Below are 288,358 nucleotides of genomic sequence, written 5' to 3' on the forward strand. Positions count from 1 at the left end.
TGATCTCGTGGTTTTAGGAGTTCAAGCCCCACATCAGGCTCAGAGCTGTCAGCACAGAGCCGACTTCAGAGCCTCTCTCTCTCTCTCTCTCTCTCTCCCCCTCCCCCGTTTGCACTCTCTCAAAAATAAAGACAGTCATTTATAACATAAAACGCCTCAACAAGTAAATAATCATAATCACATTAAAAGATAACATAAAATAGCTTAAGGCTGTGATAGAATTGCCACGGATGTGACAGCCAGAATACAGAATAATACCGGTACATACTGTTGGTAACTTAAATGCACAGGCACACGCAGAAACTTGTACAGGAATGTCCGTGGCAGCATTATTCACCATAATCAAAAAGGGGAAGCAACCCAAATGCTCATCAAATAATGAATGAATGGATAAGCTAAATGTGGTATATCCATACAAGGGAATAGTATTCAGCAATAAAAAGAAATGAAACACTGATTTCTGGCACAACATGAACGAATCCTGAAAACATTATGTTAAGAGAAAGTCAGTCACAAGGACCATATGTTACGTGATTCCATTTATTTATTTATTTTTAATATTTATTTGTGTGAGAGAGAGAGAAACAGAGAGACAGAGCATGAGCAGGGGAGGGCAGAGAAAGAGGGAGACACAGAATCTGAAGCAGGCTCCAGGCTCTGAGCTGTCAGCACAGAGCCCGATGGAGGGCTCTAACCCTCGAACCTAGAGGTCATGACCTGAGCCGTAGTCGGATGCTTAGCTGATGGAGCCACCCAGGCGCCCTACATGATGCCATTTATAGAAAATGTCCAGAACAGGCAAATCTGCAGAGACAGAAAGTAAATTAGTAGTTACGAGAAGGCTTGGAGGCAAATGGGGAGTGACTGCTAATACGTACAGGTTCTTGAGGGGGAGTGATGAAAATGTTCTTAAGTTGACTGTGGTAACCAACCCTGTGATTGTACTAGAGGCCATTGAATTGCATACTTTAAATGGGTGAATTGTATGGTTGGGAAACTATGTCTCAATGAAGCTGCTTTTATTTTTTTATTTAAAAAATGTTTTGTTTCGAGTTTTTATTTAAATTCTGGTTAGTTAACATATAGGGCAATATTGGTTTCAGACGTAGAATTTATAAAGCAGGTTTTTTGTTTATTTATTTATTTTAAGAGAGAGAGAGAGAGAGAGAGCACGTGTGCCCATGAGCAGGGGAGGGGCAGAAAGAGGGAGAGAGAATCCCAAGCAGGCTTTGTGCTGCCAGCACAGAGCCCAATGTAGGGCTCGAACTCACAAACTGTGAGATCGTGACCTGAGCCGAAATCAAGAGTCAGATGCTTAGCCAACTGAGCCACCCAGGTGCCCCTAAAGCTGTTTTTAAAAAGCAATTTACCAAATATATCATCTGAAAGAGTTCCCAATGGCCAAAGCTAGAACAATTTGGACCAACAAAATGCAATAAAGCAGTATGGATAATAACCAAAAGAGTAAAATAAAGATCTCTAAATCTATAGTGATACAAATAAAGGAATGAAAAAATAAATGGGTGAGAAAAGACAAGTCTCCTGAGCCGAAGAATTCCAAATAAATTACTTAGGGGTGGAGCACAGCACCCCACTTCTTATGTGTGGGGCTTCACACAGAAACTTCCTTCCAAAGAGTGCAATAGCCACTCGAAGGTGTCTCTTTCCTCCAAAGGGAAAAGGGGCCTGGTTTGTCTTCACTCTCCAAAGGAAAGGAAAAGAGACACTTTAGGAGTGAGAAACTTGACACTGACTCAGGTGTCTGAGGCCAGCCTCATCAGCAATGTCACGTTGATAGAATGGACCGCTGATATAATGTGATAAGAATGGCACCCTACCTCTGCGGTCTTCCTCCCCTAAACCCATAACCCCAGTCCGATCATGAGAAAACGTGAGACAAAGCCCAGCTGAAGGACATTCTACAAAATACTTGCCCAGTACTTGAAACTGTCAAGGTCATCAAAAGGAAAAGGAATCTGTCCCAGCCAAGAAGAGCCTAAGAAGACATGATGATGAAATGTAATGTGTTATCCTGGATGGGATCCTGGAACAGAAAGAGAACATTAGGTGAGACTCTGAATAAAGTATTAGTTAATAATATTGGTCCATTAATTTTAACAAATGTATTATGCTAATATAAGATGTTAACAGAGAGAAAAATGATGCACTGTATATGGGAGTCCTACACTATCTTCCCATTTTTATTTCTCTAAAGTTAAAACTGTTCTAAAATAGGGGCGCCTGGGTGGCTCAGTCGGTTAAGCGTCTGATTCTTGATTTCAGCGTAGGTCTTATCTCCCAGTTCGTGAGTTCTGTGCTGACAGCATGGAGCCTGCTTGAGTTCTCTCTCTCCTTCTCTTTCTGTCCCTCCCCTGCCCTCTCCCTCTCTCTCTCTCTCTCTCAAAATAAATACAACTTTTTTTTAAATTTTTTTTTAACGTTTATTTATTTTTGAGACAGAGAGAGACAGAGCATGAACGGGGGAGGGTCAGAGAGAGAGGGAGACACAGAATCTGAAGCAGGTTCCAGGCTCTGAGCCATCAGCCCAGAGCCCGATGCGGGGCTCAAACTCACGGACCATGAGGTCGTGACCTGAGCTGAAGTCGGATGCTTAACCGACTGAGCCACCCAGGTGCCCCAACTTTTTAAAAATTGTTAAAAAAATAAAATATTCTAAAATAAAAATATATTTAAGCGTGTATTTCAACACACAATAAAAGTATGGATTTATATTATATTTCATGCATCTAGAGAAATATAGAATAACATGAAAGGCACTCATCTACCCCAAACCCATCCTATTTCTCAACATATGAAGCCACCTCATGTTCATCTATGCCTTTCTTCCTTCTCATAACCTTATCTTGAACTTCATGTTTATTACTCCTATGTTTTTATTTCTAATATACAAGTATACATCCGTAACCAATCTATAGTATTAAGAATACATATTTCCATGAATACCTATACATACAAATGAATTGAAAAAAATGGAAATGTATAGACCAAACTGATATCAGTGCTTACTTCTGGGAAGATAGAGGATAGACAGGAGTAAGTGGGACTCTCATTAGATGTGCTACTGAATTATCACAAAGAGGTTACATTTTGTCATTTTTATTTTTTAAAATTTTTCTTATTTTTAAAAATTTTTTTAACGTTTATTCATTTTTTGGGGGGGGGGCAGAGAGAGAGGGAGATACAGTATCCGAAACAGGCTCCAGGTTCCAAGCTGTCTGCACAGAGCCCGAAGTGGGACTCAAACCCACAAACCGTGAGATCATGACCTGAGCCAAAGTTGGATGCTTAACCGACTAGCCACCCAGGCGCCCCCTAAATTATTTTTTTTAATTATTTTTTTAAGTAATTTCTACACCCAACGTGGGGCTCAAACTCACAACCCCGAGATCGAGTCGCATGCTCTACTGACTGAGCTGGCCAGGTATCCCTACCCTTATAATGTTTAAATTGGCAAACAACAGCCACGAAAAAGAAACGTGGTTTAGATCACATCATCCTTCCGCTCAGAAAAGCGTTCACTACTTTCCTTCACCTCACACAGCGTCCTTCAGCCAGAAGCTCTCACTAATGTTTACTGATGTTGAAATATTGTGAGCACTTACCTTCAGTAGTCTTTGCTGCCTTGAATCCAATGGCTCTCAACCCTGATTTCACATTTAGAGTCACGTGGGGAGAGTTAAAAAAAAAATACTGACCACCTGATCCATTTCCTGATGAAGTGATTGAAATCTCTGCAGCCGGGCCAAGGAACCTGCATCCCACCAAGTCTCACAAGTGATTCCTGAGCTCATTAATGGCTTTATCACAGACCAAACATTTAAGCAGAACTTTAACACCTGATTGAGACATCTAGATGGTTCTTGGCTTCGTTAGCAAAACAAGTATCTTGCGTTGTGAGAAAACTACTGATTACTAAATAGAAGAAATGTTTGAAAAATTAAGTGATGTTTATTAAAAAAAATTTTTTTAATACTTACTTATTTTTGAGAGACAGAGACAGAGTGGGAGCACCGAGGGGCAGAGAGAGAAGGAGACACAGAATCCGAAGCAGGCTCCAGGCTCTGAGCTGTCAACACAGGGCCTGACGCGGGGCTTGAACCTACAAACCGTGAAATCATGGTCTGAGCTGAAGTCGGACGCTCAACCGACTGAGCTACCCAGGCACCCCTAAGTGATATTTATTTTTAAAATAAAATCTTGTGGGTAGAAATAAAATGTCCAGGCAAACTATCTGTCAAATTCCTTGCATTGTCAAGGGCACTTAGAAGGTTCTCAGGAAATATCTTCTGGTTAATGGTGAAATAACTGAACAAATAAAAAAAAATTACCAGTGAGCCCAAATAAGCTGAAGAAAGTCTAACTGGCGGGAACATTCATTTGTGCAGGGTTTACCCAGTTCTGGGCCAGGCCCAGTCATTAAGATTCTACCAAGATAAGGACTTTTGGTTTGCAATAGCTGAGGTGAGGAGAGAAATGGTGGCAACATGTGTTTTGCCTTTATACATGCCTCTATCCTTTTCTTAACCTTTTCTCCTTAAAAAAAAAAAAAAGTTATTTATTTATTTTGAGAGAGAAGAGAGAAAGAGAGCACAAGCAGGGGAGGACCAAAGAGAGAGGGAGAGAGAGAGAGAGAGAGAGAGAGAGAGAGAGAGAGAGAATCCCAAGCAGGCCCCTCACTGTCAGCACAGTCCAATGTGGGGCTCAAACTCATGCACAGTGAAATCATGACCTGAGCCAAAATCAAGAGTTGGACGCTTAACCGAATGAGCCACCCAGGCACCCCTCTTAAGCTTTTCTGATGCAGAAAATGAATTATCTCCGTGTTCTGACTTAAAACAATTGACTTAGCACTAAGTCTCCAAAGACCCAGAAAACGAAGACAATGTCCTAACCAAAGGACAGAGTGAGTGAGTGAGCTGGAAGGGGAGGGGGTGGGGCAAGAATCCGGAGGGTACTCTCACTTCCATTCGCGCTCCTGAATAGCTGTGCAAATCTTCAGAGTCCTAACTTCTGAGTTGGAAGCCCAAACCTTCCTTGTGCTCCCAAGGACCGAGGAAAAGTGGGTAAATTATGTCCCCTCAAACTTCAAAGCAGCAAAATTTTAAGGAAATTCAAACAGACTACTTTTGTTATGAATGCACAGTGCCAGTATAGTCCTGCCATCTGTTTGAAATCATGAGTGCCACAGCTGTTACATATTCTTCAGTAAATATTTGAACCAGCTGCCAAGATGAACTTTTGTTAATAGCATATTTTCAAAGCATATGATTCCAAGTTTGATGTGCAACAGAAGTATAAAGATTTTTCAAAAGGCTAGAAAGCCTTTCCAGGAGAACGGAGTGTAAAGGTCAAATAGATGCTTATTCTGCCTCTTCCCTAAAACCAGAAAGGTTTGCCTTTCATAATCACGCCAGTGGACTTTTTTAGTCAATGTGTGTCATTAATCACGATCATAACCCCGATTTGACTTAAACAGGAAAATGTGGTGTAGTCATGTGATTAGAATGTTCTTTATAGTATCTGCCTTTGATTGAGTAAAATACCAACTTTAGGGGTGCCTGGGTGGCTCAGTTGGTTAAGCGACCAACTCTTGATTTCAGCTCAGGTCATGATCTCATGGTTGTGAGATCGAGCCCAGCATCAGGCTCCACACTGGGCATGGAGCCTACTTGGGATTCTCTTTCTCCCTCTCCTTCTGCCCCTTCCCTGCTCGTGCTCCCTCTGTCTCTCTCTCTCTCAAAAAAACCCCAAAAAACAACAAAAAAAACCAAACATACACACACATAAAAAAAAAAAAAACACCCAACTTTAACTTTTTTTTGAAAGAAGTGATATCTGTCTTGTACCCCATTCTCCCTATCAATACCTTCGGGGAAGTATTATTGAAAATAAAGAAACAAACAAACAAGGTAGTGAGACAGAGAGAGAGAGACAGAGGGAGGGAGGGAAATGGAGAAATAATCACTACGTAGTGTTGATTCTGGAAGCAGGATATATGCCTCTAAAGTCTTAACAAATAGGGGTTCCTGGGTGGCCCCCTAGGTTAAGCATCAGACTCTTGATTTGGGCTCAGGTCATGCATGGGGCTCCCCACTGAGCCTGGATCCTGCTTAGGATTCTCTCTCTCTTTCAAAAAAAAAAATAAATGTAAAAGTCTTAACAAATATCTGTACTTAGTAGAGAAGGGTGGGGGTGGGGTGATTGCCAGCCATTTCAGCCATTCCCAGTGAGCCGCCCTTTTAAAGAACAATCAGCCTTGGCTCCAGTGATATAATTGGTTCAAATGTCAAAATCACTTGGGATTTTGTAAACCCCTGTTAACTCTTTATTGAAATACACCAAGGAAGCTCTAGGAGGTTTTCATTGCATGAAACGTGACAAATAATAAAAGCGCACTTTGAATAGAGTTTTTAATATGATAGCAATGTTTATTAACGGTAAGATACACTATCCATCCATAAAAGCACATTGTAAGCTCATGAAACAGCTACATTGACCTAAATGTAGATATATGCATATATCTTTGCAATGAAATGATTTCATATAGTTTAAGCTTTCAGATTGATGGACCTTATTCAGAATAATATAGCATATATTTACAGAGTGAAAAAAAAGTAGGCTTTTCTTCTTTGTATTTGCACTTCCTTATCACCTCCTTAAGTGAGGAAAAAACAGGTCTCTAGTTCTAGATAAATTAAGAGAGCCTGAGGAGAAAAATTTCAGTAATTACATAGTAAGAGTTGAAGATAATATGTTTACTTTAATAATCTTTAATTTAATATGGCACAGGTTTTTCTTTTTCTTTCTTTTTCTTTTCTTCCGAGATTTGTATTTAAATCCAAGTTAGTTAACATATAGTGTAGTATTGGTTTCAGGTGTAGAATTTAGTGATTCATCCAGTTACATGTAACACCCAGTGCTCATCCCAGCAAGTGCCCTCCTTAACGCCCATCACCCATTTAGCCCATCCCCCCTGTCACTATGGCACAGGTTTTTCAAAGTAACATGGTTTCAGAGTGTCCTAGAAATTGAGAGTTTTGTGAAGATACCTAAATACCCAGATGAGAACGTGATTTGCAGTCATTTGGGAAATTTGGCTTTCCAGAGTCTGAAGAATTTAAAATAACCCCCCTCCTTTCCTCAGTTCATGGGGAGCACTACATATTTTTATTTTATTTTATTTTATTTATTTTATTTTAAGTGTTTATTTATTTGAGGAAGAGAGAGAGTGCGCGAGCACGCGCACAAGCGGGGGAGAGGCAGAGAGAGGGGACACAGAATCCAGAGCAGGCTCCAGGCTCTGAGCTGTCAGCATAGAGCCCGATGCTGGGGCTTGAACCCATGAACTGTCAGATCATGAGCTAAGCTGAAGTCAGACACTTAACTGAGCCACACAGGCATCGCTTTTTAATTTTAATTTTATTTTAATTCCAGGGTAGTTAACATACAGTGTCATATTAGCTTCAGGTATACAATACAGTGATTCATCAATTCCATACATCACTCAGTGTTTATCAACCTAAGTGTCCTCCTTATCACCATCTCTTATTTCACCCATCCCTCCAGCTCCCCTCCCCTCTGGTAACCATCAGTTTGTTCTCAAGAGTCTGGGTATTTTTTGTTTGTTTGGTTGGTTGGTTGGTTGGCTCATTTGTCTCTTTCTCTCCCTTTTGTTCATTTGCTTTGTTTCTTTTTCAAAAAAAACTTTTTAAATGTTTTTATTTTTGAGAGAGAGAGAGAGAGAGAGACCCAACGCAAGCAGGAGAGGGGCACCAAAAGAGGGAGACACAGAATCCGAAGCGGGGTCCAGGCTCTGAGCTGTCAGCACAGAGCCCAGTGTGGGCTTGAACTCATGCACCACGATATCATGACCTGAGCTGAAGTCTGACGCTTAACTGACTGAGCCACCCAGGCACCCCTTTTTGTTTTGTTTCTTAAATTCCACATATGAGTGAAATCATATGGTGTTTGTCTTTCTCTGACTAGCTTATTTCACTTAGCATTAAACTCTCTAGCACCATCCATGTTGTTGAAAGTAGAAAAATTTCATTCTCCTTTATGGCTAAATAATATTCTATTGTATATACAACATACATCTTTTTTTTTTTTAACGTTTATTTATTTTTGAGACAGAGAGAGACAGAGCATGAACGGGGGAGGGTCAGAGAGAGGGAGACACAGAATCTGAAACAGGCTCCAGGCTCTGAGCTGTCAGCACAGATCCCAATGTGGGGCTCGAACTCACGGACCGCAAGATCATGACCTGAGCCGAAGTCGGCTGCTTAACCGACTGAGCCACCCAGGCGCCCCCCAACATACATCTTTTTTATCTGTTCATGTATCGATGGACATTTGGGCTGCTTCCACAATGTGGTTATTGTAAATAATGCTGCAATAAACACAGGGGTGCCCGTGTCCCTTCGAATTAGTGTTTTCATATTCTCTGGGTAAACACCCAGTAATGAAATTGCTGGATCTTATGGTAATTCCATTTTTAATTTTTTGAGGAACCTCCATACTGTTTGCCACAGTGGCTTACTTACTAAAAAAAAAAAGAAGAAGAAGAAGAAATAATTAATTTCAATTACTTTTATGTTGAAATTTGGAGGAAACGGATAGATACCTCTCAAGTTAACGAGAGGGCTCTAGATTGTGCCAACCCAAAGATGACCTTTGGGATTAAACTCAACACCCAGCTCACAACAAGTGATTAATAAATCCTTGTTGAATTTAACAAGCCTTTTGTGCAATGGAGATCAACAAATAGGATTTCGCTTACCTTCTGTCATGGCAACCTTTGTAAACATACTGCCTGTTATAAAAGTGAGGTTTTTGTCATTGTTTTTGTTGCCGTTTTTGTTGGGGAAAGTTTGGAGGATCCCTAGGTGAAAAAAGACTATGTGACCGCAAGGTGTGATTGCTGTTTTCCCATAGCCTAAAATAATTATACCACAACCCTGCCTCTGCCATTCAGCACAATGATCTTTTCGGAAAAAGTGGATTCTTTTAAGTTTCCATGCAGCTCGTCCTTAAAATTTCCAGTGTGTGCTCAGAAAACACAAACTGTTGAGTACTCAGAGATGACAGCAACAGTGAGTGGACGCTGAACTTACGGAGATGTCTTTTGGAGAGAGGCTAGCGGCTCACCCAAGGCCAACCTCGGACCATCTGAAGCAGAGTAACTGCCCCACTAAGAGATCCCTTCACCCCTGCAAACTGAACTGAGAACATTCCCTTCTGAGGCCAGAGGAGGTGCTTAAGAAGCGTGAGAGTGAAACAGAGGCTGAAAACTAGACTACCAAACTGTGCCGGCAAAATCTGTTTCAACATAATGTGGGGGACTTGCTCGTGTATTGTTCTAGGGGCAGCCAGCCATCCTGTAGTAGCTATGGTTGACTGATGTGGTGCCATCATCAGTGATCGGGTGTGTCTCATCAATCGATGCTCATCAAACAATGCAGCTTTCCAGCACTTGCAACTGAACCCAACGAGAGTTCATCCGCCCGATGTGCCGCAAGACCAGGAAGACGGACACTGGGCTTTTGCAGTAAAGAAAGATAGTCTCTTTACTGGTGTGGTGCCACCCAGGAGACCGAGGGGCTAATGCTCGAAGGTGCCGAACTCCCTGCTGGCTTTGCCAGTGAGTTTTTCAGGGTAAAAGGCAGCCGTGTTGATTGCAGGCCCATGAGGTCATGTGAGCAGATGTTACTTAATAACTTCTGATGCCACTTTGTCTGCTCTCCTGGAGGTTTGTTCCACCTCGAAATGCTTGGAATCTGAAAAATATCTTTATTTTACATCTGCTGATTATATCTTTAGGGTAGTGCTGATTAACTGCTTGTATTACAGACTCCTTTGAGTGGTAAGCTGACATTCCTATCCCTTGAGCCTGTCCTGCAGTGCCTGTGGGTGATATGGCCTGGAGTCTGTGTGTTCCCATACGAACGGACAAGATGGACACCGTCTTCACCATCGGGTGTAACCTACCAGAGAATCAGGACGGTTTATTTGAAGTGTGGACATGATTTTTTAATGCTTGTAGTAATATACCCTTTAGTACAGTGATTCTCAAATTTTAAGTGGTTAAGGATCATCTGGGGAGATTTTAAAAAATGCATTCTGGGACCTCAACTCCAGAGATTTGAATTCAGAAGGTCTTGGGAGAGGTCCCCAAACAGGCCTTTAAGCAAACCCTCCAGGTTATTCTGAGACATGCTGGCCTACGCCACACTAAGATACTCCATATTATAAGCATCTTCTTCAATAAAAGCCATCTGACATTTGAGATGCTACTATTACTTAAGCAATTACACCGGGCTAAGTTACTGAGACCAAAGAATTTGATTTATAAAAAGAAAACCGGCCTACATCATTTCTGGGGAAAAAAAAAATTGAACAGGAATAAATATAATTCAATATAAATTCTTTTTAAAAGCCATCTTTAAGGACAGGAATGGACTTAGAAGACAAGGTTTTTATAATATAAATTGTAATCACGACAAAATGATAGGTCATTTAAAAAATTAGATATTGGGGCACTTGGGTGGCTCAATTGGTTGGACATTGGGCTTTTGATTTTGGCTCAGGTCATGGTCTCAGGGTTTGTGAGATCAAGCCCCCCGTGGGGCTCATGATGACAGCACGGAGCCTGCTTGGGATTCTCTCTCTCCCTTTCTCTCTGTCCCTCCCCCACTTGTGTTCCTGCTCTCTCTCTTTCTCTCAAAATAAAGGGGCGCCTGGGTGGCTCAGTCGGTTAAGCGTCTGACTTCGGCTCAGGTCATGATCTCGCGGTTCGTGAGTTCAAGCCCCGCATCAGGCTCTGTGCTGACAGCTCAGAGCCTGGAGCCTGTTTCAGATTCTGTGTCTCCCTCTCTTTCTGACCCTCCCCCGTTCATGCTCTGTCTCTCTCTGTCTCAAAAATAAATATTTAAAAAAAATTAAAAAAAATAATAAAATAAATAAATAATCTTAAAAAATCAATTAGCTATCAAAAAGAGGTTTACTCACTGAAACTAAAGATTGCATTACCACTAAAAAATTTAAATATAATGAGAAATGCTGAAAGCCAAACACCATAATTTTTATATACCTCTCTCCCCAAATTTATAATTGAAAGGTTAGTTAAAAAAAGAAATCACATCAAGATGAACTGGTTTTTGTGAAAAATATAAATATTCAAAAGTAACATCAGAGCTAAGAATGCAAGTTATTGAATAAAATAGAAAGCATCTATTTCAATACATGAGACAGAAAATTGATACAGAAATCAATAATCGTTCCATTTTCAAATATAATTTCGGCATGGATCTTTGCAATGTCAAGTCAGTATTTTGTAAAGTCAAGGATTTTTTCCTGGACAAGGCAAAATACATATTATTTTAACCACATAAAAGTTTAGTGAATAAGTTTTTTGGTTGTTGTTTGTTTTAGAAGCGCTCTAGCCTGACCATCAGTGCTGGTGTGGAATGTGGAAAATGAGAGAAGGCCGAAGGGAAGCATGTGAATATTAACTGAATAACCGAGAAGGAAGGCACCTGAGTTAGGACCTCAGATCAGCCAATGTGAAATTGTGAAGAAATCTCGATAGTTACACAGGCATTGCCTCCATACACAATCCCCTTTGGAGAATGGAAGCAAACATCAGGATCGTTTGCACCCAAAGAAACCTAGATTTTCTCCAGAAGGCCGGTTCAGGATTCTCGATTATTGGCACGTGATCATGGGTGTGTTCCTTACCTTCTTGGAGCCTCAGTCTTTTCTCCTGTTCAGTGAAGACAGGAACCCCCACCTCCTTCATTGTCTGGATGTTGCAGACCGTGCAAGGATATTGCAGGAGCGCAGAGCACGTGACAGGCTTAATTTGTCAGTGTGGTCATTGTTAGGAACTCTTTTCGGAGTAAACATGTTTTATTTCCATGTGTTAGCTTTGTAAAGGGCAGGCCCAGTGCCTGATACTCAGAATCACAAAAGCTCAGGCTTGGAGGGTGTTAAAGATCATCTCCATTCCAAGCCCTCCCTCTTCATTCTGTGCTGAGAGTTCAAGAGAGTTCAAAGCAGGCTAATAATCTGGCACCTTCCTAATGAGTATTTTCTAAGCAGATGTTTAACATTTATTTAGGAATTTTTAAGTCAGAATGACAGTGGAGTGTCTAATTTCCACCTCTCATACTTGGTAACCTTGCTTTGGGCAAGGCCTTTATCATAGTTTTGCAATTTACCACTTGACTGATCAAAGTTAACTTCCCCTGAGTTGAAAGGCGAGACTCATTGCTTCCACTCAAGCTGTTTTGCAGCACTGAATCAGTGAATCAGAGCTGACATTCAAACATGAGTGGTAATTAATGAGTACTTAGCATTATATAATGAGTTTCTAAGTCTCTACACCTTAGAGTTTGCATGCCAGCGTATTTTGAGTTTGCTTGGCAGTGTGGTATTCTCTTGTTAAAACCAATCCTAATTCTCTATACCCTTTTAAAAAGGTTAATTTCTTCTATCCAAGTGAGGTTATACCTGGCAATTTCTCGATGGCCACCAAAACAGACATGGGCCTTAGGGTTGTATGAGACCAAGTTTTGTAATGAACAGAGATCCCTACAGCTTGATTGTGCTGAGACAGACCTCCTGCCTAATTCCCCACCATCGCTGTGACTGCCGCGGACAGCAGAGGTCGGGTGTAGACAGTAGACATAGGCTGAAGAACAGGAAGAATTGTGTCATCAACTAAATGTTCACGGGAAGGGCGCCTGGGTGGCTCAGTCGGTTAAACGTCTTGACTTCAGCTCAGGTCATGATCTCAGGGTCCGTGGGTTCGAGCCCCACATTGGGCTGTGCTCTGAGAGAGGATGGGATCCTCTTTGGATCCTCTGTCCCTCTCTCTCTGCCACCCCCCTCACTAGCTCAAAAATAAATAAATATAGTAAGTAAATAAACAGTAAATAAATAAATAAATGGTCAGGGCAGAGCCAACAAAAACTCAATTGTGTGGACAACTAAACCATTTTCTCTGAAGTTACTCTAAGTTGTGTGGGTAGGATCTACAGATAATAATTGCCTCCCTCTCCTTTGCTTGTCTAAATATTGCATAAATAACTACTTGATATATTCAATGTTGATGTTGGCACATGAACAGATAGACAAGAGTGACTGCTCATTTCAAAATTTATAAATCCAGTATAAATAGTAATCAAACCCCAAAGGAGAATGCTTAAAAATGTTCCTGTTTAAAATTCACAATTGCATTTAACTTGCCTGATTTCAACCCACACACTTATGGAGCTTAATACAAAAACACTTTCGGTCTATATTTAAAATAATGTGACATTTGACAAACTATTCAAATATCAAATTTAAAAATACACTCTGCTAAAATTACAGTTTTGACATCAGCTCTAAACACATTACTTGCAGGATTAACTTGGGGTCTCTTTCCCCATACACCATGTATATACAAACACACACACAACATAAAGGCTAAAGAACAGTCTAGAAAAAAACCGTCTGAGAACATGCCCTGAGAAGATATTTCCTATGTCAGGGTAAAGAAACTTGAGTAGCTAATGGAAAACAATTATTGCAAAATTTAAGTTTTCTTTAAAATTAAAATTTAAATATTTCTTAAAAATACACAAGAAGATCTCTTAAGGATGCACAAAATCCACCTGTCTCACTCATGGAATGTGCTAAACCAGACATAATTCCTTAGCCACGTCATGGAAGCCAAATGGCATAAATTCTTCAGATGCTGAACCTGGTTTAAATAGCAACAGTAAATCTCCTTGAGCTGTGTGAAGGGAGGAAGAGAAGAGAAGAGAAGAGATCGAATATTAAAAAAAGGTCCAATTCTTTCTTGTTGCTTTATGACCTAAGGGAAAATTTAAAGCTCTCCTTAAGCTAGAACTGCAAAAATTAATTTTTTTAATGTTTATGTTTGAGAGAGAGACAGAGACAGAGAGACAGAGCATGGGCAGGTGAAGGGCAGAGAGAGAGAGGGAGACACAGAATCTGAAGCAGGCTCCACGCTCTGAGCTGTCAGCACAGAGCCTGACACGAGGCTCCAGCTCACCAGCCATGAGATCGTGACCTGAGCTGAAGTTGGACGCTTAACTGACTGAGCCACCCAGGCGCCCCTGGAACTGCAAAAATTAAAAGGGAATTTGTTTTAAAACACCCAGCAATTTACACAACTGGGGCTGAGACTATTTGCCTTTATGTCACAGTGCTCCTACTGTCACCGCATCAACTTTGGGCTACACAAATTTGACTACATGCCCTTGGTGGTTGTGTCTAAACATGTGATAAGTCAAGAAATGTTCAGGGAAAAGAAGGTGGAAAAGTGAAACGACTAAAAAAGTTGTTAGTCTCAAGATGAGACTATTTTACAAAATTCAAAATAATGCCTGTCCGGTAAAAAAAGAAAAGAAAAAAGAAAAAGAACATCCAATTATTAACATACATAATTTAGCTTTTGTGCAACATCCACGGGATTTTTTTTTTCAATCTTCACATCTAACTTGCTTTTGAAAAACAGCTTTACCGAAATATAATTCGAATACCATTTAATTAATCCATTTAAAGCGCATAACTGGGGCGCCTGGGTGGCGCAGTCGGTTAAGCGTCCGACTTCAGCCAGGTCACGATCTCGCGGTCCGTGAGTTCGAGCCTCACGTCGGGCTCTGGGCTGATGGCTCAGAGCCTGGAGCCTGTTTCGGATTCTGTGTCTCCCTCTCTCTCTGCCCCTCCCCCGTTCATGCTCTGTCTCTCTCTGTCCCAAAAATAAACGTTGAAAAAAAAAATTTTTTTTTTTAAATAAAGCGCATAACCCCATGATTTCTAGTTGTGTTGTACCACCACCACCTCCATCAATTTTAGAACATTTTCATCACCCAGAAAAGGAGCCTGATATCTATTAACAGCGACTCTTCATTTCTCCCAAATCCGCGGCCCTAGGAAGCCGTTAATCTACCTTCTTCTCTATAGCTTTGCCTATTTTGAACATTTTTCCAAATGGAATCATACAATGTGTGGTCTTTTGTGACTGGCTTCTTCCCCTCAGATTATTTTCAAGGTTTTTCCATGTCATGAGCCTCCTCACTTCATCCCCCCCCCCCTTTTTTAAGGTTTGTTTTGAGAGAGAAAGAGTGCAAGCTGGCAAGGGGCAGAGAGAGAGAGAGGGAGACACAGAATCTGAAGCAGGATCCAGGCTCTGAGCTGTCAGCACAAAGCCTGAGGTGGGGCTTGAACTCATGAACTGGGAGATCATGACCTGAGCTGAAGTCGGTCGCTTAACCGACTGAGCCACCCAGGCGTCCCGCACTTCATCCCTTTTTACAGCCAAATAATATTTACAACCATAACCAAAGCACTTTTAACTGCGTCCAGTGAAGTTTTGACATTTGTGTTGTCCTTTTCATGGATCTCAAAGCAGTTTTTGAGTTCCTTTGTAATTTCTTCTTTGACCCGTTGATTGTTTAGGAGTGTGTTAATTTTCATGTATTTGTGAGTTCCCCAGATTTCTTTTATTATTGATATCTAATTTAATTCTGCTGTCCTCAGACAGCATAACTTGAATGATTTCAGTCTTTTTAAACTTCGTGGGGCCGGTTGCATGACCTCGCATGTGGTTGATCATGGAGACTGCTCCATGGGCCCTTAAGGAGAGGGTGCATTCTGCTGCTGTCTTTAACGGTGTCCTGCTGTGTTCCACTGGAGTATTTTATAGATGTCTTGTTAGGTCTGTGGTGTTTACAGTGCTGGTCAAGTCTTTTACTTCCTTATTGATCTTCTGACGAATTCTTCCATCCGCTATGGGAAGGTGGATTTTGAAATCTCCAACTACTGTTGAATTTTCTATTTCTCCCTTCAGTTATACCCATTTTTGCTTCATGTAATTTGGGACTAGGTTATTATTTTGTTTTTAATTGTAAATTTTTTTCCTCATTGGATAATATATCTGTGCCTCAATTCTTTTGAGGTAATTTTCAGGAAGCTTTATGAGACTCGGAACTGACAACTATTTTTAAGGATCCATCCCTCCTATTAAACAATAGGCAAAATTAGGTTAATTTGCCTTACTTTATAATACAAATATAACAGCAACTTTGTTCATTACTTTACAAGATGGGTGTGCTGCTAATATTAATTCCAATGCATTTGTAATATTTTAAGTATTTGCGCAGTTTCCAAAAACCATTAGATGTTTTAGAAATGAAGTGTGTTTGTCTATGAATAACTTTTATGTTAATTATAATTCATCCTTACTGACTTACTAGAGTAGGCATTCATATATTACACCAAGTTAGCTCCCCTGGAATAAAGCCACACTTTGGCATTTCCTAACTACTAAAATTGAGATTTTCATCCAAAATCTGCTACCAATGTATTCTTTTAGTTTTCATTTTTTCATTTTTATTTTAGAGAGAGAGAGAGTGAGCTGGGGAGAGGGGCAGAGGGAGAGAGAGAGAGAGAGAGAGAGAGAGAGAGAGAGAGAGAGAGAGAATCTTAAGCAGGCTCCACATTCAGGGTGAAACTCGATCCAACAACCCTGGGATCATGACCTCATGAGCCGAAATCAAGAGTCAGACATTCAACCCACTGAGCCCCTCAGGCGCCCCATCCAACTTATTCTTTTAACCTAGAGAAGCTTCTTTTGCTTTCTCTGCCTTGACTTTCTTGATGTAAAGTAGAGATAACATCGCCTGTTTGCCTAGTTCATGAGGATATCATGAGGATAAACTAGCCAATGAGACACTTAGAACATTAAATGTTCTTAACAAGTGCACTTTTATAACCTACAGAACTTAGAGAAAATGATTGCTCACATATGACAAAAAAAAACAAAAACAAAAACAAACAAAAAAAACCCAGCATTTGCAAAAGACCAAAAAAGAAAGATAATGTGCCAGGTCACACGCATAATTCTTGGAGGCAGAGGCAGAGGCAGTGTGAGTGGCTGCTCCCTTCGGGGACTGCCCAGGACTGATTTTTACTGAGCATGAGCACCTGAGCCAGGCACAGGTCTCAGCTCTTTTTCATCATCACTTAATCCTTACAATCATCTAAGGGAATAACTAGTTTTATCCCCATTTTACAGATGAACTAACTGAGGCTTTCAGAGGTTAGGGAACTCACCCACGGTCACACTCTAGCTTAAAGACAGGCTTCAACCAAAGCAGGCTCATTGCAGATTTTTTTTTTTTTTTTTCTGATTCACTCAACTGCATTGCCTTCTCAAAGACTGTAAGATAGCTTCTCTTTTGACCTGACAAGTTCATTGCAATTCCCAATATTAGAATCAAAAGCTCTGGATCAGGAAGATCTCAAAGACTTTCTATGCATATTAAAAGGAGATACCATTTTTCATCTATACGATTGGAAATTATGAAAGGATTGATAATACCTAGTGCAGATGAGTGTGTACGAAAGTAAGCACTACCAAAAATCATGTACAATGTGTATACTCCTACTGTTTGGAAGGGCAAATTGTCAGTAACTCTCAAAAAATAAAATTTAAAGGAGACTGCCCAGTGCCAGGTAGATGGTCACCATGAAGTTCAACTCCTTTGTGACCTTGGACCACAGCAAAAATCTCAAATGCCCCCTCAGTGCCCCCTTGCACATGCACAGGAAGATCCTGTCTTCCCCAACGTCCAAGAAGCTGCAGCAAAAGTACAACGTGCCAGGCCCATGTAACAAGGATGATGAGGGCCAGGTGGTTCAAGGACACTGCAAAGGTCACCAAAGTGGCAAGTTAGTCCAAGTGTACAGGAAGATATATGTCATCTACATGGAGTGGGTACAGCATGAGAAGGCTAATGGTACAACTCTCCATGTGGCATTCACACAAGCAAGATCTATTTTGTCACCCCTAAGAGGTGGTTCTCACTAGGCTAAAACTGGACAAAGATCAGAAAAAAAAATTCTTGAATGCAAAGCCAAATCCTGACAAGTTGGAAAAGAGAAAGGCAAATATAAGAACTTAACGAGAAAATGCAAGAATGAATATAGCCTGTTGTGCAACCATGGTTTAATTGTAGACTTTTAGCCTGACGTGTATTCCTTTGAAACTTTCCAAGATGTCTCTCAAACATTTCGTTTCATTCTTGTTTTGTTATTGATACGTAGCTCTGTAAATCTGCTTTTGTTGTTTTGATTAATAATTTTGTGAAAACAAAATAATAAATAACTATACACACACACACACACATACAGGCGAGAGTGAGAGATTGAGAGAGAGACACCTGGATGGATCAACATTTGGCATTATTGTGGATAGGGTATGGTATTGAAATAGGGGAATTAAGTTAGTCTATTTATGATGATAGCCAACATTTACCTGGTGCTTGGGTAGTCTTTAAAACATTTTACATATACTAACCGGTTTAATTCTCCTAACAAATTTTGTTTGCATTTGACAGCTGAGGAAAGTGAATCACAGAGATGTTAACTTGTCTAAGCTCATACAGCAGGTGGCTCCAGAGTACCACCTATACCTCATTGCCTCTTATTCTAGAAGTTCAGATTCCTCTCTTCACTCCACTCCCAGAATGCTCTGCAGTCAAGCTTATATTTCCAGAAAGGAGATGGGAAACACCTCTCTGGAGGATATCACGAATCCTGGAGAAAAGATCCAAAGATATTGACAGTGGGTGTCTCCAAAGAAATGGCTGAGCCAGATCACCTTACAGTGAAGTCCAATCATCAAGTTCCACCCCTTACTTAAACCTTCAATCAACTTTTTGTCACACAAGGATCACAAGACATCTAGGGAAAGCCTCTAAAATGAAAGACAGAGACCAAAGCACATAGAAAAAAAGCAATTTGGAAGAGAGACTATTCAGACATGTAAAAACATAAAAGACAAAATATTTTTTTGAAAAATAAAACATAGGTTATGAAAAAATCAGACAACAAAAATAGTTGTTGGGAAATCCAGCATAAGGTAGAAATAGTAGCAATAATAACTTCATAGAAGAGCTGGAAGATAAAGGTGAAATGGAGCAAAAAGATTAAGATGAAAACTAGAAGAAAAAGGAATATGGAAATTAGACAACCAATACAGGAAGTCCAACATCCAAACTAGGGTAGCTCCCGAGCAAGAGATCAGAGAGGGGATGGAATTATCAAAGAAATAATATTAGAAAATTTCTCAGAGATGAAGGATACAAATTTTCAGTTTGAAAGAATCCATTATGTAACCAGCTTAGCCAATAAAAATACATTCACACTAAGGCTTATCATTATACATGTTCAGAATACTGGTGAAGCAGAGAAGTTTCTTCAATAGTTTAAATATATTTTTTTTTAAGTTTATTTATTTTGAGAGAGAGAGAGAGAGAGCAAGTGGAAAAGGGGCAGAGAGAGGGAAAGACAGAATCCCAAGCAGGCTCTGCACTGCAGAGCCCGATGTGGGACTTGAACTCATGAAAGGTGAGATCATGACCTGATCCAAAGTCGGACCCTCAACTGACTGAGCCACCCAGGTGCCTCAATAGTTTAAATATTTTTAGCCCATTCTCTTATCACTTGTGTGGTCTATGAGGAGAAGTCCACTGTAAGTGGTAAGTGGTTAAGTCCTAGCATTGTTCCCTCCATATGTAAGACGCCCCTTCTCCAACTCCTTGCTTCTTTCAGAGTTTTCTCTTTGTCTTTGATTTTCTGCGGTTTGAATAGGATATGCCTAGGTGTAGATTTTTTGGTATTTTTCTTGTCTAGATCCTCAAGCTTCTTGGATCTGTGGTTTGGTATTTGTCATTAATTTTGGAAAATTCTCAGCCATTATTTCTTCAAACATTTCTTCAGCTCCATTCTCTCTCCTCTTCTGGTGTTCTAAGTATGTGTAGGTTATATTGTTTGAAATTATGCCACAGCTCTTGGGTATTCTGTTCTCTCTTTGGATTTCGTTTAGAAGATGTTATTGACATATCTTCAAGCTCACTGATTCTTTCCTTAGCCGTGTTTGGTCTACTGATGAGCCTATCAAAAGCATTCTTCACTTCTTGTTGCAGCATTTTAGTTTCTAGTGTTTCCTTTTGATTCCTCATTAGATTTTTCATCTCTCTGTTTACATTGCCAGTCAGTTCTTGTTCTACCTTTTCCATTAAAATCCTTCACATATTTATGTTAAATTCCCTGATTGGAAATTCCAAAATCTATGTCATATTGGAGTCTGATGCTTGCTTGATCTCTCCAGACTGTTTTTTCTTGTCTCTTTGCATGTCATATAATCTTTTGCTGAAAGCTACAAAGGATGTATTAGGTAATAGAAACCGAGGTACAATGGCTTTTAGTGTGAGATTTATGTGAATCTGGCTAGGAGTTGGGCTGTGTTTAACATTGCTGTAGCTGTAGGTGCAGAGGCTTCAAACTCCTTGTGTCTTTTTTTTTTTTTAAGTTTATTTATTTATTTTGAGAGGGAGAGGGAGTGCATGAGTGGGGGAGGGGCAGAGAGAGAGAGAGAGAGAGGCAGAGAGAGAGAACCCCAAGCAGTCTCTGCACTCTCAGCGTGGAGCCAGATGTGGGGCTCGAACCCATAAACCGAGTGATCATGACCTGAGCTGAAATCAAGAATTGGACACTTAACTGAGCCACCCAGATGCCCCTGTGTCCTTGTTTGTAACTCCTCTGTTGTCTTTGAGTTTCCCTAATAAGTTCTTAGGTAGAATCTGCACCTTACAGCTCTCTTTGAGCTGTAATCCACTGTTATTATACTGAAGCCATGTTGATGTGGTGGTAGGAGGTAAGGAGGGGAAACATTCATAATCTTAAGAGGAAATCTCCATCTTGCAGGGGGCCTGTGTCCCTGGGCTGTGGGCTCATGTTTCCCAGAATTCCCCTTTTCCCACCTCCTCCTTGTGCTCCCTCTTCCTTCCCCAGCCTTAGTTGAGATAGGGATACAAAAGGAAGCTGAAGTTAGGGAATTTTTCTCTCCCCCCCCCCCCAACCCTGCCCAGGTGAGATAAATCTCTGATAAAATCCTGACCCCTGGAGGGGCACCTGGGTGGCCTGGAGCCTCTTTCGGATTCTGTGTCTCCAGCTCTCTCTGTCCCTCCCCCACTCACACTCCGTCTCTCTCTCTCTCTCTCAAAACTAAATAAACATTAAAAAATTAAAAAATAGGTTGACCATTGGAAACCAGCCCTTTTTCATGGAGAATACTCTAGACCAATTTCAAAATGGTTACTTTTACTGTCCCTCTGCCAGAGACACAAGAGAATTTTTCTCAGCTCTTCACCATGAGAGCCTGATGGAGTTCCTGGAGGCACATGAAAGTGTGGAGACCCCCGCCTAAGACTGCAGGCCCCCAGGAATTTCTCTCTCTTCTGCTAGATTACACTCATCCTCCACCAGTTTGTCAAAATTGTCATGTAAGTGTACCCACCAGTTAATGGGAGGTAGGAAAATTGATTTCAGCTGTGATTTTCTGTCTCTTCAGATTTCAGGCTGGCAGTTTGCCCTATGACCTCAGTTCTCTGATGAGCCCAAGAAAAGTTATTGATTTTCAGTTTTTAGTTTTTTTCTTATAAGGATGGGAGTGATGAATTCCAAGCTCTTTACAGGTTGGGGCTGAAGCCAGAAGTTGATAAGTTTCCAAAAGCTTCCAGAAAAAGAGGGGGGAAGAAGTCACATGTGAAGATCAGGAGTCAGAATGACATCAGGCTTTCTCACAGTAACACTGGAAGCTTGACAATAATAGGGCTACACCTTCAGAATTCTAGGGGAAAAAAAAATCTAACCTAATATTTTATACTTTGTCAAACTATCAATTGAGTATGAGCATAGAGTAAAAATATTTTTAGAAATGTTTAAACATACAACTACCCAAAAAATTTCCACTTGTCACCCTACGCTTATCTGGGAAGCTGCTTTGCTCAGAATAGTGAGATAAAACAAGAAAGAACAACAGCCAATGTTGAAAAAAGAGTTCCTGATAAAAATATACCCAGGCATTGGTTGGAATGCTGAACATACCCCTCCCCATAATCCTCCAGTCAGGATCATTCCGGTAACTCTGCACATTAGCTACAACTTTGGTGGTCTGACATATCCAAGTGCCCTTTCCCAGCCCTTGGCTTTGCCTGTACACACTGAGGAAGTACCATGTGTCATTAATAAAGTATAAAGAGAAAGAGGGACAAAAAACAAGAAAGAAAAGAAAACATGGGTACTGCTATTTTTTTCAGTCTTCTGGAGCTTTCTTAACTTTAATTTAGATTATATGCATGTCAAACTTGTTAAAATTATAAAAGTTACTTAAGTTTAATTTTTTAAGTTATGTATTTTTTTTTTTTTTTTGAGAGAGAGGGATAGAGAGCGAGTGAGGGAGGTGCAGAGAGAGAGGGAGAGGGAGACAGAGAATCCCAAGCAAGATCCACACTGTCAGTGGATGCGGATGTCAAGACTGATGCGGAGCTTGAACTCATAAACCTTGAGATCATGACCTGAGCTGAAACCAAGAGTCAGACACCTAACCAACTGAGCCACCCAGGCACCCCAAGAATGCTTAGGAAGATGAATTCTCACTGCAAACTCATTGAGAATTGGTGACAACATTAAGTGAAATAACCTCAATTCATTCTAGTTTGGAATGTTTGGTGTTTACGTGATAGAGTGAGCACAAAAAAGAGGCAAAGACTTTTAATTATCTTTTATTATTATCTTTTATTTTTGTATTGCAAGTGATGAATACTCATAAACTAACCTTTGTAAGCGTACCATAAAAGGCACTACATAAATGGTTACACTATGGCATCGCCAATATAACACTTTTGCAAAATGAAACAAATAAGTGAGGTCATTGCGGGACTAAGTGCTTGTGGATTGGTTAAAAAATAATCCAGTCTCAATATCATAAGTAGATGCAAAAAAGTGCCGTGTGTCAGACGTGGCGCGCTCTGGAAACCACTAAATGACCCTGATAATGACAAAGGCATTGACAATAAAGATTCAAGTGAACAGCTCAAATAATACTGTTTCATGAAATGAGGGAGGAGTGAAAACGGTGCATTACTAAATCAATATTATCTCATGTAACATAATGATTTTGAACTCGTATGGGAACCAAATTGATTATTCTAAGTAAAATAAAAGGAAAATGAATTAACTTCCAAACTGTTTCCCAAACACATCTCCCATTTTTGTTGTGGAGGTGGTAATGAATGACAGCAAGATAAACCTAATGGTCGTTCCTCAAGAGCTGAGGCCATCATTTCATATTTGTATCTTATGCCCATCTTACAAAGGAAGTCCCTTGCCTCCCTCTCTGCCATATCACCCTGTTTCTTGTCTTCACAGCCTGATTACTAAATGCTATTTTCCTGTTTATTTGTCGGTTCATGTGCTGAAAGTCCACCTCCCTCGTGAGAATGTAAGCCCGATGAAAGGAGGGGCCTTGCTGTCTCACTCCCACTGAACGCATCCCGGAACTTACCCAATGCCTCCCAGATCATAGGCATTATTAAATTAATTATGTCAAAACTAATTCAAATTAATTAAATTTGTCAAAACTAAATAGATGGAGTGAATAACGAGCACCTGGTAGACCCCAGTAGAATCTGGGCATTAGTTCAATTTTCCTCACAAATTTGGGGTCGTCTTCTGATCATTGGGAGCAAAAGAGCCTTCTCTCCAAACAGTTCTCACAAGTTATGGAGTTAATGGTGATCAGTGGTGTTGAAATCTTCCTAATCACTAAATGGAATCATAGCAGGGTTGTAGCTATTAGCAGCCTTTGCCCTGTGGGGAATTTCTCAAGAGCTTATATAACCCTCTTAGTTACAGAGAAACGTGGTCCACTAAGCAGCTATTGCATGAGGTCCGACACAACAGAGGAACTGAAGCAAACATGAGAATAAAATGGTGCTCTATATTCAAAAGCATAATAACTGGTTTACTCCTTTACCTCAGTCGCACATTTTGCTCTGTTACCACTTTGAAGTCAGATTAATTCTAGTTTCACTTGACTTGAAACCCTTTGATGGCTCGGCCCTGACTACAGAAAACACTAGAATCTTTAGCATGCAATACAACTCTTTCCATAATCTGGCTGATTTCCTCTCTCCTGGTATCTGGTTTCTCTGGCACTACCCAGGCTCTAGCTGAAGCAAACAGCTTCTAGTTCCCTGAAAAACCCAACTGTTTCTTCTCTCAATGCTTCTCTCACCCTACTCTCTCTGCTTGGGAAGCCCTGCTCTCCCCCCTCCCCGCCCTGGCCCACTCAAGTGGTCTGTACTCACTGGTTGGGACTCTATGAAAACTTCTTGAGCCGCCTCCTCTAGGAGAAGTGACCAGTTCCTCCTTCAGATGCAGCCCTCTCCCCTCACGTACAGACCTCATATTGGGCCTGGCCCACACCTACTCCTGAAATTGCATTTCCTGTCGCTCTTCCCATTGTTTACACACACTGGAATCCTTGCAGCTCCTCAAAACCTCCATTCTCATTTGCCAGGAGTAAAAAATGTTCTCCCAGGGATTCACACGGTGTGTTCCCGACTTCATCTGACCCCACTCAAACATCACCTTGGAGGAGAGGTTGTCTTTGACCACTCTACCAACGATGTTTTTCCCCTTCCGCTTTCTAAGTGGAACTACCCCCTCTCTCGCCCTTTACCTCACCTCATTTTCTCTTTGTAGTACTGATCTACCATTATTTATTTAGTGATTATCTATCTGTCTGTCTTCCTTCTGGAATGTAAGCTCTGGGAGGGTAGGTTTTTGTTTTGTTCTCTGTTGTAAATATTGTGAATGACACCCGTGACACTTTTTGACACAAATTGGTCTGAGACTTATCTCCCTTGCAGAACAGCAGGAGTTATAGCCAATTCCTGTTGGTTTCCTCAGCTCCTTCCTGGCGCAAAGTAGCTTCTTATTCCCTGTATGACTGGATGAGGTCAAGCACAAATTACCTGAAATAACAGTTCCCACGAAGGGGACTCTGGATCTGTGTATGCTACCTAAGCTGAAGAATACACCTATATTTCCACAATTCCTTTATCTAAAACTCCTGGCACCAGATGTTTTTCAAAATTCAGAATTGTTCGCTACTTAACATCCCTAGTAGGGTCTGGGGTGGTACCCTGTAATCGAACATATCAGTAGCTTTGCAACAAAACATGAGGAGTCCTACAGAGTGTGATGAATAATCCTGAAGTCAGCTTTGTCTGTCAAGTGAGTTATCAAGATACATTTTAAGAGTTTGGAGTTTTGGAATTGCGGACACAGGGCTATGGACATGTACTAGCATAGGAAGATCTGTATCTCTGTGCTACAATGGGCTCCCCACATTCTAGAAGATTAGATACCACTGATATCACATGTTCGTTTAAGACATCTGTTCTTCTCTTCCCAGTACAGCTAACATGTCCTATGTGCCAGCCTTTGTGCTAAGCTCTTTAGATATGGAGGTAAAAACTGTATGCCCCATTTTATGAACAAGGAAACCAGGGTTTAGAGAGAGGGTTTAGTGGCTTACCCACACAGCTAACCAATGGCCAAGCTAGATCCACACTGAAGCTGAATTACAATCAAAAGCCGTGCTCTGGAACACCTGACCGTCCTGAATTCATACAGTTCAAGATAAAAATTCCTCAGTCTTGTCAAGTTTCTTTTCAATGTTGAGCCAAAGGAAAGTGTCTATGATTCAAGTGAATATAAAAATCCTTGAGCTACGAGTTTCTCATTATAAAAAAAAGGCTGGCTGGCTATATGTAGCCTACATTTATCGATATTTGTATAATGGAATAATTGATTTCCTCAGCTAAACTAATGTTTTACACATTTGCAGTGAAAGATCAAGTGATTCCAGATAATTAAAAAATTATATAATTATACTAACTTGCCCTGATTTCTTCTGCAGAACCATAATCCAAGGTCTGCTATTCCCTGACAGAGGAGTGTAGGATTGATTGAGGAGAATAATAAAAAAAAAAGGCACTAATGTAGCTAATATGTACATTTTTACATTTATCTTTTTCAAGAACATCTTAGTTGCTTGAATTTTTTAAAGCCAGGTGGAAGTTGATAAGATGTATTTGTGATGACCAAATGTTGAAATTTGGGGGGAGGGGGAACTACCAAAGATAGTAATGATATTCTGGCAATGAATCAGTTGTATAAGAACAATAAAGCTATTTAAAAAAAATCCCTGCTTAGAGCTACAAGCTTCAACTGAAGACACCCTTATGTGAAAGCCTCAAATTATGAGATGAAGAGTAGCTAAAATACAACACACACTCATTTTATGGCACAAAAGCAGATAATATGAACATGACGATTAAGAAATGAAAATAACATATACACTAAACACATCACAACAGAAACAGGCTTTATTTCAACCAGACAAGTGAATACTTCAGTTAACATCGAGTTCTCCAAGACGTGAAGATATGGCAATTAAAGATGGTGCTCAGGAGGCAGAGAAGGAAAGATTCACCACGGAGTAATCATAGTGCCTGCAAAGATCCCTTTCAACAATATGCTCAGTTCAAAAGATTAATCAGTTCTAAGTCATTAGACCTCATGCGTTTCAATATTTGTACAAGACTCTCATTTGAAAGTTACCCATCGGTGCCAATGACATCTTTCAAAAAAGAAAAAAATATGTATAGATAGATCAGTACCATGATTTTTTTAATATTAGAAACTGAGATTGAAATGCAGTTTTCAGTTTGAAATACTTCAAATCAAAAAATTATTATTTAAGATGGCTTGTTACAAAGCTCCTATGTACATACGTGTACAAAACAAATAGGTGTTATTACCTGAAACGTCAACCCATGACTTCTCCCCCATCTCCCAATGTGAATGGTTAATCTACTGGGAGACCTCACCCAGGAAGTTCCAATGTCCTGCATAAGGATTTGCTGCCACTCATATGGTGGGTATGAATGAGGACAGTTCATCAGAGAACACAATTTAATATAACCTAACGTAAAGTAAATCCAACAAAACACTGTATATTCATTGTATATCATTTTCAACTTTTGCCTGACTCATAAAATTCATGAACACTTTCGATCTCGTGCTTCACTCTTAGTGAGCTGATCAGCCCCTTCATTGGTACAAACAATTACATTAAAGAAAGGTATTGGAGAGGAGAGGGAGTCATCTGATGACAGAAACAGGGGGAAGGACTCTCTTTCTCCATAAGACGTTCAAACAGAAAAAAACAAGACAAAAAAAAGGTAAAGAAACAAACAAACAAAATAGTGTTCACAGTAAAGCATGCCAGATTTGTAGTTTCATTTGAAACCAACAGCAAATCATGAAACGTCATGATGAATATAAGTAAAGGTAAGATCTCCTAGAGTAATTACTAAATGAAGTTAAAATTACCACACTGATCAGTAAACCCCAGAAGAAAAATAAACAGCACTTACACTTCGGGTCCTTCTTAAACCTCATACAACTTTTCAAGGTTAATGCATAAAATTCATAGGTTTGGCCTCTCTGCACAAATGTGTGTGTGTGTGTGTGTGTGTGTGTGTGTGTGTGTGTTTTAAAAATACAGTATACAGAAAAAACTCTTGTATTCCCCATTTTGAATCATAAGCTCAAAACCCAAGAGTAAAAGATCAGCTAGAAGGATTTTAAATTATTTACAAATCCAGCAGGTTCATCTGCCATAATGGCTTGGCTTCCGTCCCATAGCGACATCTACCTTCTCCAGCGACAGGTCTCAGGTCTCTGTTCTCACAGAAGGCTCTTCTATCCACTGTCATCACTACTGGTCATCAGTCATCTTGAACAGTTCCAGCAGTGCCCCAACAGCTCCGAAATAACCCTACAAAAGCAATGGGGAAACTTGTGCACGGTTATCTCTAAACAGCCGGATACCTCCTGTTTTTCATAATTCTGGGAATGCTGCCCCCTAATGTTGTAGATAAGAAAAACTTCAAACCTGAACCCTGCCATGCACAGTAGAACAATAATAATAATAATATTAGAAGATATACCTGTTTTTCTTTTTTTTTTTTTAAATGTTTATTTATTTTTGAGAGAGAGAGACAGAGTGCGAGTGGGGGAGGGGCAGAGAGAGAGGGAGACACAGAATCCAAGCAGGCTCCAGGCTCTGAGCTGTCCTGTCAGCACAGGGCCGATGCAGGGCTCGAACTCACAAACGGCGAGATCATGACCTGAGTCGAAGTCAGACACTTAACTGAACCACCCAGACGTCCCCAAAATTGTTCTTCTAAAAAAAGTTTTAAAAAATGTTTATGTATTTTTGAGAGAGACAGAGAGAGAGAGTATGAGTGGGGGAGGGACAGAGAGAGAGGGAAACAAAGAATCCCAAGCAGGTTCCACACTGTCAGCGCAAATTGCAACATGGGGCTCGAACCAACCAATAGTGAGATCATGACCTGAGCTAAAATTGGATGTTCAACTGACTAAGCCACCCAGGCACTCCTACGCTAAAAATTGTTCTAAGCACTTTACACGAATTTACTCATTCAATCTTCACAATAACTTTATGAGATAAATATTATTATCATCCCATTTTATGAAGACTCACACAAAGATGGAGACGTACAGTTATTGTCTAAGTTCTCCTAGTCAGTTAAGATGCTGTGCTCTTAACTGCTCAGCTGACTACTTCTCAATCCTACTAGTGGAACGAATGAGAAGGAGTGAATGAGGACCCCTGAGGCAGGGCAGGAAAATCACCTCACCAGCACCTCCCAAAAGTTCTCTCTCCACAGTGTCTTCCAGGAAGGCCTGCCTAAGCCAGAGTGAATTTAAGAATGCAGAGAATTTTCTGACAGATATTTACAAGGGACTATAAAAACGCCCCACTTTCATTGGCCATAAAGACTAAGTTACGATATGTGCGTAACAAAGCAAAGCCGTAGCCCACAGAGGCCTAGGATTGTACAAACTAATACGGGCGACTACATTTTCACCTACAGAAATGACTTTCCCCAAAATGATGGATCTCACTCTCTATTTTACCACCAACTAACACCCATGTGCCTTGTAGATGGCTTTTAATTCCTGGTGGCTTGCAGGGTTTGTTTTCTGCCTTAGTTGAAGAGAATCTGGACTTAGGGTTGCCAGATAAAATACAGATAAATGCCAGATAAAATAACTGTGTCCTGTGTTTTTAATCACTAAATATGGCAACTCTAGCTGAACTAGAACAGTGGTTTTCTTTTTTCATTTTAATTGCCTTTTTACTTTTTTTTTTTTTTTAAATTTTTTTCAACGTTTATTTATTTTTGGGACAGAGAGAGACAGAGCATGAACGGGGGAGGGGCAGAGAGAGAGGGAGACACAGAATCGGAAACAGGCTCCAGGCTTTGAGCCATCAGCCCAGAGCCTGACGCCGGGCTCGAACTCACGGACCGTGAGATCGTGACCTGGCTGAAGTCGGACGCTTAACCGACTGCGCCACCCAGGCGCCCCTTAATTGCCTTTTTATTTTTTTTATTTTATTTATTTATTTATTTTTTTTTCAACGTTTATCTTTGGGACAGAGAGAGACAGAGCATGAACGGGGGAGGGGCAGAGAGAGAGGGAGACACAGAATCGGAAACAGGCTCCAGGCTCTGAGCCATCAGCCCAGAGCCCGACGCGGGGCTCGAACTCACAGACCGCGAGATCGTGACCTGGCTGAAGTCGGACGCTCAACCGACTGCGCCACCCAGGCGCCCCTTAATTGCCTTTTTAAAGCTGAGGTGCTTTCTTCTTTTTCAAACAAAACCTTAGGTGGAAACGATAAACAAGCAGATAAAAAGGGAGCTGCTCTGGTTGGAGGGGGAGGGGGGTAAAAGTTCTCGGACTCTATTCCCCCAAAGTTCTATCACTCCATGCTATAGGTCGGCCGAAAAAACAAAAACCAAAAAAACTGGCTTTCTTTAGTATTAAGTTCTGTCACTAAGCCTTAAGTCCTTCCTAGTTAAATTCTTATTGTTTTAGCTGCTTTAAGAAAACAAAATACGGGCTTAGAAAACTGTAAGTAACTTACAAATGCATCAGCGCCTTTTCAAATAAATAATTCAGTTTGGAGATGAGAAAAATGCCACAGTACTTATTCATTACAAGTTTGCAATATTGGTTCTCTCAAAGTTTTTTCTGCTACAATATACCCCAGGGATTAGGTACCTCCTGTGATAAATAAACTGTCGCTCTCTATAATACTGATTTTATTTTATTTTTAAGTTTATTTATTTCGAGACAGAGCGAGCACAAACAGGGGAGGGGCAGAGAGAAGGAGAGACAGAATCCCAAGCAGGCTCCATACCATCTGCCATCAGTGCAGAGCCTGATGCGGGTCTCAAACTCGTGAACTGTGAGATCACGACCTGAGCAGAGATCAAGATCAAGAGTTGGACACTTAACCGACTGCGCCACCCAGGCGCCCCTTAAAGTACTGATTTTAAAGGTGGTGGTGGAGGAAGTGGGCAAAAGAGAGGGAGGTCCCTCGCTTACTGTTAGAAACCTCTGATGTATAGAATTATAGAAACTCCATATAAGGGACTCTCTGAATTAACTGATCTCCGCTTCCTATGCAAACAGGTTGCTAACGCCTAGGGACACCAGCCTCTCTGGGCCACCAGGCTGCCCTGAGGAGCCCTGGCACTTCTGTTCCTGCCAGCAGAGTTGTCTGCTTGCCAAGAGTCAGCTGTGTTTATCCTCAGATTTGTTTAGGACACTTTTATTGTTAATGTTGTAATCTAATTTAATTATGTATCATCTAAACCAATAAAAAGAGTACAAAATAAATGGACACTTCTATGAAAATCCAGTTAAATTCTCAAAAAAAATATTTTTAATGTTTAGTTTTGAGAGAGAGACAGAGAGAGAGAGAGAGAGACAGAGTGTGAGCAGGGGAGGGGCAGAGAGAGAGGGAGACACAGAAGGTGAGGCAGGCTCCGGGCTCCCAGCTGTCAGCACAGAGTCCAACGTGGGGCTTGAACCCATGAACCGTGAGATCGTGACCTGAGCTGAAGTTGGATGCTTAACCAACTGAGCCACCCAGGAACCCCCAGTTAAATTCTTGAAAAAGACTGAAAAAAGGAGTCACAAACCTCTCTACGTAGGTGGATACGAAATATGAAAGGTTGAGGAGAAAATCTAGGATTATGCAAACAAATTGCTTCATAAGTATCTTTAATTTCTTAATCCATTTTAAAGACACAGATCAGACATCAAAGAAGCTATATAATACTTGTGGATTATGAAAAAAAGGATAATAGCAGGGCGCCTGGGTGGCTCAGTCGGTTAAGCCTCCGACTTCAGCCCAGATCATGATCTCATGGCTCATGGATTCGAGCCTCCAATTGGGCTCTGCGCTGCCAGTGCAGAGCCTGCTTGGGATTCTCTCTCTCTCTTTCTTTCTCAAAATAAATAAATAAACTTAAAAAAAAAAACAGAAAGCAAAACAGCAGAGTTCCAATCAGCAGAAATCCATGCTCCAGTTCCAATCCATGCTCAAAATAAACCTTGGTCCTACACTGAAAAATTTGTGAGTGAATGAACATTTATACATTTTTATATTAAAATGGTTAAAGTAGAGAGATATTTTTTAATGATTACCCATTTTACCTGATTTTTAAAATTATTACTAACCAACTACAAGTCCTGATTGTTGGAGAAGAAAGCTTCCATTTTATATATAGTTCTTCTTTATCCTTTGTCTAAGTGCAAAGTTTAAATGGCAAGTCTATTTGACCAATTTTAAAACGCAGGGACTCACTCGAAAGTTAGACAACACCCAATACACTCCACGCAGGATGACTAAGTCCATGTAGACTTGACCTACCTCGTGTTCCAAAAACAGAGCTTTTAGCTGTCCTTTGGACCAAAAATCCATTGCATATGCTAGCAGTTTCATGGAGATCATATTGATTCTGAGAAAATTCCCAACAAACACAACTCTGTCAATATTCTGGAAAAAAAATTAAAGGAAAACAATGAAATGATAGTATAAAAGTAGCATGTAGCAAAGACCCAGTGTTCCACACTCCATGTGCTCCCAGGACCTTCAACAGTGAATTTTTTTAAGTGAAATTATTTCAGCATTTCCGAGAGGAAGTTGAACAAACGTCATAGCGCGTTCCACAAGAATGAGAGGGTGAGATTCTGGTTGGGCGAGGCAGAGACCTCTATTGGGCTTGTTTGCAGGTATTATGTTAGATTGACTTAGGTCTGATATGAAATTCAGCTACCAACACACATATATAAAATTGTAATTGGAGTCTAATTCAGCTAAATTTGCTTATGCATTCCTCCAATCCCTCAAATTCCAGCTATAAATTATTATTATAACCAATTCATAAATAAAACGGCAATGGTATTATTATTCATCCAACAGGTTTGCCCCATTTGCTCTGTACCAAACACCAGGAATACAAAAAGAAACAACTCCCAGTCTCTACCCTTAGGATGTATGGTGGACTATCCTGTTTGGTCAGCATGTGGGTTAAAATATGGAAAAGAAAAATATGCTTGTAGCTTTGGTGACATGGATGTGGATTTGCATTCTGCACACACACTTAACACTGAGCTCAGCCTGACTACCATGCAGAAGCTGGTCACTACCACTCATTCACAGAGCCAGTTGCTATGGTCATTTATGTCAAATGGAAGAGAGTCTTGGAAGCTGACATTATTTTCTGTTCAGTCTATCAGGAATAATCAGGATCTAGGAACATGGCCTCTTAACCGTCTCCGGTTTTGACAGTGTAAGTTGATGAGCCCATTAATTATGGTGAAAATTTTCCATGGGTGGACGGGTGGGAGGTGGTTTTAATAAGCTTCCACAAATAACAATGGTAGCTACAAACTGCTCAGACTGAGATGCGACAAGAAACACTCAAAGTAAGAAACTCAGATTAAAGAAGAATTTAATGAAATTTAGGAGTTCTGCCTTTTCACCTAAAACAAGGAAGTCCAACCAAAGCCCCAGTCCTGCATTACTCTGGTAATGAGCCAGAAGGAACAGAATGACAATAAAAGCTGATGGACAGTCCTCATTTCAAATAAATTCCAAGTGAGTCAAAGATATGACTATGAAAAAAAAAAAAAAAAAAGAAAGAAAGAAAGACTAGAGAAAATCTCAGGAAATTAGTTAAAAAAAATAATGCTGACGGGGCACCTGGGTGGCTCAGTTGGTTAAGCATCTGACGCTTGATTTCTACTCAGGTCATGATCTCACGGTTGGTGAGACTGAGCCTCGAGTTGGGCCTGCGCTGACAGCACAGAGCCTGCTTGGGACTCTCCCTCTCCTTCTGCCCCTCCCCCACTCAGGTGCATGCTGGCTCTCTTGCTCTCTCTCCCTCCCTCAAAATAAGTAAGTAAACATTTATAAAAAATAAAAATAACATTGCAGTAGGAAAGATATAACACTCACATGTATTCTCATGTAAAAAAGCAAGAGGCAATATTCCCGGATGTGCATATTGAAGTATATGAGGTAGGCTGATATAACGTCTGGTATTTGCTTTTAAATATTTTAGCAAAACAGAGAGGAGGAACAAAAGGAGGAGAGAGGGGCAGAGGGAGGAGGAAGAAGAAAACAGATAAGGTGTGTGTGGCAAAGTCTTGATAACTGTTGAGTCTGGTTAATAGATATAAGGAGGTTCTTTATACCATTCTATTCCTTTACGTAGGCTTACCAATTTTCATAATAAAAAGTTGATAAACAATCAAAGCAAGACATACAATAATATGTAAAGCGTGAATTGTATGAGGTGAGATTATATCTCAATAAAAGTGTTGTTAAAAAAAAAGAATGTTGTAGAGTTTGCTGCCTTTGGAAGGAAATGTTTCTCCTTTATTGCATGCAAGATAGAATAAAACCCCAAAAGTGGAGAACAATGGCTACCTCTAGTAAGGCTAACATTTCCAGATGGAAATGGAAATTTCCAGGTAGAAATACTTACTCACTTCCTCATATACCCTTTCGGTGTCTTTAGAACTCTGTGTCATGTGCTTTTTTTTTTTTTTTTTAATGTTTCTTTTTGAGAGAGAGAGAGAGAGCAGGCGTGCGCACGGGTGCATGAGCAAGGGAGGGGCAGAAAGAGAGGGGACAGAAGATCCAAAGCGGCCTCCGTGCTGACAGCAGAAAGCCTGATGGGGGGCTTGAACTCACGAACTATGGGATCATGACCTGAGCCCAAGTCCGACGCTGGGTCCGAGGCACCCAGGCGCCCCATGTGTTTGTATTTTCTATCCAATAATATGAATAAAAAGTTTGATGTTGATGGAGAAGCATTTTACAGGATTCCAATAATCACAGCAAAAATATTTTAGAATCTGTAAACGTGGTGCCCCTCTATGAAGTAGCTGAGTTCAAGGGCTCTCCACTCTGTGACTCCAGCACGCTAAGCAATGACTGAAGAGCTCATACTATGGCTCTGACAGGAAACCCTGCTGCCACTTTGTGGTGTGCCCACAGGGAGCCTGCACTGGCAGGTCACCAGCTAATAAAGCCCTTGCCCAAGGTCACTGGGTGGGTGATTCCTCTCATCCGCCATACTTAAAAAAAAAAAAACCACCATTTTTGCTACACTCCAACAATAAATGGTAGGAAATTGAGATCAAGAGTGAAAAATAAAACCAGTCGACCTCCCCCTAAAGTGATTATGATTTCTGTAAAAAGACCTGCTGGCTCACTCAAAGTGCATGGAAAGCAGGGGAAAGGGCATCTATAACCCTGTGGGGCAGGGACATTGCCATCCAGCTGACCTTTGTGAGTATGTGAGGACAACCCACTACACACATACTGGTCAGGCTTTGTTTGGCTACCTAGAAAAAACTCCCTTTAAAGGTTAAGGTCAAAAAATAAATCCTCTGTTAAAATGAGTCCCATGACTGCAGTGGACTTTGAAAGGCACATGGCTGGAATACATTCTTTCTTTCCACTTCAGCCTTGCATTTAAACTCCTGGCCTTTCATTTAAACTCCATCTCAGACAGGGACTTAAAAAAGTTGTGACCCTGAGCCACAGACCAGTGGCATATTCTATTCAAAGTTGTAACCCCAGAGCTCAAAGGCCGGGCTGGCACCACCCGTCATAAAGATCACCTCTTACCGTGTTTAAAACCCCACTGTTCGGGGCGCCTGGGTGGCGCAGTCGGTTAAGCGTCCGACTTCAGCCAGGTCACGATCTCGCGGTTCGTGAGTTCGAGCCCCGCGTCAGGCTCTGGGCTGATGGCTCGGAGCCTGGAGCCTGTTTCCGATTCTGTGTCTCCCTCTCTCTCTGCCCCTCCCCCGTTCATGCTCTGTCTCTCTCTGTCCCAAAAATAAATAAAAAATGTTGAAAAAAAAATTAAAAAAAACAAAAAAACCCACTGTTCAACTAGGAGGGGACAGGGGCTGGTTTCTGCAGTACCTGTAATGTTCTATTCCTTGATCTGAGTGGTGGTTATACAGGTGTGTGAAAATTCAAGCTGTACACTTAGGATTTGACTGTCTTCTGTATGTATTTCTATTAAAATTATATTTTTAAGAACTCTATCACGGATGCGACTGTGATTCTTTAATATAACTTCTATTACCCGTGGCATGTTACATGTTCCTAACCCCTTTCTTGTCTTCCTAACACAACTCAGTGGGAGCCATGCTACTTTACAGGTCTCGTCTTTCAGAAAAGAGTTATATTTTCCTGCAGGAATTCTGCAGTGTTTCAAATCATGTTACCAAAACTTTGTCTGTCACCAGCTCCACCCCTTTTTGTGCCCGGGGCTCTGGGTGGCCTCGGCTGTAGCAAGCTCTCCATGCTTTGATAGCCCTGTACAATGCTGCTTGAACTCCATGCCACAAGGCAACACTGTAAAGAAGCTGAAAGCAGAGAGAATATCAACTATTGCAAGTGGAACACTTTACCTGCAGTTATTTGCAAGGATGCACAGTCTTTCCCTCACATTTCAGTAGGTACGTGGTAATAATGATGGTCAGAGAGGCTATGGTATGTGTGGTAAATTTTACCTGGTTTCCATGATTAGATGGCTTACCATTTATTATCCAGTGCCTCTTAAAAATAAGACACATACTCCTTTCCATTTCCCAAAACACACCCCTCACGTTCTACAAGATGTGATTAGGACAAAGGGCAGGATCCCAAGGATCTACAATTTTGTAAGGGTCAACAGTTTTGCACTGCTAAAGATGATGTGTATGAATGACACAAGTCTTTCTCTGGGTTAAGGCCTTACCTCATTCAACGCACACATCCGAGCAATGGAGCCAATGTTGTTGGTGATGGTGACCAGTGTGGCTCGGGCGAGGTCTTCCTTGCTGATGGAATCTCGCTTTTCCTTACTCATCATGTTGCCAAAGCTATGTTGGAAATATTAGCGAGAGTGTTCAAAATCATCCTCAGGCAGGTCCCACGCTTTCACCAAAGTACTGTGGAAAGCCTTATGAATAACTGTTCAAGTTCAAATGACCTGATTTGGCTACCATGGTTTACAAGCAGACAGGATTACGATATGAATGGTTGGCTGCCCTTTTTTTTTTTTTTTTTTAAATAGGGGCAAAGTAGCATGACTATTAATGGGAAAAAAAATTTTTTTTAATGCTCTCTAGATATATTGACAAGAATGGAACAGGGGAAACTGTTGCAGTTTTCCAGAACCTTCTTTCAAAGCTGCCCTATTTTAAGCACAAGTATCAAAGGCTAAACATCTCAGTGCTTTCTAAAGGGTGGGAGATCAAGTCTGAGCTCCAATAACCATAGATACTTGCACCAGGCTGGTGGGTTGACATTTTTAAAAATAACTAAGTGAATGGCCAGGGTGGAGAGGTTGCCTTGTTTAAACACTATGGCTCCTAGCTACTTCGTCTCTACCTTGATGCTACAGCGGATCCTTGAAGGCCAAATCGTTCATAGTCTCCTCCGTAAATGTCCTTCACCAGCTTATCAACATTGGTGCTGTCGCCTTTAGCTGCCATTTCCAGAGCTTCTTCAAAGGTCTCACAACCAGTCAGCAAGCAACATAGGCCTAGGAATGTTCCACCTCCAAGACTGAAGGAACAATAAGGTTTATTTTTAAATTTTACTTTAAGATATGCCCATCCGAGTCCCCAACTACAACAAGGTCACTAATACGGGTTAATAAAAACAGAAGAAAAACAAAGGGCACTTGAATTTTGTGGAGGGTGCAAAATAGCTTGAGGGTAGATTGGATTAAAAAAAAAAAAAAAGGGCAGAGGCTAAAAAGAAACACCAAGGAAAACTTGCCCCTGAATTGAAGAATAAAACCAGAGAAAGACTTTCACTGATTTCCGTTGTGAGACCTTCAGCTAGCCACTAACCTAAGAATCTCACTGAGTCTTCTCACCTATAAAATGGGGCGAATCAGGATCTCTCTTATGTAAGTGGTCTGAAAGCAGCAAATAACCAGAGAAATGACTGCTATGAAAAAAAAGTGTAGCTTCATACAAATACTTGGAAAAAGAAACCTTGTGTACACGAAGTTCACAAGTGCAGAGCCAGACTGACCTAGGGTTGTGAGGAAAAGCCTGCCCAGAAGCTGTTATCTTTTACCTTGACCTCTAGGAGACATAATCTCATTGAACCTTCTTAGAAATTTCAAAACGGAAACCACTGATGGCTCACATACTGGATTTTTTTCTGGTAGACTCTGGAAAAGGTTATTAATATTTTACTTACTACCCAGTAGTCAAAAATTGTAACAAAGGTCATAAAACAGTTTCAACGCTCAGCTATGTTTTAAAAGCTTTCAGTCGTTTTGGGGAAAAGTCTTCTAAAATAGTCTCTTTAGACAAAATTAGAAACTAATTATGGTAGTTGAGAATGAATTTAGTTGCGTCTTAATGTCAAAGTTACGTGACAGAAAGAGAAGCAGGCTTGGAGTGGAGCTATCACCAGTGACCTCCGGGCAGGGAAAGAGGCACTGACCCTGGCCTGGGTTTCACTCTACCACGTAGACGAGCAAATGCAGAAGAGTCAATTGCTTATGTCAGTTTTGTCCTCAAGCTCCATGAGCTGCTAGCCCTGGGAAGCCCATGTGTGTTTGGGTACTGGCTTTTTAATTCTAAGAGAAAATTCAAGTGGAGGTGAAGGTTATTTTAAATTTAAATTTGAAGCAAGAAACTCTAGGGGAAACTCTATTTTCTGTCAATAACTGTTGACAAGAAGGTGCCAGATTATAGACAGGCACACAGTTCTTTAAGTTGTATCTAAAACAAAACTGTATGTGATATTTCTTAAATAGTAATTCTTACAAAAATACATACTTGATTGAAACTATAGCTCCTTGTGGAAAATTATGTAGCTAGGCACCACCAGAGGCAGCTACCCACACTGAAGGTACAGTAGCAGGAGGAAATAAAAGATCTCATGGACATCCCTGCCTTGGCAAGTCCGTCACAGTAGACATTTGGATTTTCTCTAAGAAAACTTATTTACATTTAACACGGTGTGGCACACACCTTGTCGGTTTCAGTCTGCCCTCCAAAGCTAGTATATTTTAGTGGGGACAATTTTTGGTTTGCGTGCCATCTGGATTTGTCTCTGTATGTTTTTAAGTCATTTCTCATGCTTCTAGCTGCTTTCATCCATGCTAATAACCTTTCTTTGAACATCAGGTATTCCTGTCAATCAAGGCAGTCAACAACCTACTCTCAATCTAGGCAACCGGAGACATTGGCGGACTTAGAAAGAAGGCAATTCGTCAACTGATGTGTTGGTATGAGTGGACACGGACGAGTGCTTTGTGTGGCTGGAAGATGACCCGTGGCTCCAGACAAAGCATCGGGGCTGCGTGGGGAAAGCGAGCATGCATGTGCGTCGCTGGCACGCTGCAGATGGGAGGAAAGGACGCACAGTCGCAGAAGAGCACTTTATTAATATCCTCAACCTGCTAACCAGGATTTAATCAAAGTGATTCTCTCGCTCATGATCAGGTACATCAGTTTGTTTCCATAGACACGGTAAGACCCTCAGCAAACTGGACACAAAAACATACTGCCAGGGAGCAGCTGTCGAATAGCATCATCATCATTTTTTTTTTTTTTTCCAAAAACCAACAACCTTGTAGTGAGGGATTTTAGGGAAAAGGAGAAGAAACCTTCAATTACTGAGGGCTTGTGCCCTTAAAATAGATTCCAGAACAATGAGATGAGCTGCGCTATTACTTTCACCTAAGTTCCAAAATTCTTTACATTCCCCTTTTAATAATCTGCACATTCCAACAATGTCAGCTGTAAAGTCCTCTTTTTTCTTTAGCTTCTACAATAAAATTGGAGTAGTGTCAATAGAACAAAAAGGGGGTCACTACCTCATCTAGGATGTGATAAAATTACACATAACATGAAACGAACCATTTAAAATCGTATGCTTAAGGGGCGCCTGGGTGGCTCAGTCAGTTTAGCGTCCGACTTTGGCTCAGGTCATGATCTCGCAGTTTGTGAGTTTGAGCCCCATGTCCGGCTCTGTGTTGATCGCTCAGAGCCTGGAGCCTGCTTCGGATTCTGTGTTTCCCTCTCTCTCTGCCCCTCCCCTCTCTCTGTCTCTCTGTCTCTCTCTCAAAAATAAATAAACATTAAAAAAATAATAAAGTACTATATGCTAACTAATTTGGATGTAAATTTAAAAAAATAAAAAATAGGGGCGCCTGGGTGGCGCAGTCGGTTAAGCGTCCGACTTCAGCCAGGTCACGATCTCGCGGTCCGTGAGTTCGAGCCCCGCGTCGGGCTCTGGGCTGATGGCTCAGAGCCTGGAGGCTGTTTCCGATTCTGTGTCTCCCTCTCTCTCTGCCCCTCCCCCATTCATGCTCTGTCTCTCTCTGTCCCAAAAATAAACAAACATTGAAAAAAAAAAATTAAAAAAAAAATAAAATAAAAAATAAAATTAAAAAAAAATAATAAAGTCATATGCTTAAAAGAAACTGATCTCCTGTAATGATGTGGCTTCCTAAAAATAAAAATGTTTGAGAAAATAGAGTATTACATAATCACAAAAAACCTGGAGTTATAGCCACCAGTTCACGATAGCAGTAGTAAACTTAAAGCTGAAGCCATTTGCTTAGATCAGTGATTCCCAAAGTGTGTTTTACAAACTGACGTTCGTTGCCGACCATAATAGTTTATTTATATCGGTGCTTTTGTAACTTGGAAGCCTTTGGCAGAACAACTCTGGTTGGCCAAGGAGGAGCTGCAGCCCACAGAACTGATGTTTCCTTTCCTTCCCCTACCTGTGGCAGCCCTCGAAAGGGCTCTCTATGAACCTTCAGTCGGCTATAGCATGTTTCCAAAACTACTGGTCGAAAAGCATTTGCAGAGTAACTTGGATATCCAGACAGGGTCTGTTGATGGTTGTAACACACCGGTCATTCATGGGCATTTACCAATAATGGGAATTCATGAGCATGATTACACATGTAATAGAAGCCAAACACCACAATTAGCTCATTAGCAGCTGTTCAAGAAGATGACCTAGATTCCTGGAACTTCCAAGTTTGAGAAAATAGAATTGTGATTGTGATGCATGAATTTGCTAAGTGTTAATCAACGAAATTATAAATATCTCTAACTGAGGAAAAGTGTTTATTTAGCTTGTTACCTTGGGACTAGCTCCTACCAATCAAGGACTCCTTCTGGGAAGAAGTCTGTAGTTTCTTCAAAACTGTACTTGTATTAGGAGATCACTCTCTAAGGTAAAACCAGCTTGGCCGAAATATTCATTTGTCTTTGACACTCCTGACAGTCCTAATACAGTCGTGGGACAGCTGTGATTCTTCTGTGAGCAAGGAAGCTTAGTTCTGTATGCTCACTGAGAAAATGTGTGCCGAGTAGAGATTAACATTCGATATTCTGAACACAAGCAGGATTCAGTCGGAGTGTGTGTGTGTGTGTGTGTGTGTATGTGTGTGTGTGTGCACGCACATGCCAGGGTTCCTCAACAGCAGTACTATTGACTTTTGGGGTTCAGTACCTTTTTGTTGTTGGGGGCTTCCCTGTGCTTTGTAGGATATTTAGCGGTGTCCCTGGCCTCTAGCCACTAGATGCCAGTCACACCCCACATCCAATTATGACAACCAAAAAAAAAAAAAAAGTCTCCAGACATTGCCCAAGTCTCCTGGAGGACTAAATCTTCTCTTCCCCAGTGGTGAATCACACTGACTAATGCGGACCCATCACAGGGCAGAGAAATACGCCCGAAAAACAGTGCTCTTCTCCTAATAGGGAAGTAATAGTGGAGGATGTCAGCACTAGAAATGCCCATAGAAACAACCTAAGAAACAACCCCCTTTGTGGCACAAACAAGGGCACTGAGGCCCAGAGAAGTTCCACGATATCTTCATCTATTAACAACGACGGGTTTGATACCATGTCCAAAACCATGCATTCCACCTGGCACTGGTTCCTTAAGTTATTCCTCCAAAAACGGGTTCTGTGCTCCAATTGGTGGGAGAAACACTTCACACCGAATCCTTCACTTAGAAGTAAGAGAAACTTCCTAGATTTTGTTTACACTAGCATTTCTCAGAGATTTCTGACACTGGATTCTTTTGCCCCTGTTGAATCACTACGAACAGGAAGCTGGGCACAACTGCACTTGGGTGTGTGCGTGCGCTAAAAGCAAGGCACCCCGCCCAAGTGCAGCTGCGGCACTGTCTTCCCGTCAGTTGCACTTGCAGAGTCCCTGTGCCCTGTGCCAACCGTTCTGGCTTTCAGCTGGAACATTTAACTCAGGGTAAAAAAAAAAAACATTTTTTGTAAACCCAGTTTGCTTTACTGGTTGCAGTGGTGATTTATTTCAAGCCACGCATCCTGTGCCAGGCACCAAGGAAATTCCAAGAGAAGGTTTCTTCCGAAGCCATCTCTGACCATCCCAAGCATCCTTTCTTCTGAATTCTACTCTCTTATTGTCCCTGCCATTCATTTGGCACTTAACATGGACTGCCTTCTGTTTGGTGTGTGCTAATCCTTCCCTCAACCTGACCAGTTTCCAGCAGGGTAAGGACTGTGTTTTATTCACCTTTATATAAAGCATCCTTCTACTATTTTAACGTATCATGCAATAAATCCTTTCTGGTTGGCTGAGGAGCGTAAGATCCTTCTTTTAAAAATGGACTCAGTACAAAGAATCTTTTTACAAACTGGTCTTCAAGAGAGACGCCTGGATTTAAGTACAGAAAGGTTCTTCTAGTAGAAACCATGTTTACCTGGTCCCTGTAACTCTTTTATAGTTGTCCTTGGAGTACACTGCTAGGATGCTGACACCCGAGCCCATGTTCACCAGCAACATAGGGTATGGGTTATCAAGGCAGTACGGCTTTTTTTGACACAATTCAGGATTTGTGGGATTTTCAAAATAGTAACATTCTGGCTTGCCATTGAAGCCAATGGAGTCGACGTAAAGCAGGCCCTGAATCAGACAGTCCAGTTCATCCAGTTTATGGAGCTGCAGGTCAGCAATCTGAAAGAGAACAAAACCTCATGAGAGAGGCTATGACCACTTCCGGGGAAGCCCCGTAGGCTTTTAGCTGGACTTAAAAATGTGTTATTAACAGTAAAAGCATGACAATATTTTTGAAACACTGAGTTGTGAAATCTGGTTGTAATTAGTCATTCTGCCAGAGAAGCACCTTGGCCGGACATCGTGTCTGCCCAGAGTGGGAAATGAGGGACAGGAAATTGCCTGCTTGCTGGGAAAGCATCCAATAGCATGTGTCATGGGTTGAACTGGTGGGCCCTGAAAGGTATGTTCATGTCCTAATTTTTAGAGCCTGTGACTGTTACCTGATTTTGAAAAAGGGTCTTTGCAGATGTCATTCAGTTAAGGATCCTGAGATGAAGAGAACATCCTGTATTATCTGAGTGGACTCTAAGTCCACTGCCGAGTTTCCTTATGAGACACACAGTAAAGAGCTGATGGCCAGAGGAGAAGGCCAGGTAAAGACAGAGGCAGAGATTGGAGTACTGCACTACAGGCCAACAAACGCCAACAGCCACCAGAAGCTGGAAGAGGCAAGGAACAGAATCTGCCCGAGAGCCTCTAAGGGAAGTGTGGTCCTGCCATCACCTTGATTTGGGTCATGTGGCCTCCAGAACTATGACTGAATCCATTTCTGTTGTCTTAAGCCACTACGTTTGGGATAATTTGTTACAGCAGCCACAGGAAGCGAACAGAGCGCATCGCTAAGACCGGGGCTCCCCTGCAGGGCAGAGAGTGAGAAGTTTCTGAGAGCAGAGAGAATCCCACACTTCTTTGACACGATGAGGTCCTTAGGGAGGCACAGCGAGCCTAGGAGCTGGAGACAAACACCTTTGAGCCTTCGAAATCCAGCTCTCCTTTTCCCAGGCCTGGGCTTTGGAGTTTAGATAGACTTGGCTTTGAATTCTAGCTCTAACACTTAACTGAGGGATGTGGGGCAAGCTATTTAACTTGTCAAGCCTCAGGCTGCTTCTCTGTAAAATGGGGATGATATCCACTGTACAATGTTGTTGTAGAGATTTCATGATAATAATATATGTACAAAAGGCTCAAAAGATGTTGGCTATTTTATTAATGGTGGAGGTGGTCCTAAAGTGCCTTTTCATGCTCCTCTGAGACAAAAACTCCCTTTCTCCCAGGTACAGGGGGAAAAAAGAAGATGGGAATGAGTTGGCTGTGGGGCAGGCTTAGGGGAGAATGGCTCCTTTGCATCCTCAAAAGTTTAATTCATGGCCCCCAAGAGTTGTATTATTGCTGGTCCATATGTCTCGGTTGAGGATAATTTTGCATGGACAAAAAAAGAAAGAGAAAGAAAGAAAGAAAGAAAGAAAGAAAGAAAGAAAGAAAGAAAGAAAGAAAGAAAAAATCTAATAATCATCAACATGAGTTGAGGATCATTTCCTATGGACTAAAAAAAAAAGAAAAAAGAAAATCTAAAAATCATCAATATGACACTGAACTAGTGAAAGAAGATAATTTGTCAGGTCTAACTTAAATTAAAAAATATATATATCTTTGGGGGGCTGCCTGGATGGCTCAGTCGGTTGAGCGTCCAACTTCGGCTCAGGTCACAGATTCACGGACTTCACTGTCTTTCTCTCAAAAAGATCAAGAAATAAAGATTAAAAAAATCTTTAAGAAAATAATACCTAGTGTTTATTGTGTATTACAGGCTAAGAACTTGTAGTAGATCATTTAATTCTCAGGGAACCCAAAAGTAGGTATTTTATCCTTTATGATTAAGGCTCCCAGAGCTTAAATAACTTTCCCTCAGTGATACAGCTAGCAAACAGCTCCCAGTGACTCCCTGTTCTTCTCTTGTCTCCACAACGCAAAGTACTTCTGGGATCTGGAAACAACCTATACAAGTGCTGTACTTAGATATTTTGCCAGAAAGCCATCATTTTCATTATAAAAGTTAGCAGCTGGAAGAAAACTTTTGACTTCATATCACCCATCTGAATTTTCCCATTCAAGAAAACCCACTAAATCTATACCTATAGAGCAGAATTAGTTTGAACAGGTTACCAGCAAGGTGGTACAAGTTTTCTTATACGAAGAATTATTCTTTTTTTTTTTTTAATCTAAAGATCTAATTGGCTTTGTTCGATGATTCATGAATTGGGCAGCATATCATCCAACAAGTAGAAAGGAGGTCCCCAGAAACAATCATCCTAAATGACACTTGCTGATAAAGTAAACCTATCTCATACATGATTCCAAACATTTCCTTTTTTTACCAAGTGAAAATTTGGGGTGTGATACAAGTAATCATATACGTTTTAAGGGGGTAATACTTTAGGTAGAAAACTACCTGGAGACCTGAAAAGATTGTATGACACATATGAAACCCCATGCTCTTCCGCTTAGAGCATTAACCACATCCGGGCTTTGTTTATGGTTCATCAGGTGCCCCTGAGCACAGCGCTCAAAGGCCTGTCCCATCGTAATTGTTTAATAAACATTTTTTCAATGGGACAGGGAAAGTTAGCGCTTCTTGGGTCAAACCAAACTGAAAAGTATCAATTTCATCAGCCAGTCTTGGGAAAATAGGTTAACCTGCTTAAAAATTAATCAGAGGTCCATCAACCATATTGACAGCCATGCCCAGAGCCAACATCACAAACGTAGAGACACAGTGTGGCACAGCTTTTATGCTGTGGAAAAAGAAAAACCTCAAGGCAAATAAACTAAGCACATACAAACTTTGATCTGAAAGAAAACATCGTTATCTCATTCTTCCCATCAAAATCATTTTCGGGGCACCTGGGTGGCTCAGTCGGTTAAGTGTCCAACTCTTGATTTCGGCTCAGGTCATGATTTCATGGTTTGTGGGTTTGAGCCCTGTGTCAGGCTCCTCGCTGACAGTGCTGAGCCTGCTTGGGGTTCTTTCTCTCCCTCTCCCTCTGCCCCCCACCTCCCACCACTCCTTCTCTCTCTCTCTCTCAAAATAAATAAATAAACATTAAAAAAATTTTCAAATAAAGTCCTAGCAGCGAATAAACATCTCTGCTATACATTTTACTGAGGGGTGGATATTTCCAAAGCCCAGGTCATGCATCCCCAAACTGGGAAACAGAAATTAGTCACTTTCGGAGACCTGTAGAGACCTCCCTCAAAAGTCTTCACCATCCAAGAAAAAGTCCAGGCTCCCAAGTGTTAAGCAATGGGCCAAATCCTTACTTGGATATTCAAACAGACCAACTGAAATTCAGAACAAGATGGGAATTACTCCCCAGACTTTCTACTTTGTAAATACAACTATATTAACTTTGTGGAAAGCCTAAAACAGCACGTTCAGATCCTAGCTATGGAAAACCACTCATTCTCCAAAAAACACATTTAGTTTCTTTTATATCGGGGGTAACAAATGCAAATACCTACAGGAGACAGTAAGAAAACATGAAGAGTGAAGCCCTTGAGTGGATGTAAAGTAACAGGATGATGGGGATTGTTGCACACAGGACAATATACACATATTTACAATTCGCCTGCAGCCCATTGTTGCCCTATGGTAAAGGGGGCTCAGTGTAATAAATTATCTGACAGCGAATTAACTTTTTAAAAATATTGCAGGCCAACCAAACATTTCTGTGGGCTGATTCTGACTTCTATCCTACTAGCTTTATATATATTCTAATGCTCATCTCTATAATGGGTCTTAAATGATGATAGATCTGAAACATCAGATCCAGCAAACACGCAGATGAAGCTATAACCTTCATGCAGATGAAGCTATTACCAATTTCTGTGGCATAATCGCCCCCACGATGGCTAATTTCAAGCTCCCAACATGATGTCACTAACACAGAGTTGAGAAGACATGCACACAATGAGCTCTCCTAAGCCGGTAGGAACTGGCCCCAGCACCCCACTGCTTGTAAGTCTCCTCACCACTTTCAGAAAGTATGGCTTCTGCCAATTCCTAAATAATTAAGCTTAAACTACTCCCCAAATATAAAAGCAACAAACCTAAGCTTGTCCTAAGACTCAAACTCTGTGTAAATAATGGAAGCTAGTAAAAAATTGTATGATCTCATCTGTAGGACTTGAGGCAGGGAAGCTATTATTATTATTATTATTATTATTATTATTATTACTCATTCTGCAGATGAAACGCATCACCAGGGGTCAGCTGTTAAGTGACCTATCCCGGATCCCAAGGCTAGCAAGTAGGGAAAGAGGTAGAGTAGAAAAAACTTTCAAACTTACAACTATGATGAACTCACATTGTTTGCCCAGTACTAAAGTCACCCGAGCAAGCGTACGGGTGTGGTGGGATTCTCAAACTATAGGACCCATCAGAATCACCAGGAGGGTTTGTTGAAACACAGACCATTGGGCTCCACTCCCAGGGATTCTGACTGTATTTCTAACAATATCCCAGGTGATGTTGATGCTGCTGGGCCTTGGACCACACAGTATTAGGAGCTGAAGAGCTGGGATGAGTCCATGACCCCAGAACAGTGAGTACAGGTGTTCAATAAGGTCACATACTCTCCCTAATAGCACCTGCCCTATCTAACTCATAGAGCTATTATCTTCAAGAATCAAATGAGGGGCGCCTGGGTGGCTCAGTTGGTTGAGCATCTGCCTCTTGATTTCAGCTCAGGTCATGATCCTAGGGTGGTGGGCGTGAGCCCTGCGTGGGGCTCTGCACTAAGCATGGAGCCTGCTTGAGATTCTCTCTCTCTCTCTCTCTCTCTCTCTCTCTCTCTCTCTCTCTCTCTCTCTCAAAAAAAAAAAAAAAAGAATCAAATGAGACACCTGTGTTAAAATGTTTTGGCTACTATAAAGAACTATACACATGGGTTCTAATTATGTGAGAAATAAAATAATTTGGGACTTCTTCTCTTGAGTTGAAATGCACTGTTCCACTATTGGAAACACCATTTCCACAATGAAGACCCTAATTTGTAGAGGGAGTTCTATGATACCTCTATGCTAATATTAGAAAAAATGTGGGTCCTAAATACAAGGCATGCTCAGGATACAATTAGGTGAAAGGTTCTCCTTATGTGCTTCAGCCCAGTCTGTCAAAAATAACTAAATAAGGAGTTAAATAGATAAATCTGGTAAAAAACAAAAAACAAAAAACCCCAAAAACATCCCAAGAGGTTCCATATCCACTCCTATGGGGTTATGGACCTGCCCCAAACCAGCTATATTACTCCCCTTGAGAGTTGAGAAATAAGTCACCAAATTGTATTTTAGACATGAATAAAATACACATCTGGATGATACCCTACACTTCCCAAGGGTGCTTTTGAGGACACTGGTTCCATAAAACATATTGGAAGATGCAGAAACCACCACCGGCAGAAACTAAGAATAATTTGCATATAAAAGAGTTGATTCTGAATTACAAATTTCACTCTGGGCTCTTTTTTCTTCTCAAAGAAGACCTAGGAGACCCGAGACAGATGAATTTCAAACATGTTCTGTGAGTAAGAAATATAACAAAACCTCCAAGATGGCTTCTTCCTCCCTGCACCCAATAATAAAGAGGCCATAGCGTCAAGCCAGTCACAAGTGGAAAATGACATTGTCAACCAAACCTTATGCTACTGCAATATCACGAATCAGTCCCTGGATTAATAGGAACCAAGCTAATAAATGTGTTTGAATGATCCACTTAGATTTAGATTTTCACATTTCCACAATTGTCCTCCCTCTTCCTGATAATTTTTCCACTAATTTTTTTTTTTTTTTTATTGTTTACTTATTTTTGAGAGAGAGAGAGACAGAGCATGAGTGGAGAAGGGGCAGAGAGAGAGGAAGACACAGAATCTGAAGCAGGCTCCAGGTCCTGAGCTGTCAGCACAGAGCCCAACACAGGGCTCGAACTTGTGAACCATGGGCTCTGAGTTGAAGTTGGACACTTAACCAACTGAGCCACCCTGGTGCCCCTCTAGTGAGCTCTTCAAAAGAAAACTCACAGAATAGAGACAGGGGATAGCCAAGTCTTCTCCTTGAAGATCACTTTCTTCAATGGTGGGATTCCTCACTGGCTTATCAATTTTTAGACCATTTGTAGTTAGATTAAGTTTTTCTTCTGCGTTCCATTTTGGTGTATCATTAACTCAGAAGGCTAACTTCTGAGTGTCAGAAGTTTATTTGTGACAGTGACCCTAAAATGTTAAAAGGAGAAGAAAGGAAAAAAGGAAAGAAGAGAGAAAAGAAAGAAGGGGGAAAAAAAGGAAGAAAGAATTGCAGCTTTGTTCAGTTGAAAGTATTCTACACGGGGGTCTAACTTAATGCTTGTCTCATGGTGTATAGCTCTTTCTTGTACATTCTAAATTGGATGAAGGCTAGTTGATATTATTTAAGGATTTAAGTATATTTACTATAAATGAAAAATATATAGTCATTAGATATAACAATTGCTGACTATTCAGGGTCTGCTGAACATCTTTCAGTTAGCTCTAACTACTCAGGCTTTAAAAACACACTTCTGCAAAGCTGTATTATACCCCAATCAGTAATTTTATACAATAACAATGACAGGACTTTATAGTGTGTATGTATGTGTATGTATATATATATATATACACATACACATATATATACACACATATATCTCGATATATATATCTTGATATATATATCTTGAGATATATATATCCATATATATATATATATATATATATATATATATATATATATACTGCCTTATGTTGTCAGATTCCTTAGTATATATATTGATCATTTACAACCAACCACGTAAGCACCTTCAATTTTCTACTCTGGAAAAGGGAAGAGACAAAAGCTTGCATTTAGCACACCTAAGGGTCTTAGTACTTACTGTTCCCTCTGCCTAAAATACCCTTCCCCAGATACTGGTCTGATGTGTTTCATTACTTCTTTTGGTTCCCGCACCAATGTTACCTCATCACACTAAAATCTCCCAACACTCCCTATCTCCTTTACTCTGCTTTTTTCCTCCCTCCATAATATACATACATATCCGTGTGTGTGTGTGTGTGTGCGCGCGCGCGTGTGTGTGTGTAGTGGTGGTACATTCTATATTCACTTGCTTATTTAATTACTGACCATCTCCCCACACTATAAGGTAGCTCCTCAAGGGCAGGGGCTTTGTTTTGTTCCCAACAGTACTTGACGCCCAGAAGGAGCACAATACATACTTGTGTACTGTGGACAGAGGATGGTAAGACCTATTCATCCTCACAAAGTTTGGAAGGATAGGGGCACATAACTCAGCACCCTGGCAAACAGGCTATGGGAAGCGATGAATTCTGTCTTCGCTTTGGCTGAGACCGAGCATGGAAACAGAAGGCAACCCATTTACTTTTTTATGGATGTATGCCCCCAGCTGGCCAGGCTGTTTGGCAAATACTCCAGACTTGCTCCCTGCTCCAATCTATTCATTAGGCTCCAACAGCCTGCCTGAAGGAGCAGCGCCTTCTTTACTCTGGTGGTAATAAGGTATGACCTTGCTTAGTTCAGAACCTTGAGAAACACACTTGCCCACAGCTAACATATATTGAGTAACTTTCTCTCAGAATGTACACTACCCAGAAGGAGGAACGGAGGCATTGAGGGATGTTGCATAAATGCTCTAGGTCACCTTGCTTCCCTTTAAGCTCCCTAGTGGAGGTGTTCAGATAGGCTGACACAAGGAAGCTCCTAGCACTAGGGCTGGCTCAGCATTTTCTCCTGAATCAGAATTGAGCTGACACCCTAGTGCTTACAAGGGGACACTACCACAGTCTCTTCGTTTTAAAAAACGTTTTTAAGTTTGGTTATTTATTTTGAGAGAGAGACAGAGAGAGTGAGCAGGAGAGGGACAGAGAGAGGGAGAGAGAGAATCCCAAGAAGACTCTGCTCTGTCAGCATGGAGCCTGACATGGGGCTCGAACTCATCAATGTGAGATCACAACCTGAGCCAAACCCAAGAGTGGGACGCTTAACTGACTGAGCCACCCAGGTGCCCACTACTGAAGCCTCTTAATCTCTCTTTAGCTTTAGTTTCCTTATCCATGTAGGCCACGAATGCTATACTTTCTGGTCTCCGAAGGTGACTTCAGGCTCTGATGTCCTAGAACTCCTCCCTCTTCTCTTCATTTTCCTGCCACTTTTTTACAGATGATGAAGCTAAAAAGGGATATGTCTTGCTCGAAGTCACCCAGCTAGTTAAATGCAGAGACAACACTAAAATTCAGGTTCAATGCTTTTCCAATGATGAATTCAAATTTAATTTTCATGCCCCTGGATCTCAGCCTTTTCAGTTTCTAAACTCTTTGATCATTGGGTCCCTTTGGTGGGAAAGAGATGCCATGAATCATTTAGGTAAGTGGCAGCACCAAATTCTACTGCTAGATCGGGAAAGGGGACACAGAAGAAAAAGCCAAAAGCTGATATCATCAGTCTCACTTAGGATACTGTGCTAGGACTCCAATGCCAGCATTCCTGGAAACCGTGTTGTACAATTAGTGGGATAAATGATGTTACTTTCGATGATGCAAATAAAATTTGCATTTATAGCTTTATTAAATGCCATGAATAATATATTGATTCATTAATTTTCACTAATGACAGACGTTGTGGCAAGACCGGATTTATACTAGTTCCAATGACAGAATGCCAGAACTTTATACCCCAGGCTTTGGAAACGTGTATTTTGTAACTCATCTCAGTACATTTTCAACTTTCTGGCAAGGCTAGCCCCCAAGTCTTCCAACCCTTTCGTCTCTAATGTCCAGTCACTTCTGCCGAGCCTAGCTTCCCTGATTTTCTCTTTACTTTCTACATCCATTATTTCACTTTATCCTCCTTTTGTTCCGTGTGTGTTGAGGCTGGGCGGTATAGAGATTATCCTGACTGCAGAGATGGGGAAATTGGAACACACAGCTGTTGAAAGATTGCTAAAGAGGGGCACCTGGGTGGCTCGGTCGGTTAAGCGTCTTACTTCAGCTCAGGTCATGATCTCATGGTCCGTGAGTTCGAGCCCCGTGTCGGGCTCTGTGCTGACAGCTCAGAGCCTGGAGCCTGTTTCGGATTCTGTGTCTCCCTCTCTCTCTGTCCCTCCCCTGTTCATGCTCTGTCTCTCTCTGTCTCAAAAATAAATAAACGTTAAAAAAAAATTAAAAAAAAAAAAAAAGAAAGATTGCTAAAGAAAGAGAAACATGAGATATCTTACTCATCCGTGTCCTCCATTTAGCCAGTTTTCTCAAATGTAAATGAGCAATGCAGAGCTGGTATGGACTGCCCATTGGGAGACAGCATTATTCTTAGTACGTGAAATCACGCTCCCCAAATCTTACTCGCTAATAAAGGAAGTCACCTATAAATAGTATCAGGTGTTTCATTTCTGTCTCGAACAAAACTTCTGAGTGACAATCACAAAACAAAAAAGACACTCAGAGCAAATAATAGGCAGACGGCAGTAAAAAATGTTCGCAGGATGTATAGAAAGCCTCTCTGGCAGGCCTCAGTCTCTGTAGCTAGAAAACCGGCATGGTGTTTATGCTTTTCGCGACACCGTGAAAAGCATCTGTGGAAAAGTCAAAGATACTTCGGACAGGGATCGATACCATCTCATCTTTGGCATATTGTGCAACAGTAGCTGTAGCAAAGATGATGACAATAGCTAATATTTACGAGCATTTACTAAATGCCAGGGACATACTACTGTCTCATCGAATCCTTAACAACCCTAGGAGGTAGGAACTACTCATATACAGGAGGGAACGGAGGCACAGACAAGGTGAGGTAAACCTGTCCAGAGCCCAAGACTAGTACTCTAGCTCTTCCACATGAGAAGCCAGGTGGTTTTGTTGTTTAACAAGTACAAACCTGACATACCATTCTGAAGTCCTTTTCGAACTTGAAAGCCCCACCTCCCGTGGCACAGAGCGTGGTGTGGAGGCTGGAGAAGTTCTTCTCGCTGCCCATCTGAATGAACCTGTGCATAGCACAGCTGGGGAAGCGGATGAAGTGCAGGTTCCCTTTGCGCCCACACATGGTCAGATTTTTCAGTTCTAGATGGACGTCTCGGATCCCGGTTTTCCCATAAGCCGTATTAGAAGTCAAATACTTTCTGATGCTCTTCAGGTTCTCTACCTCCTCTTGCTCCTCTTCGGCTGTAATATCCTTTGGCTCAAAGTAGACCAATTTAACCAGCGTTCCACCGATGTCCATCCCAAACCACGGGAAGGCTAGAGGACAGAACGATAGTACTGGTGAATCCCATGCATTGGGAGAGACGTTCAATTTCTGAATATTCAATAACGAAATGCAATGGTGTCACATCTGAATGTGCATTTAATATCCACGCCACCTGAATTCAACCAGACGTGCCTAAAAGAAGAGACAGGCAAGGGGGAATCCACCATTCAAGTGGTGCCCATGTGTCTGCCCACAGACCACTCAGACTGTGCCTCAGAACTGAGGTTGAGAAGAGAACTAAGACGTTGCAGTCCCCTAGGCTCGTCTCAATTCCCAGGGCTTCTCAGAGCTCGAGTGTCTCCCCAAGCTGAGCGCAATTCCAATATTTAAAGATTTCTTTTCTTTTTGCAGGCACCATGGCTCTCAAATGCTCTCTTATCAGAATCTCAGTCAAAGAAACAGTGATCTGTTCCAATGCCAGGGGAAAAACTGGCTATGCCAGGTGTACCCGAGGCGTGATGGTCTCTAACCCACTTGGCACACCCCTAGGGCACTTTGCAGTAACAACTGAAAGAGTTTTCAATTTTTGCCTCCATGAGCCGACTCCACTGCTTTAATCTACAGAATAGGCAGGAAGGAGAAAGTGAGAGAAAGTGGGTGATGAGAGATGATGATCCTATGGTGACAGAACTCTAAAAAGCTATAGCTCCTCTTATAGCTCATTTCTTCATTAAGCAGAGTCACTCTCTTCATCTCAAATGGCCTGCTAAGGAGTCCTCAACCCAGCAGTGTGTCAGACTCGCCTTTAGCATCCCAATTCTGGTCTCCTCTCTCACAGGTTCTGACTTTAATTCAAGGCTGCAACCTGGGCATGAGTATTTTTTGAAAGTTCCCCAGTGGTTCCAATCTGCAGGCTTGGGAATCACTAAACTGGAAGGACCATGGCCTCTGACAGGCAAGCCCACAAATGAGCACAGCTCCTGACCAGGTCTGCAACCTAAGGCAAGCCTTTAGGAGATGGTGTGTGTGTGTGTGTGTGTGTGTGTGTGTGTGTGTGTGTGTGTACGTGTGTACGTATATATCTATAAAGCCTCCTGGAGATGTTTATCTATAACAAAACAAATCTCCATCATACTTATTTTTGTTATTAAAAGAACAGGCCGAGCTCCCTGAACTGGCTAACTTCATTCAGAGGCAGCCTAGAAAGTTAACGCTGTGTTGTCAGATGCTCTGCAGTGAACACAGAGCAAACCCAAATGAGATTCCAAAATCTGGGGTCTCCCTTTTCATTTCCATCAGTAGACTCCATGGACTAAATCTGAAACTGTAATATTAAAACTGAGTTTAAAGATATAGGGAGCAGGGGTGCCTGGAATGGCTTAGCCGGTTGAGCGTCTGATGCTTGGGTTTGGCTCAGGTCATGAACTCACGCTTTTTGAGTTTGAGCCCCACATCAGGCCCTGTGCTGACAGTGCGGAGCCTGCTTGGGATTCTCTCTCCTTCTCTCTCTGCCCCTCCCCCACTTGCACTGTCTTCATCTCTTAAAATAAATTAAATTAAATTAAATTAAAATTTAAAAAAAGATACAGGGAGATACAATGACTTCTTTCAATAAGTTTATTTTATTCCGCCCTAGAGAACATCCATATGAGCCCTGGCCAGGTTGTGCATGCCACGCCCAGAGGTCACATTGCCAGGAGCATAAGTGAGACCTACAGAAGTCCTTTTTTCTGGGCTGCCCTACTACTTTGCCCTCGACATCAGTAGGCTGGGGAGAGTGGAAGGAGAGGAACACAGCAGGAAGCCATCCCTGCACGTGCAATTTTCTCTCCAGTGCTTCTGCTGTCATCTTAGCTGTAATCCAAGCCAGCTGTTCCACACTTGGAAACACTAACCCTTAACAGTATGAAAAATGAAATCCCAAACTCGCCCAAACACTAAGAGCAGCAGATTCCACTGACAAGACCGAGGTGACAAGACCAAGTCCTGTGATAACTACGGAAGTTTGCAGAGCAAACGCTTGTCCCGGCAGATCACAGAAAACCGGAAACAGTTCATCACCACTGGTCAGTTCAACTCACAGGTGACGTTTCTTGGTCTGGTCTCTAAAACTCGCTGTCAGTATAGGTAATAGGGAAAGCCTCAAATCAGGATTCACAACTGCTTCCCATACCCAGGAGCCGGTAACCAGCTCACTGTCACTCCCTCCACCTCTCTAAGATCTCATTTCCAGCATCTGTGGAGGGAGTGGATTGCAGTATAATGGTCTCCAGTTCTCTTCCTACTACAAACTTCCTACGGATTCTTTCAGAAGTATAATAAAATCGCAACCACCCCCAACCACGTAGGCTGACCAGAGCCCTAATTTCAACCTCCACTGAAATACTTGTGCCATGTCAACAGGTGTCAGGACTATGCAATCAGTGTTGCAGGTATAATCCTTTCTTCTCATAGTAGGAAAGACACCTACCACTGGACAGGATGGGGGAAGGGTATTCTGGAACTTTGCTAGGCTACTCATTTGGAAACACTGTGGCAACATCTAGTAAGATGAAAAGTACTAGTACATTTTTAATCCAGCTAATCCCTCTCCTGGACCGTATTCAAAAAGCACCAGCATTTGGGGATAGGTATAAGAATATTCTTGCAGCACCCTTTGCAGTGGCCAAATTAAAACAACAACAAAAACAGAACAGAAAACAAATTGCATGCCCAGTAACAGGAAAACACAGTGTATTCTTTCCAAATCATGGAATACTGGGCAGCCACTGAAAAGAATGAATGAGATCTATACCAGCTGCCTGGAGAGACAGCCCTAAGCTTCTGTTCATGAGAAAAGTAAGAGAGAGCCAGAAGTGTAAATAATTTGGTTTGAAAAAAAAGGGGGAGGGAAGGAAGGCAGGAAAGAAGGCAGGTGGAAAGGAGACCCGTAGGTTTATGATTATATGATTATATATCTGCTGAAAGATGTAGAAGGCTATCAATCCCTCCAGGTTGTTAATACCTTTAGGAGGTGGCAGAGGTAAGCAGGTTGTATGGGTGGAAGCTAGAGACTGGGGGAGGGGATGGAGAAAATTCTACACTTTTCGGTGTATGCAGAAGTAAAAAAGAATATAAGAATAATTCAGTGACAGTGAAAAATAGGAGGCCTCCCAGCACAGGATGGACAGAACACGCTGTGTGAAACCCAGAAAATAACCTCGTTCTGTAGTAGAAATCCAGGATTCACGAAGACACAGCTGCCCCCAGCCCTCTGCGATGAAGGGTCCCTCCGTGGTCTTTTGTGGATGCTGGTATGTACAAGCATCCACAAAGAGGTCTTACTTTTAAAAAACGTGACAGGGGACCTAAACATTTCATATGTTATTTAGAATCCTGCTACCTTCCTCCTGCCTCACCTCCTGCTCATTTCAAAGCTTTTGCTGGCCACTCAACAGAATGGTGGAAAAAAGTGTAGAGCTCTGAAAATTCTGTTAAATGTTGTATCAGCAGTTTTGCTTGAGGTAAGGGAATAGAGATCAGAATACTGTATTAGTTTACATGGCAAGAGAAATTGCTTTCATTTACCTATGTTCTTGTCTTTTCTGTTTATGTGTGTTGTTTACTCATTTTTGAGAGAGAGAGAGAGAGAGAGATGTGCTTAGAAAGTAATTGACTGGTTTACAAACCAAAAGAAAAGGGAATCAAGTCTATTAAGTCAGACTCACAGGGTTGGAAAAAGCAGCCGCTTCTCTTTCCCAAGAGATAATGAAATGAGAAAAAGTCTTTGCAGGGAAGAGGTCAATTAGCACTTAGCTTTGGGGTGAAAGAGAAGGGCTATCACGCTCAATCTTAACACTCTGAAAGGGTTACAGAGTGTCGGCAGCAGTTGACGTCATGGCTCCTTAGTTCATTCTTTCAATTAGAATACCTCAGGGAAAAAGAGACCAGAGGTGTGGCTTCCCAACCAAAGGCTGACAGGCTCAAAGTATCACCAATTAAGTTAATAAAGAAAGGTTGGGAGCAAAACCACAAAGGCATACAGTGAACAGAAGCATGCCAAGGGTTGAGGGCTTGGCATATGGAAATAAACTAGAGCTAAATAGATAGGAAACTGATTTCCTTTTGAAAAGAGTCGCACTGCCAGAGAAACCAAAAGCTGAACACTTGAGTCCCCCAACCGTCTAAAGTCTGCTGGGAGAGCTGCTCAGCTCCTACGGAGGGCATATTCTTCCGTCTTACTTTAGTTGTGATCAAGGAGGTTATTGGGAAAAACCAAGACCTGAAGCAGTGGATTGGGGAGCCCCTTCCTGAGACAACAATCAGGACCCCAGAGGAACACCCTCTACATACTGGTCACCAGATGGATTTCAGAATTGCTTCAGCAGTTTAGAATGATTGAGGACCAATGAATGGATGTCTCCTGTTCACCTCCTTTCTGAATAAGAGTGTATATTGAGGTTTCCAATCTTTTTTTCACCGTTACATATTCACATACAATGTGGGGGAGGGGGCACAGCACAGCAGGTAACTGGCCTCTTTGAGTTCAGAAGTCTCTAGCTCAAGAGGACCCACCTCTGGAGTTGATGTCAAAACAACTTTGTATCACCCCCTCATTTAGATCCTACTGCACATCATCCAGATGCCACGACTGGGTGAGGCTACAGGGTTGTCTGCTCTGGGGTGCGAATGGCTGTATTTCACCTGCGGTTTCGGAGAGCAAGCCAGCTATTTGGTAATCAGAAAAGTAAATTGCGATAGTCACTAGTGCTGCTGGCCAAATATTTCCAGTTCTCTCCCTTTTAGTCTCATGGGGTGAGACTGCAGCCCCCGGACATTTTATAACTGAGCTGGGCAATGTGCCTCATGTAGTCAGCGAGTTGTGCATGGACATGGGGTACATCACTTCCAGGCAAGAGCACTTACGGCCGGGGTGAGACCCTTCAGAGCTCTTTCTCTGTTACCATGTCCAGCAAGATCCAAGATAATGATGAGTCAGGGGGAGCGGGAGCCAGAATGGGGCCCGAACCACCTCCTTGATGGGCTTATAGTGTGAATGAGAAATAAACCTTTGTTGTTTTAAGGCACTGGGATTTAAGGGCTGTTATGCAGAATGATTTGCATATCCTCACTGATATACTCTACCTCAAAATCCGCCCCCGCCCCCCCCCCCCCCCCCCAACCCTCCTTCTCCTGCAGAACCAGATCCCGGGACTGCCAGTATCGCCGATTAACATGTGGTAGCTGGGTGTTAATAAAAAGGTATGTAGGTCCTGTTGTATTTATCTCTGTCTAAAAATTTCTAAAAACACAAACCAAGATTGGCACTCTGGTAGTAATTTAAAACTGTGAAATGAATCTGTATTCCAAATACTGTAGTGAAAATATTTACAAGTTTTATTGGTCATCAATGGCTTTGAAACAAAGCCTGTTTCTTAGAGACGTTTTTGGAGCACTAGAATAGTCTCTGAGAGACAACTATGCTTCCTGTAGTAAATGTCAAGGGTTACACAATGACCTTATACAGTGACCAAATAGCATCAAGGAGCAAAGACTCCCCCCACCCCGTCTCCGCAAACAAAAAACAAAAAACAAAAACCCCAACAACCACAATGCAGAAAAGGTCAGAGAAACTATTTTAAAGGGCTAAGGGAGCCTGATACTAGAAAATCTACCTCCTCTTGAACAACAGCCAGACCTTTAAGGTGTTCTTGGTGAGGCAAAGTTCACTAATACCGATATTTCTTCCTGTATGTAAGAGTAACTCCTTTGGGCACAGGTTTGACTTAGCAACCAGTTGCTGTCCTGCACAGTTTAACACACTTCTTGAGGTTCCACCAAGCTGGAATTGGATGAAATAATTGTGAATAGAAGGACTGAATTTCTTTTCCCACTGTTTGTGAATAGACTTGTTGAACAAATTAATGGGTAGAAAAGATATTTGAGTATTGTGTAATCAGAAAAAAGAAAAGACTTTTAAGGCACTGATATTGACGTTACATGAATACTAATTATGTTGAAGTTGCTTAAGGACCTCTACATGTTAACAAACAAAAACTGTTAATCTAGATCCGAGTGTGTAATAGAATTGTATTTCTTAAAGTATTTGTTCTCTGAGGGCTAGCTTTCCCTTCACCATGTCTAAATGTAGTTGGTACTATAATGTAATCTTTGCTGATATATTCATAGAAACATTTAACTTGAAGAGGTGAAAGGGACCTTAGGTCGAGTCCAACATCCTGTTTACAGATAAGAAAATTATGGCTCAGAAAGATCAAGGAATTGTCCAAGGTCAATCACAGTAGCTTCAGAACCCGTTTTCAGTTTCATGAGCTAGCAAGCTCCCCATTTTGCAAGGCTTGTCCAAGTTAAGTGGCTTGTCACTTGAAATGACAGCACCTCCACAGATAGGATGATCGTGGGCAAGTTTCTTCCTTGAGCCATTGACTAAGCTGTAAGGCAGAGATGGGCTCACTGATTACTGAAGTTCTGTCCACTTCTCACATCCCACCATCCTAAACACACACACAAAGCCCTCCAAAACCACACTTTTAACTGCATATAACGGAAGAGTTGAAAACCTAAGAACTATTTAAGGACCCTGCAGAAAGTGATACATGTAAAATTTAATAAAAGGGTTTCCATAACACTGTAAAGGAACCTGTAATTATTGCACATAGAGCAATCTGCTAAACATTAAATATTCTGTGCAAAGAAACTTGAGTCACGGTTTCTTGCAAATTAATGCACACCAGATTCCTTTAGTTTGAATTTTAGTCACATGGCAATCCCCAGGGTTGGCAAGGGTACAAGGACACAAGAACTTATAGAGTATCAACGGGAATGTAAACTGGTGCAATCTTTCCACGGGGATTTTTGGAAATACCTATTAAAAAGCTCCAGATTCTTGCATTCTTTAATACATCATTTCTGCTTTACCCTAAAGAAATAGTTATGCACGCATTCAAAAATTTATCTTAAAAAAAAATCACTGAACTTTTACCACTAATAACTAGAAAATTAATTACTGTCCAAAATTACAGAGTCGGTAGGTAAATTAAATAAATGATTGTCCATTCACACAAAGGGAAAAAAGGCCACCATTTTGTAGGACGGCATTTAATGATGTGAGGAGAATGTTCATTATATGTCGTTCGGTGAAAGGGCAGGTGATTAACTAGGACACGTGTATGATTACTATTTTGGATAAAAATTCAACAGCTCTTTGTGCACAGAAAACAAGACTAGAAACTTCAGGCTGAAATATTAACAGCTGTTATCTCTGGGTCATGGAGGAGGGTGGGTTTTTTTCTTCTTCTGTTTTTTCTGAAGATGCTTTTCAATTATTTACAATGATACATTTAATCTTAATAATCAGAGTTACTTTAGAATTCTCAAAAACTGCACTATAAAAATGCAAAAGAAAAAAAAATTGTTTTATTTGCTTCAATGCACCGATGGCAGATGTGGTCCCGCCCATGGGAAAGAGTGTGCCTACATTCCCCATCTCAACAGCCCCTCCCCTGCTCAGGCAGTACCCTGCCCATATCATGCCTGATACTGAAATCCATTCGACACAGGCGATCAATGACAAGGAAAGCCTGAGCAAAGTTGTTTAACCAGTTAGATACTGGACATCCCTCAGGTGGGAATTTAGGGTAGGAAGAGTCCTGATTTACGCACCAGCCAGGTGCCCCAGAGTGCACTAAATTTTAAAGTTAACTGTTTAAATTACATTTATTTAAAAATGACAGGCTATATTCAACCACATTCGTTCTCAAATCTGCCTCATTATAAAAACTGCCTAAGGCACTTGTTAAAAATATGAACTCCCAGGCCATGGCCTGGAGATTGGGATGAAGCAGGACTGGAGAAAATATTTTCAACGAGGGGGACCTGTAATCCTCACTGGTCAAGTTCAAAACCACTGTTCTCATTGAATCAAAATGAGTGCTGTAAGTAGCTGGACCACAGATTAAAAGTGAGAGATCAGAGTTTGAATGGGCTACTCTTGCTTGTAACTGTGAGGGAGCTCTAAGGAGGAACCCCGGGGTGGTGCCTGGTAATGACCTGGAAGAGGTTCCCATTCTGGAAACAGAAGGACCTGAACGCATCTAACTGCTTGTTAATGGAATTATTTACGGGCAATTTATAACATGAGTGCCGCAGTATTTAATTTTAAATACAGCTTTTGGATTTCCAGGTATCATCCATCCACAATGAAAGCCCCTGGCCGTGGGTTTAGAAACGTTCCACATATGATTAAGTTTTGGCAATGTGCTCCTCTCTCCCAGCGACTCCCATTTTTAAGGTAACCATGCATTTCTCCATAAGGAAGTCAGCTCAGGCAACAGTACCGGTGTATTTAGGTCAGGCAGGCAGATGTTCTTTGATTTGCAACCCATGTGGTTGACCTTGACACAGACAACCACGTGAAATCAGAACAACAAACAGAAACACCAACATGAAAACTATGTTACTTTTTTTTTAGGTTAAGATTTGAGAGGCGGGGGGGAAAAAAAAAGCTCTTGCAGGGGGCCATTCTGGTGTCACCCATAAATGTATTCTTAGCTTGCCTTAGCTTGGACCTAGGCCAGCAGGAAGCAGGGGCAAGATGAAGCTAGAGGTGAAGGGACCCAAAATGTCAAACCCGTGAGGTTAAAAAGCCTTTTCCTTGGGTCTCTTCCTTAAGGCCCTGAGCAGCTCAGGGAGGTGCAGTTTCGTTCCCAAGGTCTGAGAGCTTTTCCCTGCCACTCTTACGAGAGAAAATCAGAGTAGACAAAGGGATGTCACTCTAGCGACCACCGAGCTCATTTTGTTCCTGTCACCCCCACAGTCAAGCCCTGGATTTCTGTCCCAGGTCATAAGGAGGGGAAATAATAGACAGATGAAAACTGTTTCCCATTCTGCAGTCATCTTGTGAGGCTGAGGAAGTGGGGGGGGGGGGGGGAGAAATACAATTACAGACAGTTAAGGTCATTGTCCCTATTTCTCACCAAGAACCTGTCTGTCCTGCCCAATCTAGAGGGAACAGAAGGTGAGTATCAACCTTCCACGTAGTCCTCGGCTTTGATTATGCCACCTTCATCATCAGAAGTACAGTTCCTGGAAGAAGATTCCGTAGTTTGGACTCTGCAGACACATGCCAAAGGACAAGCATACAGTGGCTCTTGAGGGCCACTCAAGATTGGCTCCAGTGTGATCATTTCAGCACCCAGAATAGACCCGAGCGTCCACCCAGGAATGGCTCCTCCAGCTACCTAATGTCCTGCACTGAAGCTCGAGATGGCAATCTCATTACCTGCTTAAACAAATCCCAGTTTAAACCACCAAGAGGGTTAGCTTTCTGTCTTGACAAGCCACCAGAGCGTGCTAACTTACTGCAGGGATCTACCGACAATTTAATACCAGGGAGTGGTTAATTAAGGCTTTGGGGAGAACAGCATTGCCAAGTGGCACCGCCGGGCGGAACAACAGGTTTACCAGAAATGGGCTTTGTTCATGTATTTTAGCTCGATGGCAAGAGCCTGGCAGATCTTTAAAGTCGAGCTGGGGGATGTTGGGGGGGACTGAGAAAAGACGTGCCAACTGCTCACATGGCGCTGCAAGCTGGAAGAAAGAGGGGGTCACAAGTCCCTCTTCAAATAATCTGAGAACAACCAGATGCTTATGGACCCAGTGATTCATGAACACATGTTTATGCCCGTGAAAGTCACCGTGGCACAGAGCCGGGATACGGCAATGTACCTGCCCTCTTGGCACTTGCTTTCCAGTCTGCAAGGACCGATTGTTAATCAAGAACAACCAGTAACGAGTGAAAACTGCTAGGAGTGAAATCCACATTATTCGAGGACCAGACCTCACTTAATTAAAACAATCCTTTAGGGGGCGCCTGGCTGGCTAAATCGGTAGAGCATGTGACTGATCTTGGGGTTGTAACTTGGAGTCCCAGCTTGGGTATAGAGAGATTACTTTTAAAAAATTAAATCTTTAAAATAAAACAGTCTTTTAGTATTTATGAATGGCAGCTCTAAACAGGGTTCCCTCTTAGGTACAATAACCATCACAAAGTAAAGCCTGATACTTCCTGGCCATTCGAGAACCTTGTAATTAAACTGGAGATGACACTCAAACCTACAAAAAGTTTAAAATCACTGGATGTTAGGGGTGCCTCGGTGGCTCAGTCGGTTAAGTGTCTGACTTCGGCTCAGGTCGTGATCTCCCAGTTCGTGGGTTCGAGCCCCGCTTCAGGCTCTGTGCTGACAGCTCAGGGCCTGGAGCTTGCTTCAGATTCTGTGTCTCAGTCTCTCTCTGCCCCTCCCCGTCTCACACTCTGTCTCTCTCTCTCTCTCTCTCTCTCAAAAATAAACATTAAAAAAATTTTTTTTAATTAAAAAAACAATAAAATCACTTGATGTTAGCGTTGGAGGGACATAAGAGATCTTTTAGGGAAATGCATATCAAAACCACAATGAGATACCACTTCGAACCCACTAGAGTGACTATAATTTAAAAAACAGAAAATAACAAGTGTTGGTGAGGACGTGAAGAAACTGTGGCCCTCATACACCACTGGTGGGGATATAAAATAGTGCAGGGGCGCCTGGGCGGCTCAGCTGGTTAAGCGTCTGATTTCCACTCAGGTCACGATCTCCCAGTTCATGGATTCGAGCCCTGCATCGGGCTCTGTGCTGACAGCTCAGAGCTGGAGCCTGCTTCGAATTCCGTGTCTCCCACTCTCTCTGTCCCTCCCCCACTCACGCTTTCTCTCTCTCAAAAATAAATACGCATTAAAAGATTAAAAAATAAAAAGAGCTTAATATTAAAAAAATAAAATAAAATAGTGCAGTCACTTTGGAAAACAGTCTGGCAGTTCTGCAGGAGGTTAAACGTGAGTTTGTATGTGATCTAGCAAGTCCACTCTCGGGTACATACCCAAGAGAAGTGAAAACCTGTCCCCATAAAAAGTTGTACACAAATGTTCATAGCAGTGGAAACACCCCAAATGTCCATCAACTGATGAATGGATTAATAACCCATGCTGTCTCCAGGCTATGAAGTATTATCTGGCAATAAAAAGGAATTAAATGCTCATATACGTTAAGACATAAATGAACCTTGAAAACACTATGCTCCATGAAAGGAGCCAATCACAAAAAAGCAGAGATAGTATGATTCCAATATATGAACTGTCCACAACAGGTAAATCTGTAGAGACAGAAATATCAGTGGTTGCCCGGTTTCAGGAGTTGTGGGGGCAAAAAGGAGTGACTGCTAAATAAGGTTTTGTAAGGGGGTGACGGAGTATTCTAAAATTGATTGTGGTAACGGTTGCACTCTGCGAATACACTCAAACCCACCTAAGTGTACACGTTAAGTGGGTGAATTGCATGTGCATTCTATCTTAATAAAGCAGATTTCATGCATAAATAAAGCTCTGACCTAAACCCTTCATTTCATAGATAACTTTTGAAATAGAAATGCGAAATTATAATTGCTTTTGAAAAAAAAGTCTTTCTACAGATTTTCCCATATTTTTAAAGAAAATAAGCACAAGAAAATTTTAGATCTTTCTGATGACTGATGGGCATATGAGGGTCAATTTTTGTGCCCACTATATAGTGATGCCCTCAGAACCACATGAACCTCTCTCTGCTTCCAAGGCTACTAGGGTTTAAGTATTCTTTTGTCTCTATTATGGCTTTCTGTGTCTTGCTTTTAGGCTAATCCTGTTAACTTCCTGCTGCTATCAATGTTACTGCAGTACATCTACCCCAAACCTGCTATATATGAATGCAGAGAAACCAGAAAATTCATGTCTGTTAACACTGTTCCTTTAGTAAGAGTAAACAGACTCAGAGAGAGCACAGGAAGTACACTAAATGTAGAATGCAAAAGCGTCTCCAATTTTATTTATTTCCCAACACTGATTTTGGTTGCTCAGACGTGTTTGCTTCCTTCCAGGTTCTCAGCTGCCTTCTGGCTTATTGCTGGCAAGTTTTCAGAGGTGACAGTCACTGTAATTAGTATTAAATGTTTTCTTTTACTGTAGCAATTTTTATCCAAGGCACAGCTAGATGTAATATCTAACTGGAAAAAGAGGTGAAAACTTTAAAAATATAAACATGAGCATTCAAAGTATTCTGTTTATCTGGTGCCAATTAGTTTGGGGACAGAGTGCCCTTCTCTATCATTCAGGTAAGATTTTCAAACAACTTAGCCCTGGAATTTTTTATTGCATCTTAACTATGGAACTCACAGAAGGAAGAGATAAAAGCAACACCTTACTTAACATTGGCTCATTTTAGAAAAAATATTACACATTTAATGCAAAGTCCATCTATGAGACCAACACTGTTTTGATGTGTAAAGGCTGGACAGTTGTCACTTAGGGATGACAGCCGCAGTCTCATAAACTTCAGCACCCAATTTATTTTTGTACTTTGTCTGGATTGCACAATATGGAGACAAGTTTGACTCACAGGGAGTAGGTGCAAATCCTAACTGTTTTCTGAACAGCTTTCCTTGCAATCCGGGGATTTCTGGAATCAAAACTGATTCAGTAGCTTGGACAGATTTACTGAAAATGTTTCACCAAAAAGCTGAATGCTAAAAATAACTAACGGCTCCTCAGTTTGCTTGTAATAAATATAAAAATCAAACAAAAGCCTCTAAACCTTATAATAAGTGCTAAAACTCTAAACTTGATGGGGTTATTCATTTACTTGTTATTATATAACTGACCTATGCCAGAGTGAGAGCATTTGCAAAGCAAATATGCCTAACTAAGCCTTGCCTAGAATGTAACTGAGTGTGGTACACGTGTACTGAAGTGGTATATTAGCTTGTGCAATTTTATGTGGATATACGTGCCCAGGCCAAACTTTTTAGAAGACTTCAGAGCTATAAACTTGCCAATCAATGCTCTGCTTATAAGAATTCAGAAAAAATGGGGCACCTGGGTGGCTCAGTTGGTTGAGCATCCGGTCATGATCTAGCCCTCTGTGAGTTCCGGCCCCGCATCGGGCTCTGTGCTGACAGCTCGGAGCCTGGAGCCGGCTTCGGATTCTGTGTCTCCCTCTCTCTCTGCCCCTCCCCCACTCATGCTCTGTCTCCCTCTCTCTCTCAAAAGTCAATAAACGTTAAAAAATTGAAAAAAAAAAAAAAAGAATCCAGAAGAAGCTTCTTCTAACGTCTACAAAAAATGGGTTAATCCAGCAGCAGCACTGTACCAACTAACATTAAGGGCTTACCATGTGCCAGGGTGTGTGCTAGAAGCTTTACATGCAATGTTTAATTTAATTCTCAGAACCCAACGAGGTAGGCATTCTTATTTATGCCCACTTTACAGATGACAGAACTGAGGCCAAGAAGTTAAGGCACTCACCCAAACATTAGTTACGGGGTTTTCAACATGCGTTTCAGTTACGGCTTTTCAATAGAGAAAAATATTTTTAAAGAATTTTGAATTAAATACGTGGGCCCTTCTAAAAAAGTTTCATCTGTATGCAGCTGGTGCCTAACAAGTATCCGTTGCCTAAAAAACAAAAGAGCGACCATTCGCACGCTGTGACTTCTACAGCCCAGTATAAAACCAGATATTAGTCATAACCCTAAATTATTAGAAAATATCATGATACTCAGTATTCTGTCCAAGAAGGCAAGGAAGTATAAAATGCATCTGGAGCTCATTTTGCATAAAACTGAAAGACTCATAAAACTGCCAAGAGTAAGGCAATCCTGGCAGTTATACAGATAAGAACTCACTGATGTTGAAGTGGTTTGATCCTCAAAAACGCTTGACAGACAAGAGTGATATTAGAGAGATTCAGGATCTTTTTCTTTGTTCTTGTGGTTCATTTGAAATGAAGGAACGGCAAGTCTCACAAATTTCAGCAATACCCCTCCTGGTAACCTCCTGTAAACTCCACATTCAACCTTGAATCCAGTACCCCCAGACTTCCAGTCTGAGCCCAGTCCTCCTTCCCAGGTGTCTTCAGAATGAGTGCTAGCTTGCCTGTTCCCACCCTAGTGACTGCAGAGGCGGAATTCTTTTAATCCTGTTCCCAGTCTCTCCCTCTCAAGACAGAAACTACATGGGAGATACAAATCACTTCTAGTCCAGTGATTCTGGGATGATTCCAAAGTGCCTTTTTTGGCACATGGTTATTTCATTACGAGAATGAAGTTTCAAATCTCAGACCATGAAGATATGGTTAAAAATTAATCATAAACAGGCAGTAGCAGGTACTGGCAAAACAAACAAAAACAAACAAACAAACAAAAACATACCAAAAAAACCCCCAAACTAAATCCTCCCAGGAAACACAATATCAGATTTTCATCTATCTATCAACAAACAGGATGCAACGATTTTAACCGTAAACTGAATTTATTCCTCTAACTGTGCATCATAAAATACTATATAGCTTCAACTGAAAATAATACATTGTTAACTTTTTCCAGCAATTAACAGATTATGGTTATGCTTTCAAAAAGTTTTTATCTTTTAGAAACACATATAAAAACACTTACCATTAAACTGAGATATCTGAGACTTGCTGCAAATCATCCAGTTTGAAAGGGGAGGTTTGGATGTAACAGAAAAAATAAGACTGGACATGAGTGCAAAGATAGGCTGAGTGATGAGTGATGGGCAGTTATTTGATGTACACTCTGGCTTTATATAACATTTGAAGTTTTCCCAAGTAAAAAGATTTCTTTATAATCCCAACACTCTCTAAATACTCATGCAAGACAGTGAGAGGACAGTGGGGCATCACGAGTCGCCTTTGGAGTAAAACTCTAATGGGAATGAACTGGGGAAGTCCCTTTTTTTGCCCCACAGATCCTGCCTCTGGAAACAAACAAACAACCTCCCTTCCCTTTTGGCTGGGACAAATTTCAGCCTGCCCGCCCTAACCAAAAACATGAAATGGAGATCCTCCGGCAACTCCGCCCTGCCATGTCACCAACAGTAAATTAATTATAAATCACCCTAGAAAGGTGCAAGGTTCACTGGGGCTAGATTTACACCTATCTAAAGGAAAAATATTGGTGTTGCCCAGTCCACATGTAACGAACATGTAGCTCAAAACAACTCAAGTCATTCAAAATAAAAACAGGAGTGAATCATAAAATGAGTGTAAAGAAGCCTAAGGTTATGGTTCTCCTGTAGTTAGTACTCTGGTGCATGCATGTATATATACATAAAGTCATGTATATTATTTTCTTCTTTCTTTCTTTCTTCTCTCCTGCTACGTTGTTGGTACACTAACACCTGCTTGTTCTACCTACTGGGTGATCTGGCACTGAACCCAACGGTATTTGGAGTAGGAATTTAGGAGGGAGAACGAGAGGCAGACAACAATGTGATTCTAAATTCTACCCTTAAAACATAGCGGGCCCTCAAATATGTGTGGAATACTTTCTTTCCTGAGAATGAAGTTCTTTTGTCTGACTCCTCACCTTCCAGCATTATCCTACTTAGCAAAGGACATGTCAGTCTTTTTCTCCCATTCTCTGAATCAAAGGCTTTAATTATTCAGCTCGTATTACTGATGCTGTCTGGGACTTTCCTCTGAGTGACCCATGACCTGTATTCTAGTCAGTGACGTCCTGGTAAATGTTTAGCAACTGGCTGCCTAAGAAGAAAACCTTGATTTTTAGCGTTTGCCAATTTCCATAGGGCAAATACACTCACTGTAGTCAATTTCAAGCTGCCAACACCAGGACATAGGATGCAGAATTAGGGAGAAATGTGTACAACCAGCTCCCCTGAGCACGTAGGAGCTGGCCCCATCAAATTAAGGGAACTTGTGGTTTTCCTAGGATGATCCCAGTTTATGCCTGTGGTCCTGGCATAATTATTCACGATACCCCTTACCACTCTTTAAAAGTGTTGACGATATATCATGCAGTCACTCCAAAGAATAAATCACATTTGGGCCACTTCCTCATAGTAAAAATCTTCCATAAAAGGTAGGATGTGGTATCTCCTTGACCAAACTGATATTACCTTCCTTCTCCCAAATACGTAGCATGTTTTTAGATGTTTTTCATCAAACACTGGTAGTTGGGAAAGTATGGATGGCAAACAGACAGCCTCAACTTGTTCAAGTCCTCTGACTTATACGCACAGAGTTTAGGGACTTGGAAATGCCATAGATTTGACTAAAATCAAGCCAGGCAACTGGCTTCAGGCTACACTCCAGCTTGGAATCACATGAAGCCGAGTATCCCATGCAGAGTCTAGCACAGTGCGTGGCCCACAGCAATAAAAACTGGTTAGCTCCAGGGCGCCTGGGTGGCTCAGTCAGTTAAGCATCTGACTCTTGATTTCGGCCCAGGTCACCATCTCACGGTTTGTGAGATTGAGCCCTGAGTCGAGTTCTACTCTGAGAGCATGGAGACTGCTTGGGATCCTCTCTCACTCCCAATCTCTCTCTCTCTCTCTCTCTCTGCCCCTCCCTTGCCCTCCCTGTCTCTCAAAATGAAAAAATAAACATTTTTAAAAGATTTAAAAAAAAAATGATTAGCCCCTGTGGGACATACAGGCTTATTAAATCTTGGCGTTCAAGGTCACCCAGGTCAGTACTTACCTGATCCCTTTTATGACAACCCCAAGAGGCCATTCTCCCATCTAAGCTTTAATACTTTGGCAACTCAACACAACCAGTACTGGCTCACAAGGATGATGAAGTCTGGCAGGTGAGTGTGTGGGTCTTTGTTTTTCAGAGGGCAGGACGCCATGGAAAAGTCAAGTTTAATAGCTGTCTTTAAATGTCTAAGGAGCTGTCATGCAGAAGAGAGATTGGATACACTGTAGGGTCAAGGCAGAAGTTATAGGAGTAAGTGTAAGTAAGGAAGGGCATCTAACACCACCACCCATGACAGCTAACATTTATTGGGTGCTTATGTTTTGTTGGAAGCCTCATTACACTGTGGACCCATATCAAGCTTGAAGTCACACAAATCCACCCCTGCCTCGTTCCCTCCTGGACTGCCTACCTCAGGCTGTAAAGGAATTGTTTGTCCAGAAGGCCCAGAGGATTCCTAGCAACTGGCACTGCCCAGGCTGGCCACAGCTCACAGAGATTCACGTAAGTTCAGTCTGTCCAGAGGCGCTAGCTAAAGACCCAGTGGCCCAGATTCAGCATTGAGTCAGGGCCAGGCATTCCAGAAGGTTCACGTGCTGGTCTCGAAGGCAACAAGTGCCCAGAAATATCCATCTCCTCATCTGCCAGAACAAGGTTTGCTAGGCTATGGGTAAAAAGAAGGCCTGAGAAGTAGCATCCGTTCTGAATTCTGCAGCCTTGTTTGATTCCTGCAGCTTTCATAAAGGAAAGGTGCTCACTTTCCTAATCCTTTTCTCTTGTGTGCATTATCTGCTTCACTCAGGGGCTGACATAGCAAACTGTAAAGATCAAAGAAAGAAACTTCCTTTTTTAGAAATAACTTTGTCCTAGGGTGCCTGGGTGGCTCAGTCGGTTAAGTGGCTCAGGTCACGATCTCACGGTTCGTGAATTCAAGCCCCTCATCGGGCTCTGTGCCGATAGCTCAGATCCTGGAGCCTGCTTCGGATTCTGTGTCTCCCTCTCTCTCTCTGCCCCTCCCTTACTCGCACTCTGTATCTCTCTCTCTCTCTCTCTCTCTCAAAACTAAATAAACATTAAAAAAAAAAAAAAAAACACACCAACTTTGTCCTGACACTAGATTAACAGTAAAACAAATGACAGTCTTCTTAGTCACCAAGTTGCCAAAATCACCCTCAGACAGGTCATGCTGTACATCTCAGGAGTTGCAGTGGGGCAACTTATGAAAGTGACAATGAGGTCAAGAATTGCGACACAGGCCATGTGTCCTGCCTCTAGAAACGTCAGAATTAGGGCACTTCCATTCAGGATGTGATGTTGGGTCAGGTTGGAAGATACCTTGAATGAAGCCCAGTCTCAGTTGGGGCAAGATGAGTTCATGGAAATCCTGAGATTTCACAAAGTTTTGAAAGCCTCTGTGACTAAGTAACAGCAGTAATATTAATATTAAATGTCCTGCTTGTGTTAGCAAGTAAAATATCTTTTACTGTGCACGTAGCAGGGTCCAGTCACTCTGTTTTACAACTTATCTCCATTTTCTGCCTTTGGTCCTCACAACCAATAAGATGGACGCCATTATCTCTATTGGAGAAGTTAAGGATCTCGCCTGAAGGGGACACTGTTAGTAATGGCACAGTGAGGCTCTGAATTCAGGTCTGGTGGCTTCAAAGCTCTTTCCACTACAGAACACTACCCAAGTCTAGCCCAGCAGAGTCAAAATCTGAACTCAGACAGTTTTGCCCCAAGCCTTTGTGCTATCCTTCAGTTTCTTCACCTGCCGAGGAAAGATCATATGATTTGTCTTACCATAGTCTCAGTATCTTATAAACAACAGAAATTTATTTCTCACAATTCTGGAATCCAAGATCAAGGTACTGGTGGATTCAGCGCCTGGCAAGACCCTGCCTCCTAGATGGCTTTCTTTTTGCTGTCCCCTCACATGGCAGAAGTGGGGATGGGGGTTCTAGCTCTCTGGGGTCTTTTATAAGGACACTAATCCCAATCATAAGGGCTCTACCCTCAAGACCTAATCACCTCCCAAGGGCCCCACCTCCTAATAACACCACCTTGGGGGTTAGAATGTCAATATATGAGTTTTGGGGGGACACAAGCGTTCAATCTATAGCAGTACCCAACTCACAGGGTACTGCGAGCGTTTGCTGAGATAATCCATATAAAGTGTTTAGCTTAGTGTCTGCACATAGTAAGTGCCCTTTAATGTTGGCTGCTGTTACTTCCACAGGCACATGGATGAGCTTTTTGCCAAAGGTGTACAGATTGCATACACTTATCTCTTCTTAAAGTTTTACAGAACACACTTCCTTTTCCCAACATAAATAATAAGTTTATCAGGGCACAAAAGAGAGCCAGCTAGCTGGCAATGGACTTAGACTTGGGTCTGAATTTTGGCCCGGTCATTCACGGACTATAGGCTTTGGGGCGGGATACCTCACTTCTCTGAGCCTCTCTCTCTCCATCTGTAAAATGGACAGTGGGGTTGGTAATGTGCATGCTTTCATCAAAACACGTACAGAACAATATGTACACAGCTGTTGCTCAATAACAGCTACTCTACTGGAAGTGACTACTGTTAAGTACTCACTATGGTCATAAGTTTTTCCATCCTCTTTCCAAACTGTAGAGAAACCTGCTGGAGGTCCAGATCATTATTTTGATGTAACTGCCTCTAAAAATAACATTACCTCACCCCTTCGAATCATCTGTTATTTTCAAATGTATTCCCAAGGAGAATATGAACACACACACACACCCACCCATACACACACATGTGATTAGCCAAGTCTAAGCATCTAAGAGATGTCATGAATTAAGTAATGAGATACCACGCTCGATAGCTCCATCACCTACAGAAAAGGTCTTCTTAGAAATTCTGTGCGCCACATTGGGTACACTGAACAGTTTCTGTATCTGATTCAGAATCCTGCCATCCCAAGGTGAATACTGGCTTACTTATTAAAGCTAAAGCACATGTAATTAAATATCATAGAAGTCAAACCTTGATTTATTTTTACTTTCAAGGCAATTGGTTTGTATTAAAGCCACTCACACACACCTACACACAAGTCAAGCTATCACAAAAGCAAAACCCCAAAACCTGTCAATTAAAACCAGTACTCCTTTGTCTCTCTACTAATTCTATTTCCAAAACCATGACGGGTTTTGTTTTATTCACTTGTTAAATGCCCCACATGCTAAACATTAGCAGCACCCTTTCCATCTTTGGTTACTGTGCCAAGCAAAATATCCTTGGTATTAAGGTTGAAATTCACTTACTGGTCTTTTGAGGAAAAGTGTTCACATGCCTAACACATTCTGATACCTAACTTAACCACTTAGATGCAGGCCACTTGGGCCTTAAAGTCTTAATCTTCGGTTTAAATGTGCATTGCACAACTCATAACTTCATGGACAAACTTGGGAATCTGACCACGTCCCACATGGTAGGAATACTACAGTGTGCCCTTGCTTTCCATTTCGGTCTTGGGTTCTTGAATTTGCAATGCTTCCCATCCATGTAGAAGTACTGAGTACAGTTTTTTTACCAAAAAAAAAAAAAAAAAAAAAAAAAAAGCATATATATCTACCCTCTGTGCAGATACAACCAGAAAATTCTATGATCTTTTTTATCCTGGTTTTTCTCATAGGAAGTGGAAAGCCCAAATGCCAAAGCTAAATACCCCAATGTTTGGAAAATTGAGGCCTCATACTTTCACCATGCTGGCTAGCTGAAATGGGTGACAGATTTAGGTTTCTTTGGTTTGTACCTATGAGTATGTTATGGGTGCAATGGATTTTCACCCATTTTCTGCTCGTAGCATCCTATCTAAATGATTTGAGAAGCCAGAATGCCCACCCCACAGGAGGCTGCCCTCCCTGATCCAGTCTTTATTCCTGCCTGTTGCCAAGCAACAGAGGAGGGAAGGGAGAGGGCAGCACTGATCCTCCAGTCTTCTGAGGATGCCCAAATACTTGCCTTTCTGCAGCATAGTGTTTGGTGACTCCAACAATCTCCTTTGCATTTCTCTCCTCACTCCACCAGGGTGGCTCATCTAACAGTGTCCTTGTGGTCTAAAATATCCAGCATTTCAAGGAAACATCTAAATACTACTTTGTGCTGTTTTGGTTCCTCTTCCAAAAAGTATGTGTCGACCCATCTCATCAACAATAACTTAAGAAAGAGTCACGGACAAGGGCATGCGGGTGGCTCAGTTGGTTCAGTGTTTGGTTCTTGATTTTGGCTCAGGTGATGATCTCACTGTTGGTGAGTTTGAGCCCGTTTGAGTCCCTAATCGGGCTCTGCACTGACAGGGCGGAGCCTGATTGGGATTCTCTCTCTCTCCCTTTCTCTCTCTGCCCCTCCCCAGATCCTTCTCTCTCTCTCAAAATAAATAAACTTAAGAAAAATCTTTATTAAAAAAAAGAAAAAAGAGTTACACATGAAGTTGTTGCTACAGCAATGTTTATGATGTAGAGACCCCTCGCTGCAGCCTAAAGCTTCCAGAGAAAGGTTAAATAAATTCTTGGGGATATAATACAACCATTTAAAAAATGATGTTTTGAAAAAACAAAAAACAAAAAACAAAACAAAATAAAACCAAAAAAAAAGATGTTTTGGGGCACCTGGGTGGCTCAGTCTGTTGAGCAACCAACTTCGGCTCAGGTTGTGATCTCACAACCTCACGGTTGTGAGTTCGAGTCCCGTGTCGGGCTCTGTGCTGTCAGCTCAGAGCCTGGAGCCTGCTTTGGATTCTGTGTCTCCTTCTCTCTCTGCCCCTCGCCCACTTGTGCTCTGTCTCTTTTTGTCTCTCAAAAATAAATAAACGTAAAAAAATTTTTTTTAAATGATGTTTTGGGGTGCCTGGGTGGCTCAGTCAGTTGAGTGTCTGACTCTTGATTTCGGCTCAGGTCATGATCCCAGGGCCGTGGGATCGAGGCCTGCATGGGGCTTCATACTGAGCATAGAGCCTGCTTGAGATTCCCTCTCTCTCTAAAATTAAAAAAAAAAAAAGTTTTAATGCCATAAGAAAATGCTTATGCTAAAACTTTTAAAAACAAAAGCTAGCAAAATCTCATCTTAGTATGATCTCAAATTACCTGTAAAATATGGCACATTGTAAACAGTTGTTTTCTCTAAGTGATGGGACTGTAAGTACTTTTTCCTGCTTTTTCTCTACAGTTTTCTATTTGTATTGGGGAAGGGTAAAAAAATAATTGAAGGACTGAGTGTTATAGCTAATCAAATAAAACATTTTGGTCTTTCTTATTCTAAGCCTGTTTTTTGTTTTGTTTTGTTTGTTTTTAAGGAAGTCAATCTCTGGCAGCTCAATTGTCCTGTCCTTTGGATTAACAGTGGACAGTATTCTGTATGGGGGTGATGAAAGCTGGCATTTACTGAATAAATGCTATATGCCAAGCAGGGATCTAGGTTCTTACTATATACATTATCTAATTTAATTCTCATATCAACCCAATGAGTAGTATGATTATCTCCATCCTGGAACTGACACATAGGTGAATTATTGGCCCTAGGCCATCCAGCAGCTATCCAAACACAAGCCCTCTGGGGTTTGAATGGCTACACCATTTACAACACATTAGACCCTCACAGCATTTTATTAGGACTATCATTAGTTTCAAAATATTTGGGAAGTGAGCTGACTCAGTAAGGTGCTACTTATGCATGCTTCAAAGAATCAAATCATCAAGGAGCAGATCAAAGGAATCTCCCAGTTGATACTCTGTGGAAATTCCAGTGAAGAGATTTTGCCAAAGTCTATCTTATGGATGGAAATGACTATCTCAATGAGGTGGTGATAATGTCACTTGTACCTTTTCTCCTGTGACATCAGTCAAATGTTCATGGACCTGAGGTGCAAGGCATAAGAGAAAAAACTATATCATCTGCAATCAGACTTCTAACCTAATTGAGGAAATAAGACAACACACAGGGAACAATTGGCACAAAGAAGAAGAAGAAGAAGAAGAAGGAGGAGGAGGAGGAGGAGGAGGAGGAGGAGGAGAATGGAGGAGGAGGAGAAGGAAGAGGAGGAGAATGGAGGAAGAGGAGGAGGAAGAGGAGGAGAATGGAGGAAGAGGAGGAGGAGGAGGAGGAGGAGGAGGAGGAGGAGGAGAAGGAGAAGAAGAAGAGGAGGAGGAAGAAGAAGAAGAAGAAGAAGAAGAAGAAGAAGAAGAAGAAGAAGAAGAGGAGGAGGAGGAGGAGGAGGAGGAGGAAGAAACCCAATTAAATGCTAAGTCGTGTGGCAAAGTGGATAACTAGCATAGAAGTCATAGCTCTGAAGTATCAGAATTTGGAAGACACAAGGAACAACACTTTAAGACCACCTAGCCAACTCCAGTGTCTCAACATGAGAGCTAGTAACTTGGTTGAGGCTACACAGCTAAATAGCAGAGGTAGGTGAAGTAACCAAGGAAGACCGATGAAGCAGTCTTACAAAAGCTTTCCAAGGACAAGTGGTGAGGTGATGGTACTTTCGATAAAAAGTGGACAACACTCCCCTCTCCTGGTTTAGCAAAATTAACCTACCACTGGTCTGATGTTTAGCTTACAAGCTTGTAAAGAGTTCCTGCGTTGAGATTTAAAATTTTAAAACAATCAGAAACTACTGAATTGTTTGTTTCATTGCATTCATCATTTTCAAACGTTAAGTATTTCTATGTGTATTGCACTCTATCCACGATATTACCAAATAGAAACACACCCACTCACATAAGCATTCCAAGTGCCTATCTGAGAGCACTGAGATCTGGCTGTCTTCAACACACCTCTGGTTTAGACGGAAGCAGGTTGTTTGACGTTGTAAACTGATAAATAGGAATTATTTGTTCAGCTTCAATGCTTCCACCAACAACAATACCCCTGCATTTTATTTAAAACACCCAAATACTTTTTGTAATAGTTGCTCACATACAATCTATCAATCGTTAGAAAATGGGGATATACTTAACTCTTAGTATATCTAACTAAGATATAGATTAGATTAGATTAGATTAGATTAGATTAGATTAGAGAATCTAAATATGAATTGACGGAGCACTATCTTTTTTTTATAAAAAAATACCTAAACATTAATAGACAAGGCTTAAAGATGTTGCCCGAGTTTTCACTGAGAACTTTTGGTAGTGAACACAGCAGATGCCACTCAGAACATGTAAAATTTATTTCAGAAATGCTTGTTCAAATTTGAGAAATGAAAACATGGTAGGATAATGAAAAGTAAATTTTGATGAATCCCTTTTAAAAGTTTAAAAGTTCAGTATCATGGTCACTGGACTTAAAATAGCTAAGGTTTTAATTTTTGTAAAAAATACAAACCACTTTAATTTCTGACACCAAATACATAGGCATAAAGTTATATTTTCTTGTATTCTAAAATAATAATTGTTGGGGCGCCTGGGTGGTTCAGTCAGTTAAGCATCTGACTTCAGCTCAGGTCCGTGGGTTCGAGCCCCTTGTGGAGCTCTGTGTTCACAGTTCAAACCTGGAGCCTGCTTGGGATTCTCTGTGTGTGTGTGTGTCTCTCTCTCTGTTCCTCCCCCGCCCGTGCTCTGTCTCTCTCTGTCTCTCAAAAATAAATAAGCGTTTAAAAAATAATTAAAAACTTAAAAAAAAATCCTGGGGCGCCTGGGTGGCTCAGTTGGTTAAGCGGCCGACTTCGGCTCAGGTCATGATCTCGCGGTCTGTGGGTTCGAGCCCCGTGTCAGGCTCTGTGCTGACAGCTCAGAGCCTGGAGCCTGTTTCGGATTCTGTGTCTCCCTCTCTCTGACCCTCCCCCATTCATGCTCTGTCTCTCTCTGTCTCAAAAATAAATAAACGTTAAAAAAAAAATTAAAAAAAAAATCCTTGTGGGTTTGCAAGCTCAAGTTAAGCCTCAAAATTATTTTTTCTCTGCCTCCAATCTATTATTAAGAGAGAGTACTTTTAATTCCTCAAAAATTATTTCTAAAGGTGTTATATACCCTCACAGACCATTTAGGCTAGCTATACTACACAAAAACTCAAAACAGTTCTCTTTCGATATACTTTAGCTATTTACATTGCAAACTGTTCTGCGATTTGTAAACATAGATCAGAGAAATAACTAAAATGTGGTTTCAAAAGAAGTAAAACAGGTTAATAAATCATAAGTAATCAATATCAAGTCCATAAAGAAGGTAATTTTCTAACAAGTCTGAAAAACAAAAATAAGTACAAATTCAAGTGCTAAATAGATGCCTTCCTTACAACAATCACCAAATCTGTGTGGCTTCAAAGTTAACTTTCAGCCTAAACATTTCACATCTACAAAATACAAGCATCAGAGTCATCCCGTCCCACATCAGTACTTTCCAAAGTCTCAGAGATTTTAACTGAGCGCAGAAAACCTACGAGTCTAAAGAGAGAAACAAAAAAGTTTGCCAAATATCAAGCTTTTACAGATAAATCCAAAACCTATACTAGCAATTTCTCCGTATCAGACAGAATAACCCATACGCAAATGGTGTTTGAATGCAATCGCTAATTAGTATGCATTCTACTTACTTTGCTTTTTGCCATTTATAAGCTTCATTAAAGACACCCAGAAAGAGGTAACCAGTAGAAGGAGGTTCAGCTCAGATAGGAAAAAACAGTTGTAAACTCGATCTACGAATTTACATCCCACAACGTCATGCAGGGAAGGTACTCTTTATAAAGTAACATCATATATACACGCTTTAGATTGTGAAATAACGCCTTTCAGCTTTTTACGCCGCAAGCTACCATTAGAAACCCTCAACTCTACCTCCCCAGTTCCCAGAAAAAAAAAAAATCCACCTCTAATTCTCATTGGTCCACATAGTTCCGGCCCACATGGTATCAGTGGGTGTGCCCCCGCCAACGGGTCCTCTCATTGGCTGCGAGGAAAGAGCATTTAATAGGATGTGATTTGGGGGGTTGTCAAACTCCACGCCTCCAGGCCTTGCGTTTGCCAATAGACCCGAGGTACTGGCGGCTACTCTGCGATTCAAAGGACAAGGTGGCTGCCCGAGCGCCAACCCAGAAAGACGAACTCTGACAAGGAAAAGGGGCGAGGAGAAGGGAGAGGGCCCTCCCGCTCTACGCCTACTCCCGGAACCCGTGAAATGTTGGCACACGTGCATTTTCCCACCGACCAATTAGGAAGGCGGGCAGTACGCTGGCCTTGCCTAGAGCCAAGACCGAAGGAGCAGCGCAGGATCCGCATTGAATCGGCCCATTCTACAGACGGAAGCAAGCAAGCGTGAGGCTCAGGCAGCGATCTTTAGTGCTTGGCGCCCCTGGGGAAAGAATCAGTTCCCGGAGTCCCCTCCGTACACTCCCCCGACAGCGGGCGCTGGGGCGCACCAGTCGCGCTGCGGTGCCTGCCCGCGGCTCCCGGGGTGGTAGGCGCGCGGGATGCGCCTGCCTCGCGCCAGCGTTCCGCTCGCGATGGGACTTACGCGGCCTGTTCTTCCTCCCGGAGTCCATCCTCCTCCGCAGCCGGCATTTCTTGGCGGGGGAGTCGTGCTGAGGGGGCGGTGGCTGCGGCTGAAGCTCGGGCAAGAGCTGGAGGCGCGGGGGTGCCGCGTCGCCACCGCCCGCGGGGCCCCGGCTGCAGAGGAGCAGCGGCTGGACTGGCGGCGGATGGAAGCCGTTGTGCAGCAGCCCGTTTACGGCGGCAGCTCCGGTGTCGGCGGGGGGCCCCGGAGCGTGCGTGGCCGAGTGCTCGGGCCGCCCGCCCCGGTCGCCCATGCCGGAGGCTGGTGCGGCGGCGCGCGGGCCCCGGCTCAGGCAGCCTCGCTGGAGGTCATTCTCGGGCGTCTTTATTTCCCCGGATCCTCCCTGCGGTTTCCGATTCAGCAGCCGCAGAGCCGGCGCCGGGGGATGGCGAGCCCGGCGCTCCTCCCCTTCTCCCACCGGCTCCCCCCTCTCCTCCGCGCTCTGCCCCCTGCGCGCCCGCCCCGCCGCGCCAGCCTGGAGCATGCCAGCTCCGGGCGCGGAATCGGGGATCCCCGCGGACCCCCAGCCGGGGCCCCCACGGCTCGCCTCCCCCTGTTCCCCCGGCCGCGCGACTTCAAACGCGGCTTCCTTGCCTTCCAGACCTGTCCCCACTACTGAGCATGCCCAGTGCTGCCCGCCACCGCCACAGACGAGTTTCAACTAGGGGACTGAAGTTCTCTGGGTTTGCAAAAAGATGGGCGGGTTGAGCTTTGTATCTCGGAGAGGCCGAGAGGGGACTGAGCGAGGCTGGCGCAAGAGGAGCAGGTAGCTTCGGGAGGAATACGGAGGCACACAAATATTTGTTGAGGTTTCAAGTTTGCTAATCCTGTCCCCAGAGAGCTAGACACCTTTGCAAGGTCATTCACGCTGTCCCCTCCAACACCCCTCCTCTCGTTGCTTTGTGAGTGTGTGTGTGTTTGGTTAAGTGACCAACTACTCACAGGCCTGAGTGGAGGGAGGAGAGGGAATATTTATAGAAAGGTAGGCCGATTTGGGGAGGGAGGGGAGTGAAATTTCTTTACTGGCACACAGACAGACACCATGTGGTTTCCCGGAGTTGTCTTCTGCAGGGAGGAAACCTAGGAATACAGTGTAAGGACAGTGAAGGACACAGCTGCACGCAGGATTAACAGGTGCTGGAAGAGACCAAGAAAGCAGAAGCAGTCCCAAGCTATAAAAAGCACTTTCCTCACCCAGAAAGGACTTCAAGAGACAAAGTGATCCTATTTATAGAATAAGGAGTTGCCTGTGTTTTAAGAAGGGAAGGCAGTATGGCCCGGTGGTCAACACCATAACCTTTGGAGTCTGAGCTGGGTTCAGATTCCAACTCGGCCACTGAGCAAACCCAGAGAGAGTCATTGCTCAAGTGAGCACACCTGGCAATAGGAAACAGGACTGGACATGCTCCGTAGGCAGGGCAAATTTGGGTGCTGAGGACTTTACTAAAGTTATGTAATCCCTTGAGGCTTCAGCTTTTGAATCTAACAAGGAGCTGTTGTGAGAAATCTATCTAAAGTAACTGGTACAATCCTGGCACACAGGAAATGCTTCAAACAGGTGGTAATCTTTACTACATTATTAGCAGTTCACCCATGTCGAGTGAGAGGAACAAACCATGTTCACAGCCATATTTACTGTGTGATTTATTATACGTGATGTTCTCCATCATTTGTATTTACCTAACCTACAGAGGACTCAGAGGCCAGCAAGTGCTGCCTGGGCCACTGGGTTGCCAAGCCCCTGGGCCTCAGTGCGTTCAGCAGCAGCCAGGGCCTGTGCCTTGAATTGGCAATTTCTTCCAGGAGCGCCCTACCCAGAACCACAGCTTGGGAACCATAGGGGCCCTTGAGAACTCTGGTCTGCCCACTCATTTTTCCAGATAAGGAAACAGCCACAGAGAGATGGCTGAGGTTGTTAAGAGCAAAATCAGGGCGAAATCCTAAATCTTCTATCCCTGACTTTATCATACTATTTGAGACACAGAGGAAAAAAACAAAACAAAACTTGGGGCTGTGGCCCCTACCTCTCCTGCCTCATCTCCAGCTCCCTGTGCTCCTGCTATAGGGCAGCCTGCCAGTTCCTCAAACAATTTATTTTCCCTTTGCATCTGTTATTTCCATTGGCTGAAATTCTCTTCCCCCAGACCTCTTTGTCCACTAGATTTGGACTCAATCCTCAGATCTCTGCTTCAACCTCTTATATTTAGAGAAACTTTCCCTGACCCTTGGGACTAGATCAGGTTTTCCTACTCCCTACACCGTATCTTCCTTACTCTATCAGTTTGTAACTCTACGATGCATCTGTTCCCTTATTTGTCAGTGGGGATATTAATAGGACATCAACTAAGTCGTTACAATTATGAAATTAACTAATATATGTGAAGCACCCAGCACATCATAACTGCTCTGAAAAATCTAGATATTGTAGCCAGGGCACAGGGGTGTAGGAGCCCCTGGCTGTGAGGGTCCCAAACAGACCAGGTTCAGCTACTTGCCACTGACAAAATCCAAAAGGCAAAGAGACAAGTAGTGGGGAAACAAGAAAGGAATTGATTTCGGTGAGGCCAATACCAGGAAGCAGACTAACATGTCAAAGACTGTCTCAAAAGTGCTGACAATACTTCCAGGTTTATATAAGGAAAACAGGGGGCAAAGTTCAGTGGGTACATGCAGCTGGGCAGTCAAGGTGAGGTTGATCATTGTCTTGGGGTCAGTCAAGCAGGGTCTTGCTGGCTCAGGGTGGTTCTTATTGTTTGAGTGGGTAGTTTTGGTTCTCATTAGGGGATGCTTTGCCCACAGGGTATTTTGCCTGAGGTTAAGAGATAAACTGGAAAGAAGAAATTAATCAATAAATAAGTTTGAGGTCAAAATAGTAATATTGAAAGAGGTAGTTGAAGTCCTCTTTCAATATTAGTATTTGTCTCACCCCCTCCCCCGGCACCCCGCCCCCCAAACACACACTGTGATCTCCATTAAGGCAGATGACTGTTCATCGTTGTATCCCTAGGAAACTTTTGGTAATTACCTGTGACTGAATAAATGACTTACATGATATTTCACCCAGGGTGTCTCTCACTTTCTGCTGTAAATCTGCTGAAAAATCTCTACTGCTACTCCTAAATATTCAAAGATTTTCAAATTCCCACATAACTTAAGCTGAGTAATTTAGGAAGCAGTTTATATCAGAGGTGCAAATAGGAGCTTTAGCAATGCAGTATCTCCAAGGACATGCTCTCTCCAGCTTGATTCCCAGGCATGTTGAGGAACGCCTGAGCCAGGTGGCTCAGACCCAGGCAGGGCAGAAGTACTGGGGACAGAACGTCCTCCACCTGCTTCCTTTCTCCCGCCCTTGTCAGGCTGGTGCCCTGGATCAGTCACACCAAGCATGTGGGGTAGAGAGGAAGTCAGGTGGCATCTCACAGGATTATTCAGGGGAGATATATCTGGGAAGTTTAACTCTGAGGTAGGAGCTCTCACGTGCTCCAGCAGGGGCATGGAACAATGTTTAGAAAAGAGTGAGGGAGGAAGGAACCCTCAAGCCACTTCTCTCCCTTTGTTCATTCATTCATTTATTTACTAGTCATTCATTAAGTGTGTACTATACTGTAGGCACTAAAACAGATGGTGGGAATACAGAGACAGCATAGATACCCTCACTACCCTCTAAAAGCTTACAACTCAATAGCAAGAGAGAAGTCAGTGCTTCTCCATCAGTGCTATAAAAATAGCCTGGGGAGTGTTTACTTTTTAACTCTTCATTGAATGTAACATACATACAGAAATGTATACATAATCTAAGGGCAGAGCTCAGTGAATTCCACACAAATAAACACTGTGTGTAATTAGCACCTGATCAAGAAACAGAACATGACCAGTAATCTAGCAGATTTTTTTAAGAGCAAATTCTTCACCCAGGTCCATGGACTGATTTAGTAGTTTTGGAGCACAGGAATCTGCAATGGTGATGATGGTGATGATAAATATTTTTTAAAGAAGTAAAACAGTAGAAAAAAACTTTTCAAAAAACGAGATTATGGGTGCCTGGTGGCCCAGTCAGTGGAGCATCTGATTTCGGCTCTGGTTATGATCTCATGGTTCATGAGTTCAAGCCCTCACCGGATGACCTCAAGCCCTGCTTTGGGTGAGCCCTGCTTCTCTCTCTCTCCCTCTCTCTCTGCCCCTCATGGTATTCTCTCTCTCTCCTTCTCCCTCTCTCTCTGTCCCTCACTCACTTGCACCCTCTCTCAATAAACAAACAAACAAACAAACAAATAAATATTTTAAAAAGTCCAACAACAAAGAGATTATGATGTAGATGGTCCTTGCTTGGACAAACATCGAACAATGACATCTGCCATGGAAGTAACTCCAGAGGACTCCAGACAGCGAGCTACAGGAAGGAGAAAGAAGGGAAGTGGCACTAAAACGGAGTTTAAAATTTGGGGTGCCTGGGTGGCTCAGTCAGTTGGGCGTCTGGCTTCTGCTCAGGTCATGATCTCACAGCTTGTGAGTTCAAGCCCTGCATCGGGGCCCTGTGCTGACAGCCCAGAGCCTGGAGCCTGGTTCGGATTCTGTGTCTCCCTCTCCCTCTGTCCCTCCCCTGCTCGCACTCTGTCTCTCTCTCTCAAAAAATAAATAAACATTAAAAAACAAAAAACCTGGCTTCAGGGAGGAAATAACCCTTAAACTGAATTTTGAATAATAATGGGATTTCTTTAGGGAAGGTTGAAGGAAATCCATTCAGAAGGAGGGAATGGAGACTCTGTGGGAGGTTTGAAGCCTTCTGGCCTGTTTGGGAATCTGCCAGGAGTTCAACAAGGCTGAAGGACAGCTTTGCAAGGGAGGAGGTGAGCATTTGCAGCTGAAAATATTAGATGGGTCCAAATCTTAGATGGCTTTCTGCCAGTAGGAAAGAGTTCCTAAGGGTCACGGGAAAACACTAAAAAGTTTTAGGTTATAGAAACACTACCAGACTTGCATTCTGGAAGAATCTCCCGTAGCAGCCTAGCAAATAATTGGGGGAGGAGGTCCGTATGAAGGGAGACCAGATAGAAGGCTACTGGAAAAGTTCAGATAAGCGGTGATAAGGGTCTGAGGAAAGGACATAGCAGTGGGAATGATAGCATTGTGTAGATTCAAGAAACTTTTAAGGGTAGAATCCATAGGACTTGGTGGGCATTTGGAGGGTGAGGGAGAGGTAAGGCTAGGGTGATTTCTGTTTCCAGTTTGGCCAACTGGTGATGTAGTGGTTTCAACATGCAAGATGAAATCGGCAGAAAAGGACCAAGACCTTCTGCCTATATTCTCTTTGGGTCTTACACTTTAAAAAGGACGACCTTTGGGACGCCTGGGTGGCTCAGTCAGTTAAGCTTCCAACTCTTGATTTCAGCTCAGGTCATGATCTTACAGTTCATGAGATCGAGCCCCACATGGGGCTCTGCGTTGACATCGAGGACCTGCTTGGGATTCTCTCCCTCTCACTCTCTCTCTGCCCCTTCCCTGCTATCTCCCTCTTTCTCAAAACAAATAAAAAGACAAATAAACATTTTTTTTTTTTTTAAACCCGATGATCTTCGGGGCACCTGGGTGGCTCAGTCGGTTAAGCATCCGACTTCGGCTCAGGTCATGATCTTGCACTCTGTGAGTTTGAGCCCCGCGTTGGGCTCTGTGCTGACAGCTCAGAGCCTGGAGCCTGCTTCAGATTCTGTGTGTCTTTCTCTCTATGCCCCTCCCCTGCTCACACTCAGTCTCTCTCTCTCTCTCTCTCTCTCAAAAATAAACATTAAAAAAAATTAAAAAAAAATTAAAAAATGATGATCTTTTAAAAATGTAGATCTGATCCTGACATTTTTGTACCTAAATTCCTATGTGGGTGCTCCACAATTCATAATATTCTAAACTCTTTAGCAGGGTACATTCAGGTCCTTCATACACTGCCTGCTTCAGCCTTAATCTCCTGCCACTCACGTTTACTCCCTGTGTTTCTGTGAGTTGTGAGTTCAAGCCTCATGTTGGGTATAGAGATTACTTAAAAAAAAATAAAATCTTTAAAAAGAATTCCTAGAACTTTAGCTGCCAGGATAATATTGCCCCAATATGAACTTCCTTATTTCATTGTTGCTTTTGTTATAGGCGTTGGTGCCTTGCTTAGATATTTGCCACAAGGCCACCTCATACAAGAGGTATAGGAGACTATTTTTGAGTGTAGTGTTATTTTCGATTACAGTGATTTTCCATACTGCTTTCTGCAGGGTCCTAAGAGCAGAGCTGCCTGGGGGAGTCAGAGGCCACCACGAACAAGCAAAAGCTGCTCTGGTGAATGAACGGTGTTAGAGTTAGGTTCTGATGACTCCTTCTTCAAAGCCTCAATCTTTTCCTCTCTTCAGAAAACTCAGCAACTACTACGTAGCAGGCCCCAAGCTAAGTACCAGGGATATACTCTTGAACAAAACCAAAGTCCCTACCCTTGTGTAGACTACAGAAGAGACATGCATTAAGCACATAATCACCAAAAAAGCAAGTGGGGAAAAGGTAAGACTTCCAGTGCCATGAGGACACACACCAGGGTGACCTGGCCTAGTTTTAAGCTTTAGCAGAGGAAATGGTATTTGAGCTGAATTCTAAATATTGAGGAGAAGCTAACCAAGGTTGGGGTGAATTTAGAGAAGGCATTCCTAGCCCGTTCTTTCTACATCATAAATTTAGTAGGCATTTCATAAATACTTGCTGAATGAAAGAATGAATTGGCCCTGTCCCTCTCAATAGGACAAATCAAATGTAGGGAAAATTAATCACTGGAATGAATCATTGGAAAGGTTTAGGCCACTTCTTTCCTCTTTAATGTTCTTTTATATTGGTTGCTCTTCTCTCTGATGATGGAGTATTTTCTACCCAATATTCTTGTTGCCTATTTAAGTTTCTCTTTGGTTTTGTTTTGTTTTTGGTCAACAGAGATGGAAAAATATAGCATCAGCACCACCAATAATAACTGTTTATACATGAATGGAATATACCCCGCATGAGCAAACTTCCTGTCAGTCACTAATATTTTTTGAGCACCTACTTATTATGATTTGGTGAAGGGGGATAGGGTTGGGCTGCTAGAAATGTAATAGGCTATAATCAGAGTAACCCCAAGTATTGGGCATAATTTCAGGAATGGAGCTGGGTTTAGCAAAATTATAATACTCTTATTATCTAACACTTATTGAGTCCTCATAGGCCATATGCTACATACACAGGCCATGTACTAAGCACATTATAAGTGTCATCTTGTTAATCAGCACAGTAGGCATGTGTGTTGAGTGCTATTATTCTCCTCATATTCCAGATGAGGGAAGGAAACTGAGAGAAGCTCATGAACTTGCCCAAATTCAGACAGCAGAAACATGGAACTGGCATTTGAACTCATGTTTAGGTGGCTCTAGAAACTGCACACTTCGTAACTCAACCATAGTGCCTCCCAAAAGTCAGTGTGTTACTCTCATTACCCAGAGTTTACACTGTGGTTGCAAATGTCCGCTCTAATACTCCGCTACCTGCACAACAATGCCTTTCATCACAATTGTTGGGTCTCCTTATTTCTCATTGTTTCTTTGCAGTCTCAATTAAGTCTTGTTCACACAAGAACATTTGCCCCTGTTAAAAAATGTCCTAGCTACAACAATCTCTATTTTGTAATTTATTCAACAAATATGTTTAAATGATGCTACCATGTGCAAGCCACTGTTCCAAGGCAGTGAGGTTACGGTGATGAACAATGCAAAAAAAAATGTCCCTCCTTTCACGGGGTATACATTCTTCTGGGCAGGGAGAAAGGTGGGGACAGGGGAAGACAGAAAATAAACAAGTAAATAAATACAGGCTGTGTTAAGTAACATAAAAATTGAACAAAATGATGTGAAAGAGAATAACTGGAAGAGGGGGGCCAGTTTAGATTGGGGAAGTTGAGGAAGCCACAACTGATGCTGGTACCTGAAGGTAGAGAGATTAAGATGCGAACTGTCATGTAAGGAGATTTGGAAGAACATTCCAGCATATGGAAGAGGAAAAAATGTGTGTGTGTGTGTGTGTGTGTGTGTGTGTGTGTGTGGACGTTTCTCCATAACCAAGTTCCAGTATTTGGAGGATACTGGTGACTAGGATGTATGCACCTTCCTTAGAGAAGGATAGCAGTGTCAGGGAGAGTTTTATATTAGGGTCCCAGTGTTCAGGACACTCAGATTTGTTATATAGGCTCCCTTGTTTTCCAGAGGAAGTCCCTGCTGAATAGTGAAGGTTCTTCAGCCGCAAATAATAAAAGTCACTTTAACTCCCTTCAGCATAAAGTGAATTCACACAGAGAGCTAAGAGGATAAAAATCCCTTGAAAGGCTGAAAGAGCAGGATCCAGGCTGGGCTCCCAGTAATGACGCTCAGGATTCCACCACAGAATACGCTTACTCAGGGAACAGTGATTCGGGAGCTGCCGCTTCTGATACAACAGTAAACCAAGAAATCAGGGAGTCATTGCTACTATTGCCAGTTCCAGGACTGGCTGGCTCAGGCTAAATCTACACCGCAAAATGCATGTCCGTATTCTGTCTCTCCAAAGCCATGGCATCCAAGATAATACGCTCAGATCTCTGCTGCCCCAGAACTGCCTAGCTGATAAAACAGCAGAAATGCAGCTTCCTTTTCAAGCTGGCCTTCTGGATGTTGCCCAAGTGCATCTGCTTGGCCAGAGCTAGACTATGTATGGGATCCAAGCTCTAAGGGACTCTGGGAAATGAAGTCTTCAATTTTCTCACTTCTAGCATGTAATAGGGCACATATTACAAGGGGTTGAAATGGAGTTGAGTGAGACCATCTATTTACCTGTCACAAACCTCAATAGAGAATTTTGATAATTAGGTAGCACAGTGTTCGAAGAAAGCCAGTGTGACTCTTGACCTCAGGGCCATGAGTTCAAGCCCCACGCTGGGCATAGAACCTACTTAAAAAACAAAAAAAGAAAACCACAGATCCCAAATAAAGTCACTTATGCTATAGGCTTGACACCTAACCTAACTACAGTTTCAACCTCTCTCAGAAATGTAGTCTTAACCAGTCAGTCAGGAATTTTCTGGTAAGCACCAATAAAGTAATTTGTCACAGGGACCTTCTCCATTCCCCACAGAAAGCTGAGGTAATTCACCTGATAAGACCCACCATCCCTCTCGCTAAGGGAAGGTGACCTTTTCTTTTTGTGAACAGCTTCTTGCCCCACCCTTTTTCCTGTAAAAACCCTCCATTTTGTATACTCCGCAGAGCTCCGTTTCTACTTGCTAGATGGCATACTGCCCAAATCATGAATTGCTTAATAAAGCCAACTGGATCTTCAAATTTACCTGGTTGAATTTTGTTTTCTAACAACGGTTTGCCCAGAATTTTTCTGCATCCCGGGAACGCCCTCAGGCCCAGGCAAATTAGGACAGTTGGTCACTCTGTGAGGTAGCCAGGCTTGAAGCTCCCTGTAAATTCCTTTAGAGGGTCTGAAATGGAAAGCAGGAGTAAGCAAGTAATAACAGAATGATGTTACAGTGTTGAGTTCTAGCTCTAAAGTCACTCAGACATGAGTTTGAATCCCAACTCCTCCTCTTAGTAGCTGTATGACCTTGGCTAATTTACCTCTCAGCCAATTTCTTCTTCTATCCAGCACTTTCCAGTAGAATTCTGTGATGAGGTAAAATGCACTAGATCTACATGGTGGTAGTCACTATTCAGATGTGGTTTTTGAGGAGTCAGTATATGGCTAGTGTGACTAAGAAACTGGATTTTAAATTTAAGTTAATTTGCATTTTTATGTAATTATTTTTGAAACCACTTTATTGAGGTATGATTGACATATAAAAAAGCTACACATATTTAATGTCTACGTCTTGATGAGTTTGGACATAAGTGTAGACCCATGAAACCATTACTACAATCTATGCTATAAACTTATCCATCACCTGCAAAAGCTTCCTTCTGCCCTCCTTATTATTATGATGATGATTATTATCATTTATCATGTGGTAAGAACACTGGACATAAGAACCACTTTCTTGGCAAATTTATAAGTATGGATACGGTATTTATGCTGCACCATCTATGCCATACATCTCTAAGACTTATCTTGCTTAACTGTAACTTCGTACCCTTTGACTAACACTTTCGTATTTCCCTCTCCTCCTGGCCCTGGCAATTGCCATTCTATTCTCTGTTTATGTGAGCTTCAATTTTAGATTCCTCATAGAAGTGGCATCATGTAGTATTTGTCCTGTGTCTGGTTTATTTCACTTTGCATAATGTCTTCTAGGTTCATTTGCTGTTGCAAATGGCAGGGTTTCCTCTTATATAAAGCTGAATAATATCCCATTGTATCTGTGTGCAACATTTTTTAATCCATTTGTCTGTTGATGGACATTTAGTTTGTTTCAATGTCTTGGCAGCTGTGAAGAGCACTGTGGTGAACACAGGGGTGCAGAGAGCTCTTTAAGATCCTGATTTTGATTCCTCTGGATACGTACCCAGAAGTGGGATTGCTGGATTATATGGTAGTTCTGTTTTTAATTTTTTGAAGAACCTCCACATTGTTTTCCATAGTAGTTATACTACATTAATTGAAATAGCAACATGTGGCTACTGGCTACGGTATTGGACAGCACTGTATATAATGTATACAATGGAGATAATAGACGTGCCTACCTTTATTTATTCAACAAATACCTACTGAGTATCTTCTGTGTACATCTGCAGGTATTGTGCTAGGGAAAATGTCATGAAGCTCACAGCCCAGTGATGCAGTTCAGACTCTTAACAAATGGACAAATAAAATAACCATAGTTTCTGGTTGGTAGTGTAAAGGAAGTAAACAGGATAGAGTTCCACAGAATAATAGGGGGGTGCATTCTTTAGATAGGGCACCAGGGGAAGCCTCTTGGAAGAGATGATGAATGACTCAAACTTTGTCTGCCATCATCATCAAGCTCAGGGTGGCCATGTGACATAACTCTGGCCAGTGAGACAGACGTGGAAACTGGCCAAGTGATGTTTCAAGAAAGCTTTAGTTTTTCTCATAGAAAAGGAAATGGTGAACCAATGTAAGGACACTCCCAAAGGTCAGAGATGGGACCATTTGAGCATCAATATGGAGAATTGCAATGTATGTCAAAATATGTCAAATATGTTTAAATCTATAAGTTCATAAAGACAACTTTTTTATTTTTTATTATTTTTTTTGAGAGACTCCTTAAAAAGTTTTTTTAAATGTTTATTTATTTTTGAGATATATGTAGAGAGAGAGCAAGCAGGGGAGGGGCAGGGAGAGAGGGAGACACCGAATCTGAAGCAGGCTCCAGGCTCTGAGCTGTCAGCACAGAGCCTGATGCGGGGCTGGAACCCATGAACCACGAGATCATGGCTTGAACCAAAGTCAGACACTCAACTGACTGAGCCACCCAAGCGCCTCCATAAAGACAATTTTTTAAAAAAGGATCCCTGAGTGGTCATCATTGGAGGGTGCTAGTGAGTCAACTCATTATTTTGAAAACTAGCAAACTAAAGAAAAGAATCAAGTATTTTACCTTTCCTTTATTGTCTGTATCCATTGGGTAACCTAATAATAGGGGGAGCAAGTTTCTCTTTATAAAAGTATTACAACTAATAAATGAAGAAAGAATGATTGAATTAATGTACCAACATTTTATAACCTAATGAATTCATGGATCTAGACATTAATCATCAAAACCTGCTAATATTACAAAAAGAGAGACAATCGGATATTAGGTGACTCCAGACAGCAGAACACATCACCTCCTACAAAGCAGTCTTGCCAAACAAACAAGCAAGCAAACACACAAACAAATGAACAAAAGCTACAGTAACAAAAAACCAAGCCTGAGTCTAATGAAACCTGTAGATCCAACTGTGAGTTTATAAGACACAGAAGACAGAGGATACCATCAGGATGAAATCAGGAAAATCTAGATTGTGGGAAACTCTGGGGACAAATGACTGGATTTCTCAAAAATAAATTGAGAGGAAAAAAAAAGATAAAAGGGGATCCTATAGGTTAAAAGACATCAAGAACACATCATGGCAAGTATTGGTCTTATTTGGATACTTTTAACTATAAAAAATACGACTCTTCTGGGACAGTTGGAAATTTGAAATCCAGATATTTGATGACATCCAGGAATTGTTCATTTTTTGTGTGGTAATGGTATCGTGGTTATATTTAAAAAAGGAAGAGCTTTGTCTTTTAGAGATATATAGCGAAACGTTTTGGGAAAAAACAATACAACGTCTGTGACTTGCTTCAAAATGGTAAGTGGAAAGGGAGAAGTGTGTGGGGAGGCGAAACAAGATTGGCTACGAGTTTATAATTATTGTGGCTGCATGATGGATCCATGAGGGGGCTGTTATATTATTCTATTTTTTATGTTTGAAATTCTGTGTCATGAGAAGTTAGAGAAGAAGTAGGCTTTGCCCCCTAGCTCCCCTTCTTCTGCCTGGGATATGGAGTGAAGGCCTTAAAGTGTAGGAGCCATCTTCTGACCATGAGGCAGCAAGGATGAGGCCAGACACGGGAGGTCAGCATATGAAGGATGGTAGAGATGAAATCTAGGGAGAGGCCAAGTTCCTCTGATCTCATGGAGCTGCTGTGCCAGCCCTAGACTACTGACTTCTGGAGATTTTGTTATAAGAGAAAAACTTCCACGTGTATTAGCCTTTCTTAGATGAGGTTCTTTTTCTTTGCTGGCAAGAAAGACCATTCATAACCGATAAAGATCCAAAATATGAGAAGGTGCGATCCAGGTGACGAGTAAGACAGAGGGCACCACAGTCAAAAGGCCATGGGACAGGAATGTTTGGAACTTCCAGAAGGCCAGTGTGGCTGGAGCATCACAAGGGAGAAGAGTGGGTTCAGATGAGGTTGAAGGTGTAGGCAGGGTTTGGGGGCCAGAGGCCTGGCGGTCCATAGCCAACCGTCTGGATTGTTCTAAGCATAATGGGAAACTACTGACGGTTTTGAAGTGGACACGTGACAATAACTGATTCATTTATGTTGAGAAAGAGAACTCTGGATGTTACGTAGGGAATGGGGAGGAGCAGGGGCAAGAGGAAAAGCAGGGAGAGATCCAACAGGAGGGAGCTGTTCAGATGAGAGTGATGGGAGTATGGCTTCAGAGATGGACAGAAGGGGACAGTTCTGAGACCTATTTTGGAAGTAGAATTAACAGAAATTATTAGACTAATGTAGGGAGTTAGGAAAAGGAACAGGTCTAGGATACTTCTGGTTTCTTGATTTAAGCAAGAGAGTGGAATTGGAAGAGGTAAGCTTCAAAGTAGTTACATGAACTAGGCAGGCAGCTACGTGAGTCTGGAGGTGGATGAGAGAGGCCTGAACTATAGATACACATTTGAAAGCATCAGCATAATATTGTATTTCAAGTTCGTGGTGGATGAGGTCATCTAGGGAAACATGTAGGAATAGAAGAAAAGAGGAGCCAGGATCAAATCTTGAGAAGTATCAACATTGACACGTGGTGTTGAGAAAGGAAAGAAGACCGAGGATGGAGACCCCCACAAAAGAAGGGGAAAGCCAGGAGATTATGGTTTCACTGGAAGTAGGAGAGGAGAATATTTCAGAAAGTCCAAGCTAGCCTGATGCTGCTGAGAAGTGGAAAGGAGAACAACGAAGTAGACATTGCTGTTGACAATAAAAAACCATTGGCGACCCTGACAAAAACAATCTCAGAGGAGTGGTGAAGCTGGAATCCAAATCCGAGTGAGCTAGTGAGTGCAGAGGTGATGGAGTAGAGATGGGGTCTGTAGAAACTTCGAGAGTCTGCCAGAAAGGGAGCAGAGAAACAGGGCAGTGCCTGGAGGGAGTGCAGGGCTCAAAGGAAGGTTTCCAAAGATGGGAGATAGTGGAGCCTGTTTGAGTGCTGACAGAATGATCAGTGGAGAGGGGAAAGATGAAGGGATCTAGAACACAAATGGATGGACAGGCCTGCAATGGGAGGAGGGGCCCTTCCTCCACTGTTGAAAGAGGAAAGGAGAAGTAAATGCAGATGCAGGGAGCGGTTTAGGTTTGATGACCGAAAGAGGAGGTAGCTTCCTTCTCTTTAATCCGTGAAACCTGCGGTGAGGTCATCAGCATAGAGTGATGAGAAGGGTCTGAGGGAAGCTTGAGAGAGGAAGGATGTGAATGTAAAATAGTGCAGCATCCAATTTACATCTGAAATTGCCAGGCAGTATTTCTGAAACTGCCAGGCAGTGTTGAGCAACCACCTGAGGATGGTGATAAGGAATTTGAAGTCATTTTTGATGCTCAGTAAACAGTAGCTGTCATTATTATGGAATGCCAGGGAGGTAAGGCTCATTTAACCCTGAAAGCACACTTACTGAGTTAGGTGTTACTGTCCTCATTTCAAAGAGGAGAAAATCCAGGGCCTCCGCATTGATTAAGCTGCTCAGAATTATACGACCAGAATTATATCACCAGTTTAGGTGATGGAGCTGGGGTTTGACCCCAGGTTGGGTTACGGTGAAAGCCAGAGTTTTCCCTCCTCTATCAGGCAGAGGTAGCCCTGTAGCATAGGCAGCCGAGTGGCTGGAGCGCCCTCCAGCAGTCCGAGGAGCGCCAGCTTTCACGGATCACCCCGGGTCCTCTGGGGGTAAAGCAGAGGAAGGAAACTGCCAGGATAAGCCTTCAGCAGCCACTGCGGCTGCTGCTCTGCGAGGTCACACGTGTGACTCTGGATCAAATCCTTGCCAATGGTGAGCAGCTGCTTTTACATGGGAGCCAAGTCAGCGGCTAGGTAGAGGAGGAAGAGCACTGATTTTCAGCCAGCGTTTCTCATTCAAATGATCTTTTTCAAATTTCCGGGTGGATAAAAAAAAAAAAGGTTTTGTTTGTTTCGCAGCAGTAAACAGCATGTGTTATGCTCTTAATTTTGTGGATCTGGAGTTTGGACAGCACTCAGGGGAAACAGCTCGTCTATTCATGATGATGCCTAAGTGGCTGGGATGGCTCAAATGACCATAGATGGCCGGGCTGGTTTCACTGCAGCCATACATCTGAGGCCTGACTTCGGGTTACAGTTTGTTTCTTCCGTTATTCCTCCACACGTCTCCTGGAGCTAAAATGTCCAAGGTAGCTCCTTCATTTCCATGTCTGGCACCTAGGTTGGGACGGCTGGAGCAGCTTGGGCTGATCGTCACTCTCCACAGGATACCTCTTCTGGGCTAGCTTGGGCTTCCTCACAAGAGTCACAGAGCAGTCAGACTTACATGGTGGCTGGCTTCAAAAATGTATATTCGTACGGCTCAGTGTTAACCTACTTCATGGCATAAAGGAGTGTCATTGAGAGGACTGGTGCTGTAATTTGGCCACTAAGTCATTAATACTTGGACATTTTGAGAAGCAACATCGAAGTGTTTTCCATTCTTTCATCCTAAAATTAGATCAAGGGCTATATTGTGCAGTTAGGCCAGCTGCCAGCCGAGGCAGATTCATACCAGTTTGCCCCTTCTTGCACTTCTCCTGCAGCCATCTTCAGCCTTCAGAGTACTTGACCCCATCTGCCTGATCCTGTATCAGCTGGGATGGCCCGAGGCCTTGACACTTTCGCGTCTTCAGCACAAGCTATGTCATGGTAAGTAAAGTTGTTATTGGACATGTGAAGATTCAAAAAACGTCATCTTGTAATGTATCTTTAAATTCTACTCATAGGGATTTATCTTAAGCCAAATTCAAAATAAGGAAAATAAGCTATACATACAATTGTGTATTACAGTGCCATCTATATCAGAGAGAGTGATGGAGAGAGGGAGGGAAGGATAGACAGATTACAAGTAACCTATGCATATGGCAATAAAGAATGGCTTATTTCTTCAAAAGGTAGTTCAGTGTAGTGATCAGGAGCATGGAATCACACTGCCTAAGTTCAAATCTTGACCCTGTCGCTTACTAGCTTTGTAATGATTTGGGGCAACTTATTTAACTTCTTCAGTCTTCTCATCTTTAAAATGGTAATAATAATGATAATACCCACCTTGTAAGGTTGTTTAGAGGATTAAATAGATAATATGTGGAAAGTGATTTGAATAGTGCCTGGAAATAGTGAATTAGCACAGTAGGTATAATTTTTATTTTTTATTTTTATTATTTTTGTAACGTTTATTTTTGAGACAGAGAGAGAGAGAGAGAGAAAGAGAGAGAGAAGGAGCAGGGGAGGGGCAGAGAGAGAAGAAAGGGAGACACAGAATCCAAAGCAGGCTCCAGGCTCCCAGCTGTCAGCACACAGCCCGACACGGGGCTTGAACTCACAAACCGGGAGATCATGACCTGAGCCGAAGTCAGATGCTTAACCGACTGAGCCACCCAGGCGCCCCAGTAGTTATAAATCTTAAATTGCTGAAATGACATTTCCTGGGACGTACTATGTGCCAGATGCTGAAGTGCTGGAAACTGAAGACAGCATAATTCCTACTCTGGGGAGAGAGGTAGGCATAGAGCATGCATGGGAAGTACAATACAAAATGGAGATATGTACGAAGGTATCTAGGAGTATGGAGGTGGGAGTACCTCCCTCCTGGGGAGGATAGGAGATGCTCCTCCATGGAGGCAATGTTTATGCCAAACCTTAGAGGAGAAGTAGGAGTTTGCCGAGTGGACAGGAGGGGGCAGTGTGGGTGAGTTATTCTGGGCAGAGTTAACCCCACATGCTATGCTGTGTGCATTTCAGTGAACACAGGGGATATGGAGTGGGGTAGGGGACAGGGGGGTAATGAGGCTGAAAATGCAGGCAAGAGCCCAGCCTGAAGCGGTCTGTGAGCCATTGGAGTGGTTTGGCCTCTCATGCATAGTTGGTTGGGAATCACTGAAGACACCAGTTTCAGGCCTGTCTGCTGTGTGGAGGATGGATTGCTAGACCACAAAAAGCAAGGGCACCAGTTAGAAAACATTTGCAGTAATTTAGGCAAGAGAGTACGTTGTTCTGAACTAGGGTAGTGACAAGAGCAACATAGGTATAGCTCAGCTTTCTGGCGTGGGTGTCTGAGTGGATGGAGGAATGTGGTCGGTTAGGTGGAATGTCATGTATTTCTCAAAATGATCACAGTGAAAACTGTGTAGCAATATGGAAAAATGTTAACTGATGAAAGCAACCTACTAATCGAGTCTGTACCATTTATGACTGTAAATCAAGCAAACATACTCAAAGATGAGGTGAAGAAGGGATATAAAATAATCAAATAGTTTGCTTTCTTAGGCTATTAGGATTGTGGATGCGATCTTCCTTTGTTATTAATTTATAGAAATGCTCTTGTAACTTTGAAGAAAAAATAGTATACAAAAACTATAATGAAATATTGTGCTTGGAATTTTGCCTTTGTTTTAGATTTCCTTTAATTCCTGAATTAGTTTTTTGGTAAGAGCTTAGTGGAGACATAATTCATATACCATACAATATATCCATTCGAAGGGTACAATTCAATGGTTTTTTAGTATATTCACAGAATTGTGCAGTCATCACCAAAATCAATTTTAGAACATTTTTACCACCCCAAAAGGAAACCTCATACCTATTTGCAGTCACTCCCCATTTCCCCTTAACCCCCAGCCCTAGAGAAACACTGACCTACTTTCCATCTCTATAGATTTGTCTATGCTGGACATTTCATATAAATGAAATCATATAATATGTGGTCTTTTGTGACTGGTTTCTTTTCGTCCATACGTTTCTTTTCATGGCTGAATAATATTCCACTGCAAGGATATACCATATTTTACTTACCCATTTGATAGTTGATAGACATTTGGGTTGTTTCCACTTTGGGGCTATTATGAATAATGCTACTATGAATATTTATGTACAAGTTTTTGTGTGGATGTATGTTTTCATTTCTCTTGAGTATGTACTGACTCAAAACATAAAAGTGTAAATGGGCACCAGGGATAATTTGGGGGTCAATGGATATATTCTGTATCATGATTGTGGCAGTGGTTACATATCTATATATATTGGCCAAAACTCATTGAATTGTACACTTACTTACCTTAATGAAATTAATTGTATTTAATTTATATCTCAGTAAAGCTGACCCACAAAATAAAGGATAGAATGGTGGGAAGATAGATTTGGAGCATATTAATATGTATAATGTTTTACATTATATGATGCTTTTCTGTATACCAGTATTTCACATTGTCTCATTAAAACCAATCAACCAACCAAACAAAAACTATGATCATTCCAATAGGCCAATGAGATAAGGAAGAAGGTATGTGTCCATCTGAGAGACCAGAAAAATAGAACCGCAGAAGTCAGTTAAGTGGTTTGCCCAATATCACACAGCTGCGAATTAGCAGTGGCAGACTGTGTTCCACCTTTCATTTCTGCAGTTTTCAAACACTTAATCAAATTTGCTTACAAAAATTGAAGGAGAAGGAAGCTACATCTGAACAGATTTCATATTTGGACATAAGAATAAAGTTCCCCCACATGCTGGCTCTTCCATGACCTAGAATAAAAATAAAAAAGTGGTGACTTTAATCACAACAAGTAGAACAGCATCTCTGAGAAGCAAGAACATTTAAAAATGTCCCACCTTTGACTGCAATGCTCTTTTAAGTTGCTCTAACCCTTGAGCTTTGATTTTACTGAGAATAGAGTGTTCTACATCTCTTCCTTAAGAGTTTCTGCATGTCCTACACTTTCATGTGCTCAGATCCTTTGCCTGTGGCCTGCCTACCCGGCTCAGTAAGGCAGGTGGACTGGCTCCTGTAAGGCTGTCTTTCTCAGGCCCCTGAGTCACTCGGATTCCAGCTGGCATTAGCCATTGGGCGGCACTAGTGACGGAATGGTAGAATCTTACTCTCCTTCCCTTGGGTGGCATCTCCAAAACTGCTGCCCTTCTTCCAAAGTCTCCACCTTTGGGGGATGTGCTTGCCTTGACAGCCTCTTCTGCTGGGTGATCATAACTCCTGGGCTCCAATTAAACCACCTTTTCCCTGTTTTTCAGTCTAAGGGTGGTGGTGGCTTTGTGCTGTTGCCAATGTCTGTGTTGCTTCACTGTCCTCAGATTAGCTTCTCTGCCTCTTCCTCTTTCTCTCACCGTAGAGTCTCTCTTCTAAACACCCATGGTGGTTTCTCTTTGCTTGGTTGAACCTTGGATGAGAGACTGTCTCTGATCTTGACTCAGGATTGGACCTAGGCTTTACCCACTTTAAGGCTTTACCTACTTCATTTGGTATCCTTTTCTAGCCCACCCCTTGGGCACATTCAGTTATGACATCCATTATTCCATTATGGGCAGGTATATTTGTATTCTGAAGGCAACCTTTAGAAAATTAAAATTTATTTACCAAACTGGCTGGTCAGAAATCATCCAATGGAAATAATGTATTTAATGGATCTTGCATCTCTGAATAAACATTTAGCTGCCCATTGTTGTGTAACATTTAGCATGTTAAATTAGTACGGTGGAGATTTTCTTAGCATAATTAACACTAGTTTCTGTGTAATAAATAATTCCAAATCTCAGTGGCCTAATACAATAAATATTTATTCGTTGTTCACAAAGAGTTCAATGTGGTCAGCTGGGGGTTTCTGCTCTGTGCAGTCTTTCAGAACCTAGTATTGCCCTAGATGTTGACATCAGTCTCACTGAGGGGAGACAAAAGAGAGCACAGAGGATTGTGGGCTATGGACTAGGCCTAGGAGTATCAGATAGCCTTTTCCCCAACTCATTGGTCAGAACTCAAGCCAAGTGGCCCCCCTCTAATGGCAGGAGAAGCTGAGAAATGTAATTTAACTTAGTACCTAGGAGGAAAAAAAAATGAGCTTGGAAAGCACATGGTCAGTCTGCTACAATTCGCTCTCTGGCCAATGAATTTCCCTTTTACTCTTCCTCCCATATATAGAGTAGATCCCTCTCCACCCTACCCCTGAGAATGTTATCCAAAGTCACTGAATCCAGCTAAAAGCCCTGGGAGATGCTCAGGCATCTCCATCTGGTACACATGTGGTTCTTTTTGGTTGTGTAAAAGCTAAAAAAAAAAAAAAAAAAAAAAAAAGAGAGAGCTATCTGTCCTCTCTCTTTTCTCATTCCCAAATATACAGTAGCAAGCAGAGACAAATAACCTCAGTGTCCTATTTGGAAAGGGAAGAAATGAAAGACATAAAGTCAACACTGGTCCAAAGCTATAGAGCAGGCATTCCTTTCTCTGACCAGGAACTGTTCTGAAATGTCTTTGATTGTACTCTGTTTCTATGATAGGAATTATTTCATCCATACTAGATGTTTGCCCTGCCATACAGATGGGGCCTTCAAATAAAATTTGTCTCTGGCAATATTTTTATTTTGGGAAAGATCACTTTTTTTAAAACATTTTTTTGAAATGCTTGTTTATTTTTGAGAGAGAAAGAGCATGAACAGGGTGGGGCAGAGAGAGAGGGAGACACAAAATCTGAAGCAGGCTCCAGGCTCTGAGATGTCAGCATGGAGCCCGACCTGGGGCGTGAACTCACGAACCAGGAGATCATGATCAGAGCTAAAGTCGAATGCTTAAGCAACTGAGCCACCCAGGCGCCCTCCCCCCTTTTATAAGGTTACCATTTGAGCCATTTTATTTTAAATTGTTTTTTTTTAACGTCTATTCATTTTTGAGAGGGAGAGAGACACATGGCGAAGGAGGGGAAGAGAGAGAGACACACACAGAATCTGAAGCAGGCTCCAGGCTCTGAGCTGTCAGCATACAGCCCGATGCAGGACTCGAACCCACAAACCCACGAACCCACGATCTGAGCCGAAGTCGGATGCTTAACCAACTGGGCCACCCAGGCACCCAGGGAAGATTTTTCTACATAGTTAAAAGAGGGGCAAAAGTTTCTCTTGAATGGTGCCTGCGTGGCTCAGTCAGTTAAGCATCTGTTGATTTTGGCTCAGGTCATGATCTCATGGTTAGTGAGTTTGGGCCCTGTGTCAGGGTCTGTGCTGACAGTATGGAGCCTGCTTGGAATTCTCTCTCCCTCTCTCTCTGCCCCTCGCCTGCTTGTGCACCTGTGCCCATGCACGCGTGCTCTCTCTCTCTCTCTCAAAATAATTAATTAAAAAAAAAGTTTCTCTTGAGCCCACAAGGTCTTAATTACCTTCAGCTCAAAACAGTCCACATGCTAAAGTGGCACATTTTGGGGAAGACTTGTCCTGAACCGCTTCATTACAATAACAATTATAACAATAACTAAAATTCACTGAGCATTTATCATGTGCCAGACACTATGCAAAGTGCTTTATAATTATTTTATTCATTATAAAAACTCTATATGATAGACTCCATAATTTCTACTTTACCAATAAGGGAATTAATGATCAGAGAAGTTAATTTGCTTAGAGTCACATAGCTAATACCTAGTGGAGCTAATATTTGAGTTTAGGTCTGTCTGAATGCAAAACTCCTGCTCTTGGTCAGTAGATTATACACTCAGATTGCAAGATGTTTCTCACCTACTTCTGGGGAGTCTTTCCAAATTTAATTCTAAAGCTGAAATCTTGGGGTGCCTGTGGCTCAATTGGTTAAGGGTCCAACTTCTGTTCAGGCCACGATCTCAGTTTGAGAGCTTGAGCCCCATGTCAGGCTCTGTAATGACAGTGTGGAGCCTGCTTTGGATTCTTGGCCCCTCTCCCACCGTCAAAAATAAATAAATAAACATTAAAAAGTAAAGTTGGAATTTTGACCTCACTATTTGGCCAATACCACACTGATAATTTCTGTAGGTAAGAATCACCAATGGGTGGTAAAATTGGTGGGACAAAGTTTGATAAGAAACAGGATATAAGTATATTTTTAAAGTATCTCAACACAAGATATTTATTAATTATAAAGAGAGTAAGAGTAACTTTATAGTGGAGAAACAAGGCACAGAGCACCTAAATCGCATAATTAACGTTAACACATTAACATCATGCGACTCCTGAAATGATGCACCGAGAAGGGCACAGCATCACTTCTGTGGTATTCTTGCCAAGAATGTACAACCTGAATTTTGAATCATTAGGAAGGACATCAGGTAAACCCAAATTGAAGCACATTCTACAAAATAACTGCCAGTACTCTCCAAAAGTGTCAATGTAATAAAAGACAAACACTGAGGAACTACCTTAGGTTGAAGGAGACTGAGAAAATATGAGAACTAAATGCAATGTGTGATTCTGGATTGGATCCAGGACCATAAAAAACCATTAGTGTGACAATTAGTAAAATCTGAATAAGCTCTGTATATTAGTGGTATGATATCAAAGTTAATTTCCTGATTTTCATAATCGTACTCTCTTTATATAAGTTGTGAAGTTGGGTGAAGGATATATGAGGACTGATTTTTATTTTTGGTGATGTGTTGTTGGTTGGGTTTGTTTTTTTGGGGGGCACCTTTTTTGTGAGTCTGAAATTATTTTAAAATACAAAGTTAAAAGAAAAGTCTTGTCTCCCCACTTTACTTGTTAAAAGTTGTTTACCTATCAAAATCATGTCTGAGCTGAAAGTGAATGGATTATAAGTACGTCTCCACCAGCTTTCTCGTCTGTTCCGCATTCTGTGTTCTGTCTCTAATAGGCTGTCACGTTCCTTTGTCCAGATGGTGTCATGCTCAATGGTGCCAGATCTAAGAGAGAGCTATTTACACCCTAGATAGCATACATTTGTATATTCATTATGACAATTTTCTGGCAAATGAAAGAAAAATGTTTTGTGCTAACAAAATCAATGTATTACGACAGTTTACCGTCATATGGAAGTAAAGTGTCTTGGGAAGGGCATTTTTCCCCCTAATTCACATAAAAGAACATTATAAGCCAGTGGTAGCCCTGCAGGCACTCCATTCCTTCCAAAGCTACCACCAAGGGTACAACCTCTCTTCCTCTACATTAGCTCTCATCACAGGCTATCTCCTGGCAGGAGTGATAACCCTTTTCCTCATCCAACCCTCAGCAACAGAATGGAAACCTTCGGTCAGATTTTGAAATGTCCTGAGGCATGATGTCCCCAGGTTGGCTGTGGGACCAGCCAATATGTAAAGAGGAATTGCAACAGGAGCAGTTGTTAGACCTCAGAGTTGTGAGATGGATAGGTGATTCTCAAAGTTTTCCCCAAGGGTTGGTGAACAGCAGGGAGAGTTGTATCAGGTAGGATGCTATGGGCTGCCAGTTACAGAAAAATCGAGTTCAAACTAGCTTAAACAATGATGTTTATTAATAGGCAAATCCAGAGTTCAGAAGGGTTCCAGGCCCAATGCCATGAGGGCTCCAATCCATTTATTTGGTATTCTCTTGATTTAGTCTTTCTTTGTGCAACAATTTTGTCTCCAGACTAGGACTCTCATGGCTAATAAGTGACTTACAGGAAACAATGACCTACATTACTTTGTTCATATTCCACAGGAGAAAAAGAAAACCTTTCACCCAGTTGTCCTACAGAAACCTTTCCCTTCAATCTGATGCAACTTAGGTCACCTGCTCACTCCTCTAGCAACAACACTCCTCAAGGGAAAACTGTACTGTGTATGACTGAAGTCTGAGTTCCTAAACTATTCAATGGCAAGGTAGTGGGATTACCAAGAGTGGTTTAGAGTGAGATACACTTCCAAAGCTGAGGATAAGGTCAAATTCTGTTGAATCTTCTGATGGAAGAGTAAACACCTGACCAAAACCAGGGCTTTGTCAGGAAAAGAAATGGTGACAATGGAAGCTGGGAAGTGAATTCCTGCCCATTGTGAATCTAGGGTGTTGGTCTAACATGACCCTCCACAAACAGGATGCTTTCTTGCCATTTCTACTTTTTTTTTTTTTTTTTTTAATGTTTAGATGTTTATTTATTTTTGAGAGACAGAGAAAGATAGAGCACAAGGGGGGGGGAGGGGCAGAGAGAGAGGGAGACACAGAATCTGAAGCAGGCTCCAGGCTCTGAGCTGTCAGCACAGGGCCCCATTCGGGGGCTTGAACCCACCAGCCGTGAGATCACGACCTGAGCCCAAGTCGGAAGCTTAGCCGACTGAGCCACCCAGGCTCCCCGCCATTTCTTCTTTTTTAAAATATGAGTTCTACCATTGTGGAAAATAGTATGGAGGTTTTTCAAAAAGTTAAAAATAGAATCATCAGATGATCCCACAATCCCACTGCTGGGTATATATCCAAAGGAACTGAAAGTAGGATCTCAAAGAGATATTGGCATACCTGTGTTCTGAGCAGCACTATTCACATTAACCAAGAGGTAGAAGTAATCCAAATGTCCACCAATAGATGAGTGAATAAAAAAAATTGTGTGTGTGTGTGTGTGTGTGTGTGTATAGTGTGTGTGTATATATATATGTACACATATGTATATTATATACATATATATGAATATTATTCAGCCTTAAAAAGGAAGGAGAACCCATTACAAGCTATAACATGGATGGACCTTAAGAACATTATGCTAAATGAAATAAACCGGTCACAAAAAGACAAACATCGTAGAATTCTATTTATATGAGGTATCTAAATAGTCAAATTTATAGGAAAACAAAGTAGAATGGTGGTTACCAGGGGGTGGGGCAGGGGGAAGGAAGCGTTGTTCAATGGGTATAAAGTTTCAGGTTTGTAAGATAAAACTGTTCTGGAGATTTGTTTCATAACAACGTAAATATACTTACCACTACTGAACTGTACGCTTAAAAAGAGTTGAGATGGCAAATTTTATGTCACGCACTTTTTCCATCACAATACAATCTTTAATTTTGGAAAAAAGCAGGTTATAGTAGCTCCTCAAAAAAATCCATTTTTAAACATAAAATATGTTTCCAATAAAGAAAGAAAAGATAAAAAAGGAATAAAACTCATTTCAAATATTGCAAAGAAAAAGAAAAAGAAGGAAAATAATGCCAACATGCTCAGTGATAAAGGACTGTTTTCTTTTTGTATTATACAAAATACAAGCACATGATACGCATACTTAAAATGGAGCGTGGAAGCAGATACATGTCCTAGAAATTCTTCGCTAAAAGCAAAGCAAGGTTTGCTTACATATTCTTATATATTCTTATATATTCATACAGACACTGGCTTTTTTTTTTTTTTTGAGAGAGAGCACTAGTGGGGGAGGGGCAGAGAGAGACAGGGAGGGAGAGAATCTCAAGCAGACTCTATGTGCAGCTCAGAGCCAACATGGGGCTTGATCTCACAACCGTGAGATCATGAGCTGAGTCGAAATCAAGAGTCAGATGCTTAACTAACTGAGCCACCCAGGCACCCCAAGACACTGTTTTCTTATGTATACATCTGGAAGATGTAAACTTAAGTACCACAAAAGACCACCACAAGTGCTACCAATGCGGGTTGCATCTACAATTCATAAAAATGTCAACGAAATCATTTTCTCTTGAACTACATTTCATTTTTGAAATCCTTTTCCTGTTTTATCTCAAAAATTCATATGTATTTCTGGTTCTACTTCCTATGTCTGGGCTGGGTTTATTTTAGAGTGAATCTTCTCTTTCAATTTTGTGGAAAATTCCTATAAGAAGATATTTATCTTATGACATCCTCAAACCCCTGGCACTTAGCCACATATGCCACTGTTTCAGTTTGAGGCAAGATATGGAATCTAGACGAATGGATTTTCTGGAAGATAGTCTCTCTAGGGAACTAATTAAGTGACTTTTTAAAAAATTAATTAATTTTTAAAATGTTTTTATTTCTTTTTGAGAGAGCCCATGTGAGCGGGGTAGGGGCAAGGAGAAGGGGGAGGTGCACAGAATCCCAACCGGGCTTTGTGCTGATAGCAGAGAGCCTGATGAAGGGCTTGAACTCACAAACCAGGAGATCATGACCTGGGCCGAAGTTGGACACTCAACCGATTGAGCCACACAGGTACCTCTGAATTTCTACTTTTTTTAAATAGGGAAATGCTTATTTTATAACAATAAGCAAAAAAGAAAAAAGAGAATTCCATAGTTGACCATTACTACAAAAGAAATGGGCAACGGTAATGATGGTGGAAATGTGAAACACAGGTATACAATATCCCAAAAGAAAGAGATGAAAATATGAACAGTGGTGTTCTTTGGGTGGTATATCTGCAGGAGAGTTTTTCTTTGTACTTTCAATTTTCTTGATTTTTTTTCCCACCATTTATGTGATATGTTTAAAATGTTTCGTAAGGGAAAGTGAACTGGGGTAAACACAAAGATTGTGGGTCCCAGGGTCTCCCTTAATGTAAACCTGAACATTACAACCCCTATTTTGGCTGTTCAGAGGACTCACTCCACCTCCCCCGTTCCTGCTTTTTTATTTTGAGTGTGTTTTTGACAGTCGAGGTCAGTATAAAAATACTACTGCACACAGAAAAATAAAGACCCAAAATTAAGTGGCTGTGTTCTCAGTGACTTAACTCCTTAGCCTTTAGAAAACTGATTTGAGTAATAACAAAAGTTGCAAGTAAATTAATTAATTTATTAGTATTACTTTAAAAAATTTTTAATGTTTATTATTAAGAGAGAGAGTGCAAGCAGGGGAGAGGTAGAGAGGGAGGGAGACAGAGAATCCGCACGGTCGGCACAAAGCCTGACATGGGGCTCGAACCCACAAGTGGTGAGATCACGACCTGAGCCGAAGTCAGATGCTCAACTGACTGTGCCAACCGGGTGCCCCGCAAGTAAATTAATTTAGAACAAAATAAAATTCTTGGTTGGAACAGGATTAAAACAAGTGTTGCATCTAGAAATATGAAATTATTGTTCAAAGGAATATAATTCAAAAATCCCCTGAAAGCACATCCATGTGTAAAAAGTCATTTTGTTTTACTTCTCCCTTACATAATGTATGTATTACAAATTCGAGAAGGTGCTTGGGTTTGTTCCATTTAAATGCTCTTTGACAGTGTTGTCACTGTGTTTCTGGCAAGCACCGCTTTACATAAGCATAAACCATATGGAAATGCCGAGATTAGAATAACTTGGATTTTATCCTTGGGACACGCTGTGTTTATCAGTATAACATGACGGATCGTCCCTCTGTGGGTGAGAGAGGTCCGGGTTTGGACTGCAAGCTCATCTCTGTGAAGACTCAAGTCCCAGGATCTCATCCACTGGTGATCTCCATCAGAGAAGCCAGGGGGCCAGTCTCATTTGGGATCTGCAGCTGCTGCTCTCCCCTGCCCAGGGGCACCTGCCCCGCAGCAACTGGGGCGCCCAGGGGTTCTCTTCAGGTGGTCTGCATAACTGCAAGAATGCTGTGGATCCTAGCTCTGCCTCTTACTACTGTGGGCTTTGGATCATTCAGTGACCTCGTTTTTGTGGCAGGAAAATTTACTGAGAATCAATTTCTCATATTCTCCATATCCTCACCACTCCCTTGCCAAGAAGGGTCTTGGTATTTTCTTGCCTCAGAGTTTTTTTGCACAAGGAAAGCATCCATTTCCAGGGAGCAGCTTTTATTTTAGAAAAGTTTAAACTCTGCTAGATTCTGCTAGGTGTCCCTAGGAGGAGAGGAGAAAGGGGGACTCTTTGAGGGTAACAGGAAGGAAGAGACAAACACCTCCCTGTCACTAAAAAAAAGGGATGCTCAGGGAGGCAGCCAGTGCTCAGAGAGGATGGCTGTGCGGCTGGAGATTCTGAACCCTAGGGACTGGGACTCCAACCTCTCAAAGATCTTTGACATCCTACATCGCACAGAGCTGCGGTGTGTCCCAATCCAGCGGAAAATTTTCTGGTACAGAAAGTGGGCATCTAGCAGATAGATTCTTGTGCAAATTGCAGAGGGATGACAGGACAGGCCTTCTCCATGCTTCAGCACGCTGGGCAAGATCCAGAATCTTGCGAGGAAAGCCCCCTGAATGGTTTGGATGTCATTTCCTACCATTGTAGTGGAATCATGCTAGTTTTAATTAAATTAAAAAAATAAAATAAATGGGTATTTCTTACACATTTGGTATTGTGCATATTCCTGTTATATGTGTCTGAGCCTCTATTTCTTCATCATGTCCTGGAGATCAAAACACTTGTCTCACAGGTTGAGGGGATTAAGCGAGGTTAACAGGTGAGGCCCAGAGAATGCTTAAGTGTATTTATTAGGTCCTCAGTTGCCGCTGATTCTCTGAAATATATCTATATATTTTTACTTGTTTCCAAGATGAGATTGCTTGTACAAATGGCAGAAGTTGGTATCAGAACTTATGGAAGGCCTTGGGCTAGGGAAGGTCAAGAGGCAATGTTTTTAATAGTTACGATAGCTACCGTTTACTAAGAACCTATTACGGGTCAGACACTCCTGGACTATAAATCATGTCAGTGGTTTTTAAATTGTTCTGCGGAGTTGTGAGATTCGGTGGAGGGGGTCAGGAGCTGCAGTGGAGAGCAAAAGGGAGACCAATAAGTTCATATTCAGGGTCACCTTCTCTTCTTCAACTACATCAGTTTTGCTTTTACCTGTTTAATATATTGATCCTCTAGATAGGATTTTGTTTGAAGTGTAGTATGTCTGTTAAACACATTTGAAAACTACAATGGGGTTGGATCCAGATGGTGGTAAAAACAAACACATGTTCATCTAGACTTCCTCTCCGGGCTTAACCCTAAAACGAATCTAAAGTGCATATATAAATATATATACAGATATTTGAAGATCATGCTGACTTACAAGATGACTTAATTACTCTCAATGGACTAAAAATTCTGCAGGAACTGGTGAAAGACAGAAAGTAGAACTGGGATGACATGGAGGGAGGGAACCATTGTCCAGTATTAGTGAAGACGGCACCTGTAAACTGTGAGAGAGGCATCAGCTTGGGGAAAGTGGATATGGGGAACAGGAGGCAGTCCCCATCCAACATTTAGTATGATTTGGGTTAACATTACGGCAGTAGATACAGTCAGGTTCCTTCTTCCAGCTGTGCTATGCAGCAAATAGCAAAGACAATTCCAATGAAAAGGACTACTTGGGCCTTACCAGCAGGGAAGTACCCAAGGGGCACTGTACCCCCAAAGAAAATGGGAGTTCCAATGCCTACAGAAGTTGCTAATGATCTACTCAGTCAGGTAGTATGTCCTACCTCTCCCCTAGAACCATAAGAAGCAAAAAAAGGCGCTCAGACATATGGGCAGGCTAATAGGTAATTGAAAATGCAAACATGACACAACGAAGAATCATCAAACATTTGAAGAAAATCAAAGAGGAGTTCCAGAAGGACAGACTAAAGGGAATGGAGGAGAGAAAATAGTAAAGAAAAAAAAAAAAAAAGAATAAAATATCTCATTGTCAATGAAAGACAGGAAACTCCCAATGAAAGGGTCCATGAATGCCACTTAGAATGAACAGAAAAACAAAAAAACCTCAGATCACACCTAGACATTTGATGGTAACATTTTAGAAAACTAAGGATAGAAAACTAATTTAAAAAATTATCCTTATATAGGGGTGCCGGGGTGGCTCAGTTGGTTAAGCATCCGATTTCGGCTTAGGTCATGATCTCAGGGCTCGTGGGTTCGAGCCCTGTGTCAGGCTCTGTGCTGACAGCTCAGAGCCTGGAGCCTGCTTTGGATTCTGTATCTCTCTCTCTCTCTGGCCCTCCCCCACTCATGCTCTGTCTCTCTCTCAAAAATAAATAAACGTTTAAAAAAATTATCTCTAGATAAGGAAATTAACAGTCAATGTAAGGCGTATTATTTGGGAGAGGAAGAAGAATGTTATCTTTCATTAGAATTTTGTAAAAGTTACAGAAAAATCCTGAAATAACATAGGAATAGGGTCCATAAATTCAATTACATGCATCTAGTTCCTAGGGTCTGGTTCCCAGTACAAAGTAAGGTGTCTTCTGGTGACATATATCAGTGGGGCAGACCTTTAATCATGTGCCTGGCTGAGATTTCCAGCGCAGAACAGTGACTCCAGGCATTTCTCAGTTCACACCTGTTTCAGGGACTGATCACAGGAGAGTGGATAATACGGACAACAGAGAGCCCACCGTTCCCATCCCTACGAGATGGAGCTGCTACTGTTTGCCTCCTCACTGAGACTCTCTGTCCCTTGCATTGCATGCCTTTCCCGATTTCGCTCACCCCAGTCCCAAAGCAGCGCTCCGTGGAGAATGGGAACCAATGGTCAGTCAGGGTATATATGGGTTCACACGATGGTGAGGATCAACTATTCCTTATAATTGCAGCCAGTAGAGAGTTGGGTCATGAGCCAATGGGAAAAGAGGCCCAGTTCTGATGGGGAAGCAGTGAAGACAACAGGGAAAGGAAGGCTGGTGTGGCAGAGAGGCTGCAGGATAATGTTACCCAGGGCCTGGAAGTAGCAAGTTCTAGGTATAAAGAGGATAAGCTGAGTGCAGTATAGGAAATCAGATTTGGTTAGATCAAATAGGACAGATATGGGAAAATGCTCCCAATACAGTGTTAATTAGAAATAACACGGTCAAAAGTCCCCTGTGAATTTAGTTTGATCCTTGAGTATGTGAGTATTTTCTTTGTATCTGTCATATGCCTGCTACTGTGGGATGCTGAGCAGAGTAGAGAACAGGAATGAATGCACATGGTTTCCACCCTCATAGGGTTTACAGTTTAGGACAATAGATAGCAGAGAGTAAACAAATGTTAAGAGTGATTATCACAGGTTGTAAGAAAGGTGAGTTTATTTTCTTCTTTATAAGTAATATTTTCCATATATCCTGCATAGTTGTCATATGCCTTTTATAATGAAAGAAAAGCAATAAATCTTATAGACACTACAAAGAAACCAAAAGGAGACCAACCTATAGGGGGTCAACTGACATTCATCAGGCTAATAATAGTTTTATTTATAAAACAAAATGCCAATTTTATTCACTCAGCTATCTTCAAGGTTTTATGATAGCAGCTGAGGATATATATACACAGTGGATTAGGAATAAATCCTTACTCACAAGGAAGATTAAAATATCGTTTATGGGGTGCTAATGGCAGAGGGAACTGAGGAAATGGTTAGCAGACAGATAACCAATTATGTCTCTTTGTTGAATAATGTAAAGGCTAATTAGAGGTGTATGTATTTTATAAAACCAGTGTAACTTGTTGTAGCATAACATTTTCTATCCTCCAATTTGGGAATGCTTCAATCTTTTGGATGAAGATTTAAGAGATACTCTAGTACCTATCAGCAGCATATTGCCAAAGGATCTCTTAAGCTGATAAAATCTGAAGAATGCTTATTATTACTGTGCAAGGTCAATTTATTAACTTCAAAAAGACCTTGTCCTACATTTTCCTTTTAAGAGTAGGGGAATGGAATAGTAATGATAGCAATTATATTTAATGAGCATTTATTCTGTGCCAGGCATTTTACATTAATTATCTTATTGGGTCTTCACAACAAACTTGAAGGTAAATAGTACAGGTCCACAATCTCTTATCCATAACCCTGGGGACCAGATGTATTTTGGAAATGAAACTTTTTGCAACTTATAAAGAAATTGGGAATATGGTACATATACTACTAATTTTGTAACATTCCAAATGGTTACAAAACTCATTATTCTGCAGAGAGATGTATGAAAATCCACACTAAATGGACTAAAGACCATAAATAATGTTACAATTTATTTAGATAAATAAATCCATTGGCAAATGAAATTTGTTGGTAAATAAATTTATTGGTAAATGGAATGGCGGGATAAATATAGGCCATAAGTACGTAAGCTTCTTATTTCTTTTGTTGCTTATGATAAATATTTTTTAGGGGTGCCTGGGTGGCTCAGTTGGTTAAGCGTCCAACTTCAGCTCAGGTCATGATCTCACGGTTCGTGGGTTCGAACCCCGCATCGGGCTCCGTGCTGACAGCTCAGAACCTGGAGCCTGCTTCTTCCTCTCTCTCTGCCCCTCCCCTGCTCATTCTCTCTCTCTCTCGCTCGCTCTCTCTCTCTCAAAAATAAATAAACACTAAAATTTTAAAAATATTTTTAAATAATATTTTAAATTTATATTTATGAAAACTAACCAATAACACATACAATAAATATTTATCACTTCTAGTTGTTTGAGAATCTTGGAGAAGAGGTTACACTGGTGGTATCCTTACCTATGAAACCAGGTTGGAGCTGGACATTTGATGAGGAGCCAGGAATGGGATTCTCAAGTGATGAAGAGGCATTAACCACATAGGGCCTTTCTAAAGACTTTCCCCACTCTCACTGGTCTCCTTAACATAGGTTTCCGTCTAAGCAGTTTCTCTCTAATTGAATAAACGGCCATGATCTCTTGCTCACTGATAAATGCACATTGTTCAAGGCTAGCAATTAATTGATCACACATTTTCAGACTTTTTTTGCCCACACTCACGTCATCATCATTATTACTACGGTCTTCACACTGACCTGTACTTAACACCATCTCAGCAATTTCCCATCACTGAAAGAACACACAACAGATACATCATTTTCAATGTACAGCATTTCTTCCATGTCGGCTTCTTCCAACTTATTTACACTTCTGGCTGATAAACTTTTGGCATAAGTAATGAGTTTTGATAACATCTTCTCATCATAATCTCTGAATCCTTGAAAATCTTCACTGGCCAGGTCATTTTCAAACACCATTGGAGCCCAAAGCCTGTGCCAAGCATTAGTTAATGTTGACTTATCAACATCATTCCAAGCATTAGCAACGCGTCGATGGCATCTTTAAGACTAAATTTTTTTTTTTAAAGTATTGAATTTTCAGGCATTTGTTAACTGAAGCAAATGTGCTGGAGAAAAAAAAAGTGATAGCTCTTCCTAGGGCATAGGGTTCCTTGGTCACAAGGCTGTATTTTGGATGTCATGTGGGGGGGGGAGGATAGTAAATGCCAAAAACATTACTTTTCACAAGAATTTCAGGAAGGGGAAGTGCAGAATGGTTGTCTAAGAACAATAAAATTTTGCAATTGTCTTGCAGTCCAGCTTGCTTGCTGGGAGCTTGTACTTACTGAACCAATCAGAAAAGATTTCTCTTGTCACCCATGCTTTCCTGTTTGCATAATAATGCACAGGTAGACTGCACACAGCCTGTAAACATTTTGGATACAGGCTTTTTCCAGTCCCTGCCAATTTTGTCTTGTGTGTGCCTACAGCATTAGCACACCCAACAGTCAACTTTTGCTTGGCATCTTTGAAATCTGCTGGTGCCCTTTTGTGAGCCATTGTTCAGGTTTTTCTAGAAACATAGTGCCAGTACAGAGCTGTTTCATCAGCATTGTGCATTTGTTCAGGGCTAAGGTTTTCATCAGATGTCACCTTAGCAAACCCACCAATGCAATTTTCAAGGGTTTCATAATCAGTAGGAGCTTTTTCACATATTTTAGGATGCTTGATACCGCGACACTTTTTAAATTTCTGCAGCCAGCCTTCTGAATATTCATCCTCACTTTCAAGGTTTAGTTCTCCATGGCACATTCTAGCTTGTTTCACAACCAACAAGCCAGCCAGTGGCGTGGCTTTACTTCTTTGTTGTTGGATGCATTCAATCAACACACATGCAAGATCTTCATTTTTGGCCCTGGGCCGTGTGTTTCTATTTTTCACTAGTTCCTGGTGTTGACTGTCATGACACAATTTCAACAACTCGTCTTTCTGTTTCTATAAGTCAGAGGTGGTGGTTTCCGCAGCACAGTCTTCAGTAACATGTCTCACAGACACACCATCATCGATCTTCCATTTTCTGAGCTACTGATAAAGCCCGATGGCTTCCTTTTCTTCTTCTCACTGTTAACCCGTATCTTTAATGCTTTGGGGAACATTCACAGTAAAATGAATCCCTAAGTCACAGAGTGTCAGCAAACAGCAGAGGGTGTGTGTGTGATAAATATGAGTGCTGAGATATAACTGAGGCTTCAAGTCTGTCCACGGCCACCTCTGCTGCCAAACAGTCCCGGTGCCAAGCTGACAAAAATACTTGCGGGTTCCAGAGAGTTTTTGCCTTTTTTTTTTTTTTTTTTTTAACCCTACTTAGGAATTGCAGAGTGCAGATTATGAACTTGTATTAAAAATATCGTTTTAATGATGAAAAGACTGAGGCTCGATTAGTAACTTGCCCAAGGCAATGCAACCACGCTTTGTCTTTTCTGCCTCTATTCAGTCTTCTAAAATCTGGTCACTTTGTTGGACAAAGGACTTTTGTTCTGGTATTATTGTCTGCCAGGATGATTTGGGTTGAAATATTTTTAGCAAAGGAACTTGATACTCTTGGCTGTTTGACTGGCACAGTCAATAACTGAGCCCCATGCTGAATAATTTGAGGATGTCTTGGCAAGAAATGGTTACAAATGCTAAATTTATAGTCATTGAATATAGATGTTTCTTTTTGTACCAAATTATCTGTTTGGTACTTATGTGCCTAGTTACTTATTGCCCCACAATGAGCAATCAGGAAAGATGAAAGAAAACCACTCATTTCCGATTACATCCCAAACACTCCCACAAATTTCCCTTAAATATCCACTCATTTGAAAGGTTTTTGGTTTGTTTTTTAACTGTTCTACAAATTATATATCCCAACTGTGACTCAGAATTATTGTTAATCAAGTTCAGAATTAAAACATATTTTAGGCACTCTACTAATATATTTCTTTCAACTCAGAATTCATGAGAATTTTGAAGGACTTCTGTGGGTTGGGCCCTATGTCACGTGTTATTTTAGAAGTTCTTTTTGGATAGCCAGCTTTTCTTACTCATTCCCATCATTCCCATATTTGTTTATATCCTCATCAAACATTTAATACGAACTACATACAGGTTTCCCTGCTATCTGAAAGTAGCGTTCCTATGAAATCTTTTGAAAGCCAAATGGCATAAAGCATAGAAACAATTACCATTAATTTATATGGAAAATTTTTTGAGTGTGCCCAGACCCCAGAAATAACCTCTCTTAGGCTTTTCTGATACCTTGGGATATAGCTGTCAAATGTACAGAATAAATCTAGATGAAGCACAGATGCTCCCAAACAGTTCAAAGCTACGGCTGATGAGATGCTGAGTGTAGTTCCTGAAGAAGGCGCTTGGTGGCGCCACTCTAGTTGCCGGGGCTCGTACCGCTTCTGTAAGGGCTTAACTGCGAAACAGCTGAATACTATTTTCGCTTTTTCTCATGACAGCAAAAATCCTCTTTGGATTTCTTTTCTTTTCTTTTTAAGTTTATTTATTTATTTTGAGAGAGAGTGAGAGAGAGCACGAGGACGTGGGGGAGAGGGAAGGGGCACAGAGTCAGACTGAGGTCTCGAACTCCTGAACCCCGAGATCATGACCTGAGCCAAAATCAAGGGTTGGTCACTTACCTGACTGAGCTACTCAGCCACTTCTGGATTTCTTTTGGTTAGTGAAAACAGTGCTAATATAGATCTTTTGTAAAAGTGAAGTGCAAAACATGAACTTTTGAAAAAGGTGGGGGGGTGCCTGTATTATAGAAGGCTTAAGACTTTTGATTTGGTCCCAAGTCCTTCTCTCTTTTCCCACTAGGTACAAGCATGGTTCTTAGGGCGGAGGGGTTTATGGAATGAGTTAAAGCACAGGTCCTGTCATCCCAGAAGAGTTTATACAACCTACTAGATAAATACGAGAGTGTATAAAATCCAATGAGGATTCTCTCCCTTAGGAGTGGAAGAGATCATATTCGTTAGGTGGGGTTACGTCACTCTCCTATTATTTTCCAACACTGGTCTCTCCTGTTAGATTGTAATAATAACTACTATTTAATGGGTGTTTTTGTCTGCCAGGCTGGCACAGAGAGAAGCTGGCATTTAAGAAGCATCAGATTCAGAAAGGTGTGTTGACCTTGCCTGTCACAAACTTCAAACTGACAGAGCTTGGAATCCACCCATCTATTTGACTATAACGCCCTACCTATTTTTCTTACTTCAACATACTCTTTCCTTTTTCTTGACCAAACAGTCTGCATTCTCACTTCTCCCTTCACTGTAGTTTAATCTCCTACTTTATGGTGCATTGTTCCTAGGAGTAAACATCTCCTGGTTGCCCAACAAAAGAACAATTCAAATGACTGGTTTTGGGGAAGCCTCCTTGAACAATTCATCAAAACACATAGAAACCTACCTGATGCTTGTCTTCTTCTACGGATTTCTATTAAGAGTTAAGCGTTGCTTTGGAACCAGAGTATTTTGGCCAGTAGTGTTGGGATATTCTGAATTAAATTAGAATGGACAGGGAAATGACTGTGCCTCTGGCTCTTTTTGGACTCGATCAAAGAATGCTCTTGGGAGAGTTCTATGACAGCAAATCAAAGAGCTTAAAAAAAAGCCCACCTTAGCACTTGTCATTAGCTGGAAAGAAAAGCATCACCAAATAGCCTGAACAGTAGTGGTAGCAATGCTGATTATTTCTTAGTGTAACAAATGTTTTTTAGAAATACCAATTTTTAAAAGAGACATTGGGTAGCACTCACAGATAAAATTTTTACAAGGTTTCTCTCAGATTAGTTATATATCAGCCAATAAAGTAGTGAAACCTATTTTATCAAACCGGATCATGAGACACTTATTCTGATTATACTCAATTCCTATTTTATTTCATCCTCTGAATTATTTTTTACCATCTCCCCATAACAACACCTGAATTTGCCAGCTGCTGGACCAATTAGTTATTAGCTATGTGACAGACATTGGCTATCTGCTCATCAACTGGGTTTCCTCTTCCTGAGTGTGTAGGAATCTCAGTGTGTAGGAAAACCGCATTTCTCATTCTCCCCTGCAGTTAGACTGGGTTCCTTCCAAAGGAATATGAGCAGCAGGAATGTACACGACTTGCAGGCCTAGTTCTAAATCCTTCTGGCACCCTTATTCAAGCGGTCTCTTTGCCTTCAGATAGGTCCGCAGAGGTCAACACTGCAGATTACCAACTGAGAGGAACCAAGCCAGTATTTTCAAGGCAGTTGCCCAGCACAGTCACCCTACTCACAACGGGGCTATGTATGAAATGAATGAGTAATAAACCAGTTGGAGCTGTTGTTTTACAGCAGCTAGCTTTAATTACCCTAATTAGCATATACCTTTATCTTCTATTAAACACAAAAAAGTTTGGTTGTGATGTCTAATGCAATTAATGACTATCTCTGAGTTTTAAGCATGCTTTGTATTATATTAAAAAATTTAATATCAGAGTTCAGATTATACATCTGTACGTTTCCTAAAGAATATCACACCTATTCCCCTACTCTTGCTTCATCAGTAACTTCTAGTTTTAGCCGGATACTACCTTGCCAAAACTGCAGATGAATAAAAAATGTACTACTTTGTTTCAATTAACTAATGTAAAATTAATTATATTAGACCTGTATCATTTTAATACTGATTGCTTTTGGAAATATACAACACAGATTCTATAACTTACTTCTCAGTGTTTTTGATACTATTCCTTAAAACAGACGTTAAGACAGTTATTTAAATTGAAAAATAAAATCAGACTTTTTCTGACAAAATAAATCTTACAATGTTCGTACAAACTGATAAGTCTGACAGTGAGGACTGGCTTTGTCAATTATGTTATATGACATTTTTCCATACATTCAGTAAATGAAACCTTAAAGATTTTGACATAAATATATTTCAAACATATGATGAAAGAAATTTTATAAAAAATTTTGCATTTGCACAGACATTGAAATATTTCCATTTTTACTGAGTATATTGGTTTAAATGAGTGGTGCCGAGTAAAAGAGTAAAAGATGCAATTAATAGTCACTTGTTCATTTTTGATAAAGCCTTTTTGGTGTAGTTTAAGAGTTTGAGACTCTAGGGGCTCACTCGGTTAAGTGTCTGACTTCAACTCAGGTCATGATCTCCCGGTTTGTGAGTTTGAGCTCCGCATCAGGCTCTGTACTGACAGCTCAGAGCCTGGAGCCTGCTTTGGATTCTGTGTCTCCCTCTCTGTCTGCCCCTTCCCCACTCACGCTCTGTCTCTCTAAAAAATAAACATTAAAAAAAAAAAGTTTGAGACTCTAACGTCTGTATAATAAAACTCTTTTTTTAAGGTTTACATAATTAAAAAATTTTTGATGTTTATTTAGTTTTGAGAAAGAGAGAGAAAGCTAATTTACAGCTTTCAACAAAATTAAAATAGGACCTAATTGAACTGTTAGGTGATAAGTCTTTAAAAATAATCTCAGATAATGAGTCACTCTTGTATTTGGCATGTAATTTGAAAGAAGTTTAAACAATTTGGTGATGTTGTCATAAAGTCTTTCTACTCCTACATTATTTTTGTGTACAAGGCAATTATATGCTTACATATATAAAAATGAAAAACAGCAATAGAAGTGGTACTCTTTTCCATTTTAGATATAATATTCTTCCATGGGCACATGAACTAATGGAAAAATAAATCCCCATTAATCCTTATAAGAGGTATATTTCTGAAAAATCCTACTTAGTTGTTTAGTAACTACCAAAAATATTTAATGTATTTATATTGTTTTAACTACTTGAATAATAATGATGATGATGATGATAATAATCATGTTAACTACAGAAGTGTGTTTTTAACTTAGAGGGAATAAAAAAAATAAAATCTGTATAAGAATTTTTGTTTGAGAGACACGATAAGGTATTAATAAAAGCCTTTTGAACACAAACCCTTCATTAGGGTAAATTTATATTAGGGTAAAATTCTGGGAGAAATGGAATAACAGGAGTTCTGGAAATAAAAAGGAAACAATGCTAATTTTCTGATTGCGAAAGATGAGCTTATTCATGTATTTAAAAAAAAATGTGTGCTAGTCTTGAAGTTGCTAATATGAGATCATACTATACTAATTATTTATAACTTGGTATTTTTTCTTGCGTATCTATTTTTAAAAATTGGCTATTTGTGCTGTGTATTCATATTCTGGCTCTGCCATTTACTAATGATGAATGCTTGGGTGTGTCACTTAATTTTTCAGAACATTGTTTCTTCCCCCCATATAAAATGAAAAATTTGAACCAGATCATTGGGCCTCTTATGTCCCTAATATTCTATACCTCTGTGACCAAAGGCTCAGAAATATTCCTTTAGATAACTGAAAACAAAAATTATGTAAGTATGCATTTTTCTTCTTCCTTCTCATTTTCCTTCTTCCCTCCCTCTCCTTCTTCCCAATATCACTAAGGCCTTGTTGATATATATCAAAGATTGTATTTTTTAAGGAATTTATTGAAATTGGTCTCATTATTTATCAATTAATTATGGTAATGTAATGGCTTCCCTTAACCAAAAATAGTCATACTATTCATACCATCATTATTTTCCCTAGTAATTGAAATCTGAAAAGCACAATATTTTCTATAATAAAAAGATCATATTGGCATGATCCTACTTTCTCCTTCCGAGGAAACTAGAATCTTGAAATAGCTCATCAAAATAAAACTTTTTGGCACAGATAAATGCACCAGAAAGCCTATAATTATTGTTGAATATGTATGTGAGGTCCACTAGCATTGCCCTGTGCTATTTTCAAAACAATGCAAGATATGATTTATAAATAGTGCCATTTTGGTTTTAAGTAATTCCATTTTGGCAATAGAATGCTGTGGTTTTTCTTATTTGCTATGTTATAAGCAGAAACAAAAGGTCTTGAAATGTTAGTGCTGAGCTTTTCTTTCTTGCCACACACTTCCATGTAGTTAGATCTATCTGCATCAACTCGTAGACAACTGAGATTGTTAGATTAGGGATACAAAGAGAAGGAAACAGTTAATATCCAATTGACTGACTTCCAAAAAAGGACAGAGTTAAAAAGCGAGAGCTTATGTGAAGAGATGGTTGCTGGCCGTTGCAGACCACCCCCAACATTTGAGTGAGTATGCCACTCTGTGTAGAGGAGCCTTAAGTCCTGTTGTGATCACCGGCAGGCCTTTGCACTTGGCTTCTTGGATCACCCAAGTGAAGGATGCCCACCTGTGCCCTAAGATTTTGCTAGGCTCCCACTTGAACTGCTGCTCTCTGTGGATTTCACCCTTGCCAATAGGACACACTTTTCAAAACACTGTGAGTTGCTTTACCACCAGAGGATACTGAAGATGAAATAGAAGCAGAAGCCCCAGCTTTGGCACTTGGAAGGGTCTAGACAGTGGGAAACCCATTCCTGGTTAAATGTGTATATATTTTTATTAGCAAATAGTAGGGTCTTAAGACTAATGAGACGGCATATAAGAATGTACACAGCATTAATTCATGTATACATTCAAATAATAAGCTTTTATTGAATACCTAATGAAAACTTCTAATAGCTCATATTTTGAACCAGGCCCTGTGCCTGAGTACTAGGGATACTGAAAAAAAAAAAAAGAAAAAGAAAAAGCTACACCACCATTGTCTTCAGGGACATTATAGGACATTAGAGGTGCATAGAACACCTGCGAGAATTCATTCACTGAACAAGTATTTATTGAGCAGCTACTATTTACCAGGCACTGTTGGAGGTACTAGGGATATAGTGGTGAATAAGATGGATGAGATCCCTGTCTCGTAAGCTTACACTGTGGTGGGGAAGACATAGCATCAACAGATAAGGTAATTTCAGTTATTGTAAGTGCTACAAAGAAAGTAAAATAGGCCACTGTGGTAGAAAGTAACTGGTTGGGGGTGGGGTGAAGGGAGCAGCTTCAGGTAGGGTGGGCAAGATAGCCTCACTGGGGAAGGTATGTTTGAGATGAGCACTGAATAATGAGAAGGAGTTAGTCATGCCAAGACCTTTGGAAAGAACAGATAGAGGGAAAAGTGCAGAAGCTCTCAGACAAGTACTAGTCCAGTGTGTTCTGGAAAGACGGCCAACTGCACCGTCTCTGCAGGCTCAGAAGTGGGGAGCCTCGTTCACTAAGGAGGTGATGGGGCCATATAGCTTGACACACAATAAGTGCTTAAGAAAGGAATGCATCTTTCCTCTGACATATTACCTTAGAAAATGTTTATTATAAATTTAAAGAATTTATAATGCCCTCCCTCACTCCACGACTCCAGTCCTGCTTCCCAGAGGCAACCACTCTTACAATTTGTTTTTACTTCTTTTGGTAATTACCATACACATCTTTGATGTATATCAAAGATATGTATGCTCCCAATGTTATTTCTTCTTGTAATAATTATAGATATTAACTATTCACTTCCTACAATGACAAACATTTAGCTCAAGAGTCTTATGGTTATTCTTTCTTTCTCTACTGGTTACGTCTGTACCTGTACATAGTAAACTTCTATGTCCCGATCCTTCATCTCTGGACTCCCACACCGTAAGAAAGACTGAGATGTTATAGACCTGGCCCTTCCTGTTGCTTCTCTTCCTCCACGTCTCTACAACCTCCTATGGCTCACAGAATATAATTCTGCGTCTCTTTAACATATCACACAGGGCCCTTTAGGATCGAGGCCCAGACGAGTTTTTTCACCTCCTATTGTTATTCATGTTAGTGATGCTCACAGTCCTACTGAACTACGTGTTCACAGTTTTTAGAAACTTTTGTGTGCTCGTGTCTTTGTTCTCGTTGCCTCATGTTTTCATTGCCTGAAATGGCTTCCCTCTGCGGTTCACTGCAAATCCCATTCATTCATTTTAGCCTACATGGCACTTGAAGAAATCTTCCCCTGTTGGGGCACCTGGGTGGTTCAGTTGGTTAAGCATCCTACCCTTGATTTGGGCTCAGGTCATGATCTCACGATTCATGGGTTCAAGCCCCGTGCTGTGCTCTGTGCTGATAGCACTGAGTCTGCTTGGAATCCTCTCTCTCCTCCTCCCCTGCTTGTATGCACTGTCTCTGTCTGAACTAAATAAACTTAAAAAAAAAAAAAAATCTGTTAAAAAAAAAAAAGAAATCTTCCCTGGTAGATGACATTTATTAAATAAAAAAATATTTGAGTGGCTGTTTCATGCAAGGCACGGTCATAGATGTCAGGGCTATAGTGGACCAAGACATATACCCATGAGCTCATATTCTAGTGACTTAAGAAGAAGCAGGCTTAATAAAAATAACTACCATTATGAGACCTATTTTACTAAATAACTCACAGACACTATTTTAATCCTCACAACTTTGAGACTTGAAGAAGTGAAATAGTCTTCCTGAGGTCACTTCTTGTAAATAACAGAGCTTCTATTGATACTCAAATCTGTCTGACTTCAGAGCTGTTACTCCAAAGCTGTATTCACTCTGCTCTTAATACTTTTTGTACACTTCTATCATATCGTTTGTCATATTGTTTTGAAATTGTGCACGAGGTTCCCCACATAAACCACAGGGCATAAAAAGTTATTTGTGTGACTATTTTATCAGATGGTACAAAAGTAGTACCACACTAGATGCACAGGAGAGAAATTAATGCATTCACACATTGGGTGACTTAAGAAATTAAAGATTAAATCTTTCTTGAAATCTCAGACTGATAAGGCCTTGCTTTAGACTGAAGGCTCCTTGAGGGTAGCAACATTTGCTGCATAGCATGTGCTTGACAAATTTTGGTTAAACCTGTCATTCAAACCTCTGTAATCAATACATACTCAGTTTCTGGATTGAAAAACTATGTTAGTCCTATTATTGGAGGTGGCTTTGCACAGAAGCTAGGCACTCAGTCTTCTTTTAATAGAATTACAGGGGTGTTGATCTAAGCTTTGAGAGGCAGTAGAATACAGTGGTTAACTGCCAGACTACCCAGATTCCAATTCCAACCCCACTGTTTACTGTTGATGTATATTTAAAAAGTGACTATTTCACACACGCCAGGCGCTTTTATGAGTACTTTACAAATAGTACCTGAATTAAACTTAACACCTTTAAGTTAACTTCTATGACAACTTTACTATTCTTTAATAGCTCCATGCCCCAGTTTTCTCTCCTGTTAAATGGGGATAGTAACAACAACAAAATACCTCACCCAGTTATTGTTAAGATGGAGTATAAAAGTGCTCAGAATACTATCTGGCACATGGAAAGTTAGCTATGATTGGTAGCTCTTACCAGCAGAGGCTGTGACGAAGGGAAGGAAATCAGCTTGATGTAACTTAACAATTCCCTCTTATGCTAATGATCACTTCAAGGGGACAGATGGAATTATTTGGACTTGGGACTAAATCTGAAGCATTTCCCAGTTAAGTTGGCTCTGTTTTTACGGGAAAACGCAGTGGCTGGTGCCGAGATGGCAAATACAGGAAAAAATACCTCTGAAATCTTCCAGTTTTCTGTATCAGCTCTGCCACGTCCCAAGTCCATGTTATCATCTCTTGCTGGGATAGCTGCAATAGTCTCCCAACTGGTTCAGTGACTCTTCTTTAGCTGTCTCTGTTTGCCGCTCCAGGAGATTAACCTTTTCAAAACACAGAGGCAAATCGGATTGGATTGTGCTCATGCCGAGAACGGTCTACTTGCTTCTCATCGCTTTTAGAATAAGGACCCAAATCAGTACTTTGTTGACTGAGTCTTGTAGGATCCAGCCTTGGCCTGTTCCCACCAAACTTGCTTCTGGCTATCCCTCCCCAGGGTCTTCAACTCAGCCACATCAGCCTTCATTCACTGTTCAACAAATATTTATTTGATCACCATGGATTTACATTGTCATTGAGGATATATCTGAGACCAGTAGAAACAGTTCTTTGTACTCATAGAGCTTATATTTGAAGAAGCGGGGGAACAACAAAACCCAGACAAATATGCAAATAAAAAAAAGTGCCCACTGAGATAAGGTGGACAGGAAGTCTTCTCTAAGAACACACCATTACAGAGAAATCTAGAGGAAGAGCCCTGAGCCACACAATGATGGGGAGGACAGAAATTGGATACAGGGATCAAGCTATGCAAAGGTTCATATATACTAGAGAGAACCTGGTGTGTTTAAGGTGCCCAGAGCAGATTCCCTTACTGCACAAAGAGAAGAAGAGAGTGAGGTTGGCTGGACGGTGATACTTGCAAGGCCTGGTAAAGAATTAGAAATTTTTTCCTTTTTCTTTTAGAAAGTCTCAGAGTTATTTTTAAAAATAGAAATCATGGCACAATGTACATGATGATACCTTTCACCTCGATCCACCAATTACTAACTTTTTACCACATTTGCTTTTTTTTGTCCTATTTTCCCCATTCTCTCTATTCTTTCATTCCCTCTCATGTTCCATTTTGGTTTTGTTTCATTTTTTGCCAAATCTTTTGAAGGTAAGTTGCTGAATACCAAAGCAAGTATCTTCTTCAGTCTTCTACAAAGTCATGCATTATCACATGCAAAAAAATCTCATACTGATTCAGTATCATCTAATATATAGTCCATATTTAAATTTCTCCATTATCCACAAAATGTTTCTTTGTAGTTACTTCTTCCTCTCTTTTTTTTTAAATTTTATTTTTTAAAATTTACATCCAAATTAGTTAGCATATAGTGAAACAATGATTTCAGGAGTAGATTCCTTAATGCCCCTTACCCACTTAGCCCATCCCTGCTCCCACAACCCCTCCAGTAACCCTCAGTTTGTTCGCCATATTTATGAATCTCTTCTGTTTTGTCCCCCTCCCTATTTTCATATTATTTTTGTTTCCCTTATGTTCATCTGTTTTGTCTCTTAAAGTCCTCATATGAGTGAAGTCATATGATTTTTGTCTTCCTCTAATTTCACCTAGCATAATACCCTCCAGTTCCATCCACATAGCTGCAAATGGCAAGATTTCATTCTTTTTGATTGCCGAGTAATACTCCATTGCGTATATATACCACATCTTCTTTATCCATTCATCCATCGATGGACATTTGGGCTCTTTCCATACTTTGGCTATTGTTGATAGCACTGCTATAAACATGGGAGTGCATGTGTCCCTTCGAAACAGCACACCTATATATCCCTTGAATAAATGCCTAGTAGTGTAATTGCTGGGTCGTAGGGTAGTTCTATTTTTAGTTTTTTGAGGAACCTCCATACTGTTTTCCAGAGTGGATGCACCGGCTTGCATTCCCATGTAGTTACTTCTTTAAAAAAAAATCTGTGACCTGTCAGAAGGGCTAACATTAACAACTCAGGCAACAACAGATGTTGGCGAAGATTCAGAGAAAGAGGATCTCTTTTGCACTGCTGGTGGGAATGCAAACTGGTGCAGTCACTCTGGAAAACAGTATGGAGGTTCCACAAAAAATAAAAATAGAACTACCCTATGACCCAGCAATTGCACTACTAGGTATTTATCCAAGGGATACAGGTGTGCTGTTTCGAAGGGACACATGCACCCCCATGTTTATATCAGTGCTATCAACAATAGCTAAAGTATGGAAAGAGCCCAAACGTCTATCAATGGATGAATGGATAAAGAAGATGTGGTGTATATATATATATATATATATATATATATATATACACACACACACAGACACACACACACACACACACACACACACACAATGGAGTATTACTCAGCAATCAAAAAGAATGAAATCTTGCCATTTGCAACTACAAGGATGGAACTGGAGGGTATTATGTTAAGCGAAACTGGTCAGAGAAAGACAAAAATCATATGACTTCACTCACATGAGGACTTTAAGAGACAAAACAGATGAACATAAGGGAAGGGAAGCAAAAATCATACGAAAACAGGGAGGGGGACAAAACAGAAGAGACTCTTAAATATGGAAAACAAACAGAGGGTTACTGGAGGGGTTGTGGGAGGGGGGGACGGGCTAAATGGGTAAGGGGCATTAAAGAATCTACTCCTGAAATCATTGTTTCACTATATGCTAACTAACTTGGATACAAATTAAAAAAATAAATTAAATAAAGATAACAAAAAAATCTGTGAACCAATCAAGATTTATGAATTTCATTTGTAAGTTTTGTCTCCTGACTAAAGCACTCCTTTACCTTTTTTCTTTTTCCCTGACACTGACATTTTTTTCCCTGACGCTTTTTGAAGAACCTAGGCCTGCTGTCTTGTAAAGTGTTCTATATTCTTTTCATTTTGTTTTGTTTCCTCATAATTAGACTTAAACATTTCTGGCACAGGTATCATTAGGTGATAGATCACTCCATCATTGGTGATGCTAAAGTTTCCTCATTTGGTTAAGGTATGTCCAATAAATAAACCTCTACATTGTAAAATTCCCCTTTCCGTTCTAATTATGAATTACTCTCTAGGACATTCTTTGAGATAGTGTTAATGTCCTGTTCCCCAACAACCTTTCAGCCAATGATTTTAGCATCTTTTATCCATTGTTTTAGCATGTATTCATAAGGCTTACTCCTATCAATTTTTACATTGGGAGTTGCAAAATGGAGATTTCCCATTTACTGCTTCATTTGTATTCATTAATTGACATTCTTGTGTAAAGAACTTTTCATTTTTATTCCATCTCTCCTTCTGTCTCTCATGGAAAGAATGTTAAAAAAATGAAATCTGTTTCAATCTCTCACCATCATTATTCTTTTTGATGCTCAAATTGTTCCAAGTATGGTCAAGAGAGGCTCCTTTAAGCTAGGTCCAGTATCCTTTGAAATGACTCTGTGAATCTCTAAGGACTTCTTTGCTTTCTGACAAGAGTGTTCCAGGTTTGCTTTGTAATTCCTTGCTCCGGATGAGAATCAGCCTTCTCTCCAAGGAGCACTGATTCGTTTTAGGGATGAGAATGGTATTTAGAAACCACTTGGGCGGCTTGGTGCTAGTGTGCTCATTGTTACTGGGGTGTCAGAGTTTCTATGCCTCTAAGCCCTGTCAATGGACCAATTGAGATTTAAAAAAAAAAAAAAAAAAAAAAAAGAAATCACAACTTTATTCTACTAATGCCGATTCAAATCCAACACTCTGGGATTCTTCCTTAGCTTCTATCATTCCATATTTGTTATCTCCCTTCTCCCACAGTGAGAAACTTGGTTCCAAACAACATGAGTATATTCACTCGTTTGCTTTTTCCAATAATGCATGCATAGTAGTTTCAAAACTACTATACTAATACCCTTTTCAACATCAAACTTACTAAGTAAAGTTACTGATTTCTTTGTACTTTTTGCTCTTATGCTGTGTATTCCAGAACTCCTAACCCCAGTTCATGGAGTACTGTACTCAAGTAATTGAATGAACTCTGTATGGTTGTGCTGGCATTTTGATACACAGGTATGTTCAGGTCTTTTTTGTATTAAGTTTTAGGGCTTGCTTTTATTTCCACTGTTTTAGACTTAATGTTTTGAAAGGGCAAAACTATATTTAAAAAAACAAAAGGTTATTCAGAGAAATCAAACTGCCATCACTAATCCTTGCATAACATTCCCACCCCCCATAGGTGACCATTTTCAGCTAATTTTCTTATTTAGGTTTTGAGTTTATCTCTTAAAAAACAAGAAAAAAATGTGTGTGTGTGGTATATATCTATGTAGAGTCTCATTTTTCCTTTCTTACACAGTTAGTGTATTTTGTATATTCTTTTGCATCTGTTTACTAAAAAATATAAATATGATTTTCTTAAACATTTTTAAAAAAATGTTTATTTATTTTTGAGAGGGAGAAAGAGAGACTGTGAGCAGGGGAGGGTCAGAGAGAGACACACACACACAGAATCTGAAGCAGGCTCCGGGATCTGAGCGGTCAGCACAGAGCCCCACGCCAGGCTTGAGCTCAGGAGCAGTGAGATCATGACCTGAGCTGAAGTCGAAGTTTCAACCGACTGAGCCACCCAGGCGCCCCTCATTCAGCTGCGTTTAAATCCCAGCTCCCCCATTAATAACCATATGCTTTTTGGCAAATTACTTACCTATATGAAGTCAGCTTCCTCAGAATCTATAAAATGGGGATGATAATGTTATTTACCTCAAAAGGTTGTTCTCGGGATCGGTAAGACGATCCATTTTATATGCTTAGCACCAGCACAAGGTAAACGCTCAATTAACCTTAGCAGTTATATTTTTCTTTAAAATCAAGTACACCAGGGAGAGACAGCCTCAGTAATAAATGCTTGACATGAATATTACAGCACCACACTCGGAAGAAGAGGATCACTTTAAAAGAGGCAGAGGAGGCTGTACTGGCTCTGAACATTTTGGGCAAAGACCTTGCCTATGCATGGAATTTAGACTGTCAAAGCACAGCGCCTCGCAGCGGTAGGTGCTTTATACTCTCAGAATGAGAAAGAAAAAAAGAAAGGAAGGAAGAAAGAAAGAGGAAGAAAGAAAAAGAAAGAGAGAAAGAAAGAAAATGCTTACACGAGTCTATTCTGGGAAAAACTCATTTCGTCCACGAGGGCGGCTGGGGATGACATATGGGGTCACGCAGAGAGGGAAGTGGCCCTTCGGGTGCGGGCAGCGCTAGTTCTAAGCGACTCTCGGGACAAGTAGGTCTGCTCCCGCCTGCAGGGACCGACCGGGCAGAGGCTAGCCCCCATTCCTCGGCCCGTCCCTGGGGGAGTCGCGGGGCTAAGTGTGGTGGCAGCGGCCTCACCTCCAGGCCTTCGCTACGTCTCGTCTCCACGACGGTATCCGAGATTGGCGTCCGTGCCAACGGAGGTGGTAGCCGCCGCAACCACCAGGCAGCGTCCCATCCCTCGCGGCACGGCGGGCTCTGCGGGAAGCTCCGACCCTCCGCACGCAGACCACCTACCGGCCCCGTAGCCCATCACTTGCGGGCGATCAGAGATCCGCCCCAGATTTGAAAGCTCCTTCCGGGACCTAGTGGGAAGCCCACGGCTCGAGCCTCTGCGATCCTAGGCGCCGTTCCGGAAGCCCCGCCCACTCCCAGCGTGCAGTGCGGTGGCTTGGCCGCCATTGTTTGAATTTGAAAAAGGAAACATCGCGGTGCTGCTCGCAGATCTGGCAGGTCTGGCAACTTGTGCAGGTGAAGAGGTGGGCCCAGGTGAGGGTGCGAGGTGGCTGACTGCGCGAATACCAGACTTGAGGCTGGGAAACGGTGCTGGCAGTGTGAGTACCTTCCCAGGGGATCCCGACGCCCCTGAGGTTACTCTCGGGAAACTGGGTTGCAGAGCGATGGGTGCTCCTAGGGCACCGTGGGCACGGCCTGCACATCGCAGGGTTGAGCCATACTACTTGGGTTGGGTCTTAAATGTCCTCTCCACCGCATATTAGCTGAGTGAGGCAAGGCAACGTATTTTCTCTCTCTGGGTCTCAGTTTCCTCATGTGTTAAAAGAGGTAGTAATAATAACATTTATCCTCTTCCGGCTCTTGTGAAGATAAAATAATATGTAAAGTTGTTAGAAACGGTGCCAGTATATAGTAGGCACCAAGTGTTTGCAATTAGTATTTTTTGTTATTGCTGCTGCTGTTGTTGGGGCGCTGGCCTCCATTGCCAGGTCTAGTTTTCTGGATCCCGGAGGTGAGCAGTTTGCTTGGCAGATGATATGACCTCTTTTTTGGGGGGTGGTGTGGGGAAGCCCTGTCTGGCTGTAGGTGCTTTTATTTCCACGCTGCTTCCACTACCAGGGGTTTGCCCTTTGGGGCTTTTTAGTACCAAGCGGAAGAGGGTGTGTGTGGCAAATGTGAGACTACTGTCATCCCCCAGTTTAGAATGTTTCCCCCAACTCGTTCTACTTCCTGCTTCAGTGATTCCTTCTGACACAACTCTAATGTTCCTTGCTGAAGGATTAGTTGACAATCCTGAATTCATGCCTTAAGCGATCTTTGCTTAAGGTGATCAGATTCAGATTCACTTTTTTTTTTAATTAAAAAGATGTTTTAATGTTTGTTTATTTGAGAGAGAGAGAGAGAGAGAGCTAGCAGGGGAGAGTCAGAGAGAGGGAGAGAGAGATTCCCAAGCAGGCTCCCTATTGTCAGCGTGGAGCCCTACAGGTGGGGCTGGATCCCACTAACCCTGAGATATGACCCAAGCTGAAACCAAGAGTCCGATGCTCAGACTGAGACAGCCAGGCACCCAAGGTTTACTTTTGCTTTTAAAACGAAGTAGCATGTTTACCCAGAAGCCGCGGTAACAGTCTATGTATTTTATTAGATCTCCACGACCCAGGACTTCAAGTTGCAAGATCCTATAAAGGATTCCTCTATTAGGAGGAGGGTTCTTTTGAAACTGTATTTTGTGGATGGCATTCAGAAACCTCATTCAGTAGTGTATTTGTTATTTTTCACAAGTGTTCAGCCATGGAATCTCACTGGAGAGAAGATAAAAAGATTCACATTCTCAGTCGTGGGAACAGCCTTTGAAACAGGTCTTGAACCCTGCTGTTGCTAAACATAATATCACTAAAAAAGTAGTACCAATTTTTTTTGATATAGAGGATTTTATTATTCTAATTTAAGTCATTAGGGAATTTTTATCCTCATACATCTCTGAATATGTTGTAGGGGATACAGAGTAGTTCTTCTTGCCCTCAAGAGATTTCTAGTCTAGTTAGGAAGAAGTTAACTTCTCACACTTAAATACAAGTTAACCAGAAGTTCAGGTTGTGACAGTATATGTCAACAATTTTATAAATGTTAAGAGGTAGTTCATTGAAACTGAACTATGAACAAGTACAAACTACTATAACCTTGCTTTTTAAAAGAGGTATAAATATTCTTTTTGATTCAGTAATTTAATAGAAGGCTTATCATTTTTTTTTAATAATTGAAGGCAAAGAATGAAATTTATCTTCCAATTTCCTGGGTATTTCTGTAAAATCTGACTTATGCAATGTCAAGCCAGTGCTTTAATGTTTTTGCAAACTTCTCTATATTCTAGATCAGTGGTTATTTCCACTCTATCGGATACCCTTTTTCTTAATTTTCACCCATACATTGGGTGTTTGAAATATTCTATCAAACTGCATTTTAAGTAATTATTTCATTTTTATTTATCGCAGTATTTATCACTGACAATACAATAAAGACAAAAGCAACCAAGATACTAAAGTGTATGGTTGGTTGATCCTGCAGTTTCCTGGGCTTTGTTGAAGGTAAATAATTTCCTTTGTCTTTTTGAGATTTAGGAAAAACAGAAAAACAAAAACAACTCTGTTGTATTGCGTTTGTGGGTTTCAGGGCTGATCTAGGAAAAAGATATGACCACAGTATGTCAGTATCACACAGGAACTTTATTGGGATAGCACTTTGACAGGATTACATGGGAGAGAGGTCCACCCCAGCATGAAATCTTTCAGAAGCTAGAGTGAAGGACCACATGTCAGTATCACACAGGAACTTTATTGGGATAGCACTTTGACAGGATTACATGGGAGAGAGGTCCACCCCAGCATGAAATCTTTCAGAAGCTAGAGTGAAGGACCACCACATCGAAGGGGGAAAAGGTAAAGGAACCTAGGGGGTTGGGAGGGGACGGAGAGGAGAATTAGACTTGGGGGTTTATGGTCTTAAGTGGTGTTGTTACTCAGAAGCACAGTGGGGAGTACCTGAGTCAGCCAGCTCCTAGGGGCATCAGTGGCTTGGGTTTTTATAGTCCTGAATTTGTCTCTGCGAGCAGAAGTTGGGTGCAGTTTCGTGGGATGTGCAAACTAGTTATGCTCTGGTTGACTTGAAAAAAAGAAAAAAGATTATTTGGGCTATATTAAAAGCAAATTGATGTGTAAAAATTTTAATTTGGCACCTAATAGGTTTTTGAACTAACATTCCTGGCGTTCTGTGAAGAAGTAAACAACACAGGGCCAATAAACAGGGGCCATCTTTGGCTTATTTATATAATATGTATGGATGCCCATTACTCTTTTCCTGAGCCAGGAACCCTAGTTTGGGAATCACTGTTCTTTTATTTCATAATACTGTCAAAGAACATCAAGGAGCTCTCTTTCTTCCTGCTATTATGCACCTAGTAGATTGTCAATAATTATTTGAATGTTAAATTTTTTTTAGTTAAAGTTACCTGTAAGTTTACGTTTAAGTTTAGTGCCTTGATGTTTAGTTGTAATACTTTGATACATTATTCCATATTCACCTTAATTTTTAGCACCTACAATGTGTCAGGTACTGTTTTGAATGTGGTCACATACATTATTTCACTTTTCACTTGCATTATTTGGAAGAATTCAGTTGAAAGAATTCAATTGTCCAGATAACTGAATTTAACTCGTAAATGCTAAAGCATTACGAAGGCTTATAACTAACATTTTCAGAAGACATTAAATAACTAAAGTAACACAAGATTATTATTTACTCTACAATTATTTGATTTCGGAGAGGATTTCAGGCAGAGATTGAATGTTTTATATTGTCTTACTTAATGGACTACCTTTACTCATGAAATCTCTGGCTGAATCAACCTATAAGTTGGATCATATGAATAGTAGTGGCAGGCTCTGTTCAATATTACTTGATTCGGAATCTTTATAATTTTGATCATTTGTCTTTTCCGTGGGTCATCATCGTGTTATAGATGTAATGTTCCCTTCTCTAGAAATCTAGTTATGGGGGTTATTAGTGGGCTAGACTCAGACATTTTAAACTATGAGTGGCTTATATGCTAATTTATTAAAATTATCTAAAATTACTGTTATTCTTGCAGAATGGAATCTAATTTAAATCAAGATGGAGTGCCTAGACCATCCTATGTTTTTAGTGCTGACCCAATTGCAAGACCGTCGGAAATAAATTTTGATGGCGTTAAGCTTAATCTTTCTCATGAATTTTCCTTAGTTGCTTCAAATACTGAGGTAAGTATGAGGAAAGCATTATGCTGACTGAGTGCAAATGTGTGTGGTGTGCACACACTTGCAGACAGGTATGACCAGAGCTTTCCAGACTTTGTGGGTTTAAGGCAACCTTCTATCTCGGTAATTTTTTCATGGTGCCCTAAATACATACCAGTTCTTCCAAGTAGTAGGTCCGAGCAGCTTAATATATAACTATACCTTAACCTAGAGCCATTTGAAAAATATTAACGTAAATGAAAAAAAAAATTGTCTTTCTTTAATTTCCACAGTTATTTGCTGTAAGGATATGTATATCTTTTGTGCACATCATAGCTTCTCAGGCTTTGGAATCAGATTAGATATTGCCAACCTTATTTCCTGTTCTTCAGTGTTTTGGGGTAGTACTTGTTTTTTATCATAGCAACCACTGAAGAATCCAGCTTCACCAAGATATGACATCAAAAGAAATGGTATGATCTAAGGTGGCAACTGTGAACTATTTTGAACTAATAGTTCACGGTGTTCAACATGTTAAGTACTGCCATGATTTCCTCAAAAATACAAGGCATTCCACTATGCCCCTAGGAATTGCATGCCTTACTTAAAATAAACTAACTCAGTAGTGTTTAAAAAGTAAAAATCCGGGGCGCCTGGGTGGCGCAGTCGGTTAAGCGTCCGACTTCAGCCAGGTCACGATCTCGCGGTCCGTGAGTTCGAGCCCCGTGTCAGGCTCTGGGCTGATGGCTCAGAGCCTGGAGCCTGTTTCTGATTCTGTGTCTCCCTCTCTCTCTGCCCCTCCCCCGTTCATGCTCTGTCTCTCTCTGTCCCAAAAATAAATAAACGTTGAAAAAAAAAAAAATTAAAAAAAAAAAAAAAAAAAAGTAAAAATCCTTCCTTCTACCACCATACCTACTACCACTGTTTGTTTTGTGTCTTTGTAAACTTTATTTATTTTTTAGTTTTATTTATTTGAGAGTGAGCGAGCGAGTAAGTGAGCACGACTGGAGGAGGGGCAGAGAGAGAGGGAGAGAGATAATCATAAGCAGGCTGCACGCCGTCAGCACAGGGCTGCTGGGCTTGATTTCATGAATCATGAGATCATGACCTGAACTGAAATCAAGTGTCCGATGCTTAACCTACTGAGCCACCCAGGCGCCCCACCCTGCCTTGAGTACTGTAGCTTTATAGAATGTCTTGAAGTCGGATGGTGGCAGTCCACCAACTTTGTTCTTGTCTTTAATTTATATTGGCTTCTCTGGGTAGTCTAAATTTAGTTTTAGCCATTCTAATAGATATATATTGGTATCAAGTTGGTATTTGCATTTAATAACTAAATGTGTTGAATATGATTTCATGTGCTTATTTGTCATTAGTGTATTTTTGGTAAAGTGTCAGTTTAAATCTTTCCCCATTTAAAAAAATTGGATTGTTTGTTTTTATATTATTATTTAATTTTAAGTGTTCTTTATATTTTTCAGATATATGCTTTATAAATATTTTTTCCTAGTCTGTGGGTTGCCTATCCTCTGTTGACAGTATTTTTTGAACAACAGAAGTTTTTTGTTTTTATTTTAATGTTTGTTTGTTTTTTAAATTTATTTTTGAGACAGAGAGAGACAGAGCATGAGCAGGGGAGGGGCAGACAGAAAGGGAGACACAGAATCCGAAGCAGGCTCCAGGCTCTGAGTTGTCAGCACAGAGCCTGACGCCGGGCTTGAACTCACGGACTGTGAGATCATGACCTGAGCTGAAGTCGGACACTCAACTGACTGAGCCACCCAGGCGTCCCTGTTTTTTGTTTTTTAAAAAAAGAGTTAGCTAACTCTTGGCTTTGGGAGTAGATTCCCGTGAGTCGTCACATACGTGCAACACCCAGTGCTCATCCCACCCAGCAAGTGCCCTCCTCAATGCCCATCACCCATTTTCCCCAGCCCCATCAACCCTCAGTTTGCTCCCTGTATTTAAAGAGTCTCCTATGGTTTGCCTCCCTCTCTGTTTGTAGTTATATATTTTTTTCTTTCCCTTCCCCCCTAATGTTCTGTTAAGTTTCTTAACTTCCACATATGAGTGAAATTGTCTTTCTCTGACTGACCTATTTCACTTACGTACCCTCCAGTTCCATCCATGTTGTTGCAGATGGCAAGATTTCATTCTTTTGCATTGCCAAGTAGTATTCTATTGTCTCTCTCTCTCTCTCTCTCTCTCCACACACACACACACACACACACACACACACACACACCCCACATCTTCATCTTCTGTCTTCATTCATCAGTTGATGGATATTTGGGCTCTTTCCATAATTTGGCTGTTGTTGATAGCACTGCTATAAACATTGGGGTACATGTGCCCCTATGAATCAGTACTCCTGTGTCCTTTGGATAAATTCCTAGTAGTGCTATTGTTGGGTTATAGGGTAATTATATTTTTAATTTTTTGAGGAACCATCACATTGTTTTCCAGAGTGGCTGCACCAGTTTATAGTCCCACCAACAATGCAACAGGGGAAAACAGAAATTTTTAATTTCATCAATGTTTTCTATTGTGGATTGTCCTTTTGGTGTGATACCTAAGAAATCTTTGCCTAACTCAAGTCCACAAAGATTTTCTTCTATGTGTTCTTTTAGAAGTTTTACAGTTTTAGTTTTACATTTAGGATATGATCCATTTTGAATTTTTATAAACAATGTGAAGCATGTATCCAAATCCTTATTTTTTTTTATGTATAGATATCTAATTGTTCTAGCATGATTTGCTGAAAAAGCTATGCTCTTTGTACTGCATTTCCTTTGCATCTTTATTATAAATCAAATGTCCTTCTCTAGGGGAGTTTATTTCTGAATATTGTTTCATTGATTTGTCTGTCTTTCTGCCAGTACCCCACTGTTATGATCACTGTAGCTTTGAAATAAGTGTTGAAATCAGGTAGTGTTAGCGCACCCAATTTCTTTTTCATAGTTTTGACTATTCTAGATACTTTGCATTTCTGTGAGAATTTTTAGATGAGTTTGTCAATTGCCACAACAAAAGCCTCTTGGGATTTTGATTGCAGTTGCATTGAATATGTAGATCAGTTTTAGAAGAATTGACATTTTAACAATATTGAGTTTACCAAATGATGAACAAGGTGTATCTCAATTGCTTTTGGTCTCCTTTAATTTCTCTGAGCAATGTTTTGTAGTTTTCAGAGTGTAGGTCTCTCACATCTTTTGTCAAATTTATCCTGTATTTCATGATTTTTTATTTCTTCCAAATGATATTGCTTTTAAAATCAATTTCTGGTTTTTCTTCCCAGTGTATAAAAGAATAATTGATTTTGCATGTTGATCCTGTATCATGTTAACATTACTAAACTCGTTTCATAGTTCTAGAGATGTTTTTGTAGATTCTGTTTGATTTTTGTATGTAGATGCTAATGTCTGAATGCAGACAGTTTTATTTCTTCCTAATCTGGATGCCTTTTCTTTCTTCTTCCCTTGCTTACTTTTTCTTTCCCTCCCTCCCTCCCTCCCTCCTTCCCTCCATCCTTTCTTTCTTTCTTTCTTTCTTTCTTTCTTTCTTTCTTTCTTTCTTTCTTTCTTTCTTTCTTTCCTACTTTCCTTCCTTCCTTCCTTCCCTTCCTTCCTCCCTCCCTCCCTTCCTTCCTTCTTCCTTTCTCTTTTTCTCTCCCCTCCCCTCCTTCCCCCTGATTACCATTGGCTAGAACCTCTAGTACAGAGTTGAATAGAAGTGGTGAGAGCTGAAATCCTTGTCTTGTTACTTGCTACTTATCTTAGATTCAGTGTTTGATCATTAAGTATGATGTTAGCTGCAGGTTTTTGTAAATGTTCTTTATCAGAAGGAAGTTCCTGTCTATTCCACTTGCTGAGAATTTTTATGAATGGATGTTGAATACATATGTCAATATCCTGTCATCAAATGCTTTTTTTACATCTATTAGAGATAAATGTTTCTTTATTCTTTTAATGTGGTTAATTACCCAAATTGATTTTTGAATGCTAAATTGACCTTGCAGTCCTGAGATAAAACATTTTTGGTCAGGATGTATTATTCTATTTTATATATTGGCTAATACTTTGTTAGGGAATTTTTGCATCTAAATTAGAGAGGTTGTTCTGTAATTTCTTCTGAGGATATCTTTGTCAGATCATGGTGTCAAGGTTATGTCATACTCAAAATTAGTTGAAAAGTGTTCTCTCTCTTTATTTTCTTAAAGGGCTTATCTATGATTTGTATGATTACATCCTTAAGTGTTTGAGAGAATTTAGTAATGAATTACCAGGGCCTGGAGTTTTTTGTGGGATTATTTTGTTTGTTTGAATATAAGTTAAGTTTTTTTTTTTAGTTGAATTTCTTTAATAAATATCAGTCTGTTCAGATTTTCTAGTTTTTTGGGTTTGTTTTTAGTAAATTGTATCTAATTGTTTCCTTTTTACTTAAAAAAACACACTTCTTTAGAATTATTTTAAAAAAGGAATTAATTTCTCCCCCAAAGGAAGCAGTAAAGAGAATGCTGTATAGCAAACAATTTTTATTTTTTTTAATTTTTTTTTTTTCAACGTTTTATTTATTTTTGGGACAGAGAGAGACAGAGCATGAACGGGGGAGGGGCAGAGAGAGAGGGAGACACAGAATCGGAAACAGGCTCCAGGCTCGGAGCCATCAGCCCAGAGCCTGACGCGGGGCTCGAACTCACGGACCGCGAGATCGTGACCTGGCTGAAGTCGGACGCTTAACCGACTGCGCCACCCAGGCGCCCCTAGCAAACAATTTTTAAATAGAATTGAACATTTGGGTTAATGGGCTATTCTGGTTGCTTGTAATTTACTTTGGAATTCTATGTTTTAGTGACGTAGAGCCCTATTTTTTGTTTTTAGTTGCAAAGGTTAGGATTTTAGGGAAAAGAGGTGTATTATAAGCTTAAAATATAAATATAGAAGGTAGAGGAAATTGAGTCTTTTGTGGTATTATTTTTTTTATTTTTATTTTTTTAATTTTTTTTTTCAACGTTTATTTATTTTTGGGATAGAGAGAGACAGAGCATGAACGGGGGAGGGGCAGAGAGAGAGGGAGACACAGAATCAGAAACAGGCTCCAGGCTCTGAGCCATCAGCCCAGAGCCTGACGCGGGGCTCGAACTCACGGACCGCGAGATCGTGACCTGGCTGAAGTCGGACGCTTAACTGACTGCGCCACCCAGGCGCCCCTGTGGTATTATTTTTTTTAAAGCAGATTTGCTTTTCTTTAGACATATAAATGGTTACAAACAGAAGAATCACTGATTGCTTAGAGGTTCTGTATGACCTTAAATGGTTATGTAATAGCCACTTTAAAAAAAGGTGATTTCTGAAAAGCCATATTTTGTATTTTTTAAATACAGTTATTTTGTTCTTCTTTTTAAGGCAAATAGTTTGGAATCCAAAGATTATCTCCAGGTTTGTCTTCGAATAAGACCGTTTACACAGTCAGAAAAAGAGCATGAGTCTGAGGTTTGTATTGACTTTAATTGGGTCTTACTTTCATGGGCAAAATGCCATTGTTTTTATTTATTTATTGTGGGCTTATTTTTATTGATTGATTGACTGATTGATGTCTTCTAGGGCTGTGTGTATGTTCTAGACTCACAGACTATTCTGCTAAAAGATCCTCAAAGCATTCTTGGTCGGTTAAGTGAGAAAAGCTCTGGGCAGATGGCACAGAAATTCAGTTTTTCCAAGGTAAGTCCTATGAGAAACTAAAGATTTTAAGTAAAAGAGATTTGGCTTAGGCTAAATTGCTACGTTATTGTATATAATGAACTATATATGTCTTGTACTTATGGAACTTAGGTGTTAGGCACTGGTATTTTTTCTTAGAGTGGAACTCAAACTTTAGGTTTGTAAACATCTAATTGGAAATGAATAAATTGCTAAATTTATTGCTAAATTTATTATTAAATTGATAAATTTTTTAATCTTTTTAAGGAGATGTTCTTTCCAAAATTTAGATGAAAACTTGATTGACTAGGTCAGATTTCTATCTTGAAAACTTTCTGACAGTAGTTAAACTATCATGTATATTTGTGGGAGTTGGGGATATGGCACCTCCCTTAAGTATGAATCTTGTAAAAGAAATCTTTTAAAATTATAAAACACGAGGGGCAACTGGCTGGCTCAGTTGGGGGAGCACGCACCTCTTGATCTCAGGTTCATGAGTTTGAGCCCCATGCTGGGTATAGAGATTACTTAAATAAATAAAGTTAAAAAAAAAGTTTTTAAAAACATGAGTTATAGGGTAGAACTCATTGTAAAAATTTACTTGAATATTCTAAAAAGACTTGTTTTAAAAAATGCTTGTTTAGGTTTTTGGCCCAGAAACTACACAGAAGGAGTTTTTCCAGGGTTGCATTATGCAGCCAGTAAAAGACCTCTTGAAAGGACAGAGTCGGCTGATTTTTACGTACGGGCTAACCAATTCAGGAAAAACATATACATTTCAAGGTAAATTGTATTGTTTTTACATTTCAAGGAAAAAAACAGTAATATTCACTCATTTTCATAATATTTGTGTAGTTATGTTTCCATTACCTAGTACATTTGCTCCATTTTTAATACTGATAGCATCGTGAATGTGTATCGCCGATGGCTTTTGATTCAGATTGATTTAATTCATTTGGGAAATTACTTTACCCATATGATAGAGAATTAGGTGATAAAAATTTGGAAAAAGGATTTATGTGACGTAGTGAACTAAGCATGGATAACCAGGGAAGCATCTTAAATTTCATTTTACTTTTCCATTATGTGATTATGGGTGATTGCAAATCTTACGGCCTGATCTGAATGTAAAATTTCAATAATAGCTGATAAAATGTCCATTCTACAATGAAGACCAAAGTGATGGAAAACTAATGCTGCAACTTCTTTCACTTTTGTCTTAGATGTTTATTTTTGCCTGTTGGTGATATAAAAGGAGTCTTGGTAATCCAGGAACATTTCCACTTTGCTAATACTCTGAAAGGATATAAAACAAAAATTCTTTTCACAGGCACAGAAGAAAATATTGGTATTCTGCCGCGAACTTTGAACGTATTATTTGATAGTCTTCAGGAAAGACTGTATGCAAAGATGAACCTTAAACCACATAGATCTAGAGAATTCTTACGGTTATCACCAGACCAAGAGAAAGAAGAGGTTGCTAGCAAAGTTACATTGCTCCGGCAAATTAAAGAGGTATGGAGGGAGTCTAGTATGTGAGATATATAAATGTCATGACCTTTTATAAGCTCTTTAGTTTGTTTTAGCCTATATTGGAATATTTTGTGGTGGTGGTGATGGTGATGGTGATGGTTGTGTTTTCTTTTTTTAGGAAAGTATTATAACCTTGTTTGAAGTTTTTCTTGTCCTTGCTTTATATTGTACAAATAGCAGAAATGTTTAAACAATTCAAATGTAAATAGTTCTGAAATTTCTTTCGGTTGTTGTTGAAACACTACTGTCCTTGATGTAATGATTAAAAAATTTGTTTTTAGGATGCTTGGGTGACTCAGTCAGTTGAGTGTCCAACTCTTGGTTTCGGCTCAGGTCTGATCCCAGGGTCATGAGATAGAGGTCCACATTGGGCTCTGTGCCAATAGCACAGAGCCTCCTTGGATCTCTCTCTCTCTCTCTCTCTCTCTCTCTCTCTCTCTCCCTCTCTCTCCCTCTCTCTCTCTCTCTCCCCCCTCCCCCTCCCCCCCCTCTCTCCCTCTCTCTCTGCCCCTCTCTTTCTCTTTCAAAATAAATACATAAATAAACTAAAAAAAAAAAAATCTTTTTTTCTCCCTCTGCCGCTCTCCCCTGCTCACATGCTCTCTCTCAAATTAAATAAATTTTTTTAGTTATAAAAATAATTTGTGCACACAAGATCTAAACAAGGGAATGTGAGAAATATAAAGGGAAAATTTCTCGTGGCTTTATTTCTGAAGAGAAAATCACATTAACATATTGGAAAGTATAGTTTTTGATTCTTTTCTAAAACAAAATCTGTATTTAGAGCTTTCTATAACGTCTGTATATACACAAACACAGTCATATATACAGTTGCATATATCTTCATACCTTTTGATTTTTGCTCAGTGGAGTTTAAAGTTCAGAGTCCATGGTTATGATCTCTGAAAGTAAGCTAGTATATAGTATAAATAAGAATTACAGAGATTAGTAGATGATTGCACAGGTAATTCTTAGAGGATATTAAGGTCAATAATGAAAAAATTTCCCTAATGAGTTATTCAGTTAAAACATTATTTTGCGGGGCGCCTGGGTGGCGCAGTCGGTTAAGCGTCCGACTTCAGCCAGGTCACGATCTCGCAGTCCGTGAGTTCGAGCCCCGCGTCGGGCTCTGGGCGGATGGCTCAGAGCCTGGAGCCTGTTTCCGATTCTGTGTCTCCCTCTCTCTCTGCCCCTCCCCCGTTCATGCTCTGTCTCTCTCTGTCCCAAAAATAAATAAAAACGTTGAAAAAAAATTAAAAAACAAACAAACAAAAAAACATTATTTTGCTATGAAATTGTTAAAATATTTAAAAAATGAAATCATGCTTTCATACATTGATTGTAAACTGCGTTTTTAAAAAGCACATTTTCTTCTATAAAGACAAATATTTTCATATCTTTTCATCCACTATTCAGATTTAGGGATATATCCTAAGGAAATAATTAGAATGCAGAAGAAAAAAATAACAAATTGAGATATTTATTTTAGTATTACTTTTACTGGCAAAAATTTGTAAATAAATGTTCAATAACAGGGCAGTAATTAAGCCATTTCACATCTATTCCGTTATATAGCCATCAAATACTTACAAATAATTTTTAATCATAGCAAGTAAAAGTAAAAGCTTTCAAGGTAAGGTAACGAGTGTGGGGAAAAGAATAGAAAGGCATGTGTTAAAATATTAATAGTAATTGCCTCTGAGTGATAGGGATCATATATGATGATATTCTTTTTAATAGTCTTCTATAGTATCCCAGATTTCTTATTATGAGAATGTATTATTTAACTAGGACAAAGAATTAATAGAGGTCATTGAATTGAGTAGATGAAAGGTTATGGTTTGGTTGGTGACTTATTTGGATAGATAGATAATTAATACAATGGTTATTTAACCTTAACTAAAAATGGTTTTTAACTTAAAAAAAAATTGTTCCTTTTTAGGTTGCGATGCAAAATGACAGTTATGATACTCTTCACGGTAAGGTTTCCTTTCTCACTTTTCGAATGTTGATTACGTGACATACTTTTGAATAGCTTTTAATTTTTGAATCAGTCCTAGCGATTTAATTTTTTTAATGAGATAGCAATTCTTGGAAAATGGTACATAACTATATGAAATATCAGTCACTGTAAAGTTTTCTTTGGATTTAATGTCACAGAGAATCCCTCTCACTTACAACTTTTATGTAGAATTCAAGAGAGCTACTATTTTTTTCTTTGTCCTTTACCTTTAACTTCAATTTGGCTCATTGGCATTTTTTCAAAAAGAAAAGAAAGATAAAAAGAAGCCAAACTTTGGCTAATATAAATTATATTATTTCTATAAGCCATATTTATATAAAATACAAATTTTGTTTATATCTGCTTTGGTCCAAAAAGTGTTTAACATTGCTGAATAAAAGATTAAGGATACTTGGGTTCCTGGGTGGCTTAGTTGATTAAGTGTTGGACTCTGGATTTTGGCTCAGTTCATAATTTCACAGTTTGTGAGTTTATGAGTTTGAGCCCCATGTCTGCGCTGACAGCATGGAGCTTGCTTGGGATTCCCTCTCACTCTCCCTCCCTCCTTCCCTCTGCCCTGTGCCTGCTTGGGATTCTCTCTCTCTCTCTCTCTCTCTCTCTCTCTCTCTCTCCCTCTCTCTCCCTCTCCCCCTCTCCCCCTCTCCCTCTCCCTCTCCCTCTCCCTCTCCCTCTCCCTCTCCCTCCCTCCCTCTCTCTCTCCCTCCCTCCCTCCCTCCCTCCCTCCCTCCCTCTTTCCCTCTCTCTCTCTCCTTCTCTCTCTCTCCTTCCCTCTGCCCTGTGCCTGCTTGGGATTCTCTCTCTCTCTCTCTCTCTCTCTCTCTCTCTCTCCCTCTCCCCCCCTCCCTCTCTCCCTCCCTCTCTCCCTCCCTCCCTCTCTCCCTCTCTCACTCTCCCTCTCCCCTTCCTTCTGCCCTGTGCCTGCTTGGGATTCTCTCTCTCTCTCTCTCTCTCTCTCTCTCTCTCTCTCACTCCCTCCCTCCCTCTCTCCCTCTCCCTTTCCCTCCCTTTCCCTGCTCGCTCGCTCGCTCTCAAAAAAAGTAAAGATTAAGGATACTTAGTTTTTCAAGTCCACAAGTCTTGATCTGTCTTATCTCATTTTTAGTCTATTTCTTAACTTGCTGATTATTCTTTTTTATTTTTTGTAGGAAGTTTAATAAACTCTTTGAATATCCCAGAGTGTGAAGAATCCATGAAAGATTGTGAACAAGCCAGCTTGAATATGGATAATAGTATAAAATTTTCTGTGTGGGTTTCTTTCTTTGAGATTTACAATGAATGTATTTATGACTTGTTTGTTCCTGTATCATCTAAATTCCAAAAGAGAAAGATGCTACGCCTTTCGCAAGATGTAAAGGGCTATTCTTTTATAAAAGGTATAGTAATGAATGTTTTTTATTTTATTGCTCCAAAGTTTCTTTCTAGACTTTGTTACAGCAAACTGGAGATTGAAAATTTTTATATTAATTGTTAACATCAACATAATAAGAGAAGTTTGTGCTTTGCAGGTATGTTTTGGTATGTTAAGTAAACCTGAATGTAAGGGGTCAGTGTTAATATTGTTTTCCTTGAGTATCATTGCAGGGGTTTGCGGGGGGGGCGGTGGGAAAAGCTGTGTGTGTTTATATTCACATTATTATGCTGGTTTGTAGCAGTGTGCAAACTGTGGAGCTTTCCACAGTATGTTTTTCCAACTTTTTACAGTCACTACTCAAAGTAGGAAGTACTTACATATATTAACATTATGATCTAGTAGTTGCATGTGTATATACGTACACGTATATTTACAACTCAGAAGTTTCGTGAATTATATACTTATCCTTAGTACAAGGAACGCACTTCGGTGTTTTCTGTATTCTACTTCATTTTAATAAAATGCTGGTTATGACTAAATTTGACTTGATGATTCACTAATGAATTGCAACCTGCAGTGTTTCACATCTAGGTAATTTTGTAGGGTTAATCCGTAGTGTGCTTTGTCTTTTGTCTTTTTTTTTTTTTTTCTGGATGTTTAATTCTAAGGAATCTCTTCTATTTTTAATTTTCCCTTTGACCTACTTTTGAAAAACTTTTGTCTGTGTTTGTGTAACTTAAATATTAGAAAGTAATTGTAACGCCTCCTCTTATATTTCACTTTTCTAGTGGAATATGGAATAGCTGAGTGGATTCCACATAAGGGGTGTTATTAAAAGATTTCATCATAGGGGCACCTGGGTGGCTCAGTTAAGCATCCGACTCTTGATTTCACCTCAGGTCATGGTCTCACACTTCATGAGATCAAGCCCCGTGTCGGGCCTGTGCTAATGACGTGGAGCCTGCTTGGGATTCTCTCTCTTCCTCTCTCTGCCCCTCCTCCACTCATACTCTCTGTCTCTCTCAAAATAAATAAATTTTTAAAAAACTTAAAAAAAAAACTTCATTGTATGTCTTTGGGAAAAGAGGTTACAAACCTCTAAAGAGATTACATTGTACAACAAATGCTATGTTTTTGTAAATTGATGTGTCCTCTTTATTTTTTAAAGATCTACAATGGATTCAAGTATCTGATTCCAAAGAAGCATATAGACTTTTAAAACTAGGAATAAAGCACCAGAGTGTTGCCTTCACAAAGCTGAACAATGCTTCTAGTAGAAGGTAAAGAAGAAACACTGTGGTGTGAGCTTGAAGTACCCAGGGTATTCTGTGCTATTGTAAATACAACTAATTTAAGATTGAACTGGGCAGTAGTCTCTCTGATATGTTAGATGAATTCATAGGCATAAAAAGTATTCTGTTAACTGAGGAGCACTAAAGCACAGAAGATTATCTGAACTATTTCTTGTTCTAACATAAAATTTACTAATTTACATAAAGTCGCTTAGGTATTTTTACTCTTTATGTGAATATCTAAGCTCTCTTTTAAGAGTTGCCTACAATATACATCTCAAGGTTAAGGAATGATGTTTTTGAGGGAAGGAATTGGGACTTGAGAGACAAAAGGAAATAAGTTTAAACAGTGAGATATTTAAAACAGGTTGTCTCTTAAGGGGGAAAGAGCCCTGTCTTCCATACTTAGTATGGCATGAAGATAGTATATGATCCAGGTAAGCCTGTATTTGGGCCAAATGTATGCTTTGCTTTAGGTAGAAGATTAGCAGTCTGTATACCATTTTAACTAATAATATGATCTTTGCAAAGTAAATTGAAATTTTATTGTACATGATTCCACTAACAGAAGTGGAATGTTAAGAGAAGGAGAGGGTTCAGGGAATATGGGGCTAAATGAAAGATAAGATATATGATTTTAGGCAGTTAGGTATTTAGGTGACAATGGAACATGGGATTGGAATACCTGGCAACTGGTTGGAAAATGCAGTGCTGGAGGTATGGCTAGTATTAGGGTGTAAATAGATGTCGATTTGGATGCTGGTTTCACCAGATGGAATGCAGAAATTAAAAATGAAAGATAACATTTGATTTTTGTATATTTCTTTTAGTCACAGCATATTCACTATTAGAATATTACAGATTGAAGATTCTGAAATGCCTCGTGTAATGCGAGTCAGTGAGTAAGTTGAGCATTCTTTAACTCTTAATTATTTTGAATTGTTTCATTTTGAAGAACTTTTCATAGTTTTTTGTTTTTTTTTTTTGTTTTTTTTGGTTAATTCAGATTGTGTTTATGTGATCTTGCTGGTTCAGAAAGAAGCCTGAAGACACAGAATGAAGGGGAAAGGTTAAGAGAGACTGGGAACATCAATACTTCTTTATTGACTCTGGGAAAGTGTATCAATGTTTTGAAAAACAGTGAAAAGTCAAAGTAAGTGTTGCTGAAAGTGCTATTAGCATATTAAGTGTTATAATATTTAAACTTTCAACTCCAGTTTTAGAAAGTTCTTTTTTGTTTTTAACTTGCTTCCTATGTGATGACTATATATGGATTACAATTGAAATACTTAGAGTTCTTGGATTTAAAAAATGGAAGTAAAAAATATTGTTAGTTGATGCCAGTGACTCATCAAGTAAACAGTATTTTCCATAGCAAATATATGTCAACAGGCATTTTGGATAATCTTCTTATGATCCTGGTTTAGCATCTAAAACCACTTTATTCTTACTAATGCCTTGTGTTCTAGATGTGATAAGATTTCTGCGTTAATTACACTTTAGGCTTAGTAAATTGTAATTAGCCTTCATTTTTAGTTAATGTGTTTCATGGCATATCTTGTATAATTGCTTTACCCTAGAAAATACAACCCAGTTCAATGTGATTTTCTTAACATTTTGCATACTGAGTTATTGTTAGTTTTCGTATTAGTAGTAGTATTTAAAGAAAAGAACATAAATAAACAGAAAATGACTTTTATGGGCAGAACTAATCACTAACCTAGAGTTTAAGTCTGTGATAGCTAGATTAATTATTTCTTTGTAAATTTTATCAACATTCTGACTTTATGAGATTTGTTTTAACTTATGGTTTTTTGAAAATTTTTTCCATAGGTTTCAACAGCATGTGCCTTTCCGGGAAAGTAAACTGACTCACTATTTTCAAAGTTTTTTTAATGGTAAAGGGAAAATATGCATGATTGTCAACATCAGCCAGTGTTATTTTGCCTATGATGAAACCCTCAATGTGTTGAAATTCTCAGCCATTGCACAAAAAGTAAATATATTCAAATTTCTGCAGGATTTATTACGTTTCTTACCAGAATATGAACCATTTTTTCTTGGTGTAACTAACCCATTTTGTACTTATAACCGAAAACCTGGGAAATAATTGAAAATTAGAAATGTGAATATTTGATCAAGTAAGAGGGCATTAAAAAGATTGAAAGTTTCCCTTGCTAGTATTAGGATAACCTTAGTAATAAGAGTTCATAATACACACTCATTACAAATTATGAGTATTATCGTGAATTGTCCGTCTGCTCTGCCATCCATCTGGTTCACTTCATGGCTAATCAGGAAGCCCTTCTGCTAAGAGTCCTTCTTGTATGTTTGTTTGCATAGATAGGTCTTTTTTAAACACTAGAATTTTTATTTGACTCAAATTTATGGATTTCTTTTTTAGTTGACAGTTTTTCCTTTTCTGTTTTAAAAGTCACATTGGGTATTTTTACAGGTTTGTGTTCCAGACGCTTTAAATTCTTCTCAAGAGAAACCATTTGGACCTGTCAAATCTTCTCAAGATGTATCCCTAGACAATAATAATTCAGTTAATAAAATACTAAATGTAAAAAGATCCACGATTTCATGGGAAAGTAGTCTAGAAGACCTGGTGGAAGATGAAGATTTAATTGAGGATCCAGAAAAAGGTGAAGAAAACCAAAGTGTGGAAAGTGAACGTACTGATGAAGATCTAGATAAGACTTTGGAGGAAGATAAGGCTTTCAGTAGCCATGAGGAGAAGAGGGTATGTATTAAGAACTCGTATTTCTAAGCTTGGCTTATTATTATTATGAAAGTTAGGGTTAACAATACCTACAACTCCCTCTCTTCCAGTTTTTTTCAGCAACATGCTAAGTTTGTTATGTATCTCAGCTTTATATGTATATGTATACGTGTATATATTTAATATTTTAATTTTTTAAACATTTATTTATTTTTGAGAGTCAGAGCGGGGGCAGGGGAGGGACAGAGGGAGAGGGAGACTCAGAATCTGAAGCAGGCTCCAGGCTCTGAGCTGTCAGCACAGAGCCCGATGCGGGGCTTGAACTCCTGAACCATGAAATCATGACCTGAGCCGAAGCTGGATGCTTAACCAACTGAGCCACCCAGGCGCCCCTCAACTTTATGTCTTGAAAAAATTTAACCTACAGTAGGACTAGTACAATGAAAACCCATTTATACTTCACCTGAATTTGCTAGTTGTTAACATTTTACCATGTTTAATTCTCTGTGTGTATGTGAATGCACATTTTTTTTTGCCAGTACCATTTGAAAACAAGATGTAGACATAATGGCACCTTACAACTAACTACTTCAGCATGTGTTTCCTAACAATGTAGACATATTCCTTATGATCACAACACCATTTTCATACCTAGGCAATTTAACATTGATATAATAATATAATCTATTATATTGTCCATATTGAGATTTATTCGGTGGTCCCAGTATGTCCTTTATAGTCATTTTTTAAAAATTATTTTATTTTGAGAGAGCGAGAGTGCACATAGGCACCCATGCTTGTGTGCATGAGCAATGGAGGGGCAGAGAGAAAGGGAGAGAGAGAATCCCAAGCAGGCTCTGGGCTGTCAGTGCAGAGCATGATGTGGGGCTCTACCTCATGAACCATGAGATCATGACCTGAGCTAAAATTAAGTGTTGACACTTAACTGACTGAACCACCCAGGTGCCCAGCCATTATGTTTTTGAGCTTCAACTAAAGTTAACCATTGTTTTTGATTGGTATGTTTCTTTTAGTTATTTGTAATCTAACAGTGATATTCTTGAGAAGTTGAGGCTAGTTGTCTTGTACAGCACCTTCAATCTCAGTTTCTTTGATTGTTTCCTCATGATTCAGGTTTTACACTATACACAGCCTATTATTTAGGTCAAGTTGTAAATTTTCCATTGCATCCTATCAGGAGACACATGATGTCTGAATCCCCCATTCTTGGTGATGCTGAGTTTTGCTCATTTGGTTAAGGTATTGTGTTTCAGATCTCTTTATATTTTCAAAGTATCATCTGCGGGATGATAGTTTGAGACCATGTGAGTATCTTCTTCCTTAGTATCCTTTCACTCAGTGATTTTAGCATAATCTACCAAACTTACTTTGCACTCAGGTAAAAGCACTCAAAGTGTCTGCCTAGTACCAGTTATTCTATTTCTTCAAAAACAGGATGGTTGGTTGTCTTACATGTATGGTAAATGCATAAAATTGAACAGTGGTATTTTTTAATAATGTTTTTTAAATGTTTATTTCTGAGAGAGAGAGAGAGAGAGACGAGTGGGGGAGATGCAGAGAGAAGCAGGCTCCAGGCTTTGAGCTGTCACCATAGTGTCCCACGCGGGGCTCAGACTCACAAGGTGTGAGATTATGACCTGAGCTGAAGTCAGACACTTAACCGAGGATGCTCCTTTATTTTTTAATGTTTATTTATTTTTGAGAGAGACAGAGACAGACAGGGAATAGGGGTGGGGCAGAGAGAGGGAGACACAGAATCTGAAACAGGCTTCAGGCTCTGAGCTGTCAGTACAGAGCCCAATGCGGGGCTCGAACTCCGGAATGGTGAGATCATGACCTAGGCCGAAGCCGGACACTGAACCCACTGAGCCACCCAGGTGCCCCACGTCTGACTCTTGATTTTGGCTCAGGTCATGATCTACTGGTTCATGAGATCTCTCTCTCTCAAAATAAATAAATGAACATTAAAAAAAAAATTAACAGTGGGAAAATGTAGTCATTTGAAATTATAAAAGTATTATTTAATCATGATGGAATCTGGAAAAAGAAAAGGAAACTAAATATAAAGATCTCTCTATATACCACTCATGTTAATGGATTTTTACTATACATTACCCTTTTGTTTTGTAATTGTTTATTATTTTGAGAGAGAGAGAGAGAGAGAGAGAGAGGGAAAGTGTGAGCAGGAGAGGGGCAGAGAGAGGGGGACAGGGAATCTAAAGTGGGCTCTGTGCTGACAGCAGAGAACCCGATGTCAGGCTTGAACTCATGAACAGTGAGATTGTGACCTGAGCCAAAATTGGACACTTAACTGACTGAGCCACCCAGACGCCCCTATCCATTATTCTTTTGTATCCTGACTTTTTTCACATAAAAAAAAAATGGTACAAAGTATGCATTAATATGTCATTGTTCATTACAGTAGGTTGCTGTATGATTGTACCATAATTGAACCAATCTTTTTTGTTTGACTGTTGAGTTGGGTTTCACTTTTCCTTTAATTAAGTACAATCACTATCATAAAACAACAACACTGATAACCATTTTCACAGCCAGAACACTGGGTCCTGGTATAGAAGTATTTCTTCGGTGTAGGTTCTTAGAACCAGGATTTCAAAGTTAGGATATTTATGGAAATATTTTCAATATCAAATTGAGACATTGAAAGATCTGTAGTTTTGAGAGAGTTTATTGGGTAATTTGTTGTTGAGAAAGTTTAAGTAGAAATCTTAAAAGACTATCAGGCTGTTATGCTATAATATTTTATTACAGATCTATACTGGCCATGTCAAGTGTTAATTGCCTTATTTATTCATTGTCCATATTACATATTATGCTTTTTCCAGGGTTTTGGAGTTGTTGCTCACCAAATAAGTTTATGAAACATCTCTTTTTTCCATTTTGGAATGTGTTTGGGATTCTCAGTAACTACTCTGTGTGACACTTAGGCTTTAGATCTTGACTAAGTTAAAATCCAGCCTTTACCACTTTCCACAAACCTGGTCCTTACTTTCCCCACCTACAAAGTGTGGATGCTGCTACCACGCTCACAGAAGGTTATGTGGATTGAAAGGCATCGAATATGAAGTCCCCAGAGTAGTTCCTGGTGGATAATGGATCTTCAGATTTTTTGTCCTTTTTTTTCTTAGTGTAGCCATACAGTGAGACATCTGAGTTACTGTAAGTGTATTTTTAAAATGTAGAGAGGCTTTTCAGATTACTGAGTCTCTGCACATATGTAATTTTCAGTGAGAATATTATCATTATTAAAAGGATGCATAATTATAGTCAACTAAAGAGTTATTTTTGAATACTTGGACAGTAATATTTCCCTTGGGATATATTTGTTCTTAGGATTTTAATGTTTATGTTTTAGAAACTGTTGGATTTAATAGAAGACTTGAAAAAAAAACTGATAACTGAAAGAAAGGAAAAGTTAACATTGGAATTTAAAATTCGTGATGAAGTTACACAGGAGTTTACTCAGTATTTAGCTCAGCGGGAAGCTGATTTTAAGTAAGTTACTTATTTCATGTCCTAGTAAAAATTGAGAATTTTATTTGTACAGAATTTTTTATTTACTTTTTTTATATTAAGTGGCTTCTGAATTCTGACCTCTTCTTTCAGCCTTGAGAGTAGCTGTTGCTAATCTTGACAGTGGTTCTGAATTGTACATGAATGATTTAAATTCTGCTTTTAATTTATAATAAATTTAATCTTAGAAATTTAGTTCTTATTTTATTTACTTTTTTATCATGATAAGTGTACTTATTTTTTTTAACTTTTTTTTATTGTTTATTTTTGAGAGAGAGAGAGAGCGAGGGGGGGCAGAGAGAGAGAGGGAGACACAGAATCTAAAGCAGGCTCCAGGCTCTGAGCTGTCAGCACAGAACCCGATGCAGGGCTTGAACTCACAGACTGCGAGATCATGACCTGAGCTGAAGTCGGATGCTTAACCGACTGAGCCACCCAGGTGCCCTGATAAATGTACTTATTAATCCCCATCATCTATTTGACCCATGCCCCCTTCCACCTCCCCTCTGGTAGCCATCAGTTCTGTATAGTTAAGAATTTGTTTCTTGGTTTGTCTCTCTTTTTTCTTTTTCCTTTGCTCGTTTGTTTTGTTTCTTAAATTCCACATATGAGTAAGATCATATGGTATTTGTGTTTCTCTGACTTATTTAGCTTAGCGTTATACCCTTTAGCTCCATTTGTGTTGTTGTATATGGCAAGATTTCATTCTTTTTTATGGCTGAATAATATTCCATTGTTTATGTGTGTGTGTGTGTGTGTGTGTGTGTGTGTGTGTGTGTGTGTACACACCACATCTTTATCCATTTATCTATCAATGGACACTTGGGCTACTTCCATAGTTTGGCTATTATAAATAATGCTGCAGTAAACATAGGGGTGCATGTATCCTTAATCTTACAAATTCAAAACAAAAACACAAAGTTGTGCTTTTATGTTTCCTAATGGGATTAATTTGTGTTATGAAGGGAAACTCTCCTTCAGGAACGAGAGATACTTGAGGAAAATGCTGAATGTCGTTTGGCTATCTTCAAGGATTTGGTTGGTAAATGTGACACTCAAGAAGAACCAGAGAATGAAGATTGTGTCATGAAAGTTGAAAACAAAGTATGTTAACTGAAATATGAAGTCCAGTGAGGTGTTTGATCTGTGTGTAGTGTACCACATCAGTGATGAGAAACACTAATATACTTTAGAATTAAAATACTTACTATGTAGCTTTATTATAATTAAGCATGCTTTGTTAGTAATGGAAGCACAATTAGTTAAATATAGCTATTAGACTAGAGAGAAATTATGTGTCATGTTTATATCTCCTTTTGTGTTGCTTTTTAGATGTATTGATTGTAGGTAGATTCCTTTTAGCCTCATTTGTGTCCATTTTAAATAATTTTGCTCTGATTAAAGCAAAATCATTTATATGTAAACAGGATTGCTCTTGTTGGCTGATTGACCATTCCCTGCCCTTGAGGAAACATACCCTTCTTCTGCTTCCACTGAAATTGATGTCTTTTGGGGGTTGTTTGATTTTTTTTTTTTTTTTTTTTTTAATAACTCAGTTTAGGGGCCTGGGATGGTGATGTCCTGGCTCTTGCTGTCAAATCATGTTTATGTATCCTAGACATGGTTTGGCTCTTGGTCTGAGTTGTGATGATGGAGGTTTGTTTCCTTAGCTGTCCCACCAGAGCCCTTATGAGACATTATATAACAAAGTATACCTGAACTGACAGTCATAATTGTTCTAGAAGGATTTCTCACAACTTATGACATTTTTTTTTATGGGAAACTGTGTCTCATGTTCCATAAAATAGTTATGAGTAATGGAACACAGCTTTTTAATAATTAGAGATACTTTGCTACAATTTATTGAAAAAAATTCTAAATTGTGAATTTTTTTGCTATGTGTTCTTAAAACTGTCGAAATTAGATAGTGCCACATTGCAAGAGTGAAAGCCACTGTTAACATTAGGCATGTGGTTTTTGCTGTTTTTAGGAAGCACATAATTATGTAGGAATTGAAGATATTATTGATTCCCTTCAAGATGATGTCACTGATATTAAGAAACAGGCTGAAATTGCTCACTTATATATTGCATCTCTTGCTGACCCCCAGGAAGCTATTGCTTGTTTAGAAATAAAGTTTAATCAAGTTAAAGCTGAATTAGCTAAAACCAAAGAAGAATTAATCAAAATCCAGGAAGAGTTAAAAAAGAAAGAAAATGGTAAGTAGATGTATTTTATCCATATTTAGATGTTACAAATGCATAAAAAACATAGTCGGTGAGTAAAACAGATGCTTATTTACGTATTTACTGTACTGACTAGAAAATTCTTTGATCTAGGCATCATTTAATATTTTAACATTTTAATGGCTTTGTACTAATTTACTATTAAAAATTTTTTTTGCCTTCATTTACTTTTAGGCTAATGTTAATAGAAAGTAGAAAGTGGACCCCTCAAAACCAACAAGAACAACAAACACCAAATGAAGCATTAGTTTTATCAGCAAATTAAGAAATCTTAGGAAATTGTAAAGCTGTGAATTTTGTTCTGTATTTTTTATGTTCTGTCATAGTGTGGTAGATTCTGCTCTGGGCTTGTAAGTTTGGGATAGAGTAACTCCTATGGAGTGATTTTAAATTTGTTACATTGGTGCTCCATTCCAGCTCAGACACACACACACACACACACACACACACACACGCTCAATGTCTTGTCATATCTGGTTTTTAAAAGTGTTGGAGGACATGTTCTGCCCTTTTCTGTGTGAAACAAGATGGGTAGAAAATATCATATAAGTGGTGCCTTTACATTATGAATGTATTTCATACATTACATTATGAAAATAGAAAAGCTTCTATTTTCCTTTCATCTCTGAAATTACACCAGAAATTTTTCACTATTTAACATAGGTCATTCGTTTTTACCTTGGATTGGATTTTGAAAGTGGCTTTTACAGAAACCTTGCCCTCTGGTGGTAGAATTAGTAACTGAGTCCTGGGCGCTTCTAGTGGCTGTGAAAATCATTTTTCCTGACTGTAACACTAGTGTTAGGTCAACTATAGAACCTTATGTGTCAATGATTATACAGTAATATATTTTTTAGATGCTTATATATTTGTTTTCAATATTCTTATTTTTTCAGAATCAGAAATTAACATAAATTCATTGGTTCAAGAGCTTGAGAAATCTAATAAGGTAATACTTTAAGTTTTATTTTGTCTTGATAAGGAACTTAATAATTAAGCAATTGAAGGAGCATGAATTATGACAAGGTACATTTATTTTAAAGATAATTAAAAAATAAATGAATGTGATTAAAAAAATTGAAAATTATAAGTGCTTTCACTCTCAGGCCTTTTCTTAGTGATAGTAACTAGAAAGTTTCTTCAGTCTTTCCAGAAGATATTTATTTATATATAGAAAACACATACACACATCTTTTGAAAAGTTTACACAAATGGGATTAATTAGTTTTGTGTCTTGTTTTCTTCCGTCAAAAGGTGTCTTGGAGATCATGCTGATGTAATTGTACATCAGCACATAAAGATCTGTGTTATTCTTTCGGTGGGTGCATAATGTTAGTTGGATGCATTTAAATGGTGTTTATTTCACCTAAAATTACTGTTGTAAAATATGAGATATGGCCTGATCAGTGTGCAGCATTGAATTCTGAAGATCTTCGGCACCTTGTATCTTTAGATCAGATAATCATTCCAAGTGGTTGTAGATGGATTTGACATTGATAGGTCTAAATATGAAATTACAAGCATACATGCACATGTAGTGAACTTAGAGCTCTAAACTTGCTATTTTTCCTGACCTTCTCTGGCATGGGTCTTATATCAATTTATATTTATCCTTCTAAAGAGCTAAATATTTTAAGATATGATTAGACATAAATAAGATCTTTGGTATCTAATATCCAGTATTTGAAGAAATAACCAAAATAATGTACTTAGCAGAAGACACTACAGCTAGTGTTTGGATGATTCCTAATCTTTTCCTTTATTTTTTCTAGTTATAAAAATAGTAGATCCTAGTTGTGAAAATTCAGTTATATGTAAAATAGAAAATAAATCCCCCATAATCTTTGTCCTAAATAAAAATGGGAAAACCAAGTTGGTTGGTATCTTTTTTAGACTTTTACTTTATATGTATTTATTTGTATAGAACATTACTGTGTACTCTTTTAAGTGCTTTACATCTCAGAACAACTTTATGATGTAGATACTGTTATTTTTTATTTGTACAGAGACATAAAATAGCTTGCCCAGGATCATACAACTAGAAGGTGGAGAAGCTAGGGTTCAGACTCAGATGGTCTGATTCCAGATTCCTCTTACTCAATTCATTAAATTGCTTTTCTTTTTTTTTTTTAATGGAAATATATATAATTTTTAAACAAAAATAAGGTCATACTATGCATGGTGTGTTGCTACTGGTATTTTTACTTCGTTTTAAATTTGAAGGAATTCTAAAATTATATCCTATTTGCATTTTATCTATCCTAGAATATATTTACTAAACATTGCTGTTTTTCTTCTCTTTAAAGACAATACTTATGCAGAATCAAAAAATTCAAGAGTTGGGAGATATGATTGCTCAAAAAGAGGATACAATAAATAAATTTCAAAACCTAAAATTTCATACGGATAACACGTTTATAAGCAGTGTAAGAATTTGTTTGTCTGCCTTACAAATTACATTAAAAAGTCTATGTTTTGGTTCAAAATAAAATAATTTAAAATAGCTCATATAGCTAAAAATAATTTACTAAGAATGTCGAATTGTTTATTTGGGTGTTGAAATTCAGTTTACTCTTGTGCAAATCTGAATTTTTGAGTAACTTGCAGGAGAACATTTGACCTCTTTGAACATAATATCCCACAGACTATGCTGGCAGTACTTTACATGTATGAGAGAGAAGAACACATAGCCCCTTGTAAGGGGAGCTCTGGGGCAAAAGGAACTTCATGTGCTTAGATATCTTCAGATCATAAAGACTTCCATCACTGTATCAATATTTCTGTATCTCTATATAGAACTTTAAATGAAATTCAATGGTGGAAGCTGCCTGGGTGGCTCAGTCGGTTAAGCAACTCACTCTTGATTTCCATTCAGGTCACAATCTCATGGTTCATGAGTTGGAGCCCCATGCCTACCTCTATGCTGACAGTGTGGAGCCTCCTTGGGATTCTGTCCTTCCCCTGAACCCACGCATGCATTCATACTCTTTCTCCAAAATGAATAAATGAACATTTTAAAAAAATGAAAATCATTGAAATTAGGGTTTTTTTGTTAGAGGCTTTTTTTTTTATTATATGCATTTTTGCTAATGTTCGTATGCTTAATAATAGCAAGGATATTTTCTTTAAAAAATTACATCATGTATTGTGTGCCATACAAAGCCTTTAAGGGTTTGATACATAAAAACTTAGGTAATTTCATATTTAGTTAGTTTAGGATAATCAGCATGCCTTTTAATCCTTTGTTTAAAAAAATGATTTTTGGTTTTATGTTTTTTATTGTAAACTCCTTTAGATTATTTTTTGAATTAAAAAAGTCAGAACATATAGACATAACATAATAGGCTGAGTAAACTAATAGCCAAACCTCTCTGCTTTGTTTGGAGGTGCTTTTGTAGGTCTTTTTCTCTGACCAGATGAGTCAGGGTTGGTGTCTTGTAAAAAGTGACTGTTGACTGTCCTTTGTATGTTTACAGTCAAGGTCCATTACCCACCAATATTCTCTGAATCATCTCAACATTAGGTGGGCTTTTGATACTGCATAGGTATATAAGAAGAGTAGCTTACCTTCTGTCTAATCTCTGGTAGCAGGCCTGTCTTTTGTTATTTATTAGATGCATTATTCAGGCTATCTGACTTTTTTTGTACCTGAACTGGGAAAGACACCCTTGTAATAAGGAGGACAGAAAGGATAAGAAGCATAAAACGGCTTATTTTAGTCAAGAAACACTTGTGAATGTCTACTGGATGCCAGGTACCTTGTTAGATTTTTGAGACTTATACAGGTTAATAAAAACTAGTCCCCTTAATGACTCCTCAGTAAGAGAGAAACCATATAAACATAATTACAATGAAATGTGCAGTGTAGTCACTATATGCAAGAAGCTGAGACTAGGTAGAGGTTTAGGGAATACTTTCTGGAGGTTAAAATGATTTAGTTGAGCCATAAAGGGTGACCAAAAATCATCCAGTTGAAAGTAGGGGGAGGGGACAGTTTGTAGCTGTGATAGACAAGAAAATAGGCTGGCCTTTCAGGTTTAGGAATCAATGTACAAAGTCATGGAAGTGAGAAGTCTTTCAGTCACTGTAGGAAAGCACAAGCATTTATTCAAGAAGAAAGTTTAAAAGCAAGGAGAGGTGAGAAATGAATCTGGGAGTGGTGGGTTGGGGTAAGATGATGGAAGTCCTTAAATACTGCACTAAAGAGTTTGGATTTTATTTTATGGGCAGTGAGGAGTCGTTAATTTTAAGGAGAGGAGTAGCAAAGTTGATTTTTTATTTTGAGTGATGTATTTGGAAACTTGTAGGATGGGATTGGGATGGAGTTAGACTGGAGGCAGAGAGACCAGAGAAGCATCTGGGAAGAGTCAGGTGATGGTTGATGAGAATTTTGATTAAGGGTCATTGGAAAGTGGTGATAGAGATTAAGAAGAGAAAATTGACTTGTGAAATAAGGGGAGGTAAGACCTTTTGGGACTTGGGGCTTGACTTTTTACAGTAACTGAATTGCTGGGCCTCCAGACTCTCTCAGCACCTTTGTTTGGTTAGTCACCACATGCTTTTGCTCTAATCACTTCATTTGCATTTTAAGTCTTATTTGGTTTGGTGAAGGAAAATACAAAAAAGAAAAAAAAGCCAGAGACAGATCACACTGGTGACTACCACTTCGAAGAGAATTATTAGAAATTTAAGGTAGAATTATATTTATTTCTGTAGTATGTTTGTTTGTATACCACAGTGTGTCAGTAATGTTTAAGTAATAGTGAGAGAGCACTATAATAAAATAAGCCATATTCCCAATTTAATAGCCCTTGCCTGTAAATAAACTTTTTAGATGGGTTCTAGATTGTGTTATCAACCAAGTTAAAACAGTGTGCAGTATTGTTCACATAAATATGTAAACAAATGCAAAGTAATTTGGGACTTAGCCTGGATGTGCTGTTAAACTGTTAATCTAGGGTCACTGTTCCAAAGCTTGTCTTGAAAGCAGACTCTTCTGAAAGATAAAAAAGTTTGTCTTGAATGTCGGTTCTTGATCATCCTTCCATCCAAAAGCATACTCTAGGGGCAGAAAAGACTCTTTTCAGTAAATGAGTTGTGGAGGATAGATTTTTTTTTTTTTTTTTTGGTGAAGTTGTATCCTTTGAAGGAGGAAAAAAATGATCATACCATTTTGATAGGTCTAAGAGTGAGGAAGGAGCCAACTTGATCCTGTTATGGAGTGTTTGAATGAAAACTCTCAGGCTCTGTCAGCCGTGTGATCTGTCTATTCCAGGATTTTGTTATTTCTCAGTGACACCAGGGGACTAATTGTGAAAACGCGTGGAGGTTTTTCGTCATGACATCCTCCTCTGTTTAGGGATAGCTAAAAAAAACTTCTTAAAAAAAAACCTCATTACTTTGTAATTTAAAAAAGGCATCTCATTTATATCTTCTGAATAAAATGTTTTATTTTATGGTATAAAATGGCATTTTGTTTTTTTCATACACTTTTCTTTCCCCCCAACATGGATTGCTACCAGCATGTAGGGATTTAAGTAATCTTTGCATTAAAAAAAAAAAAAAAGTCCCTGCCTTTACCATACTTTTGATTACTTTATAGACCTAACTACTGAGTTTCATCCTTCCTCTTTCTGGAGAACAATATATTCTATCTTTGTTTTCTGCTAACCTTTTAGGGAGGCATAGTATTTGTGTTAAAAAATAAAAATCTAAGTGATTTTTATTGTTTAGATAAACCGGGGGCTCAGTTTTAAAGCTGTATGTGGACTGTATATCTTTATACATAGGCTTAGAAGCTAAGGCCTAAACTATTTTTCTGGGAGTTGTTAAAGATAAGAAGGTGCTGCTTATCTCTGAGAGGCTTTGATTACAAAACAAAACTTGCAGAGTTTCTAGAGGGGGACCTCAAGATTTTAAGTTTAGCCATCTGTAAGAAACAGTTTTGTGGTAGTATTTTTGTATTTTTCTTTTCGAAGCACATTTGGAATGTGACTTAAAGGTAAGTGTTTTAGGGTTCTCCAGTTATCCCCATGCAGGTCTAAACCCACTAATGATGAATTTGATTTTCGGTATCAGGGTGAAACTACATGCTTAACTGACTTTAAGATAAGTATTTTTGTTTTCCTTAGAGAGTGTACAAGTTAGTTAATATTACTCATTTGCCAGAGCCGTCAGTTATTTTAGGGTGAGATTTAAGAAATAAATTAGAAAATGTTTCTACTGATTTGAAAATAAAATTTTTATGATACACCACTGAAACATTTATATAGCTTTTACATGTATTGTAGCTTTCTGTATGTGAACTAATCTTAATTATTTTATTTTAGGACCAGGCTGGTACCTCTTCTTTAATAACAAGCAATACATTGGCTTATAGTGAAACAGTTCAGGTGCTTGAGGATGACAAAACCAAAACCGATTTGGGAAGAAAAAGACAAAATGAAAATGAACTTCAACCAGAAGAACCGCCAGCAAAGAAAGGTACTACTTTATTTGTCAGCAGGAGGGCTTTCAGAAAGTTAATTCCTAAACCAGTAATGGACAGAGTTGCAAATAGGAAATTTACTTATCTAAGGAAAAAACCTGAGGAAATGTAAATGTCACTGATTTTTATGCTAACATTATAAACTGCCTGGAGGATGGGTGTGCGTATTTACAGCTGTCTTTTATTTTAATAAAATAATTTTAGATACTGTGTTTTTATCACTCTTTTGCATGCCTATGATTCTTTTTACTTCTGTGCTTAATGGTAGTCTTCTTTAATAAATAAATACAGTATCTTTTCATGCCCAAATCTCTCCACACTGTTTTCTCCCTTTGTATTCTTTATTCCTTCTATAAAAGGACCTTTGACAGTAAGACTTCGAGCTGAACAGTACCAAAGACAAATGTGCTTGAGTTATTGCATTTACTGTAGAATTACTAAAAAGCGGGTGCGTGCTTACTGTATAATGTATGTCTCTGTTTATATGGAAGAATATATCAACTTTTATGTTCTCTCTAAGAAAATCATTGTTCTTTTTGGAAAACTTTTGTAGTATGATACAGGGCGTAAGGGCTTTCTACGAAAGGTTTATAAACTTTAGCAACCTGCCTAGCTGTTTCACCTTGAGAAAAGAGGTAAGTTAAGTCTTAACTTTGGTCATTAGCAAAATAAAATAAGTACTACCTGCCTCCTGAGGTTTTCAAAGATGAAGGCAGTGGGTAGTATACCAACATGATAAACCTTATAGAACCTCAGTGAAATGAATGTTTACAAAAGTAAATGCCTTAGAGGATAATAAAGCATTAGATATATGGTTTATAGGATGTGTGGTGCTCATGTGAGCTAATAGATCAAGACATAATAAACATATGCCTTCTGTTATGCATTGAAGGAGGGATGCCTTTGCTGTGATTTTCCATAGCACACTGTTCCTCTCCCTCTTTCGCTTTGGTCTGTGCCATAGAGTAGCTGAGAACGTAGGATCAGTAGGTCACTAGGAAGTGGAAGTGGCCAGGAGCAAGTAATACACACAGTGGGACTAATCCTAAAGGTAACCTTTTCATGAAGAGTATTTAAGAACTGTAGTTGTTAGGCATAAATAATTTTGATATGGGTAGATTTAAGTAAGTTTATGTAATACAACAAAATATTTTTTTCTCCTTAAATTCACAACCACTTGGCCATTTCTCAATTTTTTATGTTATTAGAGACTACAAGGAATATATATGTAAGATACCCTATGAAAATCATAGTTATAACCACCATCTTTCCCCTTTAACTTCTACTAAAATCTCTGAAATAAAATATGTGAGTCCTGTAACCACTAGGATAGGATCAGGGGGTTGATAGTGTTTCATAGATGCATGTTTTCTCTTCTTAAAAAGGAATGCAAAGCAATTTTCCTATGAAAGTGAACTTGCTTGTCTGAGGTCACTGTATCTGTACTTTGGGAAAGCTGGTAACCATGTAAACAGTCTAAGAAATAAGCCTTCAGGTAGCAATAAAGGAGGCAAACTAGAGACATGATACAGTCTGCTTACTTGCAATTGTTCAATCAAAACTGTACCTGTTATAACAAAATACAGTAAGCAGTATACATATAAGTTGAGTATAGTGTAAATACTGAATTAAAGTGTTAACTGCATTCTTATTGTTTATGTGTAGTTTTTATAAGTTAACAATAGATACTGAAGAGTTTTTCCCATCTCTGTTGCTTGACTAATACTTTAATTTCTCCCTGACAAGGCAGTTCTGAATATGTTGTATAAATCTTTTGATAGAAAACATTTAAAATTTTCTCGAAGAACAGTATGAGTATCTGAAAAAAAAATCAGGTACAAAACAAATTCATTTTATTTACCTTATGTTATGTAATTATCCCAGTCTTGAAATATAGTAAAATTAAAAGAACAACATTATTTGATCACAAAAGTTTTATTGAGCTTTCTGTATTCACTTGAGGGTTTAGGGACTATATCCATATGGTATGCGTGACTCAAATTTCTCAACTTAGGATATAGGATCTATTTGTGAGTTCTGAATTTCTGATTATTCTCATTTTAAACTTGCTTAGATCCCATCTCTCCTCATGAAGGGTTCAGACAATTTTATAACTTGTCATTTTAAAGGGCAAGAGGATTCTTTTTTTAAAAAAACATTTCTAAGTTATGAAAAAAAAAGTCCAGGACTCTTATCATCCTCATTTAGTTTTTTTAATTAGTCATTTCCACTGATGAAGTCATAGGTATAAATATAGCATGACAAGTAGAGAATTACATGAAATGGGAAGTAAAACAGAAATCTGAACCAGTGGAGACTGGATCATTCCACTTTGGGACGACTTGCCCCAACTTTGTAAAAGGTTAGGAGACACTCAGATGGAAGAATAATTTATTGGTTGAAGATTATTTAAAAAAAAAAAAATCCGTAAGAGGAAGTGGGCTCGTTTGTTGTAAAAATAGGGTAAATCTTTAAGATTCCAGAGTAGCTGGAATCCTTAGAATAAATTAAGAATCTTGAGGCAGTAAATTGGGAAAATGTAACTACAAACATAAGAAAAGCTTCAAAAATAAACTAAGCAGCTTTTAAGATAGTGAGGCTATACAGCAAGGGTAATGCCATGTTTTCCCCACCCTCTCTATGAGGCAGAGGACACAATGTGAGTTACAGATAATAAAACCTTATTCAGTGTACTTTTAAAATTAGTCTGTATTAAAGAAAGATCTTGGGATTCCGAAATGAGATTGCACAGTTACCCAAGAGCATTTAGACAATTAGGTGAAGGAAATGAATACGGATTGTATTTGAAAAATAGAAATCTACTGATAAGGCTTGTTTTTGTATCCATACTGTCGAAACTGAGATAGGTGATGTTATTATTTCTGCTTTACATTTGAGGAAGTGGTCTTAGGGTTGGGGAGTTTATTGACAGTTATACAGCTAGTGAAGAAGGGTAAGGCAATATCAGAGTTCTCAGAATTTCAACGATTCCCCCCTAATTTTAGCTATTAAAATAAGGTACTCAGTTTTCAAGTCATTAATTCAGTAGATCTGTAATACAATTGTACTTTAAAATTGTTCTTTAAGGTTTGGGATGTCCACCTTAAGTGTCTCATTATGTGATTTCCTTCCCTCTGTCCCATGTTATAATGATAACAAAGACTTGTATTAGAAAATTTAGATAATATTGAAAGTTATAAAAAGAAGAGAAATAACTGGTAATCCTGCTCAGGTAGCTACCATCTATTTTGGCATGCTTCCTTTGCTAACTCTTTCTGCATTAATTTAAGGAACTATAATTTTTACATCAATGGGCTTATGTGGGTGTATGTTTTGCAACCTGTTTTTTCTTTTTCACTCAATGCCCTGTTTCTGTTTCTCATTAAAAGTTTGCTTTCATATTTTTTGTATGTTTTAATATTGGCCTATAGGGTAATTTTTTGGTTTTATTAATGTTTGCCAGATTACTAACAGTTTTCTTATTTTTAAAGGACCTATCCACGTAACTCCAACTGAAGATGAAAAGAAAAGTGAAGAAGTGCAGAAGACCATTTCAGAAGATGAGGAAGGCATTAGAATTTTACAAGAAAATAATGAAGAACTGAAAACATGTCTACTCATGGCTGAGAATGAACTTAAAAATGAAAAGGAAGAAAAAGCAGAATTAAACAAAAAGATCATTAGTTTGCAGCAGGAACTTTCTTTTTCTGAAAAGAAGAGTTTGACTTTAAATATTGAGGTCCAACAAATTCAGTCAAATTATGATAATGCAATTTCTGAATTACATGTGCTGAGAGGTATAAATCAAGAACAGGAGGAAAAGATTGAGAAACTGTCAAAGGAAATAGAAACCGCTAGAAAAAATATCACAACTAATGTTTCACAAATAAAAGCAATGCAAGCAAAAATAGATGAACTACGAATGCTTGATTCAGTTTCTCAGATCGCAAACATAGATTTACTCAATCTCCGGGATCTGTCAAGTGGCTTTCAAGAGGATAATTTACAGAATACACAGTTACACCTTTTAGATAATGATGGTTTGGTAAGTAAGCAGGTTAACGAATATCATATTCAAGAACTTGGTAGGGAAAGTTCTTTCCACTCTAGTATTGAGGCCATTTGGGAAGAGTGTAAGGAGATTGTAAAAGCCTCTTCCAAAAAAAGTCATCAGATCCAGGAATTGGAACAACAGATAGAAAAATTACAGGCAGAATTAAGAGGCTGTATGGATGAAAACAATAGGCTAAAAACAGAGGAGAGGGAGAATAAAAATCAAGGTGACCTACTGAAAGAAAAAGAAAATCTTATACAACAGCTGAAACAAGAATTGCAAGAAAAAAACATTTCTCTTGATGTTCAAGTACAGCATGTAGTTGAAGGGAAGAGAGCACTTTCAGAACTTACACAAGATGTTACTTGCTATAAGATGAAAATAAAGGAACTTAAAGCAATCTTAGAAACTCAAAAAGATGAATGTAGTCGTTCAGCCAAGTTAGAACAAGAAATATTGGAAAAGGAATCTATGATCTCAAAGCTAGAGAGAAGGCTGAAGGAATTTCAAGCAAATCTTCAGGATTCTATTAAAAACACCAAAGATTTAAGTGAAAAGGAAATCAAGTTGAAAGAAGAAATCGCACAGTTAACAAATAATTTGCAGGATGCAAAGCATTCACTTCAGTTAAAGGAAGAAGAAAATGAAACCAACTGGCAAAAAGCAGAAAAGTAAGATAAATGTTATTAAAATATTTAAAAATGTGCAAAGCATTTATTTTATTGGTTTTCCTATGTAGCTTTTAAATAATAGATGGGCATAACTTAATCTAATACAATATAGCATGTATGATGAGTAAAGAACTTGAACTTTGTTCAAATAGACCTTTGGAACCCAAAGTTATGTGCAAAAATCTGTTTATAAAATCACATGAAAGCCTTTCTGAAGGACTCATTGGACATTCCAGGTTTGTGAAAATAGAGAATTTTGTAGATCGTTAGCAGTTACACATATGATCTTATGTGTCTAGTGGTGGTCACTATAGAACATGATTTGTGTTCTTTAGGTTGAAAGAGGAGCTCTCTGCAAGCTCTGCTCTTACCCAGAATCTGAAAGCAGATCTTCAGAGGAAGGAAGAAGACTATGCTGAGCTGAAAGAGAAACTGGCTGATGCGAAAAAACAGATTGAGCAAGTACAGAAAGAGGTAGGTTATTTGAAAAGTTGTATGGCCAACTTAAATAACAAAGATTGTTTCCCTTCCATAGCACATTTTTTAGACACAGATTTTAGAATGAAACAGAACATTTACCAACTCCACAATTTTTCATAAAATGCTGAGAAAACTTATTTCACAGAAGAAAATTTAGCCAGCTTCAACAAACAGGAATGTTCAACGTTAAGAAAACTATGTGGGGGAGGTTGATGGGGGAATAGGTGAAATAGGTGAGGGGGATTAAGAGTCCACTAATCATCATAAGCACGGGGTAATGTGTAGAATTGCTGAATCGCTACTTTGTACACCTGAAACTAATATAACTGTATGTTAATTATCCTGGAATTAAAATAAAAAACTTAATAAATCTCAAAAAAAGAAAAAAATGTGCCTCATATAGGATTAGAATCTTTTTTTCTTTTAAGCACTGCCAAGTTCAAGTTCCCCCAGAAGTAAAAATGAAACTTGTTTGCAGATAATATTCATAAGTGTATGCAGTATAGTTGTAACAAGTTTTTATTAGTTTAATATTAAAATAAGAAATGAAATCACTGATTACAAGTACAAAATACACAAAAGTATATACAGTGAGAAAAAAAACTCCCTCCTTCCTAGCCATCAAGTTTCTCTCCAAGGCATCAAACGATACCAGTTACTTTCTCTTTACTTCTTCCTCTCTCTAGCCTTCTTTCTTCTCTTTCTGTAAAAAAAAAAAAAAAATGAAAATATCCTATAGACACTGTTGTGAATCTTAGTTTTTTCACTTAATAGTGCATCTTGGCTGTCTTCTCATATCAGGATAATGTCAAGAATCTCCAGGGGCGCCTGGGTGGCTCAGTCAGTTGAGTGTCCGACTTCCACTCAGGTCATGATTTCATGGTTCAAGGGTTTGAGCCCCACGTTGGACTCTGTGCTGACAGCTCAGAGCCTAGAGCCTGCTTCGGATTCTGTGTCTGTCTCTCTTTCTGTCCCGCCACCCTCACACTCTGTTTCTCTCTCTCAATAGTAAATAAACATTTAAAAAAAAAAAAAAAAAAAAAAGAATCTCCAAATGAACTATTTTATGACTACAAACTGTATTTGCCATTAGTTAATTGGTCCTGTATTATTAGACAATTCAGATAATTTTGTCTTCTGCTGATTGAGCTTATGCAGCAAAGTCATTTGAACATTTACAAGAAATTCTGTGATACATAAATTCCCAAAAGTAGAATTTATGATTCACTGGTTTGTGCATTTGTAATTTTGATGCATTTGTAATTTTGATACTCTCAATGCCAATTTGTAAGCCAGAGGTAATTATGAGAATAAGAGAATATTTTTTCCACCCTAATCCACAAAGTAGTATTTTATCATACTTTTTGATATTTGCTAATTTGACAGGTAAAGTATGTATCTCACAGTAATTTAATTTGCATTTTTCTAATTATGAGTGAGCATCTTTTTGTTTAAAAGCCATTTACATTTTTTTCTATGAACTGTGTATTCATATCTTTGGCCTTTTAATTTGGTTTATTGATTTTTCTGTTTTTTTCAATTATTTTTGCTTTATAGGAGCTTATTACATATTTAGGAAATTAGCCTTTTTAAAGATATAAATTGAAGACCCCTTCTCCTCATTGCTGTTTTTCTTAATAGGGTTCTTTTTTTGCCTTAGAGCAAATTTTGATTTTCATGTATTTAAATTTATTTATTTTTCTTTCATGACTTCTTGATTTTGTCTTGTACTTAGAGTTTTTCTAAAGCTGAAAGTTGTTTTTTTTTAATAAATGTGGTTTTCTTTGTTTTTTTTTTTTTAATTTTAAGCTTTTTATTTTTAAGTAATCTCTACACCCAATGTAGGGCTTGAACCCATAACCCCAAGATCGAGAGTTGCATGCTCTCCCAACTGAGCCAGCCAGGCACCCCTAAAAGCTGAAACAATTTTTAATTTTTTTTATTATTATTTTTTTAATGTGTATTTATTTTTGAGAGAGACAGAGACAGTGCGAGCAGGGGAGGGGCAGAGAGAGAGAGAGGGAGACAGAGAATCTGAAGCAGGCTCCAGGCTCTGAGCTGTCAGCACAGAGCCCGACATGGGGCTCGAACTCATGAATTGTGAAATTATGACCTGAGCCGAAGTTAGGTGCTCAACTGACTGAGCCACCCAAGTGCCCCAAAGCTGAAACGGTTTTAAAGAATTATTTTTTATTATTACTTTGAGTTAGTTAAAAAGAATACTTAAATGTGTCTGGTCTGAAGAAATTAATATAGCAAATGCTTGTGGGCCCCATCCCTACTTATGCTTCCTACCTCCATAGAAGTTACTACATTGAACGTTTTGTGTTTCATCTTTCTTACCTTCTAAAAATATAATTTAAAACCATATTTATTCTTTATCTCTAAGTATATTGTATTTTTCTGAGGCTTTTTATTTTTCACATCATATTTCTGAGATTCATTTATGTATATTGTAATAATCACTTTTACTGCTGTATAATACACCCTTGTGTGACCTTCTGCTATTTATTTATCCATTCGCCTATTGCCATTTAGGTTTGTTTTTTTTTTCTGTTTTTTGCTGTAGAAACAGCATTCCTCTTTTTTTTTTTTTTTTTTTTTTTAAATTTTTTTTTTCAACGTTTATTTATTTTTGGGACAGAGAGAGACAGAGCATGAACGGGCGAGGGGCAGAGAGAGAGGGAGACACAGAATCGGAAACAGGCTCCAGGCTCTGAGCCATCAGCCCAGAGCCCGACGCGGGGCTCGAACTCCCAGACCGCGAGATCGCGACCTGGCTGAAGTCGGACGCTTAACCGACTGCGCCACCCAGGCGCCCCCAGCATTCCTCTTTTATACATGCCTGTGCATATACTTGTGTGCGAGTTTCTATCCCAAGGGGTGGAATTGTTGCATTGGACGATGTGAAGGGGTATTATTGCCATTTGGAATTGCATTCCTCTGATAATTAATGAAGTCCAGCATCTATTCATGTGTTTATTGGCTATTTGTCTGTTTTGGTTACTAACTACTCTGTGAAATCATTTGTTAATATTTTCTCTTAATTGTGCTTTTTTTTTTTTTTAATTAGTGTGTAGTATTTCTTTATTCTTGATTCTTTGTCAGTTAAATATGTCACAAATATCTTCTGTTTTGTCGTCTTTTGATGATTGAAGTTCTTTATTTAAAATCTTTTTTTTAGTATTTATTTTTGAGAGAGAGAGAGAGAGAGAGACAGGCAGGGCACAAGTGGGGGAAGGGCAGAGAGAAAGGGAGACACAGAATCCAAAATAGGCTGCAGGCTCCAAGCTGTCAGCACAGAGCCCGACGTGGGGCTCAAACCCACAAACCGTGAGATCATAACCTGAGCCGAAGTCACACACTTAACTGTCTGAGCCTGAAGTTCTTTATTTTAATAGTTTTATTTTTTACCATTCTTTTGAAAACCAGACCACTTCATTTTTCAAATGTACTTAAAAGCCAGCATCTGTCAGTGCTCCACTTATTTCTATGATTCTTATTTTCACTCAGTTTTTATCTCTGTATTTCTTAACTTTTTTTTTTTTTTGCTAATTCTTCAATGCATTTAAAAAGATTAAATTTATTTTTTTTCATCCAGTATATATATATTTTTTCAACAGAGGATTGGTTAGTTTATTCTAAACCATTTGAAATTGAAGTTCTGGAATAGTTTATTATTTAATGTAAAAAAATGCCCATAATAAGATAGCATTAATGTAAATTAAAAATGAATAAAAAAGTTAGAATGGATATGAACTTTCTGATTAAATAAGCAACAATTTTCATGACCATTAGGTCTGTCTAGTAAAGAAAAGGAAGGGGGAGAGAAGCTCTTGCTATGGACCCAGTTCCCCTCTGCACTTTTGTGGATAGAGGTTCTTTTCTTTCTCTGCCAGCTCCTTAAGCACTGTGATGCCTGGAAGCTTTGGCCTAAGTTCTGTTTCTTCATTTATAGTGATTTGTAGAGATGTGTAAATTGTATTTCTCATTGTTTCATCAGCACAATTTATAATTTATAAAGTTTTCAGAATCATCAGTATAAATAGCAGGATTCTGATTTAAGTACAAAGTTAAGAGCTAAGCTTTCATGATAATATGGGAAAATGCTTGTGTTATAATATTAAATAATAGAAGGTGAACCCAATTTTATATATAGTCAAACCTTGAACAGATAAATTTGAGCTGTGCAGGTCTACTCTTTTCTTTTCTCTAGCTTTACTTTATTGTAAGAACACAGTATATAATACATATAACATACACATGTGTTCATTGACTTTATGATATTGGTAAGGCACGTGGTCAGGTTTTTGGAGAGTCAAAAGTAATATGTCGGGGCACCTAGGTGGCTCAGTCGTTAAGTGTTCGACTCCTGGTTTTGGCTCAGGTCATGATCTCACAGTTCATGAGTTCGAGCCCTGTGTCAGGCTCTGTGCTGGAAGTGTGAAGCCTGATTGGGATTTCAATCTCCCTCTCTCTCTGACTCTCCCTGGCTTGCTCTCTCTTTGCTCTCTCTCTCTTTCTCTCTCTCTCAAAAATTAAATAAGTAAACATAAAAATATTAAAATGTAATACGTCCATTTTTGACTGCATAGAAGATATGTATCCCTAACCTCTGCATTGTTCAAGGGTCAAGTGTATATGGTAAGATTAAAAGTTTGTGAACAATCTGCATTAAAATATAGACTGCAAGGAAATATATAAAAATATTACATATTTTGATTAACTTAGGCAGTGGCATAGGTAACTCTTTTAAACCTCTATTGTTGCATTTATTACTATCTTATAGTATGTATTCATTATAATAAGGGAAATATAACAATGTTTTTAATCAGTGGAAGGAAAATATAAATCATACCACCATAGGTAAAATGTAAAAAACCTATGGAGTTACACATAAGTATATACAGAAAGTTTCGAAGTTACGTGACAAATATTTTAATGGTAGATTAGATGAGGAATGTTAGACAGTAAAGATGACCTAAACTATAATTAGATAATAGGAAAATTCTTAGATCAGTAAGCTAAAAGCAATGTGGTATAATTTGGAAAAGCATTTGTTCGTTACTCAGAAGATTTGGATCCTTCGCTTTCTAGACACATAACTTCCTGGTTTAAGATACTATTTCTGAGCACCATGATTATCAGTAAGCATTCTCAAGGATGGTATAATTAACTTCTATTCACATGGAACCAGTTACTTAATAGTTCATTTTTTCAATTAAATAATAGCTCCTTTTTCTAATTAAAAACTTAATTGTATATATTATTTGGAAATATTTCTTAACATTTCTCATTTCTCTCTTCTGTTTAAACATGACCACTCTTGCCAGTCCATCTATCTTTTTTTAGATCTTTGTGTATGCATTTGACTTAATATATGTATGTAACTGCTGTGTATGCTTGTATGTGTCTATTTTTATAAATGGAATCATGTATATATAAATATTGCTTTTTAACTCTAGTTTTGAGATTTTTTTTCACACCACTATTTACAAGGGTATCTCTTTTTATGTTTTATTGTATAGATGACCACTGTTACCCTAATGATGGTTATTAAGGGTATTTTTTCTTTTTCAAAATAATATGTAGTGTCAATGTAAGTAATAATAATGACAACAACAATAATAGCTTACTCTGGGTCAGTTATTCTGAGTTTACATATAACATCTCATTTAATTCTCAGACATATTAGGGGTAGGCATTGTTTTTAACTTCCATTTAATGGATAAGGAAACATGTACTGAGAGATCTAACTTGTCCAAGTTCACTTAGCTAACAAATGGTAGAGCCAGGATGGAAACTAAGGTGGTCCTTATGTGCATATTGGTGCAGCACACAGTCTTTATTTCTTGTTGGCTGATAGTTTATGGCTGTAAAATTGGTAAGGATGGTTTTATTACTCTAAGTCCCATATTTTTTAAACAAAATAAAAATAATAAATATTATTAATGTATGATTATAAAGGTAATATGTATCTATATTGTGTAGTAAATTTGGAACATTCAGAAAGCCTAAAAAGAAATGTAAAAATTCCCTGAAACCAAACCACTCAGAGCTACTATTATGGTATTTCCATGCTTTTTATGAAGGGGAGCTTTTTTCAGTTTATAGCCTTCATTTTATGAGATCTCTAGGATTGGTAGAGAATTGTAGAATTATGTTACCAGTAATCAAAAATCAGTTGACCTTCACTTGCGTGGATAACTTTTGATCTTATGATTGTTCCATTTTCATCCTCTGTGGGCCATTGTTAGCTTTTAAAGTATTTCTTGTATTACTGATCCCGTTACTCAGTAAACCTTGGAAACCTGAGCCAGTATTTTCCTCATAGAGTATCTCTATTGATTTTTCTGTGATAATGATTTTGCTGTTGCAAGGTGCTATGTTGATTCTTTTTTAGAGCACTTAGAGAATTTGAAATTCTTAAAATATTATAAGAAGAAAGTGCATATGAAAGGATATGCACTCTCCTTTAGTGTATTAAGACATTTCCTATAATTTGAAGCCATATCATAGTATGTTAGACTCTGTAATTTTTCTAATGGGTTTTAAAGGATACGAATCTTTGAACCAGTGGCCATGAATTTTAAACAACGAAAAGCAGTTAGTATTATAAAAAACATTTAATTTGTTTTATAAACATTACTTTGTAGGTATCTGTAATGCGTGATGAGGAGAAATTGCTGAGAATGAAAATCAATGAACTGGAGAAAAAGAAAAACCAGTGTTCTCAGGAAATAGATATGAAACAGCGAACCATTCAGCAACTCAAGGTAACAGTTTTGTTTTTAAAATAGTTTAAGTAGATTTTGTTGGTGTATTTTAGTATCTACTTAAATGTATCCATTCTTACAACAAATTCTCTTTTGGCTATTTCTGGAATCTAAAATTTTTTTTAATTACTTAAAATTAAGTATGGCCATAGTGATTTGCTTCTAATGAATAGAGTACGGAAAGGAAAAGGTAGTATCTTTACAGTAGAGAAACCTGGCAGGTAGCACCTTAACCAGGTGTTCGAGAATAGCGTCACCAGTAGTAAGTCATGTTGAGACCATGTGCTTCCTGATAGGATGTGTCCAGAAGGGCAGGGCCATCTCATGTGGTATTTTACCCCCAAATCCATAATCTCAGTTTAATTAGGAGAAAACATCAGACAAACCCAAACTGAGGATGTTCTACAAAATACCCGACCAGTAAAAAGTGTCAAGGTTATTAAAGAAAAAGATTACCAAGGAATTCTCACAGAATAGAGGAGACTAAGGGGAAATGATTGCTAAATGCAATCTTCGATCCTGTATGGGATCCTAGAAGAGAAAAAGGATGTCACTGGAGAGACTGGTGAAATCCAAATAAAGTCTGTAGTGTTCATTAGCATTATTGCATCAGTGCTAATTTCTTTTTTCATACAAAGATGATTTTTTCCATATTTTAAATAATAGAGAATGGAGACTCAACTGCTCATTCTTCTGTCCAGTGTTTTGCAGTTTTTAAATAAATGTACTTTGATAATGTAAGAGTTAACATTAGGGGAAGCTACGTGGAGGTTATACAGGAGATCTCTTCTATCTTTGCAACTCTTTTGTGAATCTAAAATCATTTCAAAATAAAAAGTAAAAAGAAAGTGAAGCTCATGTTCTAAAAAAAATATTTTTCAAAAGGACACTTAAAAAGCAAAATCCCTTTATAAGTGATTATATTTTGCTTCACATCAATTAAGTGGATTGGGCAACAATAAAAAGAATGGATTTGTTGTATTCTTTGCATGTTTGCTTTTAAATGAAGCAAACCAATGAATATTCAGATATAAACACATGATTTACATTTTTTTTAATGTTTATTTCTTGAAAGAGAGAGAGAGAGAGATGAACAGAGCATGAGCAGGGGGAGGGGCAGAGAGAGAGAGGGAGACACAGAATCTGACGCAGGCTCTAGGCTCTGAGCTGTCAGCACAGAGCCCGACGCGAGGCTGGAACTCACAAACGGTGTTATGACCTGAGCCGAAGTCAGATGCTCAACTGACTGAGCCACCCAGGTGCCCCAACACATGATTTAATTTGTAACTGAATGTAATCCTAATAAAGCAGCCTGTACTTTCATAATAGGATTCAGAGATTTCCAGGTTCTGTAATGATTCATTGTAAAATTTATAAAGTAAGGAGATAGTGTTGACACTGAATGAGACAGGGAATGAAGGATTACCAGATAGGTTAAAACTAGAATTGGAAGATTTCCAGTGTCCATAATTTAGTCTTTCCTTTGTGGCTCCTGTTATTTTTTTTCAAACTTCCCAGCTACTTTCTATGTAGAGGGTTTGGAGGACCCTATTTTTTCAGCTTTTTAAGTTTATTGATAGGGAACTTTTTTTTATGGTTTTCCTTGTTCCTTCTATTGTTAAATGTATAGTGAGCCTCCATATCCTCATTTCTACTTTTTTGGTGTATAAGAGAAACCTGGTAGCTTAAAATATTGAGTAAATAAAATGACTGGGCAGTAACTTTGAGGTAGATTAAAGGTATCAAGTTGTTTTTGTTTTTGTTTTTCTTATTACTACTCTCACCCTGCCCTTTTCTCCAAGGTGAAAAAACTTGGAAGTTTGAGACTAGTAATCAGCCTTGTAGGAGAGAGATTTCAAACCTAACATTGAACCTTATTTTTAAATCCCAATATTAAATATTGGTGTGCATTTTAGTTACATTTGCATTTAATTCCTGTTGTTTCATTTTGCAGGAGCAGTTAAATAATCAGAATGTGAAAGAAGCTATACAACAGTATGAGAGAGTATGCAAAGGTCAGGAGCAAATCTCTATTTCCGGTACTAAAATAACTGCATAACAATTGATTTAGCATTTTCCTCTGAAAATTATAAAGTAATGTCAACATAAGATGTAACTGTATCAAAGGAGAAAAGCATTGATTTTTTTTTTTTATTTATTTGTTTTGAGAGAGACAGAGAGAGCACAAGCAGGAGAGGGGCAGAGAGAGAAAGGGAGAGAGAATCCCAAGCAGTCTCTGTGCAGTCAGCACAGAGCCTGATGCAGGGCTCGAATTCACGATACCATGAGATCATGACCTGCGCCAAAATCAAGAGTCCCAGACACTTAACCAGCTGAACCACCCAGGCGCCACAGAAAAGCATTGATCCTAATGAGTAACTTGGCAACATAAAGTTTATTGTTAGAAAAATAAAACATTAAAAAATGCTCCGTTAAAGGAATATTGATTTCTAGATAATTGCCACTATCTTCTGAAAAACAAAGTCGGTTACATAGGTCACAATGAATGGAATAGATTTCTAGCAAAATCATGTAAGAATATATGTCAAGTAAAACATCTTTAAAATTAAAATATTTTTAAAAAGTTTTTAAAAACCATTAAGTACTTCAGCTTCACATCTTATGTGCTGAATTGTGCTTTTTTTACTCAGATTTTACTTTTAAATTTGAAATGTAAAATTACCTTTGTAGATGATACATCTTTCTATTTGTGATATTATGTGCATTCCTCTACTGCCCGTCACTCATCCCTCAAACTCTTAGTTGTGTGGTTAGTAGAGCTGGGATTTGAACGTAGGTCTGTTTCATTCTTAAGTTTCAGATTCTCTTCACTAATTCATGCTATTTGTATTTGGCCAACTAAAAAGAAGGGGTAGGTCAACCAGATTATTTGTTTAGATGATTTGGACATTTGTGGGATTAACTAGGATCAAATATTTGAGTGTGTGTATGCATAAATATACTGTGTATATATCTGCACACTGTCCTGTTTTCTCCTGCCTGCCTTTTTAGGCTTTTGTCCCTTAACATTTCTTATTTCTATAATGCTTTTAGGGATTTACTTTACTTTGACTCTTTTGTCATTGTTGATAAATGTGAATAGATCTTAGCTATTCTGAAAAAGCATGCCCTTGGACCAGGATATAGTTTCTATCATATTTTAATTTTTCCTCTCGTTGCACAGTATTGAGAACTGTGGCATAGGCCCATTTTGACAACTTTAATCTGACTTCCATGCTCTTGAAACTTGCTCCCAAGTCACTTATAACCTACGTATTTTCAAATCTATTAGCTTTTTGCAATCCCTCCTTTCCTTTGTCCTTTCTTTTATTTTGACATAATTATTCACTCTCCTCCTTTTCCTCCTTTTCATTTTTTATGTAGCATTTATTGTGTGTGAGTATATTTTTTTCTAAATAAAATGGTAAATATGTAGCTTCCCCCCTTTTGAGACTTGTCTCAGCTGTTGTGATATGTTCTGTACCAGTTGCTGCCTGTCTCTCAGAATGAGCCTCAGCCACTGTGGCGACTTTTCTAACGAAGGCCTCATCCTCTTTGTTCATTTTGTTTTCTCACTTGAGAGTTCATTCACTCCTGTGATTTCATTCCCCAACAAACACAAAGGGCATTTTCACTTTGGCTTCTATATGTCCATTTAAACACTGAGTGCCATCTACTTAGCTATCTTAGTATAAAATTCTTGTTTTAAAAATTGAGCTATAATACCTAATAATTACCTTTTAAAAGTGTAATGCTGAGTGCGTTTTAGTAAATTCACAGGGTTGTACAATCACTATCATTATCTAATTCCAGAACATTTTCATCACCCAAAAAAGAAACCCTATACCCATTAGCTGTCAATCCTCAGTCCCTGTCATCTACTAACATACTTTCTGTCTCTGGCTTTGCCTGTTGCAGACATTTCATGAAATGGATGCATACAATATGTGGCCTTTTGTGTCTCACTTCTTTCCCTTAGCATGTTTTCAAGTTTCATCCATACTGTAGCATGTATCAGTACTATATTCCTTTTTATGGCTGAATAATATTCCACCATAACAAATATACCACATTTTATTTATATATCCGTTGATGGACACGGGTTATTTTTACTTTTTGGCTTTTATGACTATTTGTGTATAAATTTTGGGGTGGACATATGTTTTCAGTTCTCTTGGAGATATATATCCAGGAGTGGAACTACTGGGTCATACGATGATAGCTCTGTAATTAAGTTTTTGAGGAACTATGAAATTTTCCCTCAATGGCTATACCATTTTACATTCTTACCAACAGTGAATGAAAGCTCTCCAAATAGTTACCAGAATTGGTTATTTTTCATTTAAAAATTTATAGTATTAGTTTCCTAGGGCTGTTCTAACAAAGTATCACAAACTTGGTGCTTAAGACAATGGAAGTTTCTTTTCTCACGGCCCTGAAAGCAAGAAATCTGAAGGTATTGATAGGGATATGCTTCTTTTGAAGGTTCTGGGGAAGAATCTTTCCTTGTCTCTTCTGATTTCTAATGCTTGATGGCAGTACTTTGTGTTCATTGGCTTATGGCAGCATAACTTAAATCTGTCTCTGTTTTAACATGGCCATCTTTCTGGTTTTTTTTTTTTTTTTTTTTTTTTTAGTTTTTTTAATGTTTTACTTATTTTTAAGACAGAGTATGAGTGGGGATGGGGCAGAGAGAAAGGGAGACACAGAATCTGAAGCAGGTTCCAGGCTCTGAGCTGTCAGCACAGAGCCCGACGCGGAGCTCGAACTCACAAACTGTGAGATCATGACCTGAGCCCAAGTCGGATGCTCAACTGACTGACCCATCCGGGTGCACCCTTTTTTTTTTTAAATTTCTTAATGTTTAACTTATTATTTTTTTTTTTAATTTTTTTTTTCAACGTTTTTATTTATTTTTGGGACAGAGACAGAGCATGAACGGGGGAGGGGCAGAGAGAGAGGGAGACACAGAATCGGAAACAGGCTCCAGGCTCTGAGCCATCAGCCCAGAGCCCGACGCGGGGCTCGAACTCACGGACCGCGAGATTGTGACCTGGCTGAAGTCGGACGCTTAACCGACTGCGCCACCCAGGCGCCCATGTTTAACTTCTTTTTAAGACAGAGGGAGAACGTGATGAGTGGGGATAGGGAACATGGCCATCTTTCTTATGGGTGTGTCTGTATTGGTGTCTTCTCCCTATGTGTCTCTGTCCAAATTACCCTCTTCTTAAAAGAAGACCAGTCATACTGGATTTAGGGCCCACTCTAATCTAGTTTACCTTATTCTTAACTTGCTTATATCTGCAACTACTCTCTTGCAAATAAGGTCATATTCATCGTAGGTGGCCATAAATTTTGTGGGGGGGACACTAACCTAACATGCAGGTAGGTATAAAGTATTATGTCATTGTGATTTTGATTTGCATTTCCCTAATGACTATTGGTATTGAGCATCTTGTCTTGTGCTATAGGCCACTTGTATATCTTTGGAGAAATTGAAGTCCTTTGCCCATGTTTCATTTGGGTTATTTGTCTTTTTATTAAGGTGTTGTAAGACTTCTTTATATATTCTGGATACATGACTTATCAGATAGATTTGCAAATGTTTTCTCCCATTCTGTGGGTTGTTTTTCATTCCCTTGATTGTGTCCTTTGATGCATAAAAGTTTTGGATGAAGTCCCATTTATCTGTTTTGACTGATTGTATTTTAGGTATCATGTCTAAGAAACTGTTGCTTAATCCAAAGTCATCTGTGTTTTCTTCTAAGAGTTTTAAGCTTTTAGCTCTTATATTTAGATTTTTGATTCATTTTGAGTTAATCTACTTGAGTTATAGTTTTGTATATGGTGTAAGGTAGGGGTGTCTAACTTAATTTTACATATGAAGATTCAGTTGTCCCAGAACCAATTTTTGAAAAGACTCTTCTTTCCCCTACTGCATTGTCTTTGCACCTTTGTTCAAAATCAGTTGATCATCAATGTAAGGGTTTATTTCTGGACTTTCAATGCCATTACCACACTGTATTGTTATTATAGTTTTACAGTAAGTTCTGAAATTAGGAAGTGTTATTTTGGCTATTTTGGGTTCATTGCATTTGCGCATGAATTTTAGAATCAGCTTGTGATTTTCTGCAAACAAGCCAGCTAGAATTTTAATGGAAATTGTGTTATATCTTGAGGATCTGTTTGGAGAAATTGTCAACCAAACGTGGAACATCTTTTCATTTAGCTAGGCCTTCTATAATTCCTTTCAGTGATATTTTTTATTTTTTAGTGTATACATTTTGCACATCTTTTGTTAATTCATTTCTAACTGTTTTATTCTTTGTAATGCTATTGAAAATGGAATTGTTTCCTTAATACCATTTTTTGGATTGTTAATTGCTAGTATATAGAAACACAATAGATTTAATTATATTTATCTTGTATCTTGTAAACTTGCTGAACTACTTTATGAACTCTAATAAGGCTTTCTTTCTTTCTGTCTCTTTCTTCTTATGTACAGTATCATGTCATCTGCAAATAAAGGTAGTTTTACTTCTTTGTTTTCATTCTTTTTGACTTTTATTTCTTGTTCTTGTTTAAGTGCTCTGGCTAAAACCTCCAGAACAGTGTTGAATAAAAGTGATAAGCGTGGACATTTTTGTCTTATTCCTGATTGTAGGGGGAAAGTTTTCATTCTTTAACCACTATGTATAATGTTAGGTGTTGGGTTTTTGTAGATGCTTTTTATCAGGTTGTGGAAGTTTGTTCCCTTCTTTCTGTTCCTAGTTCATAGGGTGTTTTTTATCATTAAAATGTATTGAATTTTGTCAAATGTCTTTTTCTGCATCCCATCGAGACAATTGTATGGTTTTATTCTTAATTAATTAGGTGTATTGCATTGATTGGTTTTCATATGTTGAACTAAACTTGCATGCCTGGGATAAATCCCACTTGGTCATGGTGTATAATGCTTTTTATATGTTGCTGGGCTTAGTTTGCTGTACTCTGTTGAGGTTTTGCAACTATTTTCATATGGGATATTGATCTACAATTTTCTTTTCCTATGCTGAAGTTTTTGAAGTCTTACTAAATTCTGAATGTGAATGTCTGTGCTCAAACTGCTTTAACTTTCTGGATCTCTGTTACTGATGTCTACTATTTCCATTGTTTAGACCAGGGATTAGGAAATGGAAGTCTTCTGACCAAATCAAGTTTACTGCCTAATTTTTTAAGTAGTTTTGGAACATAGCAACACATTCTCTTGTATTGTCTGGCTGCTTTTATATTACAGCGGCAGAGGTAAATAGTTGTTATAGTCCCTTAAAATAATTGTTATCTGACCCTTTGCAGAAAATGTTTGACTGTCTTTGCTTTTAGACTTTAAATAATATTGTCTTCCCACACCCTCAGAAGTAGTACCTAAGTTACTTTACTTCTTTTTACTCCTCATATTTGTCCTAGCTCATTGCCAGGTTTTATGTCAAACTCACTCGTATAGCAACACAGCTAGATTAGATTTTTCTAAAACTCTTCTTTCATTGTCATTTTCCTATTAAAATTTTTCAATCCTTTCATATTGCCTACACAAACTTTTACCCTCTAGCTAGGGATTTTAGTCTACCTTTTTCTAGCCTAATATAACTTTACTGCTCTATCCAGACTAATTTGTTTTGTTCTCTTATTGTGACCTGCTCTATTTGCCTCTATTCCTGTGATAAAGAAGGCAAATAAAAGACCACACATTTCCTTTGGAAATATATGATCTCAAGAAAAATACCCCAGAAGAAATCACTAACTAAAACAATAAGTCTCTACATATTTGGGAAGTTTAGAGAAATTTTTCCATATGATCACACACAGATCTTACTTTACCTTTCCCCCTCCCCCCCCCCCCCCCGCCCTTTTTAACTTTGTAATTTTATTTTATTTGAGAGAGAGAAAGATTGGGGGAAAGGGGCAGAGAGAGAAAGAGAGAGAATCCCAAGCAGGCTCCAATGCTCATCCCATGACCCTGGGATCACAACCTGAGCCAAAACCAAGAGTCGGACATTCAACTGACTGAGCCACCCAGGTGCCCCTTAACCTTTATTTTAAAAGGCTAAATAGTATTACATTTTATTGATATTGATATATCATACTGTATTTAATATGACCTTTTTTTAATGTTCATTTTTGAGAGAGAGAGAGTGGGGGAGGGGCAGAGAGAGAGGGAGACACAGAATCTGAAGCAGGCTCCAAGCTGCTGTCTGAGCTGTCAGCACAGAGTCTGACATCGGGCTCGAACCCACGAATGGTTAGATCATGACCTGAGGCAAAGTTGGACGCAACCAACTGAGCCACCTAGGCGGCACCCCCCCCCTTTTTTTTAATGGGAAAAGAAAATTTTATTCCCTTGAAAGAAAGCCTTAAGTAATGTAATAAAATTTATTAGGATAGAGGAGATAAAACTGATTTTAATATACACTATTGCAAGGAGCGGAGTCCTTCATTTGCCTGAAGATATGGTGTTGATCATAAATGAAACATAATGTCAAAATCTAGTAGAGAATATTATATGCTAATTTAAGGTACAATTTCAATTGCTTATAAAGTAGGAATCATTATTCCTATTTTTCTCAAATTTTAATTAAGAAATAAACATTTGTGAAGGAATCAGAAAGTAAAGATCACCTGAATACCCTTTATTAGATTCACTGTTTTTAAATATTTTGTCACATTTGCATCTGTCTCTGGCTCTTGTCTCTTTCTCTAATATGCATGTATAAAACTGAGCAACTTGAAAGATATTTGCAGGCATCAATGATACTTTACGCTTAAATACTTTATCATGAAATTCATAAGGTAAGGAATCATCTTACCTAAATACAGTATCATACTTAAGAAAATTAACAACACATTTATAATCTAGTGTCCAGTAATATGAACTCTTTTGATGAAAAAAATACTTTTGGTTATTTCAGACATTGTTTTTTTGTTATTATAGACATTACCATGAATAAATTTGTACAAAAGTGTGGATACATGTAAATATATTTGTAAGGAAAAGTCTCAGCAGTGTAATTGTTGGCCCAAATGATGAGTATTTGAAATTTTGATAAATATTGCTAAATTGCTCCCTAAAGTGATTAAACTAGTTTATATTCACAGTAAAATAGTGTATAGAATGCCCGTTTCCCCACATTTTGCCAGTATCAGGTGTTACCAAACTTCGGACTTTTGCCAGTGTGATATGTGAAACTGGTGTCCTGTGGTTTCATGCTTCTGTAGTTGGTCTGTGTACATCTGGTATATATTCTGAAATAAATTTTAACTATCAATAAGTGAGTATTTCTAGTCTGGAGTCTTTGATGGCGTTTATATTTATTTTTCTCCCTGGCCTCATGTACGTGATGGCCCTTTTTTCTACTTCCTACTTGTTCACAAATGTTATGTTGAAGCCTTTATTCCTTGAAGCCTTCCTAGGACACCATAGCTCTAGTGACGCTCTCCCCTCAATGCTTAATGCTTGGTTGCTGGCTTATTTGACAGTCATTTATTTAGCTGTGGTAGCTCACGGCTATCTTTAGATAGCAGTGAAGAGATAGCTGTCTCCTAGCTGTCCTCATGCTGCTTTATTTCATTTTATTAGTTGTGTATTTCTGGATTGCTTCCTGAAATGAAGTGTATATTATTGGAGGTAGTGACTGATAAAATAATTCTTTCTTTTTTTTAACTGCACCTACCTTTCAAATAATAATAGTCATTAGTGAAATTGTCATTGGTGTCCTGGGACTTTCCTAATTGGTAACTAGATACTTAAACCTTTTTCTTTCTAGCCTTCTAGTTTAGAGTAAAATCTAGGGTGGAAGAGAGAAGGGGTTCTTTGAATAAACTTTTAATTAATTAATTGTATAATCTGAATATATTTGCAAATCATACTTTTTAAAAGAAAGAGTTTAGATAATAATACTAAGACTCCTTTTGATCCTAGGAGGAATTCTGTTTTATTAGCACTCTTGGCAGCTTACGTAAATGGACAGAAATACTAAAAATTACTCATATAATGTTTTCTTAGTGTTTTGTCTTTATTTTCTTAATTGCTTTATGTGCACTTTGAGAAGGCCTTTTGAGATTTTTGTCATTTTTAATGTTCAGTGACCTGAGGTTGAACTGTATGCATCTAGAGGTTTATTAACTCTGGCATCCGTAATAATAGTTTTGGTAAGTTTTGTAGTAGTGCCCTGCTACAAATGTGGCCATCACCAGAGGCCACATTTTCCTTTTTCCCCTCTTTCTGGCAGGCAGCATTAAAATAGAATTGTTTATGTCATTATTGTCATTTTTTAAGGGCCAGAAACAATTTTGGTAAGGCTAATAGCACAGTCATTCCTGAAGAGCTGATTTTAAAAATACTAGAAGTAAATATTTGGCTTTGGAAATTTTTGTAGAAAAAAATAATTACTTGAGATCTTAAAAAAAAAAAAAGTCAAATTGGGATTGAGCCCTTTTTGTTTTTAGGAGGTAAATGTTTTACTTTTGGTTTGAGAATATTATACTGAAAATGAATGTTTTGCAAATAATGGTTTTTCTAAGCCCCGAGATTTGTGTTTATTAGTACCAATAGTTTGATATTATAAAAAATTGTTAATTTTATCTGAAAAGAGTTTCTTTTCCATCCATCCATTCTTGCAATCATTCAAGTATCTATCTGTATGTCAGATACCTATTTAGTGCTTCATATCTGCCAGTACTGTTCTAGGCATTGAGGTACAGCAGTGAACAAGACAAAGCTTTTATGTGGAACTCAGATTCTATTATAGTTAATAAAAGTGTATTTTAATTTTAGAAGAACTCAAGAAAAATTGGATAGCTAGATGTACATGTTAGTAGTTTCTAAAATGTTCTCCTCAAATTTTTAGATCTAAATGTTAAAGAGAAAATAATTGAGGACATGCGAATGACATTGGAAGAACAGGAACAAACTCAGGCAGAACAAGATCAAGTGCTTGAGGTGAAGTTAGAGGAAGCCGAAAGACTGGCCACAGGTAAAACATGGTTGCTTAAATATCTCAAGGTCTGTATTTTCTTCTCTGTATTTTCCTAGATTTCTTTCCCTTTTAGAAGGAGTTGAGTATAATAAAAGTATTGGCGTGTTTTCCTAATGTCCTATCACTTGCTGTTTTCCATTGTGGTGAAAATTGTTTTGTCTAAGTAAAATTATATGTAGTAAAGAAGGAATAAGGACACTTTCATAATAACTGGATGATAGCTTGTAATGTTTCCCAGACGTAAGAATAAATTTCTCAATCGAGGTTCACCTCTGTCCAGCTTTTTAGTATCATCTTATATGTTTATGTCAGTAAATACCCTGATTCTATCCTTCAGAATACCATCACGGTTTATTTTATTTTTTATTTTTGAGAAGTTTCCTACATAATTAAGGTTAAGATGTATTTAACACTGTATACTCTGAACACTATTCAGTGGGTTCTTGAGAGGTCCTTGTACTTTCTCTTCTCTAAGAATTTGGATTTGGTAAGAACTCTTAAAAATGAAGTCCTTGGAATTGGCTCTGTTCTCATCTGGGTTTATGTTTTTTCTTCTGGGTTCTGCTGATTCTTGTCTGTGTCTCATGCCACAGGTATCTCTGTATGGTATAACTTTTTCATATGCTTTGAAAAATAAATTTATGTTTTCAAATTAGAATTGGAAAAATGGAAGGAAAAATGCAAAGATCTGGAAGACAGAAGTAATCAAAGGTCAAATAAAGAACTTGAGGATAACACAGATGTACTTAGTGAAAAGCTCAGTAAGCTTCAGGATGAGTTACAGGTACGATTTTATGTGTGTATGTATCTCTCCATTGTATTTCTCATGAGAGAGAATTTGGCAAATAGTTTATAATTAATTTAGATATGGGTGAAATACTCCTGGGAAATGTTAGCATATAGGTATAATTTTTCAGTATACACTGAAATGACATAGCGTGGAAATTCTCAAGATACAAATCACTGTTAGTGCCTAGGAAAATACAGTGGTTGGGTGTTCATTTTTATATTCTATATATCTAATTCTTAAATCACAACTTCTTATGTGTTTGTACCTATTTTTCTACTCCTTAAGCTTCTGAGTCATCAAATTCTGCTGTGGGGAAGAGGACTGTTAGGAAGATTATTTTGTAAATAATCATTTTAATTTTCAGTTATGAAGTTGGAAAAGAATACAGTTGTGTATGTGGACACTGGAATATATTTGAAACTGCATCATATAGAAGATATTCTGTTTTGTGTTTATATTTTTTCCATGTTCAACTCTAAATACTGTAAGGCATATAACATATGGGGGAAATATTTTTCTAATGGGGTTTACCACATACTACTTAAAATTTTCTACATTTGATTAGAAAGGACTGGTTTTAAAATTGAAGAAAGCATAATAATGATTTTTAAAAGTTGGCTGTACCTAAATGGTTTTCTTAAACTCATGCTACGTATATAATCAGATACTGAATAAATAAAAAATATTTTCTTTTGTTAACTGTTAATTTGTATTCTAAAATTTACTCTTGCTGTTGGGAAAACCCCAAAGCAGCTAAAACAAAGTAAATACTGCATTATTTATGAAAAAATATATTAACTATATTGAGAATGTTCATATTAAGTTCATATTGGTTTATTTTATGTTGTCCTCAAATGACGTAATCACATATCTTAGATTGTAAACTTTCTAATTCTGGAAAGGAAATTACTTCAGTCTAGCTATTCCCAGTGTTCCTTAAATTAATAAACGTCCTGTTGTACAAGTTGTTTTTTATTTGGCATCCTGTATACCCAGGAATATTTTATTTTTGATATCATGCAATTAGAAATGTCCATCATGGGGGCCCCTGGGTGGCCCAGTCAGTTAAGCGTCCAACTTTGGCTCAGGTCACGATCTCACGGTTTGTGGGTTCAAGCCCCGTGTCAGGCTCTGTACTAATAGCTCAGAGCCTGGAGCCTGCTTCAGATTATGTGTCTCCTTCTCTCTCTGCCCCTCCCCTGCTTACACTCTCTCTCTCTGTCTCTCTCTCTCTCTCAAAATAAATAAATATTAAAAAATTAAAAAAAAAAAAAGAAATAACCATCACAAACCAAGTCTTTTTTTTTGTTTGTTTTCTGGTGTTTAGAAAGACTTGGGTCTTTGTAACTCTTTCAGAAATAGAAGTTGTTTATTTCTTCTTAAGGTCACTGATGAAGGAGAGTCCTTAAGTGGACTTCATAGCAAAATAAAGTTTATAAAATGAAGTCCATTTAGAAAAGGAAACCAGCAGCATTCATTCTATAATCCAAAATAAACTCTGTTCTTATCATTGTTTAGTGAAAAATGCTTATTTTTAAGTTTTCAAAAAGGTAAAAAAAGTGATGGGTTATATGAATATGTTACAAAAATACATTTACCGACTATTACTTATTCAGCATGTGATAGTTACTTGTACTATTTATATATATAGGAATCTGAACATAAATATAAAGCTGACAGAAAGAAATGGCTAGAAGAAAAAATGATGCTTATCACTCAAGCAAAAGAAGCTGAGAATCTACGAAACAAAGAGATGAAAAAATATGCTGAAGACAGAGAGCGTTGTTTAAAGCAACAAAATGAACTGGTGGGTAACAATTATACTTTATCTTTGATGTATTTTACCAGCTTTCTTTGGTTTGTTAAATTTATCCCTGGGGTTCTTATCAGTCTTTACATGGCTGCCTGATTTTCTTGGCGTTTTTTAAAAAGCAGTCTATTTGTAAGATGACTTTTCTGTCCCAATTTTGAAGTTCACTTATGTTCTTATTTTAACTTTTTTCAGTCCATTTAGCAGGTTGGGAAAATGCCTAATTACATCTCAGTATCTGGATACAGAACTTAAACGTCTCTTCCTTTTGATTGCTACAGTGGTGATCCTTACTATATTATAAGATTTTGCATTTTCAACTGTAGATTCTACTAACATGGTGTGTGTATTTTACCTCATAAGCTGATTTTATCAGGACTTTTAAAAAGCCAACCAAATAGTTTCTAGAAGACTACAGGTAGAAATGACCTTCAGTTTTACATTGACCAGCTGTAGCTCTTACAGCATTCTATCTTAGCTTATTCTTCCCCTCCTGTTTTAATTGACTGCTTAGTATGTTTGGCACCTTATGTTGCCAACAGAAAAAAAAGAAGTTAAAAGGCATCATTGGTCCTAGGAAAACTCTTGAGCGACACATTGACACTGTCTTTAAATGAAAACCTCGTTTTCTCTTTACTATCATAGTAACTGGGCGGTATCACATTGTCATTGCTGGTATTTTTTTGTTTATGACAGAATTTTATAGATAATAGCTAAGCTTTCCTATAAAAATAGGATGTTAATTTTCCATAAGGTAAGGGTGATTTTCCCACTAAATTTTTAAAATAATTTTACCTTTTTATTTTGAAATCATTTTATTTATAGGAAAGTTGCAAAACTTATACAGAGTGTTCCTGTATACTTAACCACTAACTTCTGATGTTAGCACCTTACATAACAACAGTACAAGGATCAGAACCAACAAATTAACATTATTGCAGTGCTGTTAGCTAAATTGTGGACCTTATTAGAATTTCATCAGTTTTCCCTTTAATGTCTTTTTCTGGGTCCAGAATCTCATCTGGAATACAATATGACATTAGTTATCATTTCCTTAGAGTCTTGACTCTTTTGGTCATATGCTAAATCGTGTGAGACTAACACTTGTTACTGCGGCTCTGAGATGGTAATGTATTTCATGTGCCAATTCCATGTGATTGAAGGTATCCTCAGGAAGTGGTGGGTTGAGCAGGATTCTGCTGCTACATTTGTCTTAAAAGGAAAGGTTGCTTCTAGTTCTCTGCTCCTGTCCCACAGCCCATCATTCCTTCCTGGGCAATAGTAAGAGGCAAGAAGTGAAATCAAACTACTGGCTTTGAGTCACTCCAATTTAAAAACAGGAATCAGGGCTATTTTCTTTCTCAGTCAGTGGTCCCAGTCATTGGCAGCAATGCTAGCAAGGAAACCTACTTTGCAATCCTTGAGAAAGCTAGCTTCCTTCTTTCTCCCATACATTTCTTTACCATCATATCTAGGATGTATGTTTCTCCCATTTTAAGGTATATAAATTGTTAATTTTTAAAATTGTCACATATAATACAGTAAGTAAACAAACAATAGTTCGGGAAATATTTGTAAAATCAGTATCTACTTAAGTACCATCCAGTTCAAGAAATAGATTACTCCAGAGGTACCTCAGAAGGGTCGTCTTCTATTTCTTTTTTTTTTTTTTTTAATTTTTTTTTATTGTGAGAGAGAGAGAGAGTGCGCACGCGCGCACGCAAGTGGGGGAGGGGCAGAGAGTGAGGGAGACAGAATCCTAAGCAGGCTCTGTATTGTTAGCACAGAGCCAGATGCGGGGCTTGAACTCATGAACTGTGGGGTCATGACCTGAGCGGAAATCAGGAATGGGATGCTTAACTGACTGAGCCACACAGGTGCCCCAACTATTGGGTCTTTTAATGTTGTACTTTAGTTTTGACCATTTTTGAATTTTATGTAAATGGAAATGTATGGGATGCATTTGTTTGTACTTGGCTTCTGTCACTATTATGTTTGTGAGAATTATTCATGCCACACGGAGCTGGAATTAGTCCATTGTCTTTGCTGAATATTGCAGTGTATGCATTTACCACAGCCTAATCATTTTAATGTTGAAGATATGTGTATTATTTTCTGTTTTGAGCTATTATGAGTAAATTCTCTTATAAACATTTTTTTACACATTTCTTTCAGTGCACATGTGCATGCATTTCTATTGCATATTTACCCAAGAACAGAAGTGTTGGATGATAGGGTATACATGTGTGGGACTCTGGTAGAATGTCAGGTTTTCAAAGTAGCTATACCCATTTATATTCTAGTACTGGAGTTGCTGTATATTCCTACCAACATATGGTGGTGTTGGTTATTTCTTATGATTTTAAGGTGCTTTTCCCTGAGTACTAATGAAGTTGAAGGTTACATACAGGTCCCCTTGCCTTTTTCCTATCTGACTGTTTGGCTTTTTCTACTTGATACATAGGAGCTCCTTATACTTTCTGGTTAGAAGCCCTTTGTCATGTGTTTCAAGTGCCTTTCTTCAGTCTCTGGTTTACTTTTTACTCTCTTAATGCCTTTTTATGAATATAAGTTCTTAAATATTCTTCAGTTCATTTTCCCAATCTTTTCCTTTATTAACCTCAAAGACATGAAGATGTTCTCATACCATTTCCTGTTAAGGTGTTACCTTTCATATTTTGATTCTAGTATTGAGTGTTGTGTTGGAGTGAGTGAGGCATCCAGATTTGTTTTTAATGTGGATTACCAATTTTCCTGGTGGTATTCATTGGAAAAAACTGTTTCTTTCTCACTGCTCTGCCACTTTTGTCATAAATCAGTTGGCTAAGTGTTAATTTTTGTACATGGGATGAGATTAGGTTTGGGTTTTTGTTTTTTGTTTTTTTGTTTTTGTTTTGTTTTTTTTCTTTTTCCATTTGGCTATTGTAAGCAATCTTTGTTGAAAAGACTGTTCTTTCTTTGGCATTATTGTAGATTGTCCGTTGACCATGCACTTATAAACCCTCTTTTCTGTTCCACTGATCGCAGTGTATTCCAGTATCACACTGTCTTGATTATCATAGTAGGCTTGAAATGACACTGTGTTTGCTCCTACTTTGTTCTTCATTTTCAAAATAATTTTGACTCTCCTGGATCATTTGCATTTCCACATAACTTTGATAGTGAGCTTTCCTGTTTCCACACACACTCACACGCATGCACACATGCATACACACATGTGTACCTGCCTGGATTTCAATCAATTGCTCTAAATCTATAGATCTGTTTAGGGAGGACTGACATCTTAACATTATTGAGTCTTTTGATCACTGAGCACAGATTATCTCTCCATTTATTGAAGCATTTTTAATTTCTCTCAGCAGTGGTTTGCAGCTTCTCATGTTTAGGTCTTGCATGTATTTTTGTTACTTCACCACAATTTCATGGTTTTTGAAGACATTGAAAATGATATTTTAAATTTTCATTTCTCTGTTATTTGTTGCTATTAGTTTTGTCATTTGTTTTACTGTAATTTTACCTCTCACTTCCAAAATATTGGGGGAAATGCTAGTATTAGTTTAAAAGCCATAATTGTTGAAAGAATTGAAAGAAGTGACCAGTAAGCTGATTTTTGAAATGAGGTGGGATAGTGATAAATACAGCATGTGGACATTAAATATATTTAAAGGCATTATGTATTTTGTTTTACAAGTATCTAGCCAAAACCATGTAATTTGGTACATGTCTTATTCATGGTTGTGTTATTTCTAATAAAAATTTCAAAAAATTTTTAGTTTTATAACGTTTGCTCCATTTTCTGGTTAGGAAATACTTACAGTACAACTGGCAGAGAAAGATGATAACCTTCAGAAGTGGCGAGAAGAACGCGATCAACTGGTCGCAGCTTTAGAAATACAGCTGAAGGGACTGCTCTCCAGTAACATACAGAAAGACAATGAAATTGAACAATTAAAAAAGATCACATTGAAGCCTTCTGAAACGGTGAATAGAATCTTATTCTTTCTGTGCCTCTTTTTATTGAACATAGGAATTTTTCAAGATAATTGATTAACTCTTAGAGGACAAAAAGTAAGTTTCAATAGATCACAGGGCAATCAGAGTTTGAAAAATTATTTGGATAGTTTTCATGTATTTCAGGTTTTCAGAGTTTATCATTATGACTGACTTGCCAGTGACCCACTGAGAAATAGTACTTTCTGAAATATTTTGGTCATATTTTCCAGGTAGAGTAATTAAAAAATAAACAATTTGTGATTTAGTCCCTAATCTACCTTTAAAATGTGGAAATGTGATTCAGTATTAGTCTTGGTAATATTTAAGTACTTGGGCCCACTCTAAGTTTGCTATATAAAGGTATGAATTGTTTTGAAAATAAGCACAATGGTGAGTCATTCAGGAATTACTTTTGTAATGTTACGTTGGGGTTGGGAACCCTGCATGGAGAGAGGATTACATTTCACAGAGAATTGTTACTTCCTGGTGAAATCAAACATCTGAAACTAGTCTTTCCAGAATAAATGATCTACCTCAAAAATCTGCTGCTCTAAAGCCTCCAGACTATAGGAAAATGAATGTGTGTGCCTGTCTGTCACAACAAAAGACTTCATGATTCTAAGAGGAAGACTGCTAAAAAAAGAGGTAGTAATATGTGGTATAAATAGCATAGACTAGAAACTTAGAAAAATTGGGTATCTGTTGCTGTCATTGTGGTTTTGGGATCTTTGGGAAAATCACTTATCATATCCGAACTTATCTAAAACAGAGATAGTAATGTCTTCCTAATAGAGTTGTGAAAATTGGAAGTATTTGTAAAACAATTAGTGCAGTTTTTAACACAGTGGAAGTCAATACATGCTGGTTGCTTTCCGCATTACGGATTCAGTGGATTCTTTTTTATTTGGCAATAATGGGTAGATGGCATAAGAGATAAATTTATATTTGACTTCTGCTTTTGATGGCAGTGGTGAGAAGGCCACCACTGTTAGAATTTTATCGAGTTTAAAAATGTAATCTGATTCTTCTTTATAGATCCCTTAAGTAGGGTTTAGCAGTAGAACATATCCTGTAACTGAGAAAATGGGATGAAGTGTGCAGCAAGAGAAGGTTTAGCTATCAATATGGTCTTTTCTCCCCTGATACCACAGTTCTATTCTCAAGACTCCTCTAGTGTTTCACAATGGCGTTATCAAAGCAGTTGGCATTCCAACACTTCAAGCTTAGTGTAGACCTTGGCCATGTCATTTAACATCTCTAGGTCCCTGTTTCCTCATTTAGAAAGTAGGAATAATGATTCTTGACAAATCTAGCTGAGAGAGTTCCAATGAAAGTAATATGAGAGAATAAACGTAAAACACCTTGGAAATTAAAAGTGATTTTTCAGATTTCTCTTCCAACCAGACTCAGAGGCTGGCAAGTTGCCCAACCTTTCCTGAGTCTCTGATGATGAAAGAGAGGAGGAAGGAGAGTTAGGTGGTCATTGAAGAAGTCTTTAATTACTTCCATGTTATAATCCACCCAAATCTTGATTTTCTATTCTTTAGGTGAAGTGTTTTAATGTATTTTTGGTTACAGTGGCTTGTTGTTTTATATTTCCTTACTTAGGAAGAACAAGACGTGGATATCAAGCTTAGACATACAAGTTCAGTGGATCCTGGCAGAGTTGAAACTGAACCTCAGTCAGCAAGTTTTGAAATTTCTAGGAATGATGTAGAGGTAGGCATTTGGTAACACAGTCTACTTTTTTACCCTCTTTACCAGTGAGCATTAATTAATAAATAACACTTGCAAGTGTAATTTAATCAATTGTTAGTAGGTGCCTTGCTATGCAGTTAGCTGTATGTGCTCTTGGCTGTGGGAAGGAAAACCTAAAGGCTTTTGAGAAGTGAAATTCTTTTGGGAGATTAGATCCCCAAATGATATTAATCTCTCAAAATGAAACTTACTGCAAACAACAGATCTGTTAATATAAACAGACTTGGTGGTCAGAAATAGGAAATCCTACAAAAGATAAAATATGATTATTTGTCCTCATAAGAGGTCCTTTTTTTTCTTTTTCTTTTTCTTTTTTTTTAAGTTTATTTATTTTGAGAGAGAATCCCTGTCAGAATCCCTGACAGCAGGCTCTGTGCTGTCAACGTGGAGCCTGATGTGGGGCTCAGCCTTACAAACTGTGAGATTATGACCTGAGCCGAAATCAGAGTTGGACACCCATCCAGTGAGCCACCCAGGTGTCCCAAGAGGTCCTTATAATAAGCATTCTATTCAAATAGTGGTTTGGGTGGGGTTTTTTTGTACCCATTTAATAACTTTGTTACCAAATCTCAGTAACTCATGGTGAGTTTCCTTAATTTGCAGTGGGTTTAGGGTTCTGTGAATCACTTCGGATAATATAGAGATTCTCAGATTATATATGCAATAGATAAAAATTTTATGACACTTAAAGTTTTGAAGATGAAATTCCTTTTTTTACGTTTATTTTTTAAACACAATTGAGTATTGGGAAACTTGCTAAACACTGAGGTTACAAACACAAGACATTGCTGTCCTCGAGTAAAAAATCTAGTAAAACGCATACATAAATGACTATTTGTTTGACTTTATCTTATGGGCTAAGACTCATGAAGAGACTGCTAAGAAGGAACCCTGCCTGTGGAGGGTATGATGAATTTTGCCTGAGTGGCTGTGGATGTGGATTAGAGAATGTAACATCATACTGAGTCTTGAAGGTGAATAGAATTTTACCAAGCTGAGAATAGGAAGAGAAGGGCATTTTAAAATGGAGAAATGGCATGACGCTTTTTTTCTCTTGGCCTTCCTTTGATAGTTTTTGGTAGTTTCAAATAATTAGCATTGACCTTAGAGACTAAGATCATATCATTTGAAGAAAAGTTTGGAGTTGATTCATAAATAAGATTAATCTTGATTGCAAAGGCAATGATTTTTTAAAAAAATTTTTAAATGTTTATTTATTTTTGAGAGAGATGGAGACAGAGTACTAGTGGCGAAGGGGCAGAGAGAGAGAGGGAGACACAGAATCTGAAGCAGGTTTCAGGCTCTGAGCTGTCAGCACAGAACCTGACGTCGGTCTCAGACTCCCAAACCGTGAGATCATGACCTGAACTGAAGTCCGACTCTTAACTGACTGAGCCACTTAGTCACTCCTGCAAAGGCAATCATTTATGGAACATTTCTTTATAAATTTATATTGCTACCCTAAAACCTCCTGATTCCAATTCCTATTAAGAGTTTCAGCAGTTATTGTATATTCCACGGTTTGGGGGGAATGGTATTGTTAATGCTATTTTGTATATTTTTTTTGCTTTCATGAAATCAATATGCTCTATTGTCTTAAATATAGGTTTTTTAAAAAAATGTTTACTTTTTTTTTAATTTTTTTTTTTTTAACGTTTATTTATTTTTGAGACAGAGCATGAACGGGGGAGGGTCAGAGAGAGAGGGAGACACAGAATCTGAAACAGGCTCCAGGCTCTGAGCCGTCAGCACAGAGCCTGACGCGAGCCTCGAACTAACAGACCGTGAGATCATGACCTGAGCCGAAGTCAGACGCTTAACCGACCAAGCCACCCAGGCACCCCAAAAATGTTTACTTTTTTTTTTTTTTTTTTCAACGTTTTTTATTTATTTTTCGGACAGAGAGAGACAGAGCATGAACGGGGGAGGGGCAGAGAGAGAGGGAGACACAGAATCGGAAACAGGCTCCAGGCCCTGAGCCATCAGCCCAGAGCCTGATGCGGGGCTCGAACTCACGGACCGCGAGATCGTGACCTGGCTGAAGTCGGACGCTTTACCGACTGCGCCACCCAGGCGCCCCAAAAATGTTTACTTTTAAGAGAGAGAGACAGAGTGCAAGCAGGGGAGGGGCAGAGAGAGAGGGGGAGACACAGAATCTGAAATAGACTCCAGGATCGGAACTGTCAGCACAGAGCCCAACGCAGGGCTCGAACCCACAAACCATGAGATCATGACCCGAGCTGAAGTCAGATGCTTAACTGGCTGAGTCACCCAGGCGCCCCAATATTCTCTCTTGTCTTAAAGTCTGATAAAATGATTCATTCAGGTAGTTGATGGTTGATTCTGGGGATAGTTGATTCTGGGAGCTTAGCTGGACCTACATGCGGCCTCCCCCTGTGCTTGGGCTTCTCACAGCACAGTGGCTGGGTTCTGAGATAGGGGAGTGTCCTGAAAGTTCCTTTTCCAAGAGGACAGGGTGGAAGGTACAATCTTCCTCTTACGGTCAAGCCTCAGCATGATGATGTTATTTCCACCACATCCTATTGGTTGTGGAAGTCATTAATGAGGATAGCCCAGATTAAAGGAAGGATTGAGACTCCAACTCAATTTGTTGGAGTCCAACAAATAGGAATTGGAATCAGGAGGTTTTAGGACAGCAATATAAATTTATAAAGGAATGTTCCAAACAATTTGTTACTCTGTTTCCCTAGATTTTAATATACCATGTATAAATCTGGAGAGAGCAGATGGTAACTCCATCTTTTTGTACTTGCTGTGGTAAATTTGACCCAGCGCACTTTTAATGTTTCCATTTCATTGTCTTTGATGGGCATTTGAAAGAGTTAACTTTGCGATTCATAAATTCATATTCTGCAAATAAGATTTGTGTTCTTTTTAATTCTGTTGTAGGATGGCTCTGTAGTCCTTGACTCTTGTGAAGTGTCAACAGAAAATAATCAAACGACTCGATTTCCAAAACCTGAGTTAGAGATTCAGTTTACACCTTTACGGCCAAACAAAATGGCAGTGAAACACCTCGGTTGTGCCTTACCAGTGACGGTTAAGATTTCCAAGGCCCGGAAGAGGAAGAGTAATGAAATGGAGGAGGTAATTACTTAACTAATGAGTGAATTTAACAAGCAAACCTTAAGCTCAGTTATTATATAGTTAAACTATTATACTGTCCTCCTGTTCATAAGCACTGCTGTTAGAGACCAAAATCATAATTTATGGCACATTTTATATTCTTTAAGAATATTATTGTAGTTTGATAGTCCTCAAACAAAAAGCTTGCGGTTATTAAAATATATGGCTTACCTCTTGTTTCATTGAAGCTTTGATAGGTCAAGTGATGGTGGATTTCACTGGAGAGCTACTTCAGTATACCAGTCCTTTTCAAACTTAGTGACTCTCCCTCCAGTAGAAGAGAGTTGACAAAGAAATTAGAGAAACTGAATGGCTACACCGCATGAGTATAATCTTTGTTATTTAACTAAAATCTTTAGGTCTCTATGGTCATAGGTTTTGGAAGAGAGACTTTTTCTGTTAGCCAGTATATTAAAATTTGGGCCTCTATTTAGTGGTAGGATAAAAACTTTTTACTTCTTCTTACTAAAGATTTCTGATTGTAGGGTTACCAAACCTCCTGCCATCTCCTAGCCAAGCAGGTTTGGCCAGTCACATAAACTTCTGCGCCGCAGTTTTCTTCTTTTGGAAATACGGGATTAGAGACAATATGTTTAAAATGCTTATTAGCTTTTGTTCCACATGTGGTGGATACATAATAAATGGTCGTATTTATTTTAACAGTAACTTGTTTTAAATTTAAAACTAATTATAAACTCTCTAGCACAATAACTTGTCCTTCAACTTTTTTTTTTTTTTTTTACCCCTCTAAAGAGTAGTATATTTTCAAGCTGGTGGAAGGGCAGAAATAGTATTAACCATACTCCTGAGGCTCTCTGTCAGGTAATAAATTTGCCAAGTGAATATTATTTAGCATATTTCCTGCTACACCTAGAACACCTTTAGTGACTGTTTTGTAGAGTCTTAACTTTGTATTCAATATTTAATTTATATTTAGTAAATTTTAGAGAACTTTAAAACAGTAAGTAGTTTCATTATGATCTGTGTTAAGTTGACTTTTCCTTGATTCATTGTTTTCGAAGGAAAAGGAAAAATTGGTTGTGTACTCAGGGTGAAAACACAATTATTTTTTTCATTTTACTATCGGAATATACTCCCCATGTGTTTTTTAGAATAGATATGCAGATTATTGTAGATGTAGAATTATGTAGAAACTTAAATTTTGTTCCTGATGTTTACTAGCTCTTCAATGCTTTAGGAAACTGAGTGTTATAATAAGGTCCTCATGAAAATCATTTATACAGTGCTATATTCTAATCCAGTGAAGACTCCAGAGAGCTCTTTATTGCACACTACAAGTAAGAGGGACTTCTTACTCTTCATTTGTTTTACATTGATTACCATCTGTCTTTCCCCTTTCAGGAGGTCTGCTTCTTATCACCCTTATGAGGTCTACTTTGTAACTTGAATTCTGAGGTTCGGTCATGATCTTTGCTTCTCTTCTTGCCTTTTATTGTTTTTCGTTTTACGCATACGATCTTTGGTACAACCAGGATTTTTACCAGTTTGATTCGGTTAATATACCACAAGAGACGTTTTCCTAAGAGAGGTGATGTGGGGAAAAGAAAAGTAATATGTCAAGCCTATTTAATAGGGAAGATAAATTATATTTCTTGATTTTAGCATTTTGCCTCTGCTTATACTGAAGATTTTCACTTGATCTTGTTCTGTTTTGTTTTTGATGCTGCCAAACATAGATGCTCTGAATGATTTGCGAATTGAGGAAAGTGTAGGTGTATTGCTGTATTTTGGAAATGGGGTTCAAATAAAAGATGCTATCTTTTCTACTATTTTTTATTTAGCTTATATAACTTCGTTATTTGTGATGTGTGTGTGTGAAAAATTCATGTGTTCAGTCACGTTGCCATATATGTGTGTATTAAATCTTCATGTTGTACATCTTAAACTCAACATATGTTATACTATAGTCAGTAATACCTCAATAAAGTTGGGGGGGAAAGTCATACCTTCAGTCAGGGATTCTCAGCTTCAGCGTGATTGACATTTAGGCTTATATACCTCCGTTTTGGAAGCCTCTCCTGTGCATTGTAGAAATGTTTAGTAGCATTCTTGGCCTCTACCACTAGTTGCCAGTAAAACCCCCTCCCCCCAGCAACGACAACCAAAAATAACTCCAGACATTATCAGTGTCCTCTGGGGTCAAAATCACCCTTGGTTAAGAACTATCATCTTTCTTCTTTTGAGTCTAGAGAAAGAAAATATTGTTAAGGAATTAACCAGTGCTGAATTTCATTATTTTTAGGACTTGGTGAAATATGAAAATAAGAAGAATGCTACACCCAGAACTAATTTCAACTCTCCTGTTTCTGAGCATAGAAATTCCTCTGGCAAAAAGGATCAAAAGGTTTGTCTTTTCATTCATCCAAAATTGACCATTTTCTTAACTTACAGTTATAAAGTAAAATATAAAAATAAAAATGTCAGATTTAATTAGTAATTACCCAGAAATTCAGTTTTCTCCAGTTATAACTCATTTATCTTCCATTTCCTATTCATCTAATTCAGCTTAGAATATAAACTTTAGCATTTGGCCAGTAGCGGGCCCTTCTCAGTACTTCTGAGTCCGCGTTCTGCCTGTTACACCCATTTGCCATTCTTGGGCTCTTTCATCGTCTCCTCATACACTTAATCCTGAGCTTCCTGCCTGCAAATGTGACCTGGGTCTGGCCTCTTTAATTCCACTGTGGTCACAACTGTTTCCTTCTAACATTTTTCATCAACAGTAACAAAAAATGTTTGTTTCCTTAGGTTTCCACACGCCCATCATCTAAAAAAACATACTCTTTACGGAGTCAGGCATCCACAGTTAGTACAAACGTGGCCACTAAGAAAAAAGAAGGAACACTACAGAAATTTGGAGACTTCTTACAACATTCTCCAACAATTCTTCAATCGAAAGGTTTGCAGAAAACTAATTAAAAGACCTTTTATGTTAGGTATAAGGTGTTTTCTAATATCTGGTTGGCATATAAACTCAACAACAGTGATTATCGTATTTCGAATAGACATTGTCCTGTGTGAAGTACGATGGGAGGGTGCATGAAAGGATGTGTGCTTAGGTGTTGGCTGTAGAGAAGGAGAAAGAACTGTATGTACGTACAGTTGACCCTTGAACAACATGGGCTTGAATTGCATGGGTCCACTTATGTGTGGGTGTTTTTTGCTAACTATGTTACTGTAAGTGTATAATTTTCTTAATATTTTGTTTTCTCTAGCTTATTGTTGGAATACAGTATATACTACATATAAAATCCATGTTAATCAGTAAAGCTTCTGATCAAATGTAAGGCTATTAGTTAAGTTTTTGGAGAGTCAAAAGTTGTACGTGGATTTTTAACATTATGGGGGGGTCGGTACCCCAAAGTTCTGTGCTGTTCAAGGGTCAACTGTACTTCATCCAGAACAGTCTGCTTTAATGTAGTTACAGGGATCCAAGAAAGTTCTGTAGTATTGGAGGCAAGAGAGCTCTTTTGATTCAGAGGCTAAGGGAAAATTTTATTTTTTTTGAGGAGATGGGATTTAACTTGGGATTGAAATGCTGGCAGGATTACACCCTCTAGAGATAATCACTCTGTTATGGTATATATTCTTACTAGTATTTTTTTCTACGCATTGACAAACATTATCCATTCATATATATCAAAAATATCAAAATATATCAAAAATATCAAATATGTATGTATTTCTATAAATATCTCTTGAGTTCAGTTGCTTAATGCTTTCTTCTTTATAACATAGCCATATTATTTGTGTATAAATATATACTAAGATACATACTTTTTCTAAATACACACACACATAAACACAAACATTTATATGTATTCACACATGTGCACACACACATCTACCAGAGGGAACAGTTTTAACACAGGTAGAGTACCAGGAAAGTGTAGAGAATGTGTAGGCAATTCTGGGTAGTAATATGCATCTGGCTTGGAGAGTGTGGAGAGGTTACTGGGGACAAGGGGCAGGCAGAGGAGTGGATTTTCGTCAACTTAACCTCAGTGGTAGTTGTGGGATAAATTGAGACTACCGGTGAGGAGAATGAGGGAAAGGGACTGAGTTAAATTAAAAGCAGGGGATAGTTGAGTTGAGTCAAATAGGCTGTGGAAAAACACTTCCTGTAAAAACTTAATACAGAGGTTCCCAAACTTTCTTGGTTCACAGTGCCTTTAATGTCTAGGTAATTTTTTTCATTGTTCCCCTACACCCAAAAAGAAACAGCTAATATTTTATCCATTAATGCTAAGGCCAAACAACCACTGAAAATTCAGCTTCTGAAAATCCAGTTTGTAAAGTTACGTCATCATCAAAAGGAATGTAACATGTTACCATTTGAAACGATACTACCTTGAGCTATTGAGTGCCACTGTTTTCTTTCTTTTTGAAAAAAATTTTTAACGTTTATTTATTATGGAGAGACAAAGAGAAACAGAGCATGAGCATGGGAGGGAGGGGCAGAGAGAGAGAGGGAGACACAGAATCCGAAGCAGGCTCTAGGCTCTGAGCTGTCAGCACAGAGCCCGACACAGGGCTCAAACTCACAAATGGTGAGATCATGACCTGAGCCGAAGTCAGACGCTTAATCGACTGAGCCACCCAGGTGCCCCTAGTGTCACTGTTTTCTTTGAAAATTTAAAATATTTCGAGGTGCTCCTGTGAGTTTGCTGTAGTCTGGCTGGCTTCAGGCACAGTATGGGAATTTTAGACTTACCAAACCTCATTTGTATATATGTATTTTTTTATAAGACATGTACTTCTTTAAAAGTTATAATTAGCATAAGCATAGAAGATATCTGGAGGGACAAACAGCAACTGTTAAATGTTTAAATGTAGAGTGGTAGGACTTGTTATTTTAGATTCTTAGGTATTTTGTTTAAATTATATTGAATAGCACTCACATAGTAAAGGAAAATAAGTTTTCAAGGAAAGGAGCACACATATGGTAATTGACTTTCTTGCTTGGTTGACTCAGCTCCTAACAGCTTCCCTACCTGTACAGCAGGTGTGGATTTTTTTTTTCATTCATTTAATCTCTACACCCAGCACGGGGCTTGAACTCATGACCCTGACATCAAGAGTCACATGCTATTCCGACTGAGTCAGCCAGATGCCCCTAGTGTGGATTTTTAGAAACTTACTTATAGGAGTATAAGATACCCCAATTTTGGATTATAACTACACTATGTGTCTGTTGTCGATCACTTAGAAATCTAGGGGGAAAAATAGAGATTAATATTTAGAATTCTGTGGCTCTTGATAACCACTGTTATTTCATTCCTTGGTATCATCGGTCTTCCTTCTTTTCCCTTTTGTCTCTCTCCTGTCCCGCTAGTGCATGGCCACCAGAGTGATCTTTCAAACTGCAAATTGAATTATTTAAACTACAATTTTTGTGTTATCTTTTCCACTGCAATATAAGCTTCACAAATGCCACGTGTTTGTGTGGTTCACATCCTCAGCCCTTAGTATAGTGGCTGGCACATCGTAGTGGGGAGTTTGGGGCTCCAGGCCAAAATCCTATGTGTGATTTTTTCCCCCCTTTTAGGCTGACCCATAGGCAGTTACGTAATCTTTACCTGTTAGGCCTCATGGCTTTTTCGTGGGAAAGGCTGCCCTCCCCATGCAGAGTGCAGTCTCTGAAGGGAGTTACAGTCAAGGACTCAGGACCCTGGCCAGCCATCCCCTTATACATACCCGCAGTCCTCGCCGAGGTGCCTTCATTCAGAGCCTCCTTTTTAGGGGCCCTCAGCAGAGAAATTCCTCAGGCACCTCTTCCTAGGACCTTCTCATGACAGGAAAGGGGAGGGAACCTGGAAGATACTTTTCTCCACTCAGACTTCACTTTTCCACTCTTATCCCTTCCTTCTGGTCTCCAGCCCTAAGGTCCATAAAATAGCAAAGGCAAGAGCTTTTTGTTCAGTACTCCCTTGGCAGGGAGAGGACTCCCCACTTGTGTGCCGATCCTTCTGACCTAGACCACACCTGGGGAAAGATGGAAGGTGGGTGCGAGTCGCATTTTCGCAGGTTTTGCCTCTTGCTTATTCTATTGCAGTAAGTGGTTAAAGGCTTAAGTGTTGCTTTCATTTTGGCTTATTGACTTAACTGGCTACTCTAACATCTGGCAGCTCAGCTCTTTCAAGCCCAGCCTAACCCTTGCCAAGTAGACTTTCAATTTAGCATGTTTTTTCAACCTTTTTTCTATTAAAAAAAATATATAGCTAATATCATATGTATATGGATTTTCTATCCAGCAGGTTTCCTAACTGGAAGTATGTTTTCTATTAAAATCAATATGTACCTGTTGAAAAACAAACAAATGTAGGGATGCCTGGGTGGTTCAGTTGGTTAAGTGTCTTTTGATTTGGCTCAGGTCATGATCTCACAGTTCATGAGTTCAAGCCGTGTGTCGGGCTCTGTGCTGTTTAGTGTAGAGACTGCTTGGGATTCTGTCTTTGCTTCTCTCTTTGCCCCTCTCCCCTGCTCTCTCTCTCTCTCTCAAAATAAATAAATAAAATAAACTTTAAAAAAAAGAAAAAAGAAAAATAGGGGCACTTAGGTGGCTCAGTTGTTGAGCATCCAGCTTCAGCTCAGGTCATGATCTTGGAGTTTGTGAGGTCAAGCCCCGTATCAGGTTCACTGCTGTCAGGTCAGAGCCCACTTCAGATCCTCTGTCCCTCCCTCTCTGCCCCCCGCCCCCATTTGTGCTCTCTCAAAAATAAATAAAACATTTTAAAAAAAGAAAGAAAAACAAATGTACACAGTAAGAAATTGAAAATTTTTTCCACTTCCCAGAAACAATCAACCATTAACAATTTGATTTCTTTTACTGTGTGTGTGTGTGTGTGTGTGTGTGTGTGTGTGTTAACTATAAGCAAAGGGCTCACGATTATAAACTACTTTGACTTAATATTGATTGTAGATATCTCTACATGTGAGTACTGCTGCATGGTCCAGTATATATGGATCCTGCTTTTTGCTATAACAGCATAAGCCTCTTTGAGTCATTAAAGACACTTATTGGTTGTACTGTAATTTACCAAACCTTTCACCATGTTGAACATTAGTCAAATGATGTTTTATTTATTTGCCTTTTTGTTTTTGCTGTTCATCGTTATGCCATGTGTTTATGAGGCACTTAATTTTTTCTTTGTGAATTGTTGAGTCATGTCCTTTCACCATTTCTAAGTTGCAGTGCTTTTCTCTTTACTTTGGTATGTTTTTTCTTTATTAAGGATTTCAAACCTTTCCACTTAGAAAGTTATTTATTTTAGGATTTAAACTTTTCTTTTTCATAGCAAAGAAGATAATTGAAACGATGAGCTCTTCAAAGCTCTCACATGTAGAAGTGAGTAAAGAAAACGTGTCTCGACCAAAACGGGCCAAGCGGAAATTATACACAAATGAAATTTCATCTCCTATTGATATATCTGGCCAAGTGGTAAGCTACTCCTTTCGTTTTCTTGAAAGTAAAACTGTTCATGCTCTTTTTAATTCTGAAGTATTCATACAGTTTGAATTTTACAATGGTTTGAATTTTTATTCTTTAGATCACATCTCCTGAAATGCTGTAAGTGTTACACTTTTGCTATGTGATGTGTTAAATTTGTAATAATTAAAACAAGTGCTGCATTAACGTATACAAGTGTCATGTATTTACATTTGTAAACTCATCAGAGGAATTTTAATTCCATCAACAGAATTATCACTGTTGAGCAATTTGTTTGCTCCTAACACCTGTTTTTCTTGTTAACTTTATCACAGGAGTTGTACAAATCTGGCCTAAGTGGGCCTGGTAAAAATGCAGAATTGACATTCAGTCATTTCCTCCCACCTTTTCTCTAAGCCTTCCAGGTTCTTTTAAGAAAAGACTGTAGTTTGTCATCCCGACTCGATGACTCATTCTCTTCACTCAGAACAGTCTGTGCTATTACAGGGAGAGTTCTAATTTCCCATCATGCTTGCATTTGCCCAGTAGATGAAAGTGACAGTAGAAAAGTAATTACAGGAGGAGGCTTCTGCAGGAAGTGGCTCAGAGAAATCAGGGGAGAGAGAGACTTTTTGCAACAGCAGTGATCAGATACAAGACACTTGAAGGCAGGTGGTGAAGAATTGGTGTCAATTAGGACATGCTGTTGGAAATCCTAGTTTCTTGGTCCCTTTTCACCATCTGTCTGATTAGTTCATGATTTCTTCCTTTCCCTGAAGTTCTTTCTTTTCTTAGTTGGAATATAATACTCGTTCTACTTTTCTGAGTTATATGCTGTAGCCCTTTCTTATCCTTTGTTTTACTTTCCATGATTTCAGTAACCCACGGTCATCTGGAGTCTGGAAGCAGATGATCCTCCTTCTGATGTATTATCAGAAGGTCAGTAGTAGCCTATATGTCACAATGCCTACATCATTCACCTCACTCATCACGTAGGCATTTTATCATTTCTAGTCATTTCAAGAAGAAGGGAGAGGACAGTACGGTAACATATTTAGAAAGAGATAACATTCACAAACTTACTATACAGTATATTGTTGTAATTGTTTCATTATTAGTGATTGTCAATATAATAATGTGCCTAACTTTCAAATTATACTATGTCACAGGTATGTATATGTATAGGAAAAAACAGCATACGTAGGGTTTGGTACAGCCACTGGGGATCTTGGAACATATGTGCCACAGATAAGGGGGGATTATTGTACTTGTTTCTATGAAAGATAATTTCTTAAAAATTATTTAAGGTACTTCTCTCCAAATATTTCAGTTATTACTTCAAGATATATATGTCCTGAATTCAATATAAAGGGTAGATGATTTTAATTCTATGTTAGGTAATGTTGAAAGAATCTTTACAAAATCTGTTACTTTAGATGATGCTTTTTTATTGAAGGTTAGTATACCTGCAGGCCAAGAGGACAAAAAAATATTAAAATGTACCTATTATTCCAGTTATTAAGCACATGAATATCTTATTAAATTATAAATAAGCTTTTATTTATAAAAAATTGTGGAATTGTTAATTTCAGATTTTGATGGACCATAAAGTAAAGGAGAGTGATCATCAGATTCTTAAACGACGGCTTCGAACTAAAACAGCCAAATAAATCACTTTTGGAGGATGTTTTAATATAAACTTTATGTTCATAATCATTGTAATTTGTATGCTAACTTTTCAAAGAGAATTGTATATATGATGATGCATTAAATCCCTCTGTGTACACATTGCTATTTTATACATAGTATAATTTTAATTCAATAAAGACAATATGTCAACAGCTCAATTTGTCTACTTCTCTAAGACTTTTTTATAATAGCTTTTTTTCTTTCTCTCTCTCTCTCTCTCTTTTTTTTTTTGGTTTGAGTATAGTTGACCCACAATGTGACGTTAGTTTCAGGTGTACAATTTACTGATTTGACAAGTTTATACATTGTGCTATATAACAGTTTTTCAAACTGTGTGCATTTTCCTTTTATCTCAGGCATAAGGATCAGTGAGGTTCTGGGAAAGATGCTGTTGTTTTTGGTTTTTTTACATACATCGCAGGTCAGATATTTGGTTTACTTCTATTTAACAGTGTTTTATGAATTGTTTTTACTTCATTTGTTAGGAAACACAACTGATTTTACATGTCTGGATTATAGCTAAGATCCAGGAGTAGGGTGTACAGGTCTCCTCACTGCCAGAATTTGTAGGCACATAATTTAGAAAAGATCTCAAGTCTTTTCATTATAATGTCTTGTTAGTAGTGTCTTGTTAGTAATCCTGTTTTTTCTAGGACACAGAAGATCAGAAGCAGAAAGAAAGGAAGCATCTAGAGGCCAAAAAGTACTGATAGCTAGAAAATACAAAATTTTAGACCTGGAAGGACCTTAGAAATGCATTTTCTTAATTTTATAGATAAGAAAACTGAGACATAAAGTTTACTTTTCTCGGGATCATATAGCTAAGGTATATTGAGCTTTTGGTTTTAAAAAAAAATCAATAAGCAAAAAACAAAGCAGAGGCCTCAAGAATTGTTGCCAAATGGGGTTTTAAATCTAAGAGCATACATTTGTATATCTAAAACCTTAAAGGTTTCATTGGATTTTATCACTGTTCATTTTATTATAGTGATGACCTTGACTTGGGGAAAAAAGTTACCTTTAGTCTTAAGAGCAACACCATGTTTAGGAAAAATTTCCATCAAAATAGTTAACACAGCCTTTTAAAGCAATAATATGCTTTATTATGTTACCTGGCTTCATTACGCTAAAAATATATCCTCAGTTGATCCTCATTCACAGATTATGTTTGGAAATTTGCTATTTGCTAAAATTTCCTTGTAACTCTAGGCTCTTTTGTAGTCTTTCTCAGGCATGTGCAGAGTGGCAAAAAATTTTAGTTGCCCAAGATGCATGTTCCCAGCTACGGTTGAACAAGGTGACACTGCCTTCTTGTTTCAGGTCTCATAATGTAGACAAGTGTCCGCGTCCCTGAATATAGTCTGAAATCAAGCCTCAACAAGATTTGCAAGGGAGACAGCGTTTACCAAATTAGAAGGGTTTGAGATACACCTTGTACTTTCCAAAGAATCATACTAACAAAGCATAGATCGGAGCCAATGTAAGGTTGAAAGTAGTAATCAAAATGCCTCCTGGGACAGAAATCAACACCCTTCAGAGAAAGATACGATACAGATTCTCTGTAACAAGTTTTATAACGTGTGACACAAAAGTCAAAACAAAGCTTGACACGGCCCATCAAAAACTTTAAAGCACCTCGTAAGTGCATGTTCACGGATTTAAAGGAAATGTCATCTTAATGACTGTAGACATAAGGAATCTCAGTGGAGAAATGGAAGGAATGAAGAAAAAGAAAATGGAGTTGTTACATCAGAAAAGATAAGTGAAATGAAAAATTACTGGAGAGATATAGCAGCAGAGATGTCCAAAGAATGATCAATTTAAATTGCCCAAGCTGGAAAAAAGAGATTGAAGAAAGAACAGAGCTTCAGGGTCCTATAGAACGGTATCAAATGGATTGACACACATGTAATTGGAGATTCGTAAGGTTAAAAAAAATGAAAATAGGGCAGAAAAAGTATATTTGAAGAAAAATGGCCATTGTATAAGTTTTATGAGGAAACATGGACTTCGAATAACTGTAAACCCCAATTAAGATAAATCCAATTAAGATAAATCCTAAGATTACACTTAGGAAGATCATAGTGAAACTACTGAAAACCAACAGTAAAGAGAAAATTTTGAAAGAGAAATCACAATCTTGAAAATCGTAGGAAAAACACATTTCATATGAGCCACTGGGAGAAATATAAGAATTATATATAAAATTGTAATGAGAACACAACCAACCCAATAAAAATCTGGTAAAAGTCTTGAACAGATCCTTCACTAAAGAATATACAAGCGATGGTCAATATGCATATGAGAAGATACTCAAGTCTTTAGTTATGGGAAGACAAAGCCAAAAGTAGAGGCAAAACCAACAGTGATTTCTTCAAGGCTGTGGTCAGGAGATGAGATCAGAGGACGTGAGAAATCAGTGGGAATTAGAGCGGCCAGTTTGAATCTATCTTCATATGAATGTCTTCTGGAATATGTAAAAAGCAGTAAGATGCATCCTCCATGCTATGTGTATACTAAAAACTCCTATATATATGCCTTTGATATATTTTCCTTGCAAGATTATCAACTGTGTGTTTGACAAGTGCACATTCAGTAAATCGGTAATCGGGGAATAAAAGCAAGCTGAGAAAGCAGATCTTGGAAAAGTAAGTTTTAAAAACTATTTTCAAAAAACTTCATTTGTAAATAATTTCAAGATTACAGAAAACTTGCATGAATATTACATGAAATACTTTTAGAATCTTTACCCAGGTCCTTCTGTTTTCAAGCTTTGAGATATAATTGACAAAATTGTAAGATATTTAAAGTGTACAAAGTGATGATTTGATATAGGTATACATTGTGAAAGGATCCCCCTTGCCAACGTGTTAACACATCCCTCACCTCACATATTCTCCCCCGTTTTGGTGAGCAAGTTGAAGTTCTAGTAGGAAATTTCAATTATACAATACAGTGCTGTTCAGCAAAGTAAGCTTTAATGAGAGAAGATTAAAGGGAAAACAGGGTTTGAGTGGGCACTTAAGATGCTTTAGGGATCCGGTCTTGGATGAGTGTGGACACTCGCAGAAGGAAGACCTACTTTCATAGGTTCTTGAGAGAATTGAGAAAGTATGTAAAATTTGTAAAGACATAAGTTATTAAAATAAGGTTGAGACTGCTTGCCAATTTTGCCCAGGGACAGGTCTGGGTATTTGCTCAGCACATTCTGTCTCCTCATATGGAGAGTCACACAGGAAGGAATTTAAATTTAGATTTCTTTTATTCTTAGCATCAACTTGCCGAGTTCTCTGGAAGGTGGAAAAAGGCCTCTGGAATAGAATTTACCTGCATAGATTATTCTTTTTCCTTAATGGCAATCTTAGAGGAAGGATGATTGTCCAGCATCCACCAATTTAGAGCTTCTTCTAACTCAGCGGTTCTTAGTGCTAATTGCACATTAGAATTACCTATATACCTAACACACACACACACACACACACACACAAATACTGAAGCCTGGGTCCTTTCTCAGACCGGACTGAATTGGTCTGGGGAGGGGCCTGGTATCCTGATTGTTTACAAGCCCCGCTGGTGATGCTGAAGTGCAGCAGGCTTGAGAACCACGGCTGACGTTGCTGAGTTTGTCCGCTAGATGGAGACAAAGCACTTCTCTGTGCAAAAGGCTCCACACAAACAAAACCCATTCTCTGACTTTACATCTGTACTCCAATTTATGTAACGTACCAAGCAGGGCAAACATGTGGGAAGATAGGTAAAATTATCCATGGTACCGTTGCTTGCCAACCAAAGATATTCTTGCCACCACTGGGGAAAATTCCAGGAACCAATTTAAAAAATACCGTGTGGTTAAAAATAAAACCTATTCACCCAATTACCTGAGCTAGCATCTGGAAATATTTTCTAATCCTTTTCCTAGCCCACTTTGATAAAGTAGACCATATAGAAAAGGAGGGTAATATTGTTCATATAGAGGGGGAAATTTCAACATAAGATCACTCTAAGAATTATGCAGATAGAAATCGTCAGCACATGTAAATTAGATTAAAATATGCTCCCAAGATTTTAGGAAATACGCAGATATAATAATGTGACTTAGATTTTATTAAGTCTGAAATACTGACAGTTCCCAATTTTTATTTCTCCCACCTCTTGCCAGGCTCTGTGGTGGAAGCTGTGAAAGCTACAAACTTGATCTCTGTCCTCTTGTAGCTGGAAATGGTCTGTGAGATGTAGGTCAAAGTCACTGGGGAGGACTTACCTTCCTAAAACACGTTTCTTTTCTCTCTTGCTCTACCCCCTTCGCCCTGTCCTCGGGACACAAAACTTGGAGCAACCAGCAATCACTCTATGAGATGACAAGTAAGGACTAGGCAGTATAACTAAGGATGGCAGAGAGGACAGGTAGGAGGAACCCGAGTCTCAATGGGTCCCTCTGGGCACGACTATGCTAACAAGGACTGCCTATCTCTGAACTTGTTATGAGGGAAAAGGAGGCTTCCTGTGATTTGCAGATAAATTTATTCCTGACTGGTCCATCACTGAAAAGTTATATTGCCATATAGACATAAAAACATACTTATCATATTGACCTTAGACATTATCTTCTCTATTATTTTCTTTTTTTTTTTTAATGTTTATTTATTTTTGAGACAGAGAGAGAGACAGAGCATGAACGTGGGAGGGTCAGAGAGAGGGAGACACAGAATCTGAAACAGCCTCCAGGCTCCGAGCTGTCAGCACAGAGCCCGACGCGGGGCTCAAACTCACGGACCACGAGATCACGACCTGAGCCGAAGTCGGCCGCTTAACCGACTGAGCCACCCAGGCGCCCCTATTATTTTCTTTTTAATCTTTCTAGGCAAAGAAACCCTGTCGGCTTTTGACAAAGCTAGGAATTTGGAAGCTCAACTTCCTTTTTTGGTTCGTTTTTTTTTTCTTTTTTTTGAGGGTGGGGAGCACACGTGTGAGTGGGGGAGGGGCAGAGAGAGAATCCCAAGCAGGCTGTGCACTGTCAGCAGGAAGCCCGACACAGGGCTCAGTCTCACAAACTGTGAGATCATGACCTGAGCCGCAATCAAGAATCAGACGCTTAACCAACTGAGCCACCCAGATGCCCCTTGTTTTGGTTATTTCTAAAAAGCGTATGTTAAATGCCTAATTGTAAATACCACACAATCTACAGAGCATTTCTGCCCTAACCCCATTTTCCAAGCCAAAATGCAGAGTTTGACATATCACCTGGTTACAGGGTATTTTCAGCACAACAGTGCTTGAAAACCCAGGATGTTCTGTTACCCTACCTGACGTAGCCTGTGGTTTCTTCAGGGTACAGCCCCAGGTCAAAGCACACAGACCCCTGCTGTGGCCAAATGCACAAACAACAGAATAGAAACAAAAAACCAAGTAACAACAGACAACAGGTGCTTACATCAACACGGGCCCAATTTGATCTTAAAGGTAAATGGCAAACAAAGATATCTAATTGGAAAAAGAACTGGTAGATCATAAGACTTGTTCATCTTGATTAAGCAGAATGGCAATTTGTGATTCGATGGTTAGGGTGTTCAGGATAATTGCTATCCTGTGGTTCCTAGGAGGATTTCATGGAAGAGAATTTCACAGAATTCAGGGGCTGTTTAAAGAACCTGGGAGAACTGGTTTGGCAAAACGGGGAAAAAGATATTATAGGCATACAATGTTGCCTCGGGAAGGTCATCAAGGCACAGGTGAACCCTCCCTGGGGCACAACCTAGAAATGTGTGCCTGAGCCTCTCATATGCCAGCTCTGTGAGCAGCCCAGGGGGCAGTGAAGGCGAAGGTAATTGCCCACGAAGTAGGAGGAAGTAAATCCCTTTAAATGTTGACTCTCATTAGGTCTGCTCCTGACGCTCTTCTCATTTTCATGCTTTTTATCGCTTCCTAGAAACTCACATCTTTATCTCCAAACCTATTCTTCCCTCGAGATTCAGACTTGTTGCCTGCTGCCTCTGATTATCCACACCTGGGTTTTTGCACAGTCATTTCAGACTGACCGTGTCCAGAACGCAATTTGTTAAATTGGTATCTTTTTTCTTGTACTTCCGTTTCGCAATCTGTAATCTTTGGCATTTATTTACTTATTCAGCTTTGTTCACATCTCATTAACAAAGTTGCGAGGTATTTAAGGTATACGATGATTTGGTATATGTATGCATTGTGAAAGGATTCCTGCATTAATTATCACGTCTATCACCTCACATATTTACCTTTTTTGTCTGTGTGGGAACACTGAATTTCTACTCTCTTAGCAACTTTCGATTATATGCTCTCGTGTAATCAACTACAGTCACCATGTTGTGCATTAGATCCTCAGACCCTGTTTATCTTACAAAAGATCCATACCCTTTTTCGAATTTCTCCGTCTCCCTATGTCTCTTGCCCTCCCCACTGTCTCTGTTTTCCCTTTTTTTTTTTTTAACATTCTACATACTTAGTATTTGTCTTTCTCGTTGACGACTAGTCACTGTGTGCTGACTCTGTGCCACCCCCCAGTGCCAATGCTGGTGACGCCAGGGCTTGCAGACCTCACGCGGTTCCGCCCGCCCCTGCGTTTTCAGTCCAGAGGGGCAGGCTGCCACTGAACAAGTAAGCACACAATAATGACATATTTCAATCTGTGATGACAAAGGAATGCACACAGGATGCGGTCTGAGAACACCGGAGGGGGCCTTCCTGTCTCATTTGGCAGAATTTTCACCCACCTGATCATCCAAGCTAGAAAACGGGCCATCGTTCTTTTCTTTTCCCTCCTACCATTTACACACAGGGAACCACATCTCGCCTACCTGACCTTGTAAATACTTCACAAACCCCGATCCTCTTTCCCTTCCTCATTACCCTCGGCGAGACTGTCTCTGTCTTCTGTATGGACCATGCACTGCCGATGCCAGACTTTGTACACTTTTCCCCTTGCCCTGCACGCCACCCCCATCCCTTCCCAGACTGCTCCAGACAGCGTTATCCAAAACCTACATCTGACCGAGCTGCGTTCCCGCCTAAAGCTTTTCTGGTAGTTTTCTATTTTATGCTTCTATTTCCTATTTTCTGTTCTATTTTCTGGTAGTTTAGCTTTTTTTCTTTTTTTTTAAATGAATATAATCTATTTCAAATTGGCTTACATACAACACTCAGTGCTCACCCCAGCAAGTGCCTTCCTCAATGCCCATCACCCACCAGCTTCGCTTTTTTGTAATCTCATCATTTTTTTCCTCTGTCTTAAATTTTACACCCAAGCAACACCAAACTATTCAACTAGTGTATCTTGAACACACTACTATGGCATTTCACACGTTTGAGACTTTGATCCTGCTGTCCCATCTATATGGTTCTACCTCACCTTCTCATCTTTGTCTGACTTCCAGTTTGCTGGTCTCCCACGGCCCTCCCGTGCTCATAGTGGTTCATGCTTATTTACCCTCATTATAGCACTCAATACTACACTACATTTCACATTTGCCTGCCTTTCTAGAAGGTGGGTACGTCAAGGACGGGGGGCGTACTTTACTCATCTCCCTGTCCAGCAGTATGTTTGGCAAATGCAATTTGTAATGAAGCTCACCACGAAATGGAACCAGAAATGGAGAAATACTAGTTTACCTGGGAAGAAATGTGATGTGATGCCTCAGACGAGGAAGCAACTGATGATTTATGGTTTGATTGTCCAACTGGCCTCGAAAGTCAACAGCACAGAGGTAATGACTCCCTTACACAGACACGTGCTTTCATCAGTGACAGACGGGCACAAGCACTTGATCTGCTGGATTGTGAACATGTGCAGGGCACGATCTTTAAGGTAGAGCTGACCAATTACACCTTCCACTTACAATAAGAGAGCCCTCACTTCACCCTAATGAATGGTTGCGATTCTTGTGGTAATGGCTGTTTGGTCCTGACTCCATCCATAATAGCTGCTGGAGAGTATGATTTATGGGCTGGGTTTTTCTCATTCAGACAGAGTTTATAAATAATAGGGTCCTGATAGCAACACGCCGAGAGCCCAGGTGCTACAGCAGCTCCTAGGATGAAGCATTCATGGACCCTGGTGTTTGGACAGCTGGACAAGTGCAGCTGTATTTGAGACATACTAAAGACATCGGTTTGTTTATCTGATAATCAAATGTAAAGGACATCAGATGTTTTATCTGGCACCTCTACACAAAAGTGACTTGAAAAAACATACCCCAATTTAGGGGCTGTTTACGTGTGAGGAAGAATTTCGGAAAAATGTCCGACGGACTGGTTTCTAGCCACACAGCTCTTACATCTTGCAGCTGCTGTCTCCTTATGAAATGAGAGGGTTTCGGAGTCCACGGTTCTCGGATTTTGTTTAGTCTCAAATCTGCACAAAGGAAATTTTATGAGAAAGCCCGCCACGTGAAACAGGTAGGAGCGTAACTGCTGCTGAGGCTGAGTACGGTTCACTCCGCGCCCCAAGGTGGTAGAACTGAGCACAGCTTGAAACCCACGGGACTTGGTGATTTCTAAAATCCCTTCTACCTGTGACAGTCTCCGAGTCCAAGTGAATCATTTCACAGGGAGCGAGGATCCCGTTGGTGGGTGATCGCACCCGCTCTTCCCTAGTTACTGTGGCAAAGGCTGCAGAGAGAAAGACAAATATTACTAGCAACAAATGTGGCATTTAGGAAGGACCAAACAGATTTATTAACTGCCTTCATTCATTTCTTCAACAGACACGGTTGAGCACTTACTGCCCACAAGGCGATGTGTTCAACAGACACTCTGGAGGGAGAATAAGGGGGAAACTTCAGAAGGACCTCCTCACTGAGTAGGAAAGCTACACCTTGCGTGCAAGTAATCACACTCGTACCGATGGGGATTCACTATGTGGTAGGCATGTTAAAAATACTTCCGTGAGCATTACTCCAGCTCACAATTCTTGTTCCTTTCCATCTGCTCTCGTCACAACCTATCTCCTTTCGAATGTTTTTCTTTTTTTTTTTTTTTAAATTTTTTTTTTCAACGTTTATTTATTTTTGGGACAGAGAGAGACAGAGCATGAACGGGGGAGGGGCAGAGAAAGAGGAAGACACAGAATCGGAAACAGGCTCCAGGCTCTGAGCCATCAGCCCAGAGCCCGACGCGGGGCTCGAACTCACGGACCGTGAGATCGTGACCTGGCTGAAGTCGGACGCTTAACCGACTGCGCCAGCCAGGCGCCCCTTGAATGTTTTTCTAAACCACAAGACAACTCCTCTACTTGTCGTTATCTGTGAATTTGTCTAGCTGATTTAGGATATTACTATTTATAAGAAGCGCTGTCTTGGCTCAACGTGGGATGATGAAGTCATAACGTGTTCTTCCCAAAAAGGTGCTCCTCCCACAGTGGGATGCGTCCCCAGGTCCGTGGTAGAATTGGTCGTTTTGGACATTATTCTCATTTTCACCTGTGCACATGCTGAGGCTGTTATCACATTTAGCCATTTCCTGTTCTGCAGGATTTCCTGACTTTTCTCCTCCCCTCTTTCCCGGCCGTGCCTAATTGCTCACCTAAGCTCTGCTCATCCCACATCTACCTCACAGCCCTTTTCTGTTTCCAAGTCTCTCTCCCTTTCTTTTAATGTTTTGCATGGCCCAGCAAGAGTTCTTCTTAGCTGCCCTAGAGCTCACAGCAGTGAGGGCTTTGAACCCACTGCTCTGTCCTTGTCTCTCCGTGATTGAAAACTCTCAGGTGCAAGCAAACAACCAACAAAACTAAAAGGCAACCAATGGAATGGGAAAAGATATTTGCACATGACACATCAGACAAAGGGCTAGTATCCAAAATCTATAAAGAGCTCACCAAACTCCACACCCGAAAAGCAAATAACCCAGTGAAGAAATGGGCAGAAAACACGAATAGACACTTCTCTAAAGAAGACATCCGGATGGCCAACAGGCACATGAAAAGATGCTCAACGTCGCTCCTCATCAGGGAAATACAAATCAAAACCACACTCAGATATCACCTCACGCCAGTCAGAGGGGCCAAAATGAACAAATCAGGAGACTATAGACGCTGGAGAGGATGTGGAGAAACGGGAACCCTCTTGCACTGTTGGTGGGAATGCAAATTGGTGCAGCCACTCTGGAAAACAGTGTGGAGGTTCCTCAAAAAGTTAAAAATAGACCTACCCTATGACCCAGCAATAGCACTGCTAGGAATCTACCCAAGGGATACAGGAGTACTGATGCATAGGGGTACTTGTACCCCAATGTTTATAGCAGCATTCTCAACAACAGCCAAATTATGGAAAGAGCCTAAATGTCCATCAACTGATGAATGGATAAAAAAATTGTGGTTTATATACACAATGGAATACTATGTGGCAATGAGAAAGAATGAAATATGGCCCTTGTAGCAACATGGATGGAACTGGAGAGTGTTATGCTAAGTGAAATAAGCCATACAGAGAAAGACACCATATGGTTTCACTCTTATGTGGATCCTGAGAAACTTAACAGAAACCCATGGGGGAGGGGAAGGAAAAAAAAAAAAGAGGTTAGAGTGGAAGAGGGCCAAAGCATAAGAGACTCTTAAAAACTGAGAACAGGGGCGCCTGGGTGGCTCAGTCGGTTGAGCGTCCAACTTCAGCTCAGGTCATGATCTCGAGGTCCGTGAGTTCGAGCCCCGCGTCGGGCTCTGTGCTAACAGCTCAGAGCCTGGAGCCTGTTTCAGATTCTGTGTCTCCCTCTTTCTCTGACCCTCCCCCCGTTCATGCTCTGTCTCTGTCTCAAAAATAAATAAACGTTAAAAAAAAAAATTTAAAAAAACAAAAAAAACCCTGAGAACAAACTGAGGGTTGATGGGGGGTGGGAGGGCGGGGAGGGTGGGTGATGGGTATTGAGGAAGGCACCTTTTGGGATGAGCACTGGGTGTTGTATGGAAACCAATTTGACAATAAACTTCATATATTGAAAAAAAAAAAGAAAACTCTCAGGTGCATGTTTGAACAAACACCAACCTTTTGACATGGCTCTAAAAGACCAGTTACAGGGAGCCGGGTGGCTCAGTCGGTTGAGCATCCGCCTTCAGCTCAGGTCATGACCTCTCACTCCGTGAGTTCGAGCCCCTCGTTGGGCTCTGTGCTGACAGCTCAGAGCCTGGAGCCTGTTTCAGATTCTGTGTCTCCCTCTCTCTCTGCCCCTCCCCCACTCATGCTCTGTCTCTCTCTCTATCAAAAATAAATAAACATAAAAAGAATTTAAAAAAAAGACCAGTTATTATTTTTTATTTGGATTTGCTTTTTAAAAAACATTTTTGTTTTTCTTCCATGGATTGCAAAATAATATCTATTGATACAGAAAGTTTAAATGTATGCAAATTTTTAAAAAGTAAATGAAAATCATATATAAGATCATGTATACTCATATATGATTTATATTATATAATATGAAATCTGTTTCTGGGGGTGGGGATGGGAAATGAACACCCAAGATATCCTTTTGGACTATTTCTCTGCCCATGTATTTTCTTCTTCAACAAAATAGAAACAAGTGTCTATGGCTTTGTGCCTTGTTTTTTCATTTAACAATCTATAGTGAGCATCTTCTGATTTTATTAACTATTTTTCCTCAATCTTTCTAAAGACTGTGCGGTGTTCCGTCAGATGCAGGGGCTATAATTTATTTCGCCTGCCCTGTTTTCTCCGTCATCTAGGGTTCTCAGGTTTTCGCTACTAAAAACAGTGCTGCACTGAACAGTGTTGGAACTCTAGCTTAACATACAGGAGTGCTTGCTTTCCTTAGGTCACTTTGCAGAGAAAATAGTTACACGGAACCTACGATCACAGCCAGGTTTCACCATGTGTTTTGGCCAGACTTGCTCGTGATGTTGCTGATCAGTCCCTGGCTATCTGCCTCCTCGCCATCCAGGACCTGCCTCCTGCCCTTGTCGGTCCCGTATCTTCTGTCGCCTTTAAACCACAGCTGTGCCCGCAGAGCTCGCCCGATGAACATGACTCACTTTTTCCAGTTCTGCAGGTGGAAGGAAGGCAGGGCCGTCCACTCCCTTCTCCTTCCAATGTTATCGTTACTCCCGTCTCTTGCTTGAGAGCATGGCAGGATGACAAAGGCCCCTAACTTGAGCTTCACATGAGATTGTGGTGAGGGAAAACTGTCCGCTCGCCGTGACTCACGCCACACATGCTAATGCTCACCCTGTGCCGTGCAGACACTCGCCTCAGCTCCGAGTCCCCAGCGATGCTCTCACAAAGAGGAGAGTCGAGATCAAGGACCACGCAGCTGGCTCCTGTCTCTGGCTGTGAGCAGAAAGGTGGGCGCTAAGCAGGGTCATGTCAGGAAGTCTCAGGGCTCATTTTACAATTTTAGCAGAGGATGGAAAAATTGTTTTTTTTTTTTTTTTTAAACTTTTTTTTTTTTTTCAACGTTTATTTATTTTTGGGACAGAGAGAGACAGAGCATGAACGGGGGAGGGGCAGAGAGAGAGGGAGACACAGAATCCGAAACAGGCTCCAGGCGCTGAGCCGTCAGCCCAGAGCCCGACGCGGGGCTGGAACTCACGGACCGCGAGATCGTGACCTGGCTGAAGTCGGACGCTTCACCGACTGCGCCACCCAGGCGCCCCGAAAAATTGGTTTTTAAGCTGGGTTCTGTGACCCTAGGGTTCTACCTCAGAATCTTGGGGGTCATCCCAGGTGGGGAGCAGGAGACAGAGATGATGGCAGGGACCCGAGCTGGTTTGTTTTTCTGTCCTGCCAGAGAAGAAGATCTGAAGGTGCTGGAAGGAAGTGAGGGGCTTTGTGAAGTAAGCAGAGGTTGTGTCTTCACCCGAGGTTCCTAGTCTCTTTTTCTTTCTTCCTTTTTTGAGAGGAGGCAGCTGCTGGGCCTGGCAGGGGGCCCAAGAGAATCCCCCAGAGGGTGGGAGCTGATACGGGCTGGTGCTGGCTCCAAGTTGGGAACCCCAGGAGTGCTAACTGGGGGTGGGGGCGGGTCATGTGGAGGCACAGCTGAGGGAGCAGGGGAGGGGGGGCCGGCCCTGACCCGTTACATGGCATGGCAGGTGCACTTGAGGCTTGCTGTGGGTCCTGAGCGAGCTGGGGAGTGACTGGGGAGCAGGGACAGTTTTGTCACCTTTTATCAGTGCTAGAAGCCTGTGTGGTCAGTAGGTCAGGCTGGAGCCACTCACAGGGTTTGATGGGGGAGGAAATAGGACTGTCTCTGTAGAACCACCCATGACATCTCACCAGGGGTGAGGAAATTAGTAGAGGGATAAGCAAAAATTTGATGAGTGACATCTTTATCCCCTCTATGCATCTAGGCGATTGGACGGTCCACCATGAGGCTCAGACTGTGGGACTCAGTCAGGTGTGAGGCCCCCTGGAAGCCGACAGACTGTTAGGGGGCTGGCACGGTAGCCCAGGAAGTTAGCACTGCATGATGCCTGACGATAATGATGACGTTACTTAAGAAAGTGGCATTTTAAACCCCAAACGATAGGAAATTAGTAGATTGGGCCAAAAGTTTCAGATTGGCCTAAATCTAGTTTGGGGGGCACCTAGGTGGCTTAGTTGGTAAAGAGTCCGACTCTTGATTTCTGCTCAGGTAATGACCTCACAGTTCATGTGGACAATACAGAGCCTGCTTAGGATTCTCTCTCCCTCTCTCTCTGCCCCTCCCCTGCATACGTTCTCTCCTTCCATCTCCCTCAAAATAAATTAATAAGCATTAAAAAAAAAAAGTGACATTTTAAATCCCAAATGATAGGGGTGCCTGGGTGGCTCGGTTGGTTGAGCGTCCAACTTTGGCTCCGGTCATGATCTCACGGTGCATGAGTTCGAGCCCCGCATCGGGCTCTGTGCTGACAGCCAGCCCGGAGCCTGGAGCCTGCTTTGGATTCTGTCTCCCTCTCTCTCTGCCCTTCCCCCCCCCACTCATACTCTGTCTCTCAAAAATAAATAGACATTAAAAAAATTTAAGAAAAAATCAATCCCAAATGATAAACAGAAAATTACTAGATTGGGCCAAGTTTTTCAGATTGGCTTAAATCTAGTTTTGTCGTTTCTGAGAGGGAATGAGTACTCATGACAGAAAAACTGATAAAAAATAAAGTGAATTTTATGCCTGCACAGCGATTATTTATGACTACCTATGTCGCATCTGCTGTCCAATTTTTCAGGTGAGAAAGGAGGCCCAGAAAAAGGGAGTGATCTATTCAAGGATTTAGTTATTGAGCAGCAGAGTTGGTCCGGGACCCCATTTGCTCAATACCCTCCAGGGGAAAGCTACCCGCACGACCAGCCAAACAGAATCGGACTCTGACTTGTAATGAGGGACAATGAATGACACAGAGAAACATGGCCGGGGCAGGAAAGGAGAGGTCTTTGAATGAACTTACAAAACGTGGGCCTGTGGTAGGTGATCTGGGGGCAGGTGTAAAGGGGCGGGCCTTTGCTCTGAATTGGATGCTGTCTGAAGTGTTGCTGTTGTTCAAGAGACAGCTGGTGTATTGGAGGAGGCAACCTGTAGGCCAGATACTCTTCGTTCGAGGCATCTTCTGCTGACATGATCAGCTTGAGTAAAAACACGCCCAAGTTAAAAAGAAGAGCAGGTAATTTCTAGTGATCATGTAATTTGACGCAAGTGTTTCTACCCAGTACCGGAGGAGGGAAGGCTTTTTTAGAAACTTGAACGATGTGAATTAAGACTTAGATCGGGTGTGACGTGTCACCGCAGAGAGTAAACTGTCCATCAACAAGCAGAGCCAAAGTACAAGTTTCGCCTCTAGTTTGTGGGGGGAGGTTTTTCCTGCGCTTCTTCTCCATGGCCCTCGCAATATAAGAATCTGGAAATCTCTGCCATCCGTCTGACTATCGAGCCCAAGACCTAACCGGGACGCAAGAGATACAGTTGAAATAAAGAGCTTGTACATCCATTTGAATTTTATGATAACCACAATTATAATGAAGGTTACATTTCCCTCCTTACCTGGGGGCGATGACCAGGTACTTGGAGCTCCTCCGGCCAATGCCATTTGCGTTATGCCTCAGCTTCTGGGGGAAGAGGGATACAGAGCATGTACAGAGGATGAGGGTTTCCCAGTTGGTATCTGAGTTTGGCCTCTGGCTGGAAGAGGATGAGCTCCTTAGACGGTACGAACCCTAAGATTCAGAGTCAGTAGACCGAAGCTCTACCTTACTGAAAAGCCAGGGAGAGCTTGTCAACGGGGCATTTTAGGGGCTTGCACAGATAATTTCTGACTAAGCTCTAGGGACTGATGCACCACGTATGGCTGGCGAACTATAGCTAGACCAACCAGCTTTTCCATGTATCAGCCAATCTAGGTAGAAGCACAATTTTTTTCTTAAGCCTTATAAAAAGCAGGGTCATGATGGCCGGGGATCCTTTATGTGAATAACCTCAGATGCAGAGGAACTTTTAGAACGCTCTGGAAACATCCAGCAGCTGAAAAAAGGAGGAGAGCAGCTGGGAGGACTGGGAGGAGACTGGGATTCGGCAAAAGGAAGATCGCCTGGGAGAAAGGCAGTGTGGCATCCCTGCCAGAGTCAGGAAACATCAGGGCCAAAATGGGCTTCTCCTGGGGAGACAAAGCTGAGAGAGTGGCTGCATGCTTTCCAGCTGCCTGAGAATCCAGGTGCTGCTCAGAGGAAGCGAGAGATCCTGGGAACTTCCATTGCCGAGATCTGGGTTTTCAAAAGCTCCCTCCTTGCCTTTTCCATGTTAATTAAACTGAACATGGGACAGGAGCAGGGACCCTGCGGGGAGAAGCAGAGCGTGCCAGGTATAGGAGAAGCTGCCGCTGAGAGCACAGTCCTTTTTTGCTGGTTGGATCTCTTCTCTGCATCTTCTAGCCGTGGGACATGGTCGACGATATCTAAATCCTCTGTGCATGGAGCTCCTCCTTTCTCAAAGGGAATTGTAAATGCCTTCTTCCTAGGGTTGATTTGAGGACAGAGAGAGATTGGGCTCTTACAATGGCTATGGCAGGTCCTAACACATAGATGGTAGATTGGATCATTTCTTCCCCCCCGAGCAGAGAGTGACACTTTCCTTCTAGGTAATCTAGTGAGTGTGCAGGTGTGCAGGGGCTAGACTCAACTTGGAGGGAAAGGGATTTCACACTTAACCCTCTTTCTAATTCTCGTGTTAACACAGATTGCAAGGAAGGGAGCTGGGCTCTGCAGGAGGCTGCCGTTTGGATCCACTACAATTCTCCAAGCCACTGGGCTGGAGACACGTTACTCCTGGTTACCCGAAGCCAGAGAGAGCTGGATCTGATGGGGTTGACTGACAACACTTATCACCATGGACCCCGGCTTATTGGTTATTCTCCCCTCTAAACAGCAGGAGGGCCATGTAGAACTTGGCATTTCCAAAGTCTCCGCAGGCAGCCTACAGCTACAATTGACAAGGGAGTTTTAAATTCTAGTTAATAGCCTTGTTCTTGTTCCTGTTTCCATGGATCTAGGTGGATGTTAGATGGATGAAAACAAAGAAGGCTTAGAAATAGTTGGGCTAAAGAAACTGGCACTGTTGGGAAGCATGAACTAGGCTCACCATTGGAGCTCTTCAAATGCCCCATTTACTGAGAGCCAAGCTGCTGGCTCCGGTGACCAGCTCATTCTGATCTACCTGGACTTTTCCCAAATATATTAATGGAAGTCTGCCTTCCTGTAAATCTCTCTGTCTTGGACCAACTGGGACAATCCGTCACCAAACTGGAAAGGACTGAGACAAAGCATTGAGAAAGAGACAGCTTCAGTGGACTCTAGAGCTATAGGCTGGGGTCAGGGGTGAGGGAAGTCTGGGTAGGGGGTCAGCCGCTTGACGTAAGTCCCCAGAGTCACAAAGTAGAATTAGTCAACCATTGGGGAAGCCCGGAAGTTGAAGCAGTTACTGAGGCCACTTCGTATAACCAATAAGCAAAATAATCAAAGGCCACAAACACACAGACACGAAACAAACCCACTCCCTGCCCTAAATTAAAATGTGGGCTAGCCACAGACAAAGACCTCCTTTGGGGCTTGGGGCAGAGGCAATAGATTAGCTTTGTAGGGAACAGATCTGGCAGAGCTGGACTCATCAAAATCACCTGGAGTGTTTACTAAACAGTTTCCTGGACCTCACCCCAGATCTCCCGAAGATAATCATCCCGGGTGAGGACTGGGAATCTGGAATCTGTTCTTTTAATAAGTGCCTTGGGGGATTCTAATCTGCAGTGAGGTTTGGGGATCGTTTATTCTGGAGCAATGGTCTTCGAACGTTTTTGACCACTCACCCCTAGCAGTGAAAAAAAACGTGAAAAATATACACCTCCAACGTAGGCAGATGCATTTACTTATAAAGTTCTGTTAGTCCTGCCCATCTTTTGAGTTTCATATTTCACACCTCAAGGAATGGCTTAATTGGCTCAGTTCATGTTCTGATTGTTCTGACCGACGTTCCAGTCAGCTAGACCGGAGTCTCATGAAGGCAAAGGACTATGTCTATTTTGTTTACCTTCACACTTGCAGGAGCTTGGTGCTTGGCCTATACTAGTTGTTCAATGAAATACTGGTTTCAGTTGAATTTGGGACTCCTTGAAAGAGAGAGAGAAGGAGCGCTTGTCCGTGGAGCAGTGCTGGTTAATGCTAACATCGCCTGTCCAAACTGCCTCACGTTTCCATGGAAACACAACCCGTGGTTCATGTAGGCACCTCCACCTGTCAGTGCCAGGTATCCAAAGAGAGTTTAAAATCCCATTTCCTGGTCTCCAGCTGGTTTTCTCCCACAGGGGCAGAATTCCTGCTGCCAGAGAAAGGACCCTCCATCAAAGAGCAGGAAGAGACATCAGCAAGAGGCTTTCAATCCAGACAAGTAAGGAGGAAGGTAGTGGACCAGCCTCATTCTTCATACAATACCTCCACTCAGGTGGCAGGACTCAGTGGGGAAGCTTCCTTGGATAGGGAGGCAAGAGAACAAATCTACTTCACTCTCCTGGGAGCCTCATTGTTGAATTCCAGTGGCTGCTGACATTCAATTATGCCTTCACTACTTAGCAGCATCTTTGAAAAGAGGGATGGCTGGCTTTGGAAAAATCTAGTCGGTTTCTTTATCTGCTATTGATGGGAAAGATCAATACCAAAGTGAAGATTGAAAGATACGGAACACTTCCATGATTACATAACTGCTTCCAGGCCTGGGAGGTAGATGCTGCACACATTTTAGGCAAGTTGCAAAATCGAGGAATGTTGCCGCTGGAGAGATCCTCGAGATTCTGACCCTCAATCTGCGTCATCATTGAGGTGGATGTTGTGAAGTGACCCAAACTAATCTGCTCATGCACAGCCATCAGGTTCTTTTTGGCAGACGTCCGTGGTTTTCAGCGTTCGAAGCTGGGGAGGATTATTTGCTCCTGCTTTACAACTCCCTACGAGATTATGATGAGAGCAAGTTTCAGACCAGATATCCTGGCACATACTCACATTTAATAGTAAACAGGCCCCTAAACGACCAGATCTGACCATTTGGAGATCCTCTGGCCATTGTTAAAGAAAAAAAATTATTCATGATGCTTGTTAAAACAGTAAGGCAGACTTTATTCAGGACTAGCGAGATAGGTATAGGGACTAATGCAGTGGGGGTTCACTGTAGAAGAGACAGATTGAGTTCAACTCCTAATACAATAAGGAAAGGTAGCAACTTATAGCCAAGGAACAGTACGTGTGTGTGGGCGGGGGGTGGACGGAAAATTGCTAAGGGGAAACATTAAGGGCAGGGGGATTCTGGCTTAATCAACCTAGTGGGATTCTTACTGAAGGCAGGCCAGGATGATCAGACATCACCTGAGGGATGGTGGAGGATGAAGAATCCGGTTGGGTATTGAGAGTGACCGGATGTGGGGGATGGGAGGTTCTGGCTAAACTGACTGAAGCAGGATTCTTGCTTTTGAGGACATGCCCCAAAACTGGGCTTTTGAGGACATGCCCAAGAACAGGTTCTAGTTGAAAAAGAGCTCAAAGGAGCCCAACTAGTCTGGTCAAGGAGAGAATCTTTGTCTCCATACCTGGTTGAAAGGTCCCTGAGGGAAAACGGGGCAATATTCTGGAAGCTGGATTTGGCTAACTTTACAGTTGGGCACTTACGTCAAGAATCCCTTGAGTAGGGGGCGCCTGGGTGGCTCAGTCGGTTAAGTGTCCGACTTTGGCTCAGGTCATGATCTCGCAGTTCGTGAGTTCAAACCCCGCATCAGGGTCTGTGCTGACAGCTCTTACAAGAGGAGGAAGAGCCTTTGTAATACTTACAGTGCAGCTGCACATCTTGAAGAGCACTCATATTAAAGTCCATAGCTATGGGGCGCCTGGGTGGCGCAGTCGGTTAAGCGTCCGACTTCAGCCAGGTCACGATCTCGCCGTCCGTGAGTTCGAGCCCCGCGTCAGGCTCTGGGCTGATGGCTCAGAGCCTGGAGCCTGTTTCCGATTCTGTGTCTCCCTCTCTCTCTGCCCCTCCCCCGTTCATGCTCTGTCTCTCTCTATCCCAAAAATAAATAAACGTTGAAAAAAAATTAAAAAAAAAAAAAGAAAAAAAAAAAATAAAGTCCATAGCTCATCACCACTATCTGGGGGTGACAAATATGGCTGAGACAGTTCTGAGGTGTGGCTGTCCATCACAGCCTTTCAGACACGAGCTGCCGCACGTGCACTGGTGTTCCCCTTGGGACGAAGGTCTGCTCCAGGAGCCCAGATCAGGGGCAGGCAGGATTTCACATCGATTATAGATGGCAGAAAAGTGGTACTCAGGATTAGAAAAAGTCTATCACTATAACCTGAACAAAACAAGGTATTCTTGTGCTTCTTGATTGTGTAGTGCACAGGTTGTATAAAGGGATGATTTTAAGGAAACCCGTAACAACCACAAAGGAGTAATTTTACCGAAAAATGTACTCCGACTAAGGAGGGGGCAGAGAATATTCCTAGTGTGTCGCAGAACCTAAAGTATTTGTCCTAATCAGCGCCCCTCTTAAGATATTCCTCACGGACAGAAGTTGCTTTCAGAAGCTCTGGCTTTCTCTCAACTCCCAACCCTAGATATTCTTCCAAGCCCAGGTTCGTTTCTCTCCACCCCTTCTGACCTTCTTTTCTCTCATCATTAATTTTCCCTTTTTTTTTTGTGGAAATCCGGGCTTTCCTGCTGAGTTCTCACCATTCTGACCACCTGCGTCATGAAGCACGGAAGTGGGGGTGGGCCGGGGGGCTGGGGAGCAGTGCAGCGCCAGTTGGAATTGTTGGAGGAGGAGAAGACAGTGTGAATATTCATTCTGCGCCCCCGCCCCTGCTAGATAGCTTGCTTACTCAAACCCCAGGTTCATGGACGAGTCTGAGATCTCTGGTGCTGGATTATTCGTCTCCTAGCTCGTATTTCTCTTAATCAGTCCCCTCCCATTACTATCCATAATGTGACTACAATTTAAAAATACGTTTACGTTTTAGATTTACTGTAGCGATAACATATATGTCAATGAAATTATTACAAATTGCAACCAGTAACGATAGCAATAAAATTTATTCTCGGCTCTACCATTGCAATGTGTAAACCCACAGAAGATGATAAATACAGTGACGGGGGGGCCCTGTGACTATTTACCCTCAGAGAGTGTTTGGTCCCTCTCCTGGGGGTGGAGGTGCTCAGGTTATTTGACCTGGTCATTAGTGGGACATAAGTAATAGAAGTTGGAGAATCCTTGGTCTCAGTTCTACTTCACTACATCCAGAGAAGGCTGAGGGTTTTCCGAAGACTAAACCAGCTGGTGAGCAGCAGACCCAGGGCCAGAACCTGCTATTCTTTCCCTCTTTCATGGTGTCCCTTTGCCAGATCTCGGCGACAGGATACAAGAACATAGGAAAGGAAATTTATTTCTACACATACACAGAACGTAGCATTCTGTAGGGGAAGGTGGGTGAACTCGTCTCCACTGACACGAAAGCCGAAGGACCTTAAACATTGAGGTGAACTAGGTAGGGGGAAAATACTGGAGGATGTCAGGGAGGAGGTCGGTCATGTGATGAGGCCATTTGCATTTGCTAATTGATGTTTACTGAAATCAGGCTCCTACCACAGAGCCTGGGACGTGAGGGTCCTATCTTTCTTGATGATTATATTTCAAAGGGGCTGGCTCCAGGTCCTGGAGAAAGATTTAAGACTTTTACCTCCAAGAAGTGGAAGAACAAATTTACAATTGCAAATTTTCTAAAGTTTGTGGTCTAAGAAAAGGGAGGCTGGTCAGGGGCTCAGGGGCCTAGAGTCAGAAAGTCTAAAGGTTAGTCAAGCTGACTGGCAGGTTAAGGTCCTCTCTGCCAGGAGTTTGAGGACTGGAAGCAGGTCGATGCAGGTGTGTCAGCTGAGATAAGCTGGGTTATACTGGAAACAGTTCCTGCTCGCACATTTCCCATTGCAGGCAAGCCACCAAGACCTGAAGTCACACGGAAAGTGGTTCGTTCTTCTGGTGTGGCTTTGCTCTCCCAGTTCAATTAACTTTTTTTTAATGTTTATTTATTTTTGAGAGAGAGAGAGAGAGAGCGAGCACAAGCAGGGGAAGGGCAGAGAGAGAAGAGTATCGGAATTGGAAGAATCAGAAGCAGGCTCCAGGCTCCGAGCTGTCAGCACAGAACCCGACGCGGGGCTCAAACCCACGAACCGCGAGATCATGACCTGAGCCGAAGTTGAACACTTAACCGACTGAGCCAACCAGGCGCCCCTCAATTAACTTTTAAAATGGAGCGGTGGGGGCGCCTGGGTGGCGCAGTCGGTTAAGCGTTCGACTTCAGCCAGGTCACGATCTCGCGGTCCGTGAGTTCGAGCCCCGCGTTGGGCTCTGGGCTGATGGCTCAGAGCCTGGAGCCTGTTTCCGATTCTGTGTCTCCCTCTCTCTCTCTGCCCCTCCCCCGTTCATGCTCTGTCTCTCTCTGTCCCAAAAATAAATAAACGTTGAAAAAAAAATTTAAAAAAAAAAAAAAAAATGGAGCGGTGAGTGGACCTAAGAGAAGGTGGAGAAAGAGCCCCGGCGAAGGGGCCACCTCAGGGGAGTTGGAAGGAGAGATGTTTGAAGGGGTAAAGGACAATGGCTTTTAAACATTTCTGAGGTATGATGTGATTGAAAAGTTACCTTCAACTTAGAGAAGTCTAGAGCATTCCATTTTTGCACACCTGCATGCATATCCAGTGCACCCCTTCTCTCTCCTAGATGTGACTTTCCTGGACGTATGTCTGGATTCACAGGCACAATGCTCCGCGCCTGGCAGTGCAGAGTCAGTGGCTGCTCCAGAACTGTCCTGGTTCCCCGGGTCTGTTGTTCAGGAGCCGCAAAGGTCTGGATCACAGCACTTCTGGGGTGGAGGGAGCCCATGCCTTGGTTTTTCTGAGACTCGGTGGCTGTGAGTGTTCTGTAGGGGCGCTGCCCTGCTCATCCCCAACAGCCATTCCTCGTACTGCCTGCAGGGGGCGCTGCACCTCATGTAAATTTCGGGCATTCCATGAGATGATTTGATATACACATGTATTATGAAATGATAACCCCAATACAGGAGTTCACACCTCCATTACCTCACACAATTACCATTTTTCTTTGGTAGTGAGAAAATTTGAGATTTACTCCCTTAGTAACTTTCAAGTATATAATGCAGAGTTGTTAACTCTAGTCATCATGCTGCACATTAGATCACCTGGAATTTATTCATCTTCTCACTGGAAGTTTTGTTCCCACTGGCCAATATCTCCCTATTTCCTCCAAACCCAGCCCGTTCAGCTTTTTTAGATTCCACACATAAGTGAAAACATCCCGTATTTATCTTTCTCTTATTTCACTGAGCATAATGCCCTCCCAGTCTATCCACATTGCTGCAAAATGGCAGGATTTTTTTAATGGCTGGATCATATTCCATTATGCATATATTGCACATTTTTTATCCACTCATCCCATCCATCAGTGGAGACTTTGGTTGCTTCTGTGTCTTGGCTGGTTATGAATAATGATGCAATGAACATGGGGCTACAGGTATCTCTGTGAGGTAGTGATTTCGTTTCCCTCAAATACATACCCCGAAGTGGGATTGCTGCATGGTAGGGTGGTTCTATTTTTATTTTTTGATTTTTTTTTAAAGTTTATTTGTCTATTTTTGAGAGAAAGAGAGAGAGCGGGAGAGCGAGCGCAAAAGTGGGGGAGGGGCAGAGAGCGTGGGCGAGAGGGCGAATCCCAAGCAGGTTCCACACGGTCAGCGCAGAGCCCCACGCAGGGCTCGAACCCACGAACCGTGAGATCATGACCTGAGCCGGAATGAAGTGTCCGCTGCGTAACTGACAGAGTCACCTAGGCGCCCCAGCGTAGTTTTATTTTTAATTCTTTGAGGAGCCGCAGTACTGTTTTCATAGTGGCTGTACCAGCCTGCATTCCCAGCAACAACGCTTCCAGGCTCCTTCTCAGACCCTTCCTCACCAATACTCATCTCTTGCTTTTTGCAGAACTGCCATTCTAATAGCTGTGAGGTGACATCTCACTGTGGTTTTGACTTGCATTTCTCTGATGGTGAGTGACATCGAGCATCTCTTCATGTGTCTGTTGGTTATCTGTATGTCTTCTTTGGGAAAATGTCAGTTCAAATCCTCTGCCCATTTGTGTGTGTGAAAACTTGGCTGAGCATTGGATTCGGTCGAGGACCGCCTCCTTCGTGCAGTGTGTGGAACTCAGGGTTCAGTATTTCCTGAGATCCTGGTGCCCAAATATTTTCCAAATTTTCAGGAGTTGCCGCAGGGCCTTGAAAGGGGCTATAGCAGGTGGAACGTAGGTCCTGGCTACTTAGAGACTTTTACAATAATAGTAAGTATGGTTTATTATTATTATAACTATAAACATGTTAATATAAAAGTGATCAATTGTAAAAATTCGGCGAAAATAATAAGAATGAAATAATATTAATATTCCCTCCCCAAGAAGGTCGTTATTATCACCTTCATTTCACACATGAATAAACTAAGGCTTAAGGTTGAACACCCAGGTTTGTCTGGCTGCAAAACCCACACTCAGAACCAGTCTGCTACCCTGCTTCTGCTTCTTAAACATGGCCTTTAAACACTCTTGACTACTGTTAAAGAGAACTTGCCACAAATCTGGTGTGGGAAGAAAACTTTTTACATGAAGTCATTTTCAACCTCCATTCTGGGAAGACATGAACATTCCTGATAAAACGCTTAAGTAATTTTCTGGTAAACATTAAAGGAACGAAGTCTTGTTCTGGGAAGCCGGTCGCCCGTCCACTCTGCTGACTGACACTCACCAGTCTAGGAACTTGTAACAAGTATTCCTTTCTTTTGGTATTTCCCTGTAACATTTTCCTATGAAGAGTGCATTTTTGATTGCCTCACTAGAGGCTTTTGCCTTTGTGGTAAGACTGTCGTATGTAATCGACTTTGGCAGCGCTCATAACCGTTCTAGACTTGCATCTCTGTTGCGGAATCCGGCTTTATCACATCCAGTGGATGAGGATCTCCTCTTACCTACTCTTACCACCCCCCTCCCTGCTGCTTCACCGTCCCCTCCAGCCCTCAGTGTGCTTTCTGTTCCTAATTGATCTGGACTGGAGACACTGGGATGGCCGAGTCCCCGCCTCTACTGGAGCCCTGTCTTGAAGAATTTTTATTTTCCCTTAAATGATCATCAGCCACGTTCAAGGGCCCAAGTGCAGTTTTTCAGGAAAGATTCAAGGGAGGGATGCCTCATGAGGATAAGCTCAATTGCCCAAGATCTAGCCTAGGGAAGAGGCGACACCCAGGAGGAGGTACCCTTCCAGCAAACCTTTAAGGTCAACGGTCTGGTCTGGATATCATTAGAGACCGTTGCACCAAGTCCTGAACAGAGGCGAGAGGAGCCTTCTTTGCAGCTTAAGTGAAGCATGCTTAGGATACATAAAAGGAAATACTATTTCCTGTGGCGAATGGTAAACCAAGAGAAATAGTATGAGATGAAAAATGGACAAAAGAGCCGTGATTATAAGGACACTGAAGGGCACCTGGGTGGCTTGGTCAGGTAAGCATCTGACTCCTGATATTGGTTCAGGTCAGGATCTCCTGGTTCGTGGGCCTGAGCCCCGTGTTGGGCTCTGCCACAGAGCCTGCTTGGGATTCTCTCTCTCTACCCCCACTCATGCTCTGTCTCCCAAAATTAAAAAATAAACATTTAAAATAAAGAAATAAAAGGAGCCTGAAATGCTTGGGAAACGAGGTTCCTATTAAGATTATAATCAGAGGCAAAATACATCCCAAATGTATTGTTGAAGATGCTTTTAGGCCGAGGGCACCATTGATCCAATCCAGAAAAGTTCTTGTTTTCATTTTGGCTGGAGGGTTTTTTTTTTAATCATTTTGATAAAAATTATAGAGAAAGAGGCATATTACTTAGCATTTTGTTAAACTTCCCTGTGATAAACGGAAGTGGGGCAGGTTGGCCATGAAGAGAGGTGAAATAGCGTTATACACCATTTTATAAGGGCTTTATCATCAAGAAGTGGCTCAGAGTCTAGAGTTGGAGAGTCTGAAGCGCATCCATGTACAGACATGAGTTTTTCAGCAAATCACTTGACTCTGTTCAACCTGTTTCCCCTTAACAGAAATAAGAGATACAACAGTACCTTCTCCACAGTGCTTGGAAGTCACCGGCTCCTGTTCTGTTTTTGTTTTTCTGTGTATCACTTTCTGCTTCTTTTGGCAATAATTTTCCTTTAGGAATGACCGCCCGTTCGCTTTCCCAAATAGTTCAAGGAAGACTAATCTCACATACCAGCTCAAAGGGTCAGCAGGTGACCCAGGCCTCCCCACGGTGATTGGTTCAGCGGTGGACATGTGACCTGAACAAGGCCTGAGTCTGGGACTTTGCTAAGGTTGTTGGGAAAACCCCTCTAGGGCTGTATTAGTCAGTGGGGTGCTATGACAAAAATACCATTGGCCTAAACGACAGAAATTTCTCACCATTGTGGAGGCTGAAAGCGCAAGACCAAGGTACCAGTAGGTTAGTTTTTGGTGAGGCCTCTCTCTTCCTGGCTTGTAGGTGTCTCCTTTCTCTCTGCATGCTCACATCCCAGAGAGAGGACCTCTCTGACATCTCTTCTTTTAAGGACATCAGTCCCATCGGATTAGAGCTCCACCTTCATGACCTAATTTACTCTTAATTACCTTCAAAGGCCCTAACTCCACACACAGCCACCTTGTTGGTCAGGGCTTCAGCATATGAATGGCGGGGTGGGGGTGGGGGGTGGGGGAGGGGAGGTACACCAGCGTTCTGTAGCAGGTTGTTATGTTGATAGGATGCAAGCATGGAGCTAAGGGCAATCATCTCATAATAATATAGGGATAGCTTGGGAATAAAGCTGCTTAGAGGGAATAGAACTGAGAGAAAAAATGGCGTCCTGATGATGTGGATCCAGCCACATCTTCAGCCAACAAGACTCCAAGACTTGCAGGTATGGGAGCTTGTTCTTTTACTTCTACTTAAAAATGTTTGAGTTGGATTTCTGCTACTTGCAAACCAGAAGTTCTTGACTAATAGCAAGTTACTGGGAAGATAAAATGAGATTACATGTATAAACTGCTTAACGCTGTACCTGGAGGAGGAGAGTAAGTGCTCAATGCACACGAGCGGTTATTCTTATTATGAGTGACTGCATCAATGGCAGTGTTAAATGATTTTGGATTTTCTGAGACATCTAATGGAACCATGGAAAAACTTATCATCTGAGAACTGTTGTGAGGGTAATTTAGAGAACTCTGAGTTTTGTGGCAACTCATTTTTTGAAGGGCACAGGGTTGTTGGACAGATTGCTCCCAGCAAAAAAGAAACAGGCACAGCAGCACACAATTCATAACTTTGAGACACTGTGATTTGTCTTTTCAATGAATTGAATAGAGATATTTCAAAATGGAGAGCTGAAGTTAGAGGAGGTGATTGCCTTTGGTCTTCAAATCAGTTCAACTAAGAATGAAACGTAGAAGGCAGAGGAAGAAAAATAGGAAAATATGTAATGTTGCACCAAAGCATTTAGCTGCTTGAACAAGCATAGAACGAATTTAGTGGTCTGATGTTTTGGTTTACATACTTGGTAAGATTTTATACTGACTAAAAAAAAGCTCATGACATCATTTTGTCAAGTGTATGATTGACTTTCATTAACATCAGTGTTTTGACTTTGTTTTAATAACAGAAAATAATTATTCTTACTATTTTGCTTATGGAAACATTTTCCATCTGGATTTTTTTTTATTAAAATTTTTTTTAATGTTTACTTATTTTTGAAGGAGAGAGAGACAGAGCATGAATGGGAGAGGGGCAGAGAGAGAGGGAGACACAGAATCTGAAGCAGGCTCCAGGCTCTGGGCTGTCAGCACAGAGCCTGACACAGGGCTCGACCTCACAAACCGCGAGATCATGACCTGAGCAGAAGTCAGACACCCAACTGACAGAGTCACCCAGGCGCCCCATCCATCCAGATCTTTGTTAAAGAAACTAGATTTTATTTATTTATTTTTATTTGAGGGGGGAGGAGCAGAGGGGGAGTAAGAGAATCTTTTTAAAAAAAATTTAATGTTTATTTTTGAGAGAGAGAGAGACAGAGCATGAGCAGGGTAGGGGCACAGAGTAACAGAAACACAGAATCCAAAGTAGGTTCCAGGTTCCTAGCTGTCAGCACAGAGTCTGACCCGGGGCTCAAACCCACATGCTGTGAGATCATGACCTGAGCCGAAGTTGGGTGCCGGACCAACTGACCCACCCAGGCACCTCAAGAGAAAGAGAATCTTAAGCATGCTCTGTGCTCAGCGTGGAGTCCAACATGGGGCTCAATCCCTCAATCCTGGGATCATGACCTGAGCCAAAATCAAGAGTCATATGTTCAACTGACTGAGCCACCCAGGCACCCTTATATTCTATTTTAAATTTCAATTTTGAACATTATATTTCAAGATTAACTGATTTTTTCCTCTCTCTTTTACTCTCTCTGTCTTTTTTGCTTTCATTCAGTACAGGTAAAAAAATCCACAAAAAGGATTCTAGTATTTTCATCTACATCTTAGACAACTCTGAAATGCTTAGAGATATTAAGAAGACTGTAGTTTTCATCAAGTGAAACAAAGTGTGTGTGTGTGTGTGTGTGTGTGTGTGTGTGTGTGTGTGTGTGAAGGGATAAGAAGCAACTTTCAAAGCAATGAAAATGTATAATGATGTGTAGGGGTAGGGAACCCGGAATTTAATTTTTAGAAGTAACCCAGCCCCCATGTTCTCAGTCAAACTGTAGGAGGCCCTGGGCTTTAGAAAAGTCTCTGGCTTTCATAACCTCATGAATAAAAAAAATAAATAAAGCCTCAAACTGTTGCCATTTCAAGGGACAAGGAAATATAAAACATAAAAATTAAGCACCTGGCCAGAACAGGGATGGCTATTTTGTATCTTTATTTTTAATTGTTGACAGAATTGAAACATTCCTGAGTTATACTAATATACTATGTTTGCTATGGTAATAATTTTCAGCAATATGTTCTGGATTTATTTTTAGTGTTGCCATTGGTAAGGACAGACTATGGAAACATACATGTTGGAGCATCTTGAGTTGAAAAAGCCAACAGGGAATCGGGGGTGTTGACAGCGAGGGGCTTCGCGCCTTGAGAGCAAAACTAGAGTGGTCCAGATGGAATGTTTTTGTATCAAAACTTTGTCTCAAAACTTTCAAAAATGTAAATACATGATTTTACTTTCTGTTTAGTCCATTAGTAGAAAAGAGGGTGGAAGTTTGCTTTACGGTTCAGAATCTTGTACTAAATTTGTTCAAAATTTGCGGTGCAGTAATTACCAAATGGATGCTTCTCCACATTGATCTCCCTAGGGTGTCTGGGATTAAAAAAAAAAAAAAGCCCAAGGGAAGAAAAAGCTCCCTACTAATGGTGGCAAGGGAGTTTCATTCATTGCTTTCATTTACCGGACAGGGATTTCTAGGGCACCTTAATAGGTCCCAAGTGCTTTAAGACGGAGGGCATAGGATATCATGGAAGACAGGCAGCATCCTTCCCCTAATGGAGTCTCCAGCGTAGTGGGTAAGACAGACCAAAGATACAAAGGCCTAGAGGACACAAGAAAGGGACTTAAAAAAAAAGAAAAGAAAGAAAGGGACTTAAGTTGGTCAAATGATATGAACTGGTAGATCCTGTGGCAAACCCAAAAGAGGATATACTCACTAAAGTTCTTTAATGAAAACAAACCAAACAACCCTAACAACCGCACAGGCCATGGAATGCACTATAGACGCATTAGACCTATACGTACCATTTGAGATGGATGAATGAATGAATGAATTCATTCATGCATTAATGAATTACATTAAATGAATAATCGCACAAATACTTATGTAGGTAAAAATGAGAGAGGGACCATAAAGAAAAGTGCAAGACATCATGAAGAAGTATGGTAATGGCTTTTCACTATGATTTTTGAGGAAGTTAATATTTTACTGAAGACCTGGAAGATTACTAGGAATTAGTCAGGCAGTGGGGACTGGAGAGAAAAGATTTAAACTGAGCTCAGCGGTAGAGAGTACATGATATATTATGCTTTAATGTGATTGGAGCCCAGAGAGTGAGATGGAAAAGTAGCAAGGGATGAGCTGAAATTTTGTTGGCCAATGTAAGACTGAATAGGCCATCTTGAAAATTTCAAACTTGTCCTAAAACTAATGGGAATTCGTTGAAGGACTGCAAACAAAGGAGCGATTTAGGGGCGCCTGGGTGGCTCAGTCGGTTAAGCGTCCGACTTCAGCTCAGGTCGCGTTCTCACGGTCTGTGAGTTCGAGCCCGTCGGGCTCTGGGCTGATGGCTCAGAGCCTGGAGCCTGCTTCTGATTCTGTGTCTCCCTCTCTCTCTGCCCCTCCCCTGTTCATGTTTTGTCTCTCTCTGTCTCAAAAATAAACAAACAAAAAAAAAAGTTAAAAAAATTAAAAAAAAAAAAAAAGGAGAGATTTAATCATGTAAATGTTTTTGTAACATTTTGAGCCACCTAGGCACCCCGAGAGAAAGAGAGTCTTAAGCAGGCTCTGGTTGCAGTGTATAGAACTGAATGGAGAGAGAGATCAATATCAGATGTGGCTGGAAGGGTCAGGATGCTGTTGCAGTAGTTCAAGTGAGAAGTGTTGGGCTTGGACCAAAGCATTGATGGTTGAAATGGAGAGACAGTTTATCATTTGGGATTAGGAGTAGCTGTGACAGAAAGTCCCATATTAGGGTGGGTTGGGCATATATGTGTTTATTTCTCTCTCACATAATTGAAGGCTGCACATAGTCAGCCTAGAAGTAGTTTGGTGTCTTCACAAACGGCAGGTACCAGATGTTTCCATCTTGTTTGTCAACATGTGACTTCCGCCTCCTGGTCCATGATGGCTGCTCTAACTCCAGTGACATTGTTTTCATTCCAGCCAACATGAATGAGGAAGGGAGGAAATGGGTCTCTTTTCTTTGAGGGCATTTCTAGAAATTACACATGACACTTTTAGTTATGGTTCATTCAACAGAACTTAGTCACATGGCTGCATGTGGTTGCAAGGAGAGTTGAGAAATTAAGACAATTATTCTGGGCAAGATTATTCTGGGCAACTACAGGACCAGTTGAAAAGCCAGGATTCTGTGACTAAGGACAAAGGGAACAACAAACATGGGAGATAACCAACATCTTCTGGCACAGAAGTAGACAAAAAATTGAGAGAAGTTTTGGACGTGAAATTGTGGGATTTGATGAGTAATTTAATGGAGAGGGTGGGTGACAAAAAGAGAAGAAACAAACCCAACTCCCACTTTTTTGGACACAATCAGTGCGATAATGAAGAAATGAAAGGAGGGGCAAGTTGGAGGCAAAGAATAAGAATTAATTAGCTGTTGGGAGCTTGTCTACCCTCCCTCAACATTATAGGAAAGCAATTTATTAATTATTTCGTTGTACCATTCCAGAGATGGTCTGTGGCCACACAGCCATGTGGAAGTTTACACAGATCATACACACATATGCATACACACATCTTTTATTTTATTTTTACAAAATAGTAGTGTTCAATCACACCATCATATTCCTTGAATTTTTCATGTAATATATCTTGGAGATTTTTCCATGTAAGCACATTAAGAGGTACCTTACTATTTTTAACTATCACAGAATATTCCGTTGTATGGCTATGTCATAATTTAACCAGTCCCTAAATAGTTTTTATGCCACTACCACGTGATCGAATACAACCAGGGAATAAATTCCTTTAAGTAAAATTATTGTATTCAAAGACACATGCATGCAAAATTTTGAGTTGACTATTTCCCTTTGTGAATGTTTTAGCAATTTGTGCTGCCACGGGCAACACATCAAAGTGTCTGTTTTCCTATACTCTTGACAATTCAATGTGTTAAACTCTCTGTCTTTGCCAAGGCTATATATTGAAAAATGGTACTTGGATTTGGTTTCAGTTTGCTTTTATCTTGCCATGGTTGAGATAAAACATTTCATACCTTTAAAAATCAGTTTTATTTGGGGGTGCCTGGGGGGGTCACTTGTAAACTTCTGACTCTTCATCTCAGCTCAGTCTTGATCTCAGGGTCCGGAGTTCAAGGCCTGTGTTGGGCTCCACACTGGGCATGAAGCTTACTTTAAAAACAAAAATCAGTTTTATTTTCTTTTCTAAATGCCATTTTTCTATTGGAGTGTTCATCTTTATTGATTTGAAGAAAATCAGTTATCTATTAAAGAGATTACCTGTTATGTTTTGCAAATATTCTTCAGTTTGCTTATTCATTTTTTTCCTCACAGTAAATTCCTTTCTGTAAATTGATTATTGTTAGTGACTTATTATTATGCCAGTTCAATATAGGTACCTTGTTGGTACTTTCAACCTTATTTTCCTTTGCATACATAATTTAACAAAAATGTGCTCATACTGTGCATATAATTTAGGTGTCTCTCTTTATTTCCACTTAATAATGGAAATCTTTCCTTGCCATTCACTATTTTAAAAAATATTTTAATGGTTGCATTATGATTTTGCCCCTTGGAAGTACAATAATTTATTTAACCAACTCCCTTACTGTTGGGTGTTTAGGTTATTTCCAATCGTAAAAACCACTGTAAGCTACTCATTCATGGTAATTTCATTAGGCTGAAGTTCTTAAAAGAAAGCTTGTAGGTTGTAGTGTAGAAGTCGCTCCTGGCACTTCAAGGAGAGACTCCCTGGAGCTGGGGCTCCAATCTGTAGAGAACATCAAGAAGAGGCTGGAGGGTGGCAGGGATGAGGCGGGGATGCTGGGACACGGGGACTCGGGGACTCCACCCATCTGCAGTCTCCCGCCCCAGCCCATCCAGCCATTAATGACAATGGTACGTTACCAAATCGCCATCTAAAAAGCCAATCACACTGTGAACTTCCATTAGAAACCATTCGATAATTCCAAGAGAGACCGGCAGCAACCCCAGGCCCACCATCTGATGCAGAGGCAATAGCCTTCCATGGGCTTCTACACCAGCTCCCACCTATGTCCTGTTCTTACAGCTGGATGTGCTGTTCCCATGATTTCTCTGCAAATTCTCAGTTTCCCTCCACGTGACTACTTCAGGAGGACTGGACAGTGACTTTTCTCTGCTTCTCTTTCCCCTCACTCTGGACTTTCCTTCCCTGTCTCCTCCCATCATGTGTTGAGGTCTCAGTCTATAAGTTAAAAGACCAGAAACTCTGGGAAGGTAGGCAAGGGTCTGCTTTGGTCACCACGATAGCCTCATAAGACATTCAATAAATCTGTGCTGACTTAACAAAGGACCTAAAACATGTACTTAGCCCCTAATAAGCACACGATACGTGATAGCTCTACCTATTATTTATCCACTACTCAGATTCTCAAATAAGTGGGTGTGACCTGAGAAGGAACATGAACAACTTGCTTTCAGTATCTGGCTTAAAGAGTTTATTAGGGAAAAGTATTATTTAATATTTGTGCAGCGTTTGAGGGTGTCCTGGGCCTCTACACTCGTGCTGGTCCCTGGAAAGTGCCAAATTGCCTCACGTGCTATAGAGAGGGTGGTCTGAAACATTTTGGCTTGTACCTCACTGCTCAACCATACCTTCATCTTAACTCTTTGCTTTTCCTGGATTTTTGTTGCCTTCACTATGTTATGGTCAGCAGAACGTTCCCCCCCCCCTTCTATAAAGTGACATGAACTTTTTTAAACACTATTTTATGCATATCTAAGTTTTTGACTCATGTCTGAGAGAACTATTTGATTTTGTTTTGGCTAAGGGTATCTATGCCATTTTCTTTTTTTCTTTTTTTTTTTTTTTTTCCGTTTTAAAATCACTCAGCTGTAACATTCATGGAGGAGTAGATAGCACAGCACAGTGGAGTGGACATGCTGTTGGACCGTTGTTATGAATTTATTTATTCATTTTTAAATGTTTATTTTTGAGAGACAGAGTGCGAGAGCACAAGCGGGGGAGAGGCAGAAAGAGAGGGAGAGAGGATCTGAAGCAGGTTCTGAGCTGACAGCAGAGCGCCCCACGTGGGGCTCGAACTCACGAACCATGAGATCATGACTGAGGCCAAAGTGGGACGCTTAACCGACTAAGCCACCCAAGTGCCCCAGTTGCTGTGAATTTAAAAGAATCCATGGAAAACGCATTCTGAAGCAGGGAGTGGGGAGTAACTTCTGGGAATAGATATTCAAATGTCTCCAAGGCGTTTTATATATGAATATCCTACCTAACATGCACTTTAACAGATCACAATAGCTATTAATAAAATATTCCGGAACTTATTCTGTGGTTTACTTCTTCCCTCAGTGTCTTGTCATGGAGAGCTCATATTTATAACCTATTTTATATTCTGCCTTAGGGACTCTAACGTATTGACTGTTTTTGGCATCTGTTTGATTAGATTTAGCATTTTTTGCTTTCCTCATAATTCTTGTCTATTTGAAGTGTGTTCATCTCAATCACGTTAGAATTTCACTCCGGCCTCGTGGTCTCCTCAATACATACTGTCCCGTGAGCATGTCTTTCACGGTTTCTAAGTGTCGCAGCGTGCAATTCCATCATTTTTGCACTTCTTAAACTTTTACAAATTTAATACATAAACATTTAGGCAAATAGAAAATTCTTCAAGTAAGTATATTAACACACAGCAGTGCATATAGTTCCTTTCATCTTAAATTTTATTAAAGTAGCAAAGGTTCTCCTTCACGAAGCCAAAACGTTCTCTAAGTCAGCCGAGGCAGGTCGGCATCCAGTTCCCACCTGCACCTCCCTTGATCCTCATTCCCGAAGGTACTGATGTTCATCTCTTTTAACTGTTTCCTGTATTATGTACCTTCACTTTTCTATAACATGTCTCTAACACTGTTTATTTATTTTTTATTGTTTTTTACCGTTTATTTATTTATTCTGAGAGACAGAGACTGTGTTTGGGAGAGGGCAGAGAGCGAGGGAGGAGAGAGAGAGAGAATTCCAAGCAGGCTCCGCACGTGTCAGCGCAGAGACTGATGCGGGTCTTGAACTCACGAACCATGAGACCATGACCTGAGCGAAATCAAGAGTCGGACATTTAACCAACTGAGCCACCCAGGTGCCCCTCTAATACATTTCTTAATTTTTAACTTTCTGTATTTTCTATGTCCTTCCTACTAGAGAAGAGGAATTAGTTCTCCTACCACTGGGCACATTTCTCCCCTTCTCTCATTTTCCTGATCTAGAGCTACGTATTTTATTACATCAGCTTTCAGTGTCTATTTTGATAATGGGTTTTTCATGCTGTTCTTATATACATTAGGATTACATCTCCTTACATATAGACCTTGTTTTCCCTTTACGATGTATCGTCTTGGTTTTTCTTTGCTTAGTTTTTTCTGTGTACCTATGACTAACCCACTTGATCTAAACCACCTTTCCATATGTTGAAATAAAGCTGTCCAATTTCTTTTTTTTCCCCTGGGAGATCAGGGCCACATTATGACTTTTGTAGGTCCTAGCGGTTTTGCCATTGTGAGCCCCTTCTTCTATAACAAATACTAAAAATTACATTTCATGGCTGCACTGGGATAAAGATGAATATAATCCAGGTTGGATTCATTATTGTATATCCACTGTTATCACATTAAATTTGGCTCTTGATTTTAGGGAAACTAAAAAGAATACATTTCTGATAGTCCCTAAATGTATCATGGGCCCGAGGCACTGTGTGCAGTGTCCCTCATGGGTAAGTTGGCCCTGCTGGAGGGTGTCTATCACTCCAAGAGCCCTGATTTCACCTCCTCCAACCTCCTTATTCTCTAGGTCCTGACATCTCCCTTTATCTTCATCCTGAAAATTCTATTCATTTCTCTCATATGTTGGATCCTCCATTTTCTGAGATTTCATGTTGGCCCCCTTACCCCCCTCTTACTTCCCCCTCATTTCAATAGAGTACATTTCAGAGGGCTCCTGATCAACGGTGTTTGGGAGATAAATTTACATGTCAGATCAATCCTTCAATCTATCCTAATTGGCTGACAGGATAGTGTGGCTAGATATAGGATTATAGGTTGGAAATAATTCACCTCCTAAGTTATGTTTAACTATATGCAAATACATACTTACGGTAGGAATTTAAAAACATAGTTATAATTAGAAAGAAGAAAGTAAAGGTAGCCTGAAAACAACATCCTAAATTAACTACCAGCATTCACGGAGCTAGTGGACAAGGGGGCCAGGAGGGTCTCACTGTCTGATGCTCACTTGTCCCTGTTTTCAGCTCAGTTTACTGCCAACATGGGGACCTGGGGCCCTGAAGTCCAGAGTTTTTTTTGATGTACATCTCCAGAGAGTAAACCTCCCGTCTTCTGTCAGTGGGGAGCAGATACGGCCTTCTAACCACTCTGTATTCACACTTCCAGGGACTCCCCTGACTTTTCAACCACCTGTCCCCCCCCCCCCCCCCCCAGGGTCCCTGATGCCTCCAGTTCAGAGCTTGGGAGGGGCCTGCAGCAGGAAGGAGCTTGCTCAGGGGAGCTCGGCCGCTGCTGGCTTGGGCTTTGGTTTCCTCACGTTTGCTAAAACATCACTACTCCTACTTCTTGCTTCTGAATTGTTATTGCTGTTGTCTCCTTGCCACTTCTATTTAGCCTCGTGGTTTGACCTTTTAATCTAATCCCTTTACTATATTTCAGTGGAGTTACAGGAGGGAGTGGAGGTAAATGTCCATGTCCATTTTTTGATGGTGGGTGGGAAGTGTCTCAAAATGCTTACATTTTACTTCATTATTTAAGTGTAATCTAGTGCCCTAGATCCCTTAGAGCAAAGTAACTATTTTGCCATGTGTGTGTCTTGAGGATAAGAGGGCATCAGTGCTAGACTTGGATGCTAAGTTGAGCCTTAACTGTATGCTCTTCCTATATTTAAATCACAAATTTAATCTTCGATACTCATTTTCCCCACATATGTTATAAATAGCTTAAGTTTTAAAATCTATTCTTTCTTTCACACACTGACATTACATCTATGTCAAAGCAAGCTCCTTTCCAGGAATAATAGAATCTGTCTTGCTTGGAACTTAAAAATACTTTTTCAGAATACATCAGGACCTCTTTCTTCTTTTTGTTAAACATGCTTATGGCCCTCCTACACACATTAGGAAAACTGAGACTATAAAAACGATGGGAAATTTAAAAATATAAAATTTGTCATAGCTCTGGATATGAGGGTTATAAAAATAAATCTATAATCCTTTAAGTTTGTATTACCCCATGTACTCATTTTATTTAAGGTTCTCTTATATAAGCCTATTTATGTCTTTAGTCCCAACTAATAAAATCAACTAATGTTAAGTGTCAATAGTATTTATTTACGATAATATTTAAATACATGTATTTTTTATTCTAGAATCTCTTGGGTACAAGTGACAGAAACTCATCTCAAACTAACTGAAACCCAAAAGGTAATTAAGTTTTTAGAATTCCTGGGAATTCTAGAAGTTTATTCAGCTCTAGATATAGCTGGATCCAGGTGGGTTCTGATGATCAGGGTTCTGATGTCCCCCCGCCTGCCTGCCTCTCTCTCTCTCTCTCTCTCTCTCTCTCTCTCACTCTCTCTCTCTCTCTCTCTATATATATATATTTGTATGCATATATAGATACAACTAAATTACACAAAGATTTTTTTTAGAGAGAGAGAGGGACAGCATGCACGTGGAGTGGGGGATTGGCAGTGGAAGAGGGAGAGAGAGAATCTTAAATCGGCTCCATGCCTACCACGGAGCTGGATATGAGGCTCAACCTCATAACCACGAGATCATGACCTGAGCCGAAATCAAAAGAGTGGGATGCTTAATCGACTGAGCCACTCAGGTGTCCCCAAACATTTCTAAAATGAAAATTGTATCATGTTGTCAATAATAGTCAAACAAGTATCTAAATCACTGTTAATTAAAGTCAATTTCTCAGGGGTTTAAGTCACTTTCTAAAAGAATGGGACATTTTAATAATTTTTCTCTTGGATTTTCCTCCTGGTAGTGCGCATTAGAGCCACAGAAGGAAATCAGTTTGGTAATCTCCTAATCATAGGACATTTGCTGGGCCCCATCCGATACACTTTTTCTTATGGACAACTGTGTGTATATTGTTTTAAGCCTGCTTAGCATCCACGGGCCCTTGTATGTTTGGTATTTCCCCAACCTTATTAGCAATAGTGGGATGCAGAGGGTGCCTCCCCCGATGGGAGAGGAAAATGACAGATGCTTCCTTCCCTAGGTTCCCTTGCAGCTACAGCATGGTCAGGTGACTTGCATTGACTTGGAAGCAGGAGCCAGGGACTCAAAGAGGTGGGGACCGGGAGCCTCCACTTGGACTGGGTTCCTAGGGCAGTCATGGCCGAGGGGCCGGGGTGGGATGCAGGGTACAGTGCTGGAGGGGTGGATGGTTTAAGCTGTAGAGTCTTTGCCTCGCTGGTGGTGGTAGGGATGTCCACACCTGATGAATTGTGCCATGGGGTAGTGGGCATTGATCTGGTGTTTCGTAGAACCTGACTCTCCATGCACACGGGCGATTTGGTGATCCGCTCAGTATCATGGTCATAAACCCCTTTTCTGCCGAAATCAATCTGAATTGGTTTCTGTTGCTTACAGCTGAGACCATGAACCGACGGGCCTCCTCTTCCTCTGTGATGTGTCTCCTTTAGCTCTATACTTCACAGTCTGCATCTTAGATGACTTCTTTTGGCCTCTGCTACTTGGCCCTTCTGATATTAGCTGGAAGAGGGGGTCTGGGAGAAGAGATAGGAGAGGATGGAAGGCCATACTGGGCCTGGGAGGCAGAGGGCCCTGCAGGAGGCCCCTGGGACATCAAGCCCCGAGGGCTAATTCAGCTGGTACAAGCTGCAGTCACAGGGCCATGTTCCTCTTCACCTTTGCTTCCATGACCCTGGTCCAATCCACCATCTCCACTCACCTGGATCATGGCAATATTTCCTGGTACTTCCCCACTTCTGCCCTGGTCCCCTAAACACTTTACCAGACACAGGGATCCCACTGAAACATCAGTCAGCTTATGTCAATTCTCTGTGAAAACTCTAGTGTCTCCCGATTCCTCTCAGATTGAAAGTCTTACAGAGTCCCTTCCCCCACCCAAATATTCTTTTACTTTCTGTTGGATCCTCAGGAGAAACTAAGTGCTGGAGGGATGCTGGGTGGGGTGGGGCCCTGGCTGGGGTGCCCCAGGAGCCAGGCCATGCCCTCCTGGACCTGTTGGAGCATCGGGGAAGTTCCACAGAGCAGGAGTAGGCAGGGCGGGGAAGGGGAGCCCTAGATCTGAGCCTTATTTCTCAAGGACAGAAACAGCCGAGAAATAACGAGGGATGCAGCAGCCACCAGCCGGCGGCCATAACCATCCATTCCGACACGAGGAGCGAGGCTAGCAGACCGGGGGCCTTGGTGGCCGCTGGCCGACGGCCTCCAGCGCGCACAGTGGGGCCTTCATTTTGCACCGGGAGGCTCCCCACTGTCCCGGTTGCTGGTGTCGCCGCCACACGCAGGGAGGGAGGCGACGGGGCCGCCCAGCTGGGCTCCCTCAGCCTCGTGCGCTCTCACTGGCTCCGTGTCTGTCCCCCGCAGGGCCGCCTGCCCTCCGCGCAAGGCGGCGGAGACGACGCGGCAGAGGAGCAGTGTCCCCGGACTGCGGTGTGGCCGTCCCGTCCCGGCGGCCGCTTCCCGAAGCAGCTGGGGGGGGGGGGGGGGGTCGGCGGAGCTGTCACTTGTGTCACCTCCGTTCTGCACCTGCAGCTCAGGGAGCGCCGCGCGGTCGCCGGCGGGTCCTTCCCGCGGTGTCACCAGCTCCGAGGCCGCGCCAGGAGCGAGGGGGTCTTCCCCTTTCAGGTTCCAGCCGGCCACACTCGGACAAAGGTTCCTCCTGGAGGTTTGAGGCCACCGGGACCTGCTGGGGGGCCGTGCTGGACGGTGGCTCCTCGTGAGGGACTCGGCAAGGGCGCAGCCCAGAGGCCTGCCTGGGCCTTGGGTTCCTGCAGGGGCCCTGCGGGACGGTGGCGGTGGCAGAAGCGGATTAGGTTGTCTTGGCCGTCCTGCATGGAGGCCTGGCCCAGGCCGCTGTCTCCTAAAGTGAGGAATTCCTGCCCTGATTCCTGCTGGTGGAGAGGTTGGTGACAGGGCAGGGGGGACAGGATGGTCTTCCCCTCAGGCGGGTTGGTAGAGACCCCTGTGCGTCCCTCGGAGGTAGGGACAGGAGCCGCTGTTGGTTAGATCAGCTGAAGGCTCAGGCTTCAGGGCGGGAGGTCACCCTCGGGTCTCTCACCCCCCGGGAGCAGGTAGGTGGCCATGGCCTCATTGCACTTCTGGCCTGTGAGTGAGTCCCAGGTCTCTCCTTCCAGGGGTAACCCACGGGCACCCCGAATTCAGCCGGCCCAGGTCCTTGTAGTCACAGAGGGGCTCCACCTGGGCCTTCAGGCCCTCAGATTCATGACCCACAGTAACCCACGGAGTCTTCCTAGTATCCCCCACCTGCCCCTCTTACCGGGTGGGAAAGAGCAACTTCTCCAGCAGATTTCCACCTTCCACGGGCTAGAACGGAAGGTGCTCTGTTCTGCTCAGCACCGGCTGGCATAGCTCCTTGGAGCTCTGTCCCTCAAGAGGCAGGAATGTGTTGACCTGTGTGTGTTGAAGGACTCCCTGGACGAGCGGGGGGCGGCACACGGGGGGGCTGCCACAGAAGGCATCCGGCTTGTTGAAAAAGGTGAGCTTGTTGCTGGAGCCGGAGTTGGCAGTCGCGATACTCATACCAGCATCTAAGGGCGGGTTTTCTGCCTTTAAGTCTCTATGGACAGCGCCTGTCACACTTAGTGACAGGCACGGACCCCTGGTGACAGTCTGCGCAGAGGACGCTATGTGATGGAATCTGCCTTCAGCCTCTTCTCTCTCCTACTGCCGTGGGCCACCGGGTGCTCAAACACCTCTCCTCCACCAGTGCCCCTCCTCACGAGGCCGGCAGTTTCCGCAGCCCCGGTCACTTTAAGTGTTTCGCCGTGTGGAGGTGATCTGCCCTTCACGAGTCCTGCTTTGTGGGGTAGTCTCTGGAGGCTGGTAGAGTTCTGTGGGGTCTCAGCAGTGATCTTCACGGCCATCGTTTTCCCGGTCAGGACGTGCTGGGCCAGCCTCACCACAGCCCCGTTACCCTGGCCAATGGCTTGAGGACACTGTTTGTCTGAGTCTCTCCTCGGCAGAGGTGACTGAGAGGCCCCGCAGCATGTTGGGCTTAATGCTGCACTTGGAGTCAAGGTGTCCTAGGGTCGGCTCACATTTGGGAAAAGCTGGTGACAAGGTTGGTCCAGATCACCTCAAAAGAAAACCAGTTCGAAGTTCTCCTGAGGAACTGATCTTGGTAATGGAGTCAAAATGCGATGTCAGATGAGCCCTCTCCTCTCCAAAACCCAAACCCAAACTGAACAGATACAAACGAATTTAAAAAGAAAAAAAATGACATAAAAGGAAAAATAAACAGAGAAGAGTAGAAATAAAAGAATAAAAAGGAATAAGGATGAGGAAAAAAGAATAGAGAAAAAAGGGAAAAACTAATGAACAAGAAAACTCACAATGCCGAGGAGGAAAAAGCTAAGGTTGGTTAATGTCTCCAGGTCACTGAAAAGCAGCTTCCTGAGCCAGAAGGAATAGAAGGAATGGTAACCTAGGCCCAGACAGAAATTTAGTTGGTTGCTAGAATCCCCGAACAGTAGCTCCATATGAGGTCATAGGAAGAAATGAACCTAGTGTGGCTGAGGACCTTCCACAGTGATTTATTCCCTTTGGGCTCAAGATCCTCTACTCTTCAAAAAAATTATTGAGGATGCAAAGAGCTTTTTGCTTATGTAGGTTACAGAGATCAGTATTTACTGTATTAGAAATTAAAACCTGCAGGATGATCCATTGGCCTTTTCATATCTAGCTTGAAAAGCTGTAATAATGTTTGGCTTTTGAAGAGTTCATAACGTCTACACTTAGCAACATTCAATCTCTTTTTCTTTGAACTCTGAGCAGTTTGGTCTCAAAATGCTGCCGCAACTTAACTGGCATCATGACCTTGTGTAAAAATACTCTGTGAGGTAAGATACAATCAGGTACCTTCCCAATATCTGTAATGCTGAGGGGAAGGTGGCTATCATCATAGTTGCCTTTCTTGTTTATGGTTCTGCCCCATTTCTTGGGAGTAAAAACTTGCCATGTCCATTGCTGTGTCTTTAACCAGTGAGGTTGCAACTTTGAGCTGAGAAGGCAGGTCTTCTGCTCTTTTTCCGGCAACAACCCCCGTTTCCTGCAGCACAGGATGCAGGATAGGGGCATCTGCATGTTGGCCATGTCACTACTATCTTGGAAGAGGGAACCAAGATGGCCCTACATGATTTTTCAAAAACATTTTATTGAAGCATAATATACCGAAAAATGCACACCTCATCAGGGTGCCGCTTGGTAGCTGTTCACAAATTGAATGCATGTACTTAACTAGCATCCAGATCAGGAAACAGGACATTATCAGCTCTTCCCCAATCTCCCATGCTCCTTTTCAGTCACTTTCTCCACAGTGGTAAGCAACAACCTGTCCTCTACCAGCACAGATTCATTTTGCTTGTTGTTGATCTTTACATACATGGAATCACAGTATTCTTTGTGTCTGCTTCCTTTGCTCACTATTTTTTTTTGTGAGATTCATATATATGGTTTATTTTGTTATTTTAAATGCTTTTTTGTAGCCCACTGTTTATCCATTTTGCTGTTACTGGGCATTTGGGTAGTTCTCAGTTTTTTGTTTTTTTTTTTTTTTAACTGAGTTGAATCCTCAGCAACTTTTTTTTTTTTTAAGTTTATTTATTTTTGAGACAGAGAGAGACAGAGCATGAACGGGGGAGGCGCAGACAGAGAGGGAGACACAGAATCGGAAGCAGGCTCCAGGCTCTGAGCCATCAGCCCAGAGCCCGACGCGGGGCTCAAACTCACGGACCGCGAGATCATGACCTGAGCTGAAGTCGGACGCTTCACCGACTGAGCCACCCAGGCGCCCCAGTTCTCAGTTTTTTAAGCACAGTGCTGCTGTGAGCATTCTTGTTCCAGTCTTTGGTGAACATTTACAGGGTTTTCTGTTGGATATATACCTACAAATGGAATTGATTGCTTCAAGGGTATGCATATGTTGGGTGTTAGTAGACCCTGCAATTTGTAGCAACTTACACATCCTCAATACTAATTCCTAGCATTGCCTGCCTTTTAATTTTAATCTTTCTGTGGGTGTGTGATGGTGTAGCATTGTGGTTTTAATTTGCATTTTCTTGACGATTAATGAAGTCGAGCACCTACTTCAATAAGCATCATATGCTTATTGGCCATTTACTTCTCTGTGAAGTGCTTGTTCCTGTCTTCTGCCCATTTTTCTGTTGGGTTACCTGCATTTTTCTTACTGGTTTGTAGGTATTCTTCGTTTTGGGGGGTATGGATTCTTGGCTGGATGTGGCCATGCCTCTACTTCCTCTCCGGTCCACGCATCCCATCTCTGTTAACTTTTTGGTGGCACCTTCTACTTTAGTCAGTTGCTCATGCCTTTCCAGCAAATGGACTTCTTCCTTTGAACATGCCCTACCAGGTACACTGCCACCTCAGTGCTCTGCACTAGACCGTACTTCTGCCTGGAATGTTCTTCCCCTAGAGAGCCTCATAGCCCCCTCCCCTGCACTGCTCCAGTGTCATCTTCTTAGCAAGGTCTTCTCCAATATACCGGTTTGATCTTGCAAGCTGTGTAGCAAGACCTATCTGCCACCCCCATCCATTGCTTTCTTTCTTTTTTAAAAACTTTGTGTTCTGTAAAATTTTAAGCCTACCCCAAATTAGAAATATTAGTATAAAGGCCCTTCACGTATGTATCATCTAGCATCAATAATTATCAACACTTTTTGCAATCTTACTCTATCCATAAATATAATCAGCCTAAATCTTTAATAGATAAATACCTGTTTTTTTGGAACATAGACATCATGCCGTCGTCCAGTCTAACAACATCAATAGTATCACAACACCAGTCCATATTCAAATTTCCCATTTGTCTCAAAGACGTCTTGTTACCGTTGATATGTTTAAATAAAGATCTAAACAAGGTGTACATGTTGCTTTATTTTTTCCATAGTAATATCACCATTCAAAATACTATGTATTTTGCTTGTTTGCTAATTTTCTGTTTTCCTCCCATTAGAATATCGACCCCATGCGAGCAGTTATTCTTGTCTGTTTTGTTCTTTGCTATATCTCCAGCACCTAGAACAGTTCCTGGTGTTTGTAGAATGAATGAGTGAAGGTAATTGGCAACATGGACGTAATAGCCCAAAGGGTATGCTGTGTCACCAAGGTCAAATCTGTTACTTTACCTCTCTAAAACTTTGGGCAACTTTACTTTTTGGGGGCAGCAACTTTTCTGAGCCTCATTTTCTTACCTGTAAAATGGGATTAACAGCACCAACTGTATAGGATTTTAAGAATTAGGCAAAAATAAGTGTATAGTGGCAGCTAATATACTCTCAATAGAGCTACTATTTTTATTTTTCCGTCTTTGTCGGGCATTTCTAGGAGGCAAAAGCAGGTGAAAGAGGTGTAGTAAAGAACTTGCCTTGCTCAAAGACAAGTCTGGCCTTGGTCCCTGGTTCCTGGGAGGTAACCTCTAAACTCTTAGAATTTTCCAAGTGCCAGGAATGTCTTTTTTATTTATAGTGACCTCTTAGGTCACACTTGATAGTTTATGCTAACAAGGTGATGCATGGTGGGTCCCTTGGGCCACATGTTATCAACCCTACCTCTGGGGTTGGGGAAAGAGCTGAATGCTGAGTTAAACGCCATGGCTCATCAATAATACCTGCAGATAAAGCTCCCATAATAACTCTAGGCACTGCAGACTAGGTGAATTTCCCTGGTTGGCGATGCTCCATGTGTATGGTCACACACTGGTGATGGGAAGGTAATATGGCTTGAGGGCAATGGAAAGCTTTGTGTTTAGGAACCTTCTAGACTCTTCTCTATGTGTTTCCTTGTTTGGCTGACTTTCACTGGTATCCTTTCTCGGTAATAAACTCTAACCATGACTATTGCAGCTTTCAGCCCGTTTTGTGAATCCTTTGAATGCATGATTGAGACTGAGGGTGGTTTTGGGAACCCCCGGAATTTGGTGTCAGAAGTGAGAAAAGTCACGGAAACCATGGCCTCTTAACTTCGTAGGTGGACTCTATCTTTGCAGGTAGTGTCAGAAGTTTGAGGGAGACTTGGCAACTCTGAAGGTCCATCCCCTCAAGCCTCCCATTTGGGCCAACAGCAAGTAGTTGGTGCCAAGAGAAGCGGGATTCAGTAGAATGACCCTGACTCACTGAAACACGTGGTTTGGAGAGAGAAAGGGTGAGAGGGCAAGGCTTGACACACTTTTGATTCCTGGACGGCGGGGTCATCCATGGTATGGACTGGCAGCTCTCATCAGTTACTGGAACTAAACGTTACCAATGGAAATTAGAAATGATAGATGCAGCTTCCAGGGAGTTAGCTCACTGGTTGCATAAGAAAATGCACAGGACATGAGAGAAAAGCAGAACATACTGTCCTTTGGTTACTGTTATTTATACTAGCTAAGATAAAAGTAGTAGAGAGTAGGGGCGAACCCTGAAGACCAGGTGTAGATTTTGGCGCTATGAGCCTCTGTCTCCAGCCTCAGGGCCCTTACCAGTGGGTAAAGTAAAAAAGAAAAGCAGAAGAAAGTTTGGGGTAGATTCTGACACTGAACAAACCTTGCATCCCGGCCTGTCCCTGCTACGGCCTCTGGCCTCAGAGCTCTGCCACACGGTCAAGTTAAAATGAAAGTTAAGAGAAAGTGTTGGGAGTAACTCCCCAAAGCCGGGCAAGCTTGAAGTAGTGAAAACAGCCACCACAGTAATTGCTCTGCATACAGAGGAGACAGGTTTCATTTTACTTCTCTGAGTTCCTAGGAAGTTCAGAACTTCGTCTAAAGTCCGATCCAAAACATTGCTCTTGGTGTATTAGAAAGAATGCTAGACTTGGTGTCCAGAGATCTGGTTTTAAATCCTATCTTCAGCGTTTATTATCTGTTTGACTTTGGAATTTGTATTTGTCTGCTGGGGCTGCTGAACAGAATACCAATGACCGGGTGGCTTAAACAACAGAAATGTATTTTCTCACAGCTCTGGAGGCTGGAAGTCCAAGATTAGGGTTGGTTTCTGGTGAGACCTCTCTTCCTGGCTGCTTTCTCACTGTGTCCTCAACTGGCTTTCTCCTTTGTGTGTGAAGTGAGGGAGTGAGAGAGACAGAAAGTGAGAGAGAGAGAGAGAGAGAGACCTGGTGTCTCTTCCTCTTCTTAGAAAGACACCATTCCTGGAGGATTAGACCCCACCCTTATGACCTCATTCAACCCTAACTACTTCCTTAAAGGCTCTATTTCCAAATATGCTTACATTAGGGGTTAGAACTTCAACACATGAATCTGGGAGGTATACAATTCAGACCATTACTGAAATGCTCCTTAATTTTAATTTCCTCACATGTACCTTGCTGGCACGCAGCTCTGAAGATCAAATAAGATGTATGTAGGAGATACTTCTACGTGATTTTTAAATGTGTATCAATTTATTTTTTAGATCTCAGCTACGCACTAGACTGTTGAAAGGAGGGGGAGTTATTGAACTGAATTTAGAATTTATTTGAGCAGGTTGAATAGATTACATAATGCTTCTAAGTTGATTTTCAGCATTTGTGAAGAACATGCAGGATCTTTGGGTAAAAGAAAACATTTGCTTCCTGGGTTCGTATGCACTCATTTCAGAATGGGCACACATGGTTAAGGAAGCCGCTTTTAGTCATGACCGGTGGGAGTGGACATCACCAGAAAGTAACCGATGTCACAGAACTTCGAAACCTATGAAGTGCAACACAGCCATACGGCATTCTTTGTTCTGAAATATATTCATATGCTCCATCTCTCTCCAAAAGGCTTTGAAGTCGTTTCCCAAAAAGTCTAAAAGACGTATTTGGCAGCTTCAGTGTTGTGTGGCTTATTGACATCAATCATGGAGTAATGGGGCCAGAATCTTCAGTGATTTGTCATTTGTGTGACTGTGAGAACACGCCATAGCCAATTAAAAGAACTCTTAGGTGGCAGTTGGCCTGACACTCTTCACGCAAACCTGACATATCGAACCTAGACTGTGTACGCAAACAACTGTATATTCTGTGCAAACGACATTCACCACACAATCCAGACAATTCTCACCATGTGAAAAGCATGGAATCACGTGGTGGTACAAAAACCCTGATGGTATTTTACAGCAAACGTTAGGTGTGTGCTCACCAGTTTGAGCCAAATGTCCATGCGTTCCAGCCCAAGACCACCAGGAACACATCAGTAGTGGTACCAGTAAGGCCACTGGAGGAGCCAGTAAGGAACGGAGGGGCTTCTAAGTAAGAAGGCATTACAAAGAAACTATTATAGGATTTGGGTTTGGTGTTTTTAATTTTTTTTAAGTTTATTTTGAGAGAGACAGAGAGAGTGAGCCGGGGAGGGGCAGAGAGAGAGGGAGAGAGAAAATCCTAAGCAGGCTCTGAACTGTTAGCGTGGAGCCCCATGCAGGGCTCAAAATCACGAACCGTGAGATCATGACCTGGGCTGAAAGCAAGAGTTGGCTGTTTAACAGACTGAGACACCCAAGTGGTCCAGGATTTGGGGTTTTTTAAAAGGTGATTTTGTAGAGGGTTGAGGGAAGTTGGAGTTTGCTTTGGATTGGATGTCAGGAAGCAGGGGTAATTCTATGGAAAAAAGAAGCAGGAGAGAGGCCATTAAGGGATGGGCTGGAGCAGAGAAGGCAAACAGACTTTGGGGAGCAAAGAGTATATCTTGTCCATTTAAGCGGGGGCGGTGGGCATGCAGTAGGCATTTATCTGGGGTGGACGGTTTATGGAGATGGTTGTGGGAAGAAAAGCCTAAGCATTTGGTTGAGGCCAGATCATAGAAGGTCTCGAATGTCGGAGATGGGGAGCCATCGAAGATGTCTGGAGGGAGAGCGAAGAAATCACAAGAAATGTTAACAGAGACTCACAGCCAACAACCAATCCTGATGTTTCTCACAGGGCTCTCATACTACTTTGACCACCAGTTACAGTAAGAAATACATTTTCTGGTGAAACCCAGTACGTGTACGCACTCACATACACGCATGTGCCTGAAACTCATCAAGGTTTAGCCGTGTTGTGTGAGCTGTGCTGTTCTCCACTCCACTCTGCTACGCATCACCCTCTCTACTCTCCCCCATTCTATTCTGTTTCATGCTGGTTTTTATCCTCTAAATTAATTTGTATTCTTACTAAGGAATGGCCTGAGGTTTGAAAAATATTGTTTTAAGGAGCTGAATCGGTGTGGCGAGGGGAAATAGGAGCAGGGAGGCTGTTAATAGGAATAGCAGCAGTTCATTTACAAACAAATTCGTTAATTCATTCCTTCCACAAACACTTATTAAGTCTCTACTGCACACCAGGCATGAAGATACAAAGATACCCAGACCCGGTGCTACCCTTGAAGAGTTCGTGGTCAGTGGGGGAGACGGGTAGCCAATTCACTGTTCAAGTCTTTAATGGGTATAAGAAACTATCTCGGGATGATCTACCTGAGGGAAATAGGGAAGGTTCTCCAGAGGAAGGGTGCTTGAGGTGGTTCTTGAAGACTGAGTTTGCCAAGGGGATAACGGAGTGCATCTTAAGGGAAAGGATAGTGTGACAATGACAAGGACATTTGAAAGTACAAAGTGTGATCTGGGTAGGGTTTATTTATTTATGCAGCAAATAAAAATAGCGTGTATTCAGTTAAATTTGAATTTCAGGTAAATTTCAGTGAATAATTTTTAGCATAAATATATCTCCTTAACCTGGAAGAGGCAAGACTTTCTATGTGGCTGGAACATGGTGGGTGTGGGGAAGTGGTAAAGGGGGATCTGGGGGTGTATTGGGATCACGTTGTGAAATGTTATGAAAGAATAAGAGTCTCCCCTGTAGACTCATGCTCACACTGAAGGCTAATTTGAGAATAATTATAGAATGCTTGAAAAGAAATTAACAAATACACACAGAGCGATATGTAACCCTTGAGTCCTTAGCTTATTAGCAATAAAGGTAGGATCCCAGTGTGTGGGTGGAATGGTTATTAATTATTAATGATTATTAATTGCACTTGAGTAATTCTTTCTCACTTTCCATCCTGCTGATTTTAATTTCTTCTAAGATGCCTTTGTCCCAGTGCTTAGTTGAGAAGAGGAAATGAACCATTTTGCCATGTATACTGATTTCTTATTATAGTCCAGCCTGAAGCCACATTTCGGTTGTTAACAGTAATGGAGTGAATTACACGTGCGTGATCAACCAAATGAGTCTTTGCTCAGTTTAAGCAATTTTCCAGTGTAATAGACACACGGTGTCTATCTCTCATCCTGCCCCTTGCACTCCCCACCCCGCTCATTTGTGGAAATGGCTCTCCTTCCTCATCCACGTTTCACAATGTCATAGGGACGGCCCCTGGGGGGCCAGTGAAGGCACCTGCCCCACGTTGGAGCAGGCGGAGTTCAGTCTCTCTTGTGGTTGTACCTAGAACTTTAAACTCAGGAGCTCACAATAATCAAGTGGTTTGTAGACCTGGATGGGAAAACTACCTCTCTCTTTTTGTTAACTTCTGACTGAAATTTAGCATTTCCTTCAGTTATGGATGTAGCAACAGACCTGGTAGTAGAAGCAGAATCCATGACTTTGTCACAATACACTCCATAGACGTAGTCATGTTACATCACAGTTGCAAGTTTCTCAAAATATCATTTATGCTTCCTGCTACTTTGAAATTATTGTAATAATCAGATCCTGCCTTGTAATACATTAATAAGGACACACATATTTGCCAAAATGTTTTTGATAACAGCTCTGCATCAAGCACATTGCCTGCACCATGTGAAGAATGAATGAATGGATGAATAAATGAATGAATGAATGGATGAATATTAACTGATGTTTTACCACCAGCTCAACCACCATCACTGGTCTAAGCTCTCGTATATCTCACTTCAATTCCAGCCTTGGAAGGCAAAGTAGACATTTAATAAATAATGGTCAAATTAAATGGAATTATCTACCTTCGTTGCTTCTTTTGCATGTGATTACATGTTAGAGAAATTCACAGCTTTATAAGAACCATTAACTTGTTTATAGATTCACTTCCGCATTCATCTGTCAAATATATGCCTACCGGTTACTCTGCCTTGGTCTCTCTGTGCAGGTAGTTTGTGTGGTTGGAGCAGAAGTGAAGAGGGGGCAAGTGAATGGGAAGAAGTCTTTACATTCTGTTTCTTCACACTTCATCTCTCTCTGTCTTATTTCTGTTAACTCCAGAAAACTCAGGGAAGTACTGCCATCTGTTTCTAGCATCCTGCTCTAAGCCTCAGCGTGCTGGTGAAGCTTAAAAACAAACCAGGCTTTGCCCACAGTGTTGATTTTACAGGGTAGGGTCACTTTCAGAGACTGAAGTACCCACTTTGTTGGTTATCTGGGATTTAAGTGTCTTTTGCATAATCGTCTTTGTATTGCTTCCAAGTGGAAGACTGGCCAGGTGAGCAGCCATTCTGCAGTGGGCTGAACAGTGGCCACTAAAAGATAGATCTAGGTCCTAACCTCTAGTGCCTGTGAATGCAACTTTATTTGGAAATAGAATCTTTGCACTTGTAATTAAACTTATAGAATCTCAAGGTGAGATCATTCTGGACTTAGGGTGGCCCTAAATCCAATGACAGTGTCCTTTAAGTGACATGAGAAAACTCAGACACACATAGGGAAGAAGGCCATATGAAGACGGAAGCAGAGATTGGAGAGATGCAGCCATAAGGAATGCCAGGAGCCACCAGGAGCTGGAAGAGGCAAGGAAGGATTCTTCCCTAGGGCCTCCAGAGGGGGTGTGGCCTTGCAGACACCTTTATTTTGGACTTCTGGCCTCCAGAATTTTGAGAGAATAAATTTCTGTTTTAAGCCACCAGATCTGTGGTAACAATTGGGAAACTAGTACATTTGTCTCCACTGGACACAGTGGAGAGTACCAAACCAGTACTCAGCCAGTCCTATGGTTTGGGTCACAGATACTGCTACGGTCTGAATGTTTGTGTCCCCCCACTCCTCTCCCTGGGAATTCATGTATTGAAATCCTAACCCCCCACTGTGATGGTTTTGGAAAGTGGGGAAGCTGAGAGAAGATGCCATCAGGCAGATGAGCATGGCTATTGAATGAGTCATCAAGGCATCACCAAGGGATGCCTCGGAACAATGGGAGGCAATCTTTATTAAAGACGTGTGACTTGAGTCCTACAGACCTTGGAGAGCAGGAGGCTTTTCAGTGGCTGGTTGCAAGGGGAGGGCGGAGCCTGGGGAGAGCGTCCCTCCCTCCCCCAGTCCCAGCCACTAGAAAAGTTCAGGGGGTGTTCACGCAACAGGGTGACCCCCAGCCCTTTCCCAGTTGGAGCGGAGGTTTGGTGCAAACAACGGAAACGCAGAGAGCAGTATTATGAGACCATGAAGAGGGGAGGAGAGCTCAGAGAAGAGATGAGGCCCCTGGAGGCCAAGAGCAGCACCAGGGGGGCCTCGCAGAGGGTGGTGTTGGGGTGTGCAGGTGGTTGGGTGGGAGCTATCTCACCAAAGCAGTCCTCTCCAGGAGAGAGACTTCTCCCAGTCCCGCTGGAGTGTATCTTCCCCTCCCCCACAAATTTGGGGGCTCCCCTGGGCGGCAGAGCGAGAGTGGTGGGGAGGCCCCAGGCGGGGCTGTTTGCTTTAGCAAACAGCGGAGCTGCGTGCTAGTGAATCTTGAAAAGGATTAATGCTGCAAATTAAATTAAAATTAGGAAACACACAAACTGAAACAAGACCTTTTAATTTGTAGCCCCAAATAGGCAAACTGCTCTGTTCAGGCAATTAAGCAGCTGCGATGGTGAGCGGCAGCTAAACGCTGGAGCCACACTAATTAGAACTAAGGTTAATGAATCCAGGAGGTTAAAGCAGGCTGTTAGGAAGTGGACTTGCTCGGCGGTTCTCCCACTCTGCACCCTCCTGGCAGCCAGGACCCCCCTTCCTGGTGGTGGCTGGCACACAAGAATGTCACAGCCTCTCCCCTTTCCCCTCAGCAGGGCGCACAGGGAAGGGTGAGGCTGGGACAAGATCATTCACTGGCTTTCCAAGAGGCGCCTGGGGTGACCTTTGCAAAGGCAGCTCTAAGACCCTGGCGAGTGGAGGGCGCCAACGGGATGCCCCACGAGGGGGCGTGCTCCGTGGACTCACCTGCCCTAGGGAGCCTGCCTGCCTTGGCGGGTCCCCTTTCCTCCTCCATTGGGGGCCTTTGCACCCTCTTCATCAGTGAGTGCTATCAACAATGACACCGTTTTTTTCCTTTTGTGTTTCTTATTTGGAAAGGGATATACAGAAAACTTGGGAAATACAGAAAATCACCAAGAAAATAACTGCCCACAGTGCCTGGACTTTGCAATTCCTCTGTTAGCATTTTGGTATGTAATGAGTTGATTTTTTTTTTTTTTAATTAAAGTAACAGCTGGCATCAGAATTCCTCTTTGGCATGAAATTCTTTCTTTTTCAGAGAAAAATAAACTGATATATTTTCTGGATTCAGCGTGGAAGAACATCTTGTCCCTTGGTATAGGAAGGAGAGGGGGTGTGGGGGCTGGGTGTCCTCTGACCAAAGGGTTTTGGAAGTGGGGGGAAGCTGGATGGGGGAGAGGCTTATGTTGCACTGTGTGAATGGATATTTTGGGGGTGCTGTGAAGAGGTGTTAATTTCACTTCTAGACCAAGCAGCATAAACCTGAGGGTGGGGGAGGCCGCAGCTCAGGGGACCAAGAGCACTGATGCCCACCAGCAGCTGCAGAAGTCTTTGGCAGGCTTCTGGACCTCCACAGACTGGGGAAGAATGACAGGGTGAGTCAACTGTATCTAGGAATTGGGGAAGGGGAAACATCCAGCCGCTTGCCTTTCCCTCCGAGGGATTTAATTCTGGATCTTATGTTTTAAGTTCACCAATAGTGAAATCAAGAAACGCTAGGCACCCCACCCTCCGTGGCAGTAAAGGAAGAACCCCAGGCCCCCCTCCTCTCTCTCTCAGAGGTCTCCTGGGTGGCTCCAGGCATGCCGTGTACCCTCCAAAACTTGTGAGTAATACACCTTGATTTTTCAGTTTCCTGATGGTTATTGCTGAACTTGTCTTGGAATCATAACAAGAACCGGAAGGGCTGGTCCAGCCACCACATTGGCTCTGTGGGGCTCCCTACAAGTGGTACTGGCCCCGGTGAGTGCCCACAGGCATTTCTAGCCAATAGCATCATTATCTACAGGCTGAGACTGACCCAAAATGATCGTTGTTATATCACATATATAGTTTTTATCCTGTTATAATAATTTTTCCTACTTTATATTCTTGAACAGTCCCCTGTCCATTAAAAATGTATGTACGTACACTTACACACACACCTACATATGTGTATACATGTAATAAATATATGTGTGTAAACATATATATACATGAAACTTAAAATGTTTAAAAACTGCAATATTCCATCATGTAGATGAACTGCGGATCCCTGTATTTGAATGTTTAGGGTATTTTTCTTTCTTTTTTTTAATGTTTATTTTTGAGAGGAAGAGAAGGGGAGAGAGAGAGAGGGAGAGAGAGAGAGAGAGAGCACATGCATGTGTGAGCAGGAGAGGGGCAGAGAAGGAGGGAGATGGAGAATCCCAAGCAGGTTGCGTGCTATCAGCACAGAGACCAATGCGCTTCACAAACAGTGAGGTCATGACCTGAGCCGAAATCAAGAGTCAGATGCTTAACCAACTGAGCCACCCACGCGCCCCGAGGGTGTTTTTCTATGGCAAAGACCTCCCCACCTGATTTTGAATTCAGGGGGCTGAGCATTCATTTCTGAATGATCTTCCACAGCTCTGGCCTTTCCTGCTCCAAAAGACCACCGGGAGTGCCCACACTGGGTTGGGGGACCACTCTCATGTTGCACTGGACCAAATATTTCAGTTGTGTGTTTCCATTTCTTCCACTACACTGGGAGCTTGCTGAACTCAGGACACCCCCTGCTTCAGCTTCTCCGCATAGCATCAAGCATACTGTATGGGTTCAGTACATGTTTCAAATAAACGTGAGTTTTTGAGTCAATGGGCAGACCCACACAAAGAAATTAAATGTTGGGCCTCTCCCACCCCACCCCATCAAGCTCATTCCGGGAAGCAGATTAAACTGACAGTTAAATCTACTCCCCACACAGCTTAGATGAGCCCCGAGGGAGGTGAGTGGTCAGGATTCCCACATACATAGGCTCTTTTCATGGGTGACATCCAAAGGGTTTCCTAACAGTCTTAAAAAATTTTTTTTAATGGTTTTATTTATTTTTGAGAGAGACAGGGACAGAGCATGAGTTGGGGAGGGGCAGAGAGAGAGGGAGCCACAGAATCCAGAGCAGGCTCCAGGCTCTGAGCTGTCAGCACAGAGCCTGACGTGGGGCTCAAACCCACGAACGGTGAGATCATGACCTGAGCTAAAGTTGGACGCTTAACCAACTGACCCACCCGGTGCCCCTCCCAAGAGTATTTTGTATTGCTGGTTGTTGTGTCTTCTGGAGCTGAAAGTGAGTCTGGGGAGGGGTGGAGGAGGCAGGGAGAAGAGGGGACAATTAGGGGTCTTTCACTGGCATGACTTGATATACTATTACTACTTTGACTTCAGGTAGCTAGACACTTTAAAGATCACATTCTAGTTCTGAAAGAACTTAATACCTCTCGAGGGAAAAATGTGAAGACAAAACCCCATGTGTTGCTATTTTGAATTCGAAGGGTTGAAAAGGTACCCACGCAAAGAATTTCACTAGGTCCGTGATCTTGTAGACTGTATTGTTTCTAGCATTTCTGATACCTGAAAATTTGAGCTGTTAACTGAAAAATATACTTTTTAAAAAAAACGTTTATTTATTTTGAGAGAGAGAGCGTGGGGGAGAGGCAGAGAGGGAGGATCCTAAGCAGGCTTCGCGCTATCAGTGCAAAGCCTGATGCGGGCTCGAACTCAAGAACCCTGAGATCACCACCTGAGCCAAAGCCCCACACTTAACCAACAGAGCCACCCAGGCACCCCAAAATAGCTTTCTTTTTATTGGCAGCTGAGAAGAGAACTACCTTTCAGGACGAACACATCCTTTGGGAAGTGAATGTTTCCATTTTTGTCGTTGTTGTTTTGGTTTTTTTTTGTTTGTTTTTGCCAGCAGCTTCTGTTTAGAGAAGCAGAGTCCTGGTGCCCGTGGCAAGCAGGGCTCTTTCTGTGGCAAGTAGAATAAATGGAGTGGCCACTAGGCTACATAACTCCTTTTTCTCTTCTAGACCACTTGCCAAAAATAATGTAAAATATATAAGGAAGGAAAAAAAAAGGAAACTGTAGGTATTTTTCAGACATTTCCTTCGACAGAAGTTGGCCTTTTCAATCTTTTTTCTTTCTTTCATCTTCTTATGACTTCAACGGAATTTCAGTGAGTTAAGATATTTAACATCAAATCAACGGTGTGGCCATTATACTCTCCACAAAACAGAAATGGAAAGTAACCGTAAGAACAAAGAAATAAATGATGTTCTAAACAAAAACACATGCTTTTCAGAGGGCCTAGAATCTTAGAAAAGCCCAGGGAGGTGACATAGCTAAACACCTGTGGAATCTAAACTAGCACTGCTTTTAGGGACCATGGCAGACACCATTAATTGATCACAGGATCCTTCCCACTGTCCAGACACGTGGCCTCAGAATCACTCTCTGCAAACAATTCTGGTCCTTTCTTATCAATTCATGGGAATTCGTGCTCAAGATGAAAGCTCTTTGCCCAGTGTGCCTTAGACATGGTAGCCACTCTCTGAAGGAAGTTCCTCATTATGCCTTGGGTAGGTCATTCAAGGCTTCCTGCATCTGTTTCCAACTTATCTCTGTAGCTTCCAGTAACTGTATGTACCATGAATTCAGCCACATGGAAAGCTATCTGGTCCCCAAATAAAGTCTTTGTTATTCTTAGATTACTAGGTAAATGTCCGTAAGTCTCCGGCATTGCTACCACCCTGCCAACATCCCGGCATCCTTCAGTGAGCCTCCAAAGCCTCTGCAGCAAAGCCTCTCACTGTTCACGACTCACAGAATTTTATGTGATCACTTCTTCATTGAAACCCTCACACCATTTGGAGCCTTATATTAAACCCTAGCAGCTGCTTTGTCTCCAAGACTTTTTATTTTAAGCTGCTTTTAAATTATTGGCCAACGTTTTTGGGTTTCAGAACATCTGGATGAAATGTAAAAGACTCGGCTAATCTTTCCAATGTTTGGCCCACCCAATGCCAAGTCAGTCTGATTTTTTTTTTTCCTTTTCCTAGATTGAATTGATTTGAATTTTCTGTTTTCCTCTGCAGTGTGAAACCACTTATTCTTGTTTTCATTGCCCCAGTCAAAGCTGTATCTTAGCAACTATTTTGGAGGCACTTTTCAGTAGACTATGTTTTTGTGCAAAGGTAGGTAACTATATCTTTCTCAGAGCATAACAAATATATAGACAGCTACAGGCTCACCAGCCTGATGATCACGAATTTCATGGTAGAGACTCCCTGACATCTCCATAATATTATTATCCACGATAAAATGGAAGTAGAATAAAGTGAGTCTCTCCTAAGGGTGGTCAGGTCATAGTACACTAGAAAAATCCAACTTCAGTATATGACAGCCTTAACCTTGGAAGTCTCATGTCCAAATATTGCCTTATGTTGCAAAGAAGTTTCCACATGTGTAGAAGGGACATGAAAAACATTCGGAAAAATAATCGACAGTTCTTCTGACTTAAGAAAAAAAAAATCTATGTTATGTGTGTCATGTAAACACAGACTTACTTAGGTTGGTAAGTGTCAGATTATTCTTTTTAAAAATATTTATCTATTTTGAAAGAGACAGAGAGAGAGAGTATGTGTGAGCGGGGGATGGGGAGAGAGGTGGAGAGAGAGAATCTGAAGCAGGCTCTGCACTGTCAGCACAGAGCCTGACTTTGGGCTTGATCTTTTGAACCACGAGATCATGATCTGAGCTGAGATCAAGAGTAGGATGCTTAACCAACTCAGTCCCATGTGTCGGATTATTCTTATTAGTTCCAAACCACAGTTCCTCCCATTTCTTCCTTAGATTTAAAAAGAAAATGTTTATTAATTTTGAGAGAGACAGTGAGAAACCATGTGCGAGGAGGCGGGGGGGGCAGAGAGAGAGAGAGAGAGAGAGAGAGAGAGAGAGAGAGAATATCCCATGCAGGCACTGTCAGCACAGAGCCCAACACAGAGCTCGATCCCATGAACAGTGAGTTCATGACCTGAACCAAAATCAAGAGTCCGATGCTGAACCAACTAAACCTCCCAGGAGCCCCTCTTCCTTAGATTTAGGGCAAATATCTCCCTCTTGAAGCTGTCAGCTTCCTCTTTTTCTGTCCTCTGTGGACCTGGCTCACAGCTAACCACTCTTGTTTGTATGCTATTCTTTCATTGTTTGAATATTTATAGTCACCTTCTGTTTGAGCTGAAATAATCTTTATTTTTTAGCCTTTCCTCAGAAGGTCTGTTTAAGCCTTTTTTAAACTGCTCTCCTATGGGTCCTCCCTGAGTCCACTAGATTTTGTTCAATTCTGAATTGAACAGAATAGTTTCATAAAGGCTGTTTCTCTTCATTCTGAGGCAGGTCACTTGGTGCTGCCCAGGTGGGGGGATCTGCCAGGTGACCCTGCACAAGAAAGCATTCTGGCAGAAACACTTTTTGATGAATGGATAGAGACCAGAAATAGACCAACGTTAATATAGTCAACTAATTTCTGACAAAGTTACTGAAGGAATTAAACAGGAAAAGTAGTGCTAGAAGAAATATATAGAGGGGAAAAAATGAACCTTGCCCCTACCTCACTCACACCATACACACAAATTAATTCAAGATGGATCATACACCATGTAAAATCCATAAGACTTTTAGAAGTAAACATAGGAAAATATCTTTACGAATTTCAGGTAAGCAATGATTTCCTGGATAAGTCACGGAAAGCAGAATCCATGAAGGAGACAATTGATAAATTGTACTCAGCAAAATTAAAAGCTTCTGTTTATCAACAGACACCATGAATAGTAAGATAGGCATGCCATAGGTGGGGAGAAAATATTCCTAAAACGTATAGCTGACAAAAGGCTCTGTTGAGAATGCATAAAGAACACTGACTCAATATTAACAAGACACGAAACTCAATTAAAAAGAAGCCAAAGTCTTGATCTGAAACCTCAAAATAAAAGATATACAAATGGCCAATAAACACACGAAAAAGTTCTCAACACTATTAGTCAGCAGGGAAAATAGAAACCTTAGGGAAATATCACTACACACCTAGGAGAATGGCAGAAACCAAATCCGATGACACCAACGTAACTAAGAATGTAAGACAACCGGGGCTCTCTCTAGCATGTTGCTGATGGAATTGTAAAATGGCACCACCTCTTTGGCAGAAACATGGTTCTTACTTGTAAGGTCAAATACTACCCATGCTTCAAATCTCCAAAATAATGCAAACCCAAGATATAATAAAATGGGAACCGCAAAATAAATGGGAGCACAAACTAATAAAAATTCTTATATAAGGGAGTTCACAGCTGCTTTGTACATACAAAAGTCGAAATAACACAAATACCCACTAACAGCAAAAACTGTAACATAAATATACAATGGAGTACTATTCAGCGACAAAAAAGAATGGGCTATTGATACCTTCAGACATAGATGTATCTAGTGGTTTTCTGGTAAGTGCTTAAGAACTGGCGCTCCAACAAGTGAAAAAAATTCTTATTTGTGGTGTTTGCTGATTTTCATGCTGTAGGTAACTCCCCCTATAGCCAATTTCAAGCTACCAGTGCGGTGACACTGAACCCAGAACTGGGAAGCACACCGTTATACAGACAGAATAGATACCAATAACCTCAAGAGAATAGAGAATAGTGAAATGTGGTAAAACATTAGGGAATAATGCGTTTTGAGTATTACCTTGTTTTTACATATAATCTACTTAACTGTATGTTTATATAATTTAGCTTTTAATAATAGTTGTTTTTAACAACCAGTTCTCAAAATTTGGCAGTCAGCTCTTATGGACCAATATAAGTCAGTTTCAGCACATGACTGGGTGAATCTCAAAAACATGCTGCGTGGAGAAGCCAGTCACTAAAGAGTAAATACTATATGATTCGATTCATATGAAGCTCTATAGCAGATGGAACTAATCTATGGAGATAAAAATGCAGAATATTAGTTGTCTCTTGGCTTGGGGTAGGGAACCAAATCGATTGGAAAGGAACAGGAGGGAACTTTCTAAGGGTCTTGGAAAAGTTCTATATCTAGGTAGGATGTATGTTTTTATCAGATTTTATTGCTCTGTACACTTAAGATCAGTGTATTTCTTTGTATATAAACTGTACCTGAATAAAAAAGAAAAGCAAAATGGAACTAGCCATACCAATAATAAATTAATAAAATGAGGCCAAAATACACACACACCCACACACCCACACACATACACACACACACACACACACACACTATCAGTCAAGCCAAAAGGGAGAACCCACCATAAGCAAAGAACATGGAAGTGTGAAAAAGTCTGTTGTATTTGGCACATTCCGTTGGTTCTATACGTCTGGAGCATCAAATTTAATGAGAGGATGGACAGAGAAGCAGTTTGGGGCCTGATAATGAATGATTTCACATAGTGATCCATGATAGTGCCCCTGCTGTCCAGCCTCAACAAACATTTTCTGTAAAGGACAAGATAGGACATATTTTAGACTTTGCACGCCAAATATAGACTCTGTTGCATAGTCTCCTCCTCTTTTTTCTTTTACAACCCTTTAAAAATATAAAAACTATTCTTAGCCCAAGAGTTGTACAAAAACCAGTGGGCTGGATTTGTCCTGCATTCTGTAGTTTGCTGACCCCTCTCCCATACTAAGCACTTTGGGTATATGAACGAGGTCCCTCCAATTAGAACCACTACATCAGAGGCACTATTTATCCAGATTTGGGAGCACACAGATGAGAGTGACTAATTCTTCCTGAGGGGAGGGATGTGTTCTCAGAGGATGTGTCATTTGAGTTGAGTTTTGAAGGATAAGACATAGTTCACAACGACAAAAGCACATTACAGGGGAGAGTTGTTCTTATCAAGAGCCAGGCTCCGCCATTCAGTAATCATATAATATGGGGTATGGCTTTGCTCGTCCTGAGATTCTTCATCTTTGGGATGGGTCTTGCAATAACTACCCTCCTGACCTGGAAAGAAATGCAATGATAGCAAAAATGAACAAACAAACCAACCGAAAAAAGAAAAAGAACCCTATAAAACACCACCAATAAAAAACAAAAATCCTGCTTGAGAAAGTTAAAAGTGCCTTAAAAATGTGCCTATTACCTCAGCCTCTTCATCTTGCATGAGCCAGGGTGACTCATGCTACTCATGTGTGCTTGGTAATTGCTGAGATTATTGGGTTTGTGCTGGAGTGTCTGGAGCCTACCACACAGCTCTCAAGAGAGTTTGGAGTGAGTCAGGAACAGACTTTGGCATCTCCTATTTCATTGTGATGTGAGTCATTTGCATATTGATCTAAAGCTAAATGTGCTCAGCTTCTTGCTTCTTAAAAACACCAGCCATGGCACAAATAAATGTAAAGACACTCCATGCTCATGCGTTGGAAGAACAAATGTGAAAATGTCCATACTACCTAAAGCAATCTACAGATTTAATGCAATCCTTATCAAAATGCCAATGGGGGGCGCCTGGGTGGCTCAGTCGGTTGGGCGTCCGACTTCGGCTCAGGTCATGATCTCGTGGTTCATGAGTTCGAGCCCCGCGTCGGGCTCTGTGCTGACAGCTCAGAACCTGAAGCCTGTTTCGGATTCTGTGTCTCCCTCTCTCTCTCTCTGACCCTCCCCCGTTCATGCTCTGTCTCTCTCTGTCTCAAAAATAAATAAACGTTAAAAGAAAAATTTAAAAAAAAATGCCAATGGAAGTTGAACAAACAATTCTAAAATTTGTATGGAACCACAAAAGACTCCAAAAATCCAAAGCAATCTTGAAAAAGAAAAGCAAAACTGGAAGTATCATATTCCTGGATTTCAAGTTATACTACAAAGCTGTAGTAATTAAAACATTATGGTACTGGCACGAAAATAGACACATAGATCAACAGAACAGAACAGAGAGCCCAGAAATAAACTCACGATTATATGGTCAATTACTCTTTGACAAAGGAGGAAAGAATATACAATATGAAAAGGATAGTATCTTCAACAAATGGTGTTGGGAAAAGTGAACAGCTACCTGCAAAGGAAGGAAACTAGACCACTTTCTTTCACCATACACAAAAACAAGCTCAAAATGGATTAAAGACCTAAATATGAGACCTGAAACCATAAAAATCCTAGAAGAGAGATCATGACCTGAGCTGAAGTTGGATGTTTAACCAACTGAGCCACCCTGGTGCCCCTTTTGCTTTGTTTGTTTCTTAAAATTCCACATATGAGCAGTCTATTTAGATTGATGGTTACTTAAGATTGAATCCAATCATTATTTCTCTCCCACCCCATGTTTTAGGGACATGATGTCATCCTTCTACGTAATGGATGATTGATTTTTACAGATAGACTTATTTTTTTTACTGCTTTTGTGCTTCCTACTTTTCTTACTCTTACTTATGATCTTTCCTTTCCACTCAAAGAGTACTTTCTTTAACATTTCTTGTAGGACTGGTTTAGCGGTCATGAATTCTTTTAACTTTTGTTTTTCTGGGAAACTCTTTATCTCTCTTTCTATTCTGAATGATAGCCTTACTGGATGGAGTATTCTTGGCTGCAAATTTTTCCCTTTGAGCACTTTGTATATATCATGCCACACCCTTCTAGCCTGCAAAGTTTCTGCTGTAAGTCCATTGATAACCTTATGGAGTTTCTCTTGAATGTAACTGTTTTTTTTTTTCTCTTGCTGCTTTAAAAATTCTCTCCTTATTACTATTTTTTTGCCATTCTAAATATTATGTGTCTTCTTGGTGGACCTCCTGGGGTTGATTTTGTCAGGGGCTCTCTGTGCATCCTGGATCTACATTTCTGTTCCCTGCCCCAGGTTTGGGAAGTTTTCAGCTATTATATCTTCACATATATTTTCTGCTCCCTTTTTTCTCTCTCTTTTTATTCTGGAATCCCATTAAGGCAAATGTTATTGTGCTTGATAGTGTTGCTGAGTTCCCTAAGTCTATTCTCATTTTGCATAATTTTTTTCTCATCTGCTAAGTTTTGTTACTTTCCATTACTCTGTCCTCCAAGTCACTGATTTGCTCTTCTGCTTTTGTTAGCCTGTCTACTATTTATTTTATCTGGTGTATTTTTCATTTCATTTATTGTGTTCTTCATCTCTGATTTGGTCTCAGTGATGTCTTTCACTCTTTTCTCAAGTCTAGTGAGTATCTTTATGATCATTACTTTATATCATTACTTTACATTCTCTATCAGGCATATCACTTATCTAATTTTCACTGAGGTCTTTTGCTGTGATTTTGTCCTGTTCTTTCATTTGGGACATATTCCTCTGTCTTCATTTTGTCTAACTCTGTGTGTGTGTGTGTGTGTGTGTGTGTGTGTGTGTGTGTTGAAAGTTAGCTACATCTTCTGCTCTTGAAAGTAGTGGCCTTATGAAGAAGAATTCCTGTAGTGCCCTGCAGTGCAGTATCCCTTGTTCACCAGAAGCTGGTGCTTCAGGGATGTCTCCTATGTGTGTTTTGTGTGTCCTGCTGTTGTGGCTGAGCCACTCCTCCCTTCAGTCCAATTGTCTACAGTAGCTCTCTTTGCCTGTGGTGGGCAGTCTTTGGTCTCTGTAGTGTTAGTGGGCCAGTCCGGGTCTGCTTTGGGCTTGAGTTGAGTCAGACCTGGCAGTTACCAGAGATGCAGTAGCACCAAAGTGCAAGGCCCTTCCCTGCACTGTCCCCTCAGAAGCTTTTATTGGTGGGTGAGGCCCGCAGTCAGACCAGTTGTCTTTTCCCACCTAATTGCTAGGGCCACGTCATGACTGGTTTATGTGGCTATCTTTTCCTCTCTCCAAGGCCCTGGATGGACTCTGGTCAAGAGTATCTTGGAGGGGGTGGTTCTGCTGAAGTGCAGAAGAGGGGTGGGACCCGTGGTGTTAGCAAGTTAGGTAGTGAGTGTGAGCACCACAATGGTTCCCACAGGTGGCCTTGTGTCTAGGGAGGGAAATGACACTTTCCAAGGAACACAGGATCCCAAGGATCTCTGTCCTTCCAGGACATGCTCTGAGATGAGTAGGCAACTCTCCCTCCTGTATACTTAAGGTGTTTTTCAAACTGCTGCTTCTATGGTGAGTCTCCACGGACTGTTAGTTGTGTTATCTCTTTAAGGGCAAGGCCTCAGTTTCCTCTTGCCCTCCTGGCTCTATCAGAGCAGAGCCTGCTGATTTTTTTTTTTTTAATTCCAGGTTTTAAATCCCACTGATTATAAGAACTCATGAAATTCAGCTCCTCTGGTTTTCAAAGCCAAATGTTCTGGGGATTTGTCTTCCGCATGCTGGTTCCCTGTTATGATAGCCTGTTTCTCTCTCCTCTCCTCACCTGTGAGTCACTCCATCCCACAGACAGTCCCTTGGTCTTTTAGCTCCCCACCACCTCTCTGCCCTTTCTACCCAATTTGATGTGGCCCCTTCTCTACATTTAGCCGTGGAGTTTGTTCTTCCAGCCTTTGGATCATTTCTGGGTTATTTACATCAATGAGCAAGTGATCTAGTTGTATCAATGGGGCAAAGTGAGCTTTGGGTCCTCCTACTTTGCCATCTTCCAGCTAAGCCTCCTATATGTGGATTTAAGAAACCAAACTAATGAACAACAACAAAAAAAGAGACAAACCATGAAATAGGCCCTTACCTCTAGCGAACTGATGGTTACCAGAGGGGAGATGATGAGGAATGAGTGAAATACGTGAAGGTTAAGAGTGCATTTATCATGATGAGCACTGAGTAATATATAGACTTGTTGAATGACCATATTCTACACTTGAAACTAATAACACAGTGTACATTAACTATAATAGAATAAAAAAAAAGTACCAGTCCTGGGAGTTGGGGGGAGGGGAATTGCAAGACGGTGGTCAAAAGGTACAAACTTCCAGTTATAAATACGTACTAGGGATATGATGTGCAACGGATGACTGTAGTTAGCGCTGTGGGATGATATAGCTGTATATGCAGTTTGTTAAGAGCGTAGATCCTGAGTTATCATAAGGAAAAACTTCAAAAAAAATTTTCTGTTGTTTCTATATGAGATTATGGATGCCACCTAAGTAATCATTTCACAATACATGTAGTCAGACCATCGTGCTCTATACCTTAAACTTACACCGTGATGTAGGCCAACTATATCTCAATAAAACTGAAAAAAAGTACAAGTCAGATGACGATTCCATGGTTTTTGAGGGGCAGTGTTAAGATCTGTTGGCCTCTCCCCAACTACTAACTTTTCTATCATTCCACAAAATGCCTGAGATTTCAACACAATGGATTCTCCTTCAGAACGAAACTCCTTCAGAACGAAAATTACTTTTTGGGGGTGGGGGGTGGTGGTGGGAGAGTAGGATACCCATAACCTAGCAGCTGAGCTAGAGAAATGATTTAGTACTTCAGATTCCTGGAAATGAGGAGATGGAGTCACTGGGCTCTGAGGAGACTCTCTGGGTCCACATTCTTTGTGCAAGTTACTTAGCTTTTGTCTCTTTCTCTTTCCTTATATGTGACAGGAGGATCATGGCCTATCTAGTAGTTGCCATTAGGATGCAAAGCACAACCATCTGTCAGGAACACAGCGCAGTGCCTTCCAGACAGTAGTAAATGTTAGCTATTATTACTATTTCTAGTTGAGGCCAAGTGGGAACAGATGGATAGTTTTGTATGGGAGCTAGGAGTGGAGAGGGGGAGAAACGGAGATAAAACTAGATATAAACATCTTCGAAGCGATCATCTTTGTCACAGGTCGGACCTATGAGTAGTGTCTCTGGGCATGTTGTTTCACACTGTGAGCTACTGTTTCAGTCTAGAATGAAAGGTGCCCCTGTCACCCTACTCTGGACAAATGTGCAATAAAAGATCACTAGAGTGAAGCACGGAGAAATTGCTCTTCTGTGTCCTACCTACTGGAACTGTTTGGTGTTTGACCGTCTTTTTGGCTCTAGATTGTGAGCTACTTGAGGACAGGCATTGCATGGTATTCATCTATTTGTATCACTAGCACAGGGCCACTGGATACATATTTGATGCTCAATAAAATGTTTTTTGAATGAATGCATACACGAATACCCATATGCCATGTTAAATTCTTGGTTGAAGTTTACTTGCCTATATGTGTAGGCAGATGTATTTACATATTTTTGTTCACAGCTAAATTATTTGGATCCTCAAGATTAAATGGCAAGTACTGTGTGCAAACTTGATCAAACTTCAGAAATACTTAATCTATTACTGGTCAATCCAATTCACTTCTCCTTCAACTCTAAAGGAGACAAAAATCCCTAGCACAATGATACAAGCCATATAAACTCCTCAAAAATCTCAGAAAATGAGAATGTTACCCACTGGAATATAAGATGAGGATTTGGGAAATAAAATGCTTCATTTTTATTGACAGTAAGCCAATATGATATTAAAAGAGATTTGGTGAAAGAGGCAGCCAATTCTATCTTTGAGAATTCAGTTAAAAAAAAAAAAAAAAGATTAACTGGTGATTTTCCTGAAGTGACCTGCCAATTTGTTCAGAAAGGTTAATTTGGCAGAATCCGCCTTAAATTGGTTTCCAGGGTGTACCTTAATTGTATTACTTTTCAGCAAAATGTTTCTGTCAATCAGAGAATGTTTTAAAAATAACCTGCTTGCAAAGCTGTGGCCAAGGAGAACTGAGTTCTTTGAACAGGAGGACAGGAAGGACTTGTATCCCATATCACAGAAGAGAGAGAGCCTCACGTAGAAATGGGGGGGCTGGGATTTTCAGGGAGTACTTTGTGTGGAAGGTTCACGTTAACATGCTTTCTTCTTAGGAAAGTCCTACACTAGTCACAAGAGAAAGAAGTCATGAATTCTAGTCTTGAGCCTCCCCAAGTTTTTTTTATTTTGACAGTTTATGACCTGGGACAAGACACAAGACACATCTTTTCCCTGTGTTGCCTTGGTTTCCTCGACTAGAAAATATAAGAGCTGAATTGGGTGCCATCAAAGACATTTTTTAGCTCTAAGCCTACGTGTGTGCACAAATTATTTTCCCAAATCCATTTCTAAGATATTGAGGGGGCTTTAAAAGACATTAGGGATGTTTACAAAGTCAGAGATTTTTGGTGTTCTCAGGAGCAGAACTGTTTGCATTCAGGGATACCTAGGGTGCTGCATGGAACATCTAGCCTTAGGGATGGGGGCAGCTGAGGAGGATTAGGACAGAAGCATAGGGCAGATGAAACGTGTCTCCCATCAGCTGCCCTCTAGCTGTGGTGGGGCCATTTCAGCTGACCATGTTGATGTTGGTGTTGACCCATATGGTCAGTGTGTGTGGATGAGATAACCAGAAGACAGTGAGAAGCAGGGTGCTTCTTTGTGGGGAAGGGAGGTAAAAGACTCTAGTAAGATTGTATCCCAAGAGAAACAGAAATGTGCAGGTAGATTTCAGGCTGTTCATGCCATAATCACCACTTCAGGACCCAGTCTGTCACAGACTCTCCGGAGATAAGGTTACTGTTGTCATGGGGCTTCTGGCCCTTTGGAGGAGAACACTAAGTAAACAGGCAATCTTGAAGAGTGTTTAAGGCAGAGGGACTAGCACATACGAAGGTCTGGAGGTGAGAGACAGGAGGGCGTGTTCAGGCATCTGAAAGAAGTTTAGCATGGCTGGAGGGTAAGAGAGGGAGGCAGAGAGTAAACGTGGAGAGGCTGAGGAAGTCAGATTCTGGAGAACCACTAAGTCATAGGAAAGAATTTGGTTTTTAATTTAAATGCAGCGGGCACCTCTGCACAACTTCAAGCAGGAGAATGATCTAAGCCGAGATGTGTTTTTAGAACGTTCCTTATGGCTGCAGAGTGGAAAGAGGATTGAAGGGAGCAAGACTAGAGATGGGGACAGATAGGAGAGAGGCATAAAGGCTTTTGTAGCATCTAGGCGAGAAGGAATGGCAGTTTGGATTATGAGGGTGGCCTTGGAGGGAAGTGATGGACTCAAGAAATGTTTAGGAGGTAGACTCAGCAGGACTCGACAAGTGAGATGACGGGGAGAAAAATGTTTCGTCCATAACAGGTGGAATAAAAGTTTTAAAATTTTCACAGTGTAGGCTCAACGACGACGTGTGAGCTGACAGGTGCACTGGTGGAGAAACTGGCAGATGTGCCACTGCTTGGTGAGGAGTTAGTCACGTCAGTAAAATAATTGAGGAAAGGCTCACCAAATGCTCTACCATTTTGAGACCCTGGTACGTTCTGAATTAACACATGTCGGAGGTGGCTGGTGTATAGAACTTTTGGACTTGTTTGTTTTAGTTGAGGAATGAATAGCCGTATCTTTCCTGACAACTAGCCCTCTCTCCCACGATTCATAGAGACTGGCTTCCAAGCTGCAACTTTGGTCCTATGTGACCCTTGGTCTCCTGGTCTTGGTTGGCTGGACAAAGGGCAGAAACTTCATAGGGGAAAATTTGGCTTTTTTTTTTCTCCTGGGAATGTAAAACTGAGGCTGTTCACGTGGCTGGACCTTTAACATATAAACTTGGAAGCATATTTCCTACCACGTTCATTTGAGAAGCAAAGAACGGCAGTGAGTGGAGAGGGGCATGGAGGTTGTCCACAGATGAATGTGAAAAATGGAAAAAGTCCTAATGTCCTTCCTGTCCCTTCATCTGGTTTGTTCTTCAGACCCAGCTATATTCCTGCTATTGGATTCTATGAGATTCTCTGTATCTCTCGTAGAAATTCCTACCTTTTTTTTTTTTCCTGGCTAGCTTGAGTTGGTGTTTGCTACTTGCAATAGAAGAATCTAAGTAAAACACATAACACACTAGATTTCTGTCAAAACATACATCTACACGTAGCCTCTTCTTGCCTGTACCCCCCGCAAATACAGTTCTCTTTTCATGCTCAGCTTGGGTATGCCATTTTTAATAGAAGCTTTCCATGGGTGATGTTCAATTAGCTCAGTGGTGACTCCGGACACCTATACTTTGGCCGTGACTCACAGGGCGGCTTGCTTCCTTGGTAGGTAGCAGAAAAAAAGCTGAGAAATAATTACATCCAGTTCCCTTCTGAACCAGAGCCTCTTGGATTTGGTATTGTGCCAAGCATGGCAGTTCAGCTCTGATAGATTCAATCCTTCAAAGAAACTTATGATTAGAATCAGGAACACTGATAACATTTTATAACGTGCTGAGGGCAATGTTTTTCTACAAATAATGCTCATAAATATCTTAAATTTTCTGTAAGTCTATCTCTGAACCCAAGATGTTTTTGGCAAGAAGTACAGAGCATTTTGGGACTTTTATCACATGCTGCTCTCTGAATTTAGTAACTGAGTGAATGCGTTATGTACCAAATTCTTGCTTGTTTAAAGAAATAAAGAACTATGTTTTCAAATTGAAGTCATTTTAAGGTTTTGCAGCTGTTAAATTGAAAAAGGAAAAAAAAAAAAAAAAAGGAAAACAACCAAGCCATATTTGGGCTGAGTCTACACAGCAAAAAATAGTCAGGGAATTGAGACAATTGGCTGGTCAAATCATGGTGAGAATTTAGAAGAGGACATCCTACTTAGTGGTTAAGGGCCTGGCATTGGAGTTGAAGACTTCTGTGTTGGAGCCTAGTGGAGCCTAGTTCTGCCCTTTTGCAGCCAGGTGGCCTTGAGCACATTTTGTTATCTTTAAATGTTTGTTTATTTTTCAGAGAGAGAGAGAGAGAGAGAGAGAGAGAGAGAGAGAGAGATTGAGTTCTCGTGGTCTGGGGAGGGGCAGAGAGAGAGCGTGACCAAGGAGCTGAAGCAGGCTCTTTGCTGACAGCAGACAGCCCAATGGGGGCTCAAACTCACAAACGGTAAGATCATGACCTGGGCCAAAGTCTGACGCTTCACCTACTGAACCACCCCAGCGCCCCGTGTTATCTTTTTACACCCCAGGTTTCTTTTCTGTAAGAAAAGGATTGAAACAGTACCTACCTCAGAAGCTTTCATGAAGACCGAGTGAGATGGTGCCCACAAAGCACTTGGCATAGTGATGGACAGGGAAAAACCCACCACATGTCAAGTAGTGTGATCTGTATTTAGCGCCTGGATGAACCAGATCGGGTAGAGGGTACGCACTGTAGGATGGCCCACTATGAATGTAACAATCTTCTGGAAACGGTATGGCAAATTATATGCCTGGGAACCAAATCTGCCTGGCAGCTTGTTTTTGTCTGGTCTGCAATCTAAGCATGGTTTTTACATAAAAAAATGTTTTTGTAATGTTTATTTTATTCTTGAGAGAAGGAGAGAGAGAGAGAGAGAGCACAAGCAGGGGAGGGGCAGAGAGAGGGGTACAGAGGATCCAAAGCAGGCTCCATGCTGACAGCAGAGGAGCCTAAGGTGAGGCTCGAACTCATGAATGGCGAGAGCATGACCTGAGCTGAAGTAGAGTGCATAACCGACTGAGCTACCCAGGCGCCCCGGTTTTTACATTTTTAAATGTGATAATGCTGTATGAAGTTCACCTGAGCCCTGTGCTCCTAGAAAAAAGCAACTGTTAGAAAATCTCTCCATCTTTTTAATATTCCTAAGGCTGATTGCAGACAACCAACCACTCTATCCTGGCATATTCTTTTTTCTTTCTTTTTTTTTTTTTTAAAGCTTATTTATTTGGGGGAAAGAGAACATGAGCTGGGAAGAGGCAGAGAGAGGAGAGAGAGAGAGAGAGAGCGCAGAGAGAGGAGAGAGAGAGAGAGAGAGAATCCAAGCAGGAGCTTGATACAGGGCTTGAACTCATGAACAGTGAGATCATGACCTGAACCAAAATCAAGAGTGAGACACTTAACCGACTGAGCCACCCAGGCACCCTAATCCTGGTATATTCTGAGACAAGACCCATCTCCATTCTTCCGCAAGACTTCCATAAAACTCATAGACGATTCCCCTGTGTATCTCAGGTCCTCTTCCCTTCCTTTGAGACACTCCTCATTAATAAACATTAATAAACCCCATTCCAATAGCCTGAATAAAACCATCAGTTAATTGTCGGGTGCAGTTTGTCTTTGCCACAGGTTTATTAAAAAGCAAAGGCAAAAACAAAACAAAAAATACATGCAACAGGGACTGTTGCTCTCAACCCCTGAAGTATTAACTATCTGGTTTTATAGAAAAAGTTTGCAAACTCTTGTGTCCGGGATGAGAGTGTTCTGGCCCAAAATTCTCCATCAGCCATAGACACGCCTTTATTTACCTGTTGAACATATTAAGTGATTCCTATCATAACTCAGATACACCGTCAGATAAGAGAGGCCCAGTCAGAGCACTGGAATGGGGGAAGGAAATGAGCAATCAGGAAACTATAGCAGATGAAGAATGGCCAAAGGTATTTGGGCTGGATGTTTCTCTGATATTATCTCATTTAATTCTTTACAAATGAAGGGTGGCAGAATATGGCATCCCCAAATATGCCTCTTTGGCATAAATATTATTTCGAGATACAGGAGAAGCTTTCAAAATGGAGTACAAGTAACCCTTAAGGGACATTTACACTTACACAGGAAGTCTCCATTTCTAAGGGTGTCTGTCTCCTTCTCTGTACCTAGAAGAGAAGGTTGAGTCGAAATCTCCAGAAACTCTTATCCACAAAGAAGGCAGTGACATAAATCTGCATAACAAACCTTACTTTTATTTGCCATGATTTTTCTGGTAAACTCCCCATAACTAGCCTCCCCTCCCCCCAACTTCCCCCAGCCCCCACACCACACTTTTCTCACACCACACACTTTTTTTCACACCACAGTTTTCTCCCAAGAGTTGGTTGCTTCACTTACTGAGCCGCCCAGGCACCCCTCGAATAGACTGAGACTCAACCACTTTGAGACTTACTCTGGCTTCTGAGAGTGTAACCTTAGGTTTGGGGGATGAAAAAAATATTTGAGGACTGCTGTTGAGATGCATGTGCCAGGAGGTATAATTAAAAATATCGAAACTATAAGAAGAGTTTACACTTTAATCCAGGGAATTAATAGTATTAAATCTGTTTCCACTTAAATATCCTTAATATTGTTTTTTCAAATTTTACGTTCTTCTTTTCAAATATCCCCATACCCTGAAAACATTTTTGGAGTAGAGATAGGTTTTTTTCTCTGTCTCTTCAGCTGTTGCAAGAAAATAATTTGAATTTTAATACTATTTCCTGCCCCTGGAAGTACCCCAGTGTAGATATCGTTTAAGCATTTAAAAATTCATTGAAATATTTACTTTGCTCTGTTTTTTTCCCCCCTCTGTTTGTCTGGAAATAAAAATGATTTAAAAAATCCTTGAATAGGTTCTTATATGGATGTATTAATTCGATATAAATTATTTATATTTCTTGTCATGCCTTGTTGCCAACTAGGCTGGGACTGCCTAGTGAGCAAATAACTCCTACAGCGGAAAATAACTTGTTCTCACTAGTCTTTGAAATGGTGATTAAGGTCTATGCAGAACTGGTGTGCTGTTGGAATACCACCTCTGGAAAACAGAACAGGATCTTTTGTTTTTAAGTGTGAACGTTTATTTTTGAACTACAAGATTAATATTTGTGATATTCTAAAAGCTTTGCCTGTGTATGTAGGACTACTTAGGTGTTTTTTTTTTTTTAATGTTTGTTTATTTTTGAGAGAGAGAGAGAGAGAGAGAGAGAGAGACAGAATTTGAAGCAGGCTCCAGGCTCTGAGCTGTCAGCACAGAGTCCGAGGCAGGGCTTGAACCCACGGAATGTGAGATCATGACCTGAGCTTAAGTCGGACGCTTAACTGTCTGAGCCACCCAGGCTCCCCAGAACTATTCGGGTTTAAAATTACTCTACTTGGACACGTCAGAGGAGGGTCTGTTAATTTTCTATAGCCGGTGCCCTAGGCAGAGAAATCTCTGACATTCAAACGCTATTTAAAAACATTGGTTTGTCTTCTATGGTAGTCACTTGACTGGATTTTCAAAGAAGTTTCAACTTAAATAAAAATGATTAGAGATCAACATTCAACAATGCCTGAAGGTCACAACTGCAACTCTCAGTTGTCACATCATATTGAGCTTCTTTCTTAAACATAATTCTGGTTTTAATTTAGTAAAACCTATGAGAAAAATATGAATTAAAAACCTTAGACAAAAACCTTAGAAGGGATATACACACACACACACACACACACACACACACACACACACACACACACAAATACACATCCCTGGAAGAGATGGATTAAGGCTCTTTAAGGCTTTTTAAAATATCAGTATAAAAAACTTTTATTTCTTTTAACTAGGTTTTTTTTTTCTTTGTATCTCCTATGTGTTAGGCATTAAACCAAATCTATTCACGTATGCTATCTCATTTCATTCTCTTCTTCTTCTTTTTTTTTTATGTTTATTTTTGAGGGAGAAAGCCCTCAAGTCGGGGAGGTGCAGAGAGAGAACGGGACAAAGCATCCAAAGTGGGCTCCGGGCTGACAGCAGAGAGCTCGGGAACCTCGAGATCCTGACCTGAGCTGAAGTCGGACGCTTAACCAACTGAGCCATCCAGATGCTTATTTCATTAATTCCTTGAGATAGACACTATTCCCTCTGTTTTAGAGAAATAACCTTGAAACTCAATGAGGCTACAAAAAACCTGCCTAAGGTCACCAAGCTCTTCCTCTAGCAGTAGAGGATGTCATTTGATGGCAGTTCTGACTTCCATGTTGAGCGTTCTGTGGACTACTGGTTAGCAGGGTCAACTAACATATGCTGCCAATACTGTGGGCCAGCGTGAGGTTCTGCAGAGAGGAAAGAGGGTCAAAGTCCTTTTGGACTCCATTACAGTAGACAGAAGGAGGCGATTTGCTCTGGGGCAAGACTGAGAATGTACAGTGCTGTTCTCCCCACAAAAAAGCAAACTGCTTTTGGTCTCTGTACCAGTGGGGATTGACAAGAGTACATGTGACAGATCAATCACTTCATACTAAAGTCCGGGGTCTAGGCCACGCCAGTTAGGATACTTCATCCAGCACGGCAGCTGCAATTGCGCACGTACCACAAATAGTCTCCTGTCATCTGCTGGAGAGGAGACCCTGTTAACAAAATGCTTGTTTATTTTGAGAGAGAGCAAGCAAAAGCGGGGCAGGGGCAGAGAGAGAGAGGGACCCTGACAGCACAGAGCCTTGATGCAGGGCTGGATCCCACGAACCCTTGAGATTACGACCTGAGCCGAAATCAAGAGTCCGATGCTTCACCAACTGAGCCACCCAGGTGCCCCCTCCCCGCCTTTTTAAAGCATGCTTTAGGGGCACCTGGGTGGCTCAGTCGGTTGAGTGTCGGACTCTTGAGTTCAGGTCATGATCTCTCAGTTTGTGAGTTTGAGCCTCATGTCGGGCTTTGTTCTGCGAGGGCAGAGACTGCTCGGGATTCTCTCTCTCTCCCTCTCTGTCCCTCCCCTGCTCATGCTTTCTCTCTCTCTCTTTCTCTCTCTCTCTAAAAAAAAAAAATGCTCTACTGTTTTTTTTTTTTTAACATTTATTTTTGAGACAGAGAGAGACAGAGCATGAATGGGGGAGGGTCAGAGAGAAGGAGACACAGAATCTGAAACAGGCTCCAGGCTCTGAGCTGTCAGCACAGAGCCTGACGCGGAGCTCAAACTCATAGACCGCGAGATCATGACCCGAGCTGAAGTCAGCCACTTAACCGACTGAGCCACCCAGGCGCCCCTCTACTGTTAAGTTGAATGGGGCCATGGGGCCACCACTCTGTTTACAAAACAATCCTCACAGCAATCTTGAAAGGTAGGTGTTCTCTCCATCCAACATTGGAGGAAGCTGCAGCTCAGGAATGTGAAATGACGTGCCCAAGGATACACAGTGAGTAGCGGCCAAGAATGGCAGGGAACCTGGCCTATCTGTCTCTGAAGTCTGTGCCATTATGTGGCCTTTCTTTACTGCTCCTACCAGATCATCCTACAAGGGAGACACTTGATATGAAATGGTGAAGCCGGATACTTGAATTGACCGGTTTATCAACAACTTTGTGACTAATTCAGTAAGAGATTTTATAAAAAACCTAGGCAGATTGTGAAATAGTCATACAGTGCTTATTATTCCTTTGGGTTTCATTGGTCTGTTTTGGGTAACTGAACTCATGTATCATGGAATATAAGGTATGGAGTTAGGCTGGGAGTCAGCTTGGACTCAACTTGTTTGCTGAAACTTCCAACGCTATAAACTAGTACCTGGAATAGTCAGAATTATATTCTTTTGAACCATTAACTTTGTCTAGCACCTACTTTGTGCTGCACAATGATTTCATTATCCTCTAATCATTCTTGATTCACTTGTTTGAGGTGAGTAAAGCAGAGTTTATGTGGAGTTTAATATGAAGGCTGACAAATCTGTTTCTGTAGTCGATTGATTTTTTTTTTTTTTTTTGGTTCTGTTTTGCTTTGCTCTGACATTAAAAGGGACTTATTTTTATGGCCCCAGCCCATCCACGTTATATACCATAATGGATTATGCATGAATAAATTAAGGGATCTAGATCTTTAATAATAAACCATTTCATAGCAGCAGTGATTCTATAAATGGATATCTTACCTATTAAAGAAAATGCAATTGGGAAATAAAATACACAGCCACCCAAATAACAGCTCATGTTACAAATAAAGAGTTTGGATGCAGCTACAAGATTTTTCTGGCAAAATAGTAAATTAAACACTTCAGCAGATGTGTTAAACCGATAAAAATCCTCATCCTGTGTGTTTTGTTTTAATAATACAGGATATATGGACAACAAGATGCCTTCTTTGTTTTATTCATAGTCATGTGAACAGAAGAATAAGTTGAAAGTTTCTTGTGTTTTTCTGGGAGAATGAGGTTATAGCAGTTGGAAACATCATTAGCAGCTTAAGTCAATAGAATTTATGAGATTCCCTTCGCCACCTCTCCCCCATTGGCATTCCAGGTGTAGGCAGCTACTGGTGTAGGATCACCCTCTCAACTATGCCATCAGGGATCCAGAGACTTCCTATCTTTCTATGCTGTCATTCTTAGCAAGTAGTTTTCCATTTTTCTGTTTGTTGCCTCATGGTTGCAAAAGAGCTGCAATAGATCCAGCCATCAGGGAAAAGGGGGAAGGATCAGGGTATCTATGATCCTTTATCTGCCCACTCTCACCTGTATCTCTTAGACCAGAATTATGTCACAAGTCCATGTCTAATTTCAAGGAGCTGGGCAAATGAGGAACAGGATTGCCATTATTGGTATGGCCATCCATGACTAATCCTCAGGGGCTAGGCAATTGCTGCCTCCAAACAAAATCAGGGTGCTGTTCAGAAAAAAAGAAAGGCCTGGATATTGGTTCCAGTTCAGAGGTTTATGCATGTTTTGGTTATCAATCTGCTGTTCTTTCCTTATTTTCACAGAAATAGTCTGGTCAACGTTGCTACCAATAGCTATTCCCAATGGATGTCTATGCTTGAGTGTGGACTGTAGAGATTCAGATGTAGGGGAGATCAGTGAGGACAAGAGGGGCCATGGAATACCTCAGGGAAGAATAAAATTGAAGGGTGAGCAGAATTAAGGTAGGTGGTAAGGAAAGGAAACAGCATCCTGGAAATAAGAGGTATTGCACAAGTAAAGGCAGGGAGGTTGGCTAAGCACTTGTCTGATGAGAGAGAAGGGAATCACCTTCTGAGAAGAGTTGAGACTATCCGCGGTATGTGTGTCTCTTTATTCTGATGCATTGATATCTGGGACCTTGCTGACTGGAGAGACTGTCCCTCCCAGGGCCAGCCAATTCTTAGAGATAGTAAATGACTTGTCTGCAAGCACACACAGACCAACCAATTCAGAGACCGCTCCCCCCACCCCAATCTCCACCCCCCCCCCCAACTATCTTTGTTCTTGAGCTCTTCCACTCTGGGCCACTGTCCACATACTCTAATCATACAAGGACCAGGTATGAGACAACTAGAGACAGCACCACGCCCCAAAGCCTGTTGAAATTATTTAAACCAGTCAATCCTAACTAAATCTGCCTCACTCATTCCTTCCTATAGGAACCTCTTTCCCGTGTTTTCTCCTTTCTGCATCCTAAGGGACCCCCGTGCTTCCCCGTGTGGGATCATGACCTGTGACATGCCATGCCTCCTGTTTCTAAGGATCTGTGAGTATAAACTTCCTTCACGACCCTTCATACTGGATTAAAACAAGTCCCCACATGTTCTGCACCACTATGCTTGTGGTGCTTCTTCTGAGAAAGAAGGTCTCACGTTGTGGTCTGAGATTTCTGGTTTGGGTTTGGTGGAAAAGAGGAAGCTCGTTGAGGAAGGGAGGGACTTGGAAGTGTTTATAACCTGGCTCGACAGACATCGTAGGATCCTGGTGCTGTTTGCTGGTGAGTGGGTTTTTCTCTGAGAGATTCCTCAAAATGTGACCATGTTACTGTGCTAAAGTCAATTATCTCTCTAAGTGATCTTCAGTTTGCTATCAGTGTCTGAGAAAGAACGGTGAGATTATTAAAAAGATTGAGGCTACTAAACTGATGAAAACTAATGAGCTTATGTGTAACCTTATTTCATAAATGACAGGTTTTTCAGCTTGAGCAAAAGACATGTGCAGGTTCCCCCTGCTATTTGAAAGTAGAATATTCCCGGGGTGCCTGTGTGGCTCAGTCGGTTGAGTGATGGACTCTTGATCAGGTCACGATCCCAGTGGTGGGATCGAGTCCCACATCAGGCTCTGAGTGGAGTGTGGAGCCTGCTTGGGATTCTCTCTCTCCTTCTCTCTCTGCCCCTCCCCAGCTCTCTCTCTCTCTCTCTCTCTTTGCTGTAAATGACTTGCCTGCAAGCACACACAGACCAACCAATTCAGAGACACCCCCCCATCTCCGCGCGCCACCCCCCCCCCCCCCCGACTATCTTTGTTCTTGAGCTCTTCCACTCTGGGCCACTCTCACATGTATCTCTTAGACCAGAAGCAATTATTATTTTGTAAAAGCAAAAATCCTCTTGGGATCTCTGTCAGTTAGTGAAAACCGGTACTAATGCAGGGCTTTGTAAAAGAGTGAAGTAGCATGAAGCGAACTTCTGGATAGTGGGGGAAACGTGTACTGGGAAGACCAACAAAACTAGTCTTTTCCTTTCAAACAGAATCTCTTCCCCCTTTTATTCAACTGTGAAATGATGTCTGTTGAAATATTCACGTTACTATTCTGTTTTTAAAATTCTAGGAACCAACCCCTCCTTGGAAGTGTGGAATTAATGAACCCAAACGAGTGTTAATATTTTATTGTTGAAACAGCACGGCAAACAGCAACTAATAAGACACTTGTGGTGATTACCGTATTTCCGAGCCTAATTTTCCGACACAAATAGTCTGCAGTGAAAATAAGAAGAGAGGAGGCTGTGAGTTTACCTGGCTCTGAAGAGGGTGGACCTTCTGGGGCTGAATTTCCAGAAATTTCCCCAGGCAAATTGCTGTGCTTAGAGGCCGGAATGGGCCAATTTAGAGAAGAGGTTTGGGAACCCTGCCGAGAGCAGCTGATGAATGGTGATAACTGTTAGCTTTTCAACTTAAGCAAATAAGGTTTGGTTAAAGCCAGTCCACACATCTTTGGTAAGTCTGAAGTTTCAGAACTCTTGCTGTTAAAATTCAACTTCCTGAGCTGCCCCAAATCATCTGCTCCTCCAAATTGTGTGTGGTGTAATATACGAAAGATAGAAAAATATGGTAGCCAGGAAAAGGCGCCCTCTCTCCATTTTGTTTTGTGGTAGATAAAAGCCAGAGTGCCTAATAGGATAAGATACTGAGAGAACCAGGGTAGCCATCTGAAACAACAAAACAGCTATTTTAATTCTTAAAAAACCTTTGTTGTAATAGCCTTCGTTATTAGGCACTCATTCTAAAGTCATTTAGGAGGAAAAGAACATGTTCAGATGTAGTAAAAAAAAAACAGGAAGGCAAGATCGATCCCTTTACATTAGGTTTGGAAGGTTGTATTTTTTGTTTTCTTGTGTTTTTTTTTTAATTTTTTTTCAACGTTTTTTATTTATTTTTGGGACAGAGAGAGACAGAGCATGAACGGGGGAGGGGCAGAGAGAGAGGGAGACACAGCATCGGAAACAGGCTCCAGGCTCCGAGCCATCAGCCCAGAGCCTGACGCGGGGCTCGAACTCACGGACCGCGAGATCGTGACCTGGCTGAAGTCGGACGCTTAACCGACTGCGCCACCCAGGCGCCCCTTCTTGTGTTTTTTTATTAAACTTGTTTTATAAATGGGTTTTCCACCTGATTTAAACCAACCATTTTCTTCAAAAGTCTGAATTGCTCTCTTGCATTTGAAAATACAGTCATTCCCCAAGGTACTGTCTCCAGGATTAGAGGGAGGACTTTGAATCCCTTCTGCCACAGACAGGTGTTTCAAGGAAAACTCACCAAAGCAAAAAGCAGCTGGGCTCTCCCACCTAGCAGTAAGGTAACTCCCGTCCCCCCTGGAGGCGTCCCTCTTCTCCTCTGGAACATGGTAAGGTTGGACCAGATGGTCCCTGCAGTCTCCTCCGCCCCCATATTCTGATTCGTGGGCTTCATGACACATACCTGGGGAGTCCAGGCAGGTAAGTTACAGGGAGAAGACGGACAGGTGCAAAACCGAGGCATAGTTGGGAGCCGCTGTCTGGGCCGAGGAACACGGCGGCCGCCCCGCTCAGGTCCACAGAGGCTGGTGTGATGACAGGGCTCGTGTTGTGAACTCTCAGTTTTTCCAGAGACTACCCAGCAGCCAGTCTTCTTTGTCCCCCGATCTCTCCCCGCGTTGCCCCCTTCTCTACTCTGATCATGGACACTGTGGTTCCTGGACTCCCACGTCAGCTGGCTCTGCCTGGGTCCTGCCAGTGGGAGGCACTGGGTGGGAGATGGTGGTGGGGAAGAAGGGAGAAGCCAGGCTAGCTCTAATTCTGCCTCTCTGCCTTGGACAATGCCTCCTGCAGCAGAAATCTCTCTCCAAGGATCCCAGCTTTTGTGAGGCCCGCTGTGCCTCCAGCTTTCACTGGGTGACTCTAGTTCCTTCCTTGTCCCCTCTGTGTGCCCTCCCCCACCCCCTCATCCCCATCTCTGCTTCCTCCTCTCCCTCCAGCCTAGACGTGAGACTGTCTCCAATCTAATCCCTCGGGAAAGTTCTGGAGCGCAAATTATGGCCCAGAATTAGTCGATCCTGAGGCAAGGGGTTGCCCAACTATAGCTGTGTATGTTAGTCATTGGACAACCCAGGCCTCAGAGAACCCATCCTAAGCTCAGCCATGTTTAAGCACACGTGATCGTTTTAACCGTACAAGTTGGAGTAAGGCATGGTGAGGTCAGGGAAAGAAACTTGAAAGTGTTATTGTCACTGTTCCCTGGGGAGAACACACACACACACACACACACACACACACACACACACACACACACACACCACGCAGGGCCACACGGGGAAGTAAGTACCAGGGTTGGCCATGAGGCAGAGGGAGAGAGGGGTGGTTCCTGTGGTCCCGGTGGGGAGGAATGGGCGAGGCAGGACACGCAGGTGAGGACTGGCCCATTTGAAGTATTTCAGCAGGCTCTGGTAGCATACGGGCTGCCCCTGGCTGGCTGGTACCTGGTCCTGGGCGCTTAGAGTGGTTGTATAGTGGCTTGAAGCATGAGAGCCCCCACGGGAGAGGTGTTTGGGGTATGGACTTCATCTGGGAGGTGACCAGCCTCTAGCCCGGGCCTCAAAAGTGGGTCGAAACAATACACAAAGAAAACCGCACTATAGTGATTCAAACAGACATTTCTCCAGGGGGACCTTCCTGGGCTACGGGAAGGTGCTGCCTTCTCATAGAGACAGGGAGGACTGTCTAGTGCTCCATCTTTGCGGAACAGCTGCGTGATGGTGGCAACACTCCTATTCAGCAAAGGGAGAGTCTGAGGGGGGCTGGTGTGGATCCCAGTCAGAGGGCAGGGGCAGCCACACTGCCCTAGCTACACCAGGGTGACTTCTCTCCCTTCTCCCAGCCTTGGGGAGGTGAGCAGTGCTCCGGACCTGAGTGACAGTTTCTCCTAGGCTCCTCAGCGTGACCCAGGAGCACATTTCTCTGAATGAATGACCACTCCCAGAACATTTCCTTAAGAAAGACCTTTTAGGGGCGCCTGGGTGGCGCAGTCGGTTAAGCATCCGACTTCAGCCAGGTCACGATCTCGCGGTTCGTGAGTTCGAGCCCCGCGTCGGGCTCTGGGCTGATGGCTCAGAGCCTGGAGCTTGTTTCCGATTCTGTGTCTCCCTCCCTCTCTGCCCCTCCCCCATTCATGCTCTGTCTCTCTCTGTCCCAAAAATAAATAAACGTTGAAAAAAAAAATTTAAGAAAGACCTTTTGTATTTCAACACTGTCTGAGCTGAAAATGACTAGCTTTGAGATTACAAAAAAGGATCACATAATTTTTCTCCTTTACCCAGATCTGTTCAAAGGGCAAAAGCAAACCATAGCCCATGAGCACTAAAAGGAGCCTCATCTTATTCCCTTATTCCCTTTTTAGAAACCGCTCTGAGAAATTAACAGACTCACTAAAGTCATGCCGCTAGTTCGGTGACAGTCAGGACTGAGATCCAGATCCCTTTATCACCTTGCTAGCGGCTGAATGCTCCTGCAAACCAATGGTCCTACTTTATAGCACGCATAAAAATAAAATTCGACACATATCCAGCACTGTGAATATGAAGGTTGTTAAAGCTGACCTCTATGAGAGGACCTTTCCTTGCCCAGTTTCTCAGAGAGGGCAGCGGAAATGGCCTGAACTCAAATCCAGCAGCGGGCGTGCACTGATGACTCTCCCGTCTGCTCGTGTGGGTGCGTCTACTCAAAGAGAGTGCCCTGTTTGGCCCAGTCTGTGTAGCTGGGTGAACAAACTTGACCTGGAACAATGGGAATTTCAAACGAATGCCCGCTCATTGTCTGTTTAGTGTGGATGCTGCTTTAGTTAATCGTCACATCATCCCCCTGAGCAAGGTATGCTGCTGGAAGAGTCCTTGAAAGAAAACTTTATCAGAAGGGCATCTCCCCTCAAAGAGGAGTCCGCAAGGTACCTATGAACAAGAATGGAAGGAAAGCATATTTGCACAAAGTCTGCCCAGATTCTGTCTTCAGGCTAGCTCAGCTCAGTATCCTGGGGAAACGTTATGATTTTGGCCGAGTGGAGAAGCCCGTTCAGAAAGGTGACCATATCTGCCCATCCAACAAGTCACACAACCTGAGACACAACCTTCCTCAAATACTTCCCAGGGTGTTGAGCATGTATTTGTGGACGGCTTACCATTTTTAGTTGTTAACAATTATCTTGACGTGAGTAGTTACCACCAGTATCATTCATACTTTAGAGATAAAGGCAAACTCTTTGCAAACCTTTGGTGGCCGCCCACTGCTTACAGGACAGTGCTAAAGCTCCTTGGCTTGATGTGCAAGGTCCCTGTAGCATCTAATAAGAAGGTTATTATTCTCTCATAGCTTTTAGGCTTCAGCCAGTGTGGACTCATTGATCAGCATATATGTGTCGGGTCCCCACTGTGGACCAGGCACTGTGTTGTGCATCAGGGATAAAATGAATCAGACAGGCACCCTCCTCGTTCTTATGGTGCCCCCTGTCAGCACTCTGTTTCCCAACCACTCCCCAGGGTTTCTCAGCCTCGGGTCTTTGCTCCTTCTGTTCCCTGCTGCGGTATTCTCCCCTCATCTTCTCGTCAGAAAACAACCACTTCTCCCTTAAGGACCTCTTCTCTAACATTGTCCTTGATCTTGCCCCCCCTCGCTACAATCATGGGTTTCTATTGTACTTATCGTATTGTAGCCTATATTCGTACCAGTTTTTACAGCTCAGATGATTCCAAACACTCAGTTGTAAATTCCTCATGAACAGAGGTCACATCTTATTAATCTTTTAATCCTTGCTGCCTAGCATGGTGCCTGGCCGGTGTTTAGGGATAATAGACATTTGCTGGACTAATGGGGGGCATCGACATCGCCTTTGGCCTCCTGGTCCTGTGGTCAGCCTCCTGATTTCCTCCACATTTTATTCCCTCATTTATAGTAACTTATGTCTTCATTAAGTCCCCCAAAATGTCCATTGCCTGTGATGTGGAACTCTTAGAATACTTTGGGCAGAAAAACCTGTGGGAATTGCCTCATGTTCAGTGAATCACTGAGAAACATGGGGTTAATGTACACTTGATTTTTGAGCGTGTTTATTTGTTAATATTTGTTAGCATTGTATTTGTTTATTCTGATAAGGAATCTTGGTTTCCATTTCTCTTTATTTTTATTTTAAGCTTTCAGCAACTGCTTTGAGGAAAGTGAAAAACAGTTTCTTCCAAGACAATAAAGTGAATATTGTGTGGAGGATAATCTCCAAAGTATTGCTTATGTTGCTATTCAAATGACCTACTTGTTAATGTGAAACATCCTTTTCATTTCAAAAGCTGCTGACTGGACCTAATTGCTTTTTGATTGCACTGCTAGCAAAATATAGTAATATTAATTATCATGGAGTCTATCATTTAAAAAGGTGGGGTATTTATTTTAGAATTGAACTAAACAAAGGATATGTTCTTTTGTAAGATTTTTCCTTAAATAGTTCATAGTTGCATATTAACCTTCATACATTAATTTAATTGCGAGTTATGAGAACTTCTTGCACATTTTTAGAACTTTGGGGATTGGAGCTTAAGACTAAAGTCATCTCTATATATTTATATCTATATCATCATCTATTTATATGCATATCTATCTATCTATCTATCTATCTATCTATCTATCTAATCATCTATCTTCCATCCATCCATCCATATATTTTTTTTTTAAATTTTTTTTTTTTCAACGTTTTTTATTTATTTTTGGGACAGAGAGAGACAGAGCATGAACGGGGGAGGGGCAGAGAGAGAGGGAGACACAGCATCGGAAACAGGCTCCAGGCTCCGAGCCATCAGCCCAGAGCCTGACGCGGGGCTCGAACTCACGGACCGCGAGATCGTGACCTGGCTGAAGTCGGACGCTTAACCGACTGCGCCACCCAGGCGCCCCTTTATATTTTTTATAGAATAAGAGGAAGTAGGATGTATTTTATGTTTATTTTTGACTACAGTGTTTGGGCTTTTCACCTCTTAATTAATTTTGGTTCTATAGTCTAGAGTTTTGCTGGAGCTCATAGATGAGTTTACTTACCCACTGTTTTTAATCTTTGAGGAGCAACAGAAAATGGAAAAGATGCCAAAATATTAGAGCAAATTTCTGGGCAAATTTGATTCTTTGACAAAAGAGAGAAGAGAATGGAATCTGCAGACCAAAGCGTGGTGCCCTTGAGACTCATATTGGGAAGGGCTCTAGAATAAATTATTGAAAGATAGTTACTGAACATTTAGAAATGGAAACTTTAATCACTAAGATTCTCAAGGGTTTATGAACAATATATCTTGGTAAGCTAATATTGTTTTCTAATCCCTTTATTAAACAAAGTTCCTCATCAGACTTTGTTTCCTGAACAATTACATGCCACTCTACCTTCCCTTCTGCCATTTTTGGAGCTTGGAATACCCTTTCTATCCACTCTTCTCTATTGAAAATGTATTCATTTATCAAGATGCAACTCAACGTTCTAGTAAAGCCTTCTCAAGTCCCCCAGTATTGAGTGCAACTTCTCACAGAATAAGAGATGTGTATCTTGTTTCCCTTCTTTCATTGTGTGTTATATTCAGTGTTTATAAATCTGTTCTCTGCTTGTTGAAGACAGAACATGTCCAGCTCAGCCCATGGCTCTCCTCTAGGATAATCTGTAAGTTTACACACGTCAGTGTTACTTTCTCCTAGAGTTTCATCACATCTTCATTTTCTTTTAGCTTTTCGTAATTGGATAAAATTAGCTGTTAAGTTACTCGTGTTCTTCCACTCTCTTATCTTCCCAACACTGGTCAGAATGTCTGTCTTAAAGCAGAATGTAATTTCCTTCTCCTCCATCTTGTCTCTGTGTCCGAATTGATTTATACCAGGGACGCAAACCTTTTGTTTTCTCTGTATGGCTGGAAAGCTTGCAGTTTGCTGCATTCCTGTTACTTTATCTCGATAGTATTTACCAATGGTACATCATTTGGTTGAGATACATTTTCTTTACATTCAGGGCTATTCTTTGCTCCACCTTAAAAATGCCCGTTTCTCTCAATCCCAACCGAGAATGGCATTCATTCACTCATGCATTCAAGAAACATTTGTTGAGTCCTAATGTGTGCTAGGCACAGAGACACAAAAATAAGATACTTTTTTTTTTTTTCAGTTCTCCAGGAGCATTATGACCTCTCAGCAAGACAGATACTCAAAGGGGGGCATTTCCAGTATAGTATTTTAAGACAGTGCCAAAGAGAGGCACAAATCTCATGGGAATGCTTAGGGACAGTTCTGACCCTGCTTGGGGGGTGGGGTGAGATAAGAGAAAGTTCCCAGGAGTTGTGATATTTAAGCTAAACCTATGGACATGAGTAGATATTAGCCCTAAGTAGGAATTAGCTATGTAAAAGTGGAGGATGGGGCAAGGGGGTGGGGAAAGGTATTCTGGGCAGAGGGGAAGCCATGAGCAAAGGCATGGAGGTTGAAGCATCATGATGTGGTCTGGGAAATACAAGCCATTTGGTGTTGTTGGAACATGAAGTTCAAGGCAGGGAGTATCAGGAGATGAGGCTAGAAAGTCTCAGGTCAGATCTCATAGAGTCTTGAAACTCAATCAAGGAACCTGGCAGCAATCTTGTCCTGAGTTCTGCCCCAGTAAGTCACACTAACAACCCTATCATTACGTTTCCTTCTTTGGGTTGAAAACTTAAGTTTTCTTTGTCTCTTTTCCACAGATACATAAGGAGGGAGCTAATTTGTATTGACTGTTGAATTTTCAGGAATTTTGCAAGTTGATTGTTAAACATAGTTATTATTAAAAATTAAATTATAGGGGCGCCTGGGTGGCGCAGTCGGTTAAGCGTCCGACTTCAGCCAGGTCACGATCTCGCGGTCCGTGGGTTCGAGCCCCGCGTCGGGCTCTGGGCTGATGGCTCAGAGCCTGGAGCCTGTTTCCGATTCTGTGTCTCCCTCTCTCTCTGCCCCTCCCCCGTTCATGCTCTGTCTCTCTCTGTCCCAAAAATAAATAAAAAACGTTGAAAAAAAATTAAAAAAAAATTAAATTATATAAACATATAATTAATTTAATTTAATTTAATATGAAGATAATACACACTCAAAAACATATAACTTTTAAATTATTTTTTACCACATTTTACTATACTACACTGTACAATAGCTGTACTCTCAAGGCTGTGTCTGTTGTTCCTGTATGGTGGTGATACAATTTAATGGTGTGATACGACTGCCCATCTCTTCCCAGCCCTGTTTATTACATCAGGTTGGTAGCCTGAAGTTGGCCATGTTGGGAATATTTACAGCATGGAAATCAGCAAACACCATGAGTCAGGGACTGACTTATTGTTTTGTTGGCTATCCAGACTTAAGAAAACGATAGAGCAAATGTAAATAATGCACATTAAACATGAAAGTGCATTTGTGTCTGTAGCCATTACACTGGGAGTAGGGTAAAAAATGGGAAAATATTCTTCCAGTATTTGAAGACTGTTTTCCAATTCAGCAAGGAAATCACTCACATCATTGACATGTGAGTAAAGTTCCAGCATATGTGTTTGTTGTTTTGTTTTTGTCCTCACCTGTCAGTATAAATGAAAACATCAACCAAAATTTATTTCAGGATTATGCTCATTTGTCATTTGCGACCAAAGGTTGAATATAGACCCAAGACTTCAGCAAAAATCAACAAACAGCATTTTGTCAGAATCCATTTGCTTGATGGAATTTACAGCAAAAAGTATCATGTATTTCATTATTTGCAAATTGTGAGCTATACGTATTTAAGTAAAATTTACAATAAGATTTTATGAATACATATGACATATACATTTTTTTTTCTCAAAGAGCTGACTATTAAACACTTTCTAACATATCATGGCCCAAACCTATGCCTGACTCCAATGTAGCTTATTTTTTTCCTGTTGATTTCTGAGCTCTCTCCCATAGTTTTTTTTGCCAACATAGAAATTCCCATTTTATGTGGTTTTACTAAGATCTGGGTATTTTCTCTCTCCTACCTAACTTTTAGTTTCTATCATTCTCTTTCTTTTGTTTATTAGTTGGCAGAAAATCTTCAATTTTAGGAACCTATTTTTTTTTTCATTTGATAATTTTATTTATTTATTTATTTAATTTTACATCCAAATTAGTTAGCATATAGTGCACCAATGATTTCAGGAGTAGATTCCTTAGTGCCCCTTACCCATTTAGCCCATCCCCCCTCCCACACGCCCTCCAGCAACCCTGTTTGTTCTCTATATTTAAGAGTCTCTTCTGTTTTGTCCCCCTCCCTGTTTTTATATTCTTTTTGCTTTCCTTCCCTTGTGTTCATCTGTTTTGTGTCTTAAAGTCCTCGTATGAGTGAAGCCATATAATATTTGTCTTTTTCTGACTCACTAATTTCTCTTAGCATAATACCCTCTAGTTCCATCCACGTAGTTGCAAATGGCAAGATTTC

General features: G+C 40.5%; 2 protein-coding genes, 1 long non-coding RNA gene and 1 pseudogene across 11 annotated transcripts; 2 read left to right on the forward strand and 2 right to left on the reverse strand.

Moving 5' to 3' along the window:
- Positions 1 to 7,753: 7,753 nt before the first annotated feature.
- Positions 7,754 to 12,046, reverse strand: LOC147576063 (uncharacterized). The gene is made up of 2 exons (XR_015241720.1): positions 11,758 to 12,046; positions 7,754 to 9,797 (listed from the first exon to the last, which is right to left on the reverse strand). It is a non-coding gene; the product is annotated as an uncharacterized LOC147576063 (long non-coding RNA).
- A 5,517-nt stretch (positions 12,047 to 17,563) lies between these two features.
- Positions 17,564 to 18,061, forward strand: LOC112854342 (large ribosomal subunit protein uL24 pseudogene; annotated as a pseudogene).
- An 8,260-nt stretch (positions 18,062 to 26,321) lies between these two features.
- PANK1 (pantothenate kinase 1) lies at positions 26,322 to 127,282 on the reverse strand. Of its 7 annotated transcripts, XM_086680346.1 has the most exons (9): positions 127,056 to 127,282; positions 121,824 to 121,968; positions 88,007 to 88,150; positions 52,247 to 52,599; positions 42,150 to 42,403; positions 36,806 to 36,982; positions 36,171 to 36,294; positions 31,775 to 31,900; positions 26,322 to 27,796 (listed from the first exon to the last, which is right to left on the reverse strand). In XM_086680346.1, exons 4-9 carry the CDS (start codon positions 52,580 to 52,582, stop codon positions 27,737 to 27,739), a joined length of 1,077 nt encoding a protein of 358 aa, XP_086536472.1. In that variant the 5' UTR covers positions 52,583 to 52,599; positions 88,007 to 88,150; positions 121,824 to 121,968; positions 127,056 to 127,282; the 3' UTR covers positions 26,322 to 27,736. The 7 variants fall into 7 exon arrangements, with proteins under 7 accessions (XP_086536472.1, XP_086536473.1, XP_025773739.1 ...); XM_086680347.1 differs by lacking the exon at positions 88,007 to 88,150; XM_025917954.2 differs by lacking the exons at positions 88,007 to 88,150; positions 121,824 to 121,968; positions 127,056 to 127,282 and adding an exon at positions 78,601 to 79,567.
- A 60-nt stretch (positions 127,283 to 127,342) lies between these two features.
- On the forward strand, positions 127,343 to 201,899 carry KIF20B (kinesin family member 20B). Of its 3 annotated transcripts, none has more exons than XM_025917892.2 (34): positions 127,343 to 127,448; positions 129,425 to 129,517; positions 131,077 to 131,224; positions 136,606 to 136,692; positions 136,804 to 136,920; positions 137,544 to 137,682; positions 138,230 to 138,414; positions 140,375 to 140,411; positions 141,601 to 141,828; positions 142,975 to 143,086; positions 143,929 to 144,000; positions 144,105 to 144,251; positions 144,932 to 145,094; positions 145,554 to 145,844; positions 149,221 to 149,360; positions 150,344 to 150,482; positions 151,369 to 151,597; positions 152,521 to 152,573; positions 153,931 to 154,050; positions 157,954 to 158,107; positions 161,603 to 162,836; positions 163,172 to 163,310; positions 169,973 to 170,092; positions 172,047 to 172,107; positions 180,976 to 181,101; positions 181,761 to 181,888; positions 183,546 to 183,701; positions 187,509 to 187,685; positions 189,306 to 189,416; positions 192,366 to 192,563; positions 194,866 to 194,967; positions 195,372 to 195,522; positions 199,922 to 200,064; positions 201,645 to 201,899. In XM_025917892.2, exons 3-34 carry the CDS (start codon positions 131,078 to 131,080, stop codon positions 201,720 to 201,722), a joined length of 5,484 nt encoding a protein of 1,827 aa, XP_025773677.2. In that variant the 5' UTR covers positions 127,343 to 127,448; positions 129,425 to 129,517; position 131,077; the 3' UTR covers positions 201,723 to 201,899. The 3 variants fall into 3 exon arrangements, with proteins under 3 accessions (XP_025773677.2, XP_025773678.2, XP_086536468.1); XM_025917893.2 differs by having other exon boundaries at positions 151,489 to 151,597; XM_086680342.1 differs by having other exon boundaries at positions 127,415 to 127,531.
- The last annotated feature ends 86,459 nt before the right edge of the window (positions 201,900 to 288,358 follow it).

The sequence above is a fragment of the Puma concolor genome, chromosome D2 (genome assembly GCF_028749965.1).
Source record: "Puma concolor isolate L17-30 chromosome D2, mPumCon1.1.hap2, whole genome shotgun sequence".
Classification (NCBI taxonomy): domain Eukaryota; kingdom Metazoa; phylum Chordata; class Mammalia; order Carnivora; family Felidae; genus Puma; species Puma concolor.

Coding starts and splice junctions, on each gene's coding strand:
- PANK1 (XM_025917954.2), bottom strand. CDS start 79,123: ATGCTCCAGGCTGGCGCGGCGGGGCGGGCGCGCAGGGGGCAGAGCGCG. Junction 52,600..78,600: donor CGGGAGGAAGAACAGGCCGC/GTAAGTCCCATC, acceptor TCTGTCCTCTAG/CCTTCCCGTGGTTTGGGATG. Junction 42,404..52,246: donor TCGAAAAGGACTTCAGAATG/GTATGTCAGGTT, acceptor GTTCTCTTTCAG/ATTGCTGACCTGCAGCTCCA.
- KIF20B (XM_025917892.2), top strand. CDS start 131,078: ATGGAATCTAATTTAAATCAAGATGGAGTGCCTAGACCATCCTATGTT. Junction 144,001..144,104: donor CGTGTAATGCGAGTCAGTGA/GTAAGTTGAGCA, acceptor TGGTTAATTCAG/ATTGTGTTTATGTGATCTTG. Junction 181,102..181,760: donor AGCCGAAAGACTGGCCACAG/GTAAAACATGGT, acceptor TTTTCAAATTAG/AATTGGAAAAATGGAAGGAA.